Here is a 281,317-nt window from a genome sequence, read left to right as displayed (position 1 = left end):
TAGTGCAAGATATTCAGTACCTTGCATGTGATACTACTCCTCTTACCCAAAACGATGTATCTTATGCAATCCCAGTCATGGCTGCGGTATCAGTGATTGTCAACCTTTAAAATTGCCAAGGCATGCCATCAGTGTCCTATGTGAAAAAAGCCCACACAAAGTGGCCCACATACAGTAGTGATTAAATATTGGCCACCCCAATAGCATATTGACCCCCACAGTAGTATAAACACATTGGCCCCCTCAATAGTACATTGACCCCCACAGTAGTATAAACACATTGGCCCCCTCAATAGTACATTGACCCCCACAGTACTAGAAACACATTGGCCCCCTCAATAGTACATTGACCCCCACAGTACTAGAAACACCTTGTCCCCCACAGTAGTATAAACACATTGGCCCCCTCAATAGTACATTGACCCCCACAGTGATAGAAACACCTTGGCCCCCTCAATAGTACATTGACCCCCACAGTACTAGAAACCCCCTGTCCCCCACAGTAGTATAAACACATTGGCCCCCTCAATAGTACATTGACCCCCACAGTACTAGAAACACCTTGACCCCCACAGTAGTATAAACACATTGGCCCCCTCAATAGTACATTGACCCCCACAGTACTAGAAACACCTTGTCCCCCACAGTAGTATAAACACATTGCCCCCCTCAATAGTACATTCACCCCCACAGTACTAGAAACACATTGGCCCCCTCAATACTAGAAACACATTGACCCCCAGGGTACTAGAAACACATTTTCCCCCACAGTAGTACAAACACATTGGCCCCTCAATAGTACATTGGCCCCCAGGGTACTAGAAACACATTAGCCAACACAAAAGTACCAACACATGGACACCCCCAAAGTAATTCCACACTTTGCCTAGCTCCCCCCATTAATGCCACAAAAATCACTTGCATACCTAAAATGCAGCAGCACAGAGCTGCAGCATGGAGGAGGAGGAGAAGCATGGAGGAGCAGCAGCAGGATGGTGAAGTATGGAGAATAGAGGAGCAGCAGTGGGTGAGCACTCTAGGCGGGTAGGCGATGTGCCGTGCGTGACTCTCCAACCTGTGGAAAAGTACAGTGCTGCCGGCTACTGATAGCGGGGGTAGCACACAGGCATTCTATCCGGGCATCAGCGGCAGGATTCACAGAGGGCTGCACACCTGGCAACCACTAGCGGCACACTGGTTGAAAAACGCTACAATAGATCCTTGTGGTAGCCCATAAGACCTGCGATTGTAAAACTAATGACTAAAGCAGCGGTTCTCAAACTGTGGGTCCCGAACCCAAAGTGGGTCCCGACTTTCTCAGCATGGGGTCGTGACTCCATGTTGCTGACCATCAGACTGATGACTTTCCTAATCTCAGTCAGTGATTAGAGGAGTCAAAATCTGTTGAATTGTCTGTTATTTTAGACTCACATCATTTTGTGCCTCCACAATGCTGCCATGTATGTGCTGTCTGCTTACCACACATGTGATGTGATTTGATGACCTTCTGCAGTAACTTGCTGGGGTCCTGTAATTATTTCTATTGTCTGATGGGGTCCCAGACCAAATAGTTTGAGGAACCCTGGACTAAAGTATTTAGGGTGATAGCACTGTTACAAGTGGTATTTGAAAAATAAAAGAAGTTGATTGGTTACTGGTGTATTGCTCGCTCTCTCTCTCTCTCTCTCTCTCTCTCTCTCTCTCTCTCTCTCTCTCTCTCTCTCTCTCTCTCTCTTGTATATAAAATGTGCATATGGGTCTTTTCATGGAGTGCGCAATTATCTTGTTTGAGCACATAAAACATAATTTGTATTGTTCTTGTTATTAACCATTCTTAAGAAATGAAAAATACACCAAATAAAAATGTAATCGTAAAGTAGGAAATTATTATAATAAAGGATGTTCAAAGCCCATATCCCTAATTGTATGCGTGCTTGTTATGATTTCTGCTATATATCGACAATACACAATAATATATTAGCTACATTGAGTTTATCTAATTAAATTGCATCTTCGTCATCCCTGTCATATATACCACAATTGGTTATATGACTGTTTACAGTTTCATATTAATGCCAAGGTGGATAAGTTACTGTTACATCTTGACCCAATTAAATGGGATAAAAATTATTATAAATAGTTATATATAGATTTAGATTCTGCTCTGTTTATTTCCAGTAACTAGATGCTACAATTATTATAAATAATGTAAACAGCACGGCATAATTTAAAGGTTGAGAATTTAATTAAGGAGTTCCCAAACACAGGGCTATTCATTTCAAAAACATTAATGCAAAGTTAATTACCCATTAATAGTGGCTATGTGTAATTTAATTAGGTGCTTTGTATATATTGACACATCCCAGGTTCATTATTTTCAACAGACTATTCCAATCTGTGTAGCATAAGCGCATCAGACAAATATCTAGGTCCTTTAAACAGGGATTTCTAGTTCCAACACTACGGGTGACATTCTATGCTTTGAGATAAATGCGCATGTTTTTTTAGCGCACCACATCGCCGCAAATCGCACTTTTTCAAATCGCACTTTTCAGTGAAAATTTGCATATTTAATGTGATGCGCATTGGAGCCTGAAAAGTGCGAAGAGGTGCGATTTGCGGCAAAGTGGTGCGATTTTAAGTAACAAAAAAGTGCGAGTTCTTCCGCCGGTCATGTGCGAGTTTTGGACCAACCGGAGTGCGATTTACAAAACTGTCTCCGCATGACTAAGAACCCCACAACCTATTGGCCCACCTGTGTCCCCTCCATTATGCATCACACCCCCTATATAAAGGGGCATTGGCGCCATTTCACTCTATGATAGGAAGTAAGGAGCATGGAGAGGAGCAGTGGCAGTGTGAGTACAGGAAGAGGTGTTGGTAGCAGAGTGAGGAGTGGCAGAGGGAGCAGTGGCAGAGGGACCAGTGGCAGCAGCCAGACAAGTGGGAGACCCAGCAGTGTGGCAGGCAGCATGGCCACAGCAAGGCCAGACCCACACCAGGCCCTGGGCGTCCAGCCCCAGCAGGAGGAGGTTGAGGATCCGCTGGCATCCCCATCCTACAGCCAAGACCTAGACCATACCCCACACCAGCTGCAGGAGGGCCACGTGTCAGAGGTGGAGGAAGATGCTGGCATGGAGGAGGAGGGCTACATGGCTGGAGTTGAAAATGAGGAGGAGGAGGTGGAAGCAGGCCGCACCAAAAGTGGCCGAAAGGTCCGCTTTTCATATGAGGAAAATGCAGCACTTGTCCGGGCTATCCTGCCAGTGTTTGAGCGTTTGCTTGGCAAATCTCACCACAAGACCACTGCACAGCGCAAAAGGGCTATGTGGAAGGACATTACCCAGGCGGTGAACGCTGTCAGTCAGCACAAGCGCCTGGTCCGCAATGTGAAAAAAAGGTTTAACGACATCAAAAGGCAGTTGAAAAATAAAATGGCCATGGAGTTGGAGGAGGCCACCAAGACTGGAGGAGGAAGGCCCACCACTGTGTCCTACAATGCGCATGAGGTGAAGCTGAAGCGCATCATACCCCTGAGGTCCTGCCTGGCATGCACGTGGCGGATTCCGATAGGCCGCAAACGCCATCCAGAGCTGGTAAGTGTGACTCCATGCAATGTTAAACATACATGCCAATGTATTAGAACTGTAATGTTCACTTGTATTGTTATGCTAAGTAAAGTGCTGCTGTGGAACTACATAGCCCAGCAAGCTCATGCACAACAAATTGACTGCTCCTACTTTTAAATTGCTGATAATGCTGGGCCCTGTAGTTCCACAACTGCTCAAATTGATTAACACTGTAACATTCTTTCTAGCAGCCTAACATGTATGTGGCCAAAAACCCAGAGGTGTACTGGTGGTTTAGCTGCCATGCCTACATACCACCGATTTTCCAATAGTTGTCATGTGTACACTAGTTTCATAATAATGTTTAAAAAAAATCTTTGCCTTTAAACCAAAAAAAAGGTGTTGCAGAAATAATGCAGTCCTTATCCATAGGGTATTGTCCATTATTGTCATTTCAATGCATGTTTTCTGAAAATGCTTATCCATTGCAAGGTACATAATGGCTGCCCATCTTTCCTTGCACAGATTGTCCATCCCGAAGTGCTGCGGCATCCAAGACCAGAAGGCCTGTTGCTGCCGAATCTGCGGAAGCAGGTAAATGATCAAAAAAAACGCCATTACACATACAGTACACACACCCATGTCACATCAACAATATCTCACACTACAGTCATCTCCTGCTGCTACATTGCAACGGAAATGAATGTCATCTGAGCTAGGCATGTGACATATTATTAATGTCAATGTTACATGCTGTATCGGGGTACATGTGTAAGTACATAACACCCCTAGGTATGTGCGTCCAGCATCTCAAGCCCTATGTAAAACAGTATAGACGACAGTGTGGCCTATAAAGGGATTTTTGTAAGAACTTACCGTTCGAATCCCTTTCTCTGATATGGTCCTGGTGACACAGCTCAACACTGGGATGTAGGAGGGTCCGAAGGAGCCAGGCACCTATCCTAAAGCTTTAGAGGGTAGGCTCCTCCCCTACTGCATCCCTGGACTCTTCAGTTCAACTTTCAAAGCCACTGGAATACATTAACTCAGTACAAACACCTGCACATTATCTGCACATTTTATAACAGAAACTGTTAACTTTTAACCATTTTAACATGAACATCATGAAATTCTGGCATACTTACTGAGCGTAAGGGAGGGATCGCTGTGTCACCAGGACCATATCAGAGAAAGGGATTCGAACGGTAAGTTCTTACAAAAATCCCTTTTTCTCTTTCAATGGTCCTGGTGACACAGCTCAACACTGGGACGTTCCAGAGCCGGTCCTTTGGGAGGGTACGCTCAGGTCTGCAGCTCTCAGCACTGCTCGCCCGAATGATGCGTCCTCCGACGCGAACTCATGGAATCTATAGAATTTGGCAAATGTGTGAACAGATGACCAAGTGGCAGCTCTGCAAACCTGCTCAGCTGTGGCCCCATGTCGAACCGCCCAAGAGGTGGCAACTGACCTGGTGGTATGCGCATTTATTTTGGCCGGTACTGGTCTACCCACTTTGGTATAAGCAAATGCTATCATAGACCGCAACCACCTAGCAATAGTCTGCTTAGATGCAGGCCAACCAATTTTGTGTACGTCATACAATACCAACAATGTGTCAGTCTTCCTGACACTCTTCACTCTGTCCACATATATGCGTAAGGCACGCACAACATCCAAAGTTCTCAACTTGTCCCTTTTCTTAGAACCCTCTGGGGGTTGAAACACAGGTAGAACAATCTCCTGATTTAAATGGAAGGTAGATACCACCTTCGGTAAAAACTGAGGCACTGTTCTTAAAACAGCCCTGTCATCATGAAAAATTAAGAAGGGAGATTTACATGACAAAGCTCCCAATTCTGAAACTCTTTTAGCAGATGCTACTGCTAACAAAAACACTAGCTTCCACGTAAGAAACTTAAAGTCAGCCGACCTTAAAGGTTCAAAAGGTGCCTTTTGAAGGCATTCCAAAACCAGTGATAGATCCCAAGGTGCTACTGGTTGCTTGTATGGAGGTTTCAACCTGGATACTCCTTGTAAAAAAGTTTGAATTTCCGGCAAAATGGCTATCTTTTTCTGGAAATAGATGGACAAGGCCGAGATCTGCACCTTCAGTGACTGAAGGCTTAGGCCCGATGAAAAACCATCTTGTAAGAATTCCATCATTCTTGATAGCTTAAAATGAGATGTATGAGCCTTTCTTCTCTCACACCATCGAATGTAAGTCTTCCAGACTCTATAATAATTTGCCGAAGATACAGCTTTTCTGGCTTTTATCATAGTCTGTACTACTGCCTCAGAAAACCCTTTTCTTTTCAAAATGGTGGTTTCAATAGCCAGGCCGTCAAAATCAATCGATCTGAATCCAGGTGATTGAAAGGGCCTTGTCTTAGAAGGTCTGGTCTCAGAGGTAGACGCCATGAGTCCACAGACAACCTCTGAAGCCTCGAGTACCAGGATCTCCTTGGCCAATCTGGGGCCACTAAGATCACTGGAACCTTCTGCCCCTGTATTTTCTTCAGAAGTCTCGGTAACATTGGTACTGGTGGGAATGCATAAAGGAGATCTCCCTGCCAGTGAATAGTCATGGCATCCACTGCCTCCGCTAGTGGATCCCTTGTTCTGGCATAGAACCTGGGCACTTGACGGTTGATCCTGGATGCCATCAGGTCCACATCCGGAGTTCCCCACATCGAAGTGATTTGGTGAAACACCTGAGGGTGTAAGCTCCATTCCCCTTCCTTGAGCTCCTTCCTGCTCAGGAAGTCGGCTTCTATATTCTCTATTCCTGGGATGAATATAGCCGATACAGCTGGAACATTCTGTTCCGCCCATAGGAAGATTCTGGATACCTCCCACATGGCCAATCTGCTGCGTGTACCTCCCTGGTGATTCAGGTACGCCACAGCTGTGGCATTGTCGGTCTGAATCCTCAAAGGGAGGTTCTGTAACCTGTCTCCCGCCAAGGAAATGACTTTCCAGACAGCTCTCAGCTCCAAGATGTTGATTGGTAACGCTGATTCCTCTGCCGTCCACAGGCCCTGAAGCCTGAGATCCAGGACTATTGCCCCCCAGCCCCTGAGACTGGCGTCGGTAGTTACTATCAACCAGTCCCAGGTCTGTAATGACCGACCCCACTGAAGGGAATCTACTTCTGTCCACCATTTCAAAGATTCTCGGGTGTCCGAAGACAGCACTATCATCTCGGATTTCATGGTCAAAGTGTTTCCTGACCAAGCTGACAAGATGTTCCATTGGAACCTCCGAGAGTGGAACCTGGCAAATTGAAGCGTCTCGAATGACGCCACCATCTTCCCCAGGAGCTTGAGGCACCTCCATACTGAAATGCTCTGAGCCCTGAGAATCTCCTGGACTAGGGTGACCAGATCCCTGGCCTTTACCTCCGGGAGGAATACCCGATGAAGATGGGTGTCCAGTATGACTCCCAAGAATTGGAGCCTTTGTGACGGTACCAACTGAGATTTTTGCAAATTTAAAATCCAGCCGTGAGCCTGCAAAAAACTGATGGCCTCTGCCAAGTGACTCTGCAGCATGGCTGCTGACTCTGCTTTGAACAGGAGATCGTCCAAATAGGGTATTACTGTGATTCCCCTGAGCCTCAGCACCGCCGCCATTACTGACATTATTTTTGTGAATACCCTTGGCGCGGTTGCTAGCCCAAAGGGTAACGCCCGGAATTGCAAATGCAGGTCTCCTATGGCAAACCTCAACAAGGTCTGATGTTCCGGGTGTATAGGAACGTGCAAATATGCGTCCTGGACATCCATGGACGCCAAAAATTCTCCCTGGTCCAGACTCAGGAGTACTGACCGTAGAGACTCCATTTTGAAATGGTCTACCCATAAATGAACATTTAGAGACTTCAAATTTAGTATTGGTCTGAAAGACCCGTCTGGTTTGGGCACCAGGAACAGCGTGGAGTAAAAGCCTTTCTTCCACTCTGTCTTGGGGACTAGTGTCACCACCCCTTTATCCAAAAGGGAGTGCGCTGCTCTCACAAGAGCTGTACGCAGCCGTGCCTCCTTTGGTAAGGATGTGGGAATGAACCTCTTCGGAGGTGGCCCTCTGAAAGGGATTTTGTAACCCTGTGTTATGATGTCTAACACCCAGGCATCCTGGTCTAGAGAAGCCCAAGCGTCCCTGAAGAGCGTGAGACGCCCGCCCACTTTTGTCACTGTCGGGCAAAGCCCCTGACAGTCATGCAGAGGGTTTATCCTCTCCTTTATTGGCAGGCTTCTTGTGAAAAGAGCCAAATTTTGACTTTTGTGTCTTGCCTCTAGAGGGCTGAAACCTTCCCCTGAAAGACTGTCCTCGAAAGGACGCACCACCTCTAGGGGAGGGCCGAAAGGACGGCTTAAAAGCAGAAAATCTGGACGTCTGCTTTGCTGAGGAGGCCGGCAGGAATGTACTTTTGCCGCCTGTGGCCTGTTTTATAATCTCCTCTAATTCGGTACCAAAGAGTACCTTTCCTTTGAAGGCTAATGTTTCCAGAGCCTTCTTGGACTCATTGTCTGCTTCCCAGGCTTTAAGCCAAAGCACTCTCCTGGCATTAATGGAGACTGTGGACACTCTGGTTGCCATTTTAATAGCTTCCTCCTCTGCTTCCACTGCATATTCTGCTGCTGCCTTAATCTTTTCTGCAAGCAGTAATGCACCAGGGTCAGCCTGCAGCATGGTGCATAATTCACCAGCCCACTCTATCATGGCCTTAGAGACCCAGGCTGAAGCAATAAGGGGCCGTAAGGTAAACCCCACCCCTTCAAAGATAGCTTTGAGGTTTCCCTCCAGCTTTTTATCCACAGAATCTTTGAAAGCTGCACCGCCCTGTACTGGTAATACAGTAGCCTTGGACAAACGTGCCACTGAAGCGTCCACCACTGGGACCTTTTCCCAGAGCTCCGCATGAGACTCTGGCATGGGGTACAGACTAAGGAATCGCTTAGGCATCTGAAGCCTCTTATCCGGAGTTTTCCAAGCTCCTTCTAATAATTCCTGTAACCCCTCATCTGAAGGAAAAGTAACAGCCTCCTTCCGCTGTCGCTTAAAAACACCTTTAACAGGAGTCTTATCCTCCACAGTCAGCTTTAAAGCCTGCTTCACAGCTACAATGAGATCCTCTATACCAGCAGCAGAGCTCTCTTCCAAATCATCACCCTGATCCCAGGGGATGTCAGTATACTCTCCTTCCTCTTCATCTACCACAGTAGTTAAAGCATAAGACCTTCTAGGGGTCCCTGCCACATCATCCATTTTGTCCAGCATTTCACTGAACCTGTTAATCCCTTTTGCAGTATCCTGCATCACCTGGATAAGTGCAGGATCTGCCTGGGTAAGAGGCAAGGAGCCAGACGACTGCTGAGATGATGGCATAGGTCTCTGTGAATCTACCAGCCCATCACTCTGCCTGTCCAAAAGCTGCACCAAAGCGTTTACTGACCTGCCTAGGGCCCTGGCCCACGCAGGTTCCATATGCTCTGCCCTATGGGGATCGCTGCCCATGGGTCTCACATCAGCGCAAGTAATACATAAGCCCCCCTTGGCCATCTGCTCAGGGACAAACTTTTGTGTGCAAACATTGCACGCGCTCAGTGCATTAAGGGCTCCCTCCCCCAAAACCACAGCCTGATGCTCAGACATGATGCAAGTGATAAATGTATATCTATCAGTATACACAGTGCAAACAATTGTACAAGCGCTTATACAAAGTCAATGCACCCAGTCACTTAGCTGTCTGTAGGTTTCTCTGCGGGGAAGCGATGCCCAGGAAATCCAAGTCACTCTGCCAGGATCAATTCGCCAGCTCAGCTCCGCTGCAAGCGTTCTGAAAGGCGCCAAAGTCAGAGTGAAGGAAGAGACCAAAGTCCCTGCTGCTGCGGGGTCCGTGACCTTTTGGCGCCAACCACCCCCAGCTAGCCGCTCCTTAGGTAGGATTTCCTTGTTCCAGTGTCTCCCCCTCAATTGGGGACCACTTGGAACATGCCTGTCACAGCGCTGCTGTCCTCTCAGTCAGGAGCTCAGCGTGTAAGCTCCGCATAAAATGGCCGCCGCCATCACGGAGCGCCTGTCCCCCATGATCCCCACCTAACTGTGGAGCCGGTTTCAGGCAACTCCGGAGCCCAGGCAGCCTCTTAATAGAGGCTATGAGCGCAGCACAGGGAGACCAGACAGCGTCTACCCTGTGCACAGATAGCTGACAGGACGCGCTTCTGTCAGCTCCTGCTGCGCTAGCAGTGTGAGGATTCACTATGAAAATCCTCACACTGTGCCTACCTAGCTAGGGTAATAGTTAATAAAATAATAAAAATCCCCTAACTACTCTAATTCTTCGGCTGCTCCTGCAGCCCTTTAGAATAGCACCCACTCCAGTGGGCACCTAACACGAACTGGAGAGTCCAGGGATGCAGTAGGGGAGGAGCCTACCCTCTAAAGCTTTAGGATAGGTGCCTGGCTCCTTCGGACCCTCCTACATCCCAGTGTTGAGCTGTGTCACCAGGACCATTGAAAGAGAAATATGCATCAGTACTTACCTCTTCATCTGTATCCACAGGTGCTATACAACTAGGGTCAAACCAAACAGAATCTTCAATACTGGTCTTAGACGAAATGGACATCATTCTTGATCCGGTCGACACCTTTGCGGCACAGGAAGAAATACAGACCTCGTCACAGAGTGATCTTCCCCCAAGTGGGGTGTCTTCCAACCCACCCCCACCCACCCACACACCCCATACAGCAGCTTCTGCTTCCCAAGTAGCTAACTCCTTGGTTAATTTCAAGGACAAACAGTTAGAATTCATGGCCTCCCAAAGCCTCCAAATAGGTAATATCCAGGGGTACATGCGTGACACCTTCCTTCAGTTACGCAAAATTTCACGTAGTGTACGGGTAGGTGTAGGCACTCATGTGCGCATTGCTAACAGCATTGACACCCGTTTTGCAGAACAAACTGCTGCTATAAGGGAACAGAATAGGCATATTGGCAGCCTGGCGCAAAGTATAGCTGCCCTAACCCAATCATGCACAGCGCAGACTAATGCCTTACTAGCTATGCAGGCCCAAATACAGCAGCAGGAAGCCAATGTGGGAGGTGGCGCAGCATCAACCCTCAGCAGTGTATCCAGCACCCCAATAAGTGGCTCCCCCACTTCCCCACCCCGTCGGAGTGTTAGGACCCGTGGTGGGCTTGGTGCAGGGTCTAGAAGTGGTGTAGGGCTGCCTGATGCTGGGAGAAGGTAGCTGCTATATATGTTTATTCATTTTGTCAAATGCCAAACATCTTGTAACATGCCCCCACAGTTGTTATTTTTCACACGGCAAAATGCAGAATGCTTCAAAAAAAGAAGTCAGAAGTAAAAAAATCTAACCGCATACCATTGTGTTTGTGTCTTTTTCTAAATACCAATTAATGTGTGAATTGTAACATATTGTAATGGTATATGACAATGGGATTGCACTAAAGTAGTGTGGGGTAACTCCTTGGCTGGCAAAGGTTGTGGATCTACATATTCCAGCAGGCTCTGACACTCATGGTTTGGACTGTAATGGTTGTAGTGTGTCAGGGCATGCTGGCACGTGTAGTTCCACAACACCAGTGAGCCATGTTTGACTGCAAACTTCATTCATACATGTATCAAATGTACTTACAAGCTAGATACCAGCAAGGGATAGGTCAGCATCAGCATCTGCATCCGTTGGGCACTGTGTATTAGGCTAAATGTTGGTGGAAACAGATGGTATTGGTCAATAATTTGTTTATGAGTACACTTACACCACAGGTACATTTTGGAGTACAGGGCACATGTGCTTACCAGAGAAGTAACGGCTGCTGATGTATGTCCGGCACAACTTCTTTATAGCAAGTAACACTTGAGTAAAATGCTTAGAGAAAGTGGCCTGTGATACCCCCAAGGCCCATGAGGTCACAGACTGAGTGGAGCCTGTGGCCAAATAGTAGAGGGCACACATTAATTTGTGCTGGCCAGACACTGCATAGTTGGCTCCCCCAAAAGGGTCCAAATCATCTCTCACCTGCTCATATAAGTCCAACAGGTTAATGGGGTTCAGCGTAACCATCCCCACAACCTGTTGATCCGAGAGGGAGTCCAGGTACAGCCGAGCACGATACATACGTGGGGTACGCAGTAGTCGGGGGGCTACCAGGATCTGTTGCGCAGCTTCCTCCCTCCTGCACAGCTCCTCCAAATGGGCCACATCACAGATTAGCAACTTGAAAATAGTCTGGAAAATCTCCATGTTTGAAACCCTCACAGGTGTCCTTACTGATGTTGGGGTTTATGTAGGGGTGTTTGTGAGTGAAAATGAGGGCACCTGTGGTGAAATTAACCATGTGTGCACTTGACCAAAATGAGTTCTGGGCCAAATTGCCAAACAGAACCTGGTCTGAAATAAGTGCGATAATTAGACACCTAAAAAGTGCGATTTGCGAATGCGCATTGCATTAAATAAGCGAGTTGTATACTTTTCTATTCGAAAACATCTGGATGCGATAAAAATGCGAATTAATCTCGCACTTTTGGTCCGCATACCTTAACGAACATAATATGCAATTTCAGTCCCTTAGCGCATCCCATTAAATTGGTGATTTTAAGGAAAAATGCGATATCGCCATTTTGTGGTCTAATTAACGCCAAAAAAATGCAGATCTCATCCCATAGAATGTCACCCATCATCTTGTTATTTCATCTAAACATGAGAATTCAATTACACAAGGCAATTTACTGGGTGTGATCAAACCTGGTAGCCTACGGTTTTAACTAATGAGGCTAGTAAATTGGTGTCCTTTTTACTATACCAATAAAATTATCATGTGTTAGGTTAACACATAGAATCCCAGATAAGTTCCTGGACCTATTTGTTAAAGGGTGAGCAGTACCCAACAACAGGCTATTTATCAGGATCTCTTTCTAGGTCTGCACCTGTTAACTGCAGCCTAGGCTAAATGAATATGACGACGGTGACCATACCGAAACGGCCGTCGGGCATCAGTGGCTTGAAAGTGGACACCCATGTTAACTTTTACTGGATTGTGGTAACGTTCCTTGTTTGGACTGTCATTATGCTGACGCTGTTTACCTTACATGGTGTGTCCTCATGCTGTTTTCTCTATTTTTGACTTTCAAATATAAAAGAATTTTTTCCATTTGGAAATGGATGTGCTGGCTTCCTTTATTATTCTATATACAGTATATATATATATATATATATATATATATATATATATATATAAACATATATATATATATATATATATATATATATTATACTGAAGAAAAAGTAAAGGCACTCAGGGACTGCATACAGGTGCAAAGCATGGGTCCAATTTTATCCCATCATGGTCAACATTTCAGGGTCAACACACCCTGTCATCAGGACATAATATCTGGTGTGACCTGGCACTCTCCCTTCTGGGGCTCTTGCTCCAGTGCCCATCCAAAGTAGTAGTAGATATGGTGGAAATTAAGGATGCACTCAACAGGTTGGCCTTGATAAAGGGGCACACTTGGCCCTGAAACGTTTTTCCGCTTGAGATTGGGATCATACCAAGTACCCGATGCGTTTCGTCTCTTTGTGAGACATCATCAGGAGTTTTGATACTTATAGTATGAATCTTTAAAGATGTTATAATTCCCAAAAAATCTAATGAATTTTTCACAGTGGTTTTTCTCAATGGTACGATGGTATTTACTGTATTATTTCTTTAGATAAGATTTTTTGGTCAGATTTTTTAGTAATCATTGATTTTCTCTATTATGATTGTAATACTGTTCCAATTATCCTCTTTTAAAATGGTAATGCTGTACCGTTTAAGAGTGTATCATAATCTCATAATCTCATTCTTTAGTGAATTTTTCATATGCGAATGATACTTGATGTAGGTGAACCGTATTAATATGAGCGAGGGTAGCCACAATTCTGGCCTGATTCCTCACAATCCAGCCTCCAAAAGTGAAAGTGGTCACTTATTGAATTTTAGGCTTAAACCATGAGTAAAAACAGGTATATGGAACCTTAATTCCCGCCTCAAAACAAGTGACGTGATCACACTCTAATATTCTTTGGGGGATCAGAGTTAAAATCCCCTCAATGTGGCCTGAGCATGTGCACTCTCCAATGTCCAAAAAAATGTACTTGCCTTTTGGACATTGGAGAGTGCACATGCTCAGGCCACATTGAGGGGATTCTGACTAAAGAAATAATACAGTAAATACCATCGTCCCATTGAAAAACCACTGTGAAAAATTAATTCGATTTTTTGGGAATTATAACATCTTTAAAGATTCATACTATAAGTATCAAACCCCCTGATGAAGTATCACAAAGAGACGAAACGCGTCGGGTACTTGGTATGATCCCAATCCCAAGAGGATACTTCTATTACAAGAGCATTTGTGTTTTATATGTTTTATAATAAATATTTTATATCTAAGAAGATATCTTGGTTGATAATTTTATAACTGTACAAATTGTGGAAAGACTGAATTCAGTATGAAATTGTTTATGGGCGCCGAATAACACTATTGGGTTGTGTATTAGATTGTGTAGACTCCTCTAGTAGGGGGTCTAGTGTTATTGGCGACCGTTTCCTATATCTAGCGCAACTTTTAGTGATATTGTTTTGATATATATATATATTGATCAGTGCGGCAGCACTCAGTCACACATGAAACATATCAGCAGCCTTGTTCAGACGCCAACGTTTCAATATTTATTCATATTTTCGTCAGGGCAGCAAAGTACAAAAACAACTCACCAATTTGTAGTGCAGACCATCACCAAAATCCTCCCTCTGGGCGGACGCCGCATACTGTCGGAGTCGCCACCGGAAGTTGTCACCCTGTGCAACCTTCACCACCATCTTAGAAACAGTATAGGTTCAATACAAACAACTACTGGCAAGTAGTGAAGTACTAAATATGGCAATCAAAATATACACAGAGAACCATAGAATCAATCTAAAAGGTTTATAAAAAAAAAATTGAAACCCATAGTCTCATTAAGTCCCCTGGGACTTAGAGAATCAAGCAGAAAGATCCACTTGGATTCTTACTGTAATAAACATTTGGATCTGTTCCGACCACGACGTAGGGGGGGGGGGACATGATCTATAATAATGTGTTTCAGAACGGGTGGGGGAGTGACCGGCCTCAGCATAATGTCTGGCAACAGGTTGTGTACTGTTGCCAGACAACACAGCGGCACGTATGGCCTGTCTGTGCTGGGCCATCCTGGTTTTAAAATGACAATCAGTTTTGCCTATGTAATATTTGCCACAGGGGCAGATTAAGGCATATATGACAAAACATGATGTGCAAGTCAGTCGATGGTAAATTTTAAAAGATTTCGTCAGGTAAGGATGTTTGATGACATTTCCTGTAAGCATGTACCCACAAGTGGTACAGCCCGTACATTTGAAACAACCAAGTTTGGGAGTACCCCAAAACCCGGATGTGGATTTCCTGCCCATGTCGGTCACATTATTATTATTATTATTATAATTTTATTTATAAGGCGCCACAAGTGTTTCGCAGCGCCGTACAAAGGAACACATCAGTGTGTACCACAAAATCTCGCAAGTTTTTACCTCTGGAATAACTTGGCATAATTTTCTTAGTTTTAAGTGAGGTGAGTTGAGGATCAGAACTAATAATGGGCCAAAATTTTGTAACACTGGGAGGGGATGGAAACTAGAGGGGGGTAGCAGAATATTACGGTCTGTGGGTTTCACAAACAGACTGGTTTTGAGTTGTTGGCCTGTTTTCTCAATCTTCAGATCAAGAAATTCAATGCAGGTATTTGAGATCTTGTAAGTCAATTTAACCGGGCTGTCACTACGGTTATGCTCATTGATAACCCGCTCAAGGTCAACGCTGCCACCATGCCATATCAATATCATATCGTCAATATACCTTGAGTAGTATATTATATTGCGGGAAATGGACTCAGAAGAGTAAAAGATGTCGCGCTCCACACTTATCATGTATGCGTTGGCATAGGCTGGCGCTACCGATGCCCCCATTGCGCAACCAGCCAACTGGAGGTAATTCATACCATCATAAAAAAAGTAGTTTTTAGTGAGCACCATTTCAAGCAACCCGCAAAAAAAATTCAATATCTGGTCCATGATAGGCAGGATTCTCTGATATTAAGTGGCGGGTGGCTGCGATTCCCTGGGCGTGAGGTGTACACGTATAAAGTGAACATGCATCGATACTTGACAGTAAACAATCAATGGGAATTTGAACAAGCTCATCAAGAGCCAACAACAGAGACGTAGGGCGAAATTTAATAGGGTGCGGGGTTTTTTTGCAATTTTTTTTCCCGCCAAAACTGACGTTTTCGGCCATTTTCCGAAAATCACATATTTTATAGGGTGCGATTTTAAAAAAAAAACGTATTTTTTTCTGCGAATTGGCACATTTTAAAGGTGCGATTTTAAGTAAAACTAAAAATCGCATCCAGATGTTTTCCCAGTAAAAAGTATACAAATCCTATATTTAATGGGATGCGATTTTTAGTAAAGGTAACTAAAAATCGCAAAACAAATAGACCAGGTTCTGACTGGCGAATTTGTCAGAAACATGCACAGATCATTGAGATATGTGCATGGTTCTGGTGTAAAAAAAGAGTTAAAACAAAAAAGTGAAAAAAAAAAAACGGAGTGGGATCCCCCTCCTGAGCATAACCAGCCCCGGGCTCAAAGAGCCGGTCCTGGTTTCATAAAATCACAGGAACAAACAAGTTGGGGTTCCCTGGATTTTATCAAACCAGCACCAGGCTCAAGGGCCGATACTGGTTCCCAAAATACGGGGGACGAAATGAGTAGGGGTCCCCCATATTTCAAGAACCAGCACCGGGCCCAACCAGCCAGCAGGGTAATGCCACAGCCGGGGGGAGACTTTTTATACAAGTCCCCCCGGCCAAAGCATTGTCCCCCTGACCGGTCAGCATGGGCAGGGGTCCTGGGGAAGTGGGGACTCCCCCAAGGAATGGGTCCCCCCTCCTCCAGAACTTACCTGCCCATGCTGAAGCCCGGGGCTGTCCGCCATGCTCCTGTGCGGTGGGCATCGAGCTGATTATTGGTGTAAAAAGAAAGAAGAACTATTGTATACTGCTGTGGAACTACGAGTGCCAGCAAGCCTGCACCACATGCAGGGACTTGGAGAACCACAAGTCCCAGCATGCGGGGCAATAAAGGGCCCGCTGGGACTAGTAGTGCCCCAGCAGTACAAATAGTTAAATAAAAACACATACACACTGACAGTAAAACTTTATTACATACGGAGCCCATACATCCATTCATTCCTATGTTGATAGAAGATCGGTCCCCTTCTCCAGTAGAATCCAAAGTGGGGAACCTGTGAAAGCAAAATATACTCACAATGCTGATCTTCAGGGCTTCTCCGGACCCTCCGCAATGCAGTACGGTGTCTGAGGGCGGGTTTGTTTACATCCTGAGATCCGCCCCCAGACCGGGACTTCAGGCTTTTCCCGGACCATGATTGGCTGGCGGGGCTAAAAATATGAAAAAATATTGAAACGTTGGCGTCTGAACAAGGCTGTTGATATGTTTCACGTGTGATTGAGTGCCGCCGCACCGATCAATATTGTAGGATCTTCCCAGGCTGTTGCCAGGAGGGCTCCACGGAAGGCACCAGATCGTTTGCTCCGTTTAAGCAGTGAGTGCCAGGATCACAGAACTGTATGTATATATATATATATATATATATATATATATATATATTTATATATACCGTATTTACTCGAGTATAAGCCGAGTTTTTCAGCCCTTTTTTTTGGCTGAAAAAGCCCTACTCGGCTTATACTCGAGTGTGGGTCTGGGCAGGCATTTGCCTGGGGCATCTGGAATGCCTAGGGGCCGGCTGAGGGTCACAGACAGTGGTGGGTTAAGGCAGAAAACAGGCTGTGGTATTGCGCGGTCAGCTCAGACATTTGCTGAGCCTCTGCAGCGAGGGAGCGGGTACCTTCAGAGAGACAGGCGGCAGGATGCTGCACATATTAAATATGCTGGTGTAACGCTGGAGCGGGTACATGCAGAGGGACAGGCGGCTGGACGCTGCACAGAATACATATGCTGGAATGACGATGCGGCCGACCGCTGGCAGAGCTCACATACTGTAGCTACGGCAAACCGGATTACAAGCACAGTGTGCAGACTGGCCGCGCAGCGCGTATATGCAGTCTGCACACTGTGCTTGTAATCCAGTTGCCGTAGCTACAGTATGTGAGCTCTGCCAGCGGTCGGCCGCATCGTCATTCCAGCATATGTATTCTGCGCAGCGTCCAGCCGCCTGTCCCTCTGCATGTACCCGCTCCAGCGTTACACCAACATATTATGTGCAGCGTCCTGTCGCCTGTCCCTCTGAAGGTACCCGCTCCAGCGCTCCCTCACGCTGCAGAGGCTCAGCATATGACTGAGCTGACCACGCAATACAGTACCACACTATCATATTTATTCTGTGCAGCGTCCAGCCTGTACTTACAGTGGATGCGAGGAGGCTGGCTGCCACTGTCAAAGATGGCTGCCGGTCCTTAAGGAGTGCTGCTGAGCATGCCCAGAGAGAGCAGCTCTTCCCATGGGCTTTTGCAGAGTCTGAGATTTGTTGCTCGTGACTCCGTGAAGTGTGCCAGTGCAGCCAGCCACCTTCCTTACCTCAAGTGCAGGGGTATATTTAAAAAAGTAAGTTTATTTTAAATAAAGATTTGTGTCCAAGAAAATAAAATATAGCAGACTGTCCACAGGGGCAGATTTATAAAGCCCAGTGAACTGAAAAGGTGGCTGGTAATTTTTCACCAGCCAATCAGCTACTAACTGCCAAGTTACAGGCTGGGTTTGAAATATGAGCGTTAGGAGCTGATTGGTCGGTGATAAAGTACCAGCCACATTATCACTACACCAAGCTTAATAAATCTCCAATTGTTTTGGTTGACCCTCTTTTCCACTGAAAGAGCTAGCTTGTTTACTGTGTTTCTGTGAAATAAATATTCAGAAACATTTAACCTACTGATGTGTCAAATAAATTTACCAGTAGCTGCGGCATTTCCCAACCTAGGCTTATACTCGAGTCAATAAGTTTTCCCAGTTTTTTGTGGTAAAATTAGGTGCCTCGGCTTATATTCGGGTCGACTTATACTCGAGTATATACGGTATATATATATAGTATACTAGTAAGCCTGCTCGAAGCAAAAGCTCTGAAAGCAAGTCTGCTACCTTCTGTGTTTGTGCATGTGTGAGAAAGAGATGTCGTTTCACTCTCTGCCAGCAGATGTCAGTGTTTTGGAGACTCTCGGACACTAGACATATAGATTTTATATATTGTTGTATACATTGGGCTATCGTTTCCATTATTATCTGAGTGCCGCACCCCTGTTGATTTTTTTCTGTAAAGGCACTGGAGCACGGGGCTCGCGGTGGGAACCACAGGTATTTAGGTAAGCACTTCATTGTTTGCAAACTGTTCTCTACTATGCACCTTGATGAAAAAGCCTTGCGGCTTTGAAACGTTGGTGACCAAGCACGGTCTCTTGTGTTGTTCTTTCGAGTGCTGCCGCAACCCCCCATGCTGCATATACTTGGGACAGCTACATACTGTCTTTCTGCAGGAGGGCACCACTTTATTCTACTGCATCCATTACTAAACTAGGAGTGCCGCCAAAGGATACATATATATATATATATATATATATATACAGGTTAGTGAGCTCGGCACTCCGTGGGGAGTTTATGGACTGTAATTTGCCGGGTGCCTTCCCAATGGTAAATTATGTAGTTTGCAGAGCAGGCGGCATTCTCTGTCGTTTCGAATTTGAACACGGTCTGTGTGTGGGATATCTTTTGTACATCCCGTTAGAAGGATCGAGAGAGTCGCCAGCTCTGCAAACTATATATATATATATATATATATATATATATATATATATATATATATATATATATATATATATATATATATATATATATATATATATATATATATATATATTGGTTAGCATTACTGCCTCACAGCTCTGAGGTCATGGGTTCGATTCCCACCGTGGCTCTAACTGTGCAGAGTTTGTATATTCTCCCCGTGTTTGCGTGGGTTTCCTCCAGGTACTCTGATTTCCTCCCACAATCCAAAAAACTTACTGTTAGGCTAACTGGTTCCCATCAAAATTTTAAGGTGCCCATACACGTTACAATTATTGTATACAATATCGCATTTCATCGCATCTCGGTTTTGTATGTGCAGCACATACTTTTTGTACTGGATCTCATCTCATTGCAAAACCGAGATGCGATGAGATGCGATATTGTATACAATAATTGTAACATGTATGGGCACCTTAAACCTAGAATGTCTGTGTGTGTGTATATGTGGTAGGGAATATAGATTGTGAGCTCTACTGGGGCAGGGACTGATGTGAATGGTCAATTATTCTCTGTAAAACGCTGCAGAATATGTGTGTGCTATATAAGAAACTGTTAATAAATAAATATATACAGTGCAATAATAGGCATGTAGAAGGGCGGCACTCAGATGACTTGAAATTAAGTAGACCAGACTGGTTCACATCAACGTTTTGAGATTTATTCTTCTCATCATGATAAAGTTACAAATATACAAGCATTTTGCAATAATAGTACATTTTTACAATTTTTTGTAATACAACTCTAGTAGCACAACAACAGTCAAAGCCAAGATCTCAATTCAATTTAGCATTTGTGAAATCAAAATATTATTGTCCACCAACGATCAACATCAACTAATGAAGTTTGAGTTAATCTATGCAAAAAAGAATGGGCTCAATTTCAGTCTAAAAAGAAGTACATTTCAGATGAAGCAATGGGACCTGGCAGGGTAGTCAGCATTGGCAAATACACAGAAATACAAAAGATGGATTTTCCAAACTGTATGAGGCGCAAAACTGTCCAGATGTTTTTCTAGCAGTCAATATTCCATTCAATCTTTCTGACCGTTATTCGATGGATCTCGGGGCAAATCAAGAAAAAGAAAAACCACCAATTAGGTATGAACTGGGTCAGGAGGTTTTTACTTTTGGAGTAAAGTGGGAGAGCCTAATCGGGCGTACCCAACTCACAGTGTGGATGGCACTGTACGTGCACGTAGCGGGTACTTGTTCCGTTAGTTTTTTGTCTTCTATGTTCTCCCTCTTGGCTCCCAGTATTATGTGTACCATACAAAAATAAAATTGAACAACAATGTGTAACTCTGTAAAAATAATACTAGGTGTATTTTTGTGACAGGAGAAGAGTTTTGTAGGCGCACCTCACTCACTTATAAGACGAGGGAGGCACACATATAAAGGTTTCTTTTCCAATATTAGTGCATCAGATATATACACAGGTGAAGTGAAAAATAGTAGGCGTACCCCACTCACGGTAAAAGTAAGATGGTATAAGCCCGTAGCAGGTTCTTTGCCTTTCTTTCCAAATATTCGTGGTGATTATGATTCTCTCCGTCCCATGTGTATGAGTAAAAAGAAAAAAACAATGTGTAGTCTCGTCACCAAATTCTATATCTCATTAGGAAATCTATAAGGTTGTGAAATATTTATTGTACCAATGGTTATGGTGAAAACAGTGTATATCCGTACCAGGACTCACACTAAAAGGTGTTTTCAGCTTGTGCATAAAGGTATCTTTTAGTGCTCATAAGTTGTGAATAGATATCCTTCACCAGATCAAAGAATCTCTGTACCCCATGTGGATGGAAAAATCTGAATGTACAGTGGCAAACGCAGGATTTTCAGAAGGGGGTTTCCAGAGGGGCGGAGCAAAGCACGGAGATGGACACTTAGGTGACCCAGTATATGCCGGGTCAGTTAAAGTATTATAGATATAGACCAAATATATATAAATAATAATAATAATTAAAATATATATATATATACATACATACATACATGCATGCATACATATACATACAGGGGCGTCAACAGCAGTGTAGACCCCTGAGCATAGCAATGTATTGGGGCCCCCTACCGATCCTCCAGCGGTAGGGGTGGGGGAAGCGTTGATTACATCAACCACTCAGCATGTAGGGCCTTGATCAGTAATTTCCACTAATTACCCCTTTACTGTACAGATGGTGGGAGATGGGGTGGGAGAAGGGGGCATTGGGCTGAATGAAGGGGCCCTGATACATAACTTCCAGGGTGGTAGAGGATGTTTAATATGCAGAGGAGGGATGTACTGTATAGTATAGTGGAGTGGGCTTATTATTCACAACTTTCTGGTGGGAGGACAGCTTGCTTGACTGCAAATATCTCCAGTTCCCGGAAATAGATTTCTTAGATTGTAATGGAATTAAAAACTAGAGAATCCCACCTACCAATTGGTATTGGGCACTAGGGGATGAGAGTTCAGGAGGCAGAGCAATCTGCCAATGAGCATATAAAACTACATACCAGGTGTGTGGAGCTGGAGCAGTAACCAGTTGCTGGAAGGCTGATATCTCTGGTTCTGGGAACAGTAGAGACAAGCTACTAATGTCCATCAAAGAAGCAGAGTACCAGCTTTTGAAATATACCCTCAGAAAAACTCTAAGTCAGACAGAACCTGAAAGATCTGACTGGGAAGAGCAATTAACAGGCTTGGATGGGGTCCACTGCTTTGAAGTCAGATATCTCCGGTTCCCAAGGGCCGATTTTTAAAATTCTTATACCCATGGAAAGAGGGGACCCTCAGCTTTCAGCCTCGGGTCCTTAGACTTCTGGGGGGGGGGGGTTTCTGGGTACTCGGAAACCCCCCCTGCGTGCGCTACTGATGTAGATCGTATCGGCGTACCCCGACTTATGATTGAATGGGTGTTTGTACTCCTGTAGCGTTTTCTTTTTGCCCTGTGCTGATGGTATTGTGCTGGGGTATCCTCATCCAGACATATACCCGGTATGTATAGGGCGAAAAGGAAATGATGTTTCAGAGTTTTTACCCAAAGAGGGGGAATTCTCTCTTTCAATAATTTAAGGCAGAGAAATGCTCAATATTTCCTCCGTAAAAAAACATTTATTTTCCACTTTAAAAATCCTTCATCACCATGATGATAAGACGTTACAAGTCCCAAAAGCAAGACACACAATGGTCATCCACAAGATAAAAAAAATAAAACCAAAAAATAATACCAAAAAATGAACATACAAAAAAAATTAAAATCTTCCAAGTTTATACATACATCCAATGTTGGATAGGATAGATGTGATGGCTGCTCACTCTCCACACTGGCTGTCGACGCGTTTCGGTGTAGGACACCTTTATCAAGACATCTTGGTATTTATCGTGCTTATAGTGTATTATATTATCTAGCACTTTAAGTGAAAAACTGATAAACACTTATAAGACCCAAATAGACTCAAATCTTTAGTTCCTGCCAAAGATTAAGGCTGGGTGGGTGAACACTAATACAATCACTTATTGTGGGTACTTGTTTCCTAGCATGGCGCATATCGTATGCCTTCGCATACCACTAATTAAGGTATGCGATGGGACCTGATTTTTGGGTCCTAAGACCCGCACTGTACAATTTTGGCATATATTCAATGCCGTGGGCGAGCGGTGACTGCGAGCAGGACTTTTTGCTCGCAGTCACCGCTCACCCTGTCAGTATTCAACGGACCCCCCTCATACGCAAATTCCCCCTCGCTCCGTTTTTTGAGCGAGGGAGAATTGGCGTATGTGCCTCCAAAAGCTGCGAGAATCGAGGCTAATTACAGCGAGTTTGCTGCACTAGCCTCGGCTCTCGCAGTTTAGGGGAATCCTCGCAGTTCTGTGACTGCGAGGATTCCCCCGGAAAGTTGCATAGTGCGAGCGGCCGACGCGGGGGTAAAACTGCGAGGATCACTGGTTTTCCGTGATCCTCGCAGTTTAACCCCCTCGCCGGCCGCTCGCACCGGCATTGAATACATGCCTATGTGTCCATGTTGACATTCGGGTCAAAAAGCAGTGAAAAACCCCATGTCGACCTTTTGACTGTCAACCTTGCCCATGTCGACCTAATGTCCTGTTGACCTAAACCCAGGTCAACCTCGCTGCCTGTTGACCTAGTGGTGTCGACCCAATGCTTGTCGACCAAGAGGCTGTAGACCTAACGATCCATACCCCTTCTTTCTGGCAGCTACTCTCTGGTCCTGTGCAATGACTGAGGACACAGAACCACACACTGGTACCACTGGGCATATGCCACAAGTCTTAACAATGGAAGAGAAAAAAAAAGGTGAATCAGTTTGACTGGGATGCACTCCTGTTCCACAGTAATAAAATATTATTTTTACCTAAAAAAGGTGTATACTTTATTTGTTGACGTATTTGATTATTTTTAGAAGTTTTATTTATTAAACTTTATTAAGAGCTAGTAGGTCATCATTCTGTAATGGTGCTGGATAATACAGTTTGTCAATGATATGAGACCTTAAGGTAAGTAGTGAAAATATTAAAACAAGATATAGATTTAAAGAGAAAAAGAAATTTTAAAGATTAAAAATCACTCTGTGAATATTGTAGCTTGAGTATACTTGTCTAGTTACTGCTTAAATTCCACAGTGTGATAGTGGATTAATGCAGTGCCTGTGTAGGGTGTTTGATTAACACGGTGATATTCTCACTGTCTGTTGTCTAATCAAAGCAATGTGTTGCCCTCTGCGTATATATTCCTCAAATGGGGTTGATTCTGCCCACGATAGTTCTATCTGAACCACTGCATATGGTGCAGATGTATAATCCGTACGGACAGGTTTGTCCTACACTAGTACTAGTGCTCACAATCTGTCAGGCAGAGTCACTGGTAATTGTCAAAGGGTGTGCACTCAATTAGTGCCGTGCACACTGTGCGATCTTCCAATTGGATCTATGCTGATCCTATAAGGTGCTCTACATACAATTCATGTGGCACATATACGTGGGTCGTACACACTGTGCAATCTTCCGATTGGATCTGTAATGATCCTGTGCTTCTGAGCTTAAATGGCTGATGTGCTTTATGGTGCACTACATACAGTTCATGTGGCACGTATACATAGGTAGGAACAGTACTGATGGTATGTTGTGCACAGTTTAATGAATCACGTGTTCACATACATGCATTTCTTTATTGGGCAAGATCACTGGTAGGCTGCCAGTACGAATGTGTGATCGCTGGATGTCATACACACTATGCAATCCTCAGGTTGGATCTACACTAGCATTGTGTTTTTGTGCTAAAATAGCTACTGCATTTTGTAATGCGCTGTTAACAAGTTAATATATCACATATACATCAATGAAAGCAAATGCCAGTGGTGTACTGCACACAGTGAGTCACTGTTAACTGCCAAGATGGATCTTCAATCACTGATTGCCATACACACTGTGCAATCCTAAGATTGGATCAACACTCGCACTGTGCTTCTATGTTTTGATAACTCATACGCTTTCTGATGCGCTATTAACGAGTTCTGATATCACATATACAAGAGTGAAAGCCAATACCAATGACGTATTTGACAGGCTTAAATGGATTATATGTGCACAGCAAAACAGTTCTCTAACGGGCACAGTTACTGGTAGCTGTCGCAATAAATGTGCAAACACTGATTGCCCTACACACTGTGCAATCCTCAGATTGTATCCCCACTAGTGTTGCGCTTCTGTGTTTTAAATAACAAATGCGCTTTTAAGGGTTAGTATAACATATATATGTGAATGGAACTTGTGTCAGATCGTATACACTAGATTCTATGCCAGGATCTCCTTTACTATTGACAGTGATCCATTGCCTGTGTAGGGTGTTTGATTAACACGGTGATATTCTCACTGTCTGTTGTCTAATCAAAGCAATGTGTTGCCCTCTGCGTATATATTCCTCAAATGGGGTTGATTCTGCCCACGATAGTTCTATCTGAACCACTGCATATGGTGCAGATGTATAATCCGTGCGGACAGATTTGTCCTACACTTGTACTAGTGCTCACAATCTGTCAGGCAGAGTCACTGGTAATTGTCAAAGGGTGTGCACTCAATTAGTGCCGTGCACACTGTGCGATCTTCCAATTGGATCTATGCTGATCCTATAAGGTGCTCTACATACAATTAATGTGGCACATATACGTGGGTCGTACACACTGTGCAATCTTCCGATTGGATCTGTAATGATCCTGTACTTCTGAGCTTAAATGGCTGATGTGCTTTATGGTGCACTACATACAGTTCATGTGGCACGTATACATAGGTAGGAACAGTATTGATGGTATGTTGTGCACAGTTTAATGAATCACGTGTTCACATACATGCATTACTTTATTGGGCAAGATCACTGGTAGGCTGCCAGTACGAATGTGTGATCGCTGGATGTCATACACACTATGCAATCCTCAAGTTGGATCTACACTAGCATTGTGTTTTTGTGCTAAAATAGCTACTGCATTTTGCAATGCGCTGTTGACAAGTTAATATATCACATATACATCAATGAAAGCAAATGCCAGTGGTATACTGCACACAGTGAGTCACTGTTAACTGCCAAGATGGGTCTTCAATCACTGATTGCCATACACACTGTGCAATCCTAAGATTGGATCAACACTCGCACTGTGCTTCTATGTTTTGATAACTCATACGCTTTCTGATGCGCTATTAACGAGTTCTGATATCACATATACAAGAGTGAAAGCCAATACCAGTGACGTATTTGACAGGCTTAAATGGATTATATGTGCACAGCAAAACAGTTCTCTAACAGGCACAGTTACTGGTAGATGTCGCAATAAATGTGCAAACACTGATTGCCCTACACACTGTGCAATCCTAAGATTGTATCCCCACTAGTGTTGCGCTTCTGTGTTTTAAATAACCAATGCGCTATTAAGGGTTAGTATAACATATATATGTGAATGGAACTTGTGTCAGATCGTATACACTAGATTCTATGCCAGGATCTCCTTCACTGTTGACAGTGATCACTGAGTGTACACGTGCTGCTAGCGCTGTCAGAACATGACACTATGCGCTGCTGTACACGAGTAATGATTGTGGCTATACGCCAGTGTGGGCAAGGACGCTCACTCTCCTATTAATGCCTGTTGCCAGGGATGTAATCCCCTTGGCCGGCGTGTGCTGCTGCGCCTCAGCGCAGCAGCACACGCCGGCCAAGGGGATTACATCCCTGGCAACAGGCATTAATAGGAGAGTGAGCGTCCTTGCCCACACTGGCGTATAGCCACAATCATTACTCGTGTACAGCAGCGCATAGTGTCATGTTCTGACAGCGCTAGCAGCACGTGTACACTCAGTGATCACTGTCAACAGTGAAGGAGATCCTGGCATAGAATCTAGTGTATACGATCTGACACAAGTTCCATTCACATATATATGTTATACTAACCCTTAATAGCGCATTGGTTATTTAAAACACAGAAGCGCAACACTAGTGGGGATACAATCTTAGGATTGCACAGTGTGTAGGGCAATCAGTGTTTGCACATTTATTGCGACATCTACCAGTAACTGTGCCTGTTAGAGAACTGTTTTGCTGTGCACATATAATCCATTTAAGCCTGTCAAATACGTCACTGGTATTGGCTTTCACTCTTGTATATGTGATATCAGAACTCGTTAATAGCGCATCAGAAAGCGTATGAGTTATCAAAACATAGAAGCACAGTGCGAGTGTTGATCCAATCTTAGGATTGCACAGTGTGTATGGCAATCAGTGATTGAAGACCCATCTTGGCAGTTAACAGTGACTCACTGTGTGCAGTATACCACTGGCATTTGCTTTCATTGATGTATATGTGATATATTAACTTGTCAACAGCGCATTGCAAAATGCAGTAGCTATTTTAGCACAAAAACACAATGCTAGTGTAGATCCAACTTGAGGATTGCATAGTGTGTATGACATCCAGCGATCACACATTCGTACTGGCAGCCTACCAGTGATCTTGCCCAATAAAGTAATGCATGTATGTGAACACGTGATTCATTAAACTGTGCACAACATACCATCAATACTGTTCCTACCTATGTATACGTGCCACATGAACTGTATGTAGTGCACCATAAAGCACATCAGCCATTTAAGCTCAGAAGTACAGGATCATTACAGATCCAATCGGAAGATTGCACAGTGTGTACGACCCACGTATATGTGCCACATTAATTGTATGTAGAGCACCTTATAGGATCAGCATAGATCCAATTGGAAGATCGCACAGTGTGCACGGCACTAATTGAGTGCACACCCTTTGACAATTACCAGTGACTCTGCCTGACAGATTGTGAGCACTAGTACAAGTGTAGGACAAATCTGTCCGCACGGATTATACATCTGCACCATATGCAGTGGTTCAGATAGAACTATCGTGGGCAGAATCAACCCCATTTGAGGAATATATACGCAGAGGGCAACACATTGCTTTGATTAGACAACAGACAGTGAGAATATCACCGTGTTAATCAAACACCCTACACAGGCAATGGATCACTGTCAATAGTAAAGGAGATCCTGGCATAGAATCTAGTGTATACGATCTGACACAAGTTCCATTCACATATATATGTTATACTAACCCTTAAAAGCGCATTTGTTATTTAAAACACAGAAGCGCAACACTAGTGGGGATACAATCTGAGGATTGCACAGTGTGTAGGGCAATCAGTGTTTGCACATTTATTGCGACAGCTACCAGTAACTGTGCCCGTTAGAGAACTGTTTTGCTGTGCACATATAATCCATTTAAGCCTGTCAAATACGTCATTGGTATTGGCTTTCACTCTTGTATATGTGATATCAGAACTCGTTAATAGCGCATCAGAAAGCGTATGAGTTATCAAAACATAGAAGCACAGTGCGAGTGTTGATCCAATCTTAGGATTGCACAGTGTGTATGGCAATCAGTGATTGAAGATCCATCTTGGCAGTTAACAGTGACTCACTGTGTGCAGTACACCACTGGCATTTGCTTTCATTGATGTATATGTGATATATTAACTTGTTAACAGCGCATTACAAAATGCAGTAGCTATTTTAGCACAAAAACACAATGCTAGTGTAGATCCAACCTGAGGATTGCATAGTGTGTATGACATCCAGCGATCACACATTCGTACTGGCAGCCTACCAGTGATCTTGCCCAATAAAGAAATGCATGTATGTGAACACGTGATTCATTAAACTGTGCACAACATACCATCAGTACTGTTCCTACCTATGTATACGTGCCACATGAACTGTATGTAGTGCACCATAAAGCACATCAGCCATTTAAGCTCAGAAGCACAGGATCATTACAGATCCAATCGGAAGATTGCACAGTGTGTACGACCCACGTATATGTGCCACATGAATTGTATGTAGAGCACCTTATAGGATCAGCATAGATCCAATTGGAAGATCGCACAGTGTGCACGGCACTAATTGAGTGCACACCCTTTGACAATTACCAGTGACTCTGCCTGACAGATTGTGAGCACTAGTACTAGTGTAGGACAAACCTGTCCGTACGGATTATACATCTGCACCATATGCAGTGGTTCAGATAGAACTATCGTGGGCAGAATCAACCCCATTTGAGGAATATATACGCAGAGGGCAACACATTGCTTTGATTAGACAACAGACAGTGAGAATATCACCGTGTTAATCAAACACCCTACACAGGCACTGCATTAATCCACTATCACACTGTGGAATTTAAGCAGTAACTAGACAAGTATACTCAAGCTACAATATTCACAGAGTGATTTTTAATCTTTAAAATTTCTTTTTCTCTTTAAATCTATATCTTGTTTTAATATTTTCACTACTTACCTTAAGGTCTCATATCATTGACAAACTGTATTATCCAGCACCATTACAGAATGATGACCTACTAGCTCTTAATAAAGTTTAATAAATAAAACTTCTAAAAATAATCAAATACGTCAACAAATAAAGTATACACCTTTTTTAGGTAAAAATAATATTTTATTACTGTGGAACAGGAGTGCATCCCAGTCAAACTGATTCACCTTTTTTCTCTTCCATTGTTATTGCTCATTTTTGAATCAGGGGATTAGCACCCTAAATTGCCAGGAAAGATATTTATAAAAATTTCCAGCGAATATAAGCACAATTATTCCACGATACCATACATTGCTTCAAAAGCACCTTATGGTGCGGGTCTCTCCACTTCTTCTCATATGCCACAAGTCTGCCATTTTATTTAAAAGTCATGATGTGGCAGCATATCTACAATTATATAACATTGCTAATGTTGTCATTAAGGGGGGTTTCCGGGTGACCAGAAACCTCCTTTTGCGTACTGTGTCTACTGGCTTCAACTGAATCTTTTCCCAGTTGATTAGCCAACCATGATTGAAGAATACTCAATGTTGCTGAAGGCTTTTTGTACCAGCATCTCTGAATCTACTGCAATAAGCAGATAGTCTAGTTAAGACCAAATGAATCCTTGGTTTCTGAGATGGGCTATTAAGAGACCAAGGGGCACATTTATCAAGTAATATTTGTGGCTAAATCCCAGAAAACACCCGTTTTCAGGGGTTAACCGCAAACATTAAGTATCACCTAAATGTATTAAAAGGGGGACCGCAGCAGGAATCTCGGATCCCTGCTGCGCCGCATCCCCCATAGGATGTATCAACATCGGGCAGCCTGGCTTTGCACCCTTGGGTATAGCCCATAGTAGCCTATGGCTACACATCGCACTGCCCGAGCAGCGCGTAACCACGCATGCGCAGAGTACCCCCGGCTTCGCAGGGACAGGCTCCTTTCGGAGCCCTGTCCCTGCACCCTGGCCAGTAATATATTCAGGTGATATGATCGCATTTTACAATGCGATCCTGGGCGGTAATATTCCGCCCAGATCGCATTGTAAATGCGATCTTGATAAATGTGCCTCCAAAACGGTTGTGAATAATCTTGGGGAGGACATCACACCAAAGGTAAGGCAAGTGAACTACATATGAATGCCCCTACACTGAACCGTAGATATTTTCTGTAGCTTTTGAAGCTAAGGATATAAAAATAGGCATCATTCTGTTCTATAGAGGCCAGAAAATCTCCCCTCTTTATTCCCATAAGAATGGACTTCAGGGTTTCGATTTGAAATCTTTTTAAAATCCAATACTAAGGCAGATGTAAAGAGAGATAAACATCACATCCTAACTGCCATGTTACAGGCTGTGTTTGAAAAAAGTCAGTAAGGAGCTGATTGGCTGGACTCTCCTCATCACCCTTGCATTTTTCTCTTGTTAAAGCTTAATACATCTGTCCCATAAAGTGCAACTTCTTGGTTTAATAAACCTTTAAAATTTTATATATTTAAGTCTCACATTTCCATATTTTGTGCACTTCAGAGTGCACACTGTGTCCTGCCTTTTAGTCTCGCTAGAACACTTTTCAGGTTCGTAAGGTGTGTACACACGGGGGAGATATATTGCTTGCAATATATTGCTGAGTAATATATTGCTCAGTGTACTTGCAATATATCTCCGCAATATATTTCTCAGCAATATATTGCTCAGTGTCCAGTTTTTCAGAGGGACCAGCAATTTTCCCTGAAAATTGCTAGCAATTTTGACTAGATTTTTTTTACCCTCTATTTAAATTCATTTATGATTGACATGGGTTGTGGGAAGTCCTTCTGGAAGGGAATAAAAGTGTATATGGTGTATATACAGATGTAGCAGGGGTCATCTTTGTAGGGGCAGGATAATCTGCCCCGCTCCTGCCAGGGGTGTGGGGGCACAAGACGGCCGTGCGGCCCCTGCCCCCCCCCCCGACACCAATGCCCCCTTCATTTAAAATGAGTTCACATACTATTGGTGTGGGGCAGCATGGTAATGCTCATGCTGCCCACCGATGGTGCAAATCACCATCGATGGGCAGCATGAACATAATCATGCTGCCGCACACCAATGCCCCTTCATTTTTTTTTAATGTCACATACTATTGGTGTGGGGCAGCATGGTAATGCTCATGCTGCCCACCGATGGTGCAAATCACCATCGATGGGCAGCATGAACATAATCATGCTGCCTTACACCAATGCCCCTTCATTTTATTTGATGCCACGTACTATTGGTGTGGGGCAGCATGGTAATGCTCATGCTGCCCACCGATGGTGCAAATCACCATCGATGGGCAGCATGAACATAATCATGCTGCCGCACACCAATGCCCCTTCATTTTTTTTTAATGTCACATACTATTGGTGTGGGGCAGCATGGTAATGCTCATGCTGCCCACCGATGGTGCAAATCACCATCGATGGGCAGCATGAACATAATCATGCTGCCGTACACCAATGCCCCTTCATTTTATTTGATGCCACGTACTATTGGTGTGGGGCAGCATGGTAATGCTCATGCTGCCCACCGATGGTGCAAATCACCATCGATGGGCAGCATGAACATAATCATGCTGCCGCACACCAATGCCCCTTCATTTTTTTTTAATGTCACATACTATTGGTGTGGGGCAGCATGGTAATGCTCATGCTGCCCACCGATGGTGCAAATCACCATCGATGGGCAGCATGAACATAATCATGCTGCCGTACACCAATGCCCCTTCATTTTATTTGATGCCACGTACTATTGGTGTGGGGCAGCATGGTAATGCTCATGCTGCCCACCGATGGTGCAAATCACCATCGATGGGCAGCATGAACATAATCATGCTGCCGCACACCAATGACCCTTCATTTTTTTTTTATGTCACATAGTATTGGTGTGGGGCAGCATGGTAATGCTCATGCTGCCCACCGATGGTGCAAATCACCATCGATGGGCAGCATGAACATAATCATGCTGCCCAACACCAATGCCATCTACTACAGCCTATGCACGTAATAGTGCGGCTGTGCAGGAGTCAGGACTAGCGTGCTGATGGGGGGAGATGCTGCTGTAAGCGCGGGCAGAGAAACGGAGCGGAGGTACTGTAGAAGCCGGGGCTGGCTCCGTGACACGGCGGGTGGGCGGTGACACGGCGGGTGGGCGGTGAAACGGCCGGCGCTGGACTAGCAGGTGTCGCTTGTCGCTGGTGCACAGTGCTTTGTGCACCAGCGACCAGCAATTTTGGGGGAGAATCGGAGGAGCAAGCTCCTGCGACCAGCGACCATGAAGGGCTGGCCGCGGGAGCGCGCTCACAGGCATGTATCGCTGGCTGCAAATGAAATTACTGGCAATATGGTCACTGAGCGACCATTTTGCCAGCGATTTCATGACAAATTGCAGCAGTGTGTACGCACCTTAATTCTATGTATCCTAATTTAAGCAGTACTTTTTTTTATGTTTCAACAGTGCAACCTGGTGGTGTATTACTTTTATCTCAGTTATGTTCTCACATCGGTCACCCTAGCAATAATGAAGCTTCAACAACTTAAGGCCGCCATACACTATGCGATTTGGCCCCGATTTCACCCGATCCAGATGGATCGGGCAGTGAAATCGGACCAAATCGCAGGTTTTGACACCCGGTCCGACCCGATGCGCGGTCCCGTGCGCATCGGGTCAGAGTCGGGATGTTGGACCAGCTGCACATAAGATAAATCTTATGTGCAGCCGTGGGGACTCTGAGGACGCCGGCAAGGGAGGGGGGCGGCAGGGGGAGCCGGAGCAGGGAGCTGTCATGCTCTGTCTGGGTGGGGGACACGCTGCTAGTAGTGCGGACGCTGCGGGGGACACAGGCGGCAGTGACATAGAGCCGGGCGGGGGGAGCCAGGAGCTGTCAGCACTGAAAAAATAAAAAGCCCATACAATGAATGGGCAGCCTGTGATTGGCTGAGCGCTCTCTCAGCCTGTCAGCAATTGGCTGAGAGAGCGCTCAGCCAATCACAGGCTGCCCATTCATTGTATGGGCTTTTTTTTTTTTCAGTATTGACAGCTCCCGGCTCCCCCCGCCCAGCTCTATGTTACTGCCGCCGGTGTCCCCCGCAGCGTCCGCACTACTAGCAGCGTGCAATCCGTCCGCCCAGCCGCCTTACAGCATCCCCCGCCCGCCACCTCGATGTCCCCAGCCCCCCTGCTCGCTCCACATTGCAGCTCCCCGGGAGTTGCAAATGATACATCGCATGCGATGTATCATTTGCAAAACTTGGCACATCAAGTGCCAAATCGTGTGTCCCCCTCCCGGGGAGCTGCAGGGGGCAATCAGGTCTGACTTGTCCTTAGGACAAGTCGGACTAATGTATGGGGGCCTTTAGTGACTTCCAGCCGTGGTCAGCCAGCCATTATTATAGGCACATTGTTAGTAAAGAAACTTAAGTGGCTGACAAAACAGGCAGACTTGGGGGCCCAGTTATTAAGTAATTCACCAGGTCATCCCACACACTGAAGGCACAATGAAGTCATATTGGCCACTTCACATCTGGACTTTCCCTGCTACAAATTTGACGTGTTCAAAATTCCCTCCATAACAATTTCATATAAGACGCTACTATTAGGCTACATATGGATTGCTCAATACACTTATTAGTGTAATGGTGCCCATACACACTCCAATCCCAGCAGTGCGATGTGTGCTTTGAGGTGCATGCTCCCGCAGCACCTCATCACACAGTACGAATAGTACATGCTGCACATACTTTTTGTACTTGCTTTTCATCACATGCAATGTGATGGATGCTATTTTAGCCCAGAACACTCCCTTTTGAAAGATGTTTGGTGGAACTTTTTGCACCACTGGAAGCTGCTGGGGTATCTTGTGCAAATTATATTAAAAAAAAAATATATATAAACTTTATTTTGTACCTCTCCCCCTGTGGGCAACACCACCTGCACCCCTCAATTTTTTTTTCCTTCCATGGCAGCTGGCCAACCTGCACATCACAGGTACATCGTATGTGTTCCAGCGATGTGTTCGGAGTGATCTCTGCTTAAGCACATCATGCATCATGGGGCACTCATTGCCCCATGTGCACGGGGCTTTAGTCCAGACACAAGAGTTCAGTTCCCCTCCTCACATGGTTTAGCATAATTTGCAGCTATGAAAACCCGGTGCATTTTAAAGATCAATTTTGTAACCTATGCCACTTTGGCCTGCCCTATTTAAAATAGTAAATGCTAAATTAGTATTGATTTGCATTAATTGCCATTTAAGTGTGGTACTTAAAAACAGATTTTGAAAATAGGGTCTAGGTGTTGAATAACCAGTTTGATATATGCTTGCAAATGATCTGGGTTAAGGTCCCCCATACACTATGCAATTTGAGCACGATTTTGCCCGATTCGGATGAATCGGGCCGTATAATCGGCCCAAATCGCATATGGAGACATGACCTCTGACCTGATGCGCAGCCCCGGAGTCGATTTTCTAAATCTTATGTGCTGCGGAGACTGCAGCTGGCGGGGGGACCTACCAGAGCCGCGCGGAGGGATCAGGGGAGCGGCGCAGGAAGCCCGGCACAGGAGAAGCTGCTGTCAGCGGTGCAGAGTAGCAGAGCCAGGCAGGAGAAAATGCTGCCAGGCAGCGCGAGTGGCACTGGGAGCAGAACACTTTAAAAAAAAAAAAAAGCCCATACAAAAGCATAGGAAGCCATTGATTGGCTGAGACCTCTCTCAGCCAATCAATGGCTTCCTATGCTTTTGTATGGGCTTTTTTTTTTTAAGTGTTCTGCTGCTCCCGAGTCCCACCGCTGCCCGGCAGTGTCTTCTCCTGCCCTGTCTGGCCCCCTGCGCTGCTCCCGCTGAAGGCAGTGGCTTCTTACACAGCTCCCAGCACCCCCCCCCCCCCCCCCTCACCACCCACAGCTCCCCGTTACATGTGGTAAATCGCAAGCGATTTATCACATGTAAATTTGGCACATCAAGTGACAAATTGTATGTGAGCCTCCCAGGGAGCTGCCGGGCAGCTCACAGGAGAATTGAGTCCGACTTGTCCTAAGGACAAGTCGGCCTAATGTATGGGGGCCTTTAGACTTAATGCCCATACACGTTACAATTATTGTATCCAATATCACATCTGTTTTGTGATGACATCTAGTGCAAAAGGTACATGCATGGGCACCATAACATGCCTTTTTACTGGGAAACTGGTTCTGTGCATTTCATGAGTGCATCATATTAAACAGGTAGTTTTGGAAGTCCAATAACAACCAACCACAATACACAAATCTTTATGTACGACCAAAATTTGTTACATTACTTTAATGTTTCCTCCCAATTTCTTAAATTAAATTTACTTCAATGTTTAACACTCTGGAGCAATTACAGCATTGACAGTGCTGACAGTGCTGAAGCAAATAATTAGCATCCGACTGGTGCTCAGAAGAGAAGCAGAGACACAGAGACAATCAACAAACACAGGAAAAGTGGATTTGTAATGACATCTTCACATTCCAGGCATGTTCAGTCCTGCACAATGGCAGCTCATCTATTAAAAACAAAAAAAAAAAAAAAAACCACCACAATGTTAAATACATAATTTTAGATACACTTTAGAGATCCTACATATACTGTTCCATTGTTAAAAAACAAACTACCTTATTTAACAATTAGTTAAAGTTCTCTACTACAGCCACTGAAGGTGCATACACCATCGGCCATTGTGTATAAGCAATATCTGAACGGTGTGGTTCAGATACCACTCTGGCTCTGTAAGACAGGAAATACGCAATATATCAGCATTGCACAGTGTGTAGGGGTGATCCGCTGACCACCTGTCCAGCAGCCGGTGATTGACAGCTGCGGACAGGCAAATGCACCCACCGACATGTCATATCTACAGACTGATCGGGCAGAGTGGTCTCCACACTACCCGATCTGCCGGAACTATTAGTGTGTACCCAGAGTTACTCTTTCACAAGCAATACAATTACAACTTTACATTGAGTGGAATATCAGTGTTTGAGGCCTCAGTTATTGAATGTGTCCTCATGAATGATATATCAGACAGGGATAACAAAACATCACAGGCACTCCAAACACAGCTTACTGTGGAGCATGCTTACCTGATTAGGCACCATCTACTTGTTCCCTTTGTGAGCTTCAGGACAGGATACCAAGCTGGCACAATTCACAATACCTGTAATAGGCAGGTATTATTAAAGGATAAAGCACAGAACACGCTACAGGGGGTGAGGGAGTGGCGACAGTCAGAACAGGAAAAGTTTCTCGTCAGTTATCGCATCTGACGGCACTTCCTATATCCTGAATCTCATCATAAGACGCCATGTACTGTAAGACTAGAAGTATATTACACAGGGCCAATGCAGGATTAGCAAAGGGATTCCAGAGAGAAGCATGTGTATGTAGACCACACTATAGTTCATGTCCACGCTCTCCTGTGCCAGACCTGCTGGCAATTTTAACTGCAGCTGGAGCAGTCATTGTAGAGATGGGTTGGGATAGTTTGGTCTACAGCATGTTGGTCAACAAGGGTCTAGGTCAACAAGGGGTTTTTCACCACAATGTCAACATGGACTCAGTTTGAAGTGTACCACATCGCTCGCTATGCTTCTGGCACACTTATTCTCCCACCACACCCTAGTGGATGGTAGGACACGAAATACCGCCTGTCAGCAAGTCGGCTCAAAAAAGTGAAAAAAAAAAACAACATGTTGACCTAGACCCATGTCAACCATCATGCTGTAAAACAAAATGACGAATCCCGTAGAGACAGACAGACTCAGTCCCTGGGTACTCTGAAACTCCCCCCTGCATAAGCCACTGCTAAAGCTAGCATACTTTAGAATTTCTTTATATTCACATTTTGGCTGAAATATTAGGGTGGGATGTATTGACACTAAAGTGTTGGCAAACCTTTGAAAATTTAAGTTTGAGGAAACAACTGTGTCCAAGTACTTAAATAACCCCTATACTGAGCAAGAGGACACATGGGTAATAAAAGGTGCCCTTCATAATTTGAAGATAACCTGGGTTTATCTTAAGAGCGGCCATGAGTAAAATGATGTGCAAGTAGTCCTGCAAACGGAATTAGTGATGCTAGGCATGCAGCAAGATGTATCATGCAGAATGATACATCTTACCCTTGAGATTCTTACTTCACTGAAAACAAAACCTTATAGTCCTGGTTATGTAGCGCAAAGGACAACTGTGGTAAAAAATAACAAAAAAAAAAACCTTACCATGTAAAGAGAAGTGTTGACCTAAGGAAAAAATATATAAAAAAGTCACAAAATGCATTTACATATCTATATATTCCCTACCTAGCCATTCTGCCATATTTAGAGCTTTGCGCTAGTACAAGACCAGTGAGATGGAAAAAAGGTCTAGAGCGCGCTCAGATACACCAGATCACCACCTGCAGTCTGACGGTAATTCCAGCTGTGTTGAGGTTACTCTCATCACTGCGCAAGTCAATGTCTCAAACTGGTATATTGCAGCTAGATGTTTCTAGCCAGTGAGCAGGTATGGGGGACCTTTGGCCCTCCAGCTGTTGTCGAGCTACACATCCCAGCATGCCCTGCAACAGTTGTAGCATGACCACATAGCAAAACTAACAATGCATGCTGGAATGTGTAGTTCCACTACAGATGGGGTGTCGAAGGATCCCCACCCCTGCAGTAGAGAATGGCATTACAAAGCCCCTAAGTTAACTCTGGCATGAACAGAAAATACGGTACTTATGTAATATCTGGGCTCCCGTTTTTCTTATGAGACCGCGTCCCCTCGCGGGGCTCGCTGCGCTCGCCACGCTTCGGGCACGGTGGCTCGCTGCGCTCGCCACACTATATAAAATCAACTCCATGCGTAGTTGGATAGTAGGGGTATGACAAAAAGGGGTGCATTTAACATGGCAGCCCAGATAATACATAAGTACCGAAAATACATTACAAGAGTAGCATTCTAATGACAAACCACCTGTATTTAAAGTCAGTGCTAAGAATCAGGTAAGCCATTATACAGGTCTATAAACCACAGCACTTATATTTTGCATGCCTGAATAATGCTAAAGCTATGGTTTTAAAGTTCCAGGCATCATTAGTTTAGAAGTGTTCAATGGAAGGCAGTAGTTTCCAGGTGAGATTCCACCACTGCATGTAAATGTGTGTACACACTGCGATTTTAGCCATCAAGTATGACTATATACTCAAAATAGACAGCAAATTAGCTCAAATCAGTGCTTCGCAGCAACCGATCCCAATGTGCAGCCCTGGAATCCAAAGTAGAAATAGACTTATGTAATTAGTTCCATGCTGCTTTTCACACCTACCAGCTGCAGATATCGTATCTATATCAGCAGCCATGGAACCAAGTGTGCACACCATAAGACATTAAAGACACCTCAGGCAGTAGGGTTGAAATAAAAAAGCTCAAGACTGCAAGAAGTACTAGACATGTAAATGAAATATACAATTACCATATCTCGTTTATTTCAAGCCCATTCCTTGTCTGGACTAGAAGGCCTGAAAAAGTAACAGATAACAGACATCAGTTAGTACATTACAGAACATATCTATAGCACAATAAACAACACGATCAGCGCTCAGATAGAACATTCTCACCACCTGCAGTCTGCCGGTAATTCCAGCTATGTTCAGGTAAATCACATCATCACGCAGTATAACCATTAATCATTGTTGCTTTGTAGTGTACAGACCACTGAGTGCATGTGAGGATATTAGAGCTTCAGCTAACATAAGACAGGGCTGTTGCAGTCAAATGCAATTAAGGACCATTCAGGGTTGGGGAACAATTCAGGTCACTGTAGTGTTGTGTCACAGCAGATCTAAAGTTGTGCAAACGAGCAGCCCAAGTAAAAACACCCACCAATAGCTTCTCAGATCCAATACATCTCAAGACACAAAATACACAATCAAGCACTATGGCCTGTCAGATGCCGTTTAGGAGCAAAACAGTTAAAAAAAACCTTCCAATTTTTTTGTCTGAAGGGCTCTTTATAGTTAAAATCCTCTATTTAGTTAATGAGCATATCAGATTGATATTTGTATAAAAAGTTTTAGAAAATGTTATCACCAGGAGTCATTACATACCTCCAAGAAAAGTGGGTCATCCAATTTCTTCTTCACCAGGGTGTTAAAGACCTGCAAGTGCAACCATAATTAAACCATGCTTCCCTCACTGCGGAACAGTTTGCCAGAAAGCCTCAGATTGTACGATTTCCCTCATTAGTTTCAGACAGGGATAACAAAGCATCATTGGCTTTGTAGGCTTACACAATTAAGTAAATGTTGTACATAACACAATTGTAAAGTGTAGCTAAACTAGAAAAGCAATTTCAATTGGTTTCTTCCCCTCCCCAGGACCATGGTTAGACAGTGGGGATCACGTTCTGAACGTGCCCATACATGGTGCAATAACTGGATGCATTTTGGACTGCACTGCATGTGATATGAAGCTAGTTCAAAAAGTATGTGCAGCATACACTTTTAGCACCCGCAAAATCCACAAGTCGATTGTCAGACAGCAAAGAGGCAGTACTCCGCTAACTTTAAGTCACATGACCCACACAGAAGCAGGAAGGCGTCTACCACTGCTGCTGTTGTGCCAGATGTTCCAAAATTAAGGAGAACACCGGAGGTATGTGAATATGTCTGCTTTAGGACATCAGCAAAATAGAGGCTGGCCTCTAGTAGGCCAGCCTCCTGTTAAAATGAAGCTTTAATCAATACAATCAAGCAGCATATGGATTGTATGATGGATTGAGTGTACCATTGTATGTTTAAAAACCACCAAGGGCTGCCGGGGAGTTGAAGGGAAATTTGGGTACTTGTTTCCTAGCACGGCGCCACCGATTTTAAATTGTATTGATTGGGGCCGCAAAAATCACGTCGATCGCATTGCATGCCAACCAAATCACATGTGATGCACCTGATTTTTAAATAGGAATCAATGTAAAATGTTCCGAGACCCCAATTTTACATTGATTTCAGTGTAAAAAGCCCCCATTAGAAATGGTCCTCCATTGTTAGCACCACCCCACCCGAAGCTTGGGTGAGCCCACGAGGGGCGGCGGTACGTGTCCTCCGACCTTTTCATACCCCCACTATCCGCATAGCATGGAGTTGATTTTATATAGTGTGGCGAGCGCAGCGAGCCCGAAGCGTGGCAAGCCCCGCGAGGGGACACGCATTACTTCACAGGTATACACTTCCCCTCGCAGGGCTTGCCAAGCTTCGGTGGCTCGCCAAACTATATAAAATCAACTCCACGCCAGACGTGGATAGTGGGGATATGAAAAGGTCAGAGGACACGTACCACTGCTTGCCACGCTTCGGGTTGGCATCAATAGTGGGGTGGCGTTAACAATGGGGGGCCATTAAACATACCTAATACCCATGAGGGGGCATATACAATGAGAAATTGACATATTGGCCCTTTTCCCATTGTGCCCTATGTAAAATCGGGGTGACCGCGTCGATCGCATTGGATGCCATTATAATGGCATGCGGCCGACGCGATTTTAACTTTAAAACGAATTGTTCTCTATTGGAAAATCACATCGGTTACATCAACGCGATTTTGTCTTCACCGACAAATAAAGCCGGTAATTGACAGAAAATCGGGTCCATCGCATGCCTTAAGTACCTTAACTTAAGGCATGCGATCAACCCCGACGGGCGCCGTGCTAGGAAACAAGTACCGAAATTTGGACACAATCATGATTGTAAGCAGGTTCTTTCTGCTGTACAGACAGAGCCCCTTCCATTCAGCTCTTGCCAGAATGACCCCGCTGGTGAAGTGGGACTACACATCAGATTGTGACACGGGAGCACCTCACACGCGCGTTCCGGCATTGTAAACCCTGCCCGTCTCCGCTTCAAGGAGACGGGCAGGGTTAAAGGGGGTGCAGGGTGATCGCAGGCAACAGCAGCGGGGTACTCCTACAGAACAGGGCATGAGCCGACGGATGGCAGGGCCTGGCAATTCTATCGCCAGCACTGTCCAGATATCCCATGGGGAGCATACACATTCAGAGATTTGTGCTAAGCGATTTTGCTTAAGCAAAAAAAGGACGGGTAGTGGTTCAGAATGAGATTGCGATCAGCATCTCTCAATCTGTACACACAGGGATTTGCAGTCCCTTGCTAAGCAGTTTGACTAGATTTTGACTGCATGCACTGACAGTGTGTACACACTAAGATTTGGCTTCCAATGATCCCGATATAGGGAACATCAGAAGCCAAATCGCATGTTTTTAGGAATTGCGAGCCCGATGCGCGCTCCCATGTGAGCTCAAATCAGCAGCCAGATAGAGAGGGCAGGCAACACTATATAGTGCAGATCTGCACTATATAGTGTACATTGTGCCCCTCTAGCATGCTGTGAGAGGAGTCCTGATGCAATCTGATCGCATGGGTACTCGCATCTCACGGCATATCCTGCCGTGTGTACACACCTTCAGTTAGTAGGATATAATTAATCTCTCGGAGCATACATACATGGAGATATCTGTGTAAAGGGCAACGGAATATGCTGCGCTATATAAGAAACTGTAAATAAGTGCATCCAATTACTCAGAAAACAGCACAAAATCGCTGTGTGTATGCCCCTATAGGGCCTAAATCGACCCATGTGTATGCCTCTTTAGGGTCTCCTGCACTACATGTGAGCACAGCAGGAATACTCCGACCACCCCTTGTGAGTATCAGTGAGGATATTATACACGATTACCAGCCAACGACCGATATATAACCACAGATCCCACCTGCTGCCGCCATTGTGCCACTCGCTACCCGTGTAACCCGCCATGTACGCGATGTATGGAGGAGGGTCCCTCTCCCCGCACACAGGTAGAAAACGGGGGAGAAAAATCAGCGTGCGGCTTACCCTCTTCACCTAGTCCCCCATGCGGAAAGCTGGCGGCACGCTCCGGCCCGCACCAACGGCAGATTGCGGCGGATTGACCGGCACACACCAGCAATACCTCAGCCATCATGATCCCAGCAGGAAAGAGCGTTCTGGGCTGAAACGCCGGTATATGTACCCGCTACTTCCCGCAAGCTACTCCCGCGATGTACTGCTGTGCATGTCGGGAAATGTAGTCCTCCCGAAGGGGGACTTAATTGACGCATGCCGAATGTGACCTGTCTCTACATGTGATTGCGCAGCAGCAGTGCCGCCTGTGTATTCGTGCTGTTGGCCCGCACCTGCGGCACCAGTGATGCGTGCATTGCCGTCTGCGCAGTATTCCTTGTGGCTAATGTGAGGGAATATTCATAATTATTGTGCCAAAGCTAATGAAGGACTGTAATACTGCAGAAAGGACTTTGGATGGCAGCACAGCTCTATCTATCTTATCTATCCTGAGTCTACCATACATACTACGTGATCCCCGTCGACGCCGATATTCAGCAAACACATTTAAGGTGCCCATACACCTACAGATTTATCTTCAGATATGTCTGTTTGGAACAAAAATCTAGTAATATCTGAATGACAGTTTGTCAGTTTTACAGCATTTCCAAGCAAATGGTCAACAGTCATTTGCTCACATCCATTACCATGTTTGTGTTTCAACCAGCCAGATCTGAAGATAAATCTGTAGGTGTATGGGTAGCTTTAATCGGTACTTGTTTGCTGGCGCCCAGGGCTGCCAAGAGAAATCCTGGGCCCCGGTACAACAGCGTCACGGGGCCCCCCTGGAGTGGCGAGCAACAGAAAAGAGGTGTGGCCATTAAAGGATATAGGGGTGTGTACCACACCATATACCCTTTATGCAACACAATAGTAGACCCGTTATACTTGCCCCTTACACATTATGCTACACAGAATGAGCCAAAATTAAAATCGATTACTTGCCGCCCCGTTCGTATGCAGCAGTGTAGACAGAAGCGTGGGGTGGTGGATATGGGTTGCGCCCATGGGAGTAAGGGGTCGTGGCCACAGATGGGCAGATAGCGGCAGGGTCCCTGCGGAGGATGGGAACTAGGTAATAGCTCCCATCCTCCGCAAGGACCCCACTGCTGTCTGCCCATCCGTCACAGGGACCCTCTGCCCCCCTGCGCTGCCCAGACCCCTATGCCATACAGCAGGGGTGGCCAGCCCACGGCTCCTCTCTCCAAGATCTGTGGCTGGCACGATCATCCCCATTTGAAGTGCCGCCTCTGGAGTATAAGGATCCCAAGCTCACACATGCAGCAGGGAAAGCGGCAACAGTTCTTTCAACCTGCTGGCAAGAAGCAGCAGATGCCACTACTTGCAGTATTGCGGATCTGAGCTGCCGGTATCTGCTGTGTCCCCCAAAGCTACAAGAGCAGCTGCATTGTGATGGCCAGCGGTATGTGCACCTGGAGGGAGAGGGGGGATTGTGTCCATTAAACCTCTTTAATCTCATGTAATCCTGGGCAGTATGGTCCCACCCAGATCGCATTCCATATATGATCCGTCATAAATGGGCCCCATGTAGCCTGTTACCTTCACACACATTGGAGGTCATTCTGATTGACCACAAAGCTGCAAAATTTGCAGCTTTGCGGGTTATCTAAATACCTCAGATTTCACGCATGCGAACGGATGTTTTACATACAGTAATCATCGATTTGCAGCTTGTGTGCAGGGCAGTGCGGTCGCCGACCATCAAATCATTTCTCAAGCACTCGCAGATCTAAGTCAGTCTCTGCTGTCTTAGATCTGTGGCGCTCCTGTACGAGAAGAGGGCGGGCAGCTGACATCCGGTGACATCAGCTGCCCTCCCCCGGCACCCACGTCATGGGAGTTCCCATCGGCGCAACCCATATCCACCACCCCACGCTTCCGTCAACACTGCTGCATGCGATCGGGGCGGCAAATAATCGGTTTGCCGCACCCGCTCACACAAAGTGGCTGCACATGCACAACATCGCTCCCCTGTGTGACCGTGCGGGGGAGCGAACCAACCTGAATGAGGGCCATAGCCTGTAACACACACACATAGCCTGTTCCTTCACACATACAGTACATAGCCTGTCACACACACATATACATACATAGCCTGTTACACACACACATATACATACATAGCCTGTTACACACACATATACATACATAGCCTGTTACACACATATATACATACATACAAAGCCTGTTACACACACACACAACCACACACATAGCCTGTTACACACACATATATACAAAGCCTGTTACACACACACACACACACACACACACACACACACACACACACACACACACATAGCCTGTTACACACACACATATAGACATACATACATAGCCTGTTACACACACACACACACACACACAGCCTGTTACACACACATATATATACAAAGCCTGTTACACACACACACACACACACACACACACACACACACACATAGCCTGTTACACACACACACACACACACACACACACACACATATAGACATACATACATACATACATAGCCTGTCACACACACACACACACACACACACACACACACACACACACACACACACACACATAGCCTGTTACACACACACATATATATATACATACATACATACATACATACACAGCCTGTTACACACACACACACACACACACACCCACACACATAGCCTTTTACACACACACACACACACACACACACACACACACACACACACACATATAGACATACATACATAGCCTGTTACACACACACACACACACACACACACACAAATAGCCTTTTACACACACATATAGACATACATACATAGCCTGTTACACACACACACACACACACACACACACACACACACACACATAGCCTGTTACACACACATATATACATACATACACAGCCTGTTACACACACACACACTTTTTGTCTGTTCCCCCTGTCCATAGCCATGCATTGCGGGCGGCATTACCTTTTGAACCAGGAACTTGGAGCAGGAGCAGGAGAGCCATCGCTGACCGGGCTTAGGCAAAATCGGGGGCGTGGCCTAATCGCGGACCCGTGGCCACGCCCCCCCCTTTTTTTTTTTTTTTTTTTTTTGTGTGTCGGGACCCGGGCCCCCCTGGCAGGCCCGTGCCCAGGTAAAATGTACCCGCCCCCCCTGCCTCTCGGCGGCCCTGCTGGCGCCATGCTACTTCCGGGTTCTACGCTCATCAAACTATGTACAATAAAGTAACTTAACTCCATGCCAACGTGGATAGTTCAACTGTTCCCTGAAAACTCACCTCTTCAGAACGCCAGTTCTAGATGGTGTAACCCCACAGAAGCCTATGGGGTTCCCTTCGCGTCCCCTGCCACCGCGCGTGCCCCCGCCCCCTCACCAGTGTCTGGACAGCCTCCTGCTGTGCTGCCTGGATCGGTGACCTCCTCCTCCCTGCACCTTTTCCAGGTGCAGGGAGGTGGAAGCAGAGTCCCGGCAGTCGGGTAAGGGTCCAGGGAGGGAGAGTAGACCAGCTGCACATCGCCGGCCACAAGTTAATAATGGCATATGTTAATGCATATGCCAGTGGTTCCCAAACTTTTTCAGGTCGAGGCACCCTTTGGGTCTACATGATTTTTTCAAGGCACCCTTAGGCCAAAATAATTGCCGAAGTGTCCCTTTTTTGAAAGTAGTTGAGTCAAAATAATGTGATTAGTATTAAGATCAGGAAAAAAGTACGGTACTTGTGTAGTTTCACGGCGCCAGCATTGCGCGGTGAGCGTGGTGAGCGTGGCGAGCGCAGCGAGCCACCGAGCCCCGCAAGGGGACTCAGACGCACCGTGGCGCCGTGAAATTACACAAGTACCAAATGTACTTATCAACTTGTTTGCAAAAAAGGATGGTTGGGAGGGTTAAGCCAAACATCGCTGGCCAGGACTTAATGGCATTGTTTTGAGTGGCAGTTAGTGCACCTCCTCTAGTAAATGTAAAATGTAGGCTCCAGTTCCCTGGCTGATGTGATTTGCTGACTGTAGTATTACATATTATTTGTCTGATCTCCCCTGATTACCCACCCCCTGAGCAAGGTCACTGACGGGGGACTGAAACATTGGGAGAGACAGAACCCATAGTAATTCTTTGTTGTTATAAAGAATACTTATTGTACTTATTGTATTTCCTATATTTCATAAGTGGAGTGCTAGGTATATATATATATATATATATGATTTTAAGCACACAGTTAATTCAGCAGCTGCACCTGCATAATCGTGCACTCACTGCAGCCACGGGAGGAAGGGTGCCGGTGATGTTCTCCTGCGGTTTCCGCAGCAGGAAGCAGAGTCTTCTCCCCCTTCTTGTCCGGAGGTCGCACAGCTGACAGAGGGCGCCCGCAGCGGTGTCTGCGGTGAGAAGCAGTGACCTCCCCTGGCAGCGAGGCTCCCTCTGTTAAGTATTGGCGCCTGCCCGCACCCCATGCCGCTAGCTGCCTGCACACCCAGCCTGTACTCCCTCTCCCCGGCGCCGGCTAAGTAACTAAGCTCCCTGCCCGGCCCGCTTGCACCGCAGCTAAAGGAGACATGCGGCTGCCAGGCAGTCTTAGTAGGGCCACCGGCCGCGGCACCCCTGTGACAGTGCTGCGGCACCCCAGGGAGCCGCGGCGCACAGTTTGGGAACCACTGGCATATGCCATTATTAACAATGCAAATGTCGGCGAAGTGTGGTGGAGGATGATAGAGAATCCCGCCAAATGTATGACTTCCATCAGCTGTCTTTAACAGGTTAATGCTGGGGTAGCCAACTCCATTCCTCGAGAGCTACCAACAGTAATGCTGTGTACACACGGGGGCGATAGGGGCTATAATCGCTGGGAATATGGTCGCAGGCGACCATATTGCCAGTGATTGGAGTGCGCACCAGCGATAAAACGCCGGGTGCGCGCTCCCGTTTTCTGCCCCATTGTAATCGCTGGTCGCAGGAGCTTGCTCCTGTGACCAGCTAATTACCTCTGCGGCTCCCCCAGCAGGGGTTCCTTTTCATCAGCGACCATCTCTGGTCACTGATGAAAAGGAGACACTGAGCAATATATTGCTCAGCAATATATTGCAAGCAATATATTGCTAGCAATATATCTCCCCCCCGTGTGTACGCACCTTAAATGTTTTCCAGATCTCCTCACAGAGGGCCTTATTTTGGTTCATTCTTTCTGACAAAATCCTTCTTAGATGGACAAAACCATGTGCACTGCAGGGGGGGCAGATGTAACATGTGTAGAGAGAATTAGATTTGGGTGAGTAATTTTGTTTCTGTGCAGGGAAAATACTGACTGCTTTATTTTTACACTGCAATATAGATCTCACTTTGAAGTAAAACCCCACCCAAATCTAATTCTCTCTGCACATGTTACATCTGCCCCACCTGCAGTGCACATGGTTTTGCCCATCTAAGAAGGATTTTGTCAGAAAGAATGAACCAAAATAAGGCCCAGAATCGCAAGTGAAGTAATTAGCTCCACCTGTGGATCTTTTAAAATGTGTTAGGGCCAGATGTATCAAGCTTCAAAAAGTGAAAAATGGAGAGTGATAAACAGCCAGCCAATCAGCTCATACCTGTCATTTTACAGGCTGGGTTTGAAAAATTAAAGGTAGGAGATGGTTGGCTAGTTGTTTATCACTCTCCACTTTATCACTTTTTAAAGCTTGATACATCTGGCTCTTAGTGAGTAATGAATGCACTTGTGCAGCAGCTAGGTTGTCTGGAAAATGTGAGCTGTTAGTAGCTCTCGAGGACCGTAGTTGGCTACCACTTGGTTAATGGATAAGAAAGGTGTTTCAACACAGGTGATTGTAAACATAAATTAAAAGAAAAGTCCAAGAATACAGCATTGTGTCCCTCCTGGAGAGGGTCATGTTGGGAAGGATCCGATACGTAATCCCGGCGGTCGGGATCCCGGCGGTCGGAATCCTGACACTGGAATCCCGACCGCCGAAATCCCGACATGGGGGGGACGTGGATCGCCCCCCCTTGCGGGCCCGGTGCCTCGCTACGCTCAGCACGCTATTTTATTCTCCCTCTATGGGTGTCGTGGACACCCACGGAGGGAGAAAGTTTCGGGATTCCAGTGTCGGGATTCTGAACGCCGGGATCCCGACCGCCGGCAAATTGACCGCATCCCGTTGGGAAGTATGCATTTTCCAATGCTGGCATGGAAGGGAGCGAAGGTGGTGGGGTTAATGAGGATCTCCCTTGTCTGTACATGTTCAGATGAGGGAGGGGTCCTCAATGATGCGCAGGAGTGCACATTGTGAACACACTAGACCAGTGGTTCTCAAAGTCGGTCCTCAGGACCCCAAACAGTTCACCTTTTCCAGGTCACCCGACAGGTGCACCCAAGGTGCCAAAACACTGTGCGATTGCCGTGTGCAATGCAATGTGGTCCTGCGGACATCCCATCGCACAGTTCAAAAAGTATGTGCTGCACATACTTTTTTAACTAGCTTTGGATCGCTTTGCACGCAAATCGCATGCGATGCAATGTAGTCCAAAACGCATGCAATTATCGCAGCGTGTATAAGCACCTTCAGTACTCACGGACACATTTGAAAAGATTCACAGGTGGAGCTAATTATTTTACTTAAGCGACCTGTAAAACATGCATCGTGTGGGGTCCTAAGAAACGATTTTGTGAACCTTACACAACAAATGGTATTCCCAAATGGCGCTGTAGTCTCCTCTCAAGAGATATGTGAATCTCTATCACCAAAGGGGATGGAATTGAATCTCCCTCCTTCTGTCCAGTCGTTCTTAAAGACAACCACAACTGACCTGGGTAAAATTCCCTATGTGCCCGTAATGGCTTCTTTAAGCTTCCACCACCTCTGCATGTACAAGGAACGTTCTCAAATCAGTAGATCATCAGGACCCCATGAAAAAGTGAACTCACCAGAATCAGGTGCCCTATGTGCATGGAAAGGTTTCTTTGGCCTCCACGATCCCACAAGAAGACAGCTTACTCCGTGAAATTCTTGCAGTGTCCAAAAACATTTATTTCCATCAACAATAAAAAGACATAAAAAATGAATAAAAAGTGGGAAGGAAATCCCAAGGTATGTGGTGGTCTGGGTTACCTCCCAATCCGGATGGAAGGCCGCCCAGTTGCTGAAGATGGTAACCAGCACCTACCACTAACCTCTAGGGTATTTCTCTACCTCCTCCAACCACCAACGCGTTTCGGGCTATGTGAATAAGCCCTTTTTCAAGGTGTGGAGGATACTACCACATGCAGGGTTTATATACCCTGTCCTACAAACCATGTGATGGGTGTTACCAAAAACATGGAAAATACACAACATACAATGCATCTTTAACAATCATAAAAAAGCACATTAAAAATCATCAACAACATTGGTAAATAAATTAAAATATAGACCAGCAGCAAAAATTGAAAAACTCACAAGATATCAGTAGTAACACAGTAAATACAGGTGAGTGATCCAGCATAAGTCCATTTGTGGTTTTACGCATGTTAGGTAAGAGCAGCTGTTTTGTTTATGCAGCTTGATAGAGTTTCGCGCTGTTCCCCGTACTTCCTAGTTGCTGACACGCATAACGCGTCATTTCGCGTCACTTCCGGTGACGCTGGAACGCAACAGACTTCCTGTTGCGTGTCATGCGTGTCCTCTGTACTAGCGCTGTCACGCTGTCCTCCAAACTTTATTAGCTGCGTCTGCTGAATCTGAATGGAACGCAAATCGCTTCCTGGAAACGGAGCCATGCGTTTCACTGATGTATATTGTAGGTTTTGCTGGGTCATTTTTTCTCTGGTTTTGCATTGAATTTCTCCAATTGTTCCATAACATACAACACAGAGTAGAAAGACAAATATTAGTATGTGTTACATTAATTAATAATAACAAATTACTAAAAATGGATACAATGATCTCATTAAATACAAGAAAAATGAGAAAATGATAAAAGATGGGTATAAAAAGGGGGGTTACAAAAAACATTTTAATTCAAACCCCACGTTTAAACCTGCTGGCTCAATGGTATTAAGAGAGTAGATAGTTCTCATCTCCTCTTGTGATAATTTTTTATCTCTATCATTAACCCTCCAATGCTCAGATACAAGCTTTATACCACAAAAATTCACAATATGTTTAGTGTCCCCACCATGCATTTTTTTAAAGTGTAAAGAAACATTATGGGACTCAACACCCTTAGTAATGTTCCGACAGTGTTCTGCTAATCTAGCTTTTCATGGGGTCCTGATGATCTACTGATTTGAGAACGTTCCTTGTACATGCAGAGGTGGTGGAAGCTTAAAGAAGCCATTACGGGCACATAGGGAATTTTACCCAGGTCAGTTGTGGTTGTCTTTAAGAACGACTGGACAGAAGGAGGGAGATTCAATTCCATCCCCTTTGGTGATAGAGATTCACATATCTCTTGAGAGGAGACTACAGCGCCATTTGGGAATACCATTTGTTGTGTATTGTTTATGTTTTTGAGGTTCGGGAATCTCAAGGTTTTTCCCTAGGCTGCAGTAGTCTGGGCGCAGTCACTATTTTCATAATTTTGTGTCTACTGATTTTGTGAACCTGTGCACTAGGCGTTATAGTAAAAGATATCACTCAGAAGGACCCTTCTGAGCGATATCTTTTACTATATTGCCTACTGTGTATGGGGCTTTAGCTGGGCAAACACTAATGTGGTCTATTTTTATATTCGATTTTGCTTATATAAGAATTATAAGAATTGAACAGTTTTCAGACGCATTCGATCCTGATGCATGGCCCCGAGGCATCGAATATAAAAATAGACTGTGCAGGCAAGACTATATAGTACAGATCTGTCCTATAGAGTCTAAAGCAAGTGTGTACACTGCACCATGCGATTCCAACCGAATCGGCATGAAAAAAAAAAGAATTGCTCCGTGTGTGGTACACTACTTTAGCGATCCCCACCGATACAGTTAACATGGAGAACAATATAGTGCATACACACTGACTGATATCATTAACGATATTGGTCAGTGACATCACCCACCCCGGCTCCATACTTGCAGTTGCTGACAATATTGTCAGATTGAGCTGCATGTGCAGACAACATGACGTTTGTTAAGGATGCACACTATGCACTGAAGTGTGATTTTCACTATGTATCGTTGTCAATATCATCCACTATACCGTATATCACCATATCACTATATATCAGTATATAAACAATATGCTCAATAATGACCAAAGTTAACAATATTTTCATGTATAACATCTAAATTAGAGTGTACGCTCTATAGGCCTGTTTCAGACCTAATCGCTGCTGGGGGAATTTGCAGAGGCCTGTGTTCAGATAGTCACCGCCCAGACAGAGTTAACACCCGCCCTGTGCAAGTCTGCAAATGATTTGCAAACATATCGGAGATCAGCAGCACTCTGCAATTCCATACGCAACTCACTAACCATCCAATGATTTCTGTGCAAGTGTGGGTAACTCTGACCCTCAGGGCCGGCGCCCACACTAGGTAGCTTCAGGCATTTGCCTAGGGCGCCTGCCACTGGAGGGCAGTACTGAGCTGCAGCCACCCATCACGCGAGAAGGTGAGCTCAGGGAGGACAGAAACCTCCCGTGGAGCAGAAGAGCAAAACCATATGCACTGCAGGTGGGGCTGATGTAACATATGCAGAGAGAGTTAGATTTGGATAGGGGGTGTACTTCAACCTGATATCTCTATTGCAGTGTAAAAATAAAGCAGCCAGCATTTAACCTGCACAGAAACAATAAAACACCCAAATCTAACTCTCTCTACACGTTACATTAGCCCCACCTGAAGTGCATATGGTTTTGTCCATTAGAGAGTGATTGTGCCTTTCCGGATGAATCAGAATAACTCCCAGTGTGTATGGGGCTTTAGCTGTGTACACATTAGGCAATATAATAAATATATATATATAAATATATATAATAATAAAGATATTGTTATTGATATATCAATATCAATATCGTATATTGTGTGTACGCAGTATATTGCTAAGGATGCATTCTCACGAGGGTCGTTATCGACCCCCTTTGTCGTCTATAGATGCAGTCAATTCCTGACTATCTCATCAAAGACAGCATGCTTCTGGATGTGGCCTTTGAACTACAGTATATCATTACAGAGATCATCCTGCCTGGAACATCTGAACAAACTATATAGTTTGTTCAGGAGTTCTAGGCAGTGCAAGGGAAAATCTTAAACAATATCGTTTATGGAAGATATCATCTAATATGTACCCAACCTTTCAGTTTTCACAAAAGATATATTTTGTCCAGGAGCTCCAAGGAGTCAAGGTAAAATGTTGCCATGAAAATAGTGAACACATAAAAGGGTCAACATAAGTTTTTGTGTTTTTTTACGTTTTATGGTGTGATATTAGCATATGGACCCCAAATTAGTGTACCATGCACACTCGCATGACTTTGCTCTCCATGCTTCAGGCAAGGTACCTTGCTGCACTCGTGACACTTTACCATTCCCAATCGCAGTCCACGAGGATGGTGTCAGCATCAGTGATTTCTCTGTTCCCGGCTCTGACCTGGGTGGGCCAGTGGAGGGCGCTGGAAACAGAAAACAGCTTTGTTAAATGTAGTGTGAGGAAACGCACTGGGACACCAAGGAACAGCTGGACCAGCGAGTTGGTGGAGACCAGGAACAGGCAAGCAGAGTCTAACTCGCCAGTGGTTTTCACCAGGGTGCCCTGAAAGGAGCTATGGACTTTCTAAAAGCAGATCGCAGCCCCCTGCCTTGGTCCTCTGGAACTAGCTGAATGGTGACAGAGGACTCTTGGGAGTGCATACTGGAGATCTTGAGAAAGAGTTCAATAAGTGTCAGTATAGGGACTGAGGTTATCAATGGTCATTGGCCTGGAAGTCAGTGATGACAGGAGACATTGGCCTGGGAGCCGGAGGCAAGTATCAATGGCCTGGAAACCGGAGGTGAGTATTCGTTGTCTGGGAGCCGGAGATAGTTGTCAACAGCCTGGAAGCTGGAGATGTCGGCCTGGAAGCTGGAGATGAGTGTCTACGGCCTGGGAGCTGGAGATGAGTGTCAACGGCCTGGGAGCCTGTGAGGAGTGTCAACGGCCTGAGAGCCGATGATAAATGTCGATGGCCTGGGAGCCAGAGATAGTTGTCGATGGCCTGGGAGCCAGAGATGAGTGTCAATGGCCTGGGATCCGGATATAGTTGTCGATGGCCTGGGAGCTGGAGATAAGTGTCGAGCGCCTGGGAGCCAAAGATAGTTGACGACAGCCTGGGAGCCGGTGATGACTGTCAATGGCTTAGGAGCCGTGATGATTGTTGATGGCTTGGGAGCTGGTGTTGATTGTTGATGGTCAGGACACAGATGGTGTTAGTCACTGACACAATTGTGGGTAGTTGGCCTGGAAGCCAATGGTGGGAGACTGGCCTGGGAGCCAGTAAGAGGTAACTGCCCTGAGAGCCAGTGGTGACCTCTGCTGATGAAGGCTGGATAAGACTAGAATGATCTGAGATAGAATGAGCAGCAGGACTATCAGGTGTACAGGTCAGAGTTCAGGTCAGCGGACAGTGTGCAGGTGTCATGGCAGCGCCCATGCAGCCAGGGACCAGCGTGGAATCTGTGTGGGATGCCAAGCAGGGGCCGGAGGGACACAGGGGACATCACGCCATGGGTCGCAGCCAGAGGAAAGACAAAGTGTGGGTCTGCGCCGCAGGACACACCAGCGTAACGGTAAGGGATGTGGCTGCAGACGCGACTGCACACCGCAATTCCATACAGATGGTAAAGTATAAATGAAAAAAAACCTCATGTCAACCTTTTTATATGTCAACTCAGAGGTGTAAGTTTATCAGCCAGAGGCAAGTTGAAATTTGGTGCCCCTCCCCTTAAAAAATTGTCACAATGGGCGGTGGGTCAGAGTCAGACTGACAAAATTCAGCCATCTGCAGTGTGAATCAGCGTTCATTGCTTGGTCACATCTCATAGTCCAGCACCAGCAGTGGGTGCACTGTTGTTTGCTGCAGCTCAGGAATGAGCCACCCTTCCCCTATTGCAGGTGTTGCAGGGCTTCTGGGACAGAGCTAATTATGCAGAACCATTGGAAGACGATGGTCACACTCAAATCCCAATGTAAATATGCAGGTGCCCCTGTAGTGGTGCCGGATGATGCTCCAACAGTGGGAATCCCGACAGTCAGTATCTCGACGTTGAGATCCCGACTGCCGGTGCTCCGACGTGGGGGATCCCAACTCACAGGGGCTATTCTCCCCACGACCCCCATAGAGGGAGATATAACCTGTGGCGAGCTTAGCGAGCCACCGTGCCCGCAGCGTTACGAATGCAGCGAGCCCGCAAGGGGCTTCTTTGGGCTCGCCCCCCTTGTCGGAGCACCAGCAGTCGGGATCCCGACGTCGGGATACTGACTGTCGGGATCCCCACTGTCGAAGCCCCATACCACACCCCCCCTTTTAGGGCTTGGAGCCGGAGGCAGGAAGCACTATTGCCTCTGGGACTTATTTGCCATGTCAACCATTTTACCATGTCACCCTTTATGACTATGTCAGCCATATGGTGTCAACCTATTGACTATTGTCCTATCATCCAGATCCCATAGCTTTAGTTCTCCATCTCTACATATATTGTAAACTAAATCTTGTGATGTGCTGCCCAGGATCATTTCTACCTATAGGCTTAATGGGCAGTGCCAGAACAGTCAATGCAGCCAATAGCAACTACCCCCTCGGTTGCACGATGCAGCCGTGGATGATAAAACCCACAGATAATAGCACCAGCCACCTCTACCACCACTGACCCAAACAACAGCCATGCTGATAGCTGCCACGACCCCACCCTTGGTTCGAGGATTGGTTAATATGGGTCGGGTCCCAATACATTGCTTTGTGCAGGGTCCTTCTGCTGCTGTCAGTGCAGCAGATATGTGCTTATGTTAGTGAGGCATTGATATGCTCGCTGCATTACTGTCAGGCAGGGATGCACAGCTATCAGTGAGGCAATAATGCTCTGCTGTCAACGAGGCAGAGATGTGCTGCTGTCAGTGAGGCAGAAATGCACTGCTGTCAGTGAGGCAGGGATGTGCTGCTGTCAGTGAGGCAGAAATGCGCTGCTGCCAGTGAGGCAGAAATGCACTGCTGTCAGTGAGGCAGGGATGTGCTGCTGTCAGTGAGGCAGTGATGTGCTGCTGTCAGTGAGGCAGTGATGCACTGCTGTCAGTAAGACGGCGATGCACTGCAGATGCATAATGCATCATGTAGTCTAATGTGTCCAATCACATTGGAGTTTTCTGTCAATATACCAGGCCATTTCATAAATATATGTGCACCCCGTGTAGAACACGACTGTCTCAGACCATTTCTTTGCAGTCTTTTGTGCCAAATCAGTTTTACTGTGAAATCTATAAACTGCATTTTAACATAAAGCACTTGAAATAAACTTTTTAGACACTTTGTAAAACTACATTTTTTTTTTTTTTAGCATTAAAGGCGGTGAGGGGCTGGAAATGCTGAGCTGCTGATATGGAAAGATAATGAGATTTCCAACTTTGCATATTGCTGGGCCATTAACCAGACAGTTAATTAGAAATTAAATGGAAGATTAACCTCCTGGTGAGAGATAAAAACACAATCAAAGCTTGGATCTGTAATATAATACATGTACTCCTCCCTATGTTTCGCTGCTGGGATATATCTCCCTAGCCCATTATTAATGTTAATTGATATTCAAACACCAACCGCAAACTCCGTCTTATTTTTATTCACAATGAGTAACTTGCAATCTCTGCAATCTGGGTTGTACTGCTGGAATGCTATTATCACATGAAAAGTAAATATTTTATAATCAAACTATTTTGCTTTTGGTAAATATGTGATAGGGTGTATTTTCATAGTAATACAACAACTGTATTAATATATTTATAAAATACAAATAGGGAAACCACAATTCTTCAGTATATAAATAGACATTTTATTTTTAATTTATTTATGTAATGAGTAGAGACAGGATTTAATGCAACATAAAAAGCTTGAAATATGCATGCAAATATGCATGAAAAATATTTAAAATATGCATGAAAAGTGTTAAAATATGCTAATTTAAATAATAAAAAAGTACTTTTTAACTTATTTATTTAAAAATCAGCATACAATTAGTTGCAAATAAACCTCAAAAATAGGCCCACAGCATCTGCAGATGTCTAGTGCTGTACACAGGATTTTTTTTCTTCCTGGCTGCTACAGCAGACTGCAGCGTTCAAAGCTCTTCTTGCATCAACTACACGGACCCTCATCTCCAGCGCCGATGGACCAAATGTCAGCATAGTGTGTGAGGGCAGCGCAGTGGATGGCTTCCTCCCTGCGCCGCATACTCACTATGACACGGCATTTCCTATGCACCGCATGATGTCACAACCCTTGTCCATTTTCCTGGGTTTATTAGCAAATTGCTGATTGTCATTTACTTCCATACAGTACCAGATTTTCACCCAACCAACCAACTAGTTAGATGGTTGGATGAAAGTCGGTCTAGCAAATGCCCAGCATTACGCATTACTCACATTTGCACTGACTTGAAAAATCATTTGATGGTTCGTGATCTACACATGGATGTGTGACAGGATAGGAGATAGTGACATTTTTTCAATTCACTCACAGATTTGCACAGATTACTTTCTGCAGGGCCGGATTAAGGTCTGTGGGGGCTCTGGACAACAGACTTGTGGGGGGCCCTATCAAAAGCCCCCCCCCCCCCAAAAAAAAAATAAACACCACTATAGACTTTGAGAAATAGCACCATCACATTTCTAAGTTGTTTTATTAAAATAAGTACAAAAAGGAATATATATATATATATATATATATATATATATATATATAGATATATATAGATATATATATATAGATATATATATATCTATATATAAATAGCTTGGTTGACAGTAACTATAGCAAATACAGCTTCCCAGGTGCCTTCTAATATAAAATAAAATATTGAAAGTGTGTTCCTGGGGCCATTTGTTTTATTACACTGCATAATCTGTGAAAGCCACCATTTATATATTTTATATTTTATTTACAAAAGTATGTATATATATGATTATATATACACACACATATACATACTTTTGTAAATATAATATATTAATGGTATTAAGCTGTATTTGCTAGTTACTATCAAGCAAGTATATATATATATATATATATATATATATATATATATATATATATATATATATATATATATATATACAAGAGGTGGTGAATACACAGCGCTAAAGGTTCACTCAGTCCAGTAATGGAAAAGCCTGTCACTAAAGTCCCAATATATTCGGACTGCAGCTCCCTCAAAAATAGATTCCCGGGATCCTCAGGACTAGAAGACATCTGTAGACATAAGAAAGACAGAGGGGCGCTCCATAGTGCATAAAACAGTTTATTTTTTAAAAAGCACACAGCAGGGTAAATCAAGCCAAAAGGTATTGCTCGTACCGATATAATCATCAGTTGTGGGCTGGATACCACAAGGTTTTTATATTTCCAGGCCAGGCAAGTCCAGCATCAGTTCGGGGCACCGACAGGATTTGAACAGCCCACGCTGCTTCTTCCCTCACGGGTTAGGGCAGCGTGTCGATATCCTTCGCGGGAACAGACAGCGGGAGGACTCCTGGACCAACGCAGACAGTGAGCGTCACCGTAGCTACGCCCTAACGCGTTTCGTGGAACACTTCGTCATATATATGTCAAAAAGAAGGACAAGAGGGGCGCTCCATAGTGCATAAATGACAATTTAATAACAACATATAAAAACACGGTCCAGGAAAAGCAACAATGTACTCGTACCGAACCATGCAGTGCTGTGGGCTGGGTACCACAAGATATTCAAATTTTGAATGCCAGGCAAAGCTCCTACCACCAAACACCGGGGCACCGCTGAAAACCACGAACCACCACTGGGGATCACCGTCAACAGGTGTCAGTGTATCGGGAACCACACGGGAACAGCTACGGAGGAGGGAGCTGGGCAGCAGTTGGAGCAGACGTCACAGGCCCCACCCTAACGCGTTTCGTAGTACAACTTTGTCAGAGGGCGTCTATATATATATATATATATATATTCCAAAAGCAGGCACACATTCGGTTTTTCACTGAAAGAAAAACATTAATCAGAAGCCGTTTATGTACTTACACAGACAGTAGGAAGGAAAATAAAAGAAGTACTCTCTTTTTTGTGGGGTGATTACAAATATTAAACCAACAAACACTGCATGACAATATATCATAGATATATTATTATATATACACTGTATTCTGAAATGAAATATATATTTATAAATTATCCCTCAGTCACTGACTCTCTGAAGGTAAATTATTATTAACCAGTTGCTGATGACTGAGTGACAGCAGCTAGTTAATAATAATAATGACTGAGGGATAAATATATATTTCATTTCAGAATACAGTCGCTGGCTAACCTCCCACTTTCTCCCCAATATGTACGGTGTAGTTAACTTACAGTCAGAAGAGTCACGAGAGGACAAAACTGGAGGCACCAGCAGGGCCTGTGATGTGGCGGCTGTCGGCGTTGCTAGATGCCCGGGCCACTGTCACTCCTGCTGCAAATTCTCCTCCAGAAGTCCTGCGCCCTCCTTGAATGCGGCGATGGGGCAGCCTGATGGTGCGCTGGCAGCTGCTGTAGTGCTGCCTCGTCCTGCGCACTGTCTGCACAGTCTGTATGCATAATGCACTCTTCCCGGCGGTGGCAGCTGCAGCGGCTGTCTCTGTGGGGGGGGGGGGGGGTGAGACCGAGGACACAGCAGTATGTGGGGGCCCTTAATTTGTGGGGGCCCCCGGACGACCGCTCCTGCCTTAATCCGCCACTGACTTTCTGTCTGGGCGGTGGCTAACTGCTCTTTGCAGATGAGCGATCATGTCTGAATCAGGACCATAGGTACAACAAGTGAGGCTGGATCATTGTTAGGCATTACAGACTCTAGGTCCTAACGCAGAATCAGGGTCTGAAGGAGGCCCATGGGCTTGGTACAGTACCTTTTCATTAAACCCATATATTTAACAAGTTCTTTTTTTTTAAATACAATCTAACATGTAAGTCATGTCAAATCAAGCAGTACCATTTGTTTAATAAATTATACATGCCAAAATTGAGCAATATACAAATGAACCATTCTTGCTGCCAATCTTGTAATATGTACAAGAATGTTAAGCATTCTGTTTCAGACAGTTGTTTACATTCATTTCTTGCCAATTAATGTAATGTAATGTCAAGAATTTTAGGGTGTTGTTCAGATTTTAATATTGTTTAAAGAATTTTTTTTTAACCCTCTAGGACGGTCAACGGTGGACAAATCGGTCCTTGAGATCTACCAATGGTACCTGTTTTCCAGACCACCTGTGGCTCTGTAGAATGTGCCATTGAAAAATTAATGCAGCACATGTTTGAAATAGAGATGTACAGGCTCAGATTAAAGCCCCCCATACACGGTCCGTTAATCGGATCCGTTGTATGCTTAAACAGCACACATCGGATCGGATCGCATCCCTAGTGCATGCAGTGTGCATGCACTGCGATCCGATCCGATGTATAGCTAGTACAAAAAGTATGTGCAGCACATACTTTTTGTACCGTACTATGTGATGTGCGGGAGCGCGCATCGCATAGTACAGAACGGAGCCATACACAACGGACCGTGTATGGGCTCCTTTACTCTGATTTCAAAGCAGGATCTTATTGGCTATCAACTGTCAACAACTGTCATGTGATTTGGGATAGTTTGAAAATGTGAATACACATATAGGGGCAGATTTATTAAGCTTGGAGAAGAGATAAACTGGAGATAAAGCGGAGAAAAGGTAAAAGGAGATAAAGCATCAGCTGTGTTTGAAAAAGACAGTTGGGAGTTGATTGGCTGGTGCTTTATCTCCTTTTACCTTTTCTCCGCTTTATCTCCAGTTTATTTTTTTCTCCAAGCTTAATAAATCTGCCCCATAATGACTACACCCACAGGCGGATTGGCCATAGACCTTACAGGGAAGTTTCCTGGTAGGTCGACCTACCTATGAGGCCACTTATGAGCCAGTCACTTATTTTTATGATCTGGCCTTCCCAGAGCAGTGGCCCTGACCCCTCCTGTCACAAACAGCCTTTGCCGGCCACAGATCAACGTACCCGACGCTGCACATACTCATCTAAGACATCTATATCCATTGTGATATCTGTTACAGGGACAGGAGTGGGTGTCACAATTTCTGGGGTGTTTCTGGGCTCCACTTGGGGATGGGTGGGGAATGGGGATATTTGGTATATTCTGGAGGTTATGGTAATGTGTTGTTTGTCTTCATGATGAAGGTTTGGGGTCAGTGTTCAGTCTTAGTGGAGGGGGGGTTATTATTTGAAATGTGTAGTTTTGTTGTTTGTCACAGCAGCTTAAATGAGTTACTGGACTGTCAAGCATATTGTAACCAATGGCTTCCACCCAGATGTACAGTAGTGATGTATTAATCCTGCCTATTTTGGTGTTGGCTCCGCTTACATTTGATTTGGTGAGGCCACGTCTATAAAAAATTTCCAGGGCCACTTTTAGTTCCCAATCCGCTCCTGACTACACCTGTGAAAATGGTGGTGGTCTGGGAAATATGCACTGTTGGTTGATCTCGAGGACTGGTTTGGCCACCCTTGCTCTAGGTCATTTAAACCCCTTACACATCGCATAAATAACCCAGGTTCAACCTGGGTCTCTCTGCTGTGTGAAAAGTACATTTGAAAAAACCTGGGTTTAGAACCCTGACACTCAGACCCTTAAAAGAAGGGTCAGACACAAGTTGCTGTGCAGTGTGAACGGGTTACCTGTGCCGAGTGAACCGGGTCCTATTCTCTTTCTAGGAAGGAGGCAGCGTCGGCTCCAAGCACTGCATCCTCCCCCACCCCCGATGATCTAACGCAGCTCCGCCCCACCTCCTTTCTGATGTCAGTGACCCGGCTTATTGCTAGGTCACTGTGGGTTGCTCACCTTGCAAATGGCAGGTTGCTCCTTGGGGAGTATCAAAAGGTGTGTGCCCTATAGAGAAAGGAGGCCTGGTTTCATGTTGTGTCTCTTCAACCTTGCTGTGGACAGGAGGAATTACTTTTGCGAAGGGAAGGATGTAAGGTCTACATGGGGGTTGCTGTGGACTGAAGGAACTATTTGTGCAGGGTGTTAGGGAAGGGAAGGATGAGGGTAAAGAGTTATGCCTACATGGGGGTTGCTGTGGACTGAAATAATTATTTGTGCAAGGATTTTGGGGAGGGACATAATTGAGTTAGGTGTTATGCCTACATCACCGTTGCTGTGAAAATTTGTGGTCACATGCACAATTTCTGCAGTTTGGGATGGGGGCTTATCAGATTTTGCATCAATGACTATAATTTACACAGAAACGTATAACTTGGTCAAATATACTCACCAATCTGTTCTACAGTAGTCAAGACATTTCTTTGTTCCTTTCTATATTTCAGATCCAACTCTTAGTAATATATATGGGCCTGTTATTTTACTCTAGATGTTGCCACCATACCATCTGGAAGATTTTTCCATGGGGCTATCACGCTTTTTATTAAAAAGTTCCACCATATCCTAACTTTTAGGCTTCTTATTCTTAGAAATCATCTTGTTTTTACAAATTCACAATGGGGTGTGAACATTCTCCTGAGGATCATGCCTAAAGCTACTCAAGAGCCACCAAAAAGCAATGACAGAGATGGGAGACAGAAGGGTGATAGAAAAAGGAGAAAGACATGGAAGGCGTTTTTTCCCGAGGACCGAGCAAGGTTGAGAACCTTAGCAATAGTAGAATGGCTGGTTTCACTGGGGATCTGGTGTTCTGAGTATATCTGGAGCCATGCCACATACAGGATTCCTCATAAGTATTTACACATAACTTTGTAAGCCCACCTCCAGTCTTCCATTGGCTAATTTCACATTCTGGTGGCAGGCTTAGGAGTGTGTAAAACCTTATGTGAATTTCTAGGTGCCGCACATCTCCACGTACACTCAGCTTCACATTTAAAAAATATTCTTGGGATTATATTATTAGCCCCAACATTTCATTAATAGCCCCTACAATATTATTATCCTTTATTTATATGGCGCCACACGGGTTCCGCAGCACCCAATTACAGCGTACACATAATCAAAACAGGAAAACAGTGACTTACAGTTGAAGATAATACAGGACAAATACAGGGTAAATGATTATAAGTATTACAAGGTTTTGGCTACAGTTGTTATCAACATCTTTATGTAAAGGGTTCAACAAAAGCAGCGAGTACCAGTTTGTATTTTCCTGTGTTCTGCAAGATTGCGTAATAAATCCCAGGTGGTGGAGAACAAAGAAAGCTGATATAACTATTTTGCTATAGAGTTTATTTATTATAAGCATACCTGCCAATATGTAGGTGTACGTGTATCAAAATTCACCCAAAACTGTTAAAGTACCAGCCCCAGTAGCTACCCCCTTACCTCTAAAGAACTGTGTGCAGAGCTGGGTCATGCAGCTGCCACAGACAGGAGGGCGCCATGCTGGGAATTCGCTGAAACAAACAGCACCGCTGGTATTTCAAATGCGCCGCTGCGCTGTCTACTGTAAGGCAATCTGCGCTTGCAGTCTGTGAGTCAATGAGCCGCTGCTGCCTAATTGGCTGCCACACTGAAAATTCCAATTAGCTTGCAGTAGGCGGCGGCACATTTGAAATAACAGCGGCGCTGTTTGTATCAGAGGCTTCCCTGTCTGTGGTGGCTCATGCCGACAGCTGAAAGCCGAGGAGAGATCCTTCCCGGCTGTCAGTTGATCAGTCCTTACCAGCCACACACGGGCGGCCCTAGAGCTGCATAAATCTACTGGCCCCCGGGCCAGCCCGCCACTGGTGGTGCTACGTTTCAGTGTCCATGTCGATTTTAGGAATTTATTTTATTCTTTTAAAAACCCATGTTGACCTAATGCTTGTGTCAACCTAATGACCCTGTCGACCCAACCCACGTCGACCTTCCTGCATGTTGACCTTCCTGAATGTCGACCTTCATGCATGTCGACCTAGTGGTGCCGACCTAATGCTTGTAGACCAAGTTGCTGTCTATCCAATTACCCCATTCCTTGTGGACATGCATGCAGCAGTAATCTCAGTACAGAAAGTACATGTTCAAGTAACTGCATCATAATTATCCCCAAATATGTCTTTTAGTAGGCAAATCTCTTGCAGGCACTGCAGGGCTGGTGCAGTGATATTAATTACTATCAGCATCACTGTCTAGCGGCTCTAGCCACTCTAGCTGATTTCTTATTAACCCCGCAAGTTAATGGTACTTAAATCATTAGCAATATTATATCAAGTGGCAGCTGTCTATTTGCATTACTCAATTGACATTTCTATTTAGACTGCTGCAGAAAAGATATACATATGTATGCAGCATATATGTTTCACATATAAAAGCGTATAAAAGACAGATATGAAGGTGATTGTGTTTAATTGCGTTTTACTTATTCAAGACAATTTTCTCTCTTGTGTACAGACATTCCCCACTTAACGACCGAGTTCCGTTCCTATGACTCGGTTGTTAAACGAGTTGGTTGTTAAACGAACATACTGTATATAAAAAATACATAATACAAGTACAGTACACTTCTAAATAAAAAAAAGTCTAAAGCTGTGTACACACGGGGGTGATAGGGGCTAAAATCGCTGGAAATATGGTCGCTGGGGACCATATTGCCAGCGACTGGAGTGCGCACCAGTGATAAATCGCCGGGTGCGCGCTCCCTTTTTTAGCCCCATTCTAATCGCTGGTCGCAGGAGCTTACTCCTGTGACCAGCTGATTACCTCTGCGGCACCGCCAGCCAGGGCCGGTGCTAGGGTGTCCGGCGCCCTCCTGCAAGCCATAAATGTTGCACCCTTTCACATTGCCATTGCAGCAAGCTAAAGCTCATTTGTGGGAGCGCACTGTCCACCGTCTCCGATGCCTATGGCCTTATGCGGGGGCATCACTTTAGCATTTCATGCAAACCTCCGTCACCACCCACCCTCCCCGCCGCTGATGGCCTGTTGTGGGGGCATCGCTTCAGCATTTCATGCGAGTGGTCGAGACAATGCAGGCATGTCAGGTGGAGGGCTTCGACGGCTGGGTGACATCGCACACAACCCAACACATGGCTGGCCTGCATCTGGCTTCAGGCTGTAGGCTGCGCAGCCAGGATGCTGCCGATACTGTGCAAATGTTTCCTGTGTAGCAAACCGCTCGCATCTCAGTGCTGTGTCTGCAAAATGTTGTAGGCATTATTTAAAATGTGTCTAAATTAATATAAAAATATATATATAATTATTAAAAAATATGTTATAAATATGTATAATAAAAGACTCACATTCTTTGCTGTTTAAATCTTGTGCAGTCCCTCCTCTTCTATCTGCGTAGGCAGGACGCTGAGGACGCCATTTACCCTTGTGTGACTGAGGGGGAAAGGAGGGGAGAGGAGGAGATGGAAGAAGAGGGGAGGAGATAGAGGGGGCGGAGTGTTGAGGACTGGGCTGCACTGCGCACTGAGAAGAGGGAAGGAAGGGGAGGTGTCCTGTTCGTCATTTGATTGACAGGCGCAGGGAGCAATGGGTAGGGGGCGGACCCGGACATGACATCCAGGCATTCACAGTGTCAGTGAGTGAGGGGAGCTGCTCTTCAGGCTGCTGGTCACAATATTTGACAGGCTGCGGCAGCCAATAGCCATGATCAAAATAAATATAAAAAATATAAAGTTTAGACAAGCGCAAGGCACAGCACTGGCTGCGCAGGCTGTACAGAGACTGGGCAGGGGGAGGGGGATTAAGCACTGCCACACCGCACAGACAACGCCGCTCTTTGTTATTACAGCGCTGCCTGCCACAGCACAAGAGTCCCGACGACCTTCCGTTGAGGAAGAGGGGGCAAGAGGAGGACTTTGGAAGACAGACAGTGTGTGTGTGTGTGCACTCAGGGTGAGGGAGCAGCTTTTCATACTGCCGCCCGCTGTTAGACAGGCGCTGCGGGCGGCATGCAGGCAGGGACATTGAGGGCTGAGGCAACTTTAGCAGAGCAGGGAGAGAGCGCCTTCTCAGCATGGCCAGGAGCTGCTGAGTGGGTAGCACCGGCCCTGCCGCCAGCGCAAGGGCAGGGTTGTAAGTCTGAGCAGTCGCAGTGCGGACGATAAAAGAAGGCCAGGTTGTAACTCTGAGTGGTATCTAATCAGGTAGATTGTTAAGTGAGGAATGTCTGTTTATGACACTTTATTAATATAATAATGATACTTGTGTATTATCACGGCGCCCACCTTTTCCATCGTAGGGCATTGTACAACCAAAAAGTCGCATCGGATCGCATGCGATGTCATGCGACGCGATTGGACTCGATCTTCAATCGCACAGGCACCCAGATGCCTGATTCCTATGTTAAATGCCCCCCCAGACCCGATTTTTAATTGTATACCCACCCTGATGGGTAATGACTATGTTAAATGCCCCCCCCCCATTGTTAACGCCACCCCACTATCAACGCCAACCCGAAGCGTGGTGAGCGCAGTGAGCCCGCGAGGGGCAGTGGTATGCGTCCTCCGACCTTTTCAAACCCCCACTATCCACGTCGGCGTGAAGTTGATTTTATATAGTGTGGTGAGCGCAGCGAACCACCGAGCCCGAAGCGCGGCGAGCGCAGCGAGCCCTGCGAGGGTACGCAGATGACTTCACATATATTCCGCGGCCCCTTGCGGGGCTCGCTGCGCTCAATACGCTTTGGGCTTGGTGGCTCACTGCGCTCGCCACACTATATAGAGTCAACTCCATGCCGACGTGGATAGTGGGGGTATGAAAAGGTCGGAGGACGCAAACCGCCGTCCCACGCGGGCTCGCTGCGCTCGCCACGCTTCAGGTTGGCGTTGATAGTGGGGTGGCGTTAACAATGGGGGGGGGGGGGGCATTTAGCATAGTCAATACCCATCAGGGTGGGTATACAATTAAAAATCGGGTCTGGGGGGCATTTAACATTGGAATAAGCCCAAATCAGGCATGATCGCATCGCATGCTATTATAATGGCATGCGATGCGATATTAAAATTGTATGCTCACGCCTGGGAAAAGCCTGAAATCGGATCCCATCGCATGCCATCGCATACCTTAATTAGTGGCATGCGATGCCATGGGCGCCGTGATAATATCAAGTACCATAATAATAATCTTACCATTTACTACTATAACAATTATGCCCTATCTTTACATTATCATGGGGCATAAGCAGAGCCATACTGGTCTGCTGGGCCTTATGCATACCCAGTGGTGCAAGTAGAAAAAATGTCTTAGTGGTACTGTGCCGCGTGGTTAGGGGCGTGGTCATATGACATGAGGGGGAGTGGCTACATGACAAAACTTTAAAACACAATGACATTTCTGTTTGGGCTTGTGCACATATATGCCCCCACAGTGCCAGATATCATTTACCCCCACAGTGCCACACATATATACCCCCACAGCGCTAAGTATGACCCCAGTGCCAGATATGCCCCCATAGTGCCACACATATGCCTCCACAGTGTCACACATATGCCCCCCACAGTGCCAGATATGCCCCCAGTGCCACACATATTCCCACACAGTGCCAGATATGCCTACACCGTGCCAGATATGCCCCCAGTGCCATACATATGCCCCCCAGTGCCACACATATGCCCACAGTGTCAGATATGCCCTCCACAGTGCCAGATATGCCCCCCACAGTGCCAGAAATGCCCCACCCCCACAGTGTCAGATATTCCCCCCACAGTGCCAGCGGCAGCACAGCTCAACTCACCGTGCAGTGCTGGCTGGCTTGGATGGCTCAAGTTGTCTCCTGCTGCAGCCTGCTCTCTCCCCCTCCAGCAGCTGCCTCCTGCTGCTGCCATCACCGCTGCTGCTGCTGAGAGAGGGGAGGGAGAGGAAAGAGAGATGCACGATGCGCCTCCCCTCCAAAGGGAATCTGCCGTGGCGGGGGACCTGTACAGGCCACGCCCCCCACCATGTTGCATACTGTAAACTTGGGTTGGGGGTAGAGGCAGGGGGGTGACTCCCAGAGCTAATGAAGTTTCCTCCAAGTCCTGAAGTGGCACATGCATGTACTGCAGTACCTGTATGGTTCACTGTAGGATCAAAATTGGACCACTACTCTTCCAACTGAGATCTGCGTCAAACCCAGTGCAGAGTTAATTGCCTCTTTCTGATCATCCCTGCCAACACCTGCAATAGGGGTCAGGATGGCTCCCACCTGGTTCTGCTCAGCCTGCAATGCAGCAAGTGATGGTGCGCCTACATCTGTTGGACTGGGACTCACCAATGAACGCTTATTCTGCACATTGCTGAATATCATGACCATTAAGTGCAGGCTCCAGTCCCTGTAGAGCGTCTGAGAGCGTTACTTATAAAAGAGCACCAAACTCCAACTTGCCTCCAGGCAACTGGGATGAACTTACGCCCCTGGGTCGAGGAGTGGGCCGAAATAATATTTTGCACCTGGGCTCACCACCCACACGTTCCGCCACTGTACACTGAAACATGAATTTAAAGGCACCATTAACTAAATCTAGAATTTCTGTCACCTAGGGCAAGGTAGTAGTTATGTATCAATACAATTACTTAATGGATAAAGGGCTTAATGATTGTTACTCACTGTGGGGTAGATGTTTGAAGCAGTGATAAGGGAGGAGAAGTGATAAAGGGCCTGGTACTTTATCACCGGCCAATCAGCTCCTGACTGTTAAGTTACAGGCTAGGTTTAAAAGGGACAGTCAGTAGCTGATTGGATAGTGATAAAGTACCAGGCACTTTATCACTTCTCCTCCCTTATCGCTGCTTCATACATCTACCCCTTAGTGCCCTGCAGGTAGAGGAAGGGATGGGAATCCAGCCACAGCCTCCCATCACACCACCAGCTCAGTCAACACAGCTGCCCAGGTGAGGTTAGGAAAAGAGATGTTTTCTTGGTACCTGAGATCACTCTCACATCGTCACCGTCCAGACTCTATACATTGCAATTGCTTTTCTCACCACAGCTGTGCAGCACCTGCCGACACTCTCCCTCTGCTCCTTTGTGACCCCTCAGCACCCTCTGATATCTGAGGCCCAGGTCACATGCCCCCTTAGTGTCCCCCCACCCATCCCCTAGTTGCAGCCCTGGGCTTCACATACAAATACCCTTTGAAGACCTAAAAAAGGGGATCAGACAGTCCTGTTTTCTCGAATACCAGAGAAAAAAAAATGTAGTCCCCCTATATTCAAGAAACCTGCAGAGGACCCTGCACCATGCTCTTGGACCGGTCCTGGTTCCTAAAATACGGGGGACAAAATGAGTAGGGGTCCCCTGTAATTTGGGTACCAGCATCAGGCTCAGCTAGCAGGGGATGAAATGCCATAGCCAGGGAATAAGCTAGATGGGGTCCCATGGCCAAAGCATTGCCCACCCTAACTAGTCAGCCCAGGCTTGGAGTTTTGGCAGAGGTAGGGACCCCCCCAAATAAAGGGGTCCCCCCTCTCCAGGGCACCGCAGGCCTGGCCTGAACCCAGGGCTATCCCCTGCACTCCCTGGGCTGTGGGTGCAGGGTTGATAGCTAGTTTAAACAGTAATATTGTCCTTTACAGTAGGACTACAAGTCCCAGTAAGCCTGCCCCACATGCTGGTACTTGGCAAAATTCTAATACCAACTATAATCATGAAAAATTGTTTTTTAAATTGAGAAGTATGATACAGTACCTCATATTTGCCTACTTTTCAAAACTAGTTTCAGGGAGATTATAGCTGGTAATAGAATTTTGCACAGCACCCAAGTGAGGGTGTGTGTCATGCTCCACCCAAAGGGCGTGTCTAGTTCCATATATGGAGAGACTGTGAAAAGAGATTGTGAACGTGGCACCTAGAAGCGTGGGTGTGTACTGCTACATCTGAGAGGAATCTTTTAAAAGGACTTATATCCAAATGTAGATGACCCCCAAAGCAGTTAGTAAGAGCTACTATACATGGTAAAGTGATGGGAAATGGTGCTGATTCAATGTAAATGTATCTGTCTCTCATTCCTTTTTCCCCAAAAAATGTAACAGTGTAATGTGGGCTAGGTGAAATGAGGGATATTAGTAGACTAATGAGGGAGAGAGGGAGATTGCTGTTATTTCAGGGAGTCTCCTGCTAAATGCAGGAGGGTAGACAACTATGCAGTACCTTGCCACGGTTTTGTTATTAGGGAATGCTAAAACTATAGCAAGGCATGCTGGGATGTGTAGTTTCACAAGAGCTGCAGGGCCGCAAGTTGGACATGCCTGTTCTAGAAGGGTAGTGTCTATATCTCCTTCAGTTTTGACAATTTTCCCATCATGCCCTGGGTCCACGTATACCTGGAGGGGGAATATAAATCTGTGCCGAGCCACCGTGCCCGAAGCATGCGAGCGTAGCGAGCCCGCAAGGGTAAAATGCAGCTAAAATAAAACAAAATGTCCTACACCTACGTGAATTACAGATAAAATAAAAAACGTTGTGATGCATCTAACAACTTCCGCCCTCACTGAACATCACATCCTGTAATCAAAACTGAAGGGGATCTAGTCTCTACCGTTATAGAAGGTGCTTGAACAGGCATAGCCAGGTGGTAGTGAATCAGACCCATAGTGCATTATGTTTTCCTTCATTTGTAATTTTTTATTGAAACATTATTTATTTTACCATGAAGTGGATGGCAAAACAATTCTGCTGAAAGAACAACAAAACATTTACTATCATATTTAATCACTACAAACCTACCAAGATATGAAACAAGAATATTAGAACAATGAGCAAAAGTCAATAACACATAAATCTCATTACATATGTACACCAGATGGCATCATTTAATAAAAAAATATGCTTTGTGACGTTTTACAATTTTAAATCATGTGCTAGGGGTCGATGTGCTAGGGGTCGATGTATCCTAAATATTAACTCCACCAGGCAGGGGCGTAGCTAAGGGTTCATGGGCCCTGGTGCGAAAGGTCAGCTTGGGGCCCCCCTACATACAACAAAATTAAAATCTTGCACCTTATATGCAATACCTCACAAGCCAAAATGGCTGTAGCCTCCCCTTGATCACAGTGATCAGTCCAGATATTTAAACAGCGGGCGGGCGCAGTCAGGATCTGGGGTAACAGAGATGTGCCCGGAGAGCTCCCCCACCACCACCACAGGCAGCCAGATCGGAGTAGACGTCTCAGTATGTACTACTATCAGAGAAGGGGTCCTGGATCAGTGATGTCAGTGCCAGTGTATTCCCCCTCTCAGGAGCCTCTGAGCTGTCTGTCACTGCTGCACCGCTGTAAAGTACCCCAGCAATAACCCAGTGCAGATCGAGCCCCGCCGTGCCTCCGGTCACACTGCTGTAGTGCAGGAGTTGTTACTGTGAGGGAGTCACTTCCCCGCTGAGGTGCGGCGCCACTGCTGGAGAGGGGAGGAGGAAGCAGCCGCTGACAGCGATGTGCGGCCGAGGTGTGGTGTCTCCGGTTGTCAGGCTGCGGCAGGCCAGTGCAGAACGGGAGGTAGCCGGCGTGGAGTCCCGGACAGGGCAGAGCGGGAGCCTAGTTACAAGGAGCTGTGATGTGCGGCATCCACATGAGGCAGGAGCGATATGCAGTAACAGCAATATGGCCGCCGGCGTCCGACCTCCGCTCAGGAGCTGTGCGGCGTCAGGCCAAATATCACAGCAGCGGGTGGTCTTGTCTTGTAGTAGACGTGACAGGGATGTGCCAGGAGGTTTCCCCCACCACCTCAGGCGGCCAGGTACAGGTGAGCGATCACAGGATAGGTGTACAGGATGGCTGTAGCGGGGAGCAACGGGAGAAAAGGTCTACTCACATATATCGGCTCTGGTCTCTTACTGCAGCCTGCGCAGGCTGCACAACCACAGACCGCATACTAGACAGCCGTCACAGCCCGCACTTCGCCGGTGGCTGTGACGGACTCGCCTATGGCTGCCCTATTATAGTGGCGGGGGTTACAGTGGCGGGGGTTGGGCCCCCTGGCTCAGGGGCCCGGTCGCAGGTGCGACCGCTGCGACCCCTGTAGCTACGCCACTGCCACCAGGACCTCAGTAGGAAAGATTTCTCCCAGCATCACTGCATAGTAAATTGAACATTAGGAAGCGAGCCACCAGTAATCACTGCCGCTCTCTTATCCTCTGACAGCTTGTTCTTCACCTGGGCTTCTATGTCTGAGAACTGCTTTAACAGTTATTTAGACCTCATGGGGCCCTAGGCAAGGAACTAGTTTGGGGCCCACCTCCCTCAAACAAAGCACTATAGTTTTGCTGCTGATTTCAGGCAGCATCGATAGAGTACCTTGGCGCGTGCACAGTCTCCCAATAAATGCTCAGCTGCGAGATCATCGGCATTGCGTACAAATCTAAATCAGGCTCCAGGTCTTTTGGAAGTAGGGTTAATACCTGTATCACATGTAAAGTAAACTGACTGCCCAGATACAGTGGATGAAACCATTTTGTGTGTGTCACAATAATTTTATCCTATTAAAGGGACTTTGGGAGTGTGGGCAGGTCTGTCTGATGTCTGTCTGTCTGGGAACGTTTTGGAAGGCCAGGATATATTTATGGGGCCCCTTCGGACCTGCTGGGCCCTAGGCAGGCATCTCGGTTGCCTTTCAGAAAATCCACCTCTGATCACACTGTATCCTCTGCCGAACTGCAGCAGACAATAGCCCATATTTTGTAATTATTTATTTTGTTTTTCCCCTTATTGCTTTTGTGATGCTTTTGCAGCATACTGCCCAGAGGTATGTGGTTATTATGTCAACATTCAGAATGTTGGTATGGTCTGAATGTCAGTTTGAACAAAATGTTGAAAGTGAAAATGTATACATGGGCATATTGTCGCCATTGTCCCGATGTTGATATTGTGATATAGTGTTAGGATTAGGTTAGTTTCAGCTGTGGTTAGGGATAGGCTGCAGTTAGGGTTAGGCTTCAAATACATAAAATGCTTTGTTAACATGCCAGGTAATGACATTTGCAACTTTAACATTATTTCCATGTTGATATTGTTGAAAGTGGAGTACAATACTGTGGACACTCAGGGCCAGATGCACTAAGCTTCAAAAGTGATCAAATGGAGAATGATATCCAACCAATCAGATCCTGCCTGACATTTTTCAAACACAGTCTGTGTCATGGCAGGTAGGAGCTGATTGGCTGGCTGTTTATCACTCTCCATTTTATCACTTTTGAAGCTAAGTGCACCTGGCCTTCAGTGTTGCTACTCCTCCAGGGAAGCATTATTCTCTGTACCAAGATGGGGCTACTACTGAGCCAGTAGCCCCATCTTGGTACAGAGAATAACGCTTCCGCAGTGTCATCTTGGGACTGTGTTACTGTGCCACAGGGATCGACAGTAGCCTTTCATTTAGCTTAGACCTGCAATTATTTGTTGTATTAGATGCTGGTCCAGCATCCTGCACTGCTACCTGGTACCTACATACACTGGTTGGCAGTGGTGTAATAATGCCAATGGAGGAGTCAGAGCTGCAGAGGCTCAGGGTCTCTGCAGATTCCATGCAGTCTGGCCCTCTGCTGCATGGAATCTGCTGATAATGACCCTCCAAAAATGCTGCCTTGGAGGAGACAGATGTGAGAGGTCCTACTGGACCCCTTGCGTCTTTTTGGGAAGTGCAGCCAGTATAACACTACACGAAAGTGGTGGATTCCAGGAGCATGAGCACCTGAGAGCCTTAAATCTCTGGCAATGAGCATGAAACCCCTTGCAAGAAGGAAGAAACCCCTGACAACAAACATGTAAGTACAGTACGGATGGTGTAATGGTTAGCATTACTGCCTCACAGCACTGAGGTCATGGGTTTGATTCCCACCATGGCCCTAACTGTGCGGAGTTTGTATATTCTCCCCATACTTGCGTGGGTTTCCTCCGGGTACTCCGGTTTTCTCACACAATTCAAAAATATACTGGTAGGTTAATTGGCTCCCAAAAAATTAACCCTACAATGTCTGTCTGTGTGTGTACATGTGGTAGGGAATATTGGGGGTTATTCAGGTTGATTCGCAAGGCTGCGAATTCGCAGCCTTGCGAGTCCACCAAACTCCGCCCGGCGAACGACCGCCCCCCTGCCGCCCCCTCAAAGTGCGGCTTCGCCTGAACAGCTGCGAATGGATGTTTTGCATAAACATCCATTTGCAGGCCTCGGGTAACCGCCCACATCTTTCGATGGTCACCGACCATCGAATGATGTTTAGCGTGGACTCATATATAAGTGACTTTTCAGTTTCGTATATATGCATGCACGCTGGCGTGGATACGGCCGGGCAGCTGACATCCGGTGATGTCAGCCACCCGCCCCCCACCCCCGCGTCACTGCCTCATTTCCATGAGAACGCCCATATGGTATGGTGTATCCCGGCACTTTGAAGAAAAAAAACAGCAAAACATCGTTTTGCTGTTCCATCGATGGGAGGGAAACCATCTGGTTCTCCCCCATCGATGGCAAAAGTATTCGACATCAGCCATGAACCATCGATGATTTTGAATCATCGATGGCCATCCCTACACCAGACTCATCTGATCTGATCACCAAGAGCAAGCAGTTTATTTACAGTTCAGAGAGGGTTATTGTCATGGGTATCACATACTGTATCAATCCTTGCTCTTTTCTTTTCTAGCACAACCATCATATAGTTTACTACAGATTACAGCAATTCAGCAGTGAATTTAATTTGCTTCAATAGAAACAGTAAAGCTGTGTACACACAGGGGAGATATATTGCTGAGCAATATATTGCTCAGTGTCTCCTTTTCATCAGCGACCAGAGATGGTCGCTGATGAAAGGGAACCTCTGCCGGGGGAGCCCCAGAGGGAATCAGCTTGACCAGCGATTATAACGGGGCAGAAAATGGGAGCGCACACTCCCATCACCATCCCAGCGACCATATTGCCAGCGATATCAGCCCATATCGCTGCCGTGTGTACACGGCTTAGGATAAACATTTAGGGAAATCAGTAGTGCGGCAGTCGCAAACTGAGATTCATTTTGGTGCATACACCACCTGTCCATTGCCGGATCTCTCTACAGTCTATCTACTGGGATCTCTCCTAGATGCGTTGCTGGGGGGCTTTCACACCTTACGTGGTTTCCTACCACTCACCAGACTGACTTCTCCCAGGACTTACACCTCCCACCCTGCTTCTAGGGTACCCTTGAAGGTGGGGATCCCTTATGTATTCTTCCACTGCAGCTTCATGATGTTGCCCTCTTACTGAATCTGGATATCTCTTGCTCTTCCTAGCAGCACTCACATGGCTTCTCATTCCAGGACACACTAGCCTAGGTCACCCATTCTCCCCTCAGCACACACTGAACGACAGCATGTCCTTTCCTTTGTTCACCAACTTCCTTCCTTAATAAAACCCTCTTATATTTGGCATGGTCTGCAAGACCTGGTTTGGGCCATAAACTGCCCCTCTTGCTGATAAGGCTACAAAGCTTTTAAGGGGCACATTTATCAAATCTTTATACTAAATTAACCCCTGCAGTGCCTGCAGCTCAGCTCAAGGCTGGGATGCCACACAAGAAAACCCTGACAATGAGCATGTAACCCAGGCTTGCCTACCCTCCCGTATTCAGCAGGAGGATCCCGGTTTTTGCATGAGCCTCCCGCTGCCCTGCAAATCCCTGCTGTCCTTCCGGTTTCTGGGACCCCCAATAGTAATTTTGGACTGCGCATGCGTGCTTCTGCAACTAGTGGGGTCGGGAGTAGGGATGGGACATCGAAAGAAAACATCGATCAAATGATGTTTTTCAACATTGGTGTAATGTAATACGTTGATGTGTGTTGTACTCAACTGGCTGGGGGGATGTGTACAATGTAATATAATAACGTGAGTGTTGAATGTAATATGGGGGTGGATGTGTGTAATGTATCATAGTGGTGTGTTTATGTGGTGTAATATGGGGGATGTGTTTAATGTAATATGGGGGGATATGTGTAATGTAATAGCACTGTGTGTACTGGCTCTCTGGCAAATGCAGAGTCTACCGCTAACAGAAAGCCACATCATTCTACCAGTTTCCCCCAATGCCATCGCAAATAGAGGTCATCTGGATGTTACAGAGTCCCCACTGCCCCTACTGAAACTAAACAGGCCTGCCACTGCAGAGTCAAGGGTAGCGGTGGCCGCACCTGGAAGGTGGCCATACACCAGAACGAGACTGTATGATTGTATGGTCGTATGATTGATTGCATGCAGATTGTGTGTACACAATCGTGCAATGCACGCTCCAGCTGGTTGGGGGATTGTTCCTCTGATCTGACGTGCTGCTCGTCAGATCAGTTGGGATTAGGACCAGATTGCATGTGCACTTAAGCACATGCAATCTGTCGTTCGATGGGGAGGGGGGGAGAAGCGCTGGCTTCCCTCCCCTTCTGCTGTTCTGTCCCCAGAGGGGCTACTTACCCCATCGGCGGTGGCTGTGTCCGTGTCCCCTGGCGGCAGCGGCTGAATACAGGTCTCTTGGGGGTCTCTGGGTCTGGGTCTCCTGGCGGCGGCAGCTGGGTTCCCTAGCAGTGGCCCCCTTAAGCTGGCTATATTAGCAAGCACGTGATAGGGGCAGGCAGTCCAGTGGTGGAGGTGGAGCAGAGAAGAGCTCCAGAAGACTCCTGGAAGCCCTGGCCATGCAAAAGAGCTTAGGGGGGCCGCCGCCCCCAGGTGAAGACACCGCAGAAGCCCTGGGGGCGGTGGCCATGCAAAATAGCTTAGGTGGCTACCGAGTCCAGGTGAATACGCCGCAGAATCCCTGGGGGGGGGGACGGGGGACAGGAGCCCCCCTGGGTGAAGACAAGATGCAGTTTAATAAAATATATAAAAACCTGTGTTTGTGTTTTTATTAAATAAAACATTTAAAACCTGTGTTTTTATTTTAATATTTCCTTTACAGGGGGGCTATAGGTACCAGTGGGGCAGGCTTGCTGGGACCTGTAGTCCCACTGTAAAGGACAATATTTTTTAAAACAGCTATCAACCCCACACCCACCGCCCAAGGGTGCGGGGGATAGCCCCAGGCTTTAGCCCAGGCCTGGGGTGCCCTGGAGAGGGGGGAGCCCTTTATTTGGGGAGCCCCCCCTGCCCAAAAACTCCCAGCCTGGGCTGACTAGTTGGGAGGTAATGTTTTGGCCACGGGACCCCATCAAGCGTGTCCCCTGGCTATGGCATTACATCCCCTGCTAGTGGAGCCTGGTGCTGGTCCCTAAAATATGGGGGACCCCCACTCATTTTGTCCCCCGTATTTTGGGAACCAGTGCCGGCTCAAGAGCCCGGTGCTGTTCCCTAAAATACGGGGGACCCCCACCCACTTTGTCCCCCATATTTTGGGAACCAGGGCCGGCTCAAGAGCTTGGGGCTGGTCCCTAAAATACAGGGGACCCCCACTCATTTTGTCTCCCCGTATTTTGGGAATCAGTGCCAGCTCAAGAGCCCAGTGCTGGTCCCTAAAATACAGGGGACCCCCACTCACCCAACCCCACAGTAGGCCAGCCCCCTATTTAAATGAATCTCCAATCTATACAATCATGCAGCAGATGCATTGTATGACTGATTGCATGATCGATTGGATGTAGATTGTGTGTCCAAAAAACAACAAAGAATTCAGGGGAGTTGAAGGGAAATTGTACACAATACTGATTGTGACCGGTCTTAAGACCGATCTTTCTGATGTACAGATAGGGCAGGTTCTTCTTTGCTGGCGAATCGCCAGAACGTCACCGCTGGCGATCCGCCAGCAGCCTGCCTCACCATCTGACTGCGTCTCACGCACACGCGCGTCTCAATCTCTGTCGACGGGGCGACGGGAACCCTGTCCGTCTCCGCTTCAGGGAGACGGACAGGGTTAGGGGGGGGTGCGGGCAGGCGGCGGGGACCCCGGGTGTCCGCCGACAAGCTGGCGGTCAGCCGGGGGAAGCACTGGAAGCGCCGTCGGAAGGGGACGCGCGTGCCTCTCGTGCGCGCGCGTCCCCTTCTCACTATAGAGATGGCGCTGGCGGGGGATGGCGGCTGGTATCGCCAACGCCATCCCCTGCAAAGATGGGACCTGCCCCATCTGTATGGCCACTTTTACTGTATCACTGTGCCTGTAGCAGTTCCTCAACCTGCAGCAACAGTTGGTGGCTTCTCAGAGTGGGGGTTCCGTGCCCGTGAGCTCCCCTCCTCAAGCCAGCTCTGCCAACTGTACCCCCTTTTTTGTTTTATATAGGTATAGAAATATCAGCTGAAGAATCCAAATTGGTGCAGTACACATCTGGATCTTCCCTGGTTATTGGTATGTGCAGGTTGAGACTGGTCCCTCCAAGGTGAGCAGCCATCTTTCTGCATACAGCAGCTGTCTAGGTCACTGGTCTACTCTCTTTCAGATTATCCCCTATCCCTGTCACACTCTCCCTCTATCTCACACTTTCTCTGACACACACTCTCCTCTAACCCTCTCACTCTCCCTCTCTCACACACTCAGAGCACTCTCTCTTATTTTTCTCTCTCTCACACACACATACGCACACATGCATATATAGGCAGAAATGTTTAGTGCAGTGCTACAGTCAGCAACATTCACGCCTGAACCAGGCCCAGAGTGTTCCACAGCTTTCTTCTGCGACTGCAGGACACACCCCTTAGTGGCGATAAGTACGCCCTAAGGTTAGGTTAGACACGCCCACTGTGCGGAGCATGACACACCCTGTCAGTGGCACAGCACATATTTTGAGCATTTACAATCTCCCTGAAACTAGTTTTCAAAATTAGGCAAGTATGCTGTAACCCCTGGCAATGAACAAGAAACCCCTGAAAATAAGCATGTAACCCCTGGCAATGAGAAATGAACTCCTGCCAATGAGCATAATCATGTAGGCAAAAAAAAAAAATATATATGGGTACTGTTTACCTAGAACGGCGCCCACAATCTATATCGCGGGTATCTTGCCGCAAATCGCAGGCATCACATGCATCTTATGTGTTTGTAATGTTAAATTACCTTCCAATCAACCAGATCAACCCAATGGGCCCAATTTTACATAGGGAACAATGTTAAATTCCCTTCAAATCAACCAGATCAACCCAATGGACCCGATTTTAAATAGGGAACAATGTTAAATGCCCCTCCAATCAACCAGATCAACCCAATGGACACGATTTTACATAGGGAACAATGTTAAATAGCCCCCAGACCACAAATTGAATTGAATAATCACCCTGAAGTGTGAAATGCCCCCCCGCCCCCCCCATTGTTAACGTCACCCCGCGGTCAACGTCATCCCGAAGCGTGGCAAGCGCAGCGAGCCCGCGAGGGGCGGCGGTACGCGTCCTCCGACCTTTTCATACCCCCACTATCCATGTCTGCGTGGAGTTGAGAATAGAAAGTGTGGCGATCGCAGCGAGCCACTGAGCCCGAAGCATGGCGAGCGTAGCGAGCCCCGCGAGGGGACGCGGATACCTGTGAAGCCCGCGAGGGGACGCGGATACCTGTGAAGCCCGCGAGGGGACGCGGATACCTGTGAAGGTATCCGCGTCCCCTCGCGGGGCTCGCTGCGCTCACCACGCTTCGGGCGCGGTGGCTCGCTGCGCTCGCCACACTTTCTATTCTTAACTCCACGCCGACGTGGATAGTGGGGGTATGCGCTCGCCACGCTTCGGGATGACGTTGACCGTGGGGTGACGTTAACAATGGGGGGGGGGGCATTTCACACTTCAGGGTGGTTATTCTATTAAATTTGTTGTCTGGGGGGCTATTTAACATTGTTCCCTATGTAAAATCGTGTCCATTGGGTTGATCTGGTTGATTGGAAGGGAATTTAACATTGTTCCCTATGTAAAATTGGGGGCCATTGGGTTGATCTGATTGATTGGAAGGGAATTTAACATTGTTCCCTATGTAAAATCGGGTCCATTGGGTTGATCTGGTTGATTGGAAGGTAATTTAACATTGTTCCCTATGTAAAATTGCTACAATCGCACCCATCGCATCGCAGGCATCGCATGCCACTATAATGGCATGCGATGTACATGCGATCAACGCGATGGGCGCCGTGCTAGGTAAACAGTACCTATATATGTATTGGGGGGGCATCAGAAACTTTTGGCAGGGGGTGCAACATTTCTAATTACGCCACTGCTGGCTGAAGAGCTGTATGACCCTCCACTCCACTCAAGCTTTACTCTATCAGACAGTTTATATAACATTGAGTACAGCTGTATCTACTTTAGCTTCAATAAATCATTGTTGTAAAGCATTTGCTGGTGTGTACAGGAAAATTATCATGTAAACATTCAGATCATGATGAAGTTCGGAATTACGGCATTTCATACCACACCCAGATTGGAAGCCTCACATATATTGAAACTGTTTCAAATCAGGGCACAGTAGTCCCCCACCCACCTATTCTACCTGTTGAAGTCCCCAAACTGCTCCTCCCTCATCTTATACTTCTTACCTCTTTTTAGGGGATAGCAGCAAATATTTAGTATCAGGCTGATGTATGACAGAGGGTGTGCAGCACTATTCCTGACAACAGCTGAAGATCCCTGTAGGTTTTCAGCATAGCATATAAAGATGGCCCATTGTAGCCAATGAGCTACACTTTGGAAAACTAATCAAACAAATGAAAGGGGGCACATCTTCTATGTGGGAAACCAATAGTAAGTGTCGTCAATGCTTGCTATTTTTCCTAACTATTTTTGGAAACATAGCCATCTCCCCGGATTGTACACCTCCCTTCCCCCCCTCTATATACACACACACACATAACAACAACAAGTGGGCCCTTGGCTGCTCTTAATGGCCGTGAATATCTTGAGAGGAAAGTCTACTATCTTACGGGGGACACAAAACCGATGAAGAGTAGGGTGGATATCATCTGTATGTTACACACATAAAAATAAATTAAACATTTGTACTTGGTAATTTGCAGTTCAACACAAGTTCTTTTCTTGTGTGAAATTTACCAGGGTCAAATACCCCAAATTTCGACCCAGGTTGACTCTTTTACACAGAAGAAATACCTGTGTTAATCAGCAAATTACTTGGTATAAATGTTTTACCGCAAATTTGCTTTTCTGTGTGAAAGGGGGGTCAGACTGGGACCTGCAAAACAACCTGGCACTCAAATGCCAAGTAAAAGCCAAGAATTTATGGACTATTCTCTCTGAAAGTGGTATTCTATACATCTTGACTGAGTCCTAGCCAACCACATGTATACTTGTAAACACACAGTTCTGTCAACATGGGTGCCGGACCGGGTCCCGACAGCCGGGATCCCGACAGTCATTTACCCGCCGTCAGGATCCCGACTGTTAAAACACCGACGGCCGTCGGCTATTTTCCCTCATGGGGGTCCATAGAGGGAGAATAGAATAGGTGGTTCGTGTAGCGAGCCACCGTGCCCGCAGCGTGGCGAGCGCAGCGAGCCTGCAAGGGGCTTTGTTGCACTGGCCACGCTGTCTGAGACCAGGCAGTCGGGATCCCGACGTCGGGATAATGACTGTCGGGATCAGTGGCGTAAGTTCATCCCAGTTGCCCGGAAGCAAGATAAGTATTGGTGCCCCCCCCCCCCCCAAATAGCTAAATCAGTAAGGTCTGTCTCCAGTAAGGTCATGGGATCTAATACAGGGTGGGACTCTTGCAAAAATGCTGTTAGAAGGGGGAGTCAGCCACATTAGCAATATCAACGGCTTTCAATTAACTGATTCAAACTTGCAGGGGAAGGGAGGTGCCCCCATGGAAGCAGGAGCCCGGTGGCAGATGACTCCATTGCCTCCCAGAGTTCTGCCTCTGGTCGGGATCCCGACTGTCGGTGAATCATACCACACCCGTCAACATGCCCTCACTGAATTTTACAGTACCACTTTAAAATGTCACATTCAAACCCTCTCCAGCTTTAAGTGTACATATTATTGAAATGTATACATTGCTGCATTGCCAGTTCTAGGAGGTGCACAGTTACAGAACATGCGCAGTGTGAAACATGTAAGTGACGCAAATGGGCACACCTTCATCTCTGCCTTAGGCCCAGTTACTAGAGCTTCTCATGTCTAGTGCAACTCAGAAATGAATTATACCCTGACTACATGAACTTGTGTTCACATTTAGGTTTTAAGCCGAATCATGATTATTTGTGCTGTTAATATGATTCCCACATTACAGTGTATAATATTATTTTGTGGGAATAGACAGAGGTAAAAAAATGAATGCTGCTTTATAATGAGATGAAGAAACGCAGGGTTTTCGTGACATTTCAGAGAGAAGAGAGCCAAAGAGAGTGAACGGAGAATATGAACAGGGTACAATAAAGAGATGATGATAATTTCAAGTAATTGTTTATGACAGGAGGAAAATCTGTTTATTATCTTCTAGGAAGAAAGCTTGAGACTAAATTACCGAAATATGGATTAACCAAAAAAGATGTCTAGGACAGTTTCAATTAAATCTACTTTAGTTTTTTTTTACTGGAAAACTAGGCAGTAATTAACTAGGCCACCTGTAACTTCAAACCAGAAAATCTGCATTTTCCTGAAACATGAAACTAGGTTAGACCTACAGAAATATTATGTACGTTGTGTGTGTCCAAGGTCTGTTGCTATAAGCTACATTTACATTGTACATTCAGCTTGAACACAAGTTAATATATAGGCATGCCTGACCTTTGTTAGTACATACTGTACCATGAGGGGTGGAGGGAACACAAGTAATGCATGGCCAGAGGACAAATGTTTCACAATTTGCATCCATTCACATACCTCCCAACTTTTGAAGAGGGTGCATGGCCTCACGGGGTGACGCGAACTCCGGCCACGCCCCGTTTTTGACGCTCGTCGGCGCTGAATAGACGCTGTGCGCATGCGCACAGCGTCTATTTTCGGCAAGCTGGGGGGCTCCCAACTGTCCCCCCCACCGCGGGACAATGGCGGCCCCGGGCGGGACGCGGGAACGTCCCCGAATATCGGGACGTTCCCGCGGTAAGCGGGACAGTTGGGAGGTATGCATTCATACCTCATCAATAATTCCAACAATTCCATATGTGCACAGAAATATGGGCTTTGTGTTTCTACATAGAAATATTTTCCCTATCACGACATAATGCACAAAGTCAAAATAATGAATTATAATATACATAGAAGTCACTAGTTAATATAGCCCTGGCACCCAATGCTATACATGAACACCAGCAACTTCTCTTCCTGGTACCAGAGCCGCCGACAGGGGGGGTGCTGTGCGTACAGCTGTCCCAGGCCCCGGCCTCTGGAGGGGCCTGGGCAGCTGTCCACAGCGACAGTGGCATGGTGACACCCCCCACGGCCGCACACCACCTCCTCCACCCAGTGGCCCCCCAGCCAGGCACGCACAATACACAGTGCAACCTGCAGAGCACCGAGCCTAAGACACAGATGGGCTCGGCGCTTTGCAGGCTGCACTGTGCAGTGTGTGCTCCTGAGGAGATGCATGCAGAAAGTGGAGGCGTGCAGGAACAAGGGCCGCCACAGCTAGGAATGTAATGGTACTCGGCGGAGGGGGCATAATGGTACTCGGGGGGGGGGGGTAATGGTTCTCGGGAGGGGGAGGGGCAGTTTATCGCACAGATGCGATCGAAATCAAAGGATTGTATGTAATATCGCCCTAGTGTATTGGCAGTATTACTCAAGCTCCAGTCAGAGGGACACAGGGTGGGATTCTCTACCATTCGTCGCAAATGTGTAGTTAACGGTAGTTTAACGGCACATTTTCGCGCCGTTAGTGATATACACTTCTCCATATTCTGTTTCAAATGTGTTACCACAATGTGTTTGTGGTACCTCACCCCTCCGCAATCCCCGGGGTCGGTGTCCAGTGCGCATGCGTCCGCTGTGTGCTAAGTGGACATCCGCACTAGCACCTTCCAGATGCTGCGTAGCTCAGAGAAGTAAGCGTGCATCTTACTTTCTCTGGTCGGGTTTCTAATCTCTGCCAGGGCAGGTTGACATACTTGTAAGTCTATGGGGTTTATATATATATCTAAACTCATCATTGACACATCATATATCACTGCCACATAATTCTACCACAGACCTTGACCAAACATGCAAGTAAAATAAAAAATAAAAAAAAGAATTAAATAATACTTTAATAAAACTATAAAATAATTGCGACATACAATACAAGATTAGAAATACATATCACATATGCCAGTTTTCTCATTATAAAACTGACATTTACTACCTCTTTGCCAGTCCTGTGAGGCAAATAAAAAACCTGTAGTGAGTACCGCAGCAGGGCATATAGAATATGATGCGCGCTTCTGCTCAATGTTAATCTATGGGGCGGCGAGCGCATAGAGAAATACCCGAGAATGCGGAAGTGCAGGGCGCTCACTTCCACCGGCGAGTGACACAGAATATGACCAAACGACCAACGGGTATGTGCATCGGATCGGAATCGGATCTCAAACATGTCAAAACATGCCCAATTTACATACAATCGGTCGAATTGACGGGAATGAGGCCATATCATTCTGGTGTGTACCCAAGCAGAGGCATTCACTGTTCTGCACTGTGATTGCAGCACCATATGCCACCATGCATATGCGATCCACCCTGAATCATAATTGCCTACCCTCCTGCATTCTGCAGGACACTCCCTGAAATAACAGCAATCTCCCTCATTAGTCTAGCAATCTCCCTCATTTCACCTAGCCCACATTACACTGTTAAATGTTTGGGGAAAAAAGGAATGAGAGATAGATAGTGTTCATTCCTTGCAAGGGTAGAGATAACATGTCTCATGGGAATAAGATGGGACCCTGTGTTTTAAAATGAGCAGCTATAATATAATATATCCATCCTATGTATTCTATTTTAGATTATTAATGTAATGGATCAGTGCTATTTGATTTGTAGAGAACATAGGTAACTAAACAGTGAACATAGGTGACTGATGTCTAAAGGCCTGGATAGAGCAGAAGATAGTTAAGGCCGACTTGTCCTAAGGACACGATATGATTTGGCACTTGATGTTCCATTTTGTAAAAAATCGCATGCAATTTATCGCATGTACCTCCCGGGGAGCTGTAGGCAGAGGTAGCCCATAGCCGGGCGGGCGAGGGGGGACACGAGAGCTGGGCAGAGGGAGCCAAGAGATGGGTGGAGGGAGCCAGATGGAGGAAGAATACAAAAAAAACATACAAACTAAAGGGCAGCCACTGACTGGCTGAAAGAGCTCTCTCAGCCAATCAGCAGCTGCCTATTTATTTGTATGTTTGTTCTTTTTATTCAGCTCCTGACTCCCTCCACTTGACCACTGACCTGTCCACTAGGCTGTGAGCAAATAGGTCTTAATCAGGCCCTTTTCCCCAAGCCCGAATAAGTATACACGCTTCGGGAAGTACAACAGCACAAAAGTCTGGCCAACTTAAATTAGATTTAAATCTAACAAATTTCAGATTCAGACAACCAAATTTAGAGATTCTCCCTCGGCACATTGGGGACATTACTAAGATGGGAGTTCTATTTCATATGGGATGTTGTAATAGAAAACCAATTAGAATCTACTTCTTATTTATTAAGCACCTTATATTGCCCATAGCAACAACCCATGTGAAATAGAACTCCCATCTTGGTAAATTTCCCCATAGTATTTGTTTATTATAAGGGCACCACTTGAAACCATGGGCTCCTGCAGCCTATGATTCAAAGGAAGATCCACCCTCAAGTGATAGCGAAATCTATATTTTTGTGTAAAATGTGGCTGTGATCACTATATATAAAAGGCCTTAAGAACCAAGGTACTTCATTTGAGGTGAAGTACCACCAGTTACTCCTTAACAGAAAGTGATATGGACAGAGGGAGCTGGTTTGTTCAGACAGGGGTGAATTCGGCCCGTTCCGATGGTTGATGGACTACACATGCACACGGTCTTTTGTGCACATGTTCAGGTCCACTGTGCAAATGGCCGTGGCGATATGTAGCGGGGCCATTCGCATGTAGCAATGCATGTCAGAGGCATGGGGCAGCAGACTCGGGGCACGGCCATGGGAACACTCAGTGTTTCATGGGCATCTCCATTAATACTCTGGTGCGTTCCCATGGGAATGCGGGCATGCCAAGGTGTGCCGGGGGTCCTCAAATACCTTCAACAGTGCATGTTTTCTAGGTCTCCTCACCGAACCACATATAAAATCATTTACATCACCTGTGGATCTTTTAAAATGTGTCAGTGAATAATGAATGCACCTGTGTACCTGCTAAGTGACCTGGAAAATGTGAACTGTTGGGGGTCCTTGGTGACCAAGGTTGGGAACCACTGCATGAGAAAGGGAGACCTGTAAATCAATAAATAAATCATGTATTGTTCCCGAGCATGCCCAGCAAAACCATATGGGGGCTCCAGGAGTGTAGACCGTCATTGCTGGGCCCCCTTCACCTTTTGGAACCATGGTTGTTTTTTCATTTTTGTTTATGCTTTTCATTTATTGTTCTCATTATTGGCGTGCCAGTCTTATAATATCATTATTATTAATCATTCTAATGTAAGGTATAATCTCTAACAGGATGTGTCTTTTATGCTCCAAAACAAATTCCTATGCCTTTGTTTAAAGCCATATCTTTCAGCATTACGGGAAATGGCCCTTTTAAATGGTATGGAACAGGATTACCTTTTGAATCAGTCTGAAATACCCCTGGGAATACACATGCCACCGGCTGAGAAGCCTTTTATTAGAAAATAGCTGTTGTTTGGCTGTGTTTGTCCTCTGACTGCAGCATACTGGTGTAGCAATAGTCTGTTGAATAGCAATGTGCTACAATGAAATATGTTCTTGGCAAAACTGTGGGAACTACTGTAATTTATCCTTCAGTGGTGGTAGCAACAGATACGGTGTGTGTACTATGCAGTGCATTATTCTACATTTCTATAGCTTGAGCTTAAGGTGAAAGTGAGATTAATTAGCCGCTTATAGTCTTACATAATTCAAACAAACAGAGTTGGGACTTGGCATTGGTCCTTTAACCCTTTGAGTGCCAAGTGAATTTGTCAAAATAGGTGTGAAAATTGCCAAGAAAACCTTTTTATTCATCATAATATAGTAACAAAGTAATTAACGTTAGTCCATGGAGTTCAAATTATTTGTCTTGTAACTACTGACTTGAGTAAGTCATTTATATGATTCCTTTAGTGGTCAAGAATTTATCCAGTTTTGATTTAAATTCATTAACAGTAGGTGCCGTAACCACCCCTACCGGCAATACATTCCAGAATGTTACTACTCTAATGGTAAAGAATCCTCCTTTTTAATTCAGTACGGAAGTTATTTTCTGCAAGCCTCATTCATGGCCTTACAGGGTGGGTACAGCTGTCCCGGGCCCTGGCCTCTGGAAGGGCCCGGGCAGCTCATTTTGCCTACTGTATCACCCCTGACTGCTTCCACTGAGCTGTGCTCGGTGCACTGAACAAAACAGGTCCTGGAGGGCAGGCTTATTCAACCCAGTACACTGGCGGCCAGTTAAAATGCTGCACCGGCTTTTGAGCCAATCAGAGCTTGCGTACTGGCAGTCAATCAGAGTGGCTGCCGTTACGTGAGCTCTGATTGGCTCACCAGCCGGTGCTGCATTTTAATTGGCCGCCGGCATCCTGAGTTGAAGAAGCCTGCACTCTGGAACCTCAGGGCTGCAGCTCAGTGGAAGAGGAGATAGGAGAGCAGGAGCCGGGTTACAGTAAGTCAAGTGAGGAGGGAGGCTCGGGGCCCAGACTGGAAATGAGTCCCGGGTCACAAAATTCCTGATAGCAGCCCTGGCCTCATTACATGTCTACGTGCCCTAAATATAGGCCTGTTAGTGAACAAATCATCTCCCAGTTCCTTATGATTCCCGATTCTGTATATAAATATGCTAATCAGTGGTTAAAGTGAGCCGAAACAGGGCGGAACTGGGTTCTGTCAGTTCCATTTTGGAGGTGGAACGGTTCCGCCTCCGTCCACTCACCTTGCCCTGCTGTCTGACACTCCGGCTAGCTTGCTATGCGTAGAGATGGAAATTTTGGCCCAGCAGTGCACCCATTCCCAGTAGTGCATTGCGTTCCTGGCAGCGTACGTTGCCTCATGACATCTCGCGACCATGCCTGCAGACACGCTCCCGCACTCAGGGACTGTCTCTCACATTACTAGAGGAGTATGAAATTTCTGGACACCAGAGAGAGCCTGGCTGCAGTAGCATCTCTCTGTGGCAGGAGATGTGGGAAGCGGCTGCGCTGGCGCAGTCACATTTAATGTTGCATTATAATCATGGCACGGTAAGTAATAAACAAACACACAATATGTGTATATTTATATATAATGACCAAAAAACTCTGCCGGCCTCCTCACACTCTGCTGGCTGCAAGCAGGGCCGGTGCAAGGCACCGGAGCGCCCCAGGCGAGTCGGGGTGGGGGCGCCCTGGTGCCGTGGGGAGGGAGGGAGGGGGGGTGGTACCTGTGTAAAAAAATTGCTGCCCCGGCGTCCCTGCAGTGCTGGGGCGGTCAGGGGTGTCCGTGCCGTAGGGGTACCTGTGGCGCCGTCATGTGTACAAAGCTGGCTGCGGCCGGCGGGGTCCCTGTAGTGAATAGCAAATAACTAGCGCTATGTGCGCGGCGGCGCGGGAAGTGCTAGTTATTTGCTATTCACTACAGGGACCCCGCCGGCCGCAGCCAGCTTTATACACATGACAGCGCCGCAGGTACCCCTACGGCACGGACACCCCTGACCGCCCCAGCACTGCAGGGACGCCGGGGCAGCAATTTTTTTACACAGTTCGCTGGGGGTGAGGGGCGAACTGCCGCCCTCCAGGTGCCGGCGCCCTAGGCAAATGCCTAGAGCTGCCTAGTGGTGGCGCCGGCCCTGGCTGCAAGCAGTGTAGTTCTGTAGTTATTATACAATGAACTACAAATACCAAACTGACACCCCTCACCCACCCGGCCTCCTCGCACTCAGCGCCTATAACTACCTACCCTCTCCTGGGGAATTGCTCGATGCAAGCAGTGTCGTTGGTGAGTTTCTGGTAATGGTATTCACAGAGCAGCCAGATCCTTCCTCTTATCTCTGTGGCCAGCCAGAAAAGACCCCTGGCACTGTGCATGTAACCACTAGCACTGTGCATGTAACCCCTGTCACCGTTCATGTAACCCCTGTCACCCTGGTACTGTGCATGAAACCCCTTGCATTGTGCATGAAACCCCTGGCTCTGTGCAGGAAACCCCTGGCACTGTGCAGGAAACTTGGTACTTATATGTTAGTTGGGCGCCCACTAAGCTATTTGCTTAGTTTTCCGCATTCCCTCGCGGGGCTCGCTACGCACGCCACGCTTCGGGCTCGGTGGCTCACTGCGCTCGCCACACTATATAAAATCAACTCCATGCCGACAGAGATAGTGGGGGTATGAGCGTACTAACTATAGTGGGCGCCCAACTAACAGACCGGAAACTTCTGTCATTGACCAAGAAAACCCTAGCAATGAGTATGTAGGTAAGTGGCACTTATATGCCATAATATGTAATGGGAATTCTCGTGTGTGGCCTATTGTGTAATGGGCATTACGGTGTATGGCATAATGTATAACCGTGTGCATAATCCCCTGTCCCACAAAGCCATGCCCTGATTCTTGTGGTGCGCACTGTTCCGTTTTGTTCTGGTGTTTGGTTGCTTTGCACTGTGGGGCATCATTTGAATTAGGGGTGGTATTATGTGGCATTATTGTTTTCATGGGTTTGTGGGATATGCCATAAATTTAAAGCTACATTTAAAGGGGTGCATCGAACACCCTAGCACCCACCCTGGCCATGACATATAGGGAGAGGGGGGGATTCCAATACCTCTCCAGGACCACTTTAAGAACTGATGCTAATTATATCTCCTCTGAACCTCCGTGTGAAAACATATTCAGTCTGGTTAGTCTATCTTTGTATTCTAGTGATTCGAGACCTTTTACTTGTTTAGTCGCCCTTCTCTGTACCTGTTCCAATTCATTCATGTCCATTTTAAGGTGCAGCGCCCAGAACTGAACACATTTTTTCCAAGTGTGGTCTCACCAATACAAGAAAAAATTAGAGATAGCGCTGAGCCAGGTGTATATATAGTTGTTATTTATTAACCAATAAAAATTAGTTTTGCTTATGTAAAAACATACAATAGACAATTCAATTACATATAAGTACCGGCCAGTACTACACAAAAAAAAAGAAAAAAAATATATATAATAAAAAGACTATTAAAAATTATATATTAGCAATTGGCACCGTGCTCCTTAGTTGAGGTTAGTATGGCTCACTTATTTACTTATGGTGTTTCTCCTGGTAACCTTTAGATTAGTAATACAGTTAGTTTTGTATCCCAAAGTTTAGCTCTCTCACAGCTACTTCAGGTGGTTTGTTAATTGGCATGCATGCTTATAAGGTTAGTAGAGGTTACAGTCATTAGTATGACAAAAACAGAACAAAGCTCAACTGAGCTATAACTTGCCACTCTTTTCAGCTGAGTCCTTTAGAATTAAGGTGGTGGTGTCCTGGCTGCTAATTCCCTTTAAAGCAAAGCAGCCCTTCAGGATTCTTCCACACTCAGGGTTGGGCAGTTAGGATAGTTGTGTAGTGGTACCAGCACCTATGTAGTCTCCTTAGGGTCTCCTTTACGCGTTTCCCCGCCTCTCACTCTGCGGCTTCCTCAGAAGCATATCCCAGTGTCAGACCCCTTGTACCCCTATCCTTGTGTGAAACCTTCTCACCCCTACCCCCCTGACCCACAGTGTGTGTGACCCTCTATATCCCGGTCCCTGTGCATGCCCCCCCCCCCCCCCCCCCCGTAGCCCACTACCCCTGTGTGTGTGTGTGAAACCCTGTCATCCCTACATGCTTCCTCTGTGTGTGTGTGATTTATGACACCTTATACCTGCCATACATCCCCCCCGTGTATTACATTCTGTACCCTCCTAACCCTGTGGGAATGTTATGTGACACCCCCTGTAGCCCACTACCCATGTGTGTGTCACCCTGTACAACGGTGTAAGGATTTATGTTTGTATAACTTGTATCCTGATGAAAATGCTTAAACTAAGAATTGAAGCGTTAATCACCTATACGGAGTTGTGTCAGATGTTTTCCCTCACTATACGCTGAGCGACCTGTCAGCGCATTGTTTTCCTGTAACACTGGCCCTGATCGATTAATAACCAGCGTACGAGGTGCTGCGAATCGCTAATGCTATGGGCCTACACACGGAGCGATGTAGGGGCATTTTCTGAGCCATGTAGTAAATCGCTCAGAAAAATGCCTCCATAGGGCTTTCACACTCCTGAGAGATTTGAAATCTCTCATGCTGAATCTCCCGTTATGAATCTCTGGCACAAATCTCTCTGTGTGTAGGGCCCATTAGTTTGCTACCTTTCATCCATATTGGTACTACATTAGCTATACGCCAGTCTCATGGTACCATCCCTGAGTTTATTGATTCCTCGAATATCAGATATAATGGTAGCGCTATGACAGAACTCAATTCTTTTAGTATCCTAGGGTGTATTTCATCCGGGTCGGGAGATTTGTTACTATTTAAGTCTTGTAATCTATTTTTGACTATTTCCTCACTCAAACAGTTTGGGAGCAATCAAGAGCTGAGTATTCAGTCTGTGGGAGAACCTCTGAAGATTCTTTCCTTGTAATTACCGAAGCAATAAATTAATTATTTCTGCTTTTTCTATCTGCAGCTATTATTCGTTCTATCTCTAATTTAGCCATCTTGATTGTATTTTTACATTTCTTACTACTGTACATTCCTTATATGCGGTAAATGATTCCGGTGTCCCATTTTGTTTAAACCCTTTGAATGTCCTCCTTTTTTTAGCCATTTCTAATTTTATTTTACTTTGTTGTTAAGCCACATCAGCTTCCTTTTGACAATTTTTCTTTTATTTACTCTCGGAATAAATTTCTCAGTGCCCTCCTTTTTTTTAAAGTTCGCCACATTTTAGTCTGTTGACTTCTATAGGATAAAGCCAGCAATAGCTGGTGTTACCCTTGATGTTGGAGCCAGCTGTCCAGGGCTTAGTACATTTGGAAATGCTGTAAAAAAACATAAAACAGGGGGTTTACCACATTTTCATTTTAGCATCTCCTGCCCTGCGTGAGAACACATGCAATTCCAAAAGTGTTTAATATTTTAAAATTAGTTCAACATATGCTATAATAGTTACAATTATACTATATTTCAGTGGTTTTCATCCTTTTCTGAATCAAGGCTCCCTATAGTATTAGAATGATATCCACTGCACCCATAGGCCAAAAGTTTTTTATTGCAATATTAAGAAAAATATATATTTATTAAATAAATTGTGCTAATATGTCAATTTGTCCTGGAACACCAGCCCGAGGCACCCCTGCAATGGTCCCAAGGCACCCCAGGATGCTACTGAAAACAGTTTGAGAACCACTGCCGCATACCTCCCAACTTCTGCGCTGAGGAAATAGGGACACTTGCAGCGTCTATTCTATTAGATTGGGGGGTCTCCCAACTGCCACCCCCCGCAGCGGGACAATGCCTGCCGCGGGTGGGACAGCGGGACAGGACCCGAAAATCGGGACTGTCCCGCTGTAATCGTGACAGTTAGGAGGTATGCTGCCATATGTGCTGTAGCATAAATACCAAAAAATGGTACGTGCAAATGGGGGAAGGGGAACAGGGCTGACACTGGGGGTAGGGAGACAGGGCTGACACTGGGGAGCCATGACTGACTGAGGATGAGAGCAGCCAGCTGGGGAACACAGTACAGTGTGGAGGGAACACGCTGTCACTGGCTGTGGTGTGGAGGAGGGAGGACGGAGAGGAGCAGCAGGAGCAGCATTGCGCACTGGCAGCCCAAAAAAATGTTATGGGGGAGGGGAGACAGAGCTGACACTTTTGGGGAGAATAGGGCTGACACTGGGGGAAGGGGGGCGCTCTTCCTGTCGGCTAGACATTCGTAGGCCCCATAGCAAAACTTTCTAAGGGCCCCACAGTTAGTAACTGATGGTAATAAATGTATATAGTACATATAACTTAGACTGTAAAGATGGGCCCCCTCTAGCTCTGGGCCCTATAGCAGCTGCACCCCTTGCACCTATGGTAGTTATGTCCTTGCCTGTGGGAATTGTGTGCACAAATGGGCATTATGTGTGAAAGGGGCATTACTCCTGTTGGTATGATTGGTACTATTATGTGACCACTCCCCTTCCCTGTGAAGCTACACCCATACAGTTTTGGTGCACGGTTCCATTTTTAAATATTGGGGGGGGGGGGGGGGCAATTCCCTTTTTGGCACAGCACGGAGCAGCTGCAAAAGGGATTTCACACATCTAAGTGAATGCTGGTGTATAGGCGTATGTAATGTGCATTGTGGTGAGTCATTTGTGTTTTAAATATCTGCTATTATTCAAGTAGTGTGTTTTTTAGGTGTGTCTTTAACCCCCTATTTGCAAAGGTAATCTATTAAAAAAAATTAGAGGTAACAAACAGGCCAGCAGCAACACATGTGGTATACCTATATGTCCATTAGTTGGCTAACCGGGCAGAAAGAGGTCAAATAGAATTCACACACTGGCCCTTATTCAGATCTGATCGCAGTACAAATTTGTTTGGAAAATGGGCAAACCCATGTGGACTGCAGGTGAGGAAGATGTAACATGTATAGAGAGAGTTAAATATGGGTGGGGTGTGTTGAAACTGAAATCTGAATTGCAGTGTAATAATAATGCAGTCAGTATTCACCCTGCACAGAAACAAAGTAACTCACACAAATGTAACTCTCTCTGCACATGTTACAACTGCCCCACCCAAATTTGTACTGCGATCAGATCTGAATAAGGGCCACTGAGGGGTGCACTTTTGGGCTCACATGCATGCTGTGAGTGCACACAAGGAAGACATGCAGGAGGTTACTTTATTTTATAGGAAAGACAACCACACATTCCATGTTCAGCTATATCTTGTGTGTTATGGCCTAGATTCCTGTGGATGACCTCCCCTTCCCGGGACTTGCTAATGTGTGTATGCAGATGCATATTTCCCAACATGACCTTCTCCAGGCTGGACACAATGCTCTGTTCTTGGACTTTCTCATTAATGTAGGATTGCTATTACCTGTGTTGAACAGGGGGGGCAGCAGTAGTGGGGATGACGTCTTATGTGCTGATAAGGCTATATGTTATGGAGTACCTGTGCAAGGACGGAGCTTTCTCGCAAGCTCTGTTCCTGCATGTGATAATTGGTACATCCATGCAGTGCAATCAATGATCGCATTGAATATTGGACCAATATATTATCACATCCACAATCTCAGATGCGAATGGTTATAAATCGGCCACACTTTCAAGCAATAAAGATGCATTCTAGAACAACAAATCAAGAACAGCAAATCTGTAGGTGCACGCAGCAGAACTGTCTGAGGAGCATACCTCCCAACTGTCCCGGTTTCCGCAGGAATGTCCCGGTTTTTGGGGATGTTCCTGCATCCCACCTGGGGCCAGCAGTGTCCCGCACAGCATCTATTCAAGCAAGCAGAGGGTCTGGGGGCTGGCCAGCAGCTTACAGAGCTGCTAGCCATGCCCCCTCAGCGGCGAAAATGGGGGTGTGGCTTTGCGGAATGATGCGATTTGTATGCCACGTCCCCTTGCCGCTAGGTCACGCCCCTTAATTTTGTTAGCGTCCCTCCCTAGATGGATGCAAAGTTAAGAGATATGTAAGAGGGACATAAGACCCCAACTTTACCTAAATTTGGGTAAAAAGCCCTGAGACTAAGAGCAAAAGACAGTCCCATCACATATGAGACAGTTGGCAGCCAGTCCCTCTCCTTCCTGCACTTGCAGCTTTCACTAGCTGATTATGACAGAATAATATTGTTACAGTAATCAAAATACAACTGTCACATATAAATTATAAGTAATTAATTTATATGTGTGTGTCAAATGTATATATTTCCCAACGGTGCAGTTATGCAAGGTATATACATATGACACTAAGGGGCAGATGTATTGAGACTTAACAAGACATAAATGCAAGGGTGATAAAGAGAGATAAACGTCCAGCCAATCACCTGCTAACTGCCATGTTACAGGCTGTGTATGAAAAAAAAGTCAGTAGGAGCTGATTGGCTGGATGTTTATCTCTTGTTATCACCCTTGCATTTATCTCTTGTTAAGGTTTAATACATCTGCCCCTAAGGGGGGAATTTGCTAAAATGTGTATTCTACTTCACATGTGATGTTGCTATGGGCAACCAATCAGATCCTGTCTACCATCTTCTAGAGGGTGCTAAATAAATAAGTAGATTCTGATTGGTTGCCCATAGCAACATCACTTGTAACAGCTCCTGCAATTTAGACTGAACGTATAAAAAGTAGCTTCAATGTAAATGCTGTCTAGCTTGTATGACACTTTCATTTCCTCTATTGTATACTTTTAGACATATTTTCAAGTGACATTACGGTGTAAAATAAAAGAGCATCTATTGCATAACAGCTTGTACTTCCAGGTGGCTGCATCCATCTGATATATTACACTGTGTTGTGTTCCTGATCCTTCTGGTGTTTGTAAAAATGGGCTTTTATAGTGAATAAAGCAATAAATCACTATTTTGGGAAGTAAAGACCTTCCAGTGATAGCAGAGCAGGGTGACCTGCCACAGATGGCTTTCAAGACAACACACATACTTTAGGATAACTGAAAACCAAAAATGGGAGCTTCCACTTTGTTACATATAAGAGCGATATGGAATGTATTTGTGGCATTTCTGAAAACTGCTGACATTATCACAATGGCAGTCGGCCAATAACTGGTGGATGTGGGGGGTATTGTGGGGGAGACGGGAAGGAAAGAGCAGGAATGTGCGGTATGTATCAAGGTGGCTTGTGCCTGGAGAAAATGCCTGCAGGAAGTACTGTACACTGATATTGAAGCTGTACAGTACACTGATAGCCAGTCTTGGCTCTGATCAGCAGCAGGACCTTTTTCACTAAATACTAGTGAAAAAAAGGTTATTTTTGAATGTCATTGTTATGGAGAAATATAACAAAATATATAGGGCTAGGGGCCCAATTCAGACTCATTCGTAGGGCTGCAAATACGCAGCCCTGACAATTACTGAAAGACTGCACATGCGCACGGTGCCCTTGCGAACAGACCACATGAAGGCTAGACTTCGCTGGCTGTTCGCAAGGTGATTGACAGGTGCCGGGTGTTTGGGGGCGTTCCCCCGGCTTTTAGAACGAGGGCCGCTGATGTTAGCAGCTGCCTCCTCCCTACTGTCCTCACAGCAATGACTCAGTCTAAGCTTAATCATCGCTGCAAGCAGGGGGAAAATCATTAGATGGTGAGTGATGTTCCCCCTTTGTGCATGGCTACGAATGCATTCCCAGCTGTGCACTGGGGCGAGAGGAGGGAGCTTGATGGGGCGGCATTTAGCTGCTCACTGGGTTCCGAATACTCGCAGCCCAGCGAGTAGGTCTGAATCAGATCCTAGGTGTAATAAGCCTGTAAAATAAGAAAGTGACGAGTGATAAATTGTAAACCAACAACCCGTAACATGACAGTTAGGGGCTGATTGGCTGGTACATAATATGTGCCCTTGCAATGATAAATATATAATATTTTAAGATTACTCATAATAACCATCACTGCAGTGTGCACTGAACCCGGATATCTTCCATAATCTTAATTGTATTTACAGCATCACAGCTTTTAGCCTCCTAGTGATTGTAAGCTTGTGAGCAGGGCCCTCCTTCCTCTATATCAGTTTGTTACAATATTACCCAGTTTGTTTCATCACGGTTTCCTATGGTTAAGTGCAATGAAATTTGCTGCCCTATATTAGAAACTAGTGAAAATAAAGGGTACTGATGTCCACAGTGCACACAGTGAATTTCAGCCTGGGTAACACAAAAGAACCTTCACCAAAAAGTTCACATACAGAATAAGAAAAATATGAAGTGCGCACCCCTGGCGATAATTCACTAAATATGTACCTTACACACAATACTTTAATAGTTGATATCAAGGGTCCACATGAACCGAAACTTAGAAAACAAAAAGGACCATAGTTCAAATATTGTTTACACAATTGTATATATTTAAGTTTCACACAATTCACTCACATGGGAGCAGTTTTGAAAAGCGTGTAAATGATGGTCTTTTGTTCTGAATCAGTTCTGGACCTTGTGGCGTCTCTACATATTTCTACGAGGACTTGAACACACAAAAATCTAGTGCAAATAAAAACATAAAGTAGATTTATTAAACACACTCACATGTTCACATAGATTAAAGGCATACAGTATAACCCACAGTGGGGTAATGAATTCCTCATGAGGGGGTAGTGCAAGCCAAATCCTGTCGCAGCAAACAGACCAGCAGCACATGTAGCAGATCATGACAATCTATTCCCAGCATCAAGGAAGGGTCCGGTCGGCGGCAATAACAAGCTTTACACGCTTTTCAAAACTGCTCCCATGTGAGTAAATTGTGTGAAACTTAAATATATCCAATTGTGTAAACAATATTTGCACTATGGTCCTTTAAGTTTCAGTTCATGTGGACCCTTGATACCAACTATAAAAGTATTGTGTAAGTCATAGGTGCCGATTCTGTGGGTGCTCAAGGGCCAAAGCACCCACAGAATTCGATGAGCACCACCGGACCCAAGTCCCGCTGCTGGGCAGCTGTATTAACTTGCTAATTTGCGGCTGCAGCACACGCATCGCTGAACCCGCCCCCTGGGAAACAGTATGCTGGGATGGTGGGAAGAGTGTATTCCATCCGCAGAGTAATAGGTGGATGTGAGGCAGGCCAGCCTGTGCGTGCTCTGCACATAGCGCACACTGACTGAGTAGCTCAGCAGCGGCCCTTCCGCCCATGTCCCACCGCACTCCCCCTCCCTCATTGCCGGCACAGGTACTGTGGGGGCATTTATGTACCTGTACTGTGGGGGCATTTATGTACTTGGCACTGTGGGGGTATTTATGTATTTGGCACTGTGGGGGCATTTATGTACTTGGCACTGCTACCATAATTTGAATATTGGAGACAACTGTACTACATAATATAAATTTTAGTATTATTTGGTGGCCACGCCCCTTCCCCATGAAGCCACTCCCCTATATTTTTGGCTTGAGCACCCACCAGCAAAATCATAAATCAGCACCTATGGTGTAATGGGCCCCATACATCAGCAATCACAATTTATGGATTTCCAGATATTGGGATTTTTTGGCCAGATAAATGGATTTTACAATCTATCTGACTTTGCCCACACATTACAGATTTATTTCAGTGATCGGCAGATTTTTCCATCTAAAGATTGCATCTTCATATCTGGAAATTGCCCAATCGATTGCTGTTCATAATGTAAATAGATGAAGAAGACGAATTGGGAACGCCCACACATATAAAAAAGATCTGCAGATAATACCAGATTATTAAACATGTTTAAAAACCTGAAGTTACATATTTTGTGAATTATCGCCAGGGGTGCACACATTTTTCTTGTTCTATATAGGAAACTGTAAATAAATATATAAATAGTCTGCTCTATAATGTCCTCTATATTACTCTGATAGCTGAACAGTTAACAGGATGGACTCCCCAAAATTTACCTCTCTCTGGGAGTAATGAAAATCACTTCACACCTCCCCAGAGACAGGCTGAACTTATTTCTGGCAAATGTTGTGTGATCACAGTAACTATTACTTTTTTTAAATAAACGGCATTTTCAAATTAAACTCATAGGATAATAAGAAGATCTGAGAAATAACAAGGAACAGCTGGAGTGGGGTAGAGGATGCTCATATGGTTTGTAAGGGAAGTCAATATAACCCACTGTTAAAGGAGTTCTCTATAAGGCAAAAAAAAGTATAAATTAGCACATTTTATAAAAGTGCTGTGCTTATCTTTTCCGAGCCATGTTATGCTTTATCTGTGTAGATGCTTTGTATTATCCTGTTCATTTAATTTAATTTAGCCTTGGCTCAGAAGCATATGCTTTGCTGCAGTAATAATAAAGATGAGCTATACAAGGTCCTCTGCTCTTAGGTCCTGCCCAGATGACATTTGGACCATCTTCTTTATTGTGCCAAATGTAATTGGGTGTGAGAATCAGAAAGGGAGAGTTTTCCCATTTTTTTAAAGCAGCAGTCAATTACATGACAAAATCAACTTGGTTTTTCAGTGTACATGATTGCCGCTTTAAAAAAAATGGGAAAACTCTCCCAAAATCTCTCACTTTCTAGTTCTCACACCCAATTACATGTTTTAAATTTTTTTGTTTGTTTCCCACTGCACTGCTTGTATGACCCTCAGACACCATTCTGAACGGATGTTAGTGTGGGTCAGCCCACCATTTACAGGATAGTTAAAATGCTTTACAACTTATATATTTGATTATCTGTTACATCCTCTTATCCATAAGGTCTCTTATGTAATGCTGAATAGCTACCTGGGCAAAAGTAAGGTGGACTTTGTGTATCTTAGAGCATTACCTATTTTTTATTGTTAAGGAGACATTAAAGGCATTAAGGTCTCTTGACTAGTTAAAAGCCCATCAAAATGGTGGCTCCTTCCTCCAATCTCTGTCTTGACAGCATCATCTCTTCATACAGGTCGAGTATCCCGTATCCGAGTATCCGTTATCCGAATTATTCCGAAATACGGACATTCCAGAAAGTAAAAAAAAAATTTTTTTTTGCTAAAAACTCACTGGGGACATTTGTAACAGCATCACTGGGGACATGATATGTAACTGGCACTATATATGTGCAAGACAATGATTGCTTGGCATTCAAATTCAGTGCTGAGATAGTACACACATTTTGTTTCACGTTTTGAAACCTTGTTTTTTGAACAATTAAAATATATTTGTGTGTATTTTATGTGGTAATAAAATATATTTGTGTGTATATTATGTGTTTATACAGCATACATGCAAGATACTTCAAAATACATCATTGAAATATTAAAATATTCCAAAATACGGAATAATCCGTTATCCAAAATTCTCCTGGTCCCGAGCATTTTGGATACGGGATACTCAACCTGTATCCAGCAAGTTGGAAACAGATCATTTTGCTTTCACATTCTGTTAACGAGTAATTTGGTCCATCGAATGGACTCTAGTGGTCACTGGTGGTACTCCACCTCAGAGGTGATATATATATGATATATATAGCAGCTCTAAGCAATATTTACGTCTCTCTTCTGCATGGACCACTAGCTTCCCATTCACTATTACAGGACTTTCATTGGGCTGCACTCACCCTATGGAATGCCCTTCCATGCACAATAAGACTCTCCACTAGCCTCCAAACTTTTGAAGCGTTCCCTGAAAACTCACCTCTTCAGGCAAGCCTATCATATTTAAGTTCTACACGCATAACCCACTGAAGCACTTATGTATTATATAGCTTCCCTTTTGGACTTGCAATTTGGTGAGACTGCTATGCTACTACTGGTGCCTGTCCTTGTGTTTCCCTCCTATATCCCTATGGATTGTAAGCTTGCAGCAGGGCCCTCCTACCACCAAGTCTGTCTGTTTTTACCCAGTTTGTTTTATCACTGTCTATTATTGTAAAGCGCAACGGAATCTGCTGCACTATATAAGAAACTCTTCATAACAGTGACACAGTTGCAGGAGGCAGGGAAGGCAGTTGTACTCGGAGGAGGAGAGAGGACTGTGGTGGACACTCTACCTCCCCCCGGCACTTCAAGCAAGACACCTTTTCTTTTACTTCTTCCCAACCACTGTAGGCAGCACTGCAGCGGTGATTGGGCAACACATACCCTCTTCCCACACAGCGAGCATCCGACCGCCAACCCCCCCCCCCGCCTTCTCACACAGCAGGTACCTGCAGAGCGGGCAGTCACTTTCAGCATCTGTCTGCATGTAAGTGTGTCAGTACAGCATTCAGTGTCGTCTTCCCAGTGACCAACCCCCTATTCCCGGCAGTATAGTATTTCCTATTAGGTCATACTCTCACTTCAAATTTTCCACTTCGCTATATATATATTATAAGGGCACGGTAGTGCCCTTATATTAAGGCTGAATCCAACGAACGGATTTTTCCCATAGGGAACTTTTCGGATGGGGGCATGGTGTTTGAGGGACTGCACCTCAAAAGTGACTGGGCGTACTGAGCTGAAATTTGGCATGTACGCATAGAATCGTCAACCGGTGCTGCGTGCCAAATTTCAGGGCGAAATATAAAAAAATGAGCAATTGGGAGCGATCTAAACTTCCAACTGCCAGTTTTTTTCTGACACTCGCGAAATGACATTTTGTCACCCATGTTAGTCTATGAGGGTTTTTTTGGGAAGGCATAACTCGGGGTAGGGGAACAATTGAGACTTGGGGTTTGTTTTATTAGGTAGATATTGTCCCAGTGGAGTGCCTTTTGGGGTTGAGGATTTTCAGATAGGTACAGTTTTTTTATAATTTAGTGAAACGTCCCCCATTATAAAGATAGGAGCTCCAACTTGTTGCGCATGCGCAGTGCCCGCCAGTAGAGGGCGTACTTACAGAGGCTTCTTTTGAGTGTATCAAGATGGCGGACGAAGATGCAAGGGCTCTGCATACTACATATGGAGAAGTGTGCTGAGGCTGGTGATTAAGAAATGCACAGAACAGTAACTTTGTCCCTAGTAGGCAGCTCTCCTCTCCCATAGATCCTACATCCCCCATCGCCCAGCGCAGAGCGCGCGCCTATTACCGGCATTTTTAAGCCATGAGACTACAACTCCCAGAATCCTCATGCCTGGATGGGGGATTCTGGGAGTTGCAGTTCAGTCTTTCCCATTTGACGCGGCCGCGCAGTGAGGCGCACTGAGATCTCAGTTGCTGTGTACGCTCTCCCTGTCCTGTCATCCTGCAGCAGAGAGAGCGGCAGTGTGCTTTCAGCTGCGGGGTGACAGGACAGGGAGAGCCGCCCGGTAGCCAGGGGCGTAGGGAGGGCGGTGCCGGTGGAGCTTAAACTCCGGGCGCAGAAGGGGTGCAGGGTGACGGTGCGCACCGCAAATGAATGATGCAGTCAGTGTGCCTGCCCTGACCTGCCTGTGTGCTGCCCGTCTCCTGCCCACTCGCCCGGCAGCCGCCTTTCTTATAAGCGTGCGCACCTCCTCAAAGACCGGCACCCGCCGCTGCCCCAGATGACAAGAACTAGTACACCCGCCAGAGCTGACAAGGGGGGGGGGGGGGCAGCGACCGGGTCAAAACTCTGTGAGAGGCAGCACTGTGTTTGCGCGCACAGGCACCTGGAGTAATCCAGCGTGCACCATTCATGTACTCCAGGCTTTAGTCAGCCCAGGAGTGTGACCCCCCCTTATTCCCTGTGGCTGCAGCTGAGACAGGCAGTGGCTGTGCTCCCCTAAGTTGCCCCCCCCCCCTGGCCCCTGCTGCCCCCTGGCTAATTTTGCCCCCTTCTGGTGCCCCTGGCCAATGTTGCCCCCTGCTGCCCTGCCAGGGCCCTCCTACTCAACCTAGAGCATGGAACCCCTGGCATCAAGCATGAAACATTGAAACCCTTGCTGTCGAGCATGAAACCCATAGCATGTAGGTAAGCAGGACTTATGTGGCATAATATGTAATAGGCATTACGGTGTGTAGTAGGCGTTATGTTGTGTGGTATAATTAGTACTGGACATTACAGCGGGTGGCATGATGTGTAATGGGCATCACGGTGGGTGGCTTTATGTGTAATGGCCATTATGGTGGGTGGCGTTATGTGTAATGGGCATTACGTTGGGTGGCATTATGTGTAATGGGCATCACGGTGGGTAGCGTTATGTGTAATGGGCATTATGGTGGGTGGCGTTATGTGTAATGGTCATTATGGTGGGTGGCATTATGTGTAATGGGCATTACGGTGGGTGGCTTTATGTGTAATGGGCATTATGGTGGGTGGCGTTATGTATAATGGGCATTACGGTGGGTGGCATTATGTATAATGGGCATTACGGTGGGTGGCATTATGTGTAATGGGCATCACGGTGGGTGGTGTTATGTGTAATGGGCATTATGGTGGGTGGCGTTATGTGTAATGGGCATTATGGTGGGTGGCGTTATGTGTAATGGGCATTATGGTGGGTGGCGTTATGTGTAATGGTCATTATGGTGGGTGGCATTATGTGTAATGGGCATTACGGTGGGTGGCGTTATGTGTAATGGGCATTATGGTGTGTGGATTTATGTGTAATGGGCATTACAGTGCAAATTTTTTTTGGGAGGGGGGCGCGAAACATACCCTTGCTCCGGGCACCATGGCACCTAGCTACACCGCTGCCGGCAGCAATGGAAAGCTGCACTTATCTTTTCTTCACCAGCGGCAGCTCAGATCTGGCTACCACGGTACCACCCCCAAGCTCGGACTGGCCTGGCTGGGCACCGGGAGATTCCCCGGTGGGCCCCATTGATTCAAAGCTCCCCCCACTTTTAAAGGTGGGAGGGGCCTGGCGTCTGACAATGCCGAACGCCACCGGTCGGGAAGTCGCCGCCGGGTAGTCAGCCTCATCCACTGTGGATGACTGACCCGGCGGTGGAGGCGGCCGGCATCTGAAAATTGACAAGCTGCCTCTGCTGTGCAGCGGGTGCCAGGCTAAGTTCGGGCGGCTGCACAGTGCGGGCTGACGTCACCCTTCACTACACTGCCCGTGGCCCACATAACTTTACTGGAAGTGGGGCTGCCATCCGGTGAATCCCCCCCCCCCCCCGATTTCAATGGTCACTCTCTTCCTATTTCCTCCCCACCTGACCTTTCAGCACATGTCAGTGGAGGAGGCCTGAGATGAGGGATCGGATGCCCTGGAGCTGCCACTCATCGACGCCTGGCGTTGGGATATGAAGATCTGGAGCTGCTGCTCAGGGGGAGGACTGACGCTGGAGAACATGGAGCTGCGGTTCAGGTGCCAGGGGTCGGAAAACCTGGAAGTGCCATGCCAGCACCTGGGAACGTGATAACCGCAGCTGCTGGTGAACAGGGGGGGAGGGGGGAGTGTTAGGAATGGTACAAATAATTACTGAGTGCCTGTATAACCAACCCTGCTCCCTCCCTGTCTCCCAGCTCCCCTTTCTCTGCCCAGCACTCTCTCTCACCCACCCTGTCTTCTCAACTCTCCCCTCCCTCCTCAACCCCCTATCTTGCCCTCCCTGTGCCCCCACCAGTGCCCCTGTGTGTACGCTTCCCCCCGTGCCCCTGTGTGAACGCTGTCCCCCCCAGTGCCTCCTGTGTGTACGCTGCCCCCCATGTGTACACGGAATGGGATCATTCGTCAGACTGCATTTAGGTCTACAGTCATTAGGTCGACCCCAGTAGGTCGACTGGCAGGAAGGTCGACCTGACTTAAGGTCGACATGGGCCAAGGTCGACATGACTTAAGGTCGAATTTGCATAAAGGTCGACATGAGGAAGGTCGACTGGTCATAAGGTCGACATGGGTTTTTCACTGTTTTTTGATCCGAATGTCGACACAGTCGACATGGACACAGTTGGCAATGAGAATCGGACGCTCGCTATGCTTCGGGCACGGTGCCTTGCTGCGCTCGGCACACTATTTTATTCTCCCACCACGCCCTAGTGGATGGTAGGGCATGAAATACCGCCTGTCGGCACGTCGGCTCAAAAAACAGTGAAAAACCCATGTCGACCTTATGACCAGTCGACCTTCCTCATGTCGACCTTTATGCAAATTCGACCTTAAGTCATGTCGACCTTGGCCCATGTCGACCTTAAGTCAGGTCGACCTTCCTGCCAGTCGACCTAGTGGGGTCGACCTAATGACTGTAGACCTAAATGCAGTCTGACGAATGACCGCATCCCGTGTACACTGTGCCCCCTGTGTGTACGCTCCCCCCACCAGTGCCCCCTGTGTGTACGCTCCCCCCACCAGTGCCCCCTGTGTGTACGCGGTTCCCCCCAGTGCCCCCTGTTTACGCTGTCCCCCCCAGTGCCCCCCGTGTGTATGCTGTCCCCCCCTAATGCCCCCCATGTGTATGCTGTCGCCCCCCCCAGTGCCCCAGTGTGTACGCTGTGCCCCAGTGTGTACGCTGTGCCCCAGTGTGTACGCAGTGCCCCCGTGTGTACGCTGTGCCCCCCGTGTGTACGCTGTCCCCCCAGTGGCCCAGTGTGTACGCTGTCCCCCCAGTGCCCCCGTGTGTACGCTGTGCCCCGTGTGTACGCTGTCCCCCACCAGTGTCCCCCATGTGTACGCTGTCCCCCACAAGTGTCCCCCGTGTGTACGCTGTCCCCCGTGTGTACGCTGTCCCCCTCCAGTGTCCCCCGTGTGTACAATGGTAAAAACAAAAGAGTAGTGCCTGCGCTGGCTATTCCAAATAATTGTACCAGATGTTTCTCAAAAAATTATAAACAATTTATTAAACATATGGTACTTGTTTCCTAGCACGGCCACACCGATTAACATCGGGGTGGTCGTGTCGGAAAAATCGGGTCGATCGCATCGCATGCTGGGACCCGATTTTACATTGGATTCAATGTAAAATATTCCCAACCCCCCCAAATTTAACGGCGTACACCCCACCCCACGATAGACGCCAACCCGAAGCGTGGCGAGCGCAGCGATGCGCGTCCTCCGACCTTTTCATTCCCCTACTATCCACGTCGGCGTGGAGTTGAGAATAGAATAGTGTGGCGAGCGGACGCGTATACCTGTGAAGTTATACGCGTCCCCTCGCGGGGCTCGCTGCGCTCGCCACGCTTCGGGCTCGGTGGCTCGCTGCGCTCGCCACACTATTCTATTCTCAACTCCACGCCGACGTGGATAGTAGGGGAATGAAAAGGTCGGAGGACGCGCACCGCCGCCCCTCGAGGGCTCGCTGCGCTCGCCACGCTTCGGGTTAGCGTCTATCGTGGGGTGACGACGGGGACATCTATAATGTGAAATGGGTCATATTGGCCCATTTCACATTTTTCAAATTTTTTCACGATTTCAATGTTAAAAAATATTTTAACATTGAAGCCTATGGAAAAATCGGGGGCATCGCGTCGGGACCAATGTTAATGGTCCCGACCGACGCGATGCCCCCGATATTTTACCTTTCCCGACACGATTTCAATGTTAAAATATTTTTTAACATTGAAGCCTATGGGGAAATCGGGGGCATCGCGTCGGTCGCGTCGGGACCAATGTTAATGGTCCCGACCGACGCGATGCCCCCGATATTGTGTCCTAGCCGGCAAAATGGACCTGATTTCAAAGGAAATCGGGTCCATCGTATGGATCGTGTACCTTAACTTAAAGGTACACGATCCATAAGATTGTGGCCGTGCTAGGAAACAAGTACCAAACATATAAAACAAGTATTTTTTTAAAAATCACACTTTGCATGCAGATGCCCGGACATATAGTCTGGGGACTGGGATTGTATTTATATCACTGGATTAGTGATTGTAAACAATAGGTGGCTGAGAAGTTTGATTTTAAGGTGCTGACATAATTATATTACCATCCTGGTCGGTCTGGATGATGTTGGATAGTCCAGACAATGGATCACTTGCTCCTGAAGAAGCCGGAGGTCATATCCGGGGAAACGCGTTGAGCTTTTCAAATACCCTCATCTGTGCTGCTGAGATTTGGCGACTGACACTTTTCTACCTCCCTAACGGGATCCATCTTCAATACTGGTCCAAGATACATCCAAAAACCACGGTACACAGACCATCCCACGTACAGACGTCCACCTTGGAGAAATCTGGAGTTCCATCTTTGGGATATCTGCTTGATCCCTAATCCTTTCAGCTCCCTAAAGGACGCAATACATCAAGTGGAGATTTTGGAGTCCCTGCCCATACAGGACATACTCTGGACTGTGATCCATTGTCTGGACTATCCAACATCATCCAGACCGACCAGGATGGTAATATAATTATGTCAGCACCTTAAAATCAAACTTCTCAGCCACCTATTGTTTACAATCACTAATCCAGTGATATAAATACAATCCCAGTTATATGTTTAATAAATTGTTTATAATTTTTTGAGAAACGTCTGGTACAATTATTTGGAATAGCCAGCGCAGGCCCTACTCTTTTGTTTTTACCATTGTACCTTTTAGGGCCTGACCGCCCTGTGCCAGCCGCTGTTGATTTGCGCACCACACATACCTTCTCTTTATAGTTCCCCCGTGTGTACGCTGTCCCCTCCCAGTGCCCACCGTGTGTACGCTGCCCCCCCCCAGTGCCCACCATGTGTACGATGTCCCCCCCAGTACCCCCAGTGTGCACGCTGTCCCACACCCTGTGCCCCCGTGTGTACGCTGTGCCCCCCGTGTGTACGCTGTGCCCCCCGTGTGTACGCTGTGCCCCCACCTGTGTGTACGCTGTGCCCCCACCTGTGTGTACGCTGTGCCCCCACCTGTGTGTACGCTGTGCCCCCCCCCCGTGTGTACGCTGTGCCCCCCCATGTGTACGCTGTGCCCCCCCCCGTGTGTACGCTGTGCCCCCCCGTGTGTACGCTGGGCCCCCCCGTGTGTACGCTGTGCCCCCCCCGTGTGTACGCTGTGCCCCCCGTGTGTACGCTGTGCCCCCCCGTGTGTACGCTGTGCCCCCCTTGTGTACGCTGTGCCCCCCCCGTGTGTATGCTGTGCCCCCCCGTGTGTACGCTGTGCCCCCCCCCGTGTGTACGCTGTGCCCCCCCGTGTGTACGCTGTGCCCCCCCCCGTGTGTACGCTGTGCCCCCCCCCGTGTGTACGCTGTGCCCCCCCGTGTGTACGCTGTGCCCTTTAATATTATTATTTTATTTCCTGCCCAGACGCTGACCACCCCATGGTACCACCGGGACTGAGGCGCTTCCACAGCCTGCGGACCAAATTCAGGCGCTTCCTTGAGTTGCCTCCGCCACTACGAAGGCATAAAGAAGCCACCCTGGTCATCAGAGGAGCAGCTGCACCAAGGTAAATCCATCCTCCCACTGTCCCTGTGTGTACCCTGTCCCCCACCCCACTGTCCCTGTGTGTACCCAGTGCCCCCGTGTGTACGCTGTCCCCCCCAGTGCCCCCGTGTGTACGCTGTCCACCCCCCAGTGCCCCCGTGTGTGCTGTCCCCCCCAGTGCCCCCTTGTGTGCGCTGTCCCCCCCCAGTGCACCCGTGTGTGCTCTGCTGCCCCCCCAGTGCCCCATGTGTGCTCTGTCCCACCCCCCAGTGCCCTGTGTGTGCTCTGTCCCACCCCCCAGTGCCCCTGTGTGTGCTCTGTCCCACCCCCCAGTGCCCCTGTGTGTGCTCTGTCCCACCCCCCAGTGCCCCGTGTGTGCGCTGTCCCCCCCAGTGCCCCCGTGTGTGCGCTGCCCCCCCAGTGCCCCCGTGTGTGCGCTGTCCCCCCCAGTGCCCGCGTGTGTGCGCTCTGCCCCCCCAGTGCCCGCGTGTGTGCGCTCTGCCCCCCCAGTGCCCCCGTGTGTGCGCTCTGCCCCCCCAGTGCCCCCGTGTGTGCTCTGCCCCCCCCAGTGCCCCCGTGTGTGCTCTGCCCCCCCCAGTGCCCCGTGTGTGCTCATTCACCCCCCAGTGCCCCATGTGTGCTCATTCACCCCCCAGTGCCCCATGTGTGCTCTGTCCCACCCCCCAGTGCCCCCGTGTGTGCTCTGTCCCACCCCCCAGTGCCCCCGTGTGTGCTCTGTCCCACCCCCCAGTGCCCCCGTATGTGCTCTGTCCCACCCCCCAGTGCCCCCGTGTGTGCTCTGTCCCACCCCCCAGTGCCGCCATGTGTGCTCTTGAATTAACAAAAAATAAATTTAAAAAAAGCAATGAAATTCCATTGACAAAAAACCTCACGGTTTCACATGTCCCATTAAGGCTTCTTACACATGATCTGGCATTTCAGAAACCTGTTGTAACTCTTCCACTCAAACGCCAAAAAGCAATGAAATTACGATCATTAAGGCTGACGCCTTAATGGACGTGTTCCTTGCGCAATACAGATATGGTACGCCATCACAGCCTGTGTGTAAGTGCAGATTCAGCACTCTCACAGAGTGAGATTGCTGTCACTCACACAATGGTGGAGCTGCTAATTCACAGATTTGTGTGCTCATTGGAATACACACATGCAGTCTATGCAACTGAAGGTCTGAGCAGTTATGTGGCGCACTCATCCTAACAAGTACCTGCAATCATCTAAAACACTCTAGCCCACTGAATTACTATAGTGTTCATTTTAGCACCCGCCATCTTTGAAAACCCATGCAGTTCCTCTTCCCTGCCTGGGGTGTAGCTGTCTGCTGTAGTGCTTCTAGCACAGTGTGATCTGTATATCAGCACTGCAAACCAGACCTGTGCTAGAAACACTACATCAGACAGCAACACCCCGGACAGGGTGGAGGAACTTCATGGGTTTTCAAAGATAGCGGGTGCTAGAATAAACAAAATTACTAGAACTATCCCACTGAGGGTCAAACATCTTTCACACTCACTACCTATATCCATTTAATTTAGTATTCACGTTACCAGAAACATCTTTCATAATTGCAAAAACTATAATACTCCCAACTACTATGCATCTACACTTTCTTCTCCTATACACCTTTATGTTGCTCTGTCTTCCCTGACACCTACTGCTGTGTGTATTCCCTCATCTGCACCAATGTGTCTTTCCCCATCTGTGCTGCTCTGTCTTTCCACACAGATGCCACTGTTTCCTTCTATCTGTGCCACTGGCTTCCCCTCCATTAGTGATACTCTGTCTCCCCCTCCATCCATGCTGCTCTGCCTGCCTCATCCATGACAGTTTCCTTCCATCTGTACTGCTGTCTCCCCTCTCCATTGGTACTGCTCTGTATTCCCTTTATCCCCTTTGCTCCGAACCCCCTCCCCCATCAGTGCTGTCTTTCCTCCAACCTGTTTCCCACCTAATCGCATCACTCTGTCTTACCTTCCCCAATCTGTGCCACCCATCTGCTTTGTTAGTCCCCCATCAGTGCTGCTTAGCCTTCCTACCACCTACACATTTGTATTCCTCCCCATCTGCACCACACTGCCTCCTACCCCAATTAACACCACTTTTACCCCATCCTCTCTGCTCTGTTTACTGCTCAGACCTTCAGTTGCATAGACTGCATGTGTGTATTCCAATGAGCACACAAATCTGTGAATTAGCAGCTCCACCATTGTGTGAGTGACAGCAATCTCACTCTGTGAGAGTGCTGAATCTGCACTTACACACAGGCTGTGATGGCGTACCATATCTGTATTGCGCAAGGAACACGTCCATTAAGGCGTCAGCCTTAATGATCGTAATTTCATTGCTTTTTGGCGTTTGAGTGGAAGAGTTACAACAGGTTTCTGAAATGCCAGATCATGTGTAAGAAGCCTTAATGGGACATGTGAAACCGTGAGGTTTTTTGTCAATGGAATATATATATATATATATATATATATATAATGATTTTCATCTTAGGCCTCGGGGCCCTCTGTCTTAAGGACCACGGGTCCTCCAAAGCCTTAATCCAGCTCTGCCTGGACCGACGGTTCTTTAAATGTATATACAAGCTGCATAATAAATGGTGTGGTGTGCACAAAGTTCAAATAGGCACATAGGGGCAGGGCACTTGCTGTTTATAGGGATGTGCCAGCTCTGCCTATTTACCAGATCAGACAGAAAAAAGTACCAGTGCTGAAGAGGCCATCTTGCTAGCAACACCATCTGCACCAATGCACAATCAGGAGCAAAGGCCCAAAACTAGATAAGTGATGCTGCACTGTACATTTTGCACCCCCGCTGCACTGTCGCAGGGAGAGAGACGAAAAGCTACAGTAAAAATCTGCAGAACAAATCAAATGAATGGTGTTTATACTGTAGGCAGCACTCTGTACACTGGGAAATACTGTAGAAACTGACATAAAAGGAAGATGGTCCAGGCAGATGGATGAAAGGGGAAGTGTTCTAGAAAGGGAAAGAAGACGGAATTTATGAAAGGAAGCATCTGATGTTTGATGTGAAGCTGTTACATGCAGCACTTGAACAAATAGTCTATAGCTGCAGCTGTTCACTTATCCGCGCACATAATTGTTACTTTACATTCACACAAAAAAAGCATGATGTAATGTTCTGCAGATTATCTCCATGTGCAATATACTGCAGGGGACATGGTATTTCCTTCTGCGATGCAGTTATTTTTTTTTTTTTGTCTCCCACTACGATGATCTGCAATTCTCTAGCTTGCTGTATAATTCCCCCCAGATAGCACATATCTGTGTGTATAATCTTTCATCAGTATTCAGGACAGCGATGTCTGTACAGTATAATACAATCTAAAGCCACTCCAGACCCCAGGACAGATTGTAATAAAGGCTTTCTATAATGAAAGGCAGATCAATGTTTCAAATAGATATATTAGCTAGCACATTGGACCTAGAAGAAGGAACCAGACCTTACTGATTTATTGTGCTGATAATTCTGTTCCATATAGAGGGAATACACTGAGCATTAATAGCAGGCTTTATACTATAATAAAACATATGTTTGCCCAACTCTGCAGAATGAAAACATCCCTCCCACCCCGATTTGTTCTTGATAATACAGCATTTGGGATGCTTTATGTCTGATATTTATTTCTGGCTAAGCAGAATGCTATATGTGCCAGATTTATGTCTATTTATAAATGCAAATGTGTGAAGATCTCCTTATGGATGTGGTATATTTTCCTGTTAGCTATACCGCTTGTGTCTTTGTGACAATTTCTTCATAATGCCGGATACCGTATACTAACACATGCAGTTGTTCTTCCAAAGGCAATGTATTTTTGTGCAATGTTCTGCACACCAGGCTCATGTTATAGATTATTCTGTGTGCCACAGATTCAATGTAATTGGCTGTGCAATGTTTTACATGCTATGTAATTGATTGTGCAATGGTCTGCAGGTCTCCATGGGTCCTAAGCTACCTCTAAGCTGTTCCATAGCTGGCTCCATGCTCTCCCATGCGTGAGAGAGGGAGGGAGGCAGAGTCCTGTTTTGTGACCTCTTCTCTCTGGTGCTGGGGATGTGACAGCTCGTACAGATGCCGCTTGTCACCTCTGGTTCTGCATGGATCCACCAGCTGTCACCCACGCACACATCATCACACTGACTGATGCCTTAACCCTTGCTTATCTGATCTTATTCTTCTGGCAGAGAGTGGGTTAATGAAGCAAGGAGAGCCGCCCTATAATCATTCATCCCCAAACTTTACATTGGAATGGAAAAATACCATGAATTCTGAAAAAAAAAAAAAAAATTCCATTAAAAGTGGATAACCATTATTTTTGAAGTGCAATCATTCATTTCCTCATGTAATCAACAGGCATCCTGTGTGTCCAACACAAAGCAGCTGTCCTTCCCCCCAGGACTCCAGTGCTAGGTCTGCCTCTGACCTTCTGGATATAAATTATCAGCAATCTACTGAGGAATAACATCTTGGCTGCAATGGAATCAGACAATGTTGTGTATTTGTTTAATACATGGTAGTTAGGCCACTTACCAACCCAACCCCAATTGGAGACATAAAATTAAGCAATTTTGTATCTGACAACCACAACCCACCTCCCACACACATATCAGACATTGCTAACATTGACCTTGCTTGTGGGCCACACATTATGAGGACAGACTCAGACAATGCTAAGACTGGACATGGCTTATAGCTATCAATATGTTTTCATTGATTTGGAGCAGAATTTGTATCTTCCTGCCAGAGTCAAAGTTTCCTGGGAAAACAAAAAGCATCGTACTGTCGTCTTAGATTTATTATTACTCTCTGGGTTGTTATAGTTGTCTTTTTGTACTGCACCCAAAATTCTAGATCACATTATATGATATGCGAGAGTACATACAGACACGTGACTGCGAGGAACACAAATAATTATTCTGCTTATTCCATCCAATTGCAGACTGTATCAATTCAACATGCACATCTCTATGTATGACCAGGGGCGTAACTAGATATTCCTAGGCCCCATAGCAAAGGTTTGTAAGGGCCTTCTATTTAGCAACTGATGGTAACAAATGTATGTAAAACATATTACTATAGGCCCATACACACTGGGCGACTTTGAGCTAAAAGCCACTTAAAACAGCAGGTTTGTGCGTCTTTCAGCTCAAAGCCGCCCAGTGTGTATGTGAGCTGTGTAATGGTTAGCATTACTGCCTCACAGCACTGTGGTTGTGGGTTTAATTCCCACCATGGTCCTAACTGTACGGAGTTTGTGTATTTTATTTATTTATTATTTATTTATTAACAGTTTCTTATATAGCGCATACATATTCCGCAGTGCTTCACAGAGCATAGTTATTAGCAAAAACACATAACGAATTACAGCACAAGACAGTTTAGGACAAGTACATGGTTAATATGGATAGTTGCATCAGGGGACAGGACACTGAAGCAAGCATGAGGGTGGCAGAGGTTTATATATTCTAAGAAAGGCACATGAGGAGAGAGGGCCCTGCTCGTGAGAGCTTACATTCTAAAAAGGGAGGGTTAGACAGACAGGGGTGACACAGAAGGAAAAGAGGTGAGCATAAACAGGTTAGGATTAGAGATGGTCGGGTTTTATGCAGGAGGGTGGGAAGAGGTCAGCTTAGTCCTTGATATTTTAAGTCTAAAAAAGAGCTGGGTCATCCAAGAGTAGACAGCAGAGAGACAGTTGGAGATATGAGTGAGGATAGAGGGAGAGCGGTCAGGAGAGGAGCGGTAGATTTCAGTGTTATCAGCATAGATGTGATAGTGGAAGTCAAGTGAGCAAATGAGCTCACCCAGAGAGGACGTATAGAGATAGAGAAGAAGAGGGCCAAGAATAAAATTTTGGGGGACACCTAAAATCAATGGAAGAGCAGGACAGTTGAGGTCATTAGAGGTACAGCTGGGCATTCTCAAAACTGACATCCGTGCTTGCGTGGGTTTCCTCCGGGTACTCCGGTTTCCTCCCACACTCCAAAATTCTACTAGTAGGTTAATTGGCTCCCGACAAATATTATCTTTTGAGTGTATGTCTCTGCCCCACTGGATTGTGAGCTCCACTGGGGCAGAGACTGATGTGAATGGGCAAATATTCTCTGTAAAGTTCTGCGGGATATTTGTGCACTTTATAAATAACGTAATTAATGTATTTATTACCAGTTATTTATACAGCACAGGCATGTTTTGCAGAAAATAATCTACTCATTTACATTAGTCCCTGTGCCAGTCTAAGGTTGACCGTGTAAATTCCCGAGCTCACAAAAACAATCACAGTCCATGCAAAGCACATGCAAAATTCACTGTAAACCATTCTTACCCACTTCCCTATAAGAACCGCTCTTTTCATTGTCCAAATTGGGACGATCTATTGATAGATACATGTGGTAACTTTATTTTCATGCTACTACTACCACGGATCTAACTTTTAGCTATTAGTTAGATCTACCCAAATTTACTTTTACTTAAATGGGAGTTCTATTGAAGAAGAAATGTTGCTTATAGCAACCAATCAGATTATATTATCGTTTAGAAGGTGCTAAATAAATAAGAAGTAGAATCTGGTTTCTATGGGCAACATCCTACCTTCATTTGAACTACCATTTTAGTTATGTTATCCCTTTTGAATATGAACTTTACTAACCATCCCCCATCTCTATATAGGCAGTAAAAAGGGACACATACAATATTACTAAATATACCAAAACAACCTGGTTCTGATTAGTGTATGGTCATATACAAGGGCTTAACAACCATACGTAAAAGGAGTGCAGCTGCTATGGGGCCCAGAGCTGAACGGGGCCCATCTTTACTGTCTAAAGGTCTGTACACACTGGGCAACTATGCCCAGTGTGTATGGACAGCAATGATCATTTACATCGCTGGGGGAAAGCCGCTCAATGCATACACACTGAGTGGCTTTCCTGGCGATGTTGCGGGAGCGCGCAGCGGCGCTCACTGCTCATTGCCAGGGCATACACACTGGGCGGCTTTGAGCTGAAAGCCACTCAAACCTGCTGTTTTGAGCGACTTTCATCTCAATGTCGCCCAGTGTGTATGGGCCTTAAGTTATCTATCTATCTTTCTATCTATCCAGTGCCAGATTAAGCATTCGGGGGGCTCCGGGCACTTTAGACAAGGGGTCTCCCTTGCACTTGTCATTACTGGCTGCAAGCTGCATGGGAGAATATTTCACTGTCAAAACACAGAGTAAAGGCAGTATAAACTTGGTCATTGGGTAACTGCAGGGGTATATAAACCCCCGTCAGGTCTAACATTTTAAGGAATTGAGCAAGTGTTTCAAAGCAAGAGGGGAGGAGATTGTGAAAAAAGACCTTATAAAACGGGAAACATAATGGATCCTAATGTTAAATACACTAGTGCCATATGGCCTAAATTTAAATTATGAAATTACCCCCTTTATTGAACATTAGTATTGGCTAGGGTTAAAATCTACAATAGCCTTTTTTCCTTTATTGCTTTAATAGTATTTCTTTTTTATAATTATGGTCCCCGTGTGTCCTGATATTGTGTATTGAGCTTATGTAGCTTTTAATGTATTCCTCATAATACTGATTGTGTGTCAATATCTGTTTTGAAATATCATACCTGAAATAATGTTTCGAGTATGGAATCTATTGAGAAGTAACAAATATATGATTGATTACTAAGTACTGTACCTGTATCCATATAATAATGTTACAATGTTTGTGTAAAGTCCGTCTAGCCAGCACCCGGCTTTTCAGTATATGAACTAGCCGGTGAGAACCAGAACTGATTGGCTGTACGAGGGATAAGGATATCGGTGAGCGTCAAACAAGCCAGCCCACTTACGAAGTCTCTATGACGAAACTCGTTTGGGGCATGGCTGTGTGACGCTATCCCTGTTCCACCCGGATTCCACAGAGGAGAAGGTTCCCGGTGTGCAGTGACCCCTTTTGTCCCCACTTTAATCCGTCCCTGTATCTATCTATCTATCTTCCTTCCTACTATTTATCTACCAACTATCTATCCAAATGTGAGGGTGGATTTAAATTATGTTTTGTGTGTATATTAAGAAAACCGGCAAAGGCCATAACTTTCACGTCACATAGGAATTCCAAATTGCAGCACTCTACAGACTTGTTATTGCCTTAATTTTATATATATATATATATAAAATCCTCACGGACCGGCACTCCAAAATCTCCCAAAGTATATCTGCCGGGGTGCTCACAACAAAAGCATACAGGCAAACTCGAACACAGTGTGCACTCCCACAGACTTCCAAATGACAGACTCAGATACAAGAGCAACGGTGCTGACGTTTTGGGATTTAATTCCCATTTTCAAAGCATCTTGCAACAGTTATGCTTTGAAAAAGGGAATTAAATCACGAAACATCAGCACCGTTGCTCTTGTGTCTGAGTCTGTCATTTGGAAGTCCGTGGGAGTGCACACTGTGTTTGAGTTTGCCTATATATATATATATAACAACTATTTAGGTGTGCTGACACCTGCTACACCAGTCCATTAATCACCACACTTGGTGTATCCACAGTTCTTGAATAGCACTTGTCTCTGTAGTAGAACACTGCTCCCTTCTTTTGTCCCAAACTCCAGGGAACCCACAGCAAACACTACAAGAAAATCAACAGGGGCGTCTAATTGTGCAAAAGGAATTGCTAGTGTCTGTAAGGATACCCCACTGACTAACTCGAGTGACGAAACGCGTAGGGGGTGGCCTGACAGACGCAATCTGAATCCACTGGCTTGGAGAGGTGCCGCAAGTTGAGCCGCGCGTGTGCCGGATGCCGGGAGTAGCAGCTGACGGGAGTCCAGGAGGGACCCGTGAGTGTACTGAGAGGCCGGTGGCCGTGACGGTGATTTTGCCAGTGTGGAAATATTTGTTGAATCATGTAGTCATCAGCCCACAGCTGATGAATTGTGTGGTATGCACATTTTACAGATACTGATGTTTTTTTATATTAATTTTCTTTAAAAAAACAAAAAACGATAATGCACTATTAGGATCCCCTGCTTATTCTCTTGTAATATATATATATATATAAATATATATATATATATATATATATATACATACAGTATAAAGTAATTTTACTCAAAGTTTTATTCCCTACCACAATAGGGATTTTATTGTCAGCACAGTGTTTAATATATTTATTGTTTCACATAGATTTAAGTGTTTTTTTTTTTTTTATGTGTAAAGTCACTAATTATTGTTCACAGTTCCACCCGCAGCCTCCAATGACACCCGCAGCCCCATATGCCACATACAAGCAGATTCTGCCACTTGGAGCCGGCGCCAGCTTTTGTATCAAGCCATAACTATGCTGTCCTGTGCGTTCCACAGACAGGAAGGCCGGTGATGCATTTCCGGCCACTGACTCCCCGGGCGGCTCGGCTAACAGAGAAAGCGGGTTGGACTGTGTCTTCTAAGCACCTTATATAACTGGTAAGCACTTTATGTATCATTTCACTTCACCTTGTTATTTTGCCTTGAAAAAGGGGCGTGTTGGCCCCAAAACATTGGCGCATTTCTCTATGCACAATTTATAAAGTTTTTTCACCCAATTCCCCCCTGGAGTGCCCTCTTTCCTTTCTGCTACAAGTATGTGTGTATATATATATATATATATATATATATATATATAAAGTACAGATGGGGCAGCACATCCAAACACCAAACGATAGTGCTCCGGTGCCAAGCTGGTAGATACCGCGGTATCCAGTGATACAAAGATAGACAAGCGGCACCCGGAGGCTGTTTCAATAAATCAACGCAGTCAGAGCTGGATCAAACGTTTTCGAAGTTTAATTACTTCGTCATCAGGATGATGAAGTAATTAAACTTCGAAAACGTTTGATCCAGCTCTGACTGCGTTGATTTATTGAAACAGCCTCCGGGTGCCGCTTGTCTATCTTTATATATATATACTCTGCAGTAGAGCTGGCACTCTTCAAACGTAAATACCTTGGCCCCGGTGCCTACAGATCCCAGCAGCGCTGCGATCATACATACAATTCCAACTCCAGTGGCACTCGGGTACAACCAATAATGACGACACACAGCGGTGTTTAACGACGTTTCATTTCACTTAACGGAAATTTAATCAGGTTACAAACAATGTGCAGACAGGTGCTTACCTTATACCCCTCCGGTGGTCGCACAGGCAGCGTCATTCTGAGGCGTCATCCAGCCTGTCCGGTAACGTGCGTCGCCCGTATGACGTCACCGCGTTCTCTGCACGCAGCGGGGCTGGTCACCTAACCCCGCTAGGTCCCGAGACCTTTACTGATGACGTCACTGCACTCCTTCACGTAACATGGAGTTGATTGGATCCTGCACCCGACGCGCTGTTACCCTGTAACCATGGAGACAAAAATACATACAATTTGAAAGTACAATACAAAACAAACAGTAATGCAGTGGTACAAGTTGCTGTAATAAATACAAAAGAAAAACACTTAAAGAATGTATATTATGCAACAAGCACATTGATAAATCGGTATGACAGCGGGACATCACATTCCACTCCATGGGATGCGATGATGCTACTGTGTTCCTGGAGCTGTACTATGCAGAAAACAGCAAATATATCACTGTCCCTAACATATAAGACACAAGGTAAAGGTTAAATTATTAAAGGCAAAAGAGCTAATTGGTGGTTAAATAAATCAAAGAAAACAAGATAATGGAACCATGTCATTTAAACCCTTTGGATGTAGCACGTTGAGTCGATGGATCCAGCGTGCCTCACATCTCAAAAGGGCTGCACCTCTATCGCCACCTCGAATTGATCGTTCAATGTGGTCGATCATGCGATACCTAAGACTAGTTAGGTTATGTCTCGCCTGGGCAAAATGACGGGCAACAGGTTGCTCACTGCTGCCCGAAATAAGAGCAGCCTTGATGGCAGTGTTTTTCTTTTGTATTTATTACAGCAACTTGTACCACTGCATTACTGTTTGTTTTGTATTGTACTTTCAAATTGTATGTATTTTTGTCTCCATGGTTACAGGGTAACAGCGCGTCGGGTGCAGGATCCAATCAACTCCATGTTACGTGAAGGAGCGCAGTGACGTCATCAGTAAAGGTCTCGGGACCTAGCGGGGTTAGGTGACCAGCCCCGCTGCGTGCAGAGAACGCGGTGACGTCATACGGGCGACGCACGTTACCGGACAGGCTGGATGACGCCCCAGAATGACGCTGCCTGTGCGACCACCGGAGGGGTATAAGGTAAGCACCTGTCTGCACATTGTTTGTAACCTGATGAAATTTCCATTAAGTGAAATGAAACGTCGTTAAACACCGCTGTGTGTCGTCATTATTGGTTGTACCCGAGTGCCACTGGAGTTGGAATTGTATGTATGATCGCAGCGCTGCTGGGATCTGTAGGCACCGGGGCCAAGGTATTTACGTTTGAAGAGTGCCAGCTCTACTGCAGAGTATTATTGGAACAGCCCGCGGGACTGAACCGGAGCAAGGCACCTGCATATTCTATTATTTTTCCACTGGATTGCTCAGGCTTATATCTCCTCCTGTTGTCTCCTCACCTACCCTCATCACTGTGCTGTGTGCTGCACACGGGTGATTGTGACAGACAGTTTTACAGTGAAGGACTTTGGATTGAAGTGGGAAGATGACGGCCTCACAAGCGGCCGACCATGATGTTTTCAATCCACTTCTAGTCCCTGTACAAGAATTCTTCAGCTACTCGGAATCCGAGACAGAGGGCATCCTGCGCAAGGGTAAATTTGTCGACATGGAGGAAGCACATTCACCGGAATCGATATACAATGACCTGATGAGACTGAAAAAACGTGAAATTGACTTTGAGTTACATGCTATCACGCTCAGTTACGTGAAGGAGCGCAGTGACGTCATCAGTAAAGGTCTCGGGACCTAGCGGTGCACCTACCTTGTAACAGCAGATTATATCAAACACCCCCATGATGGACACAAAATTCCAATACAACATAGTCTCAGCTGTCATAGTAGCTATGTAGTGTACTGTATAATCTGCCCTTGTAGTAAATATTACATAGGCAAAACAATCTGCAGTTTCAAAGTACGTATGGCACAGCACCGAAGCTCGATTAAAGCCGCATTGGAAGGCAAGGGTGCAGAACAACCCGTAGCCAAGCACTTCCTTCAAAGTCGACACAGTCTGTCAACACTCAGGTACATCATGATAGACCATGTACCAAAAGACAGGAGGGGAGGTGACAGAAACTTAAAACTGCTTCGACGAGAAGCATACTGGATTCAAAGACTGAACACTGTGGCACCCGCTGGCTTAAATGAACAATTACCACTGAACTGTTTCTTATAAAGTCATTACTATTTTTGCCCAATATGCATTTAATTATGTTTGTTGCTTGGTCAGTGTACACCCGGAACGTGTCCTTTCCTAGTGTAAGCGTCCACACGCAGCGGCTAGTTACCTAGCAACCTCCAGGTTTCCATAGCAACCATATACGCCGGAACCAATCCCCACCCCCAGCACCTGAGACCGGAAGGTCAGGACGGAGGAGGGAGGAGGCAAGGCATTCACGGGAAAGGCACGAGATGGGGTAAGACACTATATATTTGGTGAGTTTTCTATTTTCTGTATATCTGACGAAGGTTTAGTAAAACCGAAAACGTTTATAACAGTTACTGAGTGGTCTCAGTCATTTACAAGCAAGCGAGTGCCGCCGTCCTGCTATTGTATTTTTGGACTTACCGTCTCTGTGGAAGGCACCGCACCATTGACTCTATAACAAGTACAGAGTGCCGGGAAAAATTGGAGGTATATATATATATATATATATATATATATATATATATATATACATATATATATACACTTAACATCGGCACTCACCTTTCCTAGTTTAGGGGTGCCCTATGGCTTGTGACCACATTGTTTAAACAGACATTGTAGGGGCTCTGCACACACTAAATTAACTGATAATAAATAGTGGAGATTTGGATGAATTGATGAATTGATCAATGCATTTAAGCCTGCAGACCCCTTCACGGGACCCCACAGGTGTGTTGGTAGCTGCTCACCTATAAAAGCAAAATGTGCTGTGAGCTTCAGACCAGATAGCATGCCTGGAATCAAACATTGATGTTATAGCTATGTGTATTGTAGCCATTTCCAGCGACAGTGTTAGGACCTGCAGAAAAGTGGGGTCCCGTGAAGGGGGCTGCAGGCTTAATTGCATTGATCAATTTATGAACCAAATCTCCACTATTTATTATCAGTTAATTTAGTGTGTGCAGAGCCCCTACAATGTCTGTATATATATATATATATATATATATATATATATATATATATATTTATATTTATTTTTCTGTGAGAAACGCACACTGTTCAATTGAAGGATCAAATGGCATGTCTTATACCAAGAAGGCACACATTTATTGAAGAAAGAGTATAAGGCCATTATACTTATCACGGACAGCAGCAGATCTACATGAATTCAGCATGGATCTCTAACAGCATAGCAGCAGCCGTGAGACCAACCATTACAGTGCCTTTTCCAAAGGGTATCAAATGGTACATGTCCAAAAAGACCTTAAATAAGAGTGAATTAAGCCATACTCACATGTCAGGTGCGCCGCAGACGCCATCCCCGCTGTTGCGCCATCACTCGCCCAGTGTCATGGACCGACACCCAGAACTCTGTTACAGGAGTCGGAACCCTAGGCGCGGGTATATGGAGTGCAGGGAGCTATTAGGCGGGATGTTGTCATTGCAGCGCATCCATTGTCATGGAGACACGGCATTCTCATTCATAGATTATAGTATCAAATTACACATCAGAAACAAGAAAATAAAAAACCGTGAAAATCTAAAACGGATATGCATTGCTCAGCGTGTGGTGGCAGTCAGATGTTTAAATGAGTAAGTAAAATACAATACTTGATCGTGAGCATTATCTGAATAAATCTAACATTCCCAGTTGGTGACTGCATTGAGGGGATGTTAGATTCATTCAGATAATGCTCATGATCGAGTATTGTATTTTACTTACTCATTTAAACATCTGACTGCCACCATACGCTGAGCAATGCATACCAAACCACACATCCCTAGTTCAAAAGCACGGCAATGCGATAACTTAACATTTTCAGTTAAATTGAACACAGCACCCACCGAATCCTTCTGGATCAGGGGTGGCCAACCCATCTGAGACAAAGAGCCAAAAAATGTTTTCTGTTAAGACAAAGAGCCGCAACCATTTTAAAATGGGTGTGGCCTAACTCCCAGAATGCCAGGCCCCATTTCTAAATGAGTTGTGGCCTATATACAGATCGAGACAGTTTCATCTATCTGGCCAGAGTTCCGTATATAAACATACTTACACATACAAACAGTACCTCAAACAGTACAAACCTCAATATAAAAACATACAAATATATATATATATATATATATATATATATATATATATATATATACACATACACATATTTTGTGCCTACTTATACTCCTAATGAATTCGACAGTCAGGTCGACTTATACAAGTTTAGCAGGAGATTACGCTTAAGGGAACACTTTGGAGACACTGCCACTAAGATATCTGACGTACCAAAAATTCACTGAAAATCTACCTTTGACCCTTCTTCTACCAATTACACCATCAAAAGCTTTACCAACTACATGGAGTCTGTTATTAAAGAATGCTGTGTCGACAATATGCATACCCGTTCAAACTTGACATCTGATGAACAAAAAGCCTTAAAGGATCTACAAAAATATGACGACATCACTATACGCTCTGCGGATAAGGGAGGGGGTATCGTGGTGCAGGACATTGAGGACTATAAAAACGAAATTAATAGACAGCTGAGCGATTCTAATGTGTATGGTCTACTCCAGGCAGACCCCACCATCCAATTTAAGAAGGAATTGGACAGTCTCCTAGAAGAAGGAGTGTCATGTGGTCTCATTCCCAATGATATTCGTGAAGCCCTAACTATTGAACATCCCAAAGTCCCTCTTCTCTACACCCTACCCAAACTGCACAAGGATGCGATAAAACCCCCAGGCCGGCCGATTATATCGGCGAGAGAATCAATCTTCTATACCACAGCGCAATTCTTAGACTTGTTTTTACAACCAATTGTATGCAAACAGAATACTTACTTGAAAGACACAACTACTTTATTGCTCCACCTCAAATCAATTTCTCCGTTACCCAAGAAGCTACTATTGTGCACGGTAGATGTAGTTTCTCTCTACACCAGTATACCCTTACAGAGAGGAATACAAGCCGTCAGAAGAGCAGTGTCTGCCAGCGGCATCTATAATGGCCCGGACGTACATTTTTTTATACAACTCCTTGATCTAGCTTTGTCTAGGAACTATTTTTTGTTTAATAGTCAATTTTACATCCAGCGCTCCGGTGTAGCGATGGGGTCTTGTGTGGCCCCTAGCTTCGCCAATATTTTTATGCACGAGGTGGAGAGAAGCTTATTCTTCACCAATCCTGAGGTTGCTGCTAAAATTGTTACGTTCTACAGGTATATAGATGATATCATTCTATTATGGGATGGTACATGTGATGAATTTACTGAGACAATGGATTCCATCAATTGTCTTGACCCAGACATTAAATTCACGTTTCAATGCAGTGACACTTCAATCAATTTTTTAGATGTTCTCATTTCCATCACCAATGAGAATCTCATATATACTTCAGTCTTTCATAAGCCTACTGATAGGAATACCCTCCTATTAGGGAGTAGCTTCCACCCCCCTGCACTGAAATGGGGATTACCTCATTCACAATTTCTTCGTGCGCTACGTATCTGCTCCATCAAATCTGATGCTGTAGCAGAAATTGATAGAATGATGACCAACTTTCTTTCAAGAGGCTACCCCTTCAAATTATTGAGGGACACTAAAGTGAAGGTACTGAATATGGACAGAGAATCTGTGCTAATACAAGCGCACAAAGCAGCAGATTCTAATAAAATTGTTTGGACGCAGAACTATTCCCGCAACAGTGAATTACTGATGAAAGCTGCAAGGTCCATGTGGAAACTGATAACTTCAGACAGAAATTTACCAGCTCTGAAAAACAGCCGGATTCTACCATCGTACAGACGTGGTAGAAACATAAAAGATCTGATCGTCAAGAATGACATCTCTAATATTAACTGTGTAACCAAGGTTACTAGAAAAAATGGAAATTACAGATGTCTAGGCTGTGTGACCTGCAGCAATTTAGAGATCGGTGATACCTTCTGCCATCCAAGATCAGGTTCTCTGATCAGGATTAACTACCCCTTAACATGCACCAGCAAATATATTATTTATTATATAAAATGTCCTTGTGGACTTTTGTATATTGGTAAAACCATTCGCATGCTAAAGGAGAGAATGGCCATGCATAAATCCAACATCCGAGCAGCGCTGTATGGAAAAGGATCGGACCAGCCAGTAGCCCGCCACTGGAAGGAGAAAGCTCATTCACTTGCAAGTATACACTATAAAATTATAGACTGTATCCCGGAGACCAACAGAGGTGGTAACCGTGACCGCGCGCTTCTACAGTTAGAAGCACGCTGGATATACAAGCTACAAACCGTACGGCCGTACGGTCTGAATGAGATCCTTCCTCTAACCTGTTTCCTGTGATCGGCATCCCTGCTGAATTGACACTTTAGTTGTGAGCTATTTCAGCTCACCGTATTCCATTTAGGCATTTATTGTGTTTTTTCCATAGTTTAGTCAACTTTCTTGCTGGACACCTGCAGCATTTATTTTGCTACATACTTTATTACGATGCTTTATATCGCTTAGCCTGTTTGGTTATCGTTATTCTTGCTTGCCTTTTTCTTATGTTGTTTTTCCATCACCTAGGTGATGGTTCACAGGGTGTTGTCCACGCCCCTCGGGAGATGCAGGATGCGTAGGTGCTCGGTGCGCCAGTGACGTCATCGGGTCTCAGACGGGGTGTTGGATTCGGGTAGGGTGCACTGGGTGTCGTCTCACTTCACTGCTATAAATGTAAGTAACTTTTTGTGTTCATGTGTGTCTTGAAAAAGAGATTAAATTCTCGAAACGTTGAAAAAAAAAAAAAAAAAAGACTTGACCTCTGCTGAGTCCAGTACATTATTTAACTTTGCTGTTACAGTCTCTTGAGTGCCGCTACCTGACTGCGTATATATATATATATACATATATACATATATATATACATACATACATACATACATACATATATACATACATACATACAGTAGTTGCATAGGAGCAGCACTCCAATCCACCAAAAATATATATATATACACATATACCGGCTCGATATTTTAAACATTTTATAAAGGGCCCTGCTTACCAGGGACCGTGGCGGCCAGCCAGAGATCAGGATGGCAGGCGCTGGAGCTGAACACACAAGTATTATTGAACTGGCGCTGTAGACGCTGCTGCTGCCAGCATCCTCCTAGCGCGAGAGCGCATGCGCCGGATCAGCGCTGCCGGGCCACGGCTGCATAAGTAGTGACCCGGCGCATGCGCTCTCACGCTAGGAGGACGCTGGCGACAGCAGCAGCGTCTCCAGCGCCAATTCAATGATTCCCAGTGTGTGCGGGTAACTTTCAATGCGGCCACGGCGCTGTGCACGCCCGAGCCGCATAACAAGGGGAGAAGAGCCGCATGCGGCTCGCGAGCCGCGGGTTGGCCACGGCTGTTCTGGATGCTAACTGTGGCTTATGTGGCAGATTGAATGTCACATAGTTTGTGTGGTACAAAAGATTTAGTGACATACATGAGAATGTCTAAAATGATGAACATCTCATAAGGCTTTGCTCATTTAACCCCTTCCCGACATTTGACGTACATTTACGTCATGGCCGGGATGTACTTCCCGATGCATGGCATAAATGTACGTCATGGCTTTAAACTGTCACCGCGTCTATAGACGCGGTGACAGTTTAAACATGTCTGCTGTCCCTGACAGCAGACATGTCCCTGCATGCCCAGGGGGGGTGGCGATGCCTCCCCCCCGTCGGCGATCGCTGTGATTGGCTGTTCAAATGTGAACAGCCAATTACAGCGTTTTCTGTGTACCGGCGAATAACGTTTGCCGGTGACACAGGGATCGGTGGTGATTGGTGCTGTAAAGTACAGCACCAATCACCACGGGGTGTAAGGGTGACACTGGTGTCACCCCACCTCACCCCACCCGCCCCCAAAGGCCGTGATTGGTTCGTCGGACCAACGGGCCAATCACAGCCATGGAGGGTGATTTAAACTAACGGTGACTGCACTGCAGACGCCATTCCGGTCTGGAATTGCGTGCAGTGCGGTCACCGTGCCTATCTGCCGTGATATACTGACCTGATCCTTGCAAATACTTACCTGATCACCTGATCACTGCTTGTAGCGTGCTGGATGCTTCCTGGATCTGACTTCTTGTGACTTCCTGTGTTGTGCTGCTGCTGCTGCAGTGTGATAGAGTTATAGATAGAGAGATAGAGAGAGATAGTGACAGAGAGTGCTATATTTTGTGTCTGCTGCCCCCCCCCCCCTGTTGTGCTGATCAGTATATCTGTGCTGATCAGTAACTTTTTGGGGGTGCTGTTTTTTTTTTTATATATATACAGCTGTGCTGCGTGTGCAACTGACTGCTGCCCCCCCTTTTGTGCTGATCAGTATAAATTAACTGATCAGCAACTTTTTGGGGGTGCAGTGCTGCTGCTGCTGCAGTGTCATAGAGTGATAGATAGTGAGAGATAGAGAGATAGAGAGAGATAGTGACAGAGAGTGATAGAGAGTGCTATATTTTGTGTCTGCTACCCCCCCTTTTGTGCTGATCAGTATATCTGTGCTGAACAGCAACTTTTTGGGGGTGCAGGTTTTTTTTTTATATATATAACTGTCAATGCTGCTGCTGCAGTGTCATAGAGTGATAGATAGTGATAGATAGTGAGAGATAGAGAGATAGAGAGAGATAGTGACAGAGAGTGATAGAGAGTGCTATATTTTGTGTCTGCTAACCCCCCTTTTGTGCTGATCAGTATATCTGTGCTGAACAGCAACTTTTTGGGGGTGCAGTGCTGCTGCTGCAGTGTCATAGAGTGATAGATAGTGAGAGATAGAGAGATAGAGAGAGATAGTGACAGAGAGTGATAGAGAGTGCTATATTTTGTGTCTGCTACCCCCCCTTTTGTGCTGATCAGTATATCTGTGCTGATCAGCCACTTTTTGGGGGTGCAGGGTTTTTTTTTTTTATATATACCTGTCAGTTGCTGCCAGTTGCACTGTCAGTTGCACCAAAGGTTGTGCACCTGCTGCCCCTCACTGGTAATCAGTGTCGCATCACTGATCACCTTTTTTTTTTTTTTTGAGGGTGCTGTGGGGTCTTTTTTTTTTTTTTTTTTTTTACACACACTGTGATTTTGTGGGTGTCCTGTGGCCACTGTGCGCTGATCAGTGACGTACATCACTGATCAGCTTTTTCGGCACAGGGTTGATCTATTTTTTTTTTTTTGATCAAATTCCTGTTGCCTTTGAGCGCTGTTCAGTGACGTACGTTACTGACCAACATCTGTGCTCAATTTTTGGCGCAGGACCTTTTTTTTTTTTTTTTTTTTCTGCACTACATACACACTACACACTACATACCCCCCCAGGTTGAAATAAAGTTTGTACCCCCCCTACACTATACACGTGTTGAAACATTTCACTACCAGAAACACAAAAATAAAAATGGCATCCCAAATGTCATCCCAAATGTCATCCCAGTCATCCAGAAGAATGTATTCAGCGGAGGAGGCATATGCCATGCTTGCCTCTGACTCTGACACAGCCAGTGAGGCAAGCGGGGAATTTGAAGGATTCATCTTAAGCTCCTCTTCCTCCTCTAGTGATGAGGGACCCCCTCAAAGACGCCCCCGTAGAGCAGCTGAGACCCCCCCCCCCCAATAATTGATCTCGTATGGACCCCACCACCAGACAATTTTGAGCCCCAGGTTCCTGAGTTTTTGGCCATCCCAGGAATCCAATTTGATTCCACAGGTCTCAGAGAAATTGACTTTTTCAAATTATTTTTCTCTGATGATTTTATAAATTTAATGGTGGACCAAACTAATTTATATGCCCAGCAGTTTATTGCTCAGAACCCCACGTCATCATTTGCTAGGTGGACCCCTGTAGATGCAGTAGAGATGATGACGTTTTGGGGTCTGGTGTTTCATATGGGCATAGTAAAAAAGCCAGAAATTAGGCAATATTGGAGTACAGATGTTCTGTACAGCACCCCACTTTACCGTATGGCCATGACCCGGACTCGTTTTGAGTTAATCCTTAAATTTTTGCATTACAACGATAATGCACAGTGCCCACCCAGAGATGATCCCACCTTTGACCGGCTATTCAAAGTCAGGCCGGTCATTGATCATTTCAGTGCCAAATTTCCAGAGATGTACATCCCAGATAAATTCATTTGCATAGACGAGTCCCTTATACATTTTAAAGGAAGGGTTAAATTCCGCCAGTACCTTCCCAGTAAGAGGGCAAGGTATGGCATAAAAATGTATAAGCTGTGTGAAAGCACCTCAGGGTACACTCACAGGTTTAGGGTATATGAAGGGAAGGATTCAAGAATTGAACCGCCAGAATGCCCCCCCTCCCTCGTAGGTGTTAGTGGAAAAATTGTCTGGGATTTAGTGCACCCCTTCCTGGATAAAGGTTATCACCTCTATGTGGATAACTTTTACACTAGCATCCCCCTGTTTAAGGCCCTTGGTTCAAGAGGTACAGCAGCTTGCGGTACTGTGCGCAAGAACCAAAGAGGCCTCCCAAAAACGCACATTGCCCAAGTAATGAGAAGGGGTGAAAGCAGGTCACAATCCACCGAAAATATGTTGTTGGTCAAATATAAGGACAAGAGGGATGTCCTTATACTGACAACAATTCACGGAGACAGTACCACCTCCGTCCCTGTACGAGGTACCAGTACCCACACCTCAAAACCTAATTGTATCCTGGATTACAATAAGTACATGGGCGGAGTGGATCTTTCAGATCAGGTACTGAAGCCGTACAGTGCCCTGCGGAAAACAAAAATCTGGTACAAGAAGCTGGCCGTGTATATCATCCAGATGGCACTGTATAACGCTTACGTGCTATTCCGTTCTACCAGCCAGAGGGGGACATTTATGCACTTTCAAGAGGAAGTCATAAAGAGCCTAATATTTGGGAACCAGCAGGCAGAGGGCCCCAGTACTTCTAGTACTGGCCCCCGTATTGTACCAGGGCAGCATTTTCCTGATGAAATCCCCTCCACTGGAAAAAAGGGCAGGACACAAAAAAGGTGCAAAGTTTGCTATAAAAAGGGAATAAGAAAGCAAACTATTTTCCAGTGTGACACTTGCCCCGACAAACCCGGCCTATGTATAAAGGAGTGTTTTAAAATATACCACACATCTATGGATTATAAGGTTCATCATTTCACCGTGCTTCGGGGGTCTTGCTAATGCCACATAGCACCCACCATTCATTCCACCAGAATCTGAGCCGCAAAATCCAAAAATCACTCCTTCCCTTCTGAGTCCTGCCATGCACCCAACTGGTATTTTTTGGTCACATGTGAGGCATTGCCGTACTTGGGAGAAATTGGGGCACAGATTTTGGGGTGCTTTTTCTCCTTCATACCTTATGAAAATGAAAAATTTTGAGCCAGAACTGCATTTTTGTGTAAAAAAATTTAATTTTTCATTTGCACAGCCCAGTTGTATCAAAATTGGTGAAACCCCTGGGGGTTTGAAATGTACACTATACCCCTAGATGAATTCCCTGAGGGGTGTAGTTTGCAAAATGGGGTCACTTGTGGGGGGGTTCCACTGTATTGGTGCTTTGGGGGTCTTGCTAATGCGACATAGCACCCACCAACATTCCACCAGAATCTGTGCTGCAAAATCCAAATATCACTCCTTCCCTTCTGAGTCCTGCCATTTTTTGGTCACACATGAAGCATTGCCGTACTCGGGAGAAATTGGGGCACAGATTTTGGGGTGCTTTGTCTCCTTCATTCCTTGTGAAAATGAAAAATTTTGAGCCAGAACTGCATTTTTGTGTAAAAAAATGTAATTTTTCATTTGCACAGCCCAGTTGTATAAAAATTGGTGAAACCCCTGGGGGTTTGAAATGTACACTATACCCCTAGATGAATTCCCTGAGGGGTGTAGTTTGCAAATGGGGTCACTTGTGGGGGGCTTCCACTGTATTGGTGCTTTGGGGGTCTTGCTAATGCGACATAGCACCCACCAAAATTCCACCAGAATCTGAGCTGCAAAATACAAAAATCACTCCTTCCCTTCTGAGTCCTGCCATGCACCCAAATGGTATTTTTCAGTCACATGTGAGGCATTGCCGTACTCGGGAGAAATTGGGGCACAGATTTTGGGGTGCTTTGTCTCCTTCATTCCTTGTGAAAATGAAAAATTTTGAGCCAGAACTGCATTTTTGTGTAAAAAAATGTAATTTTTCATTTGCACAGCCCAGTTGTATCAAAATTGGTGAAACCCCTGGGGGTTTGAAATGTACACTATACCCCTAGATGAATTCCCTGAGGGGTGTAGTTTGCAAAATGGGGTCACTTGTGGGGGGCTTCCACTGTATTGGTGCTTTGGGGGTCTTGCTAATGCGACATAGCACCTACCAAAATTCCACCAGAATCTGAGCTGCAAAATACAAAAATCACTCCTTCCCTTCTGAGTCCTGCCATGCACCCAAATGGTATTTTTTGGTCACATGTGAGGCATTGCCGTACTCGGGAGAAATTGGGGCATAGATTTTGGGGTGCTTTGTCTCCTTCATTCCTTGTGAAAATGAAAAATTTTGAGCCAGAACTGCATTTTTGTGTAAAAAATTTAATTTTTCATCTTCACTGCCCAGTTGTACCACAATTGGTGAAACCCCTGGGGGTTTGAAATGTACATTATACCCCTAGATGAATTCCCAGAGGGGTGTAGTTTGCAAAATGGGGTCACTTGTGGGGGGCTTCCACTGTATTGGTGCTTTGGGGGTCTTGCTAATGCGACATAGCACCCACCAAAATTCCACCAGAATCTGAGCTGCAAAATACAAAAATCACTCCTTCCCTTCTGAGTCCTGCCATGCACCCAAATGGTATTTTTTGGTCACATGTGAGGCATTGCCGTAATCGGGAGAAATTGGGGCATAGATTTTGGGGTGCTTTGTCTCCTTCATTCCTTGTGAAAATGAAAAATTTTGAGCCAGAACTGCATTTTTGTGTAAAAAAATGTAATTTTTCATTTGCACAGCCCAGTTGTATCAAAATTGGTGAAACCCCTGGGGGTTTGAAATGTACACTATACCCCTGGATGAATTCCCTGAGGGGTGTAGTTTGCAAAATGGGGTCACTTGTGGGGGGCTTCCACTGTATTGGTGCTTTGGGGGTCTTGCTAATGCGACATAGCACCCACCAAAATTCCACCAGAATCTGAGCTGCAAAGTACAAAAATCACTCCTTCCCTTCTGAGTCCTGCCATGCACCCAAATGGTATTTTTTGGTCACGTGTGAGGCATTGCCGTACTCGGGAGAAATTGGGGCACAGATTTTGGGGTGCTTTGTCTCCTTCATTCCTTGTGAAAATGAAAAATTTTGAGCCAGAACTGCATTTTTGTGTAAAAAATTTAATTTTTCATCTTCACTGCCCAGTTGTACCACAATTGGTGAAACCCCTGGGGGTTTGAAATGTACATTATACCCCTAGATGAATTCCCAGAGGGGTGTAGTTTGCAAAATGGGGTCACTTGTGGGGGGCTTCCACTGTATTGGTGCTTTGGGGGTCTTGCTAATGCGACATAGCACCCACCAAAATTCCACCAGAATCTGAGCTGCAAAATACAAAAATCACTCCTTCCCTTCTGAGTCCTGCCATGCACCCAAATGGTATTTTTTGGTCACATGTGAGGCATTGCCGTAATCGGGAGAAATTGGGGCATAGATTTTGGGGTGCTTTGTCTCCTTCATTCCTTGTGAAAATGAAAAATTTTGAGCCAGAACTGCATTTTTGTGTAAAAAAATGTAATTTTTCATTTGCACAGCCCAGTTGTATCAAAATTGGTGAAACCCCTGGGGGTTTGAAATGTACACTATACCCCTGGATGAATTCCCTGAGGGGTGTAGTTTGCAAAATGGGGTCACTTGTGGGGGGCTTCCACTGTATTGGTGCTTTGGGGGTCTTGCTAATGCGACATAGCACCCACCAAAATTCCACCAGAATCTGAGCTGCAAAATACAAAAATCACTCCTTCCCTTCTGAGTCCTGCCATGCACCCAAATGGTATTTTTTGGTCACGTGTGAGGCATTGCCGTACTCGGGAGAAATTGGGGCACAGATTTTGGGGTGCTTTGTCTCCTTCATTCCTTGTGAAAATGAAAAATTTTAAGCCAGAACTGCATTTTTGTGTAAAAAATTTAATTTTTCATTTTCACTGCCCAGTTGTACCACAATTGGTGAAACCCCGGGGGGTTTGAAATGTACATTATACCCCTAGATGAATTCCCTGAGGGGTGTAGTTTGCAAAATGGGGTCACTTGTGGGGGGCTTCCACTGTATTGGTGCTTCGGGGGTCTTGCTAATGCGACATAGCACCCACCAAAATTCCACCAGAATCTGAGCTGCAAAATACAAAAATCACTCCTTCCCTTCTGAGTCCTGCCATGCACCCAAATGGTATTTTTTGGTCACATGTGAGGCATTGCCATACTCGGGAGAAATTGGTGCACAGATTTTGGGGTGCTTTTTCTCCTTCATACCTTATGAAAATGAAAAATTTTGAGCCAGAACTGCATTTTTGTGTAAAAAAATGTAATTTTTCATTTGCACAGCCCAGTTGTATCAAAATTGGTGAAACCCCTGGGGGTTTGAAATGTACACTATACCCCTAGATGAATTCCCTGAGGGGTGTAGTTTGCAAAATGGGGTCACTTGTGGGGGGCTTCCACTGTATTGGTGCTTTGGGGGTCTTGCTAATGCGACATAGCACCCACCAAAATTCCACCAGAATCTGAGCTGCAAAATACAAAAATCACTCCTTCCCTTCTGAGTCCTGCCATGCACCCAAATGGTATTTTTGGGGCACAGATTTTGGGGTGCTTTGTCTCCTTCATTCCTTGTGAAAATGAAAAAATTTGAGCCAGAACTGCATTTTTGTGTAAAAAAAGTAATTTTTCATTTTCACTGCCCAGTTGTACCACAATTGGTGAAACCCCTGGGGGTTTGAAATGTACATTATACCCCTAGATGAATTCCCTGAGGGGTGTAGTTTGCAAAATGGGGTCACTTGTGGGGGGGTTCCTAAATTTTAGCATCTTATGGTGCCTAGAAACCTACATGGTGCCTAAAAAATAATCTCATAAAAAGGAGGCTCCAAAATCAAGTAGGTGCTCCTTCTATTATGAAGCCTGTGGTTTGGTCAACGTGCACACTAGGGCCACATATAGGATATTTATGAAAACAAAAGAATTGGGGGAATCAATTTTTAGTCACATTTCTCTAGTAAAATCTACTGTGTTTCTTAGAAAAATTTATTAAAATTGCAAATCTGCAAAAAAAATGAAATTTTGAAATTTCACCTACACTTTGTTTTAATTCCTGTGAAACACCTAAAGGGTTAACAAACTTCCAAAATGCTGTTTTGAATACTGTGAGGGGTGCAGTTTTTGAAATGGCATCATTTATGGGGGTGTCTCACATACAAGTCCCTCAAAGTCACATCAGAACTGAACTGGTCCCTAAAAAAATCAGTGTTTGAAATTTTCATGAAAATTTTAGAATTTGCTATTCATATTTTAAGCCTCCTAGTGTCCAAAAAAATTAAAAGGAAGTTGAAATAATGATGGAAACATAAAGTAGACATATGGTCTATGTTAGTTATTAACTGTTTTGAGTGGTATGATTATTTGTCTCACAAGCAGAAAATTTAACATTTTGCAAATTGCTAAATTTTCCATTTTTTTACGACATTTTGGTATTTTTCACAAAAAAACACAGACTGTATCGACCCAAATTTACCACTAATTTGAAGTACAATGTGTCACGAGAAAACAATCTTAAAATCACTGGGATAAGTAAAAGCAAAAAAAAGTTATCCCCACTTAAGTGATACATGTCAGATTTGAAAAAAAGGGCTCTGTCAGGAAGGCAAAAACTGGCTGTGTCAGGAAGGGGTTAAACAAATGAAAATTTAGAAAAAGTTTTTGAAAACTGTTCAAACAGATCGTTGACTCAGCGTCCGAATGATAACAGAAATGGTGAACTTCAACAAATAAATGGTTAAGCAAATTTTTCATCAAGATCTTAACTTGATAAAAGTTTTGCTATGATGATTCCAAGCCTTCTCATTGCTGAACAAAATTGAAACTTAATTTGTATATTTTGGAACAAGTGATATATTTTGGAACAAATTCAAGCAGATTTGCAATTTTTCTTGATATAGTTATATCCTGTAACGAAATATGGATCTTCCAGTATGATCCTGAGACAAAATCACAGTCCATGTACTGGAAAAAAAAACATCATACAGAACTAAGAATGAATAAAGCACGTCAAAGTAAATACAAATTCTAAGCCATGTTAATTGTTTTCTTTGGTATCGAGGGGGTGTTATTTTGGCAGACAGGGTAGCAGAAGGCGCAACGGTGAATACACATTATTATATGTTTTAGAAACTTTGCAGGAAAGAATCAGAAGAAAAATCAGAGTTGTGGGAAAAAAGTTTCATCCTCCATCAGGGCAAAGCAGAATCCCCCAAAGCTCTCTCTGTGAATTACTTTTTGGCCCAGAAACAGATTGCAGTGCTAGAACACCCTCCATGCTTGCAAGACCTACACCGTGCAAATTCTGCCTTATCCCTAAATTCAAATCTGTACTCAATGGTATCTGTTTTGCATCCGTTAGTGAGGAAAACACAGAACTGTGAGACAGCTGATATAATGATTTACAGCAGTTTTGAAAATGAAAAATAAGAATGCAGCGGTGATTGTATGCAGAAAGGGAGTACATCGAAGGTTGAAATGTACTTAATGTAATTTAACATAGGGAAACTTGTGGCCCTCCATTCAAAGTCATTTTCTTAATAGGGCCATCCAAATTCAAATTGTGGACGCCCCTAGCTGAAGCAGGTTATGTGTCAATTTTGTTTTTGATGAAGTGTTCATATTAAGCGACCGCTTAATATGAACACTTCTAGTGAGAGTTTTTGTGAGAAATCTCCAGGTTTTTTAAAACCGGCAATCATTTACCCTGCAAAATCAAACTGGTTTTGTGTGTAAATGATTGCCGCTTTAAAAAAACTGGAGATTTCTTAACAAATCTCTCACTTTTTGAATCTCTCATCCTATTAAATTGCACCCTTCATTCATTTATTTATTTATTTATTAACAGTTTCTTATATAGCGCATACATATTCCGCAGCGCTTTATTTGTCCATTCACATCATTCCCTGCCCCAGTGGAGCTTACAATCTATATTCCCTACCACATGTACATGCGCACACACATTCTAGGGTTAATTTGTTGGGAGCCAATTAACCTACCAGTATATTTTTGGATTGTGGGAGGAAACCGGAGTACCAGGAGGGAACCCACGCAAGCATGGGGAGAATATACAAACTCTGCACAGTTGGTGCTGTGAGGCAGTAATGCTAACCATTACACCGTCCGTGCTGCCCATTTCAGGAGATATAGCAATATGTTTTAAAGAAAAGCGTTTTAATATGCTTTCACTGCTGTCACTGTTAATTTACATCACTTTTTATAATCACTTGACTTGATTTGTATTTTGCACAGTATGAATAATGTTTGTATTCTGCCCACAGTGCTCCCCCAGCACCGGACGGCTTCCTAGTGCTGGCGTCACGTCACTTCTGGTCACCAGAGCCGGAAGTCACAGCTGGACCCGGAGCGTCAGGCGGCGAGGAGAGTGTCTGGTTTTATGTAAGTATAAATATCACTTTGTTTTGCACCACTGTAAGTGTCCTGACGACGGGCTACACCCGAAACGATGTTGGCATAAACAGTAAAATGCATTGATCAATTCATGAACTAAAACCCCATTATTTATTTAATTGATTATTTAAATGTTAAGGTGAGTTAGTTTGTTGTAGTGAGTGCTGGGCCCCCTGTGTTTGTATTTACTAGAGTGTGTGGTCACAGGCCACTGCACCCCATTCGTAGGAATGGCGAGTGTGTTGGTACTTCTGTATCTATATATTTGGGTTGATTTTTAATTAACCTCTGTTATGCTGTGTACACACGGGGTAATATGATTGCTGGGGATATATTGCTAGCAATATATCCCCAGCAATCATATTGCTCAGTGTCTCCTTTTCATCAGCGATGAAAAGGAGACACTGCTACGGGGCGGAGGGGGAGCGCAGCAGCAGCAGACGCTGCTGCTGTCACTTTGATGGGAGGAGGGAGGGAGCAGCGGCACGGGGCTGGGGAGATCAACGCCGATCTCCCCGGCGCTGACCTCCCGGCACAGCGATCGCCGGGGAAAGCCGCTGGTCGCAGGAAAATCAGTTGTTAGTGTAGGACTTGCAGTGAAATGGGGTCCCTTGGCGATGGGCTGCAAGCTTAAATGCATTGATCAATTCATGAACTAAAACCCCATTATTTATTTAATTGATTATTTGAATGTTAAGGTGAGTTAGTTGTAGTGAGTGCTGGGCCCCCTGTGTTTGTATTTACTATACTAGAGTGTGTGGTCACAGGCCACTGCACCCCATCCTGGGAAGTGGGTGCTGTTTGCACCCCATTCGTAGGAATGGCAAGTGTATTGGTACTTCTGTATCTATCTATCTATATATATATATATATATATATATATATATCTATCTATATATATATAGATATATATATATATATATATATATATATATATATATATATATATATATATATATATATATATATATATATATATATATATATATATATATATATATATATACGAGGATGATGAGGCGGCACTCCAAGGGTTTAAGAAGAGACTGACACAATTGTGTTCTGCTTCCAACGTTTCAAATCTTTTACTAGATTTTTCGTCAGGGATCTAGTAAAAGATTTGAAACGTTGGAAGCAGAACACAATTGTGTCAGTCTCTTCTTAAACCCTTGGAGTGCCGCCTCATCATCCTCGTATCAATACAGCCCTACACCAGAGCTGGGGGAAGGCAACCAGGTTACTTCACATTCACATCAAGTTTACGGAGTGCCGGTCCTTTGGACAGATTTATATATATATACATATATATATATATAAAACGGTACTTATGTAGTATCTGGGCGTCCGATTTAGAAATCGGATCGCATCGCATGCGACCAAATCGTATGCGATGCGATGGTCAAGATTTTTCCATAGGATTCAATGTTAAAATGGTCTGAGTCCATTTTAACATAGAATTCAATGGGAAAAAGGGGTCCTTTTCCTTTCCCCACTATCCAAGTGGGCATGGAGTTGGATATAAACCTGTGGGGAGCGTAGCGAGCCATCGAGCCCGAAGCGTGGCGAGCCCCGCGAGGGGACACAGAACACGCCACGCTTCGGGCTCGGTGGCTCGCTGCGCTCGCCACGCTATATAAAATCAACTCTATGCCCACTTGGATAGTGGGGAAATGAACAGGACCTTCTTAACATTGAATCCTATGCAAAATCGCATCGAATCGCATCGCATCGCATCTGATTGTATGCCTTAAGGTAAGGCATACAATCACAAAATCGGACGCCCAGATACTACATAAGTACTAAAAAAAACAACATGTTCAGCCTGGCACTCCACCTCTGGTACAGCAGCCACGGGTGCCTCCCGGTATGTAAATGTAGACCAATCTGGAAGCAGACAGTGGCACTCCGCAGGATGAACGTAGATTTTATTCTGGTGACCAACGTTTCGGGAATGGATACCCCTTTATTAAGGTGTACAAGCGTGCAAGTGACAATAAAAGCATTTAAATACTCACTGAGCAGACTCACCTCCCCTCTCCGTGGAGCATCTCAGCTGCGTCCAGTGCGGCTTCCGGTGTGGGCGGATGTCAGTACATCATCATGCTTAGTGCTTCCAGATAGGTCTCTCTCTCTCACTCTCTCTCTCTCTCTCTCTCTCTCTCTCTCTCTCTGTCTCTCTATATATATATAGTAGGAGATGTAGCAGTAAATGAGCAGGGGGCACTCGCAAGATTTTTAAAGCTGCACGGTGGCAAGTTGACAATAAATTCAACAATTGACACAAGGGTTTGTGGCTCAAATCGGCTTAAAAACAGGCAGAGGGAGCGTCTACTTATCAACATGCTGTGGAAAGTCAGGCTAAAGTCATCAATCCGCAACCCCTTCACCAGGCAGTCATAGCGCCTGGCTATTTCGGTGCTGGTAGTCGCACCTTAGTCATGGGCAAAGGACTGTACCAACATGTGTGTCTATATACTGTATACCCTAAAGAACAATCAGGAAGGCAGTCTCACCTGTACCACGCCGCTGATCCAGGACTGCCTTCCTGATTGTTCTTTAGGGTATATATAGACACACATGTTGGTACAATAATGAGAGATGTTAATGCTTATATCAGATTAATCATGGGACTATTTAATTAAATTGCTGACAGCACTTTAGCCTTGGTAAAATGATATGCAAGGCAACTAGGGGTTGGGATGGTTTAGTCGACCATAACTAGGTTGACAAGCATTGGGTCAACACCACTAGGTCAAATATGCAGCAAGGTTAACATGGGTCAAGGTCGACATGGATCTAGGGCAACATGACATTAGGTCGACACTAGCGTTATGTCGATGTGAGATGGGTATAGGGGCGGTGCGGTGTGGTGCCTGCTGCCGTGCAGGTGTCCTCGGACCACTTACCTGGTGCCGCACCCTCTCACCTTCAGGCCGTGCCAAATCACGGTCCTGGAATTCTCCGGCACCCGGACACGAACACCTAGGAGGAAGGAGAGTAGGTGAGAGCTGTTCCTCCTGGATGAAGACCGATGCGCCCTCCGTCCCGCGACGTCTTTACAGAGGCACCCTCCGGGCTCCGGGAAACATCATCATCGGCGCACTGCCTCAGAGCCCGGAGTGTCACCTATTGGTACCTGCGCACCTAGGTGAGGCCTTGACCTTGCACGGGGTACAAGGTCCACGTACGCCCTGGATGGAGGAAGGAAGGGAGATAGGCAGGAACACACACGGACAAACAAGACAACACTCACCGTCCTCACTCTTGTACTGCGTCCGCACTCTTGTACTCTAATCCTCGGTTCTCCCCACAGGTCCCTGTAAGTAGAGAAACACCAGACCCGTGCAGAGCCTAACGAACCTAAACGTGGCACGACTACCTAACTACAACACAAAGCCCTAGAACTGACTAAGTGTGTGCGGTGCAACACAACTACGAAAATCTAAACAACTTTGCTCTGCACGGACAACATACAATACAGTACAAGACCTTACCAACCAACTGCTCCTTTAACCTCTGCCTGTATTCAGATGTACTCCCTTCCTGGCTAGAGCTGGCCAGTGTATGCTCACTCTAAAACAGTACCAGTTAGCTACTACAATCACTCCTAACTGACGGCTCAGGCCTAGCACCTGTCTGGGTCCACAGGCCTAGTGCCTGACTGGGGCACAGGCCTAGGGGCCTGATTCAATTAGCCTCCCGAGCTATGGGGGCCTCGGGCCTTACGCCCGGCTACTGTGCAACGGGCCTAGTGCCCGGCCTAGCGGGACAGGGGCCAGGGGAGGAGGCCCAGCAAAATACAAAGGACCAGGAGGGCCCAACAATCAAGTGTCCACGGGCCAAGAGGGCCCGACTACAATGCCCACAGGCCGGAGGGGCCTGAAAGTACCCACGGGCCTAGTGCCCGACTCCCGGTGGTCAAGGGTAGGGGTAGGTGGCCTGGGGCCGCCTACCTGGTGTTGGGAGAGGCCGCGGGGGGGAGCTTCTTTAGCTCTGATGCTTCCCACCCCCGCTGGCCTCTCCGTGGGCGGCAGCCATCTTCTTTCTTCTGCCACTGGCCTGTCCTGGCCAGCGGCGGCGCCGCTTCCTTTCCTCTTCTAGTAGGCGCCGGAGATCTTCCTTCTTGATCCCGGCGTCTTCTGGCCTCTTCAGCGGCCGCCGGAGCTCTTCCGTCCGTCGCCGCTGTCTCCTTTCCCCTCCGACGTCTTCTCTCTTCAGCCGGGGCGCTCCTGCGCTCCGCCGGCGTGGGGACCTCCTCCTTCTTCGCCTCCCAGCGGCATCTGACGTCAGACGCCGGGGGCTGGCTTGGGGATGGCGCGGCGAGCGCTGATTGGCTCGCCACGGCCGTCTACCATTGGCCGCCGAATCGGGAGCCATGATTGGCTCCCGAACGGCGGGAGATTTGAACTGCCGCGAGTCAGCACTGTCAGCGCTGGGATCGGTGTCTTGATCCCAGCGCTGTCTGGAGCATGATCCCACTGGGGACCCCGCTCCCTCTCCCCCTCACAGTGTTGCTCCGGCGCTGGGAGCAAGAGAGCGCTCCCAGCACCGGGGCACATCCTTACATCGACATGGGCTAGGTCGACATGGGGTTGTTCACTGTTTTTTTACCCGAATGTCGACACAGTTTGAAGTGCAACACATCCCAGCGCAATGCTTCGGGCACACTATTTTATTCTCCCTCCACGCCCTAGTGGATGGTAGGGCATGAAATACCGCCTGTCAGCACATGTCGGCTCAAAAAACAGTGAAAAGCCCCATGTCGACTTTTTGACTGTCGACCTTATGCTAGTGTCGACCTAATGTCACGTCGACCTTGACCCATGTCGACCTTGCTGCATGTTGACCTAGTGGTGTCGACCGAAGGCTTGTCGACCTAGATGCTATAGACCTAATGACCGTATCCTGCAACTAGCACCTTACTGGATCTCTCACACAGATGGAGAGGGATCCATTGTTTAGTGAGTGTTTACTGCTGTACAGGAAAGCACGGCTATTCCTATTCCACATCCATTCTATAACTCCATGCTGAGTGTCAGTGGAGAACATTTCCAGAAGTATGCGGAATGTATTAAAAAAAAAAACTTTGCTCAGACAAAATTTACACAAGTAGTGAAAATAAATCACAGCGTCCCTTCAATTTAATGAATTTTGATGTAATAAAATACTGTAAACTGAATGTATTTTTAGAGTAAACTAAAATATTTTTTTTTATTGAAACAGGTCATTCTAAAATGGTAGGAGGCTATACTCATCACTTTTGCACAGTGCCCTTCTAGAGATTTGTGTGACTCGTCACAAAACAAGGTATATTTGTAGGGCACAATGACTTCTCTCCGCAAAGCAGACCGTGTACATGCACATCAGGGGCGTAGCGAGGGTGCTGGAGCCCTGCAGTGCAAACTCTGCCACCGGCTCCCCAGCCCAGCTCGCCCGCTCACCGTCCGCCGACTCCTGTGTCCTGACTCCTGCTCCGCCCACCGGTGGCTCATATTATCAGCTGTGTGAGCCACGGCCAGGCAGCGCAGAAGTCAGAACACAAATTCAAGTCTCCCGCTGGACCGCTAGCCAATAGGCGCTTGCAGTCCAACAGCCAATCAGAAGCAGCATTGGTGGCTACTGGACTGCGAGCGCCTATTGGCTAGCGGTCCAGTGGGAGACTTGAAAATAGTGGCAGACAGCCAGGCAATACACCGCTCTCTCTGCCCAGCTGTCGGAGCCAAGCGGGCTGCAGCAGGATTCAGTCCAAGCTTGGCAACAAGCAATTTCAGTTCCCTTTGGCAATGAGCAATTTCAGTCCCCCTTGCAACAAGCTATTTTAGTCTCCCTTGGCAACAATCAATTTCAGTCCCCCTTGGCAACGAGCAATTTCAGTCACACTTGGCAATGAGCAATTTCAGTCCCCCTACGCAGCAAACAATTTCAGTCCCCCTTGCAACAAGCTATTTTAGTCTCCCTTGGCAACAATCAATTTCAGTCCCCCTTGGCAACGAGCAATTTCAGTCACACTTGGCAATGAGCAATTTCAGTCCCCCTACGCAACAAGCAATTTCAGTCCCCCTTGATAACGAGCAATTTCAGTCCCCCTTGGCATCGAGCATGAAGCCCCTTTGCATTGAGCATGAATCGTCTTGGCATCCAGCATGAAGCCCCTGGCATTGAGCATGTAGGTAAGTGGCACTTATGTGTCAAATGTGTAATGGGCATTATGGTTTGTTATATAGTATGTACTGGGCATTACGATTTGTTATATAGTATGTAATGGGCATCATGTGTGGCCTTATATGCAATGGGGATTACAGTGTGTGGTATAATGTTAGGCCGCGCCCCTTCTCGCCATGCAAGAGCCCTGTCTACTAAAAATCGTGGGGTGATGGGGGGCGCGCAAAACATGCCCTAGTTCCAGGCACGGTGGCACCTAGATTCACCACTGATGTACATAGATGTGTGCTTGCTGGGCCAAAGTGTTTTGCAAATCAACCATGACCCCTGGTGGTGTCCCTTATACACCAGAATTTCATGCTGAAAGTGGTAGCATGGGGACTCAGTTATTAATTTCCATGGAATGGTTTTTGAAGAAAAAACACTAATAATGTAAAACTGTGAAACTTGAAATAAACACAGCCCTACAGATCTGTCAGTGTCACCAGATATATAACACATAAGAGAGCGATGTATCAAACCTTGAGGAGAGATACATTGGAGAGTGATAAAATAGAAATAAATCAGCTCCTGTCATTTTTCAATTACAGAATGTAAAATGACAGTAAGGGGTAAATTCAGTGGTACAGAGAGGGCAGGGGGGGGGGGGAGTGTATATTTTACCAAGGCCGGGGTCCAGCTCGCCTGTTATAGAGCTGGACAGTGGGAGAGGGAGGACAGGCTGCACTCAGCCCAGTACAGGCTGCTCAGTGCTGTGTGCTGAGCTGGGGAGAGAAGCAGCTGCAGCGGCAGCCTGTCCTCTCTCTTCTGCGATGGGGTGCGATCACACCTGCACTCCCACAGGTTTTTTTTTCACTGGGGTGTGACCACGCCCCATTCCAGATGGACATGCCCCTCCCCTCGGGTGGCCATGCCCCTTCATTTTTCTGGGGCCTGGCCAACCTGTCTGCACTCTTGGGTACATTTACTAAAGCTTTCAAAAATGAAAAGAGGCGATGTTTCCTATATCAATTAATCAGATTATGCCTATAATTGTGGAGGATGCAATAGAGAAATGATCAAAATCTGATTGGTTGCTGAGCAACTTCACCTCTTTTAATTTTTCTAATTTACCGCCCTCAGATTGGCTTGTACTTTATCTCTTTCCAGGGTTTGATACCTCTTCCTCTAGGAATTGTGATTAATATCCCTTTTACACCGAGGCAAAAACCCAGGTTGGACCCAGGTCAGCCAACCCATGTTGGGACATCTGGGTAGTGCTGAAAGGATACCAGAAGTGCGGGACGCCTTTCCGTAAGTCAGCAACATGCGTTCCACAGTGCACTGCAGCGACAAAGGACTGCAGCAAATATTTTACAAAATAAACAAACCAACATTTTTCAATGCTAACTTGTCATGTCTTAATTTTTATTTTAAATCATCGAGGGAAGGTTAGCTGGCAATTTATCAGTCCTAAAATGGACATTTTTAATGTCATCCATATGGAAAAGCAGGGCTGACCCAGGTTCAGTGTAAACGGTGCAGACCTGGGTCACAGTGCTGTGTAAATGGGGTATGAAGCTGGGTCCGACCCTGGATACTCCTGTTTTCGAAGACCAGGGTCCGACCAGGGATTTTGGTGTAAAAGGGGTATAAGAAGATGATCCAATCTTCTGAGAATGAAACCACAAAAACAGCAGAAAGTGAATTGGGACATGTACATACTGTAGCACACAATGAGGTGTATACACACAAAATGAAATGTGTGACACATCTGGGTTTTTCTGCAGAAAATTACCCTCTGTCCATCTAAACATTTACTAGGATTTATGGAAACAATTAGGACAAGCATAGCACTTTTGCAGACAGGGCCTGATTAAAGGTTCAAGGAGCCCTAGGCTAATACAGATGTAGCTTCATTTGTAATGCTGTTAAGCACACGTGTATGGGTGCTCAGGGACTCGCCAATCATACTGCTTATGTGCATGTAACGAAGGCTGTACAATTGCCATGTAGAATCTAATGCTTGTGGCGTGTAAAGGAGACTTTGGCTGTAGGCTGTCCAGCTGGCATTGTAGCACACTGTAATGGTTCCATCAGTAAGATACATTGGCACAGCCATCTGGCAGTCACCTTAAGAGCTTTATCCCCCACAGTACAAAAGGACAGGTGACTAATAAGCATGGAATAAATTAGGACTTCATTTTATTCCTTGACTCCCCCCCCCCCCCACTATCAGTCCCTGTTTGCAGGTAGTTATGGTTCCCCATGCTAATGCTAACATTATCCAAACAATGCTGACATTATAGCCATATGCATGCACCCTGTACCACATATCCATTCAGACAGAGACATATTCCATTACAGATCCAATAGTATATTTTTATTTCTATATCACAGTAAAACAGAACATTATATGGACAGACACATTTTGACACAATATCACACAGGCCAGGTGTGTATATATATCTCTATTCCACAATGTAATTCCAACACAATCTTCCAGAACATTCTGCCTCTTACTGTAATTGTTGTGGTTTTCCAGCTTTTCTAGACACAGGGGTACAGTTTCCTAATTGATTTACTGTAATGTTAACTTTAAACTGTTCCATTATAACTCAAAAGCTTATCCCATACAGTCCTCAAATTAATTTGACATTTGGTCCCATAGTAGTTCTTTGATGACCATTAAACAAAATGGCAGCCATGACATACTGAACGTTTTATATACTGGTCTCGTGAAGCCAATTCATCAGATGAGAACCAGCCAAGCTTGAAATGATGGGAAATGAAGAGTGATCATCACCATATACAAGTGCATGCCAAGCAAAACTGTGGGATTCAGGGTGGGGTTATAGCTGAGTAATGCAGAAATGTTAACCCCTTCACTTATAGGGGCCCGTTTGTGTACTAGGAATCTATCAACAACCATCTGTTTCTCATGCCTAATAGAACATGGAACATGTGGAAAATATGGGACAGAGAAGAGCAGGGCAAGGACAATCTCAAAATAGCCTGGCTTACAATGCTAGATATTTCCACTGGTAAATATTACCGTAATGATGTACAGGGCAGCAGAACTGTGAAACTTTAGATCCTCTGTATGATATGTTTCTGCTCCCTATCATAAGCTTCAGCCCGTTGCTTTGCATTTCTTCTGTTATATAAACTGTATTTTTAAAGAGTTTGCAGGTAGGTCAAATGCACCATATTTTACTGCTGTATTAAAAACCCCATCCCACCCTGGTTGCAGTGACCCTGTAGATATAACCCCATGCCACCCAACTACCCATCCCTATTCTTCCCGCCACCCATAAATCCCCAGCTGCCCCAGAGATCTGGGACAGCCAGAAGCTGAAGTCCTTGGCTGGGCCCTCTTGGTAAATGGATGGGCTCACACTGAATTACTGGGGTACTGTGTCCAGCCCACCTCCTTGTACGTTTCCTGTATGTGGCTGTATATGTGGCTCCGTAATTTGCTCCAAGCTAGCTGTACGTCAGGGGTGAAATCTTTGGCAAACTCTTCTGCGATGATCTCCAGAATCACCCCAGTCAGGATCTAGTACAGTGAATCAGAGACATGAACATTAGTAAATAGCATTGTCACATATAAAGCATAGGATGAGACATGGATGAGACATAGGATAACATATTAGTGGCACCTCAATTCTTAGTGATGTGCGGTCACTGTCAGGTCCATTTATCATGAATCACATATTCAATGCGATCTGAGTGTGATCTTACCAGCCAGCAAAGCTATCTGTAGTCTATAGGCTAAACAGGTAACCGCCATTTTCAAATAGAGGTAGCTGCAGGGGCCAATATCCGGATATTTGTAAATATGGTAGTATGGCATCCCTCATAGAAATCTATTGGAGATGCAGCTGTGGGCAGCAATTGAGATATGTGCCGGGATCCTTCATACATAGTAGGAGACACAGCGGCCCCTTTATTATTGCATATTTGTCACTATTTCAGGTATTTTCAGGGTTTAGCCACAAACATTAAGTATTCCCTGTACACAGGAGATCCCTCCTTCATACATACAGGGGATAGTCACTATTTGCGGCTAACCAGGTGAAAATACCTGAAATAGCGAAAAATATGTACTGATAAAGGGGCCGCTGTGTCTGGTCCATCACCCAGATTTACACTGGCCCAGCATTGAAGGAGAACACTGCAATGTCGGTGGCTGTTGGGTTTCAGCAAAATGGCCAGAACATGGGAGCCTTGTGATCATTGTTTAAACTGAACTGCAAAGATGATCGGGATAATATTTTGCAATCCTAGGTATTTTCTTCTTCTTTAGTTCTTCTTATACTGACTGTACAATGCAGGTGACAGGCACCAGGACCGGTATGTGCGCAGTATCAGCCTCAATACAGCGCATGCACCTACCCCAGTTTCTATGGGCTGCTTTGGCTGCAGCCCACAGAAGACAAAGTGGCAGGCCTGGAGAGAGGGAACACCTCGTAATAGGATTGCCTTGGGTGACTGGCAAGTCTGACTTCCAATAGGAAGTCACAGCCAGTCACTGTGAAGCCAGCGCAGTCTCACAGACTGCATCTGGCTTTACTACAGTAAGGGATTTAACCTGGGGGGCTGGATGTAGCTGGATGATGCAACCAAAATATGTCCAGAGGGACTTTGATATAAACACAGATGTAGTAAGTCTTGTAGAGTTATAAAATGGAGCCATATAAACTACCAACCAATCAGTTCCTGACATTTTTCAAACACAGCTGTGGCAGTTAGGAGCAGATTGGCTGGTACTTTTGGGGGTGATTCAACACCATTCAAAATGGGGTGAATTCAGCCCTGTTCCGATGGTGGGGGGTATCCGCATGTGCAAGCACATATTTGTGCATCTGTAGACCCCTGCAATGAATGGCTTTGGCGAGTTACACACTTGCTGGGCTGTTTGTTGCAGGGAGGGATGGCCAGGGGCGAATGGAGGCAGAAACGGGGCTTGCCCATGGGAACACCCAGCGTTTTATGGGCGTCCTCATGAGTAGGCAGGCAGGTGGGCCGGTGCCGGCCAGAGGCAGGCAGCTGATGTTGCAGGATGTCAGGGCCTGCTCCCTTTTTGGTGGACACCGAAGAAAGATAAAAGTCAGTTGAGACTGACTTCTATTTCCGAAAAGGAAAGAAATCATTCAATTGTCGATGACCATCAAACTATTTATTTTCCATTCAGAGTGGATGCTGGTGGCACTGGAGATGGGAAGGACCGGGAGTTGTTAAGGAGCAAACGACTGCTGCTTAACGAGCTGCTTTGAATCACCCCCTTTATCTCTCACAACATTATCACTCTTCCAGGCTTAGAACAGAAACTAGCTTAGAAAATGCAGCCCTGATGGCCACCAGGAACATGAAAGTTCCCAGCATTTATCAAATCGGAGAAGATGAGCAAAATGTGTTATGTACTGCTCATAGGAAATACTGTAATTGGTTTTAACTACTCATTTTTAGGTGCATAAAAGTTACCAGTGAATCCATGTATGGGCAACATGAATATGTTTGCAAAAAAGAATATCATGGAAAAGTTATTCTACTATCCCTTAATCATTAATTTGAGACTTTAAGGGAGGTATTCAACCCCGAATCACGACCCGGTCCCATTCTCGGCCTGCTCGACTCCTTTTTGGCAGGCGGGATTCAATGTCCCGCCTGTGAGTGTCGAAAAACGGGGGCGTGGCTGCAAGAAACAACCGTGGATCTGCAAAAATAGCCCGACTGTTGTTAAAATCGGTCTTGCTTTGCCGAGATGCCTGTTCAATGCTGTAGGGAAAGACAGCATTGAATAGGTGGCCGCCGCTATTTCCCCCGTCGGAAATAGCGGCGGGAGATTGAATACCCCCCTAAGTGGGTGTCAAAATCAAGTGCAAAGAATGAGGAGAGGTGAGAAGTAGGCAGAGAATAGAGACTGGAGGGTTGGGTTGGAGGACTTGGAGGCGATAAGGGTCTTGAGATACCACTGAGCATAAATTTTAAAATGGAAGAAGTCTGCATTGGAGTGCGATTGCCTCCACTTTTGCAAGTATATCGGGTGAGCTTGGAGGGCTAAGGTCAAGGTGTGGCACTGCAAGTGTTGATATTAAGCAACAGAGTCAAGAGCAGAAGTAAAGGTGCCCATACACTAGTAAGATTTATCTTCAGATCTGGCTGGTTGGAACAAAAACATGGTTATGGGTGAGTGACAGTTTGTCAGTTTTCCAGCATTTCCAAGCAAATGGTCAACTGTCATTTGCTCTCATCCATAACCAGGTTTTTGTTCCAACCAGACAGATCTGCAGATAAATCTGTGTGTGTATGGCCACCTTTAGACAACAAGGCTCCAAAGTGCCTTGTGCCCGCTCCACCCCCTAAGCTCATGATGTCATGCAGAGTGGGTGGGTCTGCAAGCACCAGGAAGAGCAGCACTGCCTGGGGCATCCTAAATACTCTCCTAATAGATACAAAGACTGCAGGGTACCTGCCCAAAGCTCTGCATGTCGTTGCCACAACTAAAGCCAGTCATACATCTACAGATAGATTGTCAGATTGGACTGGTTGGAACAAAAACCTGGTAGTATCTGAATGACAGTTTGGCAGTTTTCCAGCATTTCAAAGCAAATGGTCAACTTAATTTGCTCTCATCCATTACCACGACTTTGTTCCAACCAGCCCAATCTGACAATCGATCTGTAGATGTATGGCTGGCTTTACATAAGCAAGATCTGTGGACCAGTGATATTTGTATTGCAAGGCCATTCGTGCAGTCCAAACATTGTACCTGTAATGTCAGTTCAGAAAAATAGTAATCCCCATACACCTGCCCGAATTATTGCACTGTGACTGCAGGAGCAAATGCCTCCAAAACTATTGTGATTTCGGCCCTTTTCTACACAATTTCGACCCATCAGCCTGATAAAACATAGGAAAAGTGTCAAATCGTATGTACTTTACTTCTGACTCCGATTGGATGTATGGTCCTATGGGCATCGCATTGGATTTAGAGATTGTCACTGCTGCACCAAAGATACTTTGTATCCTGGAGCAGTGAATGGGATTGCATACTATATATAGACGTCTTGTTGTGGAGAGTTGCCGAGGTATAGCATGCAAGGTTGTATGTGATACCTTGGATTAATGTATGGGGCCTCAAAGGTAAGGATATGATAGGCTTCCAGGATGAATGATCATACTTTGATTCACTGGTGGCAGGCTGTCAATGCAATGTTTACTTTTGTGAGTGAGACATGGTCAAAGTCTCATGTCGTAAGACTTAAGCTAGGCACACACCTATACAGTCATAAAGCCATACTTTCTATTCCAAACTCATTCATGAGATATCTTAATAGTGTGTACACTGCTTCGATCATGTTATCAGAAACAAATGTGCAATTGTGATTGTATGCTAATATGGGCAGAAGCTAACCTGAGCATAGCGAAGCCCACTGCTGTTGCATTATTTCTGTCCAGTGGTGTACAATTGCTGATACATCGGTACCATCATCGCATATTGGGTCATGTTGGAGATTCTGAGTGCCTCTGTAGGCTGAGCTGTTATCCTGAGATACAGAAAGCTCACCAGTAGCAAGACAGATTACAACTGGATTATGCATGTCCAGAAAACAACTGAATAGGCATAACACACCTGTGTTTACCTGACCGTTCCCCATTACCACCCTCTTACTCACTGTGTGATTAGTTGCGACTTCTGACACCCTTCACATGCTGCACATGCATAATGTGATTTAATACCCCTTTCAAATTGTAAAACCAGACCCGGGTTTTGAACACAGATCAGACCCGGGTCCAAACATTTAAAACGCATTATTGCCTGGGTTATAGCTGGGTTGGAGAATTTTTACTCAACTCGGGTCACCCATGTTAAAACCAGTGTGATGTAATTTTTAAAGTACTTCATTGGTCTCAGGTCCGAACAAAGGAGGGGATGATGTTTATCCAAAGGAGGGCGGGCTTGAGAATGCTTGAAGTGCAGCAATCATGGGTGACAGAGCACATGTCACAGCACATGACAGCTGAATTCATGACTGTCTCAGCTGTACTGCTGTTGGATTCTGTCTGTGAGCAGATATTAGATAGAACGAGGGCTGCATAGGCTCAAGTGTATTTAAGAGCCTGTGAATTTAATGATTGTTTAAATAAAGTTAATGAGGAAGGTCAGATTGCCCAGGGAAGCTCAGGTGTGAGTGGCAGGCAGGTTAGCCAACCAGGTAGCATAGGGGCGTTAACTTAGAGAGGGGTATATTAGGTGAAGTGCAGAGGATGCACTTCCTCTTTGAGTCTGGATCCCCACCCTCCCTATTCCCTTTCAATCCCTTGTGCTACCGGGCCTTCGGGCTATCGCACAATTCGGCCTCCATAACTTAATTAAAATCGTTGAGAAGGCGCTCTCGACCAGCAGTCAGGTGAGGTGTCAGGTGGTCACTGTGCGGTATTGCCCCCCTTTGCCAGGAAGGCGGTGGGACATTGGACACTTCCTGGAAGTGTCCTCACCAGGCCATAGAAGGGGTGATGAGTCCGTCACAGCACGGGCTGTACCTTACCATAGGTGATGTTATTAGGTTGGTGCATTTCAATCGCTGCCACTATTAACACCCTCGACTGGTGCTGGTCTCAAGTGCTTTCTTTGCCAGCCCTTAGACAAATAAGGGTCATACCATTTTCAATAAATACATATGACTATTTAAACTTATAGAGTGGTTGTCCGTGTCGTTATTTGTAGAATAAGGTGTCTGTGTGAGTTATTTCTAGGCAATTAAAGTGTTAAGCAAAAGTATAGGCCAATCAGTATAATTCAGTAGGCGCCTTAATAAAGCTTCTCACTTTATGTAGCTTGCTCTGCAGATATTTACAAAGATGGAGAATGATGTATTTTTTGTTTGAAAGGGATATTTTTGCATACAATATCTTACCAAAGATTATGCTGTTATGCTTGTCCTCACTGTGCAGTGCACACAGTGACAGTAGTTTTCGGCTGACTGGAAACTACAACTGAAACCAATCAGCACTCTTTAATCAGAGCAAGGAAATAACCCAGTCTGCAGTTTTTAATGCACAATAACCCAGGTCTGACCCATGTAGGGTTGCCACCTCTCCAGGATTTCCTAGATTCTCCCTGAATTGGTGGCAACACTCCAGGATATTTTTGCAGTCTCCCAGATTCTGGTATTCTCCTGGAATCTGGGTGACTTTGAAAGCCTCCACATCCTCCCAACTGAGTGTGCACACTGTCAGGGGCGTAGGGAGGGTGGTTCCAGCTGAGCGTGAGCTCCGGGTGCCAGAAAGGTCACAGGGCATGCACAGTGTGTCTCCAGTACTTGTGAGCTGCTGACCGCCGCACAGCTCCATCTACCTCTACCAGAAATATTTAAAGGAGAGGAGAGGACGGAGGCTTAGGAGGCTGCAGCAGCGCTTCCTCCCAAACTGAGTTTCGGAGGAGAGATAAGCTGGCTGCTACTGTGGATCAGTACCAGGGCAGAGCCCTCTGTGCTGTCAGGCGAGGAAATGGTGAGGCCAGTGTGGAGGGGGGAATTTGTGTGTGGATGGTCAGTGTTTGGGGCAGATTTACATGTTAGAGAAGTGAGGGGGTGGGGGAGGTTGCTGTGAAGTTGTTGTCACTGGTGTCAGGGTGAGGGGAGGATAGTAAGTAAGTTAGTTTTATTTATATAGCCCACTTTCTCCAACAGGACTTAAGGTGCTTAAATGAGATCAGTTGGGGAAATGTGTTATTAAATGTAACAATATGGACTTCAATACATGTCTGTATTAGAGCCCACGCCCACTTTTCTGAAGAGGTCATGCCCGTTTTACAAAACCACACCCACTTTTCCGGCAGCGCACACGCACATGAAGGTGGCAACCGTAGACCCATGTATAACCCTTCTTTTTCCCTGGGTTGAAATACCGGGTTATATGACCCGGATTATTGACTGTGGTGCTTTCCCATCGCACACTGACCTGGGTGGACTCAGCAATAACCTGGGTCCGACCCAGGTTATTTGTGGGATATGAAAGGGGTATAAGCGGCAGATGTATGAAGCAGTAATAAGGAAGGGGAAGTGAGGCAGTGAAGAAATTCTCCATGGCAACCAATCAGCACTGAAGTAACATCTATAATTTGCATCATACTATAAAATTATACAGAGCAGCTGATTGGTTGCCATGGGCAACTTCTCCAATGGCTCATTTCTCCTTTATCACTGCTTTATACATCTGCCCTAATGACACATGGGCAGTAAGAAAACATCAACTGCTTTGCGTGAAATATCTGCTTTGCAACTGCATCTGAATTAGGCCCAGAAAGAAATGAAAGAAGTCCCCCTTTTTTGTAAATGAAATGCTCTATGCGACCAGCTTGGTTTGCTGGGCGAGCAGCAGGTAAGTGCGTGAACAATCTCTGGGGTGTGCCCAGCATCTCTGGAAGTGGGATGAATTGGGGGATGTCGCTAGACCATGCCCAAATACACACGAGGCCACACCCCTTTTTGGAAGTGGGCACGCCTTCAGCATTCAAAATGCCCACCCCTCTGCCCAATAATGTTGGGAGGCATGTAAGTGCCTCCTCTTAGGTGGCAGCAATTTGGGAGGGATATTTTCAACATATTCCATGCGGATGGACAGGCTCCATGAAACATTGTCTGCAACAATGGCTATGACCACCCCACCCCCACCCCCAGACTGCATGGCTCATCTAGCCATAGAAACAGCCCTGGCCACACACATCTGATTTATTTTACATTGTGCCATAATACTAGGATCTTCAGGTAACCACTGCATCTAACATTGTATAGTAATCAGGGGTAAACACAGTGAACAGAATCAAAACTGGATATACAGCTATTTTAACAGTGGGGTGGCAGGAATTTACTAAGGTATGTAGTTATGTCACAGGTTCCTAGTGTATTTATAGGTGGCATTAGCATTACTATTCATTTTGCTTAAAAAATTGGTACCGGCAACTGGCGTGTTTTTAAGAAATGAACATTTACAATGATCAGATATGAGCTGGGTCGAAATAGCAGCAACCCTTATGAAACCACTCACCTTAAAGAATACAGGGTCCACCTTGTGTCTTACTGCATGACTTTTGCCCACAATTGCGAGGACAGTGGTCACCTTTTCTGGATCCCCAAGGTTTTCAATTACACTGTTGATAGCCCCCATCACCCTCAGACCGTGCTTGCGCAACTGGGAACTGCGCTCCATCTCCAGGGGGTCTTCCATGTCTTTAAACTGGCTGAAGTATTGCTTGGCAGAGGGGAAGTTGACAAAGAACCTTATTTCAAGAAGAGCAGATGGAAAGGGGAAAATAAATACAGAGATTCAGACTTTAATGCCACAGACAATATAAAAACCAGGCTAATCATTATTTATCCAATCTTTACAAATGTTTTTCTATTGAAAACATTTCTCAATTTACACACGATCAATAAACAACTGTATCTTGGTGATGCATTACTCCCTGCCATTAGGGAGTTTCCTCCTTGTTGAATTTGTACGTCTCAGTATGTATCTCCATGTTTCCTTCACCATTGCTTCGGCCATAACAGGCATTTTGCCACATGCAATCCTACACTGACAGGTCAGTGCCTTGTACAAGGTCAGCATGACTATCTTATGAAACACTATGTGCTGCTATTAGCCACGTGATCTGATTGGACACATGTAATTTCATCCCATTCTGATTTAAAATATAGGAAATGAGTATATATATATATATATATATATATATATATATATATATATATATATATATATATATATAAAGACTCTAGTGCTCTACTGCTAACCAAATGCACCTTACATAAGTGATCACATTGATTTTTTTATATTATTTTGGAAGGCCTCCAAGAACACTTATTGAGTTATGCATATTACACTTACCTATCTGAGCCCAACTTTTTTTGGTACTTGTTTCCTAGCACGGCGCCCATCGCATCGTATACCATAAGACTAAATATGGTATGCGATGTGACGCAATGTTGTACAATAAAAAATTGTATGGCATCATATGCCATACAATGCGATGGTATATGATTTTTTATTGTACAACCACCCTGATGGGTCCTTACAATGTTAAATGCCCCCCCACTATCAACGCCAACCCGAAGCGTGGCGAGCGCAGCGAGCCCGTGAGGGGCAGCGGTACGCGTCCTCCGACCTTTTCATACCCCCACTATCCACGTCGGCGTGGAGTTGACTTTAGATAGTGTGGTGAGCGCAGCGAGCCACCGAGCCCGAAGCGTGGCAAGCGGACGCGGAATACATGTAATAGGCGTCCGCTCGCCACACTTTGGGCTCGGTGGCTTGCTGCTCTCGCCACACTATCTAAAACTCCGACGTGGATAGTGGGGGTATGAAAATGTCGGAGGACGCGTACCGCCGCCCCTCGCGGGTTCGCTACGCTCGCCACGCTTTGGGTTTGTGTTGATAGTGGGGGTGCATTTAACTTTGTAAGCACCCATTAGGGTGCTTATATAATTAAAAATCGTATTGGGGGTGCATTTAACATTGTAAGCACCCATTAGGGTGCTTATACAATTAAAAATCGCATCGCATGCATCGTATGCGGCAATATGGCATGCGATGCATGCAATGGCATAAGATGGAAATCTTGGATGCCGTGCTAGGAAACAAGTACCCTTTTTTTTTTACCCTGAGCCACATATTACTTACAATCCAATGTTATATATACTGAAATCTGACCTTTAAACTTTTATGACAAACATGTGGAAACAAATTGCACAGATCCTAGTGGAATGATTTGACACATGTTACATGCCTTATGGGGACACATCTAATAGTTTTATATATGCCTATACCAAATCACATCCATAAATAATCTGAGGCAGGCATGTGACAGATTAAGGGGGGTATTCAATCCTCGCCGCTATTCCCAACAGGTGAAATAGCGGTGGGCGCCTATTCAATGCTGTCATTTCCGGCAAGAGGCAGCTAGATAGAATGGATCGGACTTTAAAACCAGTCAAGTCTGTATTGCTGAAAACTTCCATGGATTGTTGAGTTCACGAATGGATCTCAAATATCCACGGCCGTTTCCGCAGAAAAGCCCCCTTTTTCAACACTCAACAGGCAGAACATTGCATTCCGCCTGCCGATAAACTGGCAAGCAGACCGAAAATGGGGCAGGATTCCAACTGTGGGAGTGTTCCGTCAGTCAGGATCCAGTATTGAATGGCCCTATAAATGTTTTTTTCAAACTGTGGGCCTGATTCAGAGTTGAACGTAGTTGTAGTCGCCATAGTAATTTTTTCCAGATTTGACGCTAAAATAATACGCAACTACTAGTTTCAACCTACCCCGTGTGTACTAGCATAAATCGGACTATGCAAGCAATGAGACACCCACTTTTAATACCTATGGACAGTGCATTTCTAGCTGTGTTTCTAAACACTCCATCATTGGTGCAAACATCTCAACCTGTGTCTGGTGCCCCTATCGGCTGCGCACTTACAAAACAAAATGGGCGGATTTAAGGGGACCCGATGACACGATTCATGATGATTTGCATGATTGTGGCCCCACTATAAAAGTGCCTGTGTTTAAAGCGCTGTATAGTAAGGGTGGAGCCACAGTGACACAAAGATGTGGCTACACTCCTGATCTGACTACCTTCCTGCTGGCCATGCCCCCAACACACAGGTGCAAGCATGGCTGATTGTATTACTATCATCACCTGTTGAAACATAAAGCAACTGGAATGAACAAGTCAAGCATAATTGCTCACATAATCACGCATTTCTTAAAATCCAGTGAGCAGATGAGTACTATTAGCCTGTGTATGAGGGGTATTCAATGCCCCGGACAGCATGCTATACGATGAGCAGTGCCTATAGCTCGCCGTCAAAGTATTCTACTCCCTCCCCTTCACTCGCCTTTTTACACCTAGCTGGTTTCATTTGCTGCATTTGTGGCGATCATCGCTGTCCTCTAATGGCAAGGATTCCAGCCAAACATTGAATATGGAGAGGATGGCTTTTCCTCGCCTGAAAATATCCTTGCTGTAGAAAACACCTTCACAGTGGCATTGAATACAGCGCTATGGCCCTTATTCTGATCGGTGCGGCCGGATCCGAATATGCGGCCAGCACCGTGCGTCCTAAACCTCGCCTTCCATACGGATCGCCAACTCCGTCCGTACGCGGTAAGAAGCTGTCCGAACGGACCGCACGTGTATTTCTCAAGAATACACCTCCTCCATCTCAGGGAACCTCCCCCATCATTCGATGGTCGCAGACCATCGAATGCAGGACCGAATGGCCAGGCAGCTCCCGCAACCTCAGACCACACGGGCATTTCTCCGTGCAAAAGCAGGGATCTGGGCGGGCAGCTGACATCCGGCAATGTCATATGTCCGCCCCCCACACGTGCGTCACGGCCGCATTACCATACGTACGCCCAGCGTTTGCATGGGAACAACCATGAAACGCGGGGTGTAAACATATGGTAATGAGCCCAAACAGCCCTTCACACCCCTCTCCACCCCCTGTTCGTAGTGTACACATTTCATGCGGAATGTGGCCGTGCGTCCCGCTCGCACATGCGCAGAGACGCCTCTGCACATGTGCAGACACAAAACATCGGCGGCACGAACGCACACGGATATTACCGCACCAACCAGAATAAGGGCCTATGTGTTTAGTCGTGAGTTTTCAGAGGGTTTTTTTCCCACAGTGATAGCATATGAAATGATCATAGTAAATAAGGTGGTAAGAATGCATAAAAATTTGGGTACTTGTGTATTATCTGGGTGCCCGATTTTTTCATTGCATGCCCCTACTTAAGGCATGCAATGCGATACAATGCAATGCAATGCGATTTTTCATTGTACAGACCCGATTTTTCATTGTATAGTCAGCCATGGGTGATTTCATACCCCCACTATCCATCTACGCATGGAGTTGATTTTATATAGTGCAGCGAGCCACCGAGCCCGAAGTGTGGTGAGCGCAGCGAGCCCCGTGAGGAGACGCGGATTACTTTACATGTATTCTGCGTCCGCTCGCCACGCTTCGGACTCGGTGGCTCGCTGCGCTCGCCACACTATATAAAATCAACTCCATGCGTAGTTGGATAGTGGGTATATGAAATCACCCATGGGTGAATATACAATTAAAAATGTGATCTTTACAATGAAAAATTGCATTGCATTGCATTGCATGCCTTAAGTAGTGCTATGCGATGCGATGCAATACAATGAAAAAATCGGGCGCCCAGATATTACACAAGTACCAAAATTTGGCCATTAAACAAAAATAGAGTAAACTGTATTAATGTAGGTTAAAAAAAAAACATAACTATTGGATTTAGCCGTTAACAAATAATTTACTAATAGTTGTTAATGTTATTTTAATTGACAGGGAACAACATTTCAAAAACAATCTGGGGTAATTTGTATAAAAATTCAGTAAGACATGAGCATAGATCATCTTGCACATAGGATGGTAATGCACTTCTAGTACAAAGGCTGCTTTTCTTGTCACTTTGGCCCTTATTCTGATTGACGCGGACTTTACCGCATACTTTCGGATCGCGTGTTTACGGCGTCTGCGCATGCGTGGAGAACGCAACGCGCATGTGCCACGCCTTGACTCGGTACCAGTTCGGCCAGATCCCGTCCAGAACTGTTCACCGCTATCATTCGGGAAATAGGGGCGTATTATGGGCGTCATGCGGAATGACACATGGGCGTAGTTTCAAAGTGGGCAAAACGGGGCGGAAACATGGGCGGACACGGGGGAGTACACTTATGTTGGGGGGCGTACATTCGGAAACCACTCCGAATGCACGCGATCAAAAAGGCCAGAAATGTGCGGTGTCCACAAGTGTACTATTGCTTTGCGGACACCACTCGTTCATGCGGTAGGCGAACGTACGCCTAATGACTACAACCATTAACACCTGAACCCAATAGAATCTACTCCTTTACTCATTACTCACTAATAGGACGCTTGTCAGTGCTTTAATTGAAACCATTGCTGCTTCAAGGAAACCTTAGTAATCCCCCACATATGCTGTACTTGTCCCACACTTAAAAACTGCTAACAATGGACATGACTGAATCTTAATACTATCAATACACATGTGTATTAGACATGTACTCATGAAACCACACACATTGATTCCAATTCCAAATAAGCAGTTTTTTATGAGGATAGGTAATTGAATAAGTGGGTCATGTGATGTATAGCAGAAGATACTTCATAGTGGGTTGTTTGGCGTAAATACTCCGCTTACGTGCGGTAGCACCGCTTGGCTCCCGTTCGGATGCGGTATTCCCGAGCATACTCTGTAATACTCTGTAATACCGTGCCGAATCGGAGTGTTTCTCCCGCACACGCATGCTTTGTATGTCGTCCGTAAACACGCCCTGTTCTTAAAGAGTGAGTCCGTCCGAATGCGGAGGACACGTGGGCGTTTCTACGGACGATGGCCGCACGCGGCAAAACACCGTGGCGTGCGGACCGCACCGTAAGAATGCGGGAATATCCGCACCGATCAGAATAAGGGCCTTTATCTGGTGAGGTGAAATGAGGCAGGCACACATCGTTAATGACAGATGAGTGCATCTCATTGACCATAATTGTCACAGTTCTGAAGGCTATGGATTGCTTACTCACTGGCTGTAGCAAACACATTTCTAGATCAAAGCATATGCAAACATAGAAATAGTTTTAAATCCTTCAGAAAAAAAAGAACCATTCAAAAATAATAATAATAAAAAAATAAAAAAGTGGAAATAAAGGGAAATTAAACCTTAGGTGTCCTAGGAGGTATTCCACAGCTCAAAGATTGTATTGCTGAAACCTCACACATCTGCACATCTAAATTCATCTAAACATCTAAATTTCAAATTGTGTGGCCGTTACACTGGGTTACTGGGATCAATCTGATAATTGAATGTAAGGTATGATGTTTAGTTTCACATCCAAGGCCACCAACAGGGGGTGACTGGCACTGACTACATTGCCGAGACTGTACTATTGGGCCCAGGCAGCAGTGGCAGTGTGTGTCTGCGATTAATCTCCCCCAAGAATGGATCTGCTATGAAACTAATCCCAAAGGGACCCTGAAGGAACGTTATTTTTATGAGTGAATTTTTCAACAGAATTGAAGTAGTTTTTTTAAGTGTTTGTTATTAAAATAAGGTTATTTTAGTGATACACTCATCTCGCTTGTGCATTTTAATGCCAAAAATCACAAACCAGTTGTTTTTAATGTACTGTATGGTTATAGCCCATCACCAATAACACCATGACAATTAGGCTTCTAGTACAGCAAAGATGCTATTACAGATTACTATTATTATAGCTTATTACTGAAGGAGATGCTGGGAGTTGTAGTCTAGCTCTGTAATTTCTACTGTAAAGTGTAGTGTGAAACATATACCTGTTTTAAACTACAATTACTGACAGCCTGCAGGACTTCCTAGGAAGAAGCTGGGAGCAATGAGAGGAAGAAGGACCCTGGGACTAGAGGCGTCTAATAAGGTAATTTTGCTGGCGCTGGGTGGTGTATATCCTGTCAGGTGTGGAGTGTCAGAATGGAAGAGAGTGCTGTGAGGTGATTAATGAAGTGGGACTTATGTGAGGTAATTACTAAAAGGGGAGTGCTGTGTGAGATAGACATTTGGACCTTGTTGGATGTTGCTGATTGAGAAGTTCAAGCTTAAAAGTTTCAAAAATATAGGTCTGCCACGTATCTCTGCGAGGGGGGGGATCTTGAAATGCACACCTTAATAATATACATATATCATGAGGTGCCATCAGGCTGGGACCTGTAGTTCTACAAAGAAAGATCTCCCCTGCGGTTTGTAATCTTATAATGCTCTGGGATCAAAAATCTTAGATTGATTATGCTTTGTGCTCATGAGTACTCCTAGGGCAGGGGCTGCTGTATGACAACGGTAAAGGTGCAACATGCTTTCCGATAAATCGTTTACGATATGCCCAATAACGATATCATTAATGCTATATCATCTAGTGTGTATACATTAAACAATGGGCACTCAAACAGGTCCTTAATGATGTCCCCTATCATCTAAACTTGCAGTCTGATGTTGTCTATGTCAACAACTAATGAATGTTCTGAGCAGGGACCGGATGACGTCACTGAACAATATTGTTAACGATATTGTTCCGTGTGTATGCACTAGATTGTTTGTCTGGGATTTCAAGGTACATCACTAAGGATATCGCTCAAGGAGAATATTGTATAGAGAGTACCCAGTTTAAAAGCGTTACACACTATAGGATATATCTTTAACGAAATGCATGATAATGACCACAGGTTACCATCCACAAACACCAGCTTAATGTCAGTCAAGCACCGGCCTCATGGCTTTTACAATAATACCCATTTTCAGTCACTATTTCCTCTCCCTTACAGAACGCATACACAGTCATTTAATAATTAATTTTGCAAATTCTGATTAGAGATACATGATGAATGAGCCCCTATATTGGTAATGATGTTGTTTGCCTAACTATTGCTTAAGGGAGCATATCATATAGGCAAGTATTCAATGCCGGTGCGAGCGGCCGGCGAGGGGGTTAAACTGCGAGGATCACAGAAAACCAGTGATCCTCGCAGTTTAACCCCCGCGCCGGCTGCTCGCACTATGCAACTTTCTGGGGGAATCCTCGCAGTCACAGAACGGCGAGGATTCCCCTAAACTGCGAGAGCCGAGGCTAGTGCAGCAAACTCGCTGTAATTAGCCTCGATTCTCGCAGTTTTTGGAGGCACACTCAAAAAAACGGAGCGAGGGGGAATTTGCGAATGAGGGGGGTCAGTTGAATACTGACAGGGTGAGCGGTGACTGCGAGCAAAAAGTCCTGCTCGCAGTCACCGCTCGCCCACGGCATTGAATATATGCCATAGTGTGTACCCAGCTATAAATCATAAGTTTAATGGTAATGCAGACACAGAGGGCTTACTCATTTGTATAGTCACTTAAAACTTCTAAATCTGATTGAATTTAGCAGCCGCTGAAAAAGCGAGCCTCACGGCTAAATGCAGTGGGCTCCCTACATTAGCCACGTGCCTTGCTGTTTGGGGGAATCCTCACAGTCATCTGACAGCGAGGATTCTCCTGGAGCGTTGAATACGGTGAGTGGCTGGCGTGGGGGTTAAATGGCGAGGGTTGCTTGTTTTCACTCGTTTCCCCCTCGCCGGCCGCATTGAATACTGCCCATAGCTTCCCATCTCTGTTTCTCTTTCCCTATATTACACTCTTTCTATTTTTTCCTTGTATTTAGTGTTATTATCTGCTTTCCTTCTCTTCCGCTGCACTCTATATACCTCCTCCTTCTCTGTCATGCTGTCTCCAACATGTCACCCACCTCCCACTAAGTTTATTTCAGGGGCATAACAAGACCTTTGTGGGCCCAATGGCAACATTTCAAAAGGGCCCCCCTGCGCTCTGAGGGGTAGATGTATGAAGCAGTGATAAGGTAGGAAAAGTGATAAAGTGCCTGGTACTTTAACACCGGGCATTCAGCTCCTCACTGTTAAGTTGTAACTGGGTTTAAAAAGGGACAGTTACAAGCTGATTGGCTGTACCAGGCACTTTATCACTTCTACTCCCTTATCACTGCTAATTACATCTACCCCTGAGAGAGCAAGGGGGATGGGTGGGGGTTCGTTTTTGAACTGATACAGGTAAAAACAACAGAGAGGGCACAGACCTGACAGTGGATGGTGGTGTAAATAGAAATAGGAGTGGCACTCTTGTAATTCTGTGAAAGAGTAATGCAATTAACACATTCTTTGATATATTAAATGCACTATTCACAGAATTACCACATTATGCCCACCATTACGCTCACACACAGTAATCTCTCTTACGCCACAAAAAGCCTAACAAAGTAATGCCCATTGAGTAACATTATGCCCCACGCAGTAACCCCTACTACACAACATTATGCCCCGCACAGTAACCCCCATTATGCCACACTACGCCCTACACAGTAACGCCCACTGCACAAAATTATGCCCTGCACAGTAACGCCCACTGCGCCACAATACTCCATGAACGGTAATGCACGATAATGAATGATAATGAACACTGCAGCCACATTATGTCCACACAGTAACACCCACTGCATCACATTATGTCCCCCACAGTAACGCCCACTGTGTCACATTACGCCCCCACACAGTAACACCCACTGCACCACACGTGGTAATGCATGGTAGCGCCCACTGTGCCACATTATGCACTGCACAGTAACATCGACTTTACTGCATTACACCCCGCAGAATATCACCCACCACACCGTGTCCCACACAGTTCTGCTCACTGCACCACCACTCAGCAACACCCACTGCACCACAGCCCTCTGCATAGTTACACCCATTACGCCACATTACACCGAGCAGAGGGGAATAGATGCTGTGCAAACATTAGTCCCTGCACAGTAACGCCCACTACCCCACATTAGTCCCCACACAGTAACGCCCACTGTGCCCCTTTATGCACCGCACAGTAATACCTACTGCACCACATTACGCACTGCAATGTCCACTGCGTCAGATTAGTCCCCGCCCAGTAATTACTAAACCCTGCACAGTAATGCCCATTGCAGCCAGTTACCTCTCTAGATGGTGAAGCCTAGACCAGAGGAGCCAATAACAGCAGCTTCAGTGGAGGAACTTATGGGTGGTGTGTCCAGGTACAAATATGTAATTTGGGCCCCCCTCCTCCATCCCATGTTTATAATATGCAACATGGCAGTGGGGGACAGGGAGAGGCAGAAAGTGAGAGGTTTAAACAATGGGTTATAGGAAGAGGGTGACCGTAGCATCAGTGGGCCCCTTAGTCCTCAGGGGCCCCGATGCAGTGCACCTGCTGCACCAATGGTAGTTCCACCTGGTTCCATGACTTAATGGCATAAGTTACAGCTACAGATAGGGTTGCCACCTCTCCCGGATTTCCGGGAATCTCCCGGATCCGGTGGCAACCCTCAAGGAGGCTTTTTCAGTTTCCCGGATTCACCCGGAATTCAGGTGTTTGAAAAAGCCTCCATGCTCTTCTCTGCCGCCCACCGCGTAGAAACAGTTGCGCGCAAGATGATGATGTCATCATCATCTCGCAAGCCTGTCTGCAGGCCCGCCGCAATCCACCCTCCGCTCACCGCTGGTGTCGCCTGCGGCTGCCAGACCAGCCAGCCAGCCAACCCACAAGCCAGCCAACCCACAAGCCAGCCATGCCAGCCCAGCCAGCCAACCCACAAGCCAGCCCAGCCAACCCACAAGCCAGCCCAGCCAGCATGCCAGCCCAGCCAGCCTTAGGTAAATTCATTAACAGCCAGCACATTTAATATATATATATATATATATATATATATATATATATATATATATATATATATATACACATATGTGTGTGTGTGTGTGTGTGTGTGTGTATATATATATATAAATAGATATAGATGTAATAAGCAAAAATTGGTTGTTTTTAGCTATTACAGGGGCCACGCCCACTGTAGCGAATAGGTCACGCCCCTTTTATTGGGCCATGCCCACTTCTCCAGGAAAAGTCTCCAGCGATCCAAGATTAGTGAAGTGGCAACCCTAGCTACAGATGATCTGGGAGGATCTTAAAATGAGCTTGGAATGCCTGGTGGGGGAAAGGGTAGACATGGACCAGCTTTATCAATGTAGTAGGGGTGGAGGTATATGGGTGGAGCTTCATGGTCACATCTGTGGCCATTTCCTTACCGGTAATAGTGCTGATTGGCTGAAGGGGGCCAGAGAGAGCAAAATGCAGGGTCGCATCGGGACTGAACCATTTTAAAGTCCCGGTGCCACCCTGCATTTTGCGATGTGAAAGCAGCATAACATACAGATATAGGCAATAGCCAGTGTTTGTTTTTCTAGCCAATCATTTGTGTTTTAAAAAATGTCAAATTTGATTTATTGAAGACACTAGGGACCTGAGTATGCAGCCCTGAAATGCCCATTTTCTGCATCTCTGAGCACAGCAGCAATGCAGGTGGTTAAAGACGTTCCACCATCAGCGCAATATTGAGACCGCCATTTATACCGGCTCCTGCTTATGGCAGTGTGCCATAAGTGTCTTCTTCTGAACAGGGCCTTTGTGAAACTGGTTATGCATCTGAGAATGCGGCCCGCTTGCAAAGACATGCCCATGACACTGCCATAATATGCCCACGTAGTGGATATTTTTTTGTTTGCTTTAGGCCACCTCCTAAATGCGCATTGCTTCATTACTCCACTTCATGTACCAGTGATCCTGTACTATGTGGCACCTACACTCAGGTTCCTGCATGTTCCATAGGGGTTCTCAGAAAAGTTTTTTCAATAGAATATAATTGCTCAAATATGCAAACATCTGCAGTGCATTCAGTTTATGATCAGAACCCTAAACTTTTTTTATTGCCATCACTTCTATTTTGGCAAAAAAAAGTGCTGCACAATGCAAACATCTCCCCACGCCTGTAATAGAAGGGTGAATAAAACAGTGTTACATCATATCCATTACATGACCTGAGAGAGTATGAACTCTACACAGACCTGGATGTCATAATCTATGAGAGCAGTATGAAATCCATGATCTCTGTAGCCATGTGTAGCTCATATTCCATTGCCAGTAGCTGTACCATAACACAAAATAATGATGTCTTGTGGTACTTACAGTAGAAAATAACACAAACACACACACACACACACACACACACATGTTGTTGTAGAGGGTGGCATCCTAGCCTTTGTTTGTGTATGGATTTACTGTGAACAGGAATGCTCTAATCCTGGCATTCCCAAACTATTTTGCTCTGGGACTCAGTCAGGTAATAAAAATTATTACAGGACCCCAGCAAGTTACCACAGAATGGCTGCCACATGTTTGGTCAGTGAAGTGAAGTTAATGTGCTATTGTGACAGGGAGACAGTGAGTAATGGTGGGATGGAAAAGGTTGACAGGGGGATGGAAGAGGGAAGCAGTTAGTGTTTACTTGTACCGCTTTCAGACCGCAAATGCCAGGTCGCAGGATTAAGACACAGATCCATCCCTGGAGAGACCTGGCATTTGCGGTCTGAAAGCTACGCGTCCGACCCGGGTGACATCACATCAGGTGGCGGGGAGGAGGCAGCTCAAGACAGGTTACCCGTTCACACTGCACCTGAACCAAATTTGCCTAGTTTTTAAAACTAGTTTCAGGGAGATTATAGTTGGTAGCAGAATTTTGCACAGCGCCCCATTCAGGGGGCGTGCCATGCTCCTCCCAAAGGGCGTGTCTAGTTCAATATATGGTGAGATTGTGAAAAGAGATTGTGAACGTGGCACCTAGAAGTGTGAGTGTGCACTGCTACATCTGAGAGGAATCTTTTAAAATGACTTATATGCAAATGTAGATGACCCCCCAAGCAGTTAGTAAGAGCTTTTATGCTTGGTAAAGTGATGGGAAATGGTGCTGATGATTCAATGTAAATGTATCTGTCTCTCATTCCTTTTTCCCAAAAAAATTAACAGTCTAATGTGGGCTAGGGGAAATGAGGGAGATTGCTAGACTAATGAGGGAGAGAGGGAGATTGCTGTTATTTCAGGGAGTCTCCTGCAGAATGCAGGAGGGTAGGCAACTATAACCTGAATTGATCCCAGTCATGTTCAACCCTGGTCATGACCAGGGTTGAACTCCCACCTGCTCAACCCAGGGTGGCCCTTTGAGGCCGCACCTTGTCTCGGGTTGGTGATGTAATGACCCGGCAATAACCCTGGTTTAGAATGCTGTCTGAAAGGGGTATACTCTAAATGAGATTTCTCCTGTCCGCCCCGTCCACAGGCACATTACCCTGGCCGTCAGCAACATGGAGTCGGGACCCCATACTAAAATGGTCTAGTCTGTTCTAGTCTAATGGCATATGTAACATCGCACGTTGTAGAATAATAACTTTAACTGTCAAATCAGGAAAGCACATTGACCAGTTCAACCTTATGTTCCCAACAGTGAATTCCATTAAGGTGGTTCCAGCATGACAACATGAATATACTATATATTGATGAATGAGTATGTAGGCATAAATGTGTATTGTAAGCATTGATATATGTGCTTAATAATGTATTGATGTAGGTGCAAGTTAGTATTGTTTACTATTAGTACTGATACTGATTGCATGTATGTACCATGCTCATTGCTCTGGACTTCTACTGTCTATTCCTCTCAAATGTCCCAGTGTCTCATGTTGGTGGTTTGGTAAATGCACTGTGAGTTGGGCATCACAAAGTGAAAATATAAGGCACAGAGAAGAATGCAAAAAGTCTGGGAAAAACAGTTCATTGCAACAAAAGGGTTAATGCTTTCCAAAGCCAGAGGGGTCTGGAATTCATTCATTGCATGAATACCCTCAAGTATATATGTTATATAAACACATTATATATTAATACGCGTGCACAGTGCAGGGCCTGGCCCCTCACAGCCAGCATGTAATTCCAATTTAATGAGCAGATGCTAATTAACTATGTAATTATAACAGCCGCCCTCGGCTAATTCACAAATGGTCCAGAGATGCCAGGAATGCAGCAGGAGGCAGCTAAAGAAGAGGAGGAGATAAGGGGCTAAGGGAAAACAGAGTAGGAGGAGAGGACAGGTATAGTAAGAAGGAAAGAGAATGTGGAGGATGGAATAGGTGACCAGGCAGACAGGAGACCACCTGCCACCTCCATTCCACAAGGGATTCCCTAAGAAAATGCCTCTCCTCCCTCATACACATCCTATACGTATTAAATGAGTTACTAACTAAACCACTAGGTGTTTGTGTATATGTGACGCCCTCAAGCTTCTTCCTCTCCGTGACACTAGAGATATGTAACCCAAGTGGATACAAATAATGGAGTGAATCAGTCTTTTCAATGTGACATATTAACTGATAAACAGACCTTCTGGTACAAGTATGTGATGCAGGCAGACAAATCTTTTACTTTTTATGTGGCACAGGATTGTTATAGTGAAAATACGAAAAGGCAGGCAGGCAATTTTTACTGGGCTTTATGTTTTGTAGTAATGGAATCAGATCTGACAACATGACCTATTTCCACAGTTCAATAATGTTGTGCTTCACTCTTTTTTACCACACCTCATTTCCAATTACAACACCCTAGGCTAACAGAGGTAGCTGATGTGAGAAATGGTTACCTTCAGCACCCATTATTATCAATAGAAAATTAGCATTGGTTACACTGGCAGTCATCTGAAATGAAGACTAACTGCTGTGTATGATACGGATATATACAAAATCCCTGAAAGGATATCCTACATGTGTGATGCTGATAATAATATTGTAGCAATAATCTTCTATGATAAGAGTCACACATATTAGGAGAGTCCCTCCTATAAAGACATTAAAATATGTCATTTCTATCATTTAAATAGATTCCACATTTCATCCTGTGCACATAAGGATAGGTCATAATGATGTCCTTCAGTGGGAAGTGAATGCCAGAACATTACCTTATGGATGGTTGAACCGAGACACAGGAGAAAGTATGCTAACTAAGCTGTACTGGCTGTATTTTGTGAGGTGTTTCAGAGAATATCTAAAAAGATGGTTTCCCTTGTAAAGGATATTGACGCAGTAAGGCAATCTCTAATCTGGATGTAACCTAGATGCCAACACTTATTGTTATGGATGAGGAAGACTATTGTGTGTGTTTGTACACGACCAACTCAGAGACTGACCTACTTGTGAAAGAAAGTAGAGAGAGTCCAGTCATTATCCCTCAGTTTATAACACAGAGTGCTACTGTGTGGAATACATACACTCAGAACACCTGACAGACACTTTTTATGTATGGCACTGTGTAGTGTATAATTTAGACATGCAGAAAAATAAATGGATGAATTACCTTGTTTTCTTTATTTTCTGTAGTCTCTCTCTCTCTCTCGCTCGCTCTCCCTCTCTCTCTCTCTCCCTATCTCTGTACACAGCACTATGCTCATTTCAGACTCAGTAGGGGTAGGAGCCCCCCTATTGATGCCCATGAACATTTTTGTAACAATTACATAAAATACCTCACTGGTGTTTTTACTTGACAGCTATATTATCATAATTAATTTGCTTAACAATATGTATGAATAATGTTAACTCTGCCAGACAGTTTTTCAGTATAACCTGTTTAATGCATGATTTATGTTCTTATTTCCGTATGGATTTTTTTCAAAGGCAATATGATATGTCTGACGTTAGACAGTGAATGTCCCATGTACAGACAAGAAAACACCTCCAGCATACTCCTTACTGGCAGTATTATTGGCAGGAAGGAGTTTGACAGGAATAAGCAGATACCTCATCTGTGGGTGACTGATGTTAAAAAGGCTGCATGGCCTCTTACCTGTGAAAGTGTCTCACACTCTCACAGACGGGCAAGTGTCTCACACTCTCACACACAGGCAAGTGTCTCACACTCTCACACATGGGCAAGTGTCCCACACTCTCACACATGGGCAAGTGTCTCACACTCTCACACACGGGCAAGTGTCTTACACTCTCACACATGGGCAAGTGTCTCACACTCTCATACACGGGCCTTCATAGTTTTATGTACACACGGGCAAGTGCCTCACACTCTAACACACGGGCAAGTGTCCCACACTCTCACACATGGGCAAGTGTCTCACACTCTCACACACGGGCAAGTGTCTCACACTCTCACACACGGACAAGTGTCTCACACTCTCACACATGGGCCTTCATAGTTTTATGTACACACGGGCAAGTGTCTCACACTCTAACACACGGGCCTTCAAAGTTTTATGTACCTACACTTTGTTTTCTATCAGTCCGCTATTAGGAACCCTTATGCAGTGAATAAAATGTACAAAGTTTAGCACCATCATGTCATATTACACAGGTAATGATGGAACTTTGGAATTTGTATGTTACTAGTTACAAGCTTGGCAAAATGACGGACCAGCATAACAGTAATGTCAACGCAGGTGGCTGTGTGTGCCCAAACAAAGCAACACTTGAATTGCTCCTAGAGCACCATTTAGTGCACGCTGACATGCATAACACTTGAATTCCCCTATCAAATGGAAGAGCAGCCTTAGGGCGGAATGTACTAAAGGGAAAATGCGGTAAAACTGTTGTTTTACTGCATTTTCCTATTTACCATTACCCGTCCGCCCCGTTTTCGCTTGGCAGGGTATCGCCACCCTTTTAGAAGCCTATGGGCTTCTATCGCTGCCTGCTGTCCACACGCCCCCCCCCCCCCCCCCCCCCCCTCCCGTCCTCCTGATCTCCTCCTCCCCCAGCAGGTGTCACAGCCGGGAGGACATCCGGCTGCAGGGGGGAGGAGACCCCCGCAGACCACATCACAGGTATCGCGGGGGTCTCCGTCACCGCAACCCGATGTTAGTACATATACGGCAGCATCGCGGCGGCTGCCAGGCGAAGGGCGGCGATGTATATTAATACATCCCGCCCTTAGCCTTTTATTATATAGGATTGACAAAGTAAATAAAATATTTGTATCTGGTGGACTTTGATGTATTACCGAGGAGTCACAACCACTGCATCGTCACATCTGGTATTGTGTATGTGTACATATGCTGTCCTCATTGCCCCTGAGATTTTTTTTTGCAGAATTATGAGTGAAAGACAATTCCCAGAACTTTCCTGTGTTGCAGCATAACAATTTTAACTCAAGGAATAGTAAAAAATAAAAATAAAAAATCGGTTTTTACAAAAATACATAGGTCAAAGGGCTAACACCTACAGGATCTTATCAAGTGATCCTATATCATTCACCTACTTCCCTCTCTAATTTCATACTAATCAGTCTGATTTCATTCTCGCTGATGTGGAAGCGGGTGTGGTACAGGCGTCCGACAGTCGGGATCCCGACAGTCATTAGCCCGACGTCGGAATCCTGACTGGCCGTACCCAGACAGCATGGTGAGCGCAACTAAGCCCCTTGCGGGCTCGCCACGCTGCGCTTGCCACGCTGTGGGCACGGTGGCTACGCGGGCCACCTATTCTATTCTCCCTCTATGGGGGTCGCGGACCCCCACAAGGGAAAATAGCAGGAACCCGGCTGTCTGTGTTTTGACAGTCGGGATCCCGACGTCGGGTAAATGCCTGTCGGGATCCCGTCCGGCAGCCATGGAAGCAATAAGGGGAGAGCACAGAAGTAGTGCTGACAGCACAGCATATTGTTTGCTGGCTATTTGCAGGACTGCTAGCCTGAGGGAGCCCCCATGTTACTAAAAAACATATGGAACCCTCGCAGACCATGAATGTGACATTGACGTACAAAGAGTGACCTGTAACTGGGGAGCTGAAAATGTGTGTAATAATGGGGCAGATGTATTAAGCCTTAACAAGAGATAAATGCAAGGGTGATAAGGAGAGATAAATGTCCAGCCAATCAGCTCCTTACTGACTTTTTTCAAACACAGCCTGTAACATGGCAGTTAGCAGGTGATTGGCTGGACGTTTATCTCTCCTTATCACCCTTGCATTTATCTCTTGTTAAAGCTTAATACATCTGCCCCATATTAGGTTGGGGGGAACCCTCTCACTAAACAGTGGTATGCAGTCAGTGGATAGACAAAGTCTAGGTCAACTGTCACTAGGTTGACCACTAATGGTCAATAGTGACTAGGTCGACACCTAAAAATGGTCAACATACCTTATGTCAGCACTGCCAAAATGTCGACACAAGCTTATGGTCAACATAGGCAAGGTCGACAGTCAAAAGGTTGACATGATTTTTCATGATTTTTTTAAAAAAAGGTGGTTTTTCATTCTTTACTATCCAAGTGGGTATAGAGTGAGCAAAGCAAGCCATGCAAGGGCACGCGGTACATATATACAATGTCCATGTCGACGTACATATAAACAAAAAAATAAAAACTCATGTCAACCTTTTAATTAACGACCTTGCCTATGTCGACTTTTAGAAGTGTCGACCTGAGGTAATACAACCCTTTTTCAGTGTTGACCGCCAACCATTGGCGGTCAACACCAAGTGACTGTCGACCTGGACATTGTCTGTCATCTATACAGTAACCCTAACAGTATGGTCACCTATGTGTGTGTGTCTCGGTGTGTGTGTGACACTAGTATTACCTGCAGACCAAAGAAAGTGTGTGTGTGTATGTATGACAGGCAGAGGCTCACACTGACACATAAATGACATATGTGTGTGTGTGTGTGTGTGTGTGTGTGTGTGTGTGTGTGTGTGTGTGTGTGTGTGTGTGTGTGTGTTGCATGCAGCGGGTCACACTGACAGCTGACAGGCGGTGATGTGTTGCGTGTCCTCTGTGCGTGTGCAAGGGACATGTCATGGTCCCATTCGCCTGTGCCTATGTGATACGACAGAAGCAGCATCCGCTATGGCATTACCTTATCAGTATAGAGACCCCAACATCCTCACAGTTGGCATAGACGCGTGCCCAGGTCTCCTTGATGATCGCCCTCTCGCCCTCCGTTATCTCCTCCGGTCTCTCCCACCGCTCCGTCTCATTTTCCTCTTGGACTTTCTCCATGGACCCGTCAGGATGGAATCACACGCACAGCCCCAGGCAGGAATGAGAGCCCCTGCAGAGATCGGGATGTAGGAGGGGGTGCGGGTGATGAGGACTGTCTGTGCTGAGAGCTGTCTAATTGTCAGACCTCAGAGCTTTGCCCATTGCTGCTGCTGCTTATAAGTGTGCCTGTGTGTGATTCCCAGCCCAGAAATAAACTGATGAAAAGTAAGATATTTCAAGGCATTGTCAGAATGCTGAGGCAGGGAGCAAATCTCTCCCCCACCGTCCCTCCTCTTCCCCCCTCCTCTCCTCTCCTCTGTCCCTGCCTCCTTCCCTCCCCTCTTCACCTTCTTCTCTTTCTTAACTCTTTCTTCCTGCCCTTTCTGTGCTTGCTCCTACCTGCCCCCACCAGCAGCACCGGCTCCTGTTCTTACCTTTGATCCCTGTCTTATTCATGGCTGTGTTCTTCTGTCAGTTCAGCCCCTGATCCACTTTCATCTGGTCACTCATCTGTTTCCTTCACTCCTTACTGCACTTACTACTTTTCAACTTTTGCTTCATCTCAATCGTTCATTTTCTTTTTTCTGCTTTTTATGTTAATACACCTTTACAGTATTATTATTTTCTTTCAAGTTATCTTCTTCCAGCAGCCATTCCCCTTCTTTCTCCTTCTAGCAATCTGGCATTCTGCAGCTATTTGACCCACTCTCACTTTTCCCCCTTTACCTAATTACACAGCGTTTTCCTTCTTTGCTAATCTGTTACCTTGCACCATACACAGCTTTTATTTCTGCATCTGTCTCAAATTTATTTTATCCCCTAGATTTTCTCCCCTTGTTTTCTATTATTTTATTTGGCTTTCCCACCTCTCACTTGGCTTCTACTTTATTCTCCTTAGGCATGACCTTGGACTGTGTTCTCAGGCCACACACAACTCTCCTCTTTCATTCAGTCAGTCAGTCCTATCTGGCTTGTAAAGATCTCTGCACTGGGAGTATCTGGTAACAGTAACATGCCGGTCCAATGGAAGAGCACAACACATATATATAAAGTTACTAATGTCTGTGACCACACTGGTCTTTACTTCATGATTAATGCCTTCCATGTTCTCACAGTGCTTGGAGACTATAACAAGACCTGCACACTTATCTCCCACAAATCCTAATGCTCATAAATCTGACATTTCCATCTTTCTTATGGTCTCTTGAGTAAAACTGACTTGTTGCTTTTTTTTTTTTTTAACATTCCTCTACTTTTTTCTTCTTCATTAAGAGCCATAATTTCCGTGGGATTTCTCTGGCTGATTGGCTAATGTTGGATGTTGTTATTCTAGTACTCCCTTTTACACTCAAAATGTCCATTATTTCCCCTTCTCAGGCCTCCACTTCTTGTTTATCGTCTCTTATGTTTCTCTTGTAACTTTTATTGTCTCCCTTTATATTAATCACCCTCCTACACTGTTTGTCTACCTTTGCCCTACTTCCGACCATTATGTGGTTTTTGATTACTTCTCCTGTTATTAAATTTTTTTAACCTAAAATTACAGCTAACAACTCAAGTTAACGCAATTCAAAGAACTGTGTTACAATATGCACAAAACTATGTGCAACATAATTACTACTATACAGTGTATACACAGACTAATTGACTGAAATTCTATGGTGTTTCATGAAATCAGCACCCTGCTAAGTCGGAGAAGGCCAGTACTCGTGGGTTTTAAGGTGGCCATACACTAGGGCAATTTATCTGACGCTTGAAATTGCATTCAATTTCCCTTGAACTCCCCGGCAGCTTCCCTGGAGTCTTGCACATCAGATTCTGTACTTGAATGTTATTTTGCATAAGATATATTGCATACAATTTATCTGATGGGCTGTACTACAAGGTGTTAGGGGGCTGGCCTAAATATTGCTATTTCATGCTATGTAGAAGAGACTAGTAATAGTTACCCTCCCTATGGGGCCAATTCAGACGTCTGTGGCGTTTTCCTGAGTTGCCATCTGAAAACTCAGGCATTGCCCGGTTGTTGGGAGGGAGGGCCACTGACGGCAGTGATGACAAGGATGCAGGGACCGTAATGCATGGACAGAGACTGCAGGAATGCAGGAACAGAGACAACGGGGATGCAGAGGGGGAGAGATCGCATGGTGAGATAGGGAGAAGTTGGATGAGAGGGGAGATGTAAAGTGAGAGTGGGGATGAGGGTGGGAAAGGATGCAAGGGGAGATCTTTATCTTAAAGCCTACCAGATCTTGATAGGTCAGTATAAAAAAGTAGAACATCCACCTCCCCTTCCCTGCATGCTGTGCTCCAGCCAATCACAGAGCCGCATGCTGCAATTTAACATATAACTGGACAGCTGCTGTCCCTCTAGCCCCTGCAGTGCTGAAAGCCTATATGGTATTGAACACTGCAGAGATCTGATATGTGGCGGGTAGCTGAGGGTCCGGTGTCACTGACCCCAAGGGTCCAGGGTTACTGATCCCCCAGAGTCACCTCTTCTTCTGCCATTGCCATCAGGAGGGAGGAGTCCAGCAGCCGGGTTGGAAGAGCCCTGGGGCGGTTGGTGAGAAGCCCAGATGCCAGTAGGGAAAGCCCAGCTGCCAGGAGGTAGGTATCCACCCACCAGGTGGAGAAGTCCTGGTGCTGGGAGGGAGGAGCCTAGTCACCGGGAGGGAGAAGCCCAGCCGCTGGGAGGTATAAGCCCAGCTGCCGGGAGGGAGGAGTCCAGCTGCCAGGTGGGAGGAGACCAGCCGCTGGATGGTTGGAGAGGCCAGTAGATGATAGCACCATGAGCCCCTGATCACCGGGCGATGGAGACCAATTGCTAGAGCGGCATATGCAACTAGGAGGTGCAATGCAATACGCATGGGAACGAGCATTGCATCGCACCTACTGTAATGTACATGCAATCTGGGCACTGTACATTCGATTTATCGATGAAATCGCATGTAAATTGCCCAAATTGCATGTATATCGCCCTAGAGTATGGGGGCATTTAGTCGTGAGTACAGGCAATTTCCAACTTACTGTATGTGCCTTCTGCTTTGTTGTTTGCGCCGTGCTAGGGCACTTACCGGCATCACCACCTTAGTTTTGACACATTTATGCGTGCACCTCAGAAGGGAATCCACTAGTCAGAGTTAGCATTATTTGGTGTTAGTAGGCGCTGATTAGAATAGCTCTGGGAGCTCATTTAATCATCCCCTACGTATCTTGTAAAGCCAGGGCCACAACTAGGGGTGTCCGAACACTACTGTTGCACAGGACACAAGGCCCTGGGGTCAGAACCATTGCTGTCCCAAAGCATCTGCATGTGGCTTGCAGGGTCCCTGGAACAGTATCCTGCCATCTGCAGCATTGCTACAGATCCAATTGGAGCATCCAGGCACCCTTGCAGTAGTCTAGAGCATCCTTAGGATGCTTCAGAAGGTAGAGCTCTACCTCCCAGAGCCAAAGCCCAAATCCCAGTTGCGACCACATTAGGGGGCCCTATATCATTCAATATTTGTGGCTAAATCAAATATTAAGTATCACTTGAATGTATCAGGAGGGACCGCAGCAAGAATCTCCAATCCCTGCTGCGATCCCTCCTGCACTACCGCCGGCCACATAGGTTACTGCAATCCTGGGCGGTAATATTCCGCTCTGCTTAATAAATGGGCCCCTAAATCACAGGTTTAGGGGACGGGACAAGCACTCAGCCAGCCTGTTATGGGCCTGTGTAAAGCTGATTGGCAGATTTGGCTTTGGAACATGTGCAGTGCAGGAAATAAAGCATAAACATAAGTTGTAGCAGGGGGCAGGACACTGAAATAATGGGTATGGGTCATTAGGTCAACAAATATTAGGGCAACATGCATTGAGTCGTCCACTAAAGGTCGACATGACTTATGTCCACACATGAAATAGGTTGACTTGGCTAAGGTCAACAGGTTTGGAAGGTCGTCACAATCATTAGGTCAATAATGGCAAGGTCGACATGAGTTTTTCATGTTTTTTTGTCCTGAATGTCGACATAATTGACATGGACACTGTCAAAGTGTACCGCGTCCCCTAGCATGGCTCGCTGCGCTTGCTACGCTTGGCACACTATTATAATCTCCCTCCATGCCCTAGTGGATGGTAGGGCATGAAATACCACCCGACGGCACATGTCCGCTCAAAAAAAAAAGTGAAAAACTCATGACGACCCTTTTAACTCATGTCGACCTTTTGACCTTGCCATTGTCAACCTAATGCTTGTGTCAACCTTTTAACCCTTTCAACCTTAGCCATGTCGAACTATTTCATGTATTGACATGTCATCTTATATGTGTGGACCTCCTGACCGTATACCGAATTAATTATAAGGGTGGCATAGACTGAACTAAAACCCATTACCTATTTCATAATTTGTGTATTAAGGTGAGTTAGTTTATTATTGTGAGTGTTGAGTATTCAGTTTCTTTAATCATTTAAGCATGTGGTCATAGGTCACTGCACCCCAATCTGGGAATGGTAAGTGTGGTGGTATTCTGTGTATGTAAATATATATATATATATATATATATGTGATACCTGTGCTTGCGCAGTGGGGGAAGCCGCTCACTCCGAACGGGACTGAGACCCGACAGGGAAATGCACAGCTTCTGCTGTGTCCCCGTATCGTAGCCCCGCACATGCGCACATGCGCAATCGGCTGGAGACTGGGAACTCCAGAGGACTACATCCCCCATGAGCCCGTGGGGTGAAGCGCGCGAGTTCCGGAGGGGGAAGCGCGAAAGTAAGAGAAGGGAAAGCGGTGCGCAGAGAGACTGACGGGACGCGTGGTGTGCGCCCCGAGGGAATAGAGGGAGACGGAGAGAGACAGAGAGCCGGCAGGGGAAGCCAACAGTGCGCAGTCGGCGCAGAGGGGTCCCGCGACGCAGACAGCCAGCAGCTTTCGACAGGGCAACGGCCGGAATCGCCCTGCCACGTGGAGAAGCAAACAGCTGCAAGAGAGAGGCACAGCAGCGCTCCAGTCCACCGCACACCAACCTGACAACTGAGAGAGGGTGAGTGGCTGCATTCCAGCCAGACCAGCCTGTTAATCCCCTGCATCGTTCTGCATCCCTATCTGCAGCGCAGAATTGCACCTACCCTTTTCACCTAAGAGCTGTCTAGAGACTGAGCCTAAATTACCCCTGCTACCTTCCCTGCCTAGGAGCCACACAGGACTGAGCCCGGTCACCTCTGTAGTGCCCCATCCCTATGCAGCAGAGAGGACGGAGCGATTCCTCCCCAAGTGACAAGTGACAAGCAGCACCCTGCTTGATAACTAGACACTGACTCTGGGCCTTTCCAAGTACTTCAGGACATTTGAGACCTAAGTGTGAGCCGGATCATTACGCCCCCCCTGTGGATTACAAGTACCCTATGGCCATAGACTGAGTAATTAGGCCGGACTGTGTTACCGGGTCCCGGATATGTTTTACCACAGGATCACAAGGGTTAAAGAGTTACTGCAGTAATTGTTAGGATTCTTAAGTGCACTATAAAAAGAACACCTATTATTGCGCAATAATAATCCTATGTTATCTGTTTAATAATTACTGGGTTATTTATGTAATAATTACATGTACCTGTCACTGTGGTTGATGCGATAGTAAGATTTGTTATTTACCTTGTCTATGCAATAATCACTAGATGTGTTACACTGACTCATGCAGCCGTGAAGTTTAGATAGACTTATAGCATTGGTAGTTGTAGGCGAAGTATAGTCTTTAATCTATAGAAGTTGACGGCCAGGACCGTAGAGTGTAGCGATTCCTTGCTGTTTTAATTGACCAGGCACGATATCCCTCGATTGTTATTGTGCATATCTTGTTGTTTGAATTGAGACGCAGGCTGCGAAATACTGCGCAATAAAAGCGTTAGCCCTTTAAGCAACCACTGTTCCCTGCCTCCAATTATTCCGCAAGAAGAAGAAGAAGAAGCAGAAACTATCCCAGCGGCAACACCGGTAAGAGAACGCACCTCATTCTACACCTGTGGTTATCACATTTGGCGTCTGACGAACAGGATACGTACACTAGAAGCGGAGAAAACCCAACCCAGCACCGGTCAAGATCAAGATGTCGCAAGAGGAAGCTCAAGGAAACCCGCAAGCCATGCGGAGCACGGATCAAGGTGATACATCTGGAGGAAGCGACGCTACTGCACGGATTCCGGCGACAATTAACATGCCGTACTACTTCGGAGCACCGTGGCTCCCCACCTATACAGGAGAGACCAGATCGTCAGAACCCAACGGATTCCGCGACTTCAGGGACCAGATAGAGACCCTGTTCAACGTACACGGCCTGAATGAAAAACAGAAGATCGAAATCCTAATGGCACAGTTGAAGGGGTTCGCTAAGAGAGAAGTAAAATCGTGGCCAGCAGATCAAAAAGAATCAGCAACAGCGATATTGAACAAACTGGCAACGATCTTTGATGCTAAGACGCTATCAGAACTGAAGACACAATTTTACGCTCGGAAGCAACAACCGCAGGAGACGTTGCGAGAATTCGCCGTGGAACTGAAAGAGGCACTACAAGCCATCAAAGAGTGCACCCCCACCGAAGTCATAGCAGAGAATGAGACACTGACGAACCAGTTCCTAGATGGGATATACGATGACAACACGAAGGGTCAACTGAAGATGCTACACCGACAAGAGGCACCCATAGACTTTGCCAAATTCAAGGAACTGGCGGTCAAGGTTTTTGGGGACAAGCCTAGCAAAGGGAAAGTGGCTATGAATCCCGAAGTAGCCGTTCAGCAACAAGCCCAAGCCACCGCAGCGAAAGACCCAGTCGCAGAAATGCGAGGACAGATTGCCGATTTGACTCAAGGGATGGCCGACCTCTGCCGAGAACTGAGAGCCCTAAAAGAAACACCTCCCCAACCGAGACCGTGGAGGATGGAAAGGGAACCCCGATACAGTAATGAATGGAGGAATACTCCGTGGAATTCCGGTCGCCTCCCATCAGATCGATTCGACGAACAAGGGAGGCCGGTATGTAGGCGATGCCAGAGAAGCGGGCACATCGAGCGAAATTGTAGACAACCCGAACATTTAAACGAAGAACTCCCGAGGTCCAGGACCAACCGTCGGGAGAACCCCCAGCAATAGGTCCTTCACCCCAGGAATGGCTGCCGAAATATATAGGCCAATGCCCCATGATTGAGATTGAGATTAATGGAGTCACCCTACCCGCCCTGCTAGATACTGGATCCCAGGTTACCACTGTCCAATGGGTTGAGTTCGCCAAGCATTGGAGAGAAGAAGAGATTCTGGCACCACCGCCGGCATGGCTGAACCTGCTAGCCAGCAACGGGCAGAGTATCGACTGTTGTGGATATTGGGAGGCTGGGATCAAAATCGGGCAAACCCAGCTGCCCAAGCAAGGATGCTTGATCACGACCGTTGAAGATAAGGGACTACCGCCTGTCATAATAGGAATGAATATTCTCAGAAACTGCCCTGAAGAATTGATCTCAACGCTGAAACAGGAACTGTGCAGCAGAAATCAGATTGAGAGGCGAGCACTGCAACATACCATCCGTGTCCTGAAAAGCCAACAGAGGTTCGCCGATAAGAAGGGCGAGATTGGGGCCGTCCGAAGTGCCGAACGAAGAACCGTCCTGTTACCACCGAACTCTGAAAGTCTGCTCTGGTGCAAAGCAAAGATTGGGCCGAGAGGGAGAAATTATGATGCCATTATTGAAAGGAACAGAGAAAACTGGTCGGAACAGTTTGTGGTAGCCCGCGCATTAGTAACCGTGGCGCAAGGACGAGTCCCGGTAAGGCTGCTGAACCCGCACAATCACCCTATCAAGATAGCCAGATTCACAAAGATCGCTCAAATTTATGAAGTGAACTTCCAAGATATAGTTGGGACGGAACCTACTCCGATTCGACAGAATACGATTACTGGAGACACCCCAGGAAGTCAACGTGAACCCCCTTGGTGGGGTAAACTACAAATAGGGGACCAGGATACACCAGAGGCAGAAAAGGCGGGAGTATTGCAGCTTGTACTGAAGTATGAGAGGGCTTTTAGCAAAGATGCTAACGACTATGGACACGTGAAAAATATCCAGCACCACATCCCAACCGGAGCTGCCCCTCCGATAAGAGAGCGCCATCGGCCGATCCCTCCGGCATTATACCAACCTGTCAAGAAGATGATTGAGGAGATGAAGGCAGCGGAGGTGATCAAAGATAGCTGCAGCCCGTGGGCCGCACCCCTAGTACTGGTCAAAAAGAAGGACGGCAGCCTCCGCTTCTGTGTCGATTATAGAAAACTGAATGCGGTGACACAAAGAGATGCGTACCCCCTCCCTCGGATTGAGGAGTCGCTAGCCGCCCTCCAATCAGCAGCATACTTCTCCACATTAGATGTCACCAGCGGCTACTGGCAGATCGCGGTAGCCCCAGAGGATCAAGAGAAGACGGCATTCACGACTCCGATGGGGCTGTTCGAGTTCAATCAGATGCCGTTTGGGCTGACCAACGCCCCGGCAACATTTCAGAGGGTGATGGAGTACTGCCTGGGCTCACGGAATTTCGACATCCTACTCCTATACTTAGATGATATCATCGTCTTCTCCAGAAGCTACGAGGAACACCTGGAGCACCTGGGAGAGGTATTCCACCGACTGGCTGATTATGGGTTCAAGTTAAAGCCGTCTAAGTGCCATTTGCTCAAAACAAGTGTACAATACCTTGGCCATGTTGTCAGCCCTAAGGGAGTAGAAGTTGACCCTGCGAAAGTGCAAGCGGTACAAGACTGGCCCACCCCGAGAACCATCAGCGATGTGCGACGATTCTTAGGATTCGTAGGGTACTATAGAAGATTCATTGAGGGCTTTGCCAAAATCGCGGCCCCGCTACATGAATTATTGAGGAGTACACCGGGCCGAGAAACCAGGAAGAACACCCTTGTCACTTGGACTGACCGGCAAGAAGAAGCGTTCACACGACTGAAATGTCTACTCACAGAAGCACCTTTACTGGCCTATCCGAACTACGACCTTCCATTCAAAGTGTACACCGATGCCAGTACCCAGGGGCTGGGAGCTGTGTTAGCCCAGGATCAGGAAGGGAAGGAGCGCGTGATCGCATATGCGAGTAGGGGGCTGCGACAAACGGAAAGAAACGACAAGAACTATAGTGCCTTTAAGCTGGAGCTACTAGCCCTGATCTGGGCAGTGACCGAAAAGTTTAAAGATTATTTGGCGGCGACACCCTGTATCATCTATACAGACAACAATCCCTTGGCCCACCTCCAAAACGCTCGGCTCGGAGCGCTAGAACAAAGGTGGGTCTCCAGACTGGAAAACTTTCAGTACCGGATCAAATTCAGGAGCGGAAAGACAAACGCTAACGCAGATGCCCTCTCTAGACTCCCCAGGGGCCCCGAACCGGCAAGGGAAGACGAGTGGGAAGAAGTTGAACTCCCGGTGTTCGGACCCCCGCCTGCTAAACAAAGCCTGGTGGCTGCCCAGCAGACTGAAGCGATCCCTCCTACCGTAACTAGCAACATTATTAGACAACCAGAACTGAATTGGGCCAAGATCCAAGAAGAGAGTCCAGTCCTGCAGCAGCTGAGACGTCTTCTGGCCTCTGGCAAGATCCCGAGTAAAGAGGAGCGACAAAGGCTTGACCCAGAACTGGTCCGATTGCTAAGGCACCGAGACAGGATCCGTATCGTCCAAGGGATACTCGTCCGGACTAGCATCGACCCATGTACTCACAGCACCCTAAGTCAGATACTGGTTCCCCATTCCCAGCGGACGGTAGTGCTGAAAGCATACCACGAAAACTCTGGCCATTTTGGGATCAAAAAGACGGAGACTGCCATCAGGAAGAAATTCTTTTGGGTCCACCTACAGGCAGACGTCGAAGAGTGGATCGAACGGTGCGAGGCTTGCGCCTTGAAGAGAAACCCTCGGCCGGGACAGAAAGCACCGCTCCAATCTATCCACAGTCGGCGGCCATTGGAGATCCTGACGCTAGACCATGTCAAGCTTGGACCGAGTCACGCAGGGTACCAGTATGCCCTGATGATAGTCGACCACTATTCCAAGTTCATGGTGACTGTACCGGTGAGGGATATGACAGCTCAGACAACTGCTGAACAGCTGTTGAAGAATTTTATCCGACCCTACGGATATCCAGAAATGATCTTGACTGACCAGGGCCCAGCATTCGAATCTGTGTTGTTCAGCGAACTCTGCAAAGTTGCCGGCTGCAAGAAGTTAAGGACCACCCCTTACCACCCGCAGGGCAACGGGTTATGTGAGAGGGCGAACCAGACCCTGATAGGGATGATGCGGACACTCTCTTCGGCCGAACAGCTGAACTGGCCTACCCTACTACCAGAGCTAACGTATATGTATAATAACATGGAACACGCTTCGACTGGATACACCCCGTATTACCTCCTGTTCGGAAGAATGGGGAAACTGCCCGCTGACCTTGAGCTCAATACTCTCCCTGAGGGGGTTGAAGTTATACAGACCGACTGGGTAAACGACCACAAACATCGGATTGATCTGGCGAGGAAAGTAGTGGAAGAAAGGATGGAGACAGCCCGCCATCGGCAGAAGACAAGCTATGATCAGGATGCGGGGGCTGAATCATTCCGCGTGGGAGATCGGGTTTGGAAGAAAGACAATCGACGAAGCACCAAATTGGACCCCATCTGGGAATCCACACCCTATGTGGTCGTACATCTTCCAGACACCGACTCAGTGGTGTATGGGATAGAGAGAGAGGGAAGTGACCGCCATGCACTCAAGATGGTACATCGGAACCAACTCAAATTATGCCATCACAGAACGAGGTCGGAAGAAGGGAGGCTCAGCTATACAGAAGAAGAGTCGACACAAGTCCCCATCCACCCTCTGCAAGACCCGACAGACCTCCTACTCTTCATGGGAGGACCCTCCCCTTGCTCCTGGGGGGGCGAAACAACTCCAATAGCATCACCCGGTGTTGTCGCAGAAGACAGAAGGGAGGCCGAGGAATTCGGGCCGTCACTCCGTACAGACGGAACAGAGCAGATGTCCAGCAGACCCATCCGAAGCACCCGAGGGGTTAAGCCCCTCCGATTTAGAGAATAGTTATAATGATTGACTTAGAGTGTAAAAGTTACAGTTGAGGCTACGTGTTGTATTCTCTGTCAGAAATTTCCGTGTTTAAATTTACTGTTTGTTTTGTATTAATGTACGGGAAGATGTGCATAGTTGCATGGGGACATGCAAACATTTCAGAAAGGAAGAATGTGATACCTGTGCTTGCGCAGTGGGGGAAGCCGCTCACTCCGAACGGGACTGAGACCCGACAGGGAAATGCACAGCTTCTGCTGTGTCCCCGTATCGTAGCCCCGCACATGCGCACATGCGCAATCGGCTGGAGACTGGGAACTCCAGAGGACTACATCCCCCATGAGCCCGTGGGGTGAAGCGCGCGAGTTCCGGAGGGGGAAGCGCGAAAGTAAGAGAAGGGAAAGCGGTGCGCAGAGAGACTGACGGGACGCGTGGTGTGCGCCCCGAGGGAATAGAGGGAGACGGAGAGAGACAGAGAGCCGGCAGGGGAAGCCAACAGTGCGCAGTCGGCGCAGAGGGGTCCCGCGACGCAGACAGCCAGCAGCTTTCGACAGGGCAACGGCCGGAATCGCCCTGCCACGTGGAGAAGCAAACAGCTGCAAGAGAGAGGCACAGCAGCGCTCCAGTCCACCGCACACCAACCTGACAACTGAGAGAGGGTGAGTGGCTGCATTCCAGCCAGACCAGCCTGTTAATCCCCTGCATCGTTCTGCATCCCTATCTGCAGCGCAGAATTGCACCTACCCTTTTCACCTAAGAGCTGTCTAGAGACTGAGCCTAAATTACCCCTGCTACCTTCCCTGCCTAGGAGCCACACAGGACTGAGCCCGGTCACCTCTGTAGTGCCCCATCCCTATGCAGCAGAGAGGACGGAGCGATTCCTCCCCAAGTGACAAGTGACAAGCAGCACCCTGCTTGATAACTAGACACTGACTCTGGGCCTTTCCAAGTACTTCAGGACATTTGAGACCTAAGTGTGAGCCGGATCATTACGCCCCCCCTGTGGATTACAAGTACCCTATGGCCATAGACTGAGTAATTAGGCCGGACTGTGTTACCGGGTCCCGGATATGTTTTACCACAGGATCACAAGGGTTAAAGAGTTACTGCAGTAATTGTTAGGATTCTTAAGTGCACTATAAAAAGAACACCTATTATTGCGCAATAATAATCCTATGTTATCTGTTTAATAATTACTGGGTTATTTATGTAATAATTACATGTACCTGTCACTGTGGTTGATGCGATAGTAAGATTTGTTATTTACCTTGTCTATGCAATAATCACTAGATGTGTTACACTGACTCATGCAGCCGTGAAGTTTAGATAGACTTATAGCATTGGTAGTTGTAGGCGAAGTATAGTCTTTAATCTATAGAAGTTGACGGCCAGGACCGTAGAGTGTAGCGATTCCTTGCTGTTTTAATTGACCAGGCACGATATCCCTCGATTGTTATTGTGCATATCTTGTTGTTTGAATTGAGACGCAGGCTGCGAAATACTGCGCAATAAAAGCGTTAACCCTTTAAGCAACCACTGTTCCCTGCCTCCAATTATTCCGCAAGAAGAAGAAGAAGAAGCAGAAACTATCCCAGCGGCAACACCGGTAAGAGAACGCACCTCATTCTACACCTGTGGTTATCACATATATATATATAAGAAGCAGGAACTCCGGCACTCTGGCTGTTTGCTCTCAAATGATCTCCTTACCCCGGTGCCCTCCTCAGACCCTTGCAGGTCTATGTAGACAAACGATTTAGGCAATAAGGCGTCACTCGGGGAGTTTGTTCAAGTGAAAAAAGTCAGGTTTATTCCGACATGTTTCGGGCTGCTTTGCCCGTCCTCAGGGGACGGGCAAAGCAGCCCGAAACATGTCGGAATAAACCTGACTTTTTTCACTTGAACAAACTCCCCGAGTGACGCCTTATTGCCTAAATCGTTTGTCTATATATATATATATATATATATATATATATATATATATATATATATATGTGCAAACAATATCCTAATCTGGCAATAATTTATACCCCTTTCACACGGACAATTTTTTCCTGGGTTTTTGCACATGGACGCGCATCAACCTGGTCTTTAGCTCAGTGTGAAATGTTCTTGAAAGAATATCCCGGGATGAGCATTCTGGGATGTCTACCCAGGTCCTGACAGACTACCCAGGTCCAGAGCAGACAGGCATCCTGGCTACCTGGACTGACCAAGAAGTGAGAGAGCTCCTAAGCATAAGGGGGGAGGAGGCAGGGACATGCAGTCATGGGAGGCAGTGCCTCCCCTGTCATTAATGATAAGAATAATACAAAGATGATACTTATGACACATATTCTGTGTCATAAGTATCTTCTTTATATTAATCTATTCATTCTTATTGTTTACACTGAAAGCGGTTCTTCCAGCTGCCCCTTGCAATAAGCTGGAAGCAGGGGGCGGGCAAGGGGCAGGGACATGCAGAGGGCTGTAATAGCCCATTTAAAAAACTAATGAAAGTGGCACCTTTACAAGTGCCGCAGTGACAGGGGTGTGCTTTCAGCCAAGCAAGCATGACCTTGTCACTAAAGCCAACAGAGCCTGCCCCGCACTGCACCCTCACACACCTCTAGTAGCCAGCGGCAGCAGCAGAAGCTAAGTCCCAGCCAGAAGGGGGAGCGGACCGGTATCAGTGGGCCTGGAGAGTCGGGTCCCGGGAGCGGCTAACCGCCTTCCTGACGATCGCCAGGCTCCTGGGTGCCGGGAAGCTGCAGCAGTCAGGGTTGCCACTAAAAATTGTGGGACCTGGGACAGATTTCAAGTCCCCCCCGCCCACCTTCACTTACTGCTGCCACCTGCACTGCCCCCCCCCCCTCACACACACACACACACACACACACACAATATCTCTCTCTCACACACACATCATACACACATATACGTACAAAGACATACATGCAGAACATACATAGATGCACACACTACAGTACATACATACATATATACATACATACATACACCGCATACACAAAACACACACAGCATAGATTCATATATACACAGACACACACACACACACGGCAAACATCCAAACACATACACACAGAACATATATATATATATAATATATATATATATATATATATATATATATATGGATTTGGTTGCCCGGGCCCTTAACTCTCTATCAGAGAGGCCGGGCCCAGGACAGCTGTGCCCACAGCACCCCCCTGTCGGCGGCCCTGGCAGCAGTTGCTGATGCACATCCTCTCCTTCCTGGATGTGCTCATTGAGGAGTCCCGGCTGGAGCACTGATGCCTGCAAAGGCTGTTCCAGCATATGCGGAGCTCCTGGCACGTGGTTTAGGCCATGCATGTCCAAACTGTGGCCCTGACTACACATCCCAGCATGCCTTGCCATAGTTTTAGCATTCTGCAATAGCTAAACTGTGGCAAGGCATGATGGGGGTTGTAGTTTCACAACAGCTGGAGGGCCATAGTTTGGACATGTCTGGTTTAGGCTGTGGGAAGGGGGTTTAGCCACCACCCAGGGGAAATTTAGAGTTAGGGTACTACCTTGGAGGGGCAGGTTTTGGCTGTGGGGTGGAAGGGCTAGGGTTTGTGATAGGGAAAGGCGGGAGAACATAATATATAGATCAATGTATAACTTGCAGTGATGTCGCAGCGTTAAGCAGTTTGTATGTGGATTAATGCCACAGACACATGTTTGCCAATGCTGCTATTTTTATATATGGTCATTTTCAATTTATATCTTATCTTTACAGTTTACAACGTTCCACCTTGAAGGAAGAAACTGAACAAAACGGAGCAAGTAGCTAGAGCCATGACAAGTGCCCTTGCTGAAGAACTCAGAGAAATGGACAATGCTATGTCCACACAGGAGAATGCAAGGCTCGACAAGTTTATAGAGGCCGAGTGCCAAATGCAGGACTCATTTGTCACTCAAATCCTGTCAATGCAGGAACGCATGAATCGAGAGGCTCATGAGCGTCATAGGGAATTGCAGCAAATAAACATGGCATTCTTGGAACATTTGTTCAATACTCCAAAAGCTCCAAGCCAACACCACAGCTCACAATACCCTGAGCCGGGTTATTCCACATATAATCATGGACCATACTTTGATTCAAGCACTGCTGCAAATGTCCAAACCTCAGAGGTTTCAGTTTTTCACAATTTGCCTTAAAGCTATAGGCACATTTATTGTCTGTTTTTTGTTTTGCACTTAAAGTGCTTAGGCACCACTAGCGGTCATTCACTAACCCTCAGTGTTTCAGTGTTTATACACCACTAGTGCATTTTGTTTTGCACATAAAGTACTTAGGCACAGATTTGTTTACCTCAGTGTTTATGCACCACTAGTGCAAGGGTCACAGTATTTGGACCCGTATAGGTCTGTTCAGGAACACAAAGTAAGAAATTGTCACTTGAAATTATTTATTAAAAAGACAATAAAAGAGTGTTTACTCCAAAAGTTCTTCACATTCAGTGGAACAAGTTCACAGTTGTACAGATAGCCAACACGTTTAATCTCACAGAGGGGGAGATTCTCTAAGCTAAAAATGTGGTAAAAACCCAGTTATCTGTGTTTTTACCGCATTTTGGGATGCTGTAGCCATCACCCGCTGGGTTACCGCGGCGGGGGGCATCGCCAGAAAAATCTGGCGATGCCCCATAGAAGCCAATGGGCTTCTACCGCATCCCACCGCCGCCCCGCAATGACCCCCCGCCGCCCCGCACGGACCCCACCGCCCCGCATCGCCCCTCACCTGTGTCCGGACAGCACAGAGCTGTTCTGCCCGGACCTGTGACCTCCTCCCTGCACTGATCCTCTTCCGGGTGCAGGGAGGAGGAGAGCCCGGCGCAGCAGCAGCGCCGGGTGTGGGAGAGAGGGGGGAGCCGCTGGGACCTGCTGGGACCCGGCGACTTTCACCGCAAAGGACAGCTCTTAATGCAAGAGCTGTCCTTTGCTATAATTATCGCATATGTTAGAACATATGCGATAATTATAATTGCGAAGAGAGGCAAAAGGGGGGCGGAGATTCTTAGAGAATCTCCCCCAGAGACTTCATCAGGGGTAACACTTGATAAAGAACATGATGAAATACAACTCATTTGTATAAAAAGGAACTTGGTCCCACACATAATAAGACTAAAGGTCCAGGGGAAATGCCTTAAGTGTATACGTATACAATGAGGAATTTTTGAGATTAAAAATTCGATATAGAAGTGACTTTATCGCACTCTATGATAATTCAAAATCAGACAAATCCTATGGACTCAGATGCTCACATACATATAGGTATAGACACCTCCAATAATGGGGTCTGTTGCGCAGTCTCCAAAGGAATGCCTCATGCCCCTCCCCCTATTAAGGCGTCGGCACACTTTTGGCATCCTTTCCCCAATGAAAAAATAAATCTCTTCAGGAGGTCATTATATTATAGGTCTTATGTTAATTGCCACCAAAGTAGTGATTTCCCAGCTTTGACTTTCTGTTGACATGCCTTTCCTATACTCTATTGTTGCAAAAGTTCATAGACACTGTAGGGTGAATTTACTAAAGCTTCTAAATATTAATATTTGATTTTTAGAAGATTTTGTAAATATACCTCTGTGAAATATTCCACCTCAGACTCTTCCCCATAATGAGGTGGTTTATTGCGCAAAAAACGCTAAATTTACATGATGCCCACCTTCAGGGCTTAAAGTGGTCCTGGAGAGGTGGTGGAACTCATTTCCCCTGACTCCACTCCCCCTTCCCCAGCCTCCACCCAATAGGAGGAACCCTGTTGCTAGGATACCTTGTGGGGACACCGTCAGTGTGGCCAGTGTATAGAATGGCGTCCGGAGTCCGGACGGGTGGCTGCTCCGGACTATACAATGTCCGGGAATTCCGCCCGCTGCGCGCTGGGAGGAGGAGGGACAGTGTGTCATGCCCCCCACTGGCTACTCTACACACACACAGTCTATTGGCTGCTGTGTATCCAGCAGCTGAGCTGAGTGGTGTGCTGTAAAACACTGTGCTAATAAGTGCCTCACTCCATCCGAGTCCTCCGTACAGTGAGCAGTCCAGAGTGCTTAAAAAAATATTGAGGTGGGCTACAGTTAAATTTTAATGAAATATATAAATAACATTGTATATACATATATGAGTACATTAAACTAGGAGGGGCGGGGAGGACAAAAATGTTGTGCCTAGGGGCGGCCTGACCCCTAAATTCGCCCCTGCTCTCCACCCCATCTCCTCTGTATTATTACATTTCTTCTCAACTGTAACACTCCCCACCCCATTTCTTCTGTATTATTACATTTCTCCTCACCTGTAACACTCCCCACCCCATCTCCTCTGTATTATTACATTTCTCCTCACCGGTAGCACTCCTCACCCCACCTCTTCTGTATTATTACATTATATTTCTCATCTACTGTAACACACCCCATCCCACCTCCTCTGTATTATAAAATGTCTCCTCACCTGTAGCACTCCCCACCCCACCTCCTCTGTATTATTACATTTATCCTCACCTGTAACACTCCCCACCCCATCTCCTCTGTATTATTAAATTTATCCTCACATGTAACACTCCCCACCCCATCTCCTCTGCATTATTACATTTCTCCTCACCTGTAGCACTCCCCACCCCACCTCCTCTGTATTACTACATTTCTCCACACCTGTAACACTCCCCAAACGGTTTTGGGGCCCATTTTGTTTAACATTTTTATTAACGATATTGGGATAGGGTTACTCAGCAATGTATCCATCTTTGCGGACGATACAAAACTTAGCAAAGTCATCAAATCATCAGAAGATGTCACCATGCTTCAAAATGATCTTGCTAGATGAGTGGGCAAAAAAATGGAAGATGAGGTTCAATGTAGATAAATGTAAGGTTATGCACCTTGGGAGACACAACCAGTGTGCAAGTTACAACCTTAGCGGAGAGGAACTGGGTAATTTCATACTTGAAAAGGATCTAGGAGTCCAAATAGACAGCAAACTAGGATGTAGTGCCCATTGTAATGTAGCTACAAAAAAGGCCAACAAAATTCTGGCATGTATTAAGAGGGGAATGGAAACTAGGGACTCGAGGGTAATTATGCCACTATATAAAGCATTGGTGAGACCTCACCTAGAGTACGGAGTATAGTTCTGGGCCCCACACTATAAAAAGGACATCATAGAATTAGAAAAAGTCCAAAGGCGAGCAACAAAGCTTATTAGGGGAATGGAGAATTTAAGCTACGGGGAGAGATTAAGCAATTTGGGACTATTTACATTAGAAAAGAGACGTTTAAGGGGGGACATGCTCAACATGTATAAGTATATCAAGGGCCAATATAAGGAACTGTCACGCACCCTCTTTTCTACTAGAAAGGAATCTAGGACGCGAGGGCATGAGTATAGATTAGAAGAAAAAAAGATTTCATTCAGCTAGTAGAAAGAATTTCTTTACGGTCAGAACAGTCAAACTCTAGGACTCTCTTCCCAGAGAGGTGGTAACGTCTGGCTCATTAAATGCGTTCAAGGCAAAGTTGGACAAACATTTACTGGAGAAAAACATCCATGGGTACAAATAAGAAATATAATTTGTCTGTAAAATACCAGAACCTACCAAATCAGCAATGGATATCTATACCAGGTTGAACTAGATGGACGCAAGTCTTTTTTCAGCCTTACCTACTATGTAACTATGTAACCCCATCTCCTCCGTATTATTACATTTCTCCTCACTGGTGATGATCCCAACCCCATCTCCTCTGTATTATTACATTTCTCCTCACATGTAACACTACCCACCCCATATCCTCTGTATTATTACATTTCTCCTCACCTGTAGCACTCCCCACCCATCTCCTCTGTATTGTTTCATTTCTCCTCACCTGTAACACTCCCCACCCCACCTCCTCTGTATTATTACATTTCTCCTCACCTGTAACACTCCCCACCCCATCTCCTCTGTATTGTTACATTTCTCCTCACCTGTAACACTCCCCACCCCATTTCCTCTGTATTATTACATTTCTCCTCACCGGTAGCACTCCTCACCCCACCTCTTCTGTATTATTACAGTATATTTCTCATCTACTGTAACACACCCCATCCCACCTCCTCTGTATTATAAAATGTATCCTCACCTGTAGCACTCCCCACCCAACCTCCTCTGTATTATTACATTTATCCTCACCTGTAACACTCCCCACCCCATCTCCTCTGTATTATTAAATTTATCCTCACATGTAACACTCCCCACCCCATCTCCTCTGTATTATTACATTTCTCCTCACCTGTAGCACTCCCCACCCCACCTCCTCTGTATTACTACATTTCTCCACACCTGTAACACTCCCCACCCCATCTCCTCCGTATTATTACATTTCTCCTCACTGGTGATGATCCCAACCCCATCTCCTCTGTATTATTACATTTCTCCTCACCTGTAACACTCCCCACCCCATCTCCTCTCTATTATTAAATTTCTCCTCACCTGTAACACTACCCACCCCATATCCTCTGTATTATTACATTTCTCCTCACCTGTAGCGCTCCCCACCCATCTCCTCTGTATTGTTACATTTCTCCTCACCTGTAACACTCCCAACCCCACCTCCTCTGTAATATTACATTTCTCCTCACCTGTAACACTCCCCACCCCATCTCCTCTGTATTGTTACATTTCTCCTCACCTGTAACACTCCCCACCGAATCTCCTCTTTATTATTACATTTCGCCTCACCTGTAGCACTCCCCACCGCATCTCCTTTGTATTATTACATTTCTCCTCACCTGTAAAACTCCCCACCCCATATCCTCTGTATTGAAACGGCTGAGGACTGCATAAGCCCAAGGCCATGTAAGAGCCCTAACTTTGGTCAGTCAGAGTTCAAGCAGGGGTGAATGAATGAATACTAGCTGTAGTTTTTTCTGCCTGGTGACAGTCTGGTATAGGGCAGGTATCCGGTGTCCCCTGCCCCACTATATTTTCAAGGGGGGTCTGTGGTGATGTCAGGAGGTGTCCGGGAGCATACAGCGTGTGGAACCCGTTTGGTTGGGCAGCAGCGCCACCTGAAGGCCCAGCAGGTTTGGTGCAGGTGGTGTCTTCCAGTAGTTCATTTTCCACTGCTTTGCAGCTGCAGGGGCCGCCGACGGTGGCTAATCCTCCAGCAGCATTTGTGGGTGGTATGGCCACCTCTTCCTGGCAGGGATCTCAGTCATTTTCGCTGGCCCAGGGTTCCTCCCATATGGGCCTCCCCGGACAGTGGGTGCCCTCTGGGATTCCTTACGTCCAGAACCCAAACATTGGGGTTAAGTCCACATGGTCCCAGGGTGCCCCTTTTGTATCCCTTCCCACTCCTTCTGTAGCACCGCAGTGTGCGGCCTCCTACGCGGGGGTTCCCATGGCTGAGCCCCTCCTTTGGTCTTCGGGTGCAATCCCGCCGGGTACACGTGGGCCGGTGGACTCATGGCACACGGCAGGTGGCTCTGGGGTTTCAGTGACGGTCAGTGGGGGTTAGGTCCATGGCGCAAAACAATTTCTAACCCTACTGGGGGTCCCCCCACTTACAAGGGGCCCTCCACCATCCTCTACAGCAGTGCTCCCACGACCCCCGCCGTCGCCTTCGGCCACCGCGTCTGGGGAAGGGAGTTGTGTTTTTGTTCCCCCCCCCCCCCCCCTCCTGTTTTGTGTCCACAAATTGGGGATGTTTCGTCAGTTCCAGCTTCGACGAGGAGGAGTAGGGAGGCCAGGGGAGAGACGAGGACAGCAGAAGAAACTGATTTATCATCAGTTTCTGGGTTCGCCATTGTGGCCGTTGAAGTTCCGGGTACGTCTGGTGCAGGTGAGTTGGCAGTTGTTCATAACAGTTCTTGTGGCTCCTCTAATAGTGATAGTAGTAGTGTAGGATCTGATTCTCCTCGGTGCCCAGGCAAGTTAGCTAGGCTTATAGAGCGGCACGTGGCGAAGGCTACTAATAAGGTTGCAGGCCCAGGATTGGATCCTCCTCCCCCGGAGCCCCCTCTCTTTACGGGAATGGTGCACCATGCAAATACTGCAGTCACCAGAGGGCTCTGGAAGAGGATGAGGGAGAAAATCAAGAAGGTCAAGTACGTCGACATGTTCACCCTTACGGAGGACATGAGACAGGCTTTTGATAAGGCTAAAAAGGCACATGGCATTGGAGAGAATGCTTTCCGCAACTTTCACCAGTGGCTTCGGGGTTTTTTGGTGTTTGCCGCTTGTTACGCAGAATCCAGGCCATTGGAATATCCTAATGTGGTTAAGTATATGTTTTTGGTGCATGAAATGTACCTCAAGACTAAGGGCTATTCGTGGTGGGAGTATAATGAAAAGTTACACAGGAAACAGAACGGAAACAGCATTTTGCCCATGGGCTTAAAGGACGTAGCGGTCTCGCTGGAAGTTACGCAACAGACCAGACCACCGGTGGAGCCCCTGGGTAAAAAGGCCACAGTAGCAAGTGCTCAGACTGGCAAGGTCGCCGGTAAGGGTAAATGTTTTGCATACAATGATGGTAAATGGAACAGAGGGGGTAATTGTCGTTTTTGTCACGCCTGTAGAGTGTGTGGCGCCGGTCACCCGGCAAAAGAATGTACTGCAGCCCCAGCCGGTAAATCATCTGACCCCACTTACGGGATTGGTTTGTACCCCGACGTGGCTGCCTCACGTTTCTTGTTTGAAGGTTTTAAGTTTGGTTTCCATTTACCCATTGAAGGAGCTGTCCACATGGTGTCTCCCAGGAATTTGAAGTCAGCCAGGGAGTTCTCTTTGGTGGTTCGTCGCAATTTAGAGGCTGAAATTAGCTTGGGGCGCATGTGTGGCCCGTACCCAGTTCCTCCCATTCACCGGTTGTGTATTTCCCCGGTGGAGGTTGTCCCTAAGAGCACCCAGGGGAAGTTCAGATTGATACAGCATCTGTCTCACCCACAGGGTAGTTCTGTGAATGATGCCATACCGGAAGCTTTGTGCAGGGTTAGATATCAGTCTTTTAAGGAGGCACTTGAGTTGGTACTGGCACATGGCCACATGGCTTTGATGGCGAAAGTGGATGTGGAGGCCGCTTTCCAACTGCTACCTCTGCACCCTGATTCCTTGCGGTTTTGGGATTTAGGCTAGAAGGGGAATTTTTTGTGGATAGGTGTTTGCCGATTGGATGTTCAGTCTCATGCGCCTATTTTGAAAAGTTTAGTTCATTTTTGCATTGGTGTATTTAGGTGGCATTGGGCCAGCTAGGGGATCTCACATTATTTGGACGACTTCCTTTGGGAGGCACGGCAGGTATTCCCATCTGTAGTGGCAAGTTGGAGGTGACAAAACATTTGTTTGGGTCATTAGGGGTCCCCATAGCGGCAGACAAAACTGAAGGCCCTTCCCATTGTCTTAGTTATTTGGGGATTGAGATAGACTCGGAGGCGGGCTGTTGCTGACTGCCAGCCCCTAAGGTGCATAAGTTGTTGGGTCTGATTGAGGACTGTTTGGGGAAGCGAAAGGTGCGTTTGAAACAGGTACAGTTTTTGTTGGGGGGTCCTTCAATTTTGCGTGCAGGATTATCTCTATGGGGCGAATGTTCTGCCGTAAACTTGAACGTGCAACGGCCGGGGTGGTAAGGCAACACCATACGGTGTATCTTTCTCGGGAAATCAGGGATGACTTGCGAGTTTAGTCTTCCTTTTTGGTGTGATTTAACAGGGTTGTGTTGTGGCCAGACCCACCTTGTTATAAAAGCGCTCTACAGCTATACAGCAATATGTCCGGTAGTGTGGGTTTTGGTGCCTTTTTCAGGGTCGAGTGGTGTGCGGCCTCTTGTCTTCAGTCATGGTCAGATAGGGGTTTCACCAGGAACTTACTGTTGTTGGAATTGTTTCCAATTGTTGTGGCTCTGGAGTTGTGGGCTCACAATCTTGCAGATAGGCAGGTGGTATTCCAGTGTGACAACATGGGATTGGTGCACACCATAAATAACCAGACTTCTTGCCCGCGAGCCTTGCGGCATTTGGTTTTGCAGTGTTTGCATTTCAATGTTAATTTCTCGGCCTGCCATGTTCCCGGTATCGATAACAGGATGCATTGTCTCGCTTTCAGTGGGATAAGTTCTGGGAGTTGGTGCCGGGAGCAGTGGCAGTGGGTTTACCATGCCCACCTTATATCTGGAAGATTATCGAGCCGGTATAGTAGGATTGGCCAGGAACACTTTGGCCCCTTCCACACAACGGGCTTATGATGTGGCCTGGAGGAATTGGCAGTCCTTTCTTTGTAGGTATGGTTGGGAAGGTGAGTCAATGGAGGATAAATTGTGGGGATTTGTGTTGTAGCATTATAAAGCGGGCAGGTCAAAAGGGGCTATGTCTGCTGCCCTTGCGGGCATTGCATTTCATGCTCGTTTGCGAGGTCAGGAAAATCCCACTCGTTCCTTTGTGTTGGCAAAGACAATGAAGGGATAGGCCAGGGTGAAACCGGTACCTGCGGATTCGCGACGGGCCCATCGATTTGGCACTACTAAGGGATTTGTTGAGGGCTGTGGGGAGTGTAGGGGAGTTCCCTTATTATACCAAAAAACGTTTCTGAATTGTCCCAGTGCGCTTAGTCTCAGATGAATTTTCTCAGTTTTCGTTTAGGATATGAGTGGACCCCAAAACAGAAAACAAAGAACAAAAAATAGTGTAATACTATTTAAAATATATAACAATACACCAGGTTAAATGTTTTCTTGAAGAGTTAGACCCGTACCAGAATTTTATGTCTACTAATGTTTTCTGGTACGGGTCTAACTCTTCAAGAAAACATTTACCTGGTGTATTGTTATATATTTTAAATAGTATTACACTATTTTTTGTTCTTTGTTTTCTGTTTTGGGGTCCACTCATATCCTAAATGAAAACTGAGAAAATTCATCTGAGACTAAGCGCACTGGGACAATTCAGAAACGTTTTTTTGGTATTGTATGTCCTTTTTGGTTGAAGTGGTCCTTCAATCCCTGTCTTGTACCTAAGCTGCATGTCCTAGCGCACGATATATTGGTTCAAAATCCTTGCTTTTGTTATACGAGTTCCCTTATTAGGCCTCGCTTTTTAGGTTGGCTTTCGCTTTGGCATTCTTTGGAGCCTTTAGAGTTAGCGAATTAGTGGCTAGGAGCAAGTCATATAGGGACACAGCTATCCTCTGAGATAATGTCCAAGTGCGCAGTGAGAGTTTGCTTTGCAAAATCTAAGACAGAACAGTTGGGGCGGGGTTGTTGGGTAACCTTGGCAGCACAGAGTAAGGTAGGTATCTGCCCGGTATGGTTGGCACAAGGCTATGTGGGACTCTGCCCCTCAGGGGGAGGAGGACAGTGGCTGGTGCATGCCGACGGGGGGCCGCTCACAAAGTTCCAATTTGCTGAGGTTGTAAAGCGCTGCTTGGAATTCTTGGGGCTGAGGCCCGAAGACTATGGGACCCATTCCTTTCGGATTGGGTCGGCTACACGGGCTGCAGCGTCTGGGTCTTCTGCATTGGCGATCCAGACGCTGGGGCTGTGGAAGTCATCAGCATACAAGTTATAAGTGAGTTTGGATAAATTGTAGTTGCGCCTGTTGCACCAACCCTAAAACGATGTTTACCTTCGGTTTTTGAATGACAGCGTTCGAAAATCGAGGTTGTGAAGGTAGCTTTCAGATTTTCCTCCGAGGTGGCCTTAATTCAATTGGCTAACCATGGTCCACGGGAGTTTTTTTAGTTTTCTCCATCACATGGGATGAGATTATAGTCATGTTTGAGTATTGGTAAGATACTAATGGTAAGGACTCTTCTTTTTCAGTTGCTATGGAATCTTCGGGACAAATATGGCTCATCGGCCATTCTTTCATTTTTTGGGCAGGGAGGCATCCAATGGCGGGGAGTTCACAAGATTACCTAGGCGACAGGGTTGTTAGGTGGATAGGTGTCAGAGGCCTTCGTTGGGTGGATTTTCTGCAGGTTCTGTTCCAGCATGAGCGACGATGTCCTGCCTGGCTGGTCATTTACCTCTGGGGTAATGACATGGGCAGGGTTAAGGGCATAGATTTAATACTGATCATTGAGTCTGACCTAGTGGTCTTGCGAGCTCACTGGCCGAGTATGCGGGTAGTGTGGTCAGAGATTATTCCCCGTTTTTATTGGCGAGGGGCAGTTCGGACCTCAGCAACTGAAAAAGCATGTAAAAAGGTTAACTTGGCTGTGGGTTTGTTTGTAAGGGCAATGGGAGGTTTAGTCGTCAAACATCCATTGTTAGTTCTCAATAGTGCCAGGTACTACAGGGAAGATGGAGTGCACCTTTCCCCAGCCGGAAATTGCATTTTTCTGGAGGATATTTTCCATATGTGGCCTTGAGAACCCCCCGCTTTTTTCCTAGTTGCATTTTTGTTATTTTGGGATGGCGGCTGCGGTTTTTGGTAACCTTGTTGTGGCGGGAAGTCTCTATCAGCCAGCGGTCAAAGACGGGCATGAGTGGTCATTGTGGGGCACCACCCTTTTTGTAGAATGATGGGTGTGTCCTCTCCATGCGCGTGGACAAGGGGCGTTTTCCCTGCTGGAGCACCTGTTGGCTCAGCCAGGTTAAGGGGTGGTGAGTCCCTCACGATGCAGGTTATGCAGGTAGGAGGCGTGGTGAGCCCCTCCTGGAGTCTTTTGTTTCGTAGATCAAGTTGACTGGGCTGGCGTTGGTAGCAACTTATTTTTTGCCATCCTCCAAAGTTAGTTTAAAAGTTAGGGAATATAGCTTAAAATTAAATTACCAAATTTAGTTAATTTACTCAAACAAGGTCACCTAAATAAATAACTTGTTGACCTTTTTAAACTTAACTCTCAGTGGTCTGTGTCTTTATTTATGGTCCGTGTGACACTTCTTTATGCGTGGCTAACATTCTGGGGTTAAAAAATTGGACTTTAGGAAGAGTTGCCTGATAAGATAATATATTGTAAATTGTGACTAATGGTGGCAATGATGAGATGTCTGTGCTTCTGGTTATACAATAATTTACTGTCAGAAGTCCTTAATAATGATGAACAATGGGCTAACAATAGCCTTTTGGGTAATATGAGAGCTTAGGACATGGGGGGTTATTCTAGTTCATTCTTTCTGACAAAATCCTTCTTAGATGGACAAAACCATGTGCACTGCAGGTGGGGCAGATGTAACATGTGCAGAGAGAATTAGATTTGGGTGGGGTTTTTCTTCAAAGTGAGATCTATATTGCAGTGTAAAATAAAGCAGTCAGTATTTTCCCTGCACAGAAACAAAATAACTCACCCAAATCTAATTCTATCTGCACATGTTACATCTGCCCCCCCTGCAATGCACATGGTTTTGTCCATCTAAGAAGGATTTTGTCAGAAAGAATGAACTAGAATAAACCCCATGGTGGCTGCATAGTACTATGCTTGCTATTAGGGAAGTTAGTTAGTATTCTAAGGTTTTAAGTGGTAGTCTAAAGCCCCATACACATTGTAGATGTGAGTATCAATCAACTCATAGACACCTGTGCAGCTTGAAGTAAGTGCGTCTTTATTCAGCCTCTGGCAAACACTGACTGCCCGCCAGACCCTTGTAACCGGAAGTGGGGCAGATGTATTAAGCCTGGCGAAGAGATAAACTGGAGATAAAGTGAAAAAAAAGTGAAAGGAGATAACGCACCAGCCAATCAACTTCCAACTGCCATATTTCAAACACTGCTGATTGGCTGGTGCGTTATCTCCTTCCACTTTATCTCCAGTTTATCTCTTAGCCAAGCTTAATACATCTGCCCCAGTGAGTCTTACCATGAGACTACATTTCCCAAGACCTGGTGATGGTGTATTGAGAACCCATAGGACTGTCCTCAACATCTTGGGAAGGCTCTGCCACTGGTACAGTCTCTGGGATGGGATCGTCCAAATGATGTGAATCATCACTGACATTGGTTGCAACAGTGGTATGAACTGATGGACCCGGCTGTATAGAGTTCTCCTCAGCCACACTCAGCAGGTGGCGGCGGTTGCGTTCGTATAGGGCATTGTCAGACTGCACCACATAGCTGTTTGGACGTTTGCAGTATGCTGTACTACAGCTACTCTGTCGAAACCTTGTTCAGTTTGCATAAGGACAGGCTGGCCTGTGGACAGTGGTGGCAGGCGATGTGCCGATCTGTCATATGATGCCTTGACACTTGCTCTGCGCCTGTTGATGCAGTCGTGCACCTGAGGCTCCACTCTGGGTTGTAGAAGCTGCTTTGCTATTGGGAGTACTGTACGGGTGCTTCGTGCTAATAGACACTGTGCAGGGGAGGGCAATCCATCTCTGGGTGTATTTCTCAGATTCAGCAGAGCTAGATATATGTCCGAGCCATCTCGTGCACACTTTTCCATTAGGTGCTTTGCCGAACGGACTGTCCGCTCTGCCAGCTCGTTAGACTGTGGATAATGTGGGCAGGGGAGCCGAGAGAGGGGGGGAGCGGGTACTAATTACCCGGGCCCACACTTGCTGAAGGGGCCCCGCAGGGGCCCTGGTCTAACCCCTCCCTTCCCCCTCCATCCCTCCCGGGTAGCAACAGTAGCACACACTTCTACAGCATGTGCTGTGCTGACAGCACGCTCAGCATGAGTGTCTCACTGACAGCGTGAGAGGTCATGCTAAGCCTGCAGTCAGCACAGCACATGCTGTAGGTGTGTGCTGCTTCTGAGATTACAGTTTTTAGCGTTTTCTTTCACCCTCCTCTAAACATTTTGGGGGTGTGGCCTAAGTGTGGGAGGTTCCCACAACACACACTTAGGCCACGCCCCCAAAATTTTACCGGGGCCCGGCATTCCTCTCGGCTGCCCTGAATGTGGGCTGCTGGTGATATGCTGGAAGTCCCATGTGTTTGCGAACTCTGTGAACTCTCTGCTCTTAAACTGCATTGCGTTGTCAGTGATTAACTGCTGTGGAGTACCATGTGCTGCAAAGTGCCTTTTTAGTTTTGAGATTACTATCAGGCTTGTGGTGTTGGGCAGGTAGTTTATTTCAAACCAGCCTGAGTAAGAGTCAAAGAGCACCATATACTCCTTTCCCCTCCATTCAAATAAGTCAGCTGCAAGAATGGACCATGGGAGGTCCGGAATGTCGTGGAGCAGCATGGGCTCCTGTGGCTGATGTGGGCCGAGAGCGTTGCAGGGGGCACATAGTGAGACAGCCGTTCAATGTCACCATACATGGAGGGCCCAAATGCAGTTTCTCGGGCCCTGTGCTTTGTGGCCTCTAGGCCTGCATGACCGTGGTGCATGTGCTGTGTGTAGGACGTCTGAAGTGCAGCTGGGATCACAAAGCGGTGACCTCGCATAATGATCCCATCAGACACGGTGAGTTTTTCCCTCATGCAGTAGAAAGGGCGCAGGCAGAGTGGCAAGTCTCTGGATGAGGGTGGCCAGCCATTGAGGATGACTGCAGAAAGACATTGGGATAGCTCATCTGTGCTTGTGGCTGCACGCAGCTCCTCCATTCGCTTGGTGGGAAGGACCTCCACAGCCATTACTTCAAAATCATCCTGGGTGCTGCCTGCGTCAGTGGAAGGCAGGAATGCTCTGGACAATGCGTCGGCAACATACATTTCCTTGCCTGGTTTGTAAATGACATTCAGGTTGTACCTCTGGAGTTTAAGCATCATGCTTTGTATGCGAGATGAGGCAGAGTGTATGCTCTTCTTCAGGATTGTGATGAGCGGCTGATGATCAGTCTCTATCGTGACAGGACGGCCATAGATGAAGTCGTGAAATCGGTTGCAGGCAAAGACAAGGACCAACAGTTCTTTTTCAATCTGTGCATACCTGGTTTCTGTGTCAGTGAGGGCTCTGGATGCAAACGCCACTGGTCTGCGGTGTTGGAGGAACACAGCCTCAAGGCCATTTTGTGAAGCATCAGCAGAAAGAACAACTGGATCATGCACATTGAAGTACTGCAGGACCGGAGGGTTTGTGAGCATGGTCTTTAATCGGTTGACAGCAGCTGTGTGTAATAGCTGCAGTAGGGGTGCAGTGGTTTCGCTGTACTGCGGGAGGAACTTTGACAGGTAGTTGGTCATCCCCAGAAAGCGCTGTAGTGCCAGTTGTTCTGCCGGGAGGGGCATCTGTATGACAGCAGATACCTTGTTTGGGTCTGGCATGACGCCCTTGCTAGTGAGTACGTGGCCTACGTACGCCACTTCCGTGACTCTGAATCTGCATTTGTCTGAGCCCGCTGGAGTACCTGGTGTAGGCGCTGGTCATGCTCTTCCATGGTGCGGCCCCAGATGAGGATGTCGTCAACGATGATGTCACAGGGGTATCCAGCAAACAGTTGCTCCATGCAGCGCTGGAAGACCTCGCTGCCCGTGGTGATGCCGTAGGGCATGCGGAGGAAGACATACCGCCCAATTGGGGTCATGAAGGCAGTGAGCCGTGAAGAGACTCTGTCCAGGGGAATCTGCCAGAAACTGTACTTGGCATCCAGGGTGCTAAAAACCATGGCACCTGGCATGTCAGCAATCACCTGCTTGATAGTGCGGAGGGGGTGGTATGGGCGTATAAGTGCTTTGTTTAATTGCACTGGGTCAATGCATAAACGTACAGTCCCATCCTTTTTAACTGCAGCCACCATGGCAGACATCCGTTGCAATGCTTCCTCTATCGGTGCAATGACACCCAATTGCATCATTCTGTGTAGCTCTTGGATGATCTTGTCCTTCGTGGCAATAGGGACCCTGCGGGGAGCACAAACAGTGGGAACAATGGAGTCAACGAGCCTCATGTGGTATGTGACCGGCAGTTTTCCCAGCATGTTGCAATAAAATAAATCTTGAAAGTCTCTCATTTCTGGAACAGTCATTTGAATGGCATGTACGTCAGGCCCCAGTTTGAGCAGGCCTAGTCTCATACTGTCAGGGAGACCAAGCAGTGATTTGACCTGTTGGTCCACGATGTGAAACAGCAATTCAGTACGGGTGAACTGTATCCACGTGGTGCTTAGTGTAGTGATGACCTGGCCTCCATATGCTATCAAGTTTATTCTGTCCTGCGGGTTGATTTGTGCGGCAGGATCTATCTCACGCAATTGTCTGTGTGAAATGATGTTACATTTGGCTCCTGAGTCTATCTTGACCGTGGCCACTCTGTTGGTGTTTTTTGTCTTGAGCTTGATAAATATTTCACCCCTCTCATCTGTGTGGTCCACGCTGTCGCAGACTGTTGTGCGGGTTGTGTCGTACACTGGGTCTGTGTCCACCTGGTTGACCTGCCGGGGTAGACGGCTATAGCGTGGCTCAGCCTGTTGTTTTGTGGGTGCCGGGTCTTTAGAGCGACAACACCTTGCGAAGTGATTCCATTTGCCCCATGCATTGCAGCGTTTATTATATGCGGGGTAGCTCTGCCTGCCTGGGGGGTGCTGTGCTGCACAGTTCCCACATGTGAGTGACCGGGGTGTGGTGGCCGCCATGACACAGATCTCAGCGTCTTTCTTTAACTCCCTTGTGCCCTTTTCTGCCTGCTCATGGAGCATGCAAATGCTTATGGCGGTTTCTAGTGTGAGGCCTTTTTCCCTCAGTAGCTGTGCGTACAAAATTTGGCTTCTGATTGGCCGCTAGGCATCCAATAGAATCATCCAGATGAGAGGCGTGGAAGATGAAACATCTCTGTGCCTCTCAGTCCGCTCGGGTACCGGCGGCTGATGCGGTGGACTACGGCGGAGACAGAGAAGAGGATGGGATCTTTGCCAGAGGACCTGGTGAGTAGGATTTCCTTCCACAGGTTCCCCCTAAGGATTTCATCGGATCCAGCAGCCCTGGAGCCCCGAACTCAGCAGCCCTGGAGCCCCGGACCCCCTGACCTACCTACGGGCTCAAGATAGGTAAGTATCAGTATGTATGTTTAATGTATGTATTAAACTTTTATTTTTCAGGGTTGTCAGTGTGTGTTTATTTAACTCTTTCTTTTACTGTAGAACTACAAGTGCCAGTGGGCCCTTTAATGCCCCGCATGCTGGGACTTGTGGTTCTCCAAGTCCCAGCATGCGGGGGAGGTTTGCTGGGACTCATAGTTCCACAGTAAAAGACAATAGTTTATTCAATTTTTTTACACTCAATCAGCCGGTGACCACCGCACAGGGTCACCGGGGACAGCACCAGACTTCAGCCTGGTCAGGTAAGTCCTGGAGGGGGGGGGACTCCTTTATTGGGGGGGTCCCCACTTCCCCAGGACCCCTGGCCAGGCTTACCGGTCAGAGGGCTGAATGCTTTGGACAGTAGGACTTGTATAAAAAGTCTCCCCCCGGCTGTGGCATTACCCTGCTGGCTGGTTTGTCCTGTGGCTGGTTCTCAAAATACAGGGGACCCCTAGTCATTTTGTCCCCCGTATTTTGGGAACCAGCCCCGGACCTGGAGCCTGGGGCTGGTTTTAAAAAATCACGAAGCCCTATTTGTCGGGTTTCCTGATTTTTTAATACCAGCCCCGCCTCTTACAGCATGGTGCTGGTTACGTCAGTGGGGGGGACCCCATGCCATTTTTTTCTAACGGGTAAAAGGGTGACTAAAATGTAGATGCATAACCCGTCTATATAGAAGTTTAGTCACCCTGCCGGCTGACTAAAATTTAGACGCATAACCCGTCTATATGTGCTGTAGGAGAGATCATGCAGTTATAGAACGCCCACATGGGCGTTCCAGCTTTGGCAGTATAGTCGCAAGAATGGCCAGCATATCGATCGAACGTGCGTACACACTGCACTTTGTTCCGATACGGGCCCATCCTGTCGGATGAAAATTAAACAGCACTGACCCTTCGACCAACCGAGTATGGATGGACAAGACCGTTTTTGGCTGTTTATCAATTGTACAGAGGGAGTCGGGACAGCGTACACACCTATACAATTGAATGGCCATCCAACCCAGAACGGAAGAACGGCCCGACAATTGTATATATGTGTACCCAGCTTAAGAAGGAATTTGTCAGAAAGAGTGGACCAAAATAACCCCCTTTGGGAGGAAGAAAGAAAAGTGACTAGGAGGGTCTAATACTAAACATTGGAGAGAGATAAAGTGTATGTTTGCACAGGTCGTCCCTGTTCCCAAAGGCGGGGGTCTGCGCATGTGCAGAGGCACTAATGCGCATGGCAAAGCCCCCGCAGCGATTGTCTTTGGCGAGATTTTCACTTGCCAGGGCATTCGCATTTTGAATAGCAGGGGTGGGCATATTAGGTCGACAGGCATTTGGTCGACCACTGAATCGTGACATAACTTAGGTTGATGCATGAAATAGGTCGACATGGCTAAGGTTGACAGGGTTGGAAGGTCGACACAAGCATTATGTTGACAATAGTAAGATCGATTTTCACCTTTGTATTGTCCCAAATGCCCTGAACTTTATGACAGGGGGGCTGGCCCAGGCTGACCAGTCACGATGCTCATACTTTGGCCAGGAGGACCTTATGTAAAACGTGTTCCCCGGCTGTGGCATGACACCGCTGGCTGTTTGAGTCCGGTGCTGGTTTCCGAAATATGGTGGACCCCTACTCCATTTGTCCCCCATTTTGGGAACCAGGACTGGGCCAAGAAGCTGGTGCCGGTTATAGAAATACAAGGGGATCCTACAAGGGGGGGCTGGGGCAAACGCAGGATTTTCAGAAGGGGGTTTCCAGAGGGGCGGAGCAAAGTACGGAGATTGACACTTAGGTGACCCAGTATATGTTTTGATGTCCCGCCTGTGGTAGGGGGTATTATATCAACCGCTCAGCATGTAGGGCCTGGATCAGTAATTTCCACTAATTACCCCTTTACTGCACAGATGGTGGGAGATGGGGTGGGAGAAGGGGGCATTGGGCTGAATGAAGGGGCCCTGATACATAACTTCCAGGGTGGTAGGGGATGTTTAATACACAGAGGAGGAGTGTACAGGGCCGGCAACAGAAATCTTGGGGCCCGGTACACTGATCTATCTGGGGGCCCCTAACAACGCCCCCTTGAACAGAACATTTTTTGTATACCGCTTATTGAATGTGTTTTTTTATTATTACAAAAGACACAATTAATATTCACTAATACTGGAAGGGTGTCTTGGTAAGTACCCTTACAGGAATCCAGGTGGGTGCCTTTATAAACAATTTCTAGGCACTGCACTGCCGCAGCTATGCTTACAGCCTGTCAGAACTTTGGGGCCCCTCACAAGCTTGGGGCCCAGTACAGGTGTCCCCCTTGACCCCCCCTGTCGCCTGCCCTGGGAGTGTATAGTGGAGTGGGCTTATTATTCATAATTTTCTGGTGGGGGGACAGCTTGCTTGACTGCAGATATATCCAGTTCCCGGAAATAGATTTCTTAGATTTTAATGGAATTAAAAACTAGAGGATCCCAACTACCAAATGGTACTGGGGACTAGGGAATCAGAGTTCAGGAGGCAGAGCAATCTGCCAAGGAGTATATAAAACTACATACCAGGTGTGTGGAGCTGGACCAGTAACCAGCTGATGGAAGGCCGATATCTCTGGTTCTGGGAACAGTGGAGACAAGCTACTAGTGTCCATCAAAGGGGGAGAGTCACAGCTTTTGTAATATACCCTCAGAAAAACTCTATGTCAGACAGAACCTGAAATATCTGACTGGGAACAGCAATTAACAGGCTTGGATGGGGACCACTGCTTTGAAGTCAGATATCTCCGGTTCCCAAGGTCCGATTTTAAAAATTCTTGTACTCTTGGAAAGAGGGGACCCTCAGCTTTCAGACAATGGCCCATAGACTCCTGGGGGGGTTTCTGGGTACTCGGAAACCCCCCCTGCGTGCGCTACTGGGGGGGGGTGTGGATAATCCGTACACGGGATCATCCGTAACCAGCCTTCTTAGCAAATTTCCCCCGTCCTCAAATCTTATTATTCCTTTATTTGATTTTCACCTATCCCCTATATACTTCAAAAAGTTGTATGTTTTTAAATGAGATACTCAGCTGCCTTTTAGATCCCTGCATGGATGGTCTACCAGTTAGCATTACTGCCTCACAGCACTGAGGTCATGGGTTAGATTGCACTTCAGGTCGGCGACCATCGAAAGATGTGGTGCGTGCACGCATATAAAAGTGACTTTTTTTTTTTTTATTTTATTTTTTTTGTTTTTTTTTAACTTTCTAACAGAGCTACTAAAGGTTGGATATTTAGTGAAATGAATTTACTTGGGTCCCTGGAGATCCATATCCCAAGATATTTGAATGACGTAACCCATTTCAGAGGGAGTGGATGTGGAGGAAGAGACTGACCAGAGTGATTTACGGAGAGAATGTGGGATTTGTTCCAATTTATTTTCACGCCAGAAAATTCGCCAAACTGATCTACTATTTGCAGAGCTTTAGGGAGATCTACTCTATAGTCCGATAAATATATCAATAGGTCATCAGCATATAAAGATATTATATCACTATCTGTCCCCACTGTAAATCCCGTTATATTAGCATGTGTTCTGAGAAGGCTAGCCAGTGGCTCGATTGCCAGGGCAAACAAGACAGGAGATAACGGACATCCCTGTCTTGTTCCCCTGGTCAGAATAAATGGTGGAGATATCCACCCATTGATTGAAAGACGGGCCGATGGCTCAGAGTACAGTAATTGTATCCACTTTATAAAGCTGGGCCCAAAGCCAAAGGCTTTAAGGACTATCCACAAGTAGGGCCACTCGACCACATCAAAAGCTTTTGATGCGTCCAGTGAGACGACTGCCGGATAAGTACCTTTATCTTTGGGCGTCTGAAGGTGACTTTGTAGCTTGCGAAGATTCAGGGAGGTGGTCTTCCCTGGCATAAACCCGGTCTGATTCAGGTGCACTATTTTTAATATATACTTGTTTAATCGGGTTGTCAGGATCTTTGCCAATATCTTCGCTTCTACTGTAAGAACTGAGATAGGCCGATAAGAATCGACTTCACTACCGTCCTTATCCTGCTTCAAGATGACACTTATTTTTGCCTCAACCATAGATGGGGGGAGTTTATTATCTTCGAAGCAGGACAGGAGTGTCTCCAGTAGGAGAGGGGCTAGTACATCTATGAATTTTTTATAAATTTCGGCTGGAATTCCATCTAGGCCCGAGGCTTTCCCATTCGGTAAGTCTATAATTGCCCTCCGCACCTCCTCAATGGTCAGTGGAGCTTCCATATCTAGACTTTTAAGTCACTTACATATGCGTGCACGCTGCCACGGATATGGGCGGGCAGCTGACATCCGGTGATGTCAGCTTCCAGCCCCCTGCACCCGTGTCACCGCCTCATTACCATGAGAACGCCCAGCAGTCTCATCGGAACGCCCATGGAACACTGGGCATTCCCATATGGTAATGGGGCAGCCCGGCAACCCCCTGCCCTTCTCCGCCCCTCCCCCCCCCACGTCGCCATGGGAACCAAAAGTGCGCAGAAACGCACCAGCGCATGCGTGAATGTGTGAATGCACAGAGGACCGAAGGGACGTGAATGACCCCCATTTTATCCTCCCTGCACACTAAATAATGTCAGTAACCAGATTTAAATACTACATGATAATAGAATTCAGAGATATTAGTAACATATTTGCAAATATATGAATAAGCCCCCAAGCTGTTGTCAAGGCTTCTCTGTGTATTGGTGGTTCCTATTGCTATATCAAGGTGTGGCACCCCAAAAATCAGCATAATCCAGAAGTGTGTGTATCTGTTGATTGAATATAAATTGTAAGATCCACTGGGGCAGGGACTGATGTGAACATTCAAATACTCTGTGTAAAGCGCTGCAGAATATGTGTGCGCTATATAAATAACTGGTAATAAATACTGTTCATCTGAACCCAATCAAACTCTGCAATGGCTGTAGGCTTCGCGTAAAGGTCTTCCACAGGAAACGTCACCTAGGCCACAGTATTCACCGGCTGTTCACAGAGGAAGTCAGGTTTCATACCCTGCATCCCACTTATACTGTCAGCGTTCCTCTCTGATTTGAGACCGTCCAGATTTTTTGGGATGCTCCCGAGGCCGGCAGTGTCCCACAGGGGGAGGCAGCTGAGAATCCCTCCTGTCTCCGATGAATAGATGGTGTTCCTGCAGCTCAAATTACCTCAAAATGGGAAAATTAAGCTCAAAATTGCCTAGTGTGTATGGGCCTTTTGGCTTGGTGTAGCACTTTGGGTTAGGGTATAAAGGTTATATTTTGGTAGTATAGTGTAGTATAGTGTAGCAGTATCACGTTATTACAAGTACTGTATATACATGCATTACTATGACAACATTGCTACTTGTATTTATTATACTTTGCTAAATTATCTGTTTAACTATTATTTGTGACATTTTTTTCTGTTATAAATGTATTGCACTTATGATTGATTTTTCACAGCAGATGGAGAAGCTCTGATATGTCCACACTGTCACTCTGATGATTTTTCTTTCTTTCAAAATTGTGGCTCTCTGTTTATGTGAGCTTCTCTGTCGTTAATCTCTTATCTGTTGCATAACAGTAATTACAGTTCGTTGAGCCTAGTTTATTCTGCAGTTTCTTATTTTCTTCCTCACAGTGGCCCTTATTCTAATCGGCTCGGTACGGCCCGCGTGCGGCCGTACCGCCGATGTTTTCTCTCTGCACATGCGCAGAGGTCACTCTGCGCATGTGCAGGGGAATTCTCCGTGTTAAAAATTTAGACGCCGCAAAGGGGGCGTATAGGGGCGTGAGGGGCTTCATCCCCTCATTTCCCTATGTGTACGCCCTGCGTTTCATGGGCGTTCCCATGCAAACGCGGGGCGTACGCATGGTAATGAGGGCATGACGCCACTCATGGGGGCGGAAAGCTGACGTCGCCGGATGTCAGCTTTCAGCCCCCATACAAGCTACCACACGGACGATTGTCCGTGTGGTCTCAGCTTGCGGGAGCTGCCGCGGCGTGCGGTCCTGCCTTCGATGGTCGTCGACCATCGAATGCAGGGGGCAGCTCCCAGCATGGTGGAGGCGTACGCCTCCACCATTTTCGTGCGGTTCGCCAGCCGTCCGTGTACGGACGGCCGTGGCGAACCGTATGGTGGGCGGGGATTCGTCTGGTGCGGTCGGAGCCGCATATGCGGCTCGACCGCACCAACCAGAATAAGGGCCAGTGTTTGAAATCTGTATTGGAATTGGCTTATCTCTATGCTTATGTTTCTGTTTACTTATTGTAAAATGTGTCATTGCAACTATTTCTTAGGCAATATGTTCAGGGTTATGTGATACTGAAAGTCAGTCTCTGCTCAGTTAACCAATTGTGGGTGGGATGCAGAAAGCTTAAAATGCTGCTAAACCTCCCAAAATGCAGTTTTCGGAGGTTTGGCCGCCTACATATCTTCTCTTATCTCAAAATATCATCCAACACGACCTCTACGCTCATCCCAAAATCTGAACAAAAAGAGGGGGGTGAACAATCGCACTGGCAGTATTTATAAGGTAACCCCTTGTTTTCAATCAGTATTCATAGACTTTATTATGTGGGGTGTGCTGTCACTTCAACAGTAATTTGAGCAATAAAAAGTGAAGAGAAGAAAGACTGTTATGTGCGTGACGCACTGTTAGGACAAGAAAAATTAATAAAATTTAACCTTTAATTGTTTATTTTAAGATTTGCAACATATAAAAACAATTGCCAAAGAGGCAAAGAGAAAGAAACAAAGTGTTTTTTAAAAGAGGGGATATAGATCCTCTCAAATTGAACCCCAATGTCCTGTTCCCAGTATAGGTGCGTGTTGCTGTAAATCTTACAGTGTGTACCCACTCATAAAATGAACAGATCTGTTACAATTTTTACTTAAATAAGTTACTTTTGTTTAATATTAGTTTATAACACAGATTGCTCCCAAGAACTGTGCAGATAAATTAGGACAGCGAAGAAAATATGTCTGTTAGGTCCTTTTAAACATCAGGGCCGGCTGGTAGTACACATGCCGTGTTTCACATCTAAAGTGTACCCGTTAGATCTGATATTGGGAGCGCAAATCGGCTGTTAGTGTTCTCCGCCGTTTGTGTAGTTCCTCTCCGCAGGGAAAGTGGCTTGTACGTATGCCACTGTTCCCGGCTGTGCTGGTAGCGCGTCGGTGTCTGCGGGGAGATCACAGTCAATGGTGGGGCTGTGATTCTCCAACTCGCAGACCCGTGTCGCGCTCCGTCACTGACACTGCGCCTAACAGAGGGTCGCACCGGCCGGGTGCTGTATTTGCACTGGCGTGCTGTAATCACATCTGAGTCTTGGGAGACCGTGGTCAGGTTCTGACCCCACGGTTCCTATCAGATGCGCCCTCTGTGAGTGGATACTGTAACGCCCTATACATCAATCAAAATACATTTCATGTGGGAAAGGGACATGGGGATATTTCACACACTAAGTGTGTCTGGTCAACACGCGTGTCGCCCCCAGCTTCATCAGGACCAGTGCCGGTCCTGATGAAGCTGGTGGCGACACGCTTATTGACCAGACACACTTAGTGTGTGAAATATCCACATGTCACTTAAAAGGACCTAACAGACATATTTACTTCGCTGTCCTAATTTATCTGCACAGTTCTTAGAAGCAATCTGTGTTATAAACTAATATTAAACAAAAGTAATTTATTTAAGTGAAAATTGTAACAGATCTGTTCATTTTATGAGTGGGTACACACTGTAAGATTTACAGCAACATGCACCTAATCTAGCAATTATACTGGGAACAGGACATTGGGGTTCAATTTGAGAGGATCTATATCCCCTCTTTTAAAAAAAAACACTTTGTTTCTTCCTCTTTGCCTCTTTGGCAATTGTTTTTATATATCGCAAATCTTAAAATAAACAATTAAAGGTTAAATTTTATTAATTTTTCTTGTCCTAACAGTGCGTCACGCACATAATAGTCTTTCTTCTCTTCACTTTTCATCCCAAAATCTGCATCTCTCATCCACACTCTTTACTCGCTCCCATTCACTACTGCAGGACTTTTTTCGGTCTGCACCCACTCTGTGGAATGCCCTCCCAAGCACAATAAGACTCTCCTCCAGTCTCCAAACCTATAAGCGTTCTCTAAAAACTCATCTCTTCAGGCAAGCTTATCAAATTCCAGAACCAGTCATAGAACCTTGCATTCTGGTGGAATCAATACAATAAAGAATACAGTATCTATCCTTATGTATCAATGCCTATTTCCCTATAGATTGTAAGCTTGCGAGCAGGGCACTCCTACATTTTGACTATCTGTAAATACCCTGTTTGTTGTATCACTGTCTCCTTTGTAAAACGCAACAGAATATGCTGCGCTATATAAGAAACTGTTAATAAATAAATAATAAATACTGCATCTGCGCCAAGCACTTTAATGCTCTAGAACCTGGGGCTTGGTTGCAGTAGGTAATCTAGAGAGGGTGCTGTCCAATAGAAGCTTATAATGGGCTCCTGAGTTTGCTGATGTGTATGCTGTATTGGAAATTTTGCTGATAATAACTGCTGATAAGTATACTTTTAATAAATTCATATTTGAATGATTTGTTGAAGTACTTTTCTGGGAATCCACCCATCTGGGTCTGCTCAAATTTAAACTCACCGGTACCAATGACACGCCCCCTCAATGGGGCGCTGTGCAAAACTCTACTACCAGCTATAGTCTCCCTGAAAATAGGTTTCAAAAGTAGGCAAGTATGCCCTAATGCCATAAACTAACCCTAATACCCTGGCTGGGATGCATAAAAAATTGCCTTTTGCATGAGAACCACCCAGCCATTCACTGCATACATATCAGCTATCTACTAATGCGTTATGTAGAAAATCAGGACAGCTGTTTCAGTAAGAGCTGTTCTGTGCAATAATAGGACTTCTGGGTTTAGGATAGAGTCCTATCAGTGCATGGATTGTGACACTACGCACCATGGGGCTACAGTGAGCGATCCGATTGGATCCTCTGCGACAAGAGGCTGAGTTGGTTTCAATTCTTCCTGGCACTTCTGCAGTCAGTGTTTCATCCAAGAATGAGGCTGCTCTAACACTGACAAAGTCCTGGCCATATAGTCCACAGAACTCCTTAGCACGCTGTTTCATCTGTGCAAAGTTCAGACTGTAACATTATAATACATGTACCTAAACCATGAATGTATTGTCCCAGGATTAAGACAAGGTTGAAAAACACTTGACTAGTAATGACCTTTGTCTATTGGGAAAAACATATATTAGAAACTAAAATATTCTAAATCAGTTTAAGGGAATATATATACATGTATATATTCCCTTCATGTCCTACCACCATTTATATTCATTAGACAAACACCCACTATACTTCTAAAGATTATATTGTATACCAAAGCAATAATATATACATTTATATATATATCCCTACCAAGTTATATTACAACCCTTTCTGACATAGAATTGAATTGTCAGTATACTACCTGAAGTAGAATGATTAACTACTGTGTCAGCATAGGTATGTGTACTGAACCTTGTTTAAATGAAGCTAGTGCAAAAAACAAAACAACCTGAGATCACTTAAATCAGTCTAATGAAATATACTGTATATATTATATATTTTTCAGTCCTGCTACAGTCATGCTCCATCCAAAGGGCGTGGCTAGGTCCATATAGGGAGATTTTGTGAAAAGAGATTGTGAACGTGGCACCTAGAAGCGTGGGTGTGTACTGCTACATCTGAGAGGAATCTTTTATAATGACATATCCAAATGTAGATGATTCCCAAAGCAGTTAGTAAGAGCTACTATATTTGCTAAAGTGCTGGGAAATGGTGCTGATGATTCAATGTAAATGTATCTATTTCTCATTCCTTTTTTCCCCAAAAATGTAACAGTGTAATGTGGACTAGGTAAAATGAGGGAGATTGCTAGACTAATGAGGGAGAGAGGGAGATTGCTGCTATTTCAGGGAGTCTCCTGCAGAATGCAGGAGGGTAGACAGCTATGTATTAGGGATAGGATATTAGAGGTGTAGTGGTTTTGGATAGGTAGTTAAGTTAGATAAAGGATTTAGAATAGCGTATGGGGATAGGGTGGGTGTAGCGATTCAGGAACAAAAATATAGTGCTAAGGATTGTTCGAGGAGGGGCCCCGCAAACCATGTGTAGAATAATTATATATATATATATATATATATATATATAGGTCTCGGCTAAGTAACAATCAGCGGCACTCCAACGGACTTCAAAGCAACAAACTTTTATTGCACAATAGTGACCAACGTTTCGGGGACAACACTCCCCGTTTTCAAGGTTTGCACACCTTGAAAACGGGGCGTGTTGTCCCCGAAACGTTGGTCACTATTGTGCAATAAAAGTTTGTTGCTTTGAAGTCCGTTGGAGTGCCGCTGATTGTTACTTAGCCGAGACCTGCATTTCCCCCTGCCAGAAGGCACCCACGGCAGATGTACCAGCACTCCGGGAGTGCCAGGCTGACACCTTGAATATATATATATATATATATATATATATATATATCTTCCTACAGTTATCTTTGTAATTCCATTCCTCTTGAATGAACATGACCAATAATTATGCTGTTAAATAGGATGTATATATATTTCAGGAAAACTTGGCAGAAGAGGCAAGTGAATTGTTGTCTATTTAACATTTAAAGTGATAGTACATTGAAAAGTATGTATTCAGGAGAGAACTTTTACCTGAGCAGAGCAAGAGCTGCCTGGGAGGAGTGCACTGCAAAGCTCCTCGTACCCCATTCATACCGCAAATGCGAGTCGCACCTGGAATTAGGACACATGTCCATTCCAGGAGCAACCCAGCATTTGTGGTCTGCAAGCTCCCCATGTGACCCGGCTTATTGCAGGGTCGGTGACGTCACATGGGGCGGAGCAACAGTGCGTCGTCGAGGGGCAGGGAAGGAGGCAACACTTGGAACTGAGAGCACTGCCTCCTCCATAATTTCAACAGGACCCGGGTCGATCGACCTTCGTTACCCGTTCACACTACACCATACCCCAGGAAGATCCCGAGATTTTGTCCCGGGACCAATTTACACCAGCACTACACCCTAGTTGTTCCTGTGGCCAACCCGGGAAAAAAGGCTGGTGTGCATGGGATATAGAAGGGGAAACCCAGCTCTGCATCTCAGTACCTGGGCATACTCCCTGCACTCACTGTATAGGCTTTCATCATTTATTGAAAGTAGGGGGTCATGTTACTCCTTCAAAACCTAAAATAACATATACTAAGTTATTGCTTAACTTAACACCAGATGCTTATATTGGCATCTGGTGTAATGAATGATTCATGTAATCTTTTGTAAAATGATTCATATGATCCCAGTACATGGGCTTGGTGTATACCCACTAAAAAGGGATTTCTAAATAACTTACATAACATGATACAATATTTTTCCACTGCATTTAATACACCACAGCTTATTAATATATTTTTTTGTGATTAGTTAACTACTAAACCATGTTCTCTCTGGGGGATTGGGCTATTGAGAAAGCCATACAGATCTTTATTTGTAGTAGTAGTAATAATAATAACAATAATAATAATAATTTTATTTCTATAGTGCTCTTTCTCCATTTGTACCAAAAGCACTTAATAAATAGTAATATAGTAGCAGAGGAATGCTTATTTGACCTGTTAATGTCGATTTAATATCAAACCGATTGATAATAAGTGAAGTGCGCAGTTTACATACTGTGTCCGTAAACTTACAACATTTTGTTCCTAACTACGGGCGAACTAAAGCATAGCGCCACGTAGCGAACCTTATTTGTGTTACACACACATGAACCCGATACCCTGATGGCAGTATCCTTTTGCAGTACTTAAGGAGCCCACACACGCACCGTTCCCGGCGTGCGTTGTGGGCTTAACTAGCACACATAGCATCGCATCGTATGCCTTGTGCATGCGATGTGCATGCGATGCGATGCTATGCTAGAAAAAGCTAGTACAAAAAGTATGTGCAGCACATACTTTTTGTACTGTGCGATGAGGTGCCGCGGGAGCGCGCACCCCATCGCATAGCATCGCACCGCCGGCATTGGTGCGTGTGTGGGCTCCATAAGTACTTAATTATAAGTAAAAACAGTGGGTATAATTACCCTTTAACCCTTCCGCTTATTGCGAATAATACACAAGACTTTTGTATAAATTGGAGAATTAGGGTACAAAGTCCTTAACCATATATTTGAGTCCCTAGCGGACAACAGCGGATTACAGAAATAAGAATGCAATAACAGATTATACAGATCACTGTAAAACACAAACAATGTCTAATGAAAAGGGGAAAACAAATACACTCGGCTCACATACAAATACACAGAAAAGGGTACTTATGTAACATCTGGGCGCCCGATTTTTTTCATCGGGTCGGAAAAATCGATCGCATCACATGCGATGCGATGTGACCGACCTGATTTTTACATTGGATCCAATGTTAAATGGGCCCTGAGACCCGATTTTACATTGGGTCCAATGTTAAATGCCCATCTGACCCCATTTTTTATTGTATGCCCACCCAGATGGGTAATTACTATTTGAAATGCCCCCCCCCCCCCCATTGTTAACGCCACACCACGATCAACTCCATTCCGAAGCGCGGCGAGCGCAGTGAGCCTGCGAGGGGCGGTGGTACGCGTCTTGCAAACTTTTTATACCCCCACTTTCCACCTCGGCGTGGAGCTGACTTTATATAGTGTAGGGAGCGCAGCGAGCCACCGAGCCCGAAGCGTGGCGAGCGCAGCGATCCCCGTGCGGGGATGCGGAATATGAGCCCGAAGCGTGGCGAGTGCAGCGAGCCCGTGAGGGGACGCGGATTAATTAACATGTATGCCGCATGCGTTTGCCACGCTTCGGGCTCGTATTCCGTGTCCCCTTGCGGGGCTCGCTGCACTCGCCACGCTTCGGGCTCGGTGGCTCGCTGCGCTCGCCACCCTATATACAATCAAATCCACACCGACGTGGATAGTGGGGGTATGAAAAGGTTAGAGGACATGTACCGCCACCCCTCGCGGGCTCGGTGCACTCACCACACTTCGGGTTGGCGTTGATCGTGGGGTGGCGTTAAAAATGGGGGGGCATTTGACATAGTAATTACCCATCAGGGTGGGTATACAATTAAAAATGGGGTCTGGGGGGCATTTAACATTGGACCCAATGTAAAATCAGGTCTCAGGGACCATTTAACATTGGATCCTATGTAAAAATCTGGTCGGTCGCATCGCATCTCATGCGATTTGGTCGCATGCGATGCTATGCGACCGATTTTTCCGACCCGATGAAAAAATCAGGTCCCATCGCATCTGATCGCATGCCTTAAGTTAAGGCATGCGATCAAAAAATCGGGGCGCCCAGATATTACACAAGTACCCAGAAAAGGAACAGTTACCATCTCTCAACACGCTGCGCTACTCGGTCCAAGTATCCTGTATTCAATCCAGAGTACAGTCCAATATAGAAGATAGAATGAAAGAATGAGAAAGTCCTTATGCTGTGTTTAACATTATATAGTGTCCAGACAAAAGGGGACAGTAAAGTTCTCCATTGGCCAAGAGGTCAGATTTCGCTTCTCCTTAATTGGTACAGTAGAATGCACATCTGTGTCTTTGTCCAAGGCTTCATCATAGGTCTAGAAGTCAAGCTGTGCAACCTGTTTTATCCAGATCTTACAATTATACTGTCCTCATGGCAATGTAAAACATTAGATACATATTTGGTCCATAACTTTTGACTGGTACAAGTTGCACTTTTTAAACAAGAACCGGAGCGCTGCGCATGAGAGACGGAACACACAGATGCAAAATATGTCCAGGGGAAATTGTGTTTTACCATTTATATTATGTGTAGCGAATTTAAACCATATATCTATATTTTATTATTTGTGCGTGTGGGATATGAATTTATGTGTATTAGTATGGTTGCACACAGGGTTTCGCGTAATTATTCCTACTGGTTCCTATACTCTATTTATGGAGCTCTGCTAACCAAAATGGCGGCCATACTATTCTACTGTGGGGTATATGTAACTCGACTTCGACAGACCTGATGGTCAAAAAGGAACAGGGATGGATTAAGAGGGTGATTCTGATTGCCTCGCTAAGAAGTGAAAATTTGCTCCTTAGCGAGACTTCTAACACCGCCCCCAGGTGTGCGAATACACGCCCCCCACCCCCATTCTCTGAACATCCCACCTATGATTTATGGCCAACAATAGCACAGCGCCTCAACATTCTGCACTCTATTATATTCTCCCTATATGTACACGTGGATAATTAAGTATGAAAAAACACCTGTTCTGGGGGGGGGGGAAGTGAAAAAACTTTTTCATGACGATTGTAGACCTATTTCTAGTGTCAACCTTTTATCCCTATCGATCTAAGCCATGTTGACCTTTTTTAAGGTTAACATAATTACAGCCATTACAAGTTTATCTGTAGGCCGGTAGAGAATGTTTTACTGCAGCTCTGATTTTGTGTAATTCACACCCAAAGAAGCCGGGCGCAATCTCTACTAGCCTCACAATAAACTCTAGAGGTACCAGCAAACCAGCTCAAAGGCCCCTAGTATTGTGGGGCCCTAAGGCAGCTGCCTAGTAATCCCATGTGTTAAAATGGTCCTGTTCTAGTGTTACTTTTTTTTACTTTAAATGTCTCCAAATGTGCACAGGTAAGGTTCAGCTTAGACAGTAATGTCTACTAGTTCAATAGATAAAATAAAGCAGCGCTGAAATTACAATGTAAGATTTATTGTACACAATAATAAAAATTAAACATTAAAAAATGAACCATTGGCATGTGCAGATATGAAAATATTGTTGGACCCAATATGTATAATCACCGGTAATTGAGTGGTGCTTTAGACCTGCTCTGATCCTGGGAAAACGGGAAAGTCCTTATTTGCCACTTGGTGGTTTCCTGATGTTGTTATCACGGACTACAACTGATGGCATAGGTGGAATTAGCCTATCAGGAGTCCCACTTCTGTGAGTGGTCAGGTATCCAACGATGTTGTTGTGGCTTGAGACTTCCAAGGTGCTGGGCATCCGATCAGGTGATTAGGCAGGTAGGACAGTCCTTAGCTGGAAAGGTTAAAGGTTAAAGTCCTTAAGGTGATTGGGGTCCAAACAAATGAGTCACCAACGCGTTTCGCAGTGCCTACTGACTGCTTTGTCAAGGTGTCACCTTGACAAAGCAGTCAGTAGGCACTGCGAAACGCGTTGGTGACTCATTTGTTTGGACCCCAATCACCTTAAGGACTTTAACCTTTCCAGCTAAGGACTGTCCTACCTGCCTAATCACCTGATCGGATGCCCACCACCTTGGAAGTCTCAAGCCACAACAACATCGTTGGATACCTGACCACTCGCAGAAGTGGGACTCCTGATAGGCTAATTCCACCTATGCCATCAGTTGTAGTCCGTGATACCAACATCAGGAAACCACCAAGTGGCAAATAAGGACTTTCCCGTTTTCCCAGGATCAGAGCAGGTCTAAAACACCACTCAATTACCGGTGATTATACATATTGGGTCCAACAATATTTTCATATCTGCACATGCCAATGGTTCATTTTTTAATGTTTAATTTTTATTATTGTGTACAATAAATCTTACATTGTAATTTCAGCGCTGCTTTATTTTATCTATTGTTTTTTTGTGTATTTGGGAGCTGACTACTCCCTTAAGCAGCTGCTGGTCTGATTAAACCACTCCTGGTCGGCGCTCCATACCAACCTAGGTTGGTTCTCTTGTTTTCCAATGTCTACTAGTTCCCCAGAGTCAGTCTCCAGTAAGTAGGGGAAGAATTTAGTGTCGTCTGTGCCTTAGGCCATTACCCATATTAGCTTTTGGAATCCCTGATGTGGCAGACTAGGAATTTAAGGCCTTATTCTGGTTGGTGCGGTCAGACCGCCGTACGTATGGACCCACCGTACACATCCCGTATTCTTTCGGCTAGCGTGATTCCGCCCACAGAACATCCGCACACGGACGGTGCAAATATCCGACAACGGGGAGTGGCGTGCATATGAGCGTACGCTCCCATGCACGGGAGACATTGCGCTGCTCCGATCGTAGGTGGTAGCGTACGTCCGAGCACAGTTGCGTACACATCACTTGTATGGAGCAGCAATTAATCTTAGAATTTGAAAATTGCTAGAAGGCAACTTCAAAGGGAATTTCCTTTGAAGTTGGCTTCTAATAATTTCCCAATTATACTAAGTTTGTGTGTATGTGTTACACACATCATTGAGTATGCTGTTGAAGTGGATAAAGTGAAGGGTTAATGATGGTTGTCCTACCTTGAAATGGTGTAGAAAGAGAACCTTCCAATGTATTTCAGGGCAGTGTATAGCTCAAATGAGCTATTTCCCTAAATAGCCTGCAGCATTGGTTAATATTGCGGACAGGTCATGTAATTTAGGTATGTTTCGCGTAAATTAGCAGACCCATTGCGGGCGTACTCAGACGGAAAGTCTAAGAGTGGTATGGAGCACTCTTTGGCGTCTGACTGTTTTTTGCCAACTCGTGCGCTCTCGGAGGGAGGCGGATGCACCTCTGTGCAGTTTGAGTACACACCCCCGTGTACGCCCAGGTATACGCCCAGTTTTGCCCACTTTTCTGGGCTCTCCCCTAAAAACGCCCACATTACGCCCACTTTGACCGTGTGCGTGCGGACAGGAGCTTTTGATCGGAAAGGTCAGTTCGCAAGCGGAGTGCTGTCGTCGCACATGCGCATAACGAACGGTACACATGCGCAGCAGAAAAAAACACTGTACCGTCCAAACGTGGACTGGACCGCAACAACCAGAATTAGGCCCTTTGTGCACAGGAAAAGTGATATGTTCCACGTGGGTTTGTGAGAGCTCACATTAATGTGCTTGACGAGAGCAGGGTGCCAGGCTATTTGAAAATAAAGATAAAGTCCCCTTGGCATTTTCACTTGTCAGTAAGTCACCCATTTTGGCAGTAAGTCACCCGGTTATGGTATAAATCATAGACTGACTCATGACAGGCAGTCATATGGTTGACCACTAAAGGTCGACAGGTAAAATGTTGACAAGGTTAAATGGTCAACATGAAAAAGGTCGACATGGTTAAACAGTTGACATAAAAAGGTCGACATGGTCAAAATGTCGACATGGAAAAGGTCGACATGCCATGTTTTTAGGGTAACATGGACACTGTCTAAGTGTACCACGTCCCCTCACATGCTTCGGAATCTGTGCCTCACTGCCGTCGGCACACTATTTTATTCTCCTACCGTGCCCAAGTAGATGGCAGGGCATGAAATACCGCCTATCGGCACATGTCGGCTGAAAATGTAGTAAGAAAAATGCATGTCAACCTTTTTCATGTCGACCTTTTGACCAGGTTGACCTTTTGACCATGTTGACCTATTGCCTGTTGACCTTTAAACCCTGTCGACCTTTTCCATGTCAATCTTTAGACCCTGTTGACCTATTGTGTGTCGACATTTAAACCCTGTCGACCTTTTGGCCAAGTCGACCATTAGTGGTCGACCATATGACTATCTATCATGAGTCAGTCTATGATCAGTCCGGATACCCAGTCACCCATATACAAAATGCTTGTGACCAGAGATATTCTGGATATCTGATTTTATTTGTATATTGGAATATTTGCATACCATGGTGAGATATTTTTGCGATGGGACCCAATTCTAAACAGATGCAATTATGTTTCCTATAAACCTTACACACTTAAAGCCTGCAGGTATTTTTATACAATATTATGCATGAATCAAAGTTTGTGTATTGCAACAGAGTCAGCATCTCTCCACATGAAAGTAATGTGGAGGATCCAGACCCGGTTTTGGAGCACACCTGGTGGTTTCCTGATATAGGGGTTTCCAGGGCAGAGTCACCTTGCTCTTGATGGTGGATTAGCTGCCCAAGTGATAGGTCGCGGGTGGTATATTGTATGGACCATTTGAGCCTTTCAAGAGACTGCTATGCTGAGAGTGCCTGTATTCTACTACCTGTAATAATGACTCCATATGGATTTAACCTGCTATGCTGTGACCTGCTGTTCAAAATAAACAACAACGTCTTCATCTGCGTCCCCGTGTTTGTGATCCTTGTCACAGTATATTAAACAATAAAAAAAAACAAAGTGGTCACTATCTTAGTTGAGGATAACAGAATTTTGGATATGGAAGACGCAATCTGTACATGTAATATTAATTGAATTACTGCATATGTGTTTTATTGTTTTGTATATACTGTTGCCTTGTGGGTTCACTGGGTACTACTGCAATCTGTACTATACCTTTTAAAAGGCTATTATCAATAGAGTTCGTTGGGCTCCCAAGACTTCCAACTTCAGAGAGACCATTAGGGCATTGTCAGTAGTGTATCTACAAGATATGCGCCCCCTTGCTGGAAAATTTCGGCAGCACCCCCCAACCCCCTCATCAAACTTTTCAATTTCAAAAATTTTCTGGATGTCACGATATATCAGGATGGATTCCATCTTGGCACTTAGAAACATAGAAACATAGAATTTGACGGCAGATAAGAACCACTTGGCCCATCTAGTCTGCCCCTTTTTTAAACATTTGATCCTTATTTTTTTGTAAGGATATCAATATGCTTATCCCAAGCATGTTTAAATTGTACTACTGTATTTACGTCTACCTCCTCTGATCAGTGGTGTAGCTTGGTTCCACGGTGCCCGGAGCAAGGGCATGTTTCGCGCCCCCCTCTCCTCTGCTAGTAAAACGCACAGATGGGGGTTAAGGATTAGTCCTGCCTGTTCCATACCTCCCAACATGACCCTCTCTAGGAGGGACACATTGCTCTGTTTCTGCACTTCCCTCTTCATTTATGATTGCCATCACCTGTTTCACACAGGTTAATTGATTAGAAAGGTGCTTCAACACAGGTAATGGCAATCATTAATTAAGGGAGAAATCCAGAAATAGAGCAATGTGTCCCTCCTGGAGAGGGTCATGTTGGGAGGTATGCTGTTCCTCTGGGTACCTTTGGAGATAGGGTCACACTGGCCAGCTCACGTGCTCTGGGCTGGTGTCTGGGGTGGTCTGAGACCTTCCTATTTTGTGCCACCGGATGCTGGGGGCCATCACTGGTCGCTGCCTGATGTGGGGGGGGTCAGTTGCTGTGGCCAGGTAGGTGCTGGCTCCCTGCCGCTCTGGCTGTTGCCCAGGCGACACTGTGTACTGCGGCCAGTTGCTGGGTGCGAGGCCTGGGCTCTCCTTCACTCCTGTGGCCACCAGGACTTGCGGATCAAGGATGCCACATTGGCCATGGAGAGGAGAAGTGCCTGGTCCCTGGAGAGGAAGCCCGAGGTCAGGGGTCAGTGCGACGAGGAGGAGGAGAGTGAAGCTGCATGGCGAGGGGCAGGAGGAGGAAGAGCAGCAGCGTGGCCAACAGCACATGGGAGCAGAGAGAGGACGGAGCGGAGATTGACAGCTCCAGTCCCCGGCACACGACAGCAGCGCCCGATACCCGGCAGCCAGGTGCCGTGGACTGGTGCGGTGATGTGGCTGCCGGGTATCGGGCGCTGTTGTCGGGTGCCGGGGACTGGAACTGTCAATCTCCGCTCCGTCCTCGCTCTGCTCTGCTCCCACGCGTTGCTGGCTGCTCTTCCTCCTCCTGCCCCATCGCCATGCAGCTTCACTCTGCTTCTCCTCCTCCTCGTCGCGCTGACCCCCGACCCCGGGCTTCCTCTTCCTCTCCTAATGTGGGTTCCTTGTTCTGCCCCCCTACACAGGCACAACGGGATCCACGGCACAGAGGGGAGCGGGCGAGCAGGGCGGGGGAGCCGGCGGCAGAGCTCCGGCGCCAGGTGACATGTCGGCGCCTGGAGCTGGTGCTCTGCCGGCTCCGCCCTAGCTACGCCTCTGCCTCTGATGGTAGGCTATTCCACTTATCTACTACTCTTTCTGTGAAGTAATTCTTCCTCACATTTCCCCTGAATCTTTCTCCCTCTAGTTTCAGTGCATGTCCTCGTGTTCTGTTGCTCCTCTTCCTGTGAAGAATGTCTCCCACCTGTACCTTGTTAAAACCCTTGATATATTTGAAAGTTTCTATCATGTCCCCCCTTTCCCTTCTCTGCTCTATAGTATACATATTAAGATCTTTTAGTCTTTCCTGGTACGTTTTGTGATGTAGGCCATGCACCATTTTAGTTGCCCTTCTTTGTACAGTCTCTAATGTATTTATATCCTTCTGGAGATATGGCCTCCAGAACTGAACACAATACTCTAGGTGAGGTCGTACCAATGACCTATACAGTGGCATTATTACTTCTTTCTTTCTACTTCTGATACCCCTCCATATGCAACCAAGCATCTGACTTGCCTTCTTCATTGCTTTGTTACATTGCCTACCTGCTTTTAAGTCCCCTGAAATAGTGACACCTAGATCCCTCTCTTCCTCAGTAGTTTCCATTATAGTGCCATTTATACTATATCTAGTCTTTGGATTTCTGAGACCCAAGTGCATGATTTTGCATTTTTTGGCATTAAACTGTAGTTGCCATGCTCTTGACCATTCCTCTAATCTACCTAGATCCTCAATCATTTGTTTTACCCCTCCTGTCTATACCGGAAGGATACAGAAAGAAATTCATTACTACATGCTGCTAGCCACCATCCCCCACATCTGAAAGAGAAATTACAGGTCTTACAGTACCTTCGAGTTCTAAAAAATAATTCTCCCGTCACAGCTGAAGAACAAATCTTAGAAGTACATCAAAGATTTAAAGACTGAGGTTACACAATTGGGACACTTTCACTATGCCTCACCAAGGCAAGGTCACGGTTCAAACAAGATAATAAGAGCCAGCCAGTATCTGATGCCCGGACAAGGCTAATCTAGGCTTATACATACGACACTAAAGCACAAATTAGAAAGAAAGCCTTGGCTAAACATTGGCCCATTATATCAACAGATGCGGCATTTTCCAGCATAAACTCAAGTCCGCCGATGTGTGCTTATCTTTGTGGACGTAATCTGAAAGATTTATTGATGAGATCCTTGGTACAACCGTCAACCACACCTGATACATGGATGCCTCCAAAAAGAAATGGCTTCTATAAATGTACCAGGTGTACAACATGCAGCTCGATGTTGACTGGTCCTACATTCACACATCCACACAGTGGAAGAAAGATTAAGATCAAGCACCGGTTGCATTGCAGAATGGACCATGTTATTTATATTTTAATTTACCCTTGCGGCTTGTATTACGTAGGTCTCACCAAACGTAACTTCCGTGAAAGAATGGCCAATCACCGGACATCGATCAGGGCTGCACTGGAAACTAGAAAATCAGACAAACCAGTAGCGATGCACTTTGTGAAAGCTGGTCACAACATTTCCAGCCTTAGATGCATGTTGATAGACCACATTCCGAAGCCAATAAGAGACGGTGATCGTAAAATCATGTTGAAAAAACGTGAATCCAGATGTATTTATGATTTGGACACCCTATCGCCTAGGGGTCTAAATGAGTATAATCCCCTAATTTTTTAAGTTAATAATTTTTTCATTTTTATATTTCATTTTTTTATTTATGAGATTTTTAAAAAATTCTCATAAATTCTCATAAACTCCTTTTTCTAAAAAGCGTTTGCTTTTGCTCGCCACACTTTGGGCTCGGTGGCTCGCTGCGCTCGCCACACTATATAAAATCAAGGTACTTATGTACTAGCACAGCGCCCACGATATTTGGTCGCACAACTTTGAATCGCATCGCATGGCATACACCCGATGCACTGCGATGCGATTTAAAATTGTATAAGCCCCCTATACGATGTTTAATTATATAAGCACCCTAATGGGGGCTTACAATGTTAAATGCACCCCCACGCCACCCCCACTATGAACGTGGCGGCGGTACGCGTCCTCCGACCTTTTTATACCCCCACTATCCAAGTCGGCGTGGAGTTGATTCGTGGTGAGCACAGCGAGCCACCGAGCCCGAAACGTGGCGAGCGCACGCGCAATACCTGTGAAGTAATGCGCGTCCCCTCGCGGGGCTCACTGCGCTTGCCGCGCTTCGGGCTCGGTGGCTCGCTACGCTCGCCATACTATATTAAATAAACTTATGGTCTGCGATGTGATGGGCGCTGTGATAGTACACAAGTACCAAAATCAACTCCACGCGGACATGGATAGTGTGGGTATGAGTGATATAAGTACCAAAATGTATAATGTAAAAAAAAGTATTTTCTAAAAATATCTAAGTTTACATAAATAAGATACATGGAATATGATGTTTAATATTCTCTTATTGTATTATAATTTTTTTAATTTTTTGTGATGGTAAAATATTTTCCATGTGTAAAAATATTTGTGATGACTCCCGGGCTGGTTTAGATACTCCTTCTGCCAAAATTTTATTTTTAGGTAGATGATATGCATTTATCATTATGATCCGGTTTGAATATATATAACATCATGTGTTTTACACTATATATGATAGATTTAGTGCATGTGACCACAGGGATTGGTCACGTGATGTTGGTGAGGCCTAATAGAAGTTCCGACTGAGAGTCAGTTGGAACGCATACAGTATGACCACTTCCGCCAGCGGGCGGTGGAATGCAGATTCTACATACGGTTGCCGTATCCCGGTTACTTAGAAGAAGCCTATAGGCTATTAAATAATGTAGTAACATACCAAATATTGACTAGTGATCCCACTGATGAGGTGGTCGATAAAATTAAGAAACTTATAGAATTGGGTGTACGTCAGAACTGTTTAACATTAAAAGAATCTCAATATATTCTTAATCAACATCCCATTGTGGCAATTTTTTATTATTTACCGAAGATGCATAAGCACCTAATAAAACCGCCTGGACGACCTATTGTCGCCGGGATTGGATCTGCCACCTCTTTTTTATTGGAATTCATCGATATACCGGTACATATTAGAAAATATGTTGTGAACCTTGAGTCGTATATTAAGGATTCTGCACAAGTTACAAAATTTTTGGAAACCTTTCAATTGCAACATGATTTCATGTGGTGCACTATTAACGTTGAGGCTCTGTACACCTCTATACCACATATAGGTGGTATAGAGGCTGTGAAATATTTTTTAGACAAAGATATTACTTTAAATTATGAGTTTAGATCTTTTTTTTTGCTTAAATGCATTGATGTTGTAATGAAAAATAACTACTCTGTGTTTCAGGGGAATTTTTTCCTCCAACAGTGCGGGGACTCAATGGGGACCCCGTACGCACCCAGTCTTGCCAATATTTATTTGGGGGAATGGGAAGAGAATAACGATATGATCAATGCACAATATAAATCTCAAATTAAATGTCTAAAATGCTACTTAGATGACATACTAATAATTTGGCAGGGCAATGTTAAATCAATTGAGTCATTTATTACAAACCTAAATGTTAATAATCATAATTTACGTTTTACTAGCAATTATAATAAGAACAAAATTAAATTTTTAGACTTGGTTCTTGATACGTAAAATTGGCCTAATCAAATGGAAAGCAACACATATACTCATCTGAAGACAAGGATGAACAACGATATCAAGTGGTGCTATGCAGCTTCAGAAGAGAATCTCCCTAGGTGTCACCAACACGTAAAAGGAAGGGTTTTGGAAGGGAGGCGCATAAGAATGTGCGTGAAAAGTGGCATTAAATGGTGGCACTATTAAATTGTGACTACATGATAACAAAATATATATAAAGATAAAAATAAAGTGAAGTGAATTATAATAAAAAAATAATAATAAAAAAGTTCTTGTCTGATCTTTTTGATGATTATCGGCTATGTCCCTTCTTTGAAATAAAGATGCTCCGTGTCGTGGTGATTTTTTTCAAAGGTGATGCAATCAGCGGTGTACATATAATATAGAGTGAAGAATTGAATATATGATTAAATTGTTGGATATGTATTCAAAAGTAAATTTAAGATGCTTGTGAGGTAATGGGCGTACCCGACTCACTCTAATGGTGTGTATTTTCAAACCTGTAGCGCTTTCTTTATCCTTCTAGTGATCCGTTATTCATCACCTTTCGGGGGTCCTTGAAGTTGATCTTTGTGGGATGTGCTCCAATGATATAAAAGGTAAATAAAAAGAAGCAATGTGTAGATTCTTCTTTTACAATTTAAAGCAAAATCAATGGAGTTCTTTGTAAGGACGCAATATTAGACTTAATACTTACAATTGGTGACAGAATATCTGACATAAATGTGGGTGAAAATCTGGGATCCAGTGACCATCAAGCAGTATGGTTCAAAATAAAGACAGAGACTGACTCATCGCACACAAAAACAAAGGTGTTAGATTTTAGGAAGGCTGAATTTGTAGAGATGGGAAACTCTGTAAGGGATTCTTTGGCAGAGTGGAAGAACTTGGAAGGAGTGCAGGATAAGTGGGAAAAATTAAAAAGTGCAATTCTAAAAGCAACAGAACTTTGTGTCAAAAGAGTTAGGAAAAACACAAGAAAAAGAAAGCCATTGTGGTTTGCAGAAGAAGTAGCAAGTATTGTGAAAGCAAAAAAGTGGAGCCCTTGCATTCCAAGATCATTCTATTTGGGGTATGAATATAATAGTTTTTTTGTGTTTGTTTGTCTTTGAAAATCAATAAAAATGATTGAATTAAAAAAAAAAAGTTGGCCTTTAAGAAATTTAAGCAGACGCAGAAGAATGAGGACAAAGAGGTGTATCTTGTTAGACAGAAGGAGGCTAAGAAGGTAATCAGATGTGCAAAAGCACAGGCTGAAGAGAAAATGGTCCAGTCAGTGGGTAAAGGGGGGAAAACTTTTTTTAGGTATATAAGTGAAAGGAGAAAAACAAAATGTGGAATAATTAGACTGAAGACAGAGAGTGGAAGTTTTCTTCAGGGGGACAATGTAATGGCAGATAATATTAATAATTATTTCTGCTCAGTATTCACTGCCGAAAGAGAGGGGAAGGGGCCACAGTTAAGTTGCAAGTATAGTCAGAAAACTGAGGGAGAGACAAGTACATTTACAGAGGAGAAAGTCCTCACAGAACTCTCAAAACTGAAAGTGGATAAATCAATGGGGCCAGATGGGATACATCCAAGGATACTAAAAGAGCTTAAAGGGGAGCTGGTAAAACCAATAACAGAATTATTCAACCAGTCACTAGCTACTGAAGTAATCCCAGAGGACTGGAAAACAGCGAATGTAGTCCCACTGCACAAAAGTGGAAGCAAGGAAGAGGTAAGCAACTATCGACCAGTGAGCCTCACATCAGTAGTAGGGAAATTGATGGAAACACTCTTAAAACAAAGAGTTGTAGAATATCTCAAAACCGGCAATTTACAGGATCCAAAAAAGCATGGGTTTACTGGGGGAAGATCATGTCAAACAAATCTTATTGACTTTTTTGACTGGGTTACTAAAGTAATAGATCAAGGTGGGGCTGTAGATGTAGCTTATCTAGACTTTAGTAAAGCTTTTGACACTGTCCCACATCGCAGACTGTTAAATAAACTTGAAAGCTTGGTATTGGATTCTAAGATAGTTGAATGGATAAGAGCGTGGTTGCAGGACAGAAAACAGAGAGTTGTAGTAAACGGAGTACAGTCAAAGGAGGGAAAGGTTACAAGTGGAGTACCCCAGGGATCTGTACTTGGACCAGTGCTTTTTAATTTAAATTTGTCTTTATTAAATTTTCTGTAAACAGTTACACATACTACACATAACAAGAACAGCAATGATGAGCGTACAGCACAGTACTATAAAAGGATCCAAAACATTATATATTTAAACACATCATTGCGAACAAACATACAACAATTAAAAAGTCTGCAGTGTCAGTAAATCTACCCTGATTAAACAATTTAAATAAGAAGAAGAAACTCAGCATTATCTCGACTCATAATCTAAATACAATTTATCTCTATCCAACTTTACTTAAGAGGTTTTAGCCCTACTCCTACACCAAGCCCTAGAATGGTTTTTCACCATGTTGTATCATGAACCAGTACAATAGTCCATAGAACATGGATGTCATAGACCTCCATAAAAAAAGGAATAAAAAAAAAAAAAAAAAAAAGTTATTCATGACGGATAGTGCATATAAATAGTGCCCTATATCCTCCGCATCACAACTTTAGAAGAAACTTCTCAATATTATTATTTGTATTAATTAATTATTAATTGTGTAAATTTGTGATTAAGTGCCTTAAAGAAAATAAAAGAAGACTATGAGTACTCAACATCTCCTTCACAGAGTAATTATTAGCAAATTCAGTGTTCATAATCTTAAGTATTTAATTTAAAAAATCATCGTGTCCCCTGTGCAAATAGTAATTATTACAGAATCAGTGTTCGTACTATTTAAGTATTTAACACAAAAAAAAAAAAAAAAAAAAAGGGGGTGGGGGGAAAGGGAAAAATAGGGAGAGGTTTAATAAATATCCAAACATCCTACTACGCACTGTGATAAAATTTTGATTTTATCCATGTCCCCCACATACAGTAATACTTATCAATAGTATTCCTTGAGAGATGTACTCCCCGTTCATGAGCACAGGTGAAATTAACTAGTGCAATCCACTCTTTTATGTTCGGTGGTTGACAGGCCATCCAAGTCCGAGCTATACATACGTTGGTCAAAGCACTCATACAGATGGCGTATTGTCTTTCTAATCTAGGTATACCAACTAAAGGCCAAATGCCTAAAACGGTTTTTTTTTTTTTATTTTCCTCCAGACGTGGGAGGCTTAATTCTCTCCAAATATCGGCTACCTTTTGTCTAAACCTGTAGACCTGGGGACAGTCCCATAGCAGGTGCCAGAAATCGCAGCCTGATATATTGCACTTAGGGCACCTACCAGAGGAGGATCCCGAGAACTTAATCAATCTATCTGGGGTCAAGTAAATGCGATGTAAAATGTTATATTGTATTAACTGAACTCTAAGAGAGGAAGTAGACCTCTTAGGAGTGGCAACAGCTCGTTCCCATTCCATATCTGACAGGTCCGATATATTTTCCACCCATTTAGATCGAAGTAGGTCACTATGTGTATCATGACTTAGAGATTGAAGGAATCTGTAACATCTAGAAGTACTCCTCTCTAGTCCCAATATCTTAATAAAGTTTTTAACAGGATTATCGGACACATTGAAGGGATCATTTTGCATCTGTTTATTATAGGCACTTCTCATTTGCATGTATCGAAAGAACATCTCATTCGGAACGTCATATTCTTGTTTGAGAGTTAAGAATGTTTTAATTTGATTCTGGGAGACTATTTGGCCGATGTTCTTAATTCCGTATCTCGACCAGGCGGCTATGTTCTGTTGTATATCAACCTTATTTAAGAGTAATAAGGAAAAAATATTGGTCTCCGGATCCACATCACTGTATCCGATCATCCTATTAACCTGTTGCCAGATTTAAATTTTCTGGCCCAGTAGCGCAGGGTATGCTTTGCGGTATTTCAAAGTAAGAATGGCTTGTAGGGGTGTATGGCCCGGGAGTGTATGGTCTATTATTTCTCGCAGTTCTGATGGCTGACCCTGGCCTAAACACCATTCTTTCATATGTACCATCTGGGCTGCCCAGTAATAAAATTTGAAGTTAGGGAGTGCCAGACCACCTTTATCCCTATCTTTCATCAGCGTCGAGATCTTAATTCTTGGAGATTTGTTTTTCCATATAAAAGGGATCAGTATTGTCACGGACCCACCGGTCGCCTGCTCCGATACGTCAATCTGAGCAGCGCCGGCCGTGACTGGGGTTCACTCAGGACACTCGGGTCCTTTCCTTGAGGTACACTGCCACCAGCCAAAACCTGATTTTAGCGCCTGAAACTGCGCAAGGGGCGGCTTGGCTCGCCCCTGACCACACTATACAATATAACAATGGTAACGCTTTCCAGCCTTTCTCTTCTGAGGCTAATGAGTCTTAGGAACACAGAGCCAGAACTGGGAATATGTATTATTTATTCCTAGAAATACTACAGAGCTTTAGAAATAATTACAAGATTTTACAATGATTTTAAAAGTACACACAAGTTTTAAATGCAAATTTCAGAAATAAAATAAAAGAAAAAAAAGACAGAACCGTATCCTACAATCCTGAAGTGGGGGGGTCCTCCACAAGAAATCTCTCGTCGCCTACAGCCTGCTTGCTCGACCCCCAGGTAGTGACACTGACTATAGGGAGAAGGTCTTAGTTATACCTTGCAGACTCCCTCATCCCTCCCACCCTTGGGATTCCACTCTTTCCATGCTGAAGGAGTGTGGAAGGTCCCTGGCAATGTACAGTCTGCTGTTTTCAAAGTGATTGATCCTCTTTCCTTGCATAGCAGACCCACTGATAAAAGATGTGAAGGAAGGGGACAAACTCTAACCTCTTCTCCTGGACCATGGTTTATGAGGGCTCAGATCTTATCTTACATCCTGACTCCGGAGGAGTCCACAGATGTCACACTGAGGAAATACAGGCCTCAAACTTAGACCAGGGTCACCTACAGTTTACATACAAGACATGTCCTGATTCCAATACTTACAGGAGACATAACTATTACACCAATATCAGACATACATTCACCGGACAGATAATCATAACAGGAGGCATACGTTAATTTGATCGATCACCTGATCTGATCGTTACACCTCCCCCTTTTAAAATGGCGCACAGAGGTGGTGACCCACGTCACCATCTCCTCAGTGCGCTATTCACTACATCACCTGGACAGGTAGCAGTGGTCTCTGTGCTGAGACAGACTGCCACTGATTCTGCGGGATCTGTACTAACACTTCACTATACTTGACGTCGGTCATGGCACCACCTGACGCCATAGCCGTGGCTAGGGTGGGCAATGGGCATAGTCCCTGTCCCTCTCGCAGGAGATGGCAAACTAAAAGCACACAGGTGTCCTCGAACCCATAGTCTGTGAGCACACTGATATAGTGGGAGCTGTGTCCATCCCGGCTGGCAATGACACAGCCCACCACAGCTGTGCGTCGTACTCCTGGGCACGGATTCTCCCCTGCAGCTGGCAGTTTGGCCTTACTCACTGAGATCAGTACCAGACCATTCCTCCACACCCCAAACGGCCATCCCCCTGGGACTCGTAACTCGGCACGTTTAACTGTACCACAGGTGTGGGGCATTCTCCCAGCACTATATACAGACTTAAACATGTCTTCCCAGCACCTCTCCTGAGCTGACTGACCCCCCCTCCCCTTCACTGGGGGGAAGGTCCACTCACTCAACACCTCACACCTCATCCTTTTGTGAGGAGATTCGCCCTCTGTGTCTGTGTGTGTGAATTGTGAAGGGGGGCACGTTTCTGCAAGGGGGAATACCAGCAGGTCATTGTCCCCTGTCTTGGGAACATCCCAGCTCAGCTTCCCTGAGGTTAATATAGCTGAGTTTACCTGTGCTTCACGGGCCCTCCCAACCTTCTGGTTACACACAGCAGCTTCCCTACTAGCCACTGGCTCTATTCCTGAAACAACCCTCTCACTGTACCCAGGGGTATCTTTCCCACTTCCCAGGTATAGGGCAGCCTGTGCATCTTCCACAACACATGGGGCCCATCCTGCTGGCTTACAATTGCACCGTGGCAAAAACACTATATCTGGATCCCATTGTCTCTGAGCAGGAATGGGGTTATCTGAGCATGTTGTCACCAGTAACTTATTGGCAGGTACATGCGCTGCCTGCAACCAACTCAGATCTGTCCCATTTCTGCAGTTAGCGTCCCCGGGCACCATGTCACAACCAGACATCACTGGAGGAACAGGGTTAACGTCTAGCACAGCAACCTTAATGACATCACCATCAGCACTCCTACCACTGATGAGTGAGGGTGTCTCATTCCCAACTAGATTAGGGCATTCATTTAACCCCACAAACTGGCAAGGATTACCCACTATACCTGTCTCTAACTCACCCTTCACCTGTACCGAAGGTACGGCACTATCACAGATCATCCCAGGGGCTTCACACAAAATAACAACATTGCAATGTTCAGCATGGTTACATACTACCTGAGATGCATCATATGGTTCAGAAGGGTTAGCGACAGATATGTGTGGAGTTAATAAAAGTCCCACATCAGTAGTCCCACACATACTTGTGTGCATACAGTCAGAAAGTCCCATCCCTATTTCCGACATAGTCTCTCCCCTGCATACTTTCACTATGCAGCCAGCCGCTTCCGGCAACAAATCTGGAGCAACGGGAGGGAACATGCTGCTCACATCTTCCAGCAGTTTAAACTGGACCTTGTGATGTGAGGTCTCTGGAACAGGTTCCACACCGATTGTAGCAGGCCCGGGTACCATGTCCATGAGGGAAACCCCGGTAGGCTGTGTCGTTGGTTCCATAGCTGGTGATAGAAGCTGTTCCAGGCGATTCCTTTCAGCCTCTGCCCAGCGGCACTGCTCTTTCCACCATGGAGTATCGAGCTTTTTACAATCATAAGCATATTGCTGCGCTATTTCAAAACAGTCCGTCAGGTCTCTCAGCAGTAACCAAGGAGTCGCATCGGGACCCCAGGTTAGGAACTCACCGCGATACATGCCAAAAACATTGCGCTCATCATTTCGTGCACGGGTGAGCCGCTTGATCATCTCCCAGCGGGACTTGTTGGGGCAGGAGATACCTTGCAGCTGACATTCTGTAGTGAGTTCTTCTGGGCTCATAAGCCTAAACGGATAATCATCACCATATGGGTCAGAATACTCACTGGGCTCTTCTGGTGCTGTAGGGGATTGGTACTCTGCAGTCTCCCTGACTGCCACACATCCTACAGTCTCCCTGGTGCTAGCAGAGATGTCAGCTCTCTGAGCATCGGCTGTAGTGTCCAGGGCCAGATCATTATTCACAACCAAGCTGACACTCACTTGGCTTCCTCTGTCTGCTTCCAAGACAGGGAACTGTGCATGACGCGGTCCGGTGAAATTCGCGTCAGCGGTGATTTGGGACCTCTGTCCCTTGTTAGGCTCCCCATGATTGATAACAGAGTCCACACCATGATCCAACACATTATTTACTTCCGCAGACAGTAAAAGTTCAGTACGAAGCCCATCTCCTGCTAACTCAGTAGCCACGGCAGATAAAGTCTCACGTAAAGGTTCGCCATCATGATGCCCTGTATCATCCTCCACTGGTTCACCAACAGCGATCAGCCCTCTGAGCCTCACCAGTTCCAACTGGTACTTACGCTCGGCTTGACGCTCTGCAGCCTCTCGTACGGCTTTGCGCTCCTCAGCCTCTCGTATGGCTTTGCGCTCCGCAGCCTCTCTGTCGACAATGGCTTTGCGCTCCGCAGCCTCTCTGTCGACAATGCCTTGGCAGAACTGCACCAGCTGCAAAGCGAATACGGGGTTCACATCCTTCAATTGCCTGCTAGCAGCTAGAAGGTCGCTCTGCAGTGTAGACTTGCTGGGTCCAGCAGAAGTGTTTGACCCTGGCGCGGAATCGTTTGTACTGTCCAGTGCTGACTGAGCCCCTGGGGTAGGATTGTCCATGGACTGGTTTCCTCCAGCAGCTAGAGTCCGATCGGCATCCACTAGTGCCTGAATCATACGTTTTCTACTCTGGCCAGACCAAGGGATATTCCTCTGCACACACACGACCGCCAGGTCATCTCTCCTCATCTGCTGGTAATCAGCCATCCGGAGTCTCACACTTGTCAAATAAAATGATAGGAAAGAAAAACAAGAGAAGGGAGGGAACAGAAATTGCATCCACTGTGTGACTTTTAAAACTATAGTAAAGCTCTGAGTTCTGATTCTGGTGATGTGGGTATTTCTCACAAAATTCTACCCACACTCACTTAAGTTCTTAAAGAGAAAAATGAATTCTCCACCCCACCGCTTGCCACCAAATGTCACGGACCCACCGGTCGCCTGCTCCGATACGTCAATCTGAGCAGCGCCGGCCATGACTGGGGTTCACTCAGGACACTCGGGTCCTTTCCTTGAGGTACACTGCCACCAGCCAAAACCTGATTTTAGCGCCTGAAACTGCGCAAGGGGCGGCTTGGCTCGCCCCTGACCACACAATACAATATAACAATGGTAACGCTTTCCAGCCTTTCTCTTCTGAGGCTAATGAGTCTTAGGAACACAGAGCCAGAACTGGGAATATGTATTATTTATTCCTAGAAATACTACAGAGCTTTAGAAAATAATTACAAGATTTTACAATGATTTTAAAAGTACACACAAGTTTTAAATGCAAATTTCAGAAATAAAATAAAAGAAAAAAAAGACAGAACCGTATCCTACAATCCTGAAGTGGGGGGGTCCTCCACAAGAAATCTCTCGTAGCCTACAGCCTGCTTGCTCGACCCCCAGGTAGTGACACTGACTATAGGGAGAAGGTCTTAGTTATACCTTGCAGACTCCCTCATCCCTCCCACCCTTGGGATTCCACTCTTTCCATGCTGAAGGAGTGTGGAAGGTCCCTGGCAATGTACAGTCTGCTGTTTTCAAAGTGATTGATCCTCTTTCCTTGCATAGCAGACCCACAGATAAGAGATGTGAAGGAAGGGGACAAACTCTAACCTCTTCTCCTGGACCATGGTTTATGAGGGCTCAGATCTTATCTTACATCCTGACTCCGGAGGAGTCCACAGATGTCACACTGAGGAAATACAGGCCTCAAACTTAGACCAGGGTCACCTACAGTTTACATACAAGACATGTCCTGATTCCAATACTTACAGGAGACATAACTATTACACCAATATCAGACATACATTCACCGGACAGATAATCATAACAGGAGGCATACGTTAATTTGATCGATCACCTGATCTGATCGTTACAAGTATTGTATTAATTTTCCTAAACAGTGCTTCACCAATGTAGAGAGGGGACTGTTTAAATATATATAGAAACTTCGGTAATATAACCATTTTTATTAAATTGATTTTACCCAGAATTGTTAGAGGGAGTTTGGTCCATACTTTAAATTTGTTTATGGTATAGTCTAGAAGTTCTAAGATGTTTTGTTGAATAAAAGCCACTGGGTGAGGTGATATTTTAACACCCAGATAGTCTAGTTTATTTACCCTAGGAATGGAATACTCAGTGCGCGTGATCATCCTCCCATCGTTTAATTGGCAGCCAATCAGTAGTTGAGATTTAGTTGTATTTATAGTGAGTCCTGAAAATGAACCGAATTCAGTTATTACTTCCAGGGCCCTTGGGAGATCTATTTTATAATTAGCGAGACCTACCAGGAGGTCGTCGGCATAGAGTGAGATTATGTTATCATTCCCCGCAGGGCGGCAACCAACGCTCAGGACTTTCCTAAGCTTACACGCCAGGGGTTCCATGGCAATAGCGAATAGGGTAGGAGAAAGTGGACAACCCTGTCTAGTGCCACATAAAAGGGGTCCGATACACAGCCATTAATGGTAACTCTGGCCTGCGGGGAATGATAAATAGAGAAGACCTTTGCCCTAAAGGTTGGACCAATTCCAAAGGCCTCCAGGGCCTCACCCAAATATGCCCACTCTAGCAAATCAAACGCCTTATTGGCGTCAAAAGAAGCTATCGCCATCTCTGTACCCACTCCCCTACTAGCTTGGAGATATGTAAATACACGTCTAATATTAATGGCGGTTGACATCCCTGGCCGGAAGCCAGTTTGATCTGGATGAATAATCATACCTAGAACTGAATTTAACCTTTTTGCTAGAATAGAGGCATATATTTTCGCATCTGCCGTAATTAGAGAAATTGGTCTATAGGATTCGGCTTTCAACGGGTCTTTACCCTTCTTTAATATTACTGTTATCACTGCTTCCATCATAGAGTGGGTTAGAGAGCCATGTTGCTCCATTTCTTTAAAAAAATGCAGCAGTCTTGGGGCTAGTGTATCCTTAAACATCTTATAGAATTCTGCCGGCAGGCCATCAATCCCAGATGCTTTACCAGGGGCTAAGTTTTGTATTGCCCACTGCACCTCGTTCAACGTGAGTGGGGCATCTAATAATTCTTTGCCTGCTGAGGAAATAGTAGGGAGCTTAAGATCTGCCAAATATCTCTGCGTTTGTACACCCTGAGTAGAGATTTTGGATTCATATAACCCTTTATAGAAATCAACGAATATATCCAGTATATTAGATGTATTTGTGACCAAGTCACCTGTTGGTGTCTGAATCTTGGTAATAATCCTACAGGGGTCCTCGGTTTTAGCAATATAGGCCATCATCTTCCCCGCTCTATCTGCATTAAGATATCTATTGTATGATTTCCTTAATAAATTACATCTAGCCATTTCCTGGAGGTGACAAACCCAGGCTTGTTGGGCGAGTAACCATTCCGTTTTATTATTCTCTGACTGCTGATGTAAATAAATTGTTTCAAGATTTACCATCTGATTCTCTAAAATAGTTGCCGTGTTTTGGAGTAACCGCTTAGCATGAGATATTTTTTTAATCAGTGACCCACGTAAATAGGCTTTAAAACAATCCCAGACCATTATTGGTTTGGCCGTATCTATATTAGTTTCAAAAAAACCGTCAATTTTCATACTCATCTCTCCCTGATTCCCACAATGCGATAACCAATAGGGTTGGAGTCTCCAGTATTGAAGGCCGCGGTTTACCTTGAAGTCTAATGTCATTAACAGCGGTGAATGATCTGAAATACCGCGAGTTTTGTATTCAATATGTGTAGCCATGTTAAACAGACTTCTTGAAATAAAGATAAGGTCTATCCTAGAAAAATTGTTATATACAGGGGAGTAGCAGGAAAATTGACGGTCTTTAGGATATTTTTCTCTCCAAATATCACACCAATCAAATCCGCCGACAAGCTTAGCCAAGGAGGTCATACCTTTAGGACTAGATTTCCTAGGACACCAAATATCTTTCTCATATTCCATAACCATGTTAAAGTCTCCAAGGCATATAAACGGTATCTGCGGTCTATCTGCCAAGAAACCCATAGCTGCTCGTATTACATCCGCATTGAACGGAGGTGGGATGTAAATAGCGAGGATAATTAATCTGGTGTTAGCCCATAATCCATCTATAAATACAAAACGGCCATAGGAATCGGTCTGAACCTTGATACATTCATAGGTCAGCGATTTTTTAATAAGAATAGATACGCCTCTTGACGCAGAGGTAAATGTTGAGTGATACATGGACTGAATCCATGACCTTTGCAAGGCTTGGATCTTATTACCAAATAAATGGGTCTCTTGTAGACACACCACGTCTGCGTCAATTGACTTACAATACTTTAGAACCAAAGACCGTTTTATACTATTATTTAGTCCACGGACGTTCCAAGTGAGGACTTGTACCATAGGTATAATCTTAAATATTTCAACCAGTCATCTTTTCGAGATTGAGCGTCTAGTTGCATAGCAATATATGAGCCAGTTGTACTGTTATAGCCTTCACAGGCCGATTTAACAGACGTGCAGCTATGATCAGTGCAGGCCATATAGGGCAATAAACTGCAGACAAACACAAAGAAAAAACAAACAACATATAACAAATACCCACCCTCCCCCCACCCTGTATAACCATATCCCCCTGGCATACCTATCTCCCTCCCAGTTCTTAATATCCCTTCGGGGGCTATCGCCTACTGACCACTCCAAACCTATTTTACGGAGACCCTGGCGCTTAATACAGAATTTTTGTTTATACAATAATTAGTATATATGCATCCTCTCCAGCCTAATCAAGAGGAAAACACAAGAAGAAGAAAACAGGAAACAAAAAAAAACAAAAAAAAAACAAAAAAAAACAAAGGCACATAGTAAAGGATAGAAAACGAAGAGAGGGAAGAGGGACATGTTGTCTGCCCATCCTCTCTACGACTTTGGTAGCAGCGGACAGTATAGTATACTTCTAATTTACTCAAGGCTGCTCGCCTAACTGTTTGTGTCCTGGACGAACTCTATCCAACCATTGGGCTGCCTCCAAAGGTTGGGAGAAAAACTTTGTCTCCCCATCCGCTACAATGCGTAATCTAGATGGGTATATCATAGAATATGTTATATCCAGTTCACGTAATCTGTTCTTCACCTGACGAAATCTAAGTCTGTCCTTTTGAACTTCTTGTGGCAAGTCAGGAAAGCACGAAATTTTAACTCCATTGTAGCTCAGATTACTTTTCGCTCGGGCCAGCCTCAGAACTTGATCACGATCTTTAAAGTCCAGAAATTTAACAATAAGAGTTCGGGGGGGTCCCCCTGGTATGGGGGGTCGGGCAGGAATGCGGTGAGCTCTCTCAATAGATAAGTGAGGGGTAAAGTGCTCCACACCGAATTCGGATTTAATCCAGCTTTCTATGAATCTGGCCGGGTCACGCCCCTCAGTCCGCTCCTCCAGCCCTATAATGCGAATGTTATTACGGCGTGAGCGGCCCTCGAGATCGACAACTTTAGCTTTTAGGTCCGCCACATACCCCATTATAGTTTTAACATCTGTTTGTAATGGAGAAAGTATATCGTCAATCTGGGAGACACGTTTTTCCAATTCCAAAACTCTTTCCCTCGTTTTTTGGGCATCTTCTCTAATAAGTGCAATATCACTTTGCACCTTACCAATTTGGTCAGACAGTCGCTGCTCACTGGCATTTACCGCCTCCAGTAACTGTTGTAATGTTACCTCGGGGGCTTGCTCCTGTGCTACAGATTTAGAGGGGGTTGTATGAGGGGTGATTGCCTGAGAGTTATTAGCCGTACGGGCATATTTTTCTAGGCGAGATGCAGCAGTGTTTTGCCCAGTTTTTCCCATCGTGGATGATCAGGCGGGGGCAATTATGTCCAATTGATACAAATTTTGCAATAACACTGAGGGCCCAGTATCAAGAGAGAAATATAATAAAGAGATGGGCGCTGCCTGACGTGCCCACAATTTTAACCCACGGCAAGTTCTTGTCACAATAATGGCTTTAATGACAGGATATTGGACACAGGACCCCCTGAGGGCAATACACTTCTTCACCCCCACAGTCCTCTCAGCATAGCTATTCAGTAACGTATGAAGAAACTTTGGCTGTATAGTTACTCACATATACCGTCTGGGGAGCAGTTCCAGAGAGTTAACCGTTCTATCCCAATGAGCTCAGCCTGTTCTTTGTATCCAGTATATCCACCGCTGTGTTAACTAGCTCCGTTCAGGGTGTGCGATCGCGGGTTTCAAATGAGGACAGCACTCTGTTCGGCTAGCTCTATGCCGTCGGTGCCCGTGTAGCGGAGGGATCCGGTGCTCCTTCCCCAGAGTGGCAGTAGAGGTCTGCACGCGGTTACTGCAGCACGCGGCAGGCAGCGTCTCCCAGCCGTCGCGAGTCAATGACACAATGACGCGTCCCGTGGCAAGCAGCACAGCGCCGTGAGTTCGGCTATGCCAGTAGCAATCACACAGGTCAGGCAGATACCACCTCCATCTATCTCTCTCAGCCGACAACTTCTGCAGTCCTTTGGGCAACCTTCAGTATTTTTCCGGCAGTAGATACCGCTTACTATAGCGCCTTGTCCGCCATAAACTTCATGGCTGTGGGATTCAGGAGCGCGCCAGGGTTCCCGCTCCGGTGACCTCACCTACATGCTGCCGTGGTCACACCCCCCTGGACCAGTGCTTTTTAATATCTTTATTGGTGATATTGCAAATGGAATTGAGGGTAAAATGTGCCTTTTTGCAGATGACACAAAGGTATGCAACAGGGTAGACACATCAGGAGGGGTAAAACAAATGATTGAGGATCTAGGTAGATTAGAGAAATGGTCAAGAGAATGGCAACTACAGTTTAATGCCAAAAAATGCAAAATCATGCACTTGGGTCTCAGAAATCCAAAGACTCAATATAGTATAAATGGCACTATAATGGAAACTACTGAGGAAGAGAGGGATCTAGGTGTCACTATTTCTGGGGACTTAAAAGCAGGTAGGCAATGTAACAAAGCAATGAAGAAGGCAAGTCAGATGCTTGGTTGCATAGGGAGAGGTATCAGCAGTAGAAAGAAAGAAGTAATAATGCCACTGTATAGGTCATTGGTACGACCTCACCTAGAGTATTGTGTTCAGTTCTGTGGAGGCCATATCTCCAGAAGGATATAAATAAATTAGAGACTGTACAAAGAAGAGCAACTAAAATGGTGCATGGCATACATCACAAAACGTACCAGGAAAGACTAAAATATCTTAATATTTATACTTTAGAGCAGAGAAGGGAAAGGGGGGACATGATAGAAACTTTCAAATATATCAAGGGTTTTAACAAGGTACAGGTGGGAGACATTCTTAACAGGAAGAGGAGCAACAGAACACGAGGACATGCATTGAAACTAGAGAGAGGAAGATTTAGGGGAAATGTGAGGAAGAATTTTTTCACAGAAAGAGTAGTAGATAAGTGGAATAGCCTACCATCAGAGGTGGTAGACGCAAATACAGTAGTACAATTTAAACATGCTTGGGATAAGCATATTGATATCCTTACAAAAAAATAAGGATCAAATATGGTTTGAGGTAACATGTTTAAAAAAGGGGGCAGACTAGATGGGCCAAGTGGTTCTTATCTGCCGTCAAATTCTATGTTTCTATGAAGTTCACTCAAAGACAGGGAGCGTACCCAGAACTCACACTCTAAAAATATGACAACTCATGTAGCGGTATCTTTTTATCAAAATACAAATATATTTATACAAAATATGATAATCTGCTGACCACAGTTGTGGGAAACAGAGGCTATTTACAGAGGTTGTTTGCTATCCTTACCAACCCCCCAAGGATGAACTTCTCATTAATATTCTGTCAATATCTTAGGTGAGAGTAAACAGTACTTTTGGGAGAGTCCCATTAGGTTTCACTTTCATATTTCACGGTTTATTCACTATTAAGAATTTTATCATATTTTGGATAGAACAAAGGAATATTTCAGTTCTATTCATTGTGAACTTTCCACAGTGGCCAGAAGATTGTATCATGGTACCCCTGATGAAGTCTTTTTAAAGACGAAACGCGTTGGGACGTTTTTTATACATCTGATTGTACTATTGACTCTCCATTGAAGGACAAAATAAAAACTAATATTGGATGAAATCCTCGTTGCATCATTGAAAAAGAATTATCACTTATGGACTGTGTTTCTGTATTATAGGAGCGTTTCCACTATTGGAAAACACATATATATATATATATATATATATATATATACAGTGCTTAAAGTGGTCATGGAGAGGTGGTGGAACTCTCCTTCCCTGCCACCGACCACCCCCCCCCCCCCCCTCCCAGCAAGCAGAGCCAGGGTTGCTACTATCGAGTGTGGTGCACCTTCCAAATTAAAAATGTGTTCCCTGACGCTCAAACACTATAAAGAAATAGTGCGCATCGGAGGTGTGCGCCAAAAAAGAGGGGGTTATGGTATAAAGAAAATGAGTGTGGCCACACAATAGTACCCCCAGTTCAAATGATGCCATAGCATTACACAACACACTTAGGGCCTTATTCTAGTTCACTCTTTCTGACAAAATCCTTCTTAGATGGACAAAACCATGTGCACTGCAGGGGGGCAGATGTAAAATGTGCCGAGAGAATTAGATTTGGGTGAGTTATTTTATTTTTGTGCAGGGTAAATACTTACTGCTTTATTTTTACACTGCAATATAGATCTAAATTTGAAGTAAAACACCACCCAAATCTAATTCTCTCTGCACAAGTAACATCTGCCCCACCTGCAGTGCACATGGTTTTGTCCATCTAAGACGGATTTTGTCAGAAAGAGTGAACTAGAATAACCCCCTTAGTGACCCTTATTCACATTAACCTCACATAGTCACCCATATTCACATCACACCTCATGTAGTGACCCATATTTATGTTATACCTCACATAGTGGCACATTCACTTTACACAATACGTAGTGACCCATATTCACGCTACACAAAATGTAATGACCCTTATTCACATTACACAAGACACGTTGTGAACCATATTCATTTTACACCACATGTAGTGACCCATATTCACATTATAAAATGTTCCACATTATTCAATGCCTTATACACATAAAGACTCACATAACACTCCTTACACATTCCCCACAGTATTAAATGCACTTATACACATAAAGCCCTACATAAATTTCCCTACAAATGCAGAACTTTTTTTAATGCCCCAATATATACATAGTGACACACATAATGCCCCTAACACATGCCCACAGTATTAAATGCCCTTATACACATATGCCCCCCACCTCCACCAGCTCCCCTCCCCTGCAAAGCACTTCCCAGAAGGTGGTATGCGGCTGAGCAGAAGTATTTGTGAGCCAGTGAGCTGGGGAGGCAGAAGGTGCAGCAGCAGTTTCAGAAGCACGGGGTGGGTGTGGATGTGAGTAATATCCCAAACACGCATGACGCACGGCTCCAGGTCTCCATCACCTCCCTGCTGTGCTCCGCAGTCTGCACACAAATGTTTCCCCTTCCCGCACAGGATCTTCAGCCATCTCACTTCCGGTGGCTCACATCCACTTGCCGCAAGTGCAAGCTTGGGAGGAGGGGTGCCGGGCAAAGCGGGCCGATAGTGGCAGAACCGTTCCGCCTCCAAATTGGAACTGACGGAACACAGTTTCAGCCCACTTTAACCCTTGTGTGTGTATATATATATATATCTATATATAGATATATATAGATATATATATCTATATATATAGAAAAAAAGGTGAGAAGGGCGCCTACTAGTGTAGTAATTTAGTAATTAATAGTGTCTCTCACCACCACTATAGAACGTAACGGCACCCCACAGATAGAGTAGTACCGTCTCCAGTGGAATCCCACCACTGTTATTTGAGCTTGTCACAGTCAATATTCCCGATCTCAGGTTTTTCAGATATTTCACCAGTCCTCTCCTTAATTGTGCCTTTAGTTCCAATGTGCAGTATGTGAATACCTGAGATCAGGAATATTGACTGTGACAAGCTCAAATAACAGTGGTGGGATAACACTGGAGACGGTACTGCTCTATTTGTGGGGTGCCGTTATGTTCTATAGTGGTAGTGGGAGCCTCTATTAATTACTAAATTACTACACTAGTAGGCGCCCTTCTCACCCTTTTTTTCTAGATTGTCTAAAGAGGTTTCCAGGAACAGAAACCACCAGGAGAGGAGCTGCCGCCCTGAAGGAGAGGGCCAGTGTTAAAAATCAAAAACACAGGATTGTGGTTTTTTTGGACAGCTGTTCTTTGAGACTATTATTATTAGGGATATCAGCGCTAGTACCACCCCCATTTCTGTATATATATATATATATATATATATATGTATAATTATTTGAAAGTATTTACACACATAGAGACACACCCATGAGCAGTCCACCCAACCAGAACACTGGTCATGTCCCCCAGATTATTAGGTGCTGGCCACAACCCCTATTATTGCACATAATAGGCCCTTGATCTTTTCCAGTTCCAGGCCCTTTAGACCTTAATCTGGCACTCAGAAGACCTGATGTTTTGTATTAAGTGTTGCGCAATCAATGGAGTCAGCAATGTTTGAAATATGTAAACTATGTGTATGAAATATTAAGAGGTACTTGACTTGCAGAACAAGGGATTAAACAGCTAGAGAGCTAATTAAATCAAGAAGCTTCACTTGGGATTCATAAAGATTCTTATACAATGAGCCCATAATTTGGAGAGGCCCCCTTCCCAACCAAATAAATATTGTTGGTAGTTGAGACTGTGTGGGTAGAAGATAAAAGTATAAGTAACATGAGTATTATTTATAGTGGTGTAATTTGCAGACGAAGAAAAATAGTTCAGTTAAATTCACTTCAGATGTGGAAATAGAGTGTACAAATAAACACATACTGTACTAAATGTACTGTTGTTCTAAAGGGGTAGGCAACCTGTTGTTCTCCATTATGAGTCCAGGACCCAAACAGCATACTTCCTGTTTCCCCCACTTTAATCTCAGAAGCCGTACATTTGGCGTGTTATATCCTACTTGACAATGTATATCTGATGGAAACTCCCTAAAGATTTTACCTCTCTTGCTGATGCCAATGCCTACTTAAAAGAGCTATCAACCACCTGACTCATGGCTGTTCCTCTAGGGTTTTTGGAGTAGAGACCATATACAAATTTATATCCCATTGATATAGATGCCCAGATACTATCTCTAAGATGGGGATAATCATACCTAATGTTTGACCTAGAAAACACCCTCCACATCTGGTGGCATTGCCCTTCACTTAAACCCTTTTGGCAGGTCATTAATCTTTCTTCTACATTCGTGGGGGAACCCGTTACTACGGATCCTCTAGTTTGGTTATTTAACCTCTCCCTAAAAGTGCCTATTTTATCATTTAAATAATGCTGCTAAATCTGTTATCCCTGTATGATAGGGCTCCCCCTCTCCTCCAACGGTACTTGGTTGGTTTGCCAAAATTTATTTTTTATATGAAATGGATGATATATTGACTTCCATTGATGGTGGATAGGATATACAGGTGGAGCCGGCCTTAACTTTGCAGGGCTGGCATTTCTATCGCCAGCCCCGCTAGCGGCCGGCTCCCACCAGGGACACGCGCGCACACGAGATGCTCCCGTGCCCCGTGGCAATGGACCTTGTCCCGGGTCCCTGACACCTTCCCTGGTGCCCCTCGCCGCCCCGCCGTCCCCCTAACCGGAGCGGAGACGGGCAGGGACCCGCATCGCCACCGTCGAGAGACTGGGACGCGCGTGTGTGCGAGACGCACGTGTGTCCCATTCTCTCTCACCGGCGCTCGCCAGTTCAAGGGGTCTGGTGAGCGCCGGCCAAAGTTGAAAGATGCTCCATCTGTACGTCTTTTAGAGATACCCGATGGATGGAATTTAGGTGTTTTCCAGCCTTTAAAGACAGCATCTCTTCCTTTCGTGCACTATTAAAATATTTTTGTGTGTATTTCATGTGTTTCATGTGCTTATACTGTACATCATAAATGCAAGATACCTCTTTCAAATATAAAAATATTCCAAAATACGGAATAGTCCATTATTCTAAATTCTTCTGGTCCCGAGCATTTTAGATAAGGGATACTCAACATGTATTATTCTCTCTTCAGAGAATTTTGGCTTGGTTCTGATTAATAACAAAACATGACATTTAATCTGGATCAACTCCTTTCTCTTCTATAGTTTTTGATCTCTCTTTTACTAAACTGTTTCCTTCACTTTCCACTTTTTTCCTTTTTCTCCTCCACATATTATTTAATTTGAAATCTCCTTTTATAGATTGAGGATACAGTTTTTTCAGTACTGATTTTTTTTTGAAGCGGACCCCTTTTTAGATGTTCTTTGGAACTCTATTTTTCTAGTGTATACATACATTATAATTTTTTAATATGTATATGCTTTGTTAGACCCAAGATAACTTGTACTGAATGTATATGTTTCTGAATAACTATCCAGAAATGTACATGGCAGGGTTTCCCTCTCCTTTGTTGTTTTTCAGTAGCCCCAGAACCTTTGGCAATTGCTTTACAGGTCTATACATCTTTTCGGAGAATTAGGATCACCATACTTAAGGTGCCCACACACTAGAATGATTTTTTGGCCGATTGGGTGAATTTAAAAAAATCGGCCGATATCGGTCCGTGGATCTTTTGCTAGATCTTCTGATCTTACATCTGCATGGAAGATCAGAAGATTTAACAAAAGAGCCATAGGAACGCACATGGGATCTTAAAAGAAATCTTTGGTAAAGATGTGCGATTGCCTGAAATTTTTTGTCCAGGATAGACAAAAGATATCAAGGCTAATTTATGCGCACATTTTAAGATTGCAGATTTTTCTAGTGTGTGGGCACCTTTAGAACAGTTTCACATCTTTAAGATTTCAGACACAAATTTCCTTGAACATCCCAGCAGCTTCCCAGACACATGATAGATCTTATGTGTGTAATTTCACATAAGAGCTATTGTAAAATCTGGAACTTCAGTATACTGGTTGTTAGTAGCATCTTCAGATTTTATGTGCAGCAGGTAAGATCATAGGAGCCATCTCACAACCCGCGGACCCATGCATCAGATCGTAAACATACCAAAAATCCCTCACAATGGCCCTTATTCAGATCTGATTGCAGTACAAATTTGTTTGGAAAATGGGCAAAACCATGTGCACTGCAGGTGGGGCAGATGTAACATGTGCACAGAGAGTTAAATTTAGGTGGGGTGTGTTGAAACTGAAATCTAAATTGCAGTGTAAAAATAATGCAGCTAGTATTTACCCTGCACAGAAACAAAATACCTCACACAAATCTAACTCTCTCTATACATGTTACATCTTCCCCACCTGCAGTGCAGCATGGTTTTGCCCATTTTCCAAACAAATTTGTACTGCGATCAGATCTGAATAAAGGCCAATGTGCACAAAAAAATACACACAATTCCTCTTACGAGCCATCAAAAGAGACAGATAGGACAGATAGAGTGACAGCAGGTACAGGGAGAGTAACAGCATGGACAGGGAGAGTGACAGCACTTAAATAGGGACAGAGAGAGTAACAGTAGGGACAGAAAGTGATATCAGGGACATAGGGACAGAGAGTGACAGTAGGGATAGAGAGGCTGACAGGAGGGACTGATAGAGTGACAGCAGGAACATGGGAAATGACAGCAGGGACATAAAGAAAGGTAGAGTGACAGAAGGTATAGAGAGAGTGACAGCAGAGACATAGGGACAGAGAGTTAGAGTAAGGTTAGAGCTAGTACGGTATGATTCAGCGTGCGCAATAAATGCTTACACTATAGACTTGTGCATTTTAAAGGGCTCTTAAGCCTAAAAAAGAGTAAGAATGGTAATCAAGATTGCCTTTCCATGGGAAAACTGTAAAATAGCTGCATTACTGTACTGAATATATGGAATTCGCATCTAGGGTGGGCAGGTGACATCCACTGATGTCAGCTCCCAACCCCCTGCACTGCATCACCGGTACATTTACATTGGAACGCCCAGCATTTTCATGGTGATGCCCATGAAATGCTGGGCATTACCATCAGCGTGACACCTCCCTGCCCCCGCCCACACTGCTAGGTGTGAGCGGGATGGCGAATAAGCAGTTTGGACCGCCCACTTGCACCAAATGGCTGCACATGTGCATAAATGTTTATGCGCATGCGCAGTTGCAAAACATTGCTCCCCTGTGTGAATGCTGAGAGGAGGGTTCCAACTAGAATCAGCTCCATTATCACCAAGTAGCAAAGCTGGATGAAACCATTTGAGATGCGAGGAGTCAGCACTAGGTGACACAAACCCTAGTGATGCCACTGTATTGCACTAGTTCGAGGGATTTGACACCTTGAAAATGAACCCCTTCAATGGCACTCCCGAGAATTCTCCGGGTTATGCTCCAGTGCGCAGACTGGCAAACCTTGGAAAATCTCAGGAGTGCCACTGCCTGCGCTCCATCTTGCTGGGCAGCGCCGCTGAGCGCTGAGATCCGTACTGGGCCCAGCTTCAGCAGCTGCCTGGCTCCTGCTGCCTGGCCGTGCCTCCTTCCCCTGGCTGTGTGCAGTGTGACCTTGTAACGTCATGCTGCACACAGCCAGATGGCCGGGAGCAGGGCCGGGCAACAGCTGATGGAGTGCTCAGTGGTGCTGCCCGGCCCGGAGAAATGCAGAGGGGGAGTTTAGGGAGCGCTCCCATAAAAACCTTGCCCAGTGGGGAGCGCTCCCTAAAAATAACCCTACCACTGAACGGTTTAATATTACTACAAAATTCCTTTTACCAGTAACAGTACTTTGTTCTCAAGCAGAAGTTTGTATCCGCTTCTATATTTAGACAACCTGATACCTCGTTGCCCTTTTCCCTTGAGGTTGATGCTTCTTCTGTTGGGGTAGGAGCCGTATTATCTAAGCATGCCAAGGATGGTCATCTTCACCCATGCGGGCTCTTCTCCCAAAAGTTCTCTCCAGCTGAGTGGCAACCAGCAAGTGGCAACCAAGAACTGTTAGCAATTAAACTCACCTTGGAAGAATGGAGATACCTGCTCGACGAAGCTACTCTTGTGATTACCATCATAACTGATCATAAGAATCTCCTGTACTTCAAATCGGCTCAATGCCTCAATCCTCTTCAAGCCGGGTGGGCATTTTTCTTCTCTCGCTTCTCTTTTAAACTCCCATTTTGTCCAGGTTCTCAGGTTACCCTGTCACGCTCCTGGGAGATAGAGGAAGAGTTTAGAGCTATCGGGTGATGCTCTATTATCAATCCTGTAGCATTCACAGTGGTGATAATGAACTCAACTTCTCCACCAGGTAAAAGTTTTGTGAAAGCTCCTCTTCAAAAGAAACTCTTACAGTAATCACATTCCTCCCGTTTTGCCGGACATTCCGGTTTTCAAAAGACCTATGCTTTTCTCTCCAGATCCAACTAGTGGCCAGAACATAAGAAGGGCATTACAGAGTTTATTTCTTTGTGCTATTAGTGTGCCCAGCATAAAGTGAACCGCCAGTCTCCTGCTGGTCAACTAATTCCTCTTGCCCTTCTCTCATTTGTCGATGGACTTCATCACAGTCCAACAAATTTAATACCATCTTGGTGGTAGTGGATCAATTCACCAAGATGGCTCATTTCATCCCTCTCACTGCCCTCCTGTCAGCTTCCAGGCTGGCCCAAGTCTTCATCACAGAAATGTTTAGACTTCATGGACTACCTCTAGAAATAGTCTCCGATGGAGGGGTCCAATTCGTTGCTAAATTCTGGCGAAGTTGGGTGCTGCTCTCAAAGTTAAGTTGATATTCTCTACAGCCTACCATTCTCAGACAAATGGGCAGACTGAGAGAGTAAACCAAGACTTTGCATTTCTTCGCATCTATATTTCTTCTCAAGACGACTGGGCTCAACTTTCATGGGCAGAATTTTGTCAAATCAATCAACACCACTCCTCTTCCAATACCATGCCATTTTATGCAAAGTATGGATTCTATCCTCGAGTACCTGATTTTCTACCTGCTGCAGATCTCTGGGAAAACATCTGCTCTGCTCTTCTAAAAGCATGCATCAGGTACAAGACATTTGATGATAGGAAACTTAAGGCTGTTCCTGTGCTCAAGCCAGGATATCAGGTCTTGCTTTTCACTAAGAACTTGAGACTCAGGGTACCTACCATGAAATTTGCTTCTCGTTTTATAGGTCTTTATAGGTCTTTCCAAGTGGAGCAAGTCATCAATCTAAGCTTAGTTGCATACAAGCTTAAACTGCTAAACTTCTTGAAAGTTCCAAAGACGTTTAATATATTGAACCCATTAGTCCTTCCATGCAAATCTTCCAAAGTCTAAAAAGGTCAAGACTCAAAGAGAAGTTGAGTATGAAGTTGCCAAAATTCTTCATTCTCGCTTCCGTTAGAACTAGAACTGGATTCCATGAGCACTATCTCCGTGCCTTTTGCCGCACAGCATCTACGTCTGCCTCCAGTGTGTTACTAACATGCTGATTGTCTCCTCAGCTCCTCATGTGTTTGGTCTGGTTCTCCGTGGCCTCCGGAGTTTACGCCATTGCCGCATGTCACCACCAACACAGCAGGCCGCAGCCACGCCATTAACAAAAGTACTTTCCCTCAACAGTCGTCTTCACTGTAGATGGGTGTGTTCTGCTGCTCTCCAGGATTCCAGCTCCTATACTAGCCATTTATCTTAAAGAGACCAGCGCCTACTATCTTCAGTGGTGCCGCCTGACTACTCCTTATGCTTCAGCGTTTCTTCAATCTAGTATCTCCTCAGTGCTATCATCAATTGTCCACCTGACATCGATTCACAGTTCTTCATCATCTATTCTTCAGCTCTTAAGCTGCATCATCGATTGTTGGTCCAACATCTATTCACAGTTCTCCATCAACTATTCTTCAGTTCTATCATCGATTGTTTGTCCAACATTGATTTTTAATTCTTCATCATCTCTTCTTCAGTTTTTCAGCTACACCATCGATTGTTCATCCAACATCCATTCACAGTTCTTCCTGATATATTCTTCAGTCCTCCATCTACATCATCGATTGTTCGTTCAACATTGATTCATAGTCCTGCATCATCTACTGTTCAGTACCACAGTTCCCCAATACTGACAGTTTGTTCAATATCAGTACCACAGTGCCAAATAATATTCCACAGTGGAGGTATATTACTCGAAGACACTGTGGTACTGAGCTGTGGTACCATTCTCCATCAATGGTGTGGACCCTGTGGCACATCACTGAGTCTGGACTATTTACCTCAGTTAAGGATTAAATCTTCTCTATCTCCATGTGGTGATTTATATATTATTTACTGTCATTTATTATTGCCAGTGTGGAAATACTATACACAGTTATTGTTATCATCTGCCGCTGTCATCATCTTGGGCCTTATTCTGATCGGTGCGGACTTTTCCGCATTCTTTCGGATGGCGTTTTTTAGCCGTCTGCGCATGCGTGGAGAACGCGACGCGCATGTGCCACGCATGGTCTCCGTACTTGTTCTCACTAATCCCGTACAGAACTGTGCACCGCATACATTCGGCCAATAGGGGTGTGTTATGGGCGTCATGCGGAAAGACACAGGGGCGTAGTTTCAAAGTGGGCTAAACTGGGCGGAAACATGGGCGGACACGGGGGAGTACACATATATTGGTAGGCGTGCATTCAGACAGCACGCCGAATGCACGCGAACAAAAAGGGAAGAAATGTGCGGTGTCCAAAAGGTTACTTTTGCTTTGCGGACACCACTCGGTCATGCGCTAGGCAATCGGAACGCCTAATCAGGACGGACGCACCTCAACCAATGTCACCTGAACCCAATACAATCACATACTTTACCCATGACTTGTTAATTACACGCTTCTCACTGCTACAATTGGAAGCATTGCAGCTTAAAGGGAACATTACATGCTGTCACACACTTTAACACTGCAAATAATGCACACAACTTAATAATATTAATACTAATACACATGCCACTTCTGCATGTCTAAATTAATACAGACATTTGTGGGGCCAAAATAACATTTATTAAACAAACTTTGGCAATAATTGAAAATACATAACAAAACAAATGGTACCATACCAGGACAAAAATTACATAATAAGGGAATAAATAGCCACAGCAGAATCATTGGGAACACATCAGGTGGCTTCACAACAAAAGTACAGCACCAACACTTCAAGTACAGCACACTGAAACAGGGCAACAGAGGAACCAAACATGACATTTGAACCGCGGGCAAAAGTGGTGACCCTGGGCACGGATTTGGACACAGGATGCTGACACACACAGCTCAATGGAAGATTTGGGAAGACATAACGGAGGAGATTAATGGGGACACAAGTTCATTTGCGAGCACGTTTGCCCCTGGCAGGCTCCTTGCCACGTGCAGCAGCTCTTCTGCCTCGTCCACGGCCAGAGTCAGATGGTGGCTCATGTGGAGCACGTGCTGGTGAGGGGGTGGATCTTCTTCCCCCTCTGGCAGCAGGGAGTGATGAGGTTGGTAATGCACCCGAAGCGGGTGACATTAGGGCCCTATTGCTGTTAACTAGCTCCACCATAAGTTCATTATGGCGGAGGAGGAGGTCGTTTTGCCGCAGGGCTTGATCAGCCAGCACCTGCAGGCTACCAGCAATAGCTTGGTGGCTGCCAGCCATAGCTTGCTGGCTGGCACTCATAGCCTGCAGGCTCTCAGCAATACTCTGCTGGCTGGTGGTCAAACCCTGCAGCACCTCCTCGGCCCTGCGCACCCGCTCGAATGCCGACTCTCCCTGCTGCACAATACTATCCAGCACACGGCCCCACATGGACAATTCAGCCGCAGACAATCTTGGCAGCTGCTGCACGGGCCTGCTACTGGGGCCAGGTGGCACAGACTCCACAACCTCCTCAAGAGAATCTTGACCAAGCGGTGGCGATGCTGTTGAACAAGAAAATTCAAATTACCACACATTCCATGCAACATTTAAAACATCTACTTATGGCCTGGCAAATAATTACCTTCAAGAGTAGAAGCCATCACTTCCGCTGGGGACTCGCTGTCTATAGTGCTCACCCCCCGGACCTCCTCCACTGCTATACAGCACTGGGCCATCTCTTCCAGGGGGGTGAGCTCCAGCTTGCCAGGCATGGGGCCAGCCCCAGAGGTCTGGCTGTGTTGCCACCGCTCGGTCAATTTCTTCTTGAGGTTGCCTTTGAAGTCGTGCCACCTGCAATCAAAGTGTACATATTAATACATGTAACTCCTCATGTTTGCTGTAGCACCCATTGCAATCTGAAACATAATACAACATGTGCCTACTGACACCAAACGTACTATATTCTTTTTTCAAACCAATCCTTAGAAGATACAAAAACAGTCACCCTCCAATAACTATCAATTCAATGTCATGGCCTACATGTCTGTGCGTCCAAGCAACGTGAACACCCATTAAACAACTCCATCTAATATTGAATGTAAACATTACTGGACTTGTCCTACTCAAATTTTACACACATGTACTTGCCTCTTCTTAACGTGCTCCGTCTGACGAACTTGTGGAGCCACTGCATTAATCTCCGCCGTTATCTCCTCCCAGATCTTCCATCTCCTTGTGTGTGTCAACTTCACCGCAGGACACTCAATTAAATCACGTGCCCGGGTCACCAGGATGTCAAGCTCCCGCGGTTCAAATGCCATGTTTCGTGTTGTTGGTTCCCGTGTTGCCCCACTGCGGCCACGGGCACGGGCACTGCCACTGCCACGGGCACCGGTTGCTGTACCTGAAGTGCTGGGCTGGCTACTCTGTTGGGAAGCCACCTGCTGGGTTCCCAATGATTCTGCTGAGGATGGCCCAGCTGCTGATTGGCCTGATGTTGATGGGCCAGCTCGGTCCTCTGGGTTGAGGGGTACATATGTGGTGTTGGCCTCCATGCGGGACAACAGATTCTGCACCACCTGCTCTTCCTCAGAGTCTGAGCCTGGCATGTTTGCAACAAGTGTTTGCCTTTCTAGGACCACTTTAAATACTATTTCTGTAATTGGCGTTAATCAGCTGCAAGCTGCGTTCCGTACGGCCGCGTTCCGTACCCCAGCGTCAACCGTGCGGCGCATACGGCCCGCCCCTTGGTGTGGCGAAATATTTCCAGAAAACCTGGCAAACTCAGTAAGTGTGATTTATTTGCTAAATGCAGATTCCAACACCAATGACCAAATACAACTGAGGTCAGACATGACATGTATATTTGAATGTACTTCTGTACTGTGCACTTGTTTGCTATGTAGTACCCATTCCATATGTCAATCCAGTCCACCACTTAGCCACAAGTAATCAGTGCTACCATACAAATCACAAGTGAAAGCACTCCACATTCAGGTTAGATGCTAGCTACTTTTCATTCCACCTCTGTAATATGGCCCAGTAGAAGGTAAGTGTACACATGGCTGCATGGGCTCATTTTGGGAAAAGGTCTGCCTTCATTATACATTAGCTGTTTGGTACCTTGTTGAGTTAGGTGTAAGTGTCTAGAGATGCACACTATTTCACCTGTTGCTTATACCCATGTTTGTGGAATGTTAGAGATTAGGTATAATATGTTTCCATCTTATTTTACACTGTTTAGGATGGGTGTGCGATGCAATGGGTTAGCCGTCTGTTCGGGCGCATACACGCTGTTAGTGTAAAAATGAACAATAAAGTTAATACCAAATATCACTCTGATCAACCAATGACAGCACATGATTGTTTGATGTGTGCCATTGCTAAGATGGCGGCTTATGGCAGAGCAGCACCCTTCTCTGCAGCCGAGCTGAAGACACTGGTCTCCGTTATGGAGACCAGGCTGGGTCGTGCGGGCCCATTCATCACCAATAGGCAGAAACGCTCTGCCTATGCGGTGGCCCGCCGGCGGATCTACGCCCGCACCCAAGTGCGGCGGACCATCGCACAGCTTGAGCGGCGGTGGTCCGACCTCCGGCGCAGGGAGCCAGAGAGGCTTCAGAGCATAAGGGCCAGCATTGCTCGATGTGAGTATTTCAACAGTAAATGTGGATTTGTACATGATTGCTTACCTGACATTATTTAATCCACTAAGGTCAGCAGCCTGATCATGAGTTAAACATGCCATACAATATATGAGTGCTACTTCCTGATTGACACCCTGTAATGGTCATAAAATATGTTATTGGGGAGGATTAATGCTTGTGATGCTTACAATGGCCCAAATGTCACAGCATACCTGCCATGTTACAGGCTGTGTTTTGTAAAGGCCACTGAGGAGCTGTTTGCATGTACAAGTATCAGTACCTCTAACCTTTGCATTTATAGGTTGATAAGGCTTATTACAAATTACCACTAATTGGCACTTTTTTCATTTTTCCCAAACACAGCACGTGCACGAGCAAGGCAGGCCCGGGAGGAGGCAGAGGCAGGCCTGGCACAGGAGGAGGCAGAGGCAGGCCTGGCACAGGAGGAGGCAGAGGCAGGCCTGGCACAGGAGGAGGCGGAGCCAGCGATGGCCGAGGAGGAAGCGATTGAGGAAGGGGTGGAGGAGGCTGAGTGGCCAGTGGAGGCAGAGGTGGCAGCCGAGGAGGAGGTCGTGGCGGCCGAGGAGGCCCAGGAAGAGGGGGAGGATGAGGAGGCCTGTGTGGTTGACCAGGCGGCCGAAAGTGGTATGTATACATAAAGATTCGTTCTTCCTTTTGTCATCCACTATTTGATATGTAGCACTGTTGATTCAAATGTGTTTGAAAATACTATAAAGCCAAACAACAAATTGGGTAGCAACAGACACACTTTGGGGTTAGATAGGGTGGCCAAACCATCCCTTTCATCCTGGACACATATTAATGACACAGGTTGTGCGGATGGCTTTCAGGTCGAATTGAAGTGCCACTGAACCTGTGTAGTTAATCTGTATCCAGGAAGAAAGTGATGAGTTGCTCATGTAAGGGTTACATGTCCCTGCTGGTTGCATACAATCTGTAGGCTCATATAGGTGAGAAGAGTTTACTGGCGAATGATCTTTGTTAACTAGATTCAGTATGGCATAAATGGAGTATGGCCAGGCGTGGCTTAGACTGGAGTAACAAGTGGTGAGTGCCCCTGGGCCCTCCTCTAGCTAACCACCCCCTGCGGTCTGCATGTATGTTTTTCACCATAATTGTGTGTTGATTTGGGCTTAGTAATGCTTTTGAGCATGGGAGTGGGTTAGTGCTGCAGCTTCCCCTAACTGGCATTCTGACAATGATTTCTGGAGCAGACCATCAGCAGGCAAGCCATGCTTGATTGCACAAATGTACTGAGCATTCCTGAGAGTTGTGTAACTCCCCTGCCAGGCTCCATCATATAACAGACACTGAACTTTGTTTGCCGAATTGTGATTGGTGCAGCGCGTGGCATGCTTCTCAGAGCTTAGTCATGGGTGGGTTTGGATGGAGAAGGAGCAGTATGACTGTGAGGTGTTCTACAGAGTAAAGGGTAGAGGGCCAAAATCAGGCTTTCCATGTAGTATGTATGCATGTATGTATAGGTGTATGTCTCATATATATAGGTAGATATGTGTGTATATATATATATATATATAGTTATATATATATATATATATATATATATATATATATATATATACACACACACCTCGCAGAATGCATGTTTAAAATGTAGCTTTGACTATGTTAAATGTATGCATGAATATCATTAGTCATTTTTCATTTTTAATTTCCTCCACAGATGAGCCTGCCCAAGCAGAGGAGGGTCGCCGTGGGGCCCTCCTGAGACTGAAAGGCCTGATGAGCCAAATGATTGTGGAGATGGACCGCATAATTGATGGGGAATTTTAAATTTTGGGTTGGGGCAAGTTATTTTTGAATAAATCGTTATTTAAAGTTCAAAGTTGTCAGTGTTTTTTTCTAACATGCTAAAGTATATGTGTAAGTTGTTTAAAATGTTTAAAATAAGCAAAATGTACATAGTGTATCTAGATGTATGTTTGGGTCACATGCTGTAAGGGTTAATGTGTGTCATGAATGTAGTAGGAATGTGGGTCAGTATAGATGAGCATTTAATTGATTGCAATTGCTAACAATCCCTTTTTCAGGAGGTTGCCTAATAGCCTAAGTGGGTCATGTGATCGCTGTGTGTACTCAGTACAAAATTGTGTTGGATTGTGCGTAAATACTCCGCATCGGGGCGTACGGACAGCTTTCCGTACGTTCTCACGCGGTAAGACCGTGCTTGTGCGGGAAGACCGTGCAAGAATCTGTACGTTTCCCCCGCACACGCACGGTTTGTATGTCGTCCGTACACACGCCCTGTTCTTAAAGAGTGACTCCGTCCGAATGCGGAGGACACGTGGGCGTTTCTACGGACGATGCCCGCACGCTGCCGCACAGCGTTGCGTGCGGCCCGCACCGTAACAATTCGGGAATGTCCGCACCGATCAGAATAAGGGCCCTTGTGTGCCTAAATAAAAGACTTCATTTTATTATTACTTTGTTGCCCTGTTCCGGCTTCAGGCATTTTTTTACTACATCAGGTATGTCTAGCATCCTCTGAGGGCTCCTAGGTTTGTGTACTCATCTATCCCTACGTCTGAGGCTTCCTAGGGTCCACCTCAACCCTCAGGCGTGAAACTTTCCTTCTTACTGCAGCAGGTAAACTGGGCTGAGTTCAGCACGGATGGTGTAATGGTTAGCATTACTGCCTCACAGCGCTGAGGTCATGGGTTCAATTCCCACCATGGCTCTAACTGAGCGGAGTTTGTATATTCTCCCCGTACCTGTGTGGGTTTACTCCGGGTACTCTGGTTTCCTCCCACAATCCAAAAATATACAGGTAGGTAAATTGGCTTCCAACGAAATTAACCTTAGAATGTCTGTGTGCGTGTACATGTGGTAGGGAAAATAGGGCCTTATTCTAGTTCACTCTTTCTGACAAAATCCTTCTTAGATGGACATAACCATGTGCAGATGTTACTAGTGCAGAGAGAATTAGATTTGGGTGGGGTTTTACTTCAAAGTGAGATCTATATTGCAGTGTAGAAATAAAGCAACCAGTATTTACCCTGCACAGAAACAAAATAACTCACCCAAATCTAATTCTCTCTGCACATTTTACATCTGCCCCCCTGCAGTGCACATGGTTTTGTCCATCTAAGAAGGATTTTGCCAGAAAGAGTGAACTAGAATAAGGCCCATAGATTGTAAGCTTCACTGGGGCAGGGAATGTTTAAATATTCTCTGCAAAGCGCTGTGCAATATGTATGCGCTATATAAGAAACTGTGGTACTTGTTTCCTATCTGGGCGCCCACTAAGTTAATTGCGCACCATGCTATTCTCCGTAGAGAAATCGGATCGCATCGCATCGTACACATACACGATATTGAACGATGCGATGCGATGCGATGCGATCCGATTCGATTTCCCATAGGAAACAATGTTAAATGGCTCAATTTAGCCAAATTATCATAGGAACAATAGTAAATGGGCCAAAAACACCCCTGAACATTGAAATGTCCCCCCAAAAGTAGTTGACGCCACCCCGCCATCAACGTGAACCCGAAGCGTGGCGAGCGCAGCGAGCCCGCGAGGGGCGGCGGTACGCGTCCTCCGACCTTTTCATGCCCTACTATCCACATCGGCGTGGAGTGAGAATAGAATAGTGTGGCGAGCGCAGCGAGCCACCGAGCCCGAAGCGTGGCGAGCGCAGCGAGCCCCGCGAGGGTACGCGGATACCTTCACAGGTAAACGCGTCCCTTCGCGGGCTTCCCAGGTGTCCGCGTCGCCCGCGAGGGGACGCGTATAACTGTGAAGGTATCCGCGTCCCCTCGCGGGGCTCGCTGCGCTCGCCACGCTTCGGGCTCGGTGGCTCGCTGCGCTCGCCACACTATTCTATTCTCACTCCACGCCGACGTGGATAGTAGGGCATGAAAAGGTCGGAGGACGCGTACCGCTGCGCTCGCCACGCTTCGGGTTCACGTTGATGGCGGAGGCGTAAACTACTTTTGGGGGGACATTTCAATGTTCAGGGGTGTTTTTGGCCCATTTACTATTGTTCCTATGAGAATTTGGCAAAATTGAGCCATTTCACATTGTTTCCTATGGGAAATCGAATCGGATCGCATCGCATCGCATCGTTCAATATCGTGTATGTGTACGATGCGATGCGATCCGATTTCATTACGGTGCCGTACGTAGAAAACCTGGGCGCCCAGATAGGAAACAAGTACCGAAACTGTTAATAAATAAATAAATAGCCATTTTTCATTGACAATTTTCAATTGATAAAAATTAAGTAGGTTGAGTGACTAGATCTGTGTCCAGTGTGGTCACACAATTAGCACAATCTGATCAATCTATGTTTGAATCAGCTTACATACAAGGAGTAGCACCAAAAAGAAAAAAAAGAGCTAGGGGGCTTTTCACTTGGGCCTGGAACTGTTAAACCGCCACTCTGCCCCCTCCTTTTTGCAAACCAGGGCACTTTGAGTAGCCTCTCTCCCTAGTCCAGCACACAGCACATGTTGCTGTGCACATGGGTGGGGAGAGCAGCAGCTGCAGAAGAGTCAGTCTGCTCTCTCTCTCTCTGCATAATGTGTGAAGGGGTAAGTGATCGTATGTACCATCCCTCCTCCTCTGCCCCCAACTTGTTCACCCATTTGTCCTTGTGTGGCCACACAGGACTTAAGACTTTTAATATTTCCTAATGAGGGGGGCTGGCAACACCTCCCCACATTGGCCTCACCCCTTCTCGGTACTTGGCCACAACACAGCTAATAGTGCCACTGCATATGTCATGTGTAAGGGTTTGTGACCATCCTAAATAAAAATATCTCAAATACCCTCCCATTTGGGATTTCTGGACAATCCTAGAAAACAGCTGGTTACTACTCCCAAATGTTGACTGTCAACTAGCGTACGGCAAGTGATCAAAACATGCGCAGTCTATCGATAATCATCGATACCTCTTCTCTGATAAAGGAGAATGCATTTACCCCTGTGCACCTGGTTTAAGTTCAGGGCTGTACACTCCTGTATACGTTACAGCAAAATAATTAATGTGCGTATCATATGTACAAATTTATCTGTGCAATTCATAATGGCAATATTTTCTCAGGTAAGAACCAAATTATCATCCCCTGGATATTAACTGACAATCCTCTCAGGCTTGGCTTATTCATATATAACTGACTCATAATGCATATTAATTATGGTTTCTGTGACAGAGATGAGATGCGTGCCCTCGCTTACACCACCATGGATGTAAGTGTAATCTATCCAGTCTTAATCGCTGGTGATCCATAATCCTCTCTAAAACCCTGAGACAGAGACACTCAGGAGCAGAGGTCGATAGGACACTCACCCTGTCCGTGGGACTGAGCGAGCTTTGTAGGTGCTTGAGCATCTCTCCTGAAATCTTGCATCTATTCTGCTCCTCTCTCTGGTGGCTATGCAATAACTTTCTCATCTACCCTGTGCCATGCTGGTGATGCTCCAGGCAGAATGTGTACAACGGTTATGGTGCTCAGTACCCTTGCTGTGCTGCTGCGACGCCACTTCTCCAACAAGGTGCAGCCGTAGGTATTCCAAGAGACTGGCAACCAATATTTACAATTGAGAGTAAGCTGGCATTTGACACTCAAACATCTGATAAGCAGCATTACCACAAACCACACAGCACCTATCATTGGCACCTGTTTGATAAATACTGCTTTGGAAGTAATGCTTCATTAGCGCTTTCTATTAAATTTACTGTTTAGTCCATTCCACTTCAGAATAAAGTCATCAAGGTATGCAGATCCTTATGATCTTCTAGAAACAGACATTTGAAACATTCAATTACTGATCTCTCTTGGCAGGAGCAATTAAAAGATGCGGTGGAATTCTAAGGACACAATTCCCTTACCTTCATGTGCACTTGTTCAGCATTTGGTCATTATGTTTGTGATGACTTTATTATCATCTTTTAGACTTCCTGAAAGAATGGACGATAACCCTACTCGTGGGATGCAAGTGGCATCAGCAACATCTAGCGGGTGAGTTACATCCCAGTGTGGGCACATAGTAGGGCATGGGATTATTTATTAAGATGGGAGTTCTATTAAAGACAGGATGTTGCTATGGGCAAACAAACAGATTCTATATATTATCTTCTAGAAGGTGCTAAATACATATGTAGATTCTGATTGGTTGCCCAAAGCAACATCCAATCTTCAATAGAACTATCTTAGTAAATAAACCTTAACAGAAATGAGTTCATTGCCTATAATAAAATACTGTGTCTTCTGTGTTATTATATACAGGGCTGCAGGGAGCTGATTTGGAAACACTTCCATGGTCACTCTTGGGGAGGCTGAGCAGGTAGAACAATGTGAGTACAATCAGCTTGATCTGGGTTTATTAGGAATAGATTTGGGCTGTGTAGTGTGTAATCATCGAGGAAAGCTGCAGTGTCCTGCTTACTGGTTGCTGCCTACAAATGTAATGTGTAGTGTGTTAGAAAGGCTTTTTATAATCTCTTCATATCTTAACTAGTTTCTGTAATTCGGGGCTTGAACACTTAGATCCTTTATGCAGGTTGCCAAAATCCTCTAAATTGCATATAATGTTTCTGTGGGAGCAGGTGGCACTCTGGCACAAATCCCACCTGGCACTGGTGTATTCTTACATTCCTGCATGTGGCAAGTCAGAGTCTCTAGTGCAGCACCCTGGGAAGATCAATGATCCTTATGGCTCTATTAAGTGTCCCCAAGTCACGACAAAATCTTGAGAAATGTAATGCGAGGAACTTGAAGCAACAAAGGAATCAAGTGGACACTTTATTCTGAGCAGTCTAGAACTTTATGTTTCCACAGCAGCGAGTGAGGTAAAAGGTTTACAGGGACAAATGCTACAATCTGCATTCACTGGCACAGCGTCTATTCATGGTAATATTGAGGGATTGGGGCATAGCCAGTAGCTCTCAATGCGCTGGCCATGCCCCCCCCCCCCCCTTAGTGATGGGAAAGGGGGTGTGGCTCACTTTCATAGACATACCCACAAGACCACGCCACCTTTTCTGTGGCCACGACCCTTTCAGGGGCATCTGGACGCTCGTTGAAGTCCTGCTTCACTAATGGAAAATGTTGGGAGGTATGCAATGTCATTTAGGATTGTTCTGTATGTGACACCTGTCAACAGTCACCTCATGTTGGCATTTTTGCATTGACATTGTGAATGTCAACATTATGACTGTAGATCTTGTACACAACACCCATTTCATGAGAATATAGGGCCTGATTGTTGGGTGCAAGCTGATTGTGCACGGATTCAATTCCCCCCTAATTCTCAAATCCGAAAATATGTAAACTGAGGTTTAAGTATTCAATGCCTACTTTGCATATGTAAGTGCACCTTTGGATCCGACCACTCCACCATCCATGTACAATTAACTCCTCAAGCAGCTCCTGCCAGGTACAGAGTTTCTCTTTACCTTTATTATAAGTTTCTAATATAGCGCAGTAAATTCTATTGCGCTTTACATTTGGAAACAGCTATACAACAAACTGTGTATTTACAGACGGTAAAAAAGGTAGGATGGCCCTGCTTACAAGTTTACAATCTAGATATGGACATGTGGCTGTGGTTCTGTTAGCATACTTAAACCAACTCATGGCCAGCGGTGGCTGAAGTGCAGATGCAGGGTGGGGATTGCTAAGCACATATAAGCATACATGGATGTATTATATGTGCTTGATGGATTTCCCAGGGATTTGCAGCACTGTGGCAGAGACCTAGGGTTAGGTGATGTTGAATGAAGTAAGAGTTAAAAAAGTATATAATACATATATATAGTTCTGTGGGATGGTCCGGCACTCGGCTTACCAGTGGAGCTGCTCCGGTGCCTTCCACAAGGGTTCAAATAGAGGTGTGCTGCAGTAGTGGCACTCACGGAGACTGGTAACTACTGTATGTTGAAAAAGCTTTTTTATTTAAATATCCGTCCTCTCATACAGACTGACGTTTTGGGGACCTACATGCCCCGTTTTCAAAGTGAGAGAAATATATATATATATATATACAGTATATCATACCTCCCAACAGTCCCGATTTTATCGGGACAGTCCCGATTGTCAGGGCCTGTCCCGATGTCCCACCCGCGGGCGGCAGTGTCCCGCGTAGTGGGGGGGCTGTTGGGAGTCCCCCCTGTCGGCTGCTAAGCAGCGGGGAATAGACGCTGTGCGCATGCGCACAGCGTCTATTCCCGCAGCCAGGGGGCTGGGGGCATGGCTAGAGGCTCACAGAGCCTCTGGGTCATGCCCCCATAGCGGCAAAATGGGGGCGTGGCCTCGCGAGGGAGCCGCGAGTATAGGCCACGCCCCCGAAATTAGGCCACGCCCCCTCCGGCGCGAAGGAGCAGCGTGACAGCGTCCCGCATCGAAGAGGACAAAAGTTGGGAGGTATGGTATATATATATATATATATAATATGCTGGTGGTGGCAGCACTAAAATAAAGACACTGACAACTCGGATATACCGACGATTCAAGACCTAGTGGTCCCTTTATCAAGGTGTAGAAGACCTTGATAAAGGGACCACTAGGTCTTGGAATGTCAGTATATCCGGGTTGTCAGTGACTTTATTTGAGTCCTGCCGCCACAAGCATATTGTATCCAAAGCCAACCCCGGTGGGTTGTTACTGCAGGGGGCACCGTTGTATTAACTGTATCTACAGCTGACCTGACGGAGTGCCGCATCTATCAAAATTTGTGTATATATATATATATATATATATATATATATATATATATATATAATTTCTCCCCCGGCCGGCACTCTATTCTATGCTTCAGTATTTGCGTCCGGAGCTCAGTCACCCACACAGGTGTGTGGTAATACAGCTTAGCATACCGACGGCTACTACGGACTATTTCGAAATAACTTTACACACCAACACTGGGTCAAGTCAGCTGACTTGAACCAGTGTTGGTGTGTACAGTTATTTCTAAATAGTCCGTAATAGCCGTCAGTATGCTAAGCTATATATATATATATATATATATATATATATATATATATATATATATATATATATATATATATATATATATACACACAGTCACACTGCAGAGCACAGCTCTATTGTGTTGGAGTTTAACTAGCCCTTATACTATCTGCCAACCTTGGATAGTAATTGCAGCTATGTCATTGATTTAAAGGAATTGTTGAAAATTAAACACTGAAGCTCCTTTTATTGCCTGTGAAACAACCTCTATGTTAATGTACACGCCACACTCAGAACTGAACAACCCCTGATGAAGTCTTATATTGACAAAATGCGTTGGGTTCTTTGCTATTGTGAAACTATTCCATCTATTCTTATAAGTGTTGAGCATATCGTAACAGAGGATTTGTCATAAGTGAACATTCATTCACATTAAACATTCTCAAGGATTTTGGGACTTTTTGTTGATGACCCTATAAGGTTATATTGAATAAGGATTCACACCATTGGGCGCCATCTCACCATTGTTGTCTCACCATTGTTTTATAGCAATATATAGAAGCGATGCTGCCAGTCTCCTCTCTGGCCTTTTCCCGAAGAGGAGACTTTAAAGTTGGCAAGTATGGAACACTGGCCCTGATCGCTCAGTACACATCGCTGAAACAGTGGCGTAACTATAAAATTTTCTCCCCCCACCCAAAATTGTCTCTGGTGCCCCCGTAATGCCCCTTACACTATACGCCACACACCATAATGCCAATTACACATTAAGCCACAAACCAACAATGCCCCTTACCTATTGTCGGATGATTCCCAATCTAAAGCACCTATGATAACAGTGAGATAGGGTTATGGAAAGAAGCAGAGGGTGACAGGTAGAGTGATAGTGAGAGACAGTCAGTGGAGGGGAGAGGCAGAGGGTGGCCTGGAAAGGAGACACTGCGATAGGTGGTCATTGAGGTGGTGGTTGACAATGGGCTGGTAGGGAATGAGGGGCAGTGAGATAGGGGTGGGAGGGGGGACACTAGGCCTTAGAAAGGGGACACCAAGCTGAATGAGAGGAAGGGGGACATTGTGACTGGACTGGGTAGGTGCAGTGAAGTGGTTGGGGAGGAAAGGGGGGGAAGGGGGGGGGGAGACACTGGGCTGGCATGAAGACGTCAGTAATGGGGGCATTGGTGGGAGACCGTAGAATGGATCAAGGATAGACAATGTGATAGGAACACTGACCTGGGTTTGCTGTTGGTGTTCCATTCATGGCATTCCTGCAGCAGCATTGTGTACTTGCACAGCCTCCTGAGCAAATCCGGAGCTCTGTCTGCTGCTTGGGGGATCTGGCAGGATGATGAGGTGACTGACAGTGAATACTGCCTCACACTGGTGGCGCTGTACACGCCAGCAGGTTCATTGAGAGTAGAAGAGACGATGTGGCCTGCCCGAGCGTCAGTCACCCACCATCAGGAGAGGATTTGCTGTACACACAGCAGCCTGGGAGCCTCTGTTTCTCTGATGCTAGTGAGCATGTGATCAGAATCAGAATCACTATATTGCCAAGTTTATCAATGTACAGCATACATAATACACAGGGAATTTGTTTCCGATAACCACTGCTCCCACACAGTGTACATACATAACAGACCAATACAAAACAGGATAATTTCAAGGGAAGGGCATTAGGGTTGTATTTAGATTCATGTGTCAAGTGCCGAGATTAGCACAATGGGGTGGAATCACTGACCTTTGAGTTTATTATGGAAGTTGCTTGGGGGTAAAAACTGTTTCTGTGTCTGGCTGTCCTCGCCAGTTGAGAGCTGTATCGCCTCCCAGATGGCAGTCTTCTGAACAAGTCATGAGCAGGGTGGGAGTGGTCACTGATAATTCTTTCAGCAAGTTTTGTGATGAGGCCAGAGCCGGCTCCCGATCAGCACTGGCTAGCGCACTAGTAAAGCAGTTACGTCTGAGTGACAGGATGAGTGCGGGGCAGCGCAGAGTAGCGCTATGTGGGCTACTAACATAGGGAAGGGTACTTGTGTAGTTTCACGGCGCCAGCATGGCACCGTGCTACTTCCGGGTTCTACGCTCGCCACAAACTATGTTAAAAAAAAGTAACTTAACTCCATGCCAACATGGATAGTTCATACCTCCACTTTCCATGTTGGCATGGAGTTGATTCTAAATAGCGTGGCGAGCGTAGCGAGCCACCGAGCCCGCAGCGTGGGCGAGCCCCACAAGGGGACTCAGACGCACGGCGCCATACTGGCGTCGTGAAACTACACAAGTACCTAGGGAAGTGTAAGTTAAGTATAGCCACGTGCTGGCTTGTTCCCCTCTCTTCCTCCTGCCACATTAGTCTTCTTAAAGAGACTAGGCAGACGCTGGTGCCAACAGCACAGCACTGTCCCAACACAGTAGACCTCACACACTACACACACCGACTTCAGGGGCAGGACAAGCAGGAGAGTGAAGAGCAGCGCCAGTTCTCCTTCCGTGCAGCAGTGCCTCATTTATTGTCGGCGCTACTCGCAAACCACGCCAGCATTGGCTCCCCCAAGCCGCCGCGGGCTCTGCGGCAGCGTAGTTACGCCACTGGGCTGACACATCGCTGTGCAACGATGTGTGCTGACCGATCTAGCATTGCTGAGTAAAATCTCTACATGTGTAGGGTCCATAAGAGAGGAAAAGGAAAAGATAGGATGACGATTACGTCCCACCCTCCACCATGATACACCCATGGATCGCGGAAGCGGTCTCATGTAATAGAAATGTTGTATACAAAATGCATACGCCTTGCACTGTTTTTTTTTTCTCAAATGCCACCTCTGATTCAGGCCCATAGTTTCCACTTCACATCTTGTATCCAGCAATATAGCAGACATATGACAATGTTGGAGAATAACAATTGGTCACACTGAAGCATCCTTATATATAATAGTGAAGATTGGATGCACAGTATGTAATGAAAGCTACTGGGAGATGTAGCAGGGCATTATAGTGATTTTGTAATGGTCTTACTGTATCACACTGTGAATATATGCTATTTCTTTTGCAAAAAAAGCTTGAAAATATAACCTTTAATTAAGAAAGGTTGTGTGCTGGAGCCATTTTTTTGTCCACATCAGGTGTATTACAGAGTAGGGAAAGGGACCAGGACCCCCTCCTCCCCCCTGCATTAGAGAGACATGTAGGGGGGAGGTGTGGAGACTCTGCAGTCCAGTCACGCTGAGGTTGAGCTCCAGAGCGCATTGCCTGTGGAGGCAGAGCATGCTGGGAGATGGGGAGCAGCGGGGAGCTGTGTGCTGCTGCTGCTGCTACAGCAGATTACAAATACACAGCATCAATCTTCATTGCGGAGGAAGAAGGCTGTATATGACAGAGATATACATCACTCCCCAGGCTTTTACAACAAACATGTGCTGCAGATGTCAACATGACCATATATTTTTATACTTACACACAGTATATGCATTCAGACCTCACTCATATACACAGAACACTTAGCAACATCCTTTTCAAATGCAAACAGATGCTTTGCTTCTTGTCTATATGGTTGTGCGGTGATAGAAATAGTTAGATGGTAGGAATATATAAACTTTCCAGAAACTGTCACAAGGCCCAAAGTTGACTTTTCTCACGTGATGCATGTAGATGCTAAGGTTTTTTGTAGTTCTCATGTTCAGCAGCTTGTGATGAGTGTAGCATAATCTTACACCATAGGTTCCCAAACTCTGTCCTCAGGAACGCAAACATAATCACAAGTAAAATAATTAGCTCCGCTTATTGATCTTTTAAAATGTGTTGTAGTGTATTGAGTACACCTGTGCACCTGCCGGGTAACTTTGAAAACATGAACTGTTGAGCCTGAGAACCGAGTTTGAGAACCACTGATTCTGACTGTATAAAGCTAGCCGTCTTTATAGGCTCAGTTGCATGGTTAACAGGAACAAAATTATGTTTTACATTTTTCTCATTCAAATGATGTGTTAGCATTCATACAGTCATGGGCATGTAGTGAGTATTGTTCTATTTATGTCAGACTATTAGTTCTACTTCTTTTTATAACCCTGTCTTATATCTACAGGTCTGGTGTTTAGGTGTCTGCCTTCCATAGTCACTATGAAAAGTGAACTGGTAAGTTCAACTGCATTGTAGGACCATGCAGCAAACCTCTGAAGGTTATGCCAGGATTATTGTTTCTGTGTTTGCGTGTTGGAAGATTGATTATGTATAATGCTACCAAATAGAAACAACAACAATCAGTGGCTGTGATTGAGAATCTGCAGGGATATTTCTATGTGTATACGGACACTAGCTCGACATACAAACGGTGAACATGCATTAGGTTGACACACTCAAAATGTTGACATGGGCTTTCGGTCGACAGGGTCAGTGAATTGACACAAGCATTAGTTCGACATGAGGAAGGTTGACAGTCAAAAGCTCGACATGGGTTTTTCAATTTTTTTTTGAGCGGGCATGTGCCAACAGGTGGTATAGCGTGGCGAGCGTAGTGAGGCACCGTGCTCAAAGCGAGCCATGCGGGGGGACGCGGTGCACTGATACGGTATCCATGTCCACTGCGTCTACATTTGGGACATAAAAAACCTGTGAAAAACCCATGTAGACCTTTTGACTGTCGACCTAATGCACGTGTTGACCTAATGACCCTATCGACCTAAAACCATGTCGACATTCTGAGTGTGTCAACCTAAGGCCTGTCGAACCTTCGGTGGTCGACCTAATGCATGTCGACCTTCCTGTGGTCAACCTTATGATCCAGACCCAATTCTATGCAATGTGCATGATCCAGTAGATTGGTCAACAGTTATTAGGTCGACCACTACTGGTCAACATGTAATAGGTCCACGCATGAAAAGGTTGACAGGCTTTAGGTCAACGTTGACAAAAGGTTGACTTGAAAATGGTTGACACTGCAAAAGGTCGACTTGAGTTTTTCATTATTAATTTATGTTTAAACTGACTTGTTCTTACCTTCTGATCCTAGTGGGCATTAGCGTCAGATTATAATAGTGTGCCTGAAGCATGACAATTTTCACCTCAACATTTTTGCTTGTGTTGACCTTTTGTCAGTGTCAACCTAAAGCCTGTCAATCTTTTTCATGTGTCGAGCAATAGTGGTCAACCTAATGTTCCACACCCGCAATGTGCATCACTCTCACACAAACTTCTACGGCACAGATAGATATTACAATAATAATGGTACTCCATTATGAGCAGGTAGTTTGCTCATGATTATATCCTGTAATATATAAAGAACCTTATTACTACATATTACTGTAAAGAAAGAGTTTCCCCTACCTTTAGAAAACTTTTTAATAGCTCTATGTGATTATTTAATCCCAGTGACCATAATCACCCAAGCCCCCAAATGTTTTTGCACCATAGTTACCCAAGCCCCCAAATGCTTTTATATTAGTGACTGATATCTTGGCAGTGTCCGGTGACAATAGTTTCATTAGATCATTACCAGAAGATTATAGTAAATATAATATGCATAGCGGGATCTTCTTTTGGATGTAATTGTTTTATGATTGATTATCCAGTTCTGTATATTACTGTCCTGAATGTAATAAATACACCTGAACATTTAATCTCCTATTCCTTTTCAAAGTGTGATTATCTGGACTGTGACCTTTACACTCAGTGGGGGCCTTCTCGGCGCTCCTGGACCTCCTCCAATTCTGCAGCAGGAGGAGAGCTGTAACATCATTCATACACAGGGATCATGGCAATATCTAAACAACCCTCCTGACGCCCAGGCACATGAGAAATAACAAGGACACAGGTCACTCACCCAGGTGACAAGTAGCAGATGGCTTTGTCTTCAGAGAGATTAAAGGCTTTTCCATGTACTAAAGTTACTTGTGTGGATTTGTTCCTTAGTGGGGAGGGCTGTACTCACCATGTCATTGGCACATATGCAGCACAATAATCACAATTAACCAGCCTGTATTCTTATAGTGGAAACAGGACATTTTTAGGGATATTACAGTTTTGCTTGAGCAGCAACTGAAGAGTTTTCAGTATACTGTAGTATACAAAAAAGGCAACTGCAGTACGTAATATATATATATACATACCCTCCAACATCTGAAAGGTAGAATTCGGTACACAACCAGAAAGGGGGCGTGGCCAAGGGCAAAGTGGGCGTGGTCATCGTAAATGGGGCGTGGTCATCCCCTTTCCGAATGTGTGGGCATTTTTGAATAAACACGTAGCCAATCAACACATTATATATATATATATATATATATATATATATAAATTGTGCCCACTCACTGTGTGCCGCTGAACCGCGCTCCCCGCCAGCTGCAGGTAAAGTACCAGCCAATAAACTGAGTCCTGCCATGTTACAGGCATGGGGCAGTGTATGGAGCCGCTTGCTTAACAGCCAGCACACGGAGCAGCAGCATCGCCGTCTACCCGCTCCCCACAGACACAGGAAGGAGCGTTTAACTTTGTGATCATAAGGACAGCACCAGTGCCCCCGTAATCTCATAACTAAGATGAGCCAGAAATAAGGTGAAATTGAGCGGTATTATGGGAAATACACTGATACACACCTCTCTTCTATACGCTCATTATATAGCAGATACATACAGGAGAAGATAAAGAATTATGTCCATGCTACAAAGGGGCTGTTGGTCATGTAGTCAGAGGGTCCTGCCACCTGTCCAGCACAGGCTTACCTGGCTGATAATGCCACCCCTACATGTCTGCAGACCTAACAGCCGGAGCGTCTTTACGTTATTCTGTACTGTACACAGACACAGGTTGGTGCATTGGTGCCTGGGAGATGTAGTCCCGTCACTCACTCAAGCACAGCCGCTTGCTCAGTGACATCAGTGACCAAAGACTACATTTCCCACAGTGCTGCGTTGGGTAGCATGGAGTTTGAGGAGGAGGGCGGACTGGTCCATGTCGGAGCTGCCTGACGTCAGCGCGACGCACAAGCTGCACCGTTAGGAATACCTGCCGGGGCCGATTGCTGGAAATCGGTACATCGGTACACTTTGATTTTTGCCGGTACAGACCGTTAAAAAACGGTACTGTACCGGCAAAATCGGTACAGTTGGAGGGTATGTATATATATATATATATATATATATACACACACACACACACACATACATACATACACACACACAAATGCTTCATCATGTCTGCCAGTCTGTCATTGTACACGTGGACTAGTACACTCTGTCCTGCACAGGCTGGAAGGTGCTCCCATTGGAGATATTCTGACGCAATCGCAGAACTCACATGTTCACTCATAAAATGATTTTCATCATATTGACTGAGGGCGGGATGTTCTAACATGCGCAGCCCCCCTTCGCCGGCCACCACATTCTTAATAATCGCATATGCTCTAACATATGCGATCATTAACGCAAGGGACAGCTCTTGCGATAATCCGTGGCGGATCCCTCACACAGCGCTGCGGTAGAAAGCACATAGGCTTCTGCAGGGAATCGCCAGTTTTAGCTGGCGATTCCTTCCGCAGCGGTGACACTGCGGAGGGGGACAGAGCATACGGAAATTACAGCATTTCTACTTTAGAGAATCTCCCCTTGAATCTTAAACAATGATTTATTTAATGTTTTTGTTATGTAGCCCTTTGCGTGCCAACATCTCTGTGAGAGATGTTAAAAATATCCTCTAAAAAATGCTAGCATCGCTCACATTTGTTATATAAATTCAAATAAAAAATGTGTAAAAAAGAATATATTACCTATATAAGGTAAACATTACAGGTCACTATGATGAATAAAAATGCTTACTTGGCAATTTTCACACCTATATTGGCAAATTCACTTGGCACTCATAGTGTTAAGCACTTTCAGTCCAATAAGAGTGTAGTTCTTCGTAAGTATAATTATCCATGTGACAAGGAATCTGTGTCTGTGTGTGGTTTGTGCATGTGTATATCATTTAAAAGTTTATACCATGCATCTTATTAAATGATATGCCTTAATCATTTCAAATGTATTGCTGTTAGCTTTCCAGCTACCATTTAAATAAGCATACAAAGACTATTTTCAAGATATTTCCAGCCTACACATGAGCTGGAGATGTCATCATGTATAATATCAATAGAACATGAAAATATAGTATTATATAACAGTAATTTAGGTGTCTGTATCTCTCTCGCTTCCCTGTTCACTAGGTAACCTTGGCAGGCAGCAGACTGACTTTTTTTTATTCCTAGATGCGAAGGTGTTTCTTATCTTAGCAGAACTGTTTGGAGAAACTGATGTATTTAAATTTGGTTTCTTTTTCATAAGCTGGGTACACCGTCCAGCTGTTGTACCTTCTACCATGCAACCCAGTGATTCTATGATGTGATATACACATCCAATGGGACGTTTCAGTGAACAAAGGGCAGTTACAATGGATCGGCAGTACATCTATACAATGTGTATGATATATCATTCCGATATCCATGGGACCAGTATTTCTTTCTATATCTTATAGTGTGTACCCAGCTTTAGCCTCAGTTGTTGTACCACACAAGCATTTTTGCTAGTTAAAGAATCTAAACCAGGCATGTTCAACCTTTGGCCCTCCAGCTGTAATGAAACTACACATCCCAGCATGCATTTGCCATAGTTTTAGGATACCCTAATAGCAAAACTGTATCAAGGCATGATGGGACTTGTAGTTTCGCAGCAGCTGGAGACTCTCAGGTTGGACATGCCTGGTCCTAAACCATTCAACGTTGATATTTTTATGTTCCTATATGTAAAATGGAAATAAATTCCCAAAAGCTCTTCAATCACTTAGGAGGTCTGTAGAACACTGAAATCACTGTTTTGTACAAGTGTTTAAAGTGCATAATACAAATCTTCTCCAATTGAAATACCTTATATTTATACAGACTTTTACACATAGCATTTTGAGCACTCATTATAAGCTTTGATATTTAAAAGAGCAAAACTTTTCCAAAGGCATTAAAGAAAATCTGGCATGAACAACTTCAATGCTGGAAAAACGCCCATTTGACACCACCCCAGACAGCAATCCATTCAATATGTTTGCCAATCTTATCAATTGGGAAATCTAAATAAAAAACAGAGTATTCTTTAAGCCAGATCTCCATTATCACTAGGTCAGGAATTCCTAAAATTTGAAACAAAATCTGTGCTTATCAGACCAATGTGGATATTTACTGATGGTTGAACAATTATATAAGCCACAGCTGTGCTAGAGAATGTAATGATATCTGTGTACATTCCAAAGATTATCTCCAAGTGTTCTACAATAAAACACACATTACATTACTTCAAAATAGCACACACAAACTGCATACACAACTAACATTAGCCTCTCCCAGATGTAATGCAGCTGTTTTACACTTTCCGCAAAATGTGTAAATGTCCATACACACTGGGCGACTATGCCCAGCGTGTATGGACAGTGATGATGAAAATCATCGCTGCGGGGAAAGCCACTCAGTGCATACACACTGAGCGGCTTTCACCCTGCCCAGCGCCAACGGAGGGGGGAGGACAGTGTTGCATCTATAACCAGCAGATGAACGGCTTCCCGACGATGTTGCGGGAGCGCGCAGCAGCGCTCACCACACTGGGAGGCTATGAGCTGAAAGCCGCTCAAACCTGCTGCTTTGAGCAACTTTCAGCTCAAAGTCGCCCAGTGTGTATGGGCCTTAAGTCTCGAGAAGAATGCATTCCAACAACATGCTAATTACACAATATCTAAAGCAATATTAAGCTACTACACTGTTTCACAATTATTTGACAAGCTCATATAACCCTTGTACGGTATTTGGAAGACAGCATGTAATACAACTATTACATTCATAAATTCTGAAAAAACAGAGGAAGCAAATTTTGAACTTTGCACTTCTTCTGACACCTGTGCTCAGTTGCTAGGTCTGAGTTACAGCCAATTGGGATCCAGACAGGAGGTAATGGCAAATTTCACATTAAAGTCAGCACCATGCATCAGCAGCTGGCAGCAGATCCATAGATCAACTGCTTTTACAACAGATCATTTGGGACAGTGATCTGAGAGACAGTGAGCATATATGTGAATAATGTGTTTAAATGGTACTACTGTGTGGCATAATGTGAGGAAGGGGTGCTATGGTGCAGTGCAATAGACAAGGTTGCACTATTGTGTGGCATAATTTGAATTGGGCGCACTAGTGTACGGACACACCCCTTGACACAGCCCCACCCCATGTTTTATATACATGCTTTTTCCATATTTAACATATGAGGTCAGGGGGGCACCAATATTTTTTGCTGGCACAGGGCAGCGATGTGTAGTTATGTCTCTGGTGGGAGGGTAGGGTTAGCCTAGGACGTCAGCCGCCCACCCCGTCATTGTCCCATTGTCCCCACTGAATTTTATTTGCGAAGCCAGGAGAAATCATTTGATGGTCGGCGACCATCAAATGATTTCTCCTGATTCCTTTCTTTGTTACACGTTCCATCCATGTTAATCAGGGGAATCGGCAGTGATGGGGGAGCAGTCTTTCAGGTGGGCGGCGTCATTTAGCCAACCTGAATCGGCATCTATGTATCAGTATTCCGGGATATGCTTCAGTGCCCAGACTGTCAAGCCCGGAAAATTCTAGGGATTGCCACTGTCCTTCTCCCTCTCCTCCTCATCACGCCCCCCCCCCCCCCTGTTGTATTACAGCCTGTGGGGCCGGCTACTGACACGCCGGGTATGCCGGGGGCCGGGCAGCGGCTGACATAATGTTCAGTGGCGCTGCCCGGATCCTAGACACAGCGTGGTGGGTTTTTATTTAGGTAGAGCTCAGTGGGGAGTGCTAGCTTAAAGAGTAAACAATTCAACATTGATCTTTTTAATGTTTCTATAGGTAAAGGGTAATAAATTCATAAAGGCTCTTTAATCACTCACAGGAGCTTTAAAAGACCGAAAGGACCATTTGATGCAAGCGTTCAGAGTGCACGGTGAATCCAATTTAAATCTCTTATTTGTGCAGACTTTTACACATAGCATTTTGAGCACTCATTATAAGTTATAATATTTAAAAGAGCGGAACCGGTACTTGTGTATTATAGCGGCGCCCATCGCATCGTATACCATAAGGCATACGATGGTATGTGATGCGATATCGCGCGATGTTGTACAATGACATACAATTTTAAAATTGTATGACATTGTATATGGCATACAATGACATACAATGCAATGGGATGCGATTATAAATTGTATAAGCAAACTAATGGGTGCTTACAATGTTAAATGCACCCCCACGCCACCCCCCCACTACAAACGTGAACCCGAAGCGTGGCGAGCGTAGCGAGCCCGCGAGGGGTGGCGGTACGCATCCTACGACCTTTTCATACCCCCACTATCCACATCGGCGTGGAGTTGATTTTATAAAGTGTGGCGAGCGCAGCGAGCCACCGAGCCCGAAGCCTGGCGAGGGGACGCGCATAACTTCACAGGTATACGCGTCCCCTCGCGGGGCTCGCTGCGGTCGCCACGCTTCGGGCTGTGTGGCTCGCTGCGCTCGCCACACTATATAAAGTCAACTCCACACCGACGTGGATAGTGGGGGTATGAAAAGGTCGTAGGACGCGTACCGCCACACCTCGCGGGCTCGCTGCGCTCGCCACGCTTCGGGTTCACGTTTATAGTGGGGGGTGGCGTGGGGGTGCATTTTACATTGTAAGCACCCATTAGGGTGCTTAAAATCACCCATTAGGGTGCTTGTGCAATTTTTAATCGAATACTGGTGTAAAATCGCGTCGCATCGCATCGCATGCCATCGGTTGTATGGCATGCGATGCGATAAAAACATTGTACGACCAACATCGTGGGTGCTGCTATAATACACAAGTACCACAGAACCTTTCCAAAGGCATTAAAGAAAATCTGGCATGAGCAACTCCAATGCTGGAAAAAAAAAAAAACATTTCATACCATCCCAGACAGCAATACATTTAATATGTTTGCCAATCTTATCAATTGGGAAATCTAAATAAAACAGAGTATTCTTTAAACAAGATCTGCATTCTCACTTGGTCAGGAATTCCTAATATTTAAACCTAATCTGTGCTTATCAGACCAATGAATATATTTACCAATGGTTGAACTATTTCTATGTTACAACCTTTCTAGAGAATGTAATGATATCTGTGTACATTCCAAAGATTATCTCCAAGTGTTCTACTATAAAATGTACATTATATTACTTCACAATAATACATACACAACTAATGTTAGCCTCTCCCAGATGTAATGCAGCTGTTTAATGCAATGCAGCTGATTAAACACTTTCTGCAAAATGTTTATTTCTAATTAGTGCATTCCAGCAACATGCTAATTACACAATGGCGGTGATTCAGGTTGGTTTGCAAACGCAAACCATGTGCACTACAGGTGGGGCTGATTTAACATGTGCAGAGTTACATTTGGGCAGTGGCGTGCGGTGGGGTGAGGCAGTTGAGGCACAGCCTTTTCTGTCATACTTACAAATATGCCAGAGTTTTGAATTTATAAAATATGTTAAAAATAAAAAATAAAATATAAAAAATTATTATTATTCTAATAATTTTTATAGGAAAAACTCTGGAGTAAAAAGTCTATGGCAGGTGAGGCAGTGCCTCACCTGGCTATCTTTTCTGCACATCTTTTATCAAAACTCATCGAATCTCCAGCAGTGTATACTGGTGCACATGTGTATAATGCCGGAATGTACCCCATGGCTCATAAATTGTGTGCAAATCTGGCTCTGGTACTTGCCAGGGACTCCTCAGTCATTTACCTCACCGCATGTCCCTCCATTTGGGTGGGGTGTGTGCAAACTGAAATCTAAATTACAGTGTTAAAATAAAGGTACCAGTACTCTGCACGGAAACAAAATAAATCACCCAAATGTAACTCTCTCTGCACATGTTACACCAGCCCCACCTGCAGTGCACATGGTTTTCCATAACCTCAGGTGAAAGTGTGGAAGTGGCGTCTTACAAATTCCATTTGCATTGATGCCATATTAAGTTCAAGAAGGATGTCTATCTCAGAGTCATTATTCATTTTGGGATAGTCGGATAGTTTTTTTTTGTAATTAATTATTAATAGCTATTAGCTCTTTTATTCCTCTGATCTATTTGTTGTTCGATCAGAAAATCTGTAAAATGTTACTGCGTGTTATTGCCCTGTTTTATCACGGGTTTATTTGGATTAGAGATGTGCACCGGCCACTTTTCGGGTTTTGGGTTTTGGGTTCGGATTACCTTGAGGTTTTGGGTTCTAATGGGTTTTGCCAAAACACCTCCTAAGTGTTTTGTGTTTGGATTTCTTTCTTTTTTGCTCCTACGCTATAATAACCTCAATAACATTCATTTCCACTCATTTACAGTCTATTCTGAACAGCTCACACCTTACAATATTGTTTTTAGGGCAAAAGGTTGCACCGGGGTAGCTGGATAACTATGATAAGCCACACAAGTGTGCGGCACAAACACTAGACTGATATGGCACACTTAGCATACCCTCTAGGCTGATACTGTACACCTAGAATTACCCCTGGACTGATATGGCACAGGTAGCATCACCCCTGGACTGATACGGCACATTTAGCATCACCCCTGGACTGATATGGCACACTTAGCATCCCCCCTAGTCTGATACGGCACACCTAGCATCACCCCTGGACTGATATGGCACAGGTAGCATCACCCCTGGACTGATACGGCACATTTAGCATCACTCCTGGACTGATATGGCACACTTAGCATCCCCCCTAGTCTGATACGGCACAAGTAGCATCACCCCTGGACTGATATGGCACAGGTAGCATCACCCCTGGACTGATACGGCACATTTAGCATCACCCCTGGACTGATATGGCACACTTAGCATCCCCCCTAGTCTGATACGGCACACCTAGCATCACCCCTGGACTGATATGGCACATGTAGCATCACCCCTGGACTGATACGGCACATTTAGCATCACCGCTGGACTGATATGGCACGCTTAGCATCACCCCTGGACTAATACAGCACACTTGGCAGCACCCCATGAATTATACGGCAGACTTGGCTTACCCCAGGAATTATACGGCACAGATAGTGGCACCCCTGAACTGATACAGCACACATGGTATTATACGGCACAGATGGCGGCACCCCTGGACTGTTACGGCACACATGGCGGCAGGCATGGAATTATACGGCAGACAAATTCCTGCAGTAAAAATAAAAATGTGTATTCTTTTAATTATAAAAAAGAGCAGCACACCTTACTTAGCAACACCCCATGAATTATACAGCACTCTTGGCTCACCCCTGGACTACAGCGCATTTAACAGCCCTTGCAGTAAAAAAAAAAAACCACCTTAATTTTATTTTCATTAAAAAAAAGGGCAGCTCCCCTGGTCTGATATGGGACACATGGGGCACCCCTGGAATTATACGGCACACATGCGGGCACCCCAGGACTGATACAGGACACATGGGGGCACCCCTGGACAAATACAGCACACATGTGGGCACCCCTGGATGGATACAGCACACATGTGGGCACCCCTGGACTGATAGTACTGGTAGCCAGTGGAAACAGCAGATTGGAATTATATACTGCAATAAATACTGGTAGCCAGTGGCAACAGACTGGAATTACGGTATATACTGCGATAAATACTGGTAGCCAGTGGAAACAGCAGACTGGATTTTTATATACTGTGATAAATAATACTGGTAGCCAGCGGCAACAGCAGACTGGAATTATATACTGCGATAAATACTGGTAGCCAGTGGCAACAGCAGACTAGAATTATATACTGCAATAAATAAAATACTGGTAGCCACTGCCAGTGGCAACAGCAAAACTGGAATAATATACTGTGATAGGTACTGGTAGCCAGGGGCAACAGCACACTGGAATTATATACTGCAATAGGTACTGGTAGGCACTAGCCAGTGGCAACAGCAGAGAGCAGACTGCAGCAGACACTAGGCAGTGCAGGGCAGGCAGTGGCACTAGCAGCACCAGTGGACTATCACACTGTGACTGACTATACAGGAGCAGACTCAGCAGAGGCAGGCCCCAGCACAAATAGAGACAGAACACAGCACCAGTCATCCTTGCAATGGTGATGTCTTGATCACTGAGCAGAGACACAGTACACAGCAGCACGGGCCCCAGCAGAGACCACACACAGCAGCAGCACACCCTTCCCTACCCTTCTCCGAGATTGGAGTAAAGATGGCGGCGCGAGGTTGCGGAATTTAAGGGTTCCGTGATCTCGCGAGAATCCGACGCCGGGCGATGACGTTTTGCCCGTGCGCCCAGATTCGAGTCAGGCGGGAAGCGCCGAGCGCTGCTCGTATCCGGGCCCGGATTGATGACGTCCGTGCGGGCTCGGATCTGGGGAATCCGAGCCCGCACATCTCTAGTTTGGATTTCTTGTATGATCCTCTTTGAATTTTTTGTACCTTATATTTTGTGACCCATTTTTGATGTCTTTGTTGTCATGTAGTAATTATCTAAATAAAAGGATTTAAAAAAAAAGACATGAGCTAGGCAGTGGAGACAGGGTGACAATTGTATAGAAAATAGAATTGATGCTATCCACACATATCCATATTATAATATTTGAATTACATGTTGTTACAGTATACAGTATACATCTGATTTTCATTCAAGTAGAAAAGGGAACATTATTGTGTATATCTAGAAGAGTGGAGCATGTCATAAGCTGATCCGCACATCTCTCGCCTGCCTCCCAGGCAGGTACAGCCTCTGATCTGAGCCTCTTCTCCCCCTCTTGAGATTGTGTCTCTGTGTTAACAGTGATCTGAGAGGCCGGTAATTAATCCCTTGCTGGCATAGCCGCATCATGCCAGTGTCACCTTCATGTCCTCTTCTCAGAGCATGATTAGAGGCAGGGAGCGATGTGCAGGGGGAGAGAGGGGGACAGATCTTCAAGGGCAAAATATAGGACAGATACATCTAACGACAGATACTTATCTTAATGGAATATATAAAGACAGAAAAATAGTATGCCTATTAATATCTACACACACACACACACACGTACTCACACACATACTGTATATTATTTATATGTAGCCACATGGACAAAAAGGTAAAGTATGAATTCAACTGGTAGCTAAACGCATGGAACAAGTAATATACTATAATGGGCATGACATTGTTTATATGTAGGATGCCTCTTAGACTTTATCCCCATGGGCGTTGAACAGCAATGCTCATTAAAAGAATGGAAGAGATCTTGTACTTTTACTTAGATTCTAACATAGCATGCAAAGCATCTTCTCAAAGCCTAATATAATATGATGTTCTGTCTATGTCCTTAATGCGTACTCCCATGCAACTCCATACAGTGTCAGACTGGCGCAGTAAGGTGGTACTAGGACATGCACTGATAGCTGCTGTTGCCTGCTGGGTGTCTCCGGAGGTGGTAAGGACAGCCATTACATATAGAGGACATGCAAAAAAAGCCCCCCTTCATAAAGGAGGAGACAAAAGATGTGGTTGGTGGTTGAGTTTGTGTCTACAACTTGGTGGTTGAGTTTGTGTCTACAAAATTATTAATTGTAAGTCTACATAAGAAATAACTACTCAGACTGGCCATCAGATCTAGTCAGCCTGGTCCAGGAAGACTGTCTCACATGGCACAGACCCTGGGCTCACCACTGCTTTGTAGAATGGTTGTCACCCAAACCCCTTCTCTGCCTCCAACAAACACTGCATGTCAATCAGGTGTGTGTTTGTGTGTGCCGGAGGGGGGGACCCTGTGTGCCATGACACGGTTACAAATCCGAATCGGGCCTAGAGTAACTTAAATAGTTTTCTCCGTGAGCTATTATGATTATTTTAAACAAGCAAACCTGCAGGTTAATCTAATTGAGATACTCAGTTAAAGTGTAATGGCATTAGAAGTGTGAAGTGTCAGGGCAGGATGTAGTAAAAAAAAGTGTGGTAAAAACCCTGTTTTGGGGGTTTTTACCACATTTTCAAATTCAATAAAGCCCCTCCCGGTGGTGCTGGCTTAACCCCATAGTAGCCTATGGGATTCTCTTCGCAGCTCTGCTGTCTGACACAGATCCCTCCCAGCATGCCCCACAGCCACCAGCTTCTCTGCGCATGCGCAGTTGGATTTCCCAGTTTATATAAACAAAGAAGTCCAGGCAGCTGCGGGGAATGTTAAGGGCAGCTCTTATCGGGAGAGCTGCCCTTTGCGTTGCTCAACCCATATGTTAGATATGCAATGCAATGAGCATCAGCGTGGTGGGTGGCAGAATGTACCGCCGCTGCTTGGTACATCTCGCCCTCAGAGAGAACAAGCTGAGGACAGAGAGATTGTGACAACTAATCCCTGAAAATGGCAACAGCTCTGGGAAAGGTAAGTGCTTATTACATTACTGTGAAAAATATAGTGAAAAATGTTCTACATAGGAAAGGGATTCAAGCTGTACAAAAGGTCCTTATGAACTATTTTGTAAATGTTACTCCTCAAACAAATCTCCACAAGACTAGAGTTATCCGCAAATTAGAGTTTCCACACTGATTACCACAGCAAATCAGATATTACGCATGGATTGCACAGTGGCACACACTGGTCAAATGATTATAAAAAGGACACTAGAAATATCAATTTGGAACAAAAATCTAGAGCCCTTTCACACTTAAAGCAGCAAGTAAGTGGATTTAGGGCCTCACCCAGCATGGATTGCTTATGTGAGACTTTGCAGTAGACTGCCAGGAGAAAGCCACCACCCAGACCAAAAGAGCAACTGCCCATTGCTAACTGGTGAGATAATTGCGTATGGATCGCTAATCGTCCTCCATACGCAATTCACAAATCGCCTAACAGTTTTTGCCATCTGTGCAATTGTGAGTAGGTCTGAGGGGTTCTCTAATCTGTGACCGAGACAGGGTGGAGGTTGTCATCGCTGACATCATCGACTCTCCTCAAAAACCCCTCGGCACACCTGCTTTTTTTCAGACATAACAGAAAGCGTCAGGTTACCACCTACAAATGCTGGCCTCCTGTCAGTCAAATTGCGAGGGGATTCTATTTATGATCCATATGAATTTTCTATTGCTATTTCTCCTCGTGTATGAATGATGCGTTTGTGACAGTGCCCCTGTAACAGTGTGGTGCAAATGGTGTATCTGGACTTGCCGGCATCCGATCTTCACGGCCTCTTCTTGGATGAACCTGTGGCAGGGAATGGCACAACCCAAGGAGGACCCACAAAAGCAACAGTACCACAATTAG

General features: G+C 45.6%; 1 protein-coding gene, 2 long non-coding RNA genes and 4 other non-coding genes across 8 annotated transcripts; 1 reads left to right on the top strand and 6 right to left on the bottom strand.

Annotated features, from left to right (window-relative positions):
* Nucleotides 1–35,699: 35,699 nt before the first annotated feature.
* Nucleotides 35,700–42,563, bottom strand: LOC146008492 (uncharacterized). Its single transcript, XR_014444517.1, has 6 exons — nt 42,353–42,563; nt 39,556–39,606; nt 38,922–38,967; nt 37,687–37,707; nt 36,550–36,623; nt 35,700–35,972 (listed from the first exon to the last, which is right to left on the bottom strand). It is a non-coding gene; the product is annotated as an uncharacterized LOC146008492 (long non-coding RNA).
* Nucleotides 36,692–36,766, bottom strand: LOC146012817 (small nucleolar RNA SNORD49). The gene has a single exon (XR_014445817.1). It is a non-coding gene; the product is annotated as a small nucleolar RNA SNORD49 (small nucleolar RNA).
* On the bottom strand, nt 37,840–37,911 carry LOC146012829 (small nucleolar RNA SNORD65). Its single transcript, XR_014445828.1, has one exon. It is a non-coding gene; the product is annotated as a small nucleolar RNA SNORD65 (small nucleolar RNA).
* On the bottom strand, nt 39,046–39,118 carry LOC146012830 (small nucleolar RNA SNORD65). Its single transcript, XR_014445829.1, has one exon. It is a non-coding gene; the product is annotated as a small nucleolar RNA SNORD65 (small nucleolar RNA).
* On the bottom strand, nt 39,662–39,729 carry LOC146012816 (small nucleolar RNA R38). The gene has a single exon (XR_014445816.1). It is a non-coding gene; the product is annotated as a small nucleolar RNA R38 (small nucleolar RNA).
* Nucleotides 42,564–143,929: 101,366 nt separating the features above from the next.
* CYGB (cytoglobin) lies at nt 143,930–264,427 on the bottom strand. Of its 2 annotated transcripts, none has more exons than XM_083147838.1 (3): nt 264,274–264,427; nt 152,624–152,855; nt 143,930–145,127 (listed from the first exon to the last, which is right to left on the bottom strand). In XM_083147838.1, the coding sequence occupies exons 1-3, from the start codon at nt 264,318–264,320 to the stop codon at nt 144,963–144,965; spliced, it is 444 nt and encodes a 147-aa protein (XP_083003964.1). In that variant the 5' UTR covers nt 264,321–264,427; the 3' UTR covers nt 143,930–144,962. The 2 variants fall into 2 exon arrangements, with proteins under 2 accessions (XP_083003964.1, XP_083003963.1); XM_083147837.1 differs by lacking the exon at nt 264,274–264,427 and adding an exon at nt 170,969–171,379.
* LOC146008491 (uncharacterized) lies at nt 260,367–268,867 on the top strand. Its single transcript, XR_014444516.1, has 3 exons — nt 260,367–260,429; nt 267,122–267,171; nt 268,673–268,867. It is a non-coding gene; the product is annotated as an uncharacterized LOC146008491 (long non-coding RNA).
* The last annotated feature ends 12,450 nt before the right edge of the window (nt 268,868–281,317 follow it).

Source organism: Crinia signifera, chromosome 6, assembly GCF_055691185.1.
Source record: "Crinia signifera chromosome 6, ASM5569118v1, whole genome shotgun sequence".
NCBI lineage: Eukaryota > Metazoa > Chordata > Amphibia > Anura > Myobatrachidae > Crinia > Crinia signifera.
This window is presented reverse-complemented; position numbering and strand designations above follow the sequence as displayed.

Coding starts and splice junctions, on each gene's coding strand:
- CYGB (XM_083147837.1), bottom strand. CDS start 171,111: ATGGAGAAAGTCCAAGAGGAAAATGAGACGGAGCGGTGGGAGAGACCG. Junction 152,856..170,968: donor GGGGTCTCTATACTGATAAG/GTAATGCCATAG, acceptor TCTTGAAATAAG/GTTCTTTGTCAACTTCCCCT. Junction 145,128..152,623: donor TGGACCCTGTATTCTTTAAG/GTGAGTGGTTTC, acceptor TCACTGTACTAG/ATCCTGACTGGGGTGATTCT.